Source organism: Scatophagus argus, chromosome 24 (assembly GCF_020382885.2).
Source record: "Scatophagus argus isolate fScaArg1 chromosome 24, fScaArg1.pri, whole genome shotgun sequence".
Taxonomy (NCBI): domain Eukaryota; kingdom Metazoa; phylum Chordata; class Actinopteri; family Scatophagidae; genus Scatophagus; species Scatophagus argus.
In genome coordinates this window covers 2885659-3129451 of record NC_058516.1, presented here as the reverse complement: position 1 = coordinate 3129451, position 243793 = coordinate 2885659, and the positions used below count along the sequence as shown (strand labels likewise).

Here is a 243793-nt window from a genome sequence, read left to right as displayed (position 1 = left end):
TCAGTGAGTGTAAGACGATTTATCTGAGTCCGAGTTCCCCATTATGAAGCAATGTCCATTCATGGCCCCTCGTCACAGGTCGTGTTTGCATTTTCTATACACAGTTGGCCAAAAATAATAATTTTTCTTTTTCGTTTGATTAATATGCATAATCTTTACAAACCCGAGGATGAAAAGTCATTCTAAAAATTCCCAATAAAAACAAACGCTTTGAGCAATAATTTAAAAAAATGCAGGGAATCATTTGGTTGTTTTCCCTCCTCTGTTATGCCAGGATCAGCTCAATAACAGCCTGGATGACCACACACACACAGCACACAACAAAGCTTGAAACAAATTAGCTGCAGCGCATGGCAGGTTTTACGAACCCCAGGTGAAGATAACTATGTTTTTGGACATTGATTCAGCAACTTATCATCAGACTGCAGTCAGGGTTTTCTTCTTCCTTTTATCATCTTTCATAATTTGATGGACTATGACCACACTGTGCTCTCTGCTCAGTTATGTTTACGATCACATCTGCAATGTCACTTATGCATGCAGGTTGTTTTAAATACAAACAGAAGAGTTCCGGTGTAAGTGCAGGAATCAGATACAGATCACATGAAAAAGCTGGTATAAACAAGAGGTCAACAAAATCAGACATGGGTGAAAAAATTCAGAGCTGAGTATCATGCACTCCGCGTGTGGCTGAGGGATGATTTTTATTGTGTGTAATTGTTACCAGCAGGCTGCTTTAGTAAAAATTACTAGAACTATTTTTAACCCTGCAGGTCGAAAGAGAGCATCGTGGGAGGTGATGGGAGGCAGAAAATCACACAGCAGCTCTCTGATGTTACGAGTGCTCTGGCTGTTTTGTCTTCCCCTGAGCCTCCTGTGGAAAGAAACTGGTGATGGAGTGTTTGATGACAGTGCTGCAGTCCACACATGCTTGGGAGGCACTTCTTTTGTGTCAGCGCGAGCAGCTCTGCATTATTATCTGTTTATTCTCTTTTGGTATTATTAGAAGTCACTGATCTGCATGGAAAAGTTTTATTCATTTGGTCAGAATGTGAATTTGAAAACTAATACAAATCCCAAACTCCTGCCCCCAAGCATGTCAAATTTTGTAATTGTCCTGTGGGATATATCAACATCTGCAGACTTTCAAGGTTCACCCATGATGCATCCTAATGACTGCAGAGATTCCCCGACTTTTCCTCACGTGCATCATGGGTTAAAAGTTTAAATTTGCGCTGTGCTTTCAGTCATGACCTTTTAAATTAGTGACACCTCAGTCAGCCTCAGCTGCACTTTGTGTTCAGTGCTAATTTGGCTAAACTAAGTGCTGTATTTGTCCTGGGATCTATAAAAGTCTGTACTGATTTCAAATCCAGAGCTTGAAAGCAGGCTAGCCTACTCCCAGCGACTGGAAATGTTATTTTCTGAAAGTTTATCTTTTGATATTTCTTAAATCCTACACTCAGACCTTTGCATGCTCAGCTGGCCTGCACTCAGTGAGAGACTTCCTGGACATTCAAAGTTATTAATTGGACATGTATGAATTGAACACAGTCTGAGTTTCCCTATAATTAGTGGCAAATTACATACTGCGGTTCTCCCCAGGAAAATTTCTTTCCATGTTCATTTTTAGGAAGTCATAGTCATTAGAATATAATGTGACCTGTAAAATAAAGTGTTGTCACATTTGTTACACGCCAGCTCGAATGTTCTGTGTAATCGTTAAGCTGCTTTAACTTTATGCAGTCAGTAATCTGAAAGCTAAACACACACAAAGAGTCTGTGAGCTGGAACTGTCATCATGTCCAACAAGTCCGGTAGCGTCGTTCCGCAGGCACTCGGGGACAATCCTGAAAAGTCTTCTGGGGAACACAAATTCAGTGTTCATACAAAAACAGCAGCAGTGTGTTGCACCTCTGCTGTCACTCAAACAGCCCACTGGGTATCATCTCCCGCTCTCTCTCTCTCTCTCTCTCTCTCTCTCACACACACACACACACACACACACACACACACACACACACACACACACACACCTTGACAAACAGATCTCCCTCCAGATCTTTCCATCAAAACAACACGGCCTCGCCTCATCCATCATCCTGACACTGGGTGTTCGCCCTGTGACTGCACAGGATGTCCTCTCCTCACAGTTTGCAGGTAACGTCAGAGGAATAATGGCTATTTACGTTCATGTACAGCACTGTGGGTCGCTGTCGGTGGGCCCCATGGCTTTAGAGCTTCAACCTGTGAACTGACAGTTCTGGAGAGCTTCAGCAACAAACACTCTTTCAAGCGAAGCGAGGGTGACTTGCCTGTCTTCTCCTTCTGATGGTTTCTGCCCTCAGGAAAGCTTTGATAGGGCGTATAAAAATACACGTCAAGCGCAATGACTGCATCATGTTCTCAATCAAATGGTATTAAGAGAAGGACCACCTGATGGAAAAATCAAGTTTTATCTTCACATCTCAGTAGTTCTTGACCTTGGAGCAGCTTCCGACAACAAAATGTAACATCTTGAGTGTAATGAATGCAATTTTCCCTCTTCCTCCCGCGCTGTTTTGCAGGGTTGATATGGTGTTATGCATGTTTAAAAACTCACAACCTCCCACACAACCATCTGCTATCACGCCATGTGTTGGAAAGTATTTATCACGCACTCATGCAATCAGATTCCTCTGATCCTGCAGAACTTTTCTCGCAGCAGACTGTGAAAGTTACAAGCTACTGTAGGGAATACAATAAAATCACTTTTGCATGCTGCTTTCCTGTCAGTTTTGGAGTCAAGAAGTGAAGATGAAATGTGAATTATGATGCTGTAGCGGGCAGATAACAAGCCTCCCCTCTTCCCTCTCTCTGATCTGCTGTAAGAGGATCTTTGGGCCTGGATTTGGCATGGCAGCTGTGCAAGGCACCAAGCTTCCAAGCACACCGTATCTGTTTGCTTTGGATACTAGTGTTGTTGCGAACCTCCCGCAAGAGGATAATATTTCTTTGTAATTAATAGCAGCCTGTTCTGTCTGTTGGCTGGGGGAAGGAAGCTGGTTTGCAAACACAGAGAGACGGAAATTTCGCTTCCCTGCCAGCCGTGGTTGAGTTGGATCAGCTGGATGCAGGCAGCGGGGAGAGCGTCCCTCGACCGCGAACGCTCAGGTTTAGGCCCCCGTGGCAGCGAGAATCTGCCCTGCTGAAGTGCCCTTCTGCAAATGACTGAATTTCCCAGCCTCATTTTTCTATAATCCTTTCGAAAACCAATTCTCCCCTTTTTAAAACTGACATTTCAGAGTTCAGGAGGGGGAATGGAAGTACATTTACTCAAGTTTAATATTGAAGTACCTTATGTGCAGTTTTGACTCCAATACAGTGCCTCTGGGTTTAACTGACAGCGATAAAGTTTGTCATGACTCTAAAAATTTTGTAATTTTGAATTTTTCTGATAAAATGAAGGATTGAATCATTTATTGGCTGAGAAATAAAATCTCCTGCTTATTCAGCTAAATTACCTTGGATCAGTTGGAAAGTGCATTGTCACTGCCATGTTCCTGCAGTTACTTAGTAAATCATTTAAACTGGAGATGCAAAATGAAAGTCCTGACACGAGACCTGAAAATCATAGCTGTGTCACAATCTGACAAATCAAGATGCAAAAAGATTCTCTATCAACAACCTTGATGTTGCAAGGCTTAAAAGGTGTTGAATGCAGCATGAAAGGACAAAGTCAGGTGACTCATGTTCATGTAACCTTGGTTGTCTTTGTCAGGTTGTTTCAGGTTTAGGAATTAGGACAATATCAAATTTAAAGTTAAATGGCACACAACAGGCAAAAAATGCATTTTGACACCAAGTGAAACTGATGTGTAAATCAAAGCCATTTGCTCAGACCAGGTTGTTAATTTCCCTCTTGTTTCCACAGCTTCTTGCCTTATCTAATGTCAGCGGGTTCATTGTCTTGGCTTGAGCTCTGTGTGAATTGGCATCCAGAAAAGTGCAAGCAGTATATGCAGCATAATCCCAGAGAAATGCTACTGTCTAAAGCCATAATCCTGGAAGGCTTAAAGACTCTCACTTTGCAAATACACCACAACATAAAGCTCTCCAAAGACACGAGTTTAGCTCTAAATGCAGACATCTCACGCACATGTGGAGGATCCAGGTGAAGATGTCACACGTGAATCTGGCTGCTTTGGTTCAGTCCAACGTAAGCAAATGTGGAAGAAACAAACTCGTATATACTCAACATATTTAAACCTGAGTAAGCTCTTGACACAATGGCAAAACATCAGCGTGCACAGGACGCACATCCGGCTCCAGCCAAAACAAGAGCAGCTCTGTATGTGTAGGGTCCCCGTGACAGATTTCCATCAGCTCCTCAGTGTGATTGTAAGAGCCTCATCTCCGCCAAGAAGAGTGACTCAGGCCGCACTTCTGACATGTCATTAAATCAAGACTGTAGCGTATTAAGACGTGTCAGTGACAGCTTAGTGAAAGGTTTGTTTTGCTCTGTTTTTCTTTTCAGATGGGTGCAGACTGTTCTCAGTGCAGTCTCTGTGCTCTCGGTGGTTCAGTGAAGAAAAAGCTGTGAGCTGAAAAACTGCTCCTTGAAAGTTGCAGGTCTGGAACATCTAAAAGCGTGGACATGTTTTATTTTAGTCAGAGATCCACCATTAAATGAAAACATTGAATTCAATGTTGCAAACAAGTTGCCAAACAATTGTTCAGCCATTTGAGAAGCACACCTAGCCACTTTCTTGCTGAGATTTAGCAGAAAGGATCGATACCGCTGTCGTGTCTGTACAGTGAATATAAGGCAGAAGCCTGTTAGCTTAGCTTAGCATTAAAATTATGCTAAGGGGATCAAAATAAAGAGTTAAGCTTTAGAGCTGCTGATAGGCAGAGTTGGTTTACTTTTTTTATGCTAAGCTAAGCAAAAAAAAAGTCTCCTGGCCGTCACTTCATAAAACAAAATCTGCCTGAATGCACCCCTAAAGCTCACTAATAAACATGTTATATCTTGTTTGTTTAACTCACACAGCAATCAGAGGATTAAAATGAGAAGCTTTGCAGGGATTATGAGCCTGACTATTTCTTGGCTGGGAGCAAGAAATCATGTGACCTATTCTCGTAAAATAAGGAACTGGAAAACAAACCAGAATTCAAACACACATCGCAAGAATGATACCTGACAGTCGGCTTATAGCTAACCATAAAAGATGATACAACTTGTCATTTTTACACTTTGGTTTTTCTGTGGGTTAAACAATGAAAGGTGGATTTTTAACCTTTGGACAGAGCCAGGCCTGATTTGACTCTTTGCCTTCGGTCTTTATGTTAACCTAAGATAATCAGCTGCTTGTACGGCCATGTGTTAATGAAAGATCAAAGAACCTCTCTCCCGAAAATCGTGTCATATTCCAATATTCCAAACTGGGAGTGATTTGTTGACATTTTTTGGTCAAATTCCTTTGGAAATTGGCTTTAAACTTTCTTTTCACTTTCACATTTTCAGCTTTGTTTCGTCTAGTCCCATCATTTGCCATTTTCATCTGCGGTGTCATGCAACCTCCCTTTTTAAAAACATCCAACCAAATGAAGGTCTCTTCATATCCCAGCAGCAAAGTTTTTGAAACACAAAACCACAGTGAGTCTCTCATTCACCGGCCAGTATGTGCACTCACTCACTCGCTTGCAAGTTTCTGTCTGTAAAAATGCAACACCCTGCGCCTCAGTCCAGCCTGACAATGCCCTCCTGTTGCAGTATCGCATGTCCTGCAAACAGATACAACTCTGGCAGCAGCTCACAGATCACCAAACATGAGAACAAGAGCTCCAGTCCAGCTGACTTTTGGAAGCTGCCGCACCGCACGTATCTGATACTTGGCAGACTTCGAGGGGGAGACAGACTGAGACACAGGGACAGGTAGATTTTGTTTTGTTTTCTTTTCTCGCAGGAGACACATTCATCATGCACATTTCCATGATTCTCATCAGTATACAATCTCAGTATCTCGGCATCCAAATATGCGGAACTGACAAGCTCAGCATCTCTGATAGGAATCTGCAATGCTCATGGAAACCGTCTTTTTTTCTCCCTCTATTTCCCTTATCATGCTGGTCTCCTTGCCCTCTCACATTGCCATGTAATGCAAGATCCCCAAGGACACTGACGAACGCAGGATTTCTCGAATTGTTCAGATGGCTTACCTGATGCAAGTTGGTCAAGCATTGTAAAATAAACCCCAGGCTTGTACTCTCGCCGCAGATTCTCCATGTACAGACGTATCATTATACGCAGGGCAAAACAGTTGAGCATAATTAAACTCTGAGGGTGTAAAACCACAGTGTACTACTGTTTATACAAGTCCACACCCACAGGAGAAAACATGAAAAGTGAAATTACTGCAACCTGTTTCCCACAGAATTCAGTTTTACAGAATTTTTTACAGAGTTGATTATTCACAAAAACGTCTCCAAAAGGAGTTTTTTGACACGCTGAATTTGGAGAAGCGTGCATTTGTGCAAAGGAACACGTCAGTGAGTGTTCATGGGTACGTCAGGGCGAAGAGCTTCATTTTGGTTCAAGGCACATTCTTTGAATTAAGCTGAAACATATGCCCCCTATATAATGCCATGCTATAGTCAAACAAGACTAAATTAGGGGTGTTGCTTTATGAGCGTTCAAACCTGACATATTTACTACTTGATTGAAGGTTGCAGTTAGGTGTGCGAGCGTTCCCTTGTCAGCAAATTTCAATGAACGTTTCAACTATTTCGAACCAAATTAATCGAGACAGGAACCAACGTGATTAACCTGATTGCACGGTTGCTTTATTGCACTGAGTGGAGGACACAAAGTCCTACACTGTGAAGATGCAGCCCCTGGTGATTTAAGGTTGGGATTGAAGCTGTGAGGAGGTTTATTGTTCATACTGTACTGGGATCCTCATTGGATGTTACTGCTCTTGAGGTCCATATTCAAATGAAAACACTGATTTGATTTGCTCAATCATATTTGTCACTTCTACTTCATGCAGTAAACAACAAAGCTGGTAGATTGACCAGTAAAACAAAGCAATCTCATTCATGCTGTGCAAATTATGCAGGAGTTCTGGCAAACTGAAACTTCTCCAGCTCTTTTAGGCAGCACTTGAGCAGATATTACTGAACAGTAATCAAGCTGAGACAATAGAGTGGCTTGTGGTCAAAGACATTGATCTTGAATTTAATTATGAGGCTGTTCTGAAAATAGTTTTTGAAGAAATAGAGCAAAGTGACATCCAGAGCAAGCTCGGGGTAGAGCTGCTGCCTTTTTCGGTTGAAAGGAGTCAGTTAAGGTGGTTTGGGCATCTGATCTGATTACTGCACTCCTTTTCACGGTCTTACTGGCACATCCCAGTGGCTCCTCAGAACATGATGCAGAAATGATCTCCACTGACTTGGGAACACCTTGAGATCCCTCAGGTGGAACTAGAACATGCTACTGTGGACAGGGACATCTGGAATAACTCGATTAGGCTGCTGGCTGGTTGGATGGCTGGATGGATATGTGTTTAAACCGATCTTTACTGAAGAATTTCATTTTTTTAATTATTATTATTATTTTACTTCTTCATGCATCTGAAAGAGAAGTCACTGCTTTTGATACAGAGAAGACATGGAGGTCAAACTCCACAGATGTCATCCTGTACTTATTTGAAGCTAATGTGATGCTTCACTGGCCTGCGTTAGACAAATCAGTTGGAATCTTTTTGTATAAAATTCTTTCTGTCTGACAGTCTGAAGCGCACAAAATGAATCCCGAAGATGTTTGGCTTTCACAGTAGGATTTTAATGTCATAGTGGAATATTGTTTTTATCTTTTTAACTGAAAGTGTCTGTTGTAAAGCTCGCCTACATACCTGGATGACAGCTTCATCACTATAAAAAAAAAACCTCTCTGGGGTTCGGTTTTGTTTTCTGCCTATTTTCAATAATTATAAAACAAAAACACTGACAATCCCAGCAAGTATCATGGTCACTGGCTTTACTGGGTTGCAGCCCAACTATCAAACACAAGCACTCATGCAAAGATGACTTTGAGAGTAACGAATGTTAACTTCGATGTCTTTTAGACGCATATTCTCTGTAAGGCTGTGTTTGTGTGTGTGTGTGTGTGTGTGTGTGTGTGTGTGTGTGAACGAGTCCTCTAAAAATGAGAACGTTAAGTAGAGGAAACACTTCTCTGGCACTTTAGCACTAGTGAGGACTCAGTTCAGCCTCTCCAAGTCGCACTGACCCCAGTAACCACAGCAGGACTTTTTCTGGGAAAAACGTTACCCATCACTCACTGCGTTGTGCGCCAATGCCAGTGGGAAGCAACAAAGGAGGACAGCGTGACCACGAGTTCAAACTGTTCAGGCCCACAACAAGGGCTGAAGCCTCGGAGCAGTAAATCACAACAATCCCTCAGGGAGTCTCCTCTCGCCAAATTCATCCATATTTTCTTGGGAGATCTTCTGCATGCCACGCTGCAGACAAATAGAAACCACGAATTCTGAGAAAGCATTTTTGTATAAGAGAGCCAAATTCCTGTTTTCCATGAAATGTTTTTGCTAGTTTCCAAATTTGTGCTCTGCAGGTGCTGTGGAGGGGTCGTTGTGCCCTGCCCTGACTTTAGTAAATCATTTGCTAACAGGCAGTGTACAATTTTATTCTCTCAGTAAAAAAACAGTGGATTTAAGAGCATGTTTTCAAAAGTGGAATATTGAAAATACAGGACTTCCTAAAGAGAGTTGAAGTTTGATGTAGAAGTCCTCACCGCTTGTCAACATACTTGTTATGAATTAAATCTGAGCTACCTCCCTCTGCGAGAAAGACCTCCTGACACAACTGGTCTCGACTGTGAGTCGTTTAAATACAGCTCACTTTACAAAAGACAAACGATTTGCCGACAGATCTGAACGCTCAGGTTTCTCGAATTCATAGAAAAGGCACTTGTTCTTTGAATGGAACCGGCAAGGCACAGGCGCACCAAAGCTTTTCCAACATCTGGATCCAATGATCCGCCTTTGTCCAATCCACAGATGCCAGGCCCACACAGATGTGCTGACAAGGTTTTAGCCAATCTGCCATCTCACATACCACTTCCTATAATCCTCCTCCTTCACCAAACCCCGCAGCCTGCAGCGCTTTTTAAACACCTCGATTCTGCTTGTTTTTCCTCTTCTTACCTTGCGCTATAGTTTTGCATGCAGATCACAACATCCTACTGATTTGTGGTGTACATTTCCCAAACATGAGCTGCCCGATATGTAATTTGGTGTCAGTGACTGTAGTCACTCCGTCATGGAAATAAAAGTGCACGGTCATCATGTGAATCAGAGAAGCCACAATCAGGCAGGTTACAGCTAAAGAGGCAATTTTTGGCAGACAAAAATATTGATTGGCACACTGCTGCTTGTAAACAGTGCATTATGTATTTATTTTCTTTACTCAGATACCGTCATTGATGCCAGGCAGCCATTGATGTGGTCTTCTCCCACTTCACTTCCCACATAGAAAATGGAAATCTGACAGTGTGGCTGTCATTTTCTGGACATTTTCCCTGGGAATTTCCCTTGACAAAACTCAAGTTTCTGGAGGTGGCACTCTGCTCGGTCACTGCTCATGTGATTTACCCAGTCGTTCATCTATTTGTTCCAAACAAACACTGCTGCTGGTGCTGCTGGTGCCAGAAACATGAAATACACGACTTCCTGTACAACATAAGACAGTTAATCATATGAAAATATTTGTTTGTTATACTTAAACAGCCATTAGGCATAGTTGAGAAATGCAGTATATCTTATTGATTAGTCTGTCTTGGGAATCTTTTTCCTAACATCCTTTGGGAAACATAAATAGTCAACATCAATGTGCTCCACCTGTACTTTACACTAAACACACACACACACACACACACACACACACGCAGTTGCATCGCCTGGAGGTTCAGCCACAGTTTATCCAGCGTGGACTCCTCTAATTGTTTCTGAAAATCAAGTGCTTACAGTATTCTGGGAACTGACTCTATCTCAGAGTATATGGGGGAGGGGGAGGTGTGCTGCATCAGCACATTTCCAGCGGTTTACTTGGCTTTGTCACTTACAGTAAGCTCTGAGTGTGTCAAACAGTGCACATCAGTCATACAAACTAGTCATCTGCTTATCCATACTGAGCTGCGTGCCATTGGAGTGATAACTGGCAGCAACTTCAATCCAACCCACTGTAGGAAAAAAGACTGTTTGCAGTGCGACTGTGCTGCATGAGTTTTTGATCCATTTTGTGGAAGATGGCCCACACATGCTTCTTTCTGGCAGCAGACTAGATGAGATACATCTAGGTCCTCCTCCACATCTAAAACATCTGTCCATCTCCATCATGTGACTCTCTGCCGGCGTGTATACGCTATTTGCTTTTTAACTGGTCACACTCATCACGTGACTACTTACCTGTTTGCATTGATCATGTGATCATTTGCACACATGAAGACGCAAAAGGCAACCGGTTTATAATTGTCCTGATGAAGGCTGAAGCAAGTAGGAATGTTTTTTTATTGATGGCTACAAGATAATAAAGGCTTTTAATTCATCTCCCTCAAACCTCTTCAACAAAACTAGTTGGATACCCGAACTGGAGATCACCAGATGGACACGACATCTCACACCATAGCACCACTCCTTGCATCCTGTTTTTTTGACTGAAGCTGCCTCATTTCAACAAGGGAGTAATAATTCTTCTTCAGCTGCTCCTGAATGTTTGAAACCAGACACATCGCCAGGCTGACATGCAACCTAATAATTTCAGCCGCTGCCCACAACTCATGACCATCTGTGAAGTGGTTACAACATAAACTGATTGCAAAATCAGTACCAACGCATTGAGGACAGAAAATGTTCTCTTAGAAAGTCAGCTATGATCGCTAGATGCGCTACACAACTGAAGCTGGTATAATTTTAAAGCTGGTAGGAAGTGTTTGAAATGCAAAATAGAGACACAGAATTAGTGTTAATCCATGCAATGACTTGATGTATGATTTGCCACCTGACTTAGATGAAAAAAAAAAAACTGCTTCCAACCTTTGAAAACGTCTCGCAGCCCAAGCTTTCAAAGTATCACTTTCACAGGGATTACTTCATTGTCTGGCATACTTTTTCCCTCCTGACTCTCCTGTAACGCAGCACGTTAGCCCGAGGTCCTGGGGCTGAAGAGAAACACGACACTTGAGCGCTGTTTCCCATAGATTTTATCACGGCTCCAACCCATTTTGTGCTGAGGTTGCTTCTTTCCTCCCCTTTTGATCATTCCCTTCGTTCAGACGTCGCTCAAGTTGACTCCGGCTCCATTATCTCTTCCTGAACAAGCGCAGCAGCAACCTCAATGTCTTTTGACAGATAAAGTAGGTCAGGATATAAAAGCCAAGCTGCATACAGAGGCAGCAGAAGAACAATGGGAGAGAACAAGGAGGGAATCACAGATGAGAGGGGCAAAAGATGGATGACTTCAATGCTATTGTCTAAAATAAATAACTCTCAAACCTCCTTAAGATTCCAGAAAAAGCTTATGTTGTAGATCAAAACGTATCTGTCATTGTATTCTTACTTGTGCCAGCATCCATATTGTCAAAGTAGGCATCACATTTTCTGAATGTCCTGTAGGCAGCTGAAGAAACACAGGTGGAATATAGAAAGCACTGGTCCGTTGAAATCCAGAGACTGCGGTGGTGAACATACTTTGAACACAACTTTGATGACACATTCTTGCTTTTTTGGTATCATGCCAAACTTTTGTCCATCCAACACAAGATTACAGGAAATAAAAGGCACGTTTGAACTAAATGAATGCAAAACAAATAAAGATCAAATCAATCATAAAATCAGGTAAAAATTTAGAAGTCCAAAATGGGCCTGCACACTGAACCTGAGCTGCTCAAAAAGCCAGGCAAAGGTTAAAGAAAGCGAGTTTTCTGTTTTAACTGCAGCATCACTGGAACTGATGCAGTTTCAGGAGCGGATTTAACAGATTTAAGGACACAAAACCTGAACACTCGAACCTGATCTCACATTACCTCACCAAATGGCACAATTTAGCCCAGAAGAGACCAAAAATAATGATGCATTTGGGTGCTCCTCAATAACTCAGCGTCTGGTGTTTGTAAGTCATTAGCCAGATGTTGTCCTAAAATCACACTGCAAATACCAGCAAACCTGAGTTTATAGTACAAAGTGTGACATTTATCTTAACCAAATGACAGCTCTGCAGGATATTGCACCAAATTAATGTAAAATGTGTGCACATAAATGTAATTTTTCTGCCCGCTAATAAACATGTCCCTGTTGCTAAGAAGAACAAACATAAAGTTGACTGTTGACATTGGAAAATGGTTGGACAAAGTGCCTCACCACAACTTCTATTTGTTATCATCACATCATCTCCACCAGCAGACGGAGTTATTCACTTGTCTTGTTCAAATTTCCTGTTTTTGTGGGTACTTTAAGAACATCTTTTCCATGATGGTTTAAGAGGCTCAGTGTTCACTCTTAACCTTGAAAGCAGCATTCAGAAAAACATTTTACCACAAGATCCATTCAGTTGGTGGTTTTGCTCCTATCACATATTCCTTATTAGATCAGAATTGACAGCAGGTGGAAACTCTGACCTTAAAGTCCTCACAAGTTCATGTTCAAATGAAGTTTTTATTATTTGCTTCCTGCAGTATCTTCCAGTTTCCAGCATTGACCACCTTATTGCAAATACCTGGTGGCCACATGAGAGTTCCAGACCTTATTGAGTTTGACACCTGGACTGGAGTGGACTTTGGGATACTGGGAGCTGCAAAACATACACCGGGTTGGAACCTGCCTGAGGTTTTCTTCAGACACATTTTTGAGAAGCATTTTAAATGTGGGACAGTCCTCATCAATTCATTATATGACCTATTTAGTCTGGAACTGCAGACTTTGGAGGATTCAGCTCCTGAACTGGAACACAGCTGGGGTGTAACATTATGTTTATTTTTCCTGAGCCAGTCAGTACACGATGACCAGTACTTTTGGTGACTTCTTTGCTTTAGCAATTCCTGTCAGCTACATCAAATTTGTCTAATTAGGTTAGCCTGTGCAGAACCTGCTCACAGGTGTTTCCAGTTTACTCGGCTAGCTGGACTTCTCCTCAGCTCTATGGTTGATGCAGCTACACAGTAAATGTATCCAATTTCTAATCTGTCCAATCCTAATAGGTGCACCAAAAGATAAGAGGAACGTTACAGAGAAGTCGAGCAAGTGCAGGCTGTGCACGCCCACACGGTGCAGAAGAACTCCAGTCAACCACAGTAAGTGAAAGCACCGGGGTGGGTGCACCATGGGAGTGCAGAGCCTTCACAGTGCATGTTGTTTGTTTGCTGAACTGTGCAACTCAGCTTGTCAACTGCATGTGCTGCTCGTGTACGTAGGTAAAGGGGAAAACCAGATGGTTAGAGTGTTCTGATTTGTGGACCAGCAGTAGAGGAAGAGGATGAAAACTGTGCTTCAGCTTTACTCAGTCGAGATTGAATGTACCAAACCGTGAATTCAAAGCCAAGTCATGTACTGAACCGTGTATTTTGTGTACCATTACACCCATAACTGCATATATTTAGCCCTGGGCTTAATTTCAAAGGAAATCCCAAAGCATTAACCTCTGTCCAACGCAGCTACAGGCACCATCTGTGCATCATATGGCCCATATACACGAACTGACTCAGACCCAAACTATACAGGAAACCCCTGCCTTAACAGACGTAACGATGGGATTTACGAACCCTAGCAGCTCTTGGACCACAGCTCCTCCATGTCTCACATCTGGAGAAAACAAAACAAATGTAGACATATTAGCATGGCCAATATGCCTCTGGGTAATAAATCATCAATTTATGAATCATAAATGTGCAAGGGGAGTCTCAGGACAGTCTTTGAGAGGGAGGTTTTTGGTTGCAACCTGTGAAAGACAGATGTGTCATAGAGGTTTACCTGAATGGCACTCTTTCTTCAAATCTGGACAGGTAGACAAGGGGAAATGAAAGGGGTGTGTGGGCGAGGCTGGACTGACCTTTCCGCCATGTGTGACGTCATTCGACACCTGATAGGGTGCAAAGGTCAAGGGCAAAGTCAAACATGGGCCACTTGATCTGAATAGAGTTTCCAGACAAAGTTTCACAAAGGGGGTGAGGGACAAAGAGGAAGTGAAACTCGACACAGCAAGGCAATAAAAGCTTTGATCAGCATGGGTTTTAAAAGGTCAGTTTCAGTGCCGTCTGACGTTACAAACATCTGTAGTTGGATTTATCACTAAAATTCCACTTAAAGTGCAAAGTTAAGATGAAAAATAACAGGATGTGAACGAAAAGGTAAATAACACCAACTACAACCTACACAGAAATAACAGCCGCGAGGATTAACATGAATATGGTTAAAAACATCAAATTAACTCCTCCAGGAATCTGTAGGGACTCTGTTTACTAAAAACAAAAACATGCTATCCTCAGGCCTATATTGGTGTCTGCCAAAACATTCAAGTGAATTATGAGCATTTTGTACTTGCACTCCATGAGAGCAGGCCACTTATCTAACTGGACACTGACCTCGCTGAGTCATAAAATAAGGTCAGTCTGAGTGCGTTTTGCCCTGATCTGGACCCTTAGCAGCATTGTACAGGTCTTTAGAGAATACATTTGTTTTGGTTAAGACCGCATCGCACAAATATTTAAAGCTACAGTACTTTGGCAAAAGAGAGAAACCCAAAGATATCTGAGGGGAATTATAAAAGTGTTCTTGTTTCACAAGCAGGAACCCACCCTTAACTTTGAAAGCCTCAAGTTTTGTTTCATAATAAGTTTATTTGTGCCATTACATGCTCGGATTTCACTAAAAGTTTCTGTTGTAGACAAAGAAAGAAGAAAATGACACATGTTAGGGTGTAACGAGGTCTATGCATCCATCTGGCAGCTCCACAGGGGCACAAAACCATGTTTGTGGTCGACATAAGTATCTGACTGTGTCTTCCAAGGAAGTTCTGTCAAGCAAGTACTTAGATTTTGTTGGAAATCAGCATCTGGAATTTCTGCCTTTCCAGTCAAACTAGCAGCGATCAAGACCAACTCCAAGTATTTCTGGGATCAAGTAATCAACCCAGGAATTTAAGTGCTGTACATTGGTGTTCAGCAAAGTGAGGGATCAGCAACTCTGCTTGCATCGTGTGACAGATATGAAGATAGGAGATCATTAATGTTCACTTTTAACCACAGAGCAGCCATAATGTGGATGAACACTGTAAAAAATGTCAGTCTGAGTGAGAGCAGGACTTTAGGGGAGTCTAAATTTGTTATGGTTTCTGTGACACGGGAACAAACCAGTAACACACCAACCAATAAATATTTGGCCAGTCATGATCTCTCAGCAAAGTATCGAAAGAGATTTATTCGTAGTTGTGCCTAAATCTCCATTACAACAAGCCATTACAAACGTTTTTTTTTTTCCTGACTTGCTTGCAGTCATGGCACCGTGTTTATACGAAAAGTCTGCATAAACTTCTTCTTCTAAATCCAGCAGCAATGGTTTAGAAGTTCACTGGCTGTCATTCAAATAGCCTCGTCAGCAATTTAAATGAACTTTCCAGGCACGAGGCATCATGATCTCGTTAGAAGTGGTCTGCTTTGCTCTTGGGCACAAACATCTAAAATAATAATAATACTAATTTTGTCTTCCAGGAATGCTAAATAGCCATTCTGCAGCGAGAGAGAGAGAAAAAAGGTCTTATTCAGTCGCCTTCAGGAGCATCGTCTCGTATCTGGCAGATCTGGAGGCATGCCAGCACCCGCCCTGCGAAATCAGCATCGCAGCGCACGGAGTTGACAAGTGCGCCTCCCCCTCCAAACGTTGTTTGACATCCCATCGAGGCTTCGCCTCTGGCAGTTTCTTTTTTAAAAGGCAAGCTCAAAGCCACAGATTATACATTTTGCTCACAAACCGTGCGGGTAAAATAACCAACAGAGAGAACAACAGTCGGAATCAGGCTCTTTCTCTCTCATTTGGAGACGAAGAGCTTGCGCGTAAACGGCACCGGGCATCATTGAGGGGAGCAATACGGGGTGTCTGGAGATTTTCTTTTCTTTTCTAATTCATTGCTGCAAGGTTGAAGGACAACGCAGGGGAGGACATCAGAGGGACTGTGTGGATTGTGATTCGGATGCGGTGACATTTAGTACTGGAGCGGCACCTGTGGATGCAGCAGCCCCCCACCTGATGTGTGGACTCGAACCGTTTGCAAAGAAAGGATTCACCACAAGATTCAGTTGATAATCGTCTCTGCGGTTTCGGTCAAACACCCTGCAGTTCAGACGAGAAGGAGCGCCATGCTGCTGAGTGTTTCCTTCCTGGTGGTTCCCCTGCTGAGCATAACCTGCTGCGGCTCGTCGTTTGTGCCGTGTCAGCCGTGCGACCAGAAGGCCCTGTCCATGTGTCCGCCGGTGCCGGTGGGCTGTCAGCTGGTGAAGGAGCCCGGCTGCGGCTGCTGCCTGACGTGCGCGCTCGAAGAGGGCCAGCCGTGCGGCGTGTACACCGGGCCGTGCACGCGCGGGCTCCGCTGCCTGCCCAAGAACGGCGAGGAGAAGCCGCTGCACGCACTCCTGCACGGCCGGGGGGTGTGCAGGAACGAGAAGTTGTACAAACTGCTCCATCCGTCAAAAGGTAGGCCTGAGATGAGCCATTCAGATCTCACAGGCTGCAGTTAAAGCAAGTCACTGACTTTGACTGGACTTGACTGAATTTACTGAATCCTCATTCATTACACTTCGTGTGAATCGTCCTCCCTACCATTAGTCTCCACTTTAAAGTCAAACGAGCAGCAGTCAGTTTGTAGCTAAGCAATAACACATTTATGTCAACTGACAGTGTTTCTGTTGCTTTTGCAGAAATTATGTTGCAACCGAAGATATAAAAGGCTCTGGTGCAAAGAAATAGCAAGCAGCTGGATAGAGATGTTACTCCTCCCTTGTCAATGCAGGAATTTTAATGGAGCCCTCAAGTGACACTTGCACACAGAGTCAGCCAGTGATGCAATGGTAAAAAAGAAAAGAAAAAACGGATGGAAACACTATAAGATTATTTCACACCCAGTCATAAAAGTCCAACATGAATGCTGTGAATTTATATTTTCAAAGGGTGGTGGAGAAGAAGAGCGGGTGTTGTTCAGGTGCCCTCCATTGGCTCCTGGTCTCTATGGGAGCCAGCGAGGCTGATGTGGGTCAGCTCACAGCCCTCTTTAAGAAGGGCTTACACCTGTCATTACCGAGGCACACGACTGCACACGAGCCCCTGTGTGCCTTGACCCCGTGAACTCAGTCAACAATTGGTGCTGAGCGCCAATCAACCTGTCATTTGGGTTTGAAAGGCCCTTGTCGGGCTGCGAGGCGTAAATCAGTGGGTTTCGTGTGAGTGGCCCGTCGCCTCAGGGCCCCCCAATTGACTTAAAACAAGGGAGAAGATTACAGGTGGTGTTCTGCGAGGCTCCTTGTTGGCTGCTTTGAATGGCAGTTCAGGGACAGTCCGGGTGTCTGCTGGGGAGCACTTTGAGGAGAGCTTTGTGGGAAATGTTGGCTTGTGGCCCTTAACTCTCTTCAAAATGTGAAGTCATATTTGGCCCTCTTCTCTTCCCTTACTTATTGTCCCCCCTCCCCTTTTAGTTTTTCTTTTGTCAGGTCTCCAGCATACCTCTACCTGTCTTCATCCACCACCTGTGCCTTTTCCCACACCTAACCTGGCTCTTTGTCTGCCTCCTCTCTATTCTATTCTCTCCCACCACATTGACTCTTCTCCTCTTTCCCTGTCTGGCTACTGTCCCTCTTCATCTTTTACACCCCCCCTCCCCATTCCCAGTGTCACCCTTTCCATTCTGTCTCATGCTTTATTTTCCTGCAGATTGGAGCTTTAGTAGCTTTAGAATCAAAGCCACTCTGGAAACATAAATAATCCCACTGACTGTGTTAAACCTCAGTGGGCTGAGGCAGAGGACCGCAGTTGTTCTGGTTAAGTAGCGTCAGAATGAATTCCAATGACAAAAGGCAGAAGATAAGAAAAGAGGAAGTGTTCAAACTTATCAGTGTCACATTCAAGTTAGTCAGTATAATAAAACGGGTTCCCCAGTCAGCGATCTGACATTTGAAGCTTTCATTATTGTTTTTGAAATCAGGATTTCCTTTTTAAGTAGTTAGTCAGTTTGCACTCTAAACAATGATTTGGCTGAATTTCAGTCTCCAGAGCAGCACTGTTTAGTAGCGAAAAAAAAAAAAATTTAAAAAAACCCTCCAATCTTCTATTCATCTCCTCTTCCCTGTTCTTCCCTTTCCCACACTATCCTCTGTTCCCTCCCACCCCTCTTTGTGAGTCCCACCCTGGTCTCTTCATCTGTCTCCCCAGCTCCCCCCACCTCCCCCCCGTCTCAGCACTGCAGGCAGGCCCAGGCTGTGCAGTGATTCAGCAGAATGCAGGCTGAGCGTGGGTTACTGATCCCCCATCTGTCTGCCCGTCAGCCAGCTTCTCCATTAACTCCACATCTCCTGCTGGGTGCTCTCTGAACACATAAACTGAACAAAACCCGTATGCACTCCGATAAATGCACTCCTTGTGCAAAAAAGACATTTTGCAGGCACTTGAGAAGATATACAAAATGAGATAAAATGATGTAGTAGGCAGAAAAGGTATATTTTTACCGCATCCTTCAGTAGATGTGAATTGATTTTGCAGCACCACAGTGCATTTTGAGCATTCTGCAAGTATTCAGTTGCCTTCTTTTCATGGCTGAAAGTACATATAACACTTTGAAAATCAAGTCCTAGTTGTGCCTCTGCAGCATTATCTGGACAGATTCCTTCATGTTGATTTTCCAGATGAAGAAAGGAAGGAAACTCCTTGTCAAGAGCAAAGAAAGGAAGCAGAGAGGAAAGTATCACTAATTCCTGCAGGAATTGGGCTCTCCAGGATCACTGTCATGTCTCACAATTCAAATACAAGGAAAAGGGAAAAGAGAGAGGCAGAAAGAAAATGAAAGACGTGATCAGTCAGCACAGGTCAGATTAGACAAGCTTGAGGATTAGCAAGTGAAGACTTGATTGGACTTACACTGGCAGCTGATCTGCTTCAGCTTTCTCTGGGGAGGAAGAAAAACAGTGTCAGCAGGAAACTGGAGGGGATCTCTCTCCTGCTTTTTCCAAGAACCTGTCATCATGTGGACAGATGACATCATCGTGATCTTCATCATCATTGCTGGGGGTGGACGGGCTCGGGAGGGTTTAAGCATCATTTGCAACGTGGCGGTGACCTTGTTTCGCCGCCCAGTTAGCTTAGTAGCTTAGCGATCACGTCAGTGCTGAAATGGAAGGGGGTTTATAGGCAGAATTTGCAATCTGCCAAAATGCAGCAGAAACAAGTGCGTGACACAGCAGTGGAAATGGGCCAGCTGTGGCTTAGGACACATACAAGGCTAATGCATGTTTAAAGCCATAAATGAGGTGAAATTTCAGTTTAAAGTTTTTAAGAAAGAAAGCCGCAGCCACTCATCCTGGCCTCATCACACTCGCTGTGGTCGTATGAATAGAGGGTGGGACGTGGGAGAGGGGGGAGCTCTGAGGTCCAAAATTTTGCAAGACGCTGTATTTTTTGCACAGAGGAAAGATGCTTGTACATGAGTGTTTCTGTGGGGGCTGGGACCCAAAAATGGGCTGCGGCTGTTTCTGGTGGCTTGCCACATGACAAGTGTAATAGCATGTTTTCATAGGCCTGGGTGCCAGGGTGAGACTAAATATCTCATTTAGGTCACAGGCTATAAAAGTTTTAAAACCCCTGTTCTACATATACCCCAAACTGGCAACCTAACTTGCCATAAATGTGGGCTATGTTATCCCATATGTCAACACATCCAGTCTGAAGCTGGCAAGAAACCAAAAAAGGTGCTAAATAAGCTTTCATTTGGTGCAGTGTTGTGATGGTACACAAAATTGATACTCCTGCTCTCACGAGTGCAGCTTTACTTCTGTATTTTAGGAAGGCACAAAGGTGGGAGCCATCATACTGCTCTTGATTTTGACCCTTCTTCAAAGAATCTCTTTAAAGCAACAGAAAAATGCTTTGAAGCAAAAGACTAACATTACACCTGCGGACATCAAGTTTTTTCTAATAATTGGTATCACTGGTTATTTTAATCCTGTGTGTCTGTAATTTGTAAGGCTCCTGTCCAAAATTACTGGTCGTGCTGTGTTGAAGACAGTTGTCCTCTGATGATAGTAATCCTGCGTGAATCAAACTTCAGCTAACTTCAGCTGCTCCTTTCCTTGCTTTCATGGTTGTATTCGGTCATTGCCGTACTCGTATCAATTTACACACTCGTGCAACCCAATCCAAATCATTGAGCAGTAAATTGTGAATCAGCAGGATGATGCCCAATTAAATATAATATTTGATTTAAGCAATAGCAGAGTGGAGAAAGCAGGGTGTAGAATGACATTGTAGAGCAAACTAACTTTGGATTTTGTTTGCATTTTATGCTTTACCAACATGTGTATGTATACAGTATGTACATGTACAAGCATGCATGTGATGGAGTACAAAGGGATATTATCCAAAACACTAAATGTATATACAGCTTCCCACAGGCAGCCCTTAATGAATCTCAAGCATGGACGTTAATGATCTGGTCTGTCTTTGCTTCCCTATCAGACGGAGAATCTCACGATGACACCATGCTACCCGTCCCCGAGTACCAAACCAAGGTGCCCTTATATGGAAGAGACCACATCAGCAGTCGGAAGGCGCAGGCCATGAAGCAGGCCAAAGACCGCAAGAAGCAGCTGGCCAGGCTGGGACCCACCAGCAACATGGACTTCTCACCGCTCAGCTTGGATAAACTGGAGCCTGAGTTTGTAAGCGAGGCAGGGATTACAAAGATGCATACCAGAGTGAAAAAACTGACTCAGTTCAGAGGGAAGTTTCTTTGCTTCACTGATTGAGCTTCTGATAAATTTTCTGGACTCTGTTTGTTTGGATCTTGGCAAGCGAACAGACATTTGCTTTGCTAAATCAGAAATATCTCAGATACTGCATCCTGCAGCGTCAGGCTTTAGAAACAAACCAGTTCTGACAAATCAGCCGAGACACCCCACAGAGCCACTTTCATACATGACAACATGGTGTGAACAGAGTGAAATACCAAATAACTAAAGTCCTCATTAGTGGAGGTATTTCCCACCTCCTTATTCTTGATTTCTTGGGCATTTCATAAACTTTCAAGTGCATTTTGAAACATAATTCTGGTGCACAAACACACATTTTAATCTTGCAAACCCTCAAACGTGTCTCTGTGTGTGCAGGGGCCCTGCAGGAGACGACTGGATAATCTCATTCAGGGCATGAAGGACACTTCTAGGGTCTTGGCACTCTCTCTGTACATCCCCAACTGTGACAAGAAGGGCTTCTTCAAGCGCAAACAGGTATGGACACACTGTTTTTATGACATGTCAATTATTCAATTAAGAAATCAGATAAGGATTGCATCGCGTCCGCTCAAACTATAACACGGTAAGAAAAACCTTCAACCTGTCCAAACATCTCATCCCTTTCTCTTCACTCTTTGCTCGCAGTGCAAGCCATCTCTTGGTCGGAGGAGGGGGATCTGCTGGTGCGTCGACCGATTCGGCGTGAAAATCCCCGGCATCAACTACGCCGGAGGAGACCTGCAGTGCAAAGACCTCGACAGCAGCAGCAGCAACAGCAACGAATGAGGGTGAACTAGTTGTACGTGTTGAGCCCTGATCTTCTAACAACCTGCCAATCAAGCTAGCACACTTAATGACTGCCAATCAGGAAAAATGGCACAAATGCTTATATATATGGTCAGGTGGACTGCATTGTTTTTGGTTTGTTTCTTTTTGTAGGGGAGCTGACCTGAAAAGCTTTCTTGGGTGAAAATCTGCACATGTAGGTCTTATCTCTGGCTCCCCACTGACTGTGTACTATGTCTGAGGTCAGCTAATACCTCACCTCTTTATATCCATAGACAATAGAGGAATATATATATTTGTATGATACTATGATATGATGATATGTTGTGTACTTATGAGTCTATTGCTAAAGTTACTCAAAGAAATTGAGAGACAAGACATATTTTAAATGTGGCTAGAAATGTTTTTTTTTCCCCTTTTTTTTATTATGATCAAGATGAACATGAAAGACTGACAAATACAGGACATCATCGGAGAGCTTGTCTAAATTAGTGACGTTTGACTAATTGTTAATCACGTGAATGACATCCTGATGAAAGTAGTTCAAGTAATGGCTCATGCCATTTAATCTTGCCTTCAACCTACCGTCACTGAACCATGTGCAACAGCAGGACCCCTGCAGGAGGCTGAGCGCTGAGCTGATAGCCATTTCATATGCCATGTCAGCATTTATCATGTATCCAGCACAAACTCAGAAAATCATTGGCTTCCTTTTTTGGAGCCAAATCAGTAGCTAGCAGAAGTCTGAGTATGTATGAATTAGAATATTTTGTGAAAAACATTTATTTGCTTTTTTGCAGACAGTTAGATATGAACATTGACACCACTTTCATAACAGTCTGTTAAATCTGAATCTGCAGACAGCAGTTGCTTAGCTTAGTTTGGCTTAGTTTAGCACAAATCTTACAAAATCCGCCTACCAGTACCTTTGAAGCTAAGAATTAACACGTTATATGTTGTTTGTTTAGTCCACATGCTGCGACAGATCCATGCCAGATTATTTCTTCACTGGGACCAGTAACTGTCCACTGGTTTCCATTGCAAAAAATTAAAACCTAAGCTCAAAACTGGAAAAAAAAAATAATTAAACATTAAAATTCCAGAAATCAAATCTAAATCAACAACAGCATGCCTGTGGTTTGTGTAAATGTTGTTGCCAGTTAGATATGATGGCCTACATCTATATCTCAGTTTAAGTCAAAATCACAGCAAGACCATGTTGACGTCACTCAGCTCTATGTAAGCCTCTGACTTTGTCACAATGGTAGTTTGTTATGCTGCCACTATCAGATGAGTTGTGTGTGCTTTGGCTTGTCAGATTTTAGGCAATCAAGCCCTTCTAAAGTGATATTCTGGTTTCCCCACCACGCACAGACCCACGGTACGTTCGTGGGTGCCATGCCATTGTTCCAGTGGGTCATTATTCTCAGAAACAAAGACTTTTTCCTGTTATGCTGAAAACAAACACCTATTTCTATATGCCTCTGATTGGCTCTGACCCTGACATTTTCTTTCTAACCCTATCCAAACAATGAACACCAGCCAATCAATCAAATGTATTTTCGGCGCACTGGGCCTGGAAAGGGCATCTGTTTTCAGGATAGTCAGACGAATGGGCTTTCGATCCAGTCGGATGTTTTTCAGACGATTGGGGTTTCAGAATAATGAGCCGTCTGAACAATGAGCAGTTCCCAGATTTCGTGAACAACAATTATAATAAAACCTCACTCATAAATAAACTGTGTTGTACTGTAAAAGGTTCGGTATTTAAAATTCGTCACACGCCTTTTTTGAATGCGGACAACTGCGTCCACTGTTTGTAAACCTGTGCACAGCATGTGTGTGCATGCTCTTTGTGTGTGTGTGTGTGTGTCTGCATGTGTGTGTAGTGTGCTCTGTGGCCCTTTTACTTTTCAGCAACAATAAGCTCTGGTTTAAATTCTCAGAAGCCTAACCTGGCCGAGCTAAAGTCCTTTAAATGCCATGCCGTGCATCTCCCTTCACAGACAAATCGTATGCAAAGGCCCAGAGCTGGTGATGTTTCCACGTGCAGGGTCTTCACTGCCGCCACGCAGGCAAATCTGTCAGCCAATGGCAGCTCGCTCTGAGGGTTCATCTGCTCCTTCATCCTCCAACGAGCAAGGTGGCTGAGTTTGTATGTAAATTCAAGTGCCTTCTGCCCCGCGCCACTTTGAATTCTGATTTGCGTGTGGACGCATCGCGTCGTTGAACGACGGACGGCACAAAAGAGGAAAAACATTTTAGGTGTGCATGTGGTCTGAAAGATATCTTTTGATTTTTAGTTTTTAGTCAGTTGCTGACAAAGATTATCATGATCTCCCAGACAAGAACTGCTGAACAGAGAATAAAATCTTTGTTCAACAGCTCAAAATTTCAACTTTCAACTTTTTCGTTGTTGCAATCTCAATGTTCAGTTAATCACGCCGACAATCTCAGATATTTCTAATGCCTCAATGCTGTGTTGTGATATAAGGGGAGCATTTTCCCAACAGCCAGTTCTTCTTAATGAAACTCCTCTCTCATGCTGTTGATTCTAGCACACAACAGAGTGACACATTTCAGAAGCTCACTTAGAAAACAGATTAATGTGAACATTATGGTGAAATATTTATCTGGCGTGTAATTGATGTACTCGTTTTTGTAATGACAAATCACTGTTTAAATAAAGTTCATGTACTCACAACAAATGCCTTTCTGCACATCTGTCTTGTGTGAACTCCGCCCAGATGGGAAATAGTTGAGTCAGTTGTTGTGTTTTCTTAGTGGCTGCTATCTCGATGACCTTGACAAAGTTAAAGACGCTGATGCGGCTCTCCATGCAGGTTGTTGTCGAAGGTAAAACTGCCTGCTGTGACAGTCCTCACTGGGCGCTAAAGGTGAGGTGTGTGTTGAAAGCAGCACAGCGACGTCCAAAGTAAAAAATTTTTACTCAAGTGAGAAAATGCAGGTGAAATATCACCATAGATGCCCTTCAGAGGATTTTTCCCAAGATTTGAAATGTGAGCTACTGTTTAATTTAGCATTTATATTTCTGAAAACAACCCTGCTTCAAGTGCACCAAAATCAATTAAAACACATTCAGGCACAGTTTGAATTTCTTATTATTTTAATGGGGTTATCTGTTAATGAGGCGCAACAGTAGTCTGCAAGCTACAACACGAAAAACACACCTAAAAAACACCAAATACACTGAAGGCTTTTTCATTTTTTTCCAACACGTACAGTACAAAACACTGACAACTCCGAGCAAAGTCACAATTAGTCAAGCAAAGTCACCGACACTCCAGCTAACATCTACTGAATATCTATGAGGAAAAGAGGAGTCTTATCTTTACTTCCGCTAAGCATAATCTGCATCTACATCCTATGCAGTAAGCTGGATTCTATCATTTAATCCTGTTTTGGTGGGTACAATTGCAAATGTCATCAAATGAACTAGAGACACATACACACAGAGATAATATATAGCTTACTCAGATGTTCTTTGTTCCCAAGTACTTTACAGTTTTTTTGTTGTTTCATGCCACACTATATCTGGGCCATGTCAGGGAGCTCCAGCTCCAGCTCTCTGAGGTACTGGCTGCAGTTGGGGTCTCCCCTCACAGTGGGGGCTGATGGGATAGGTCTGCCGGTGTGAGGGTTGACGCACCAGCACTCGCCCCTCTGACCGTGCAGAGACATCTTGCACTGAAACATAAAACAATGTGATGTAGATGATCGCACGTAAATGTTGCTTGTGCAAAAAGTTTTATGTTGCACATGTTTCAGTTAGATCTCGTTTATTTAGTATAACCCGCAGCATCTAAATAAATATCTCTGAAATAAGGGACTTTATTAGGAGTTTTAACAAAATAAGTGCTGTACAAATAATTTTTAATCGTTATCAAGGATGTAGTAGCACACAAATTGACCTAAACTTGCTTTAGCCTGATGTTACTTTAAGGCACAAAAAAAACAGCATTTGGTTTAATTTGGTGGTTATTATGCTCAACCCACCTTGTCACCTTGGAAGAAAATACATAAATAACAGGCCTACAACCCTCTTTCCCAAAATGCCTGGAGTCACCTGTTTGAGGTTATACTGCCCCCTCTTGTCACAGTTGGGGATGTGCAGGGCGTACAGGTCTTCCAGGGGACCTCGGTTGTCTCTGAAGGGCATCTTGGATATCCTCTCAAGGATCTGGTCGAGCTCCTGCTGACACTGAGTCTTGAAATCAGCGAAAACAACAACTCTGATCATGTACACCAGCCAGAAAAATGCAGCTGGCCTGCTGCAACAAAAATGTCCTTCATGAATTATTCGAATCATCTGTGCAGTGAAATTAAAAGTCTCTCCATTTGCTTTTTTGTTAAATCTCAGGCCTGATCTTTTATATTACAATCAGAAATCGGATTTGAATAAAGGTCAGTAAAATCCATGTGCTCAACAGAAAACTAGTCCAGGATACATCAACACCAAGATGAGTTTGTAAGCCAGTCAGCACATTTTTGACTTGCTATACTATATAAAATCTCAAATAAAAGGTACACACACACACACACACACACACAATAAAGCTAAAGGGCTTTCTGTAATGAGCAATTGAATCATGTTTTCTTGCCAGCAATGAATAATAACTCTTGCCAGTGACCTCAGGTTTACCTCACAGTTGGACAGAGCCAAATGTCTTGTTGAGACAGTTATAAGTTTCTGGTAGAGCAATAACCTTTCAATGAATTTTTATGGTGGATGGAAAATACCAGTATGGCGGCGAGAAATGCTCACCCGTGAGTCCCAGCGCTGGGATACAGAGCGAGTCAGGTGTGTTCAATGTCAGTAAATAACTGCCTTTTAATTAAAGGCCAAGTGGTCGCTGGACATGCCGTGTGGAAGAAAAAAGCCCCTTCTTTGTGCTATGACAGTTTTTACCCTCTGAAAAATCATCATTTGGCCTTTACTAGGTTTCCTTCTTGGGCTTTGAAATGAACCTCAATTGCACTGTTTTCACTTATGAACAGGTTCAAGTGTTAACTGTAGTTGAATGGTTTCCAAATATGGCAATAAAACACTTTTCAGTGCAGAATCCGCACATCAGCCGCTGCTGTACCAGAGGGAGGCGGCACTGCGCTGCGGTTTCAGTTCCTCGGCAGTCTCAGGAGCTGTGTGACTGTTACAAAACACTCCGAACTACTCGCACATTCTTATTGTCAGTAATTTAGTGTCACTATTATTACATGGCATCATTTTCTTGCACAGCAAAACACACCTCTTGTCAACCACACGCCGCTTTTGTGCTTGATTCCCAAACTGCTGCTTTGTTCTGGGTCACAACCTCACTGATTAAAACTACACACAAAGTGGTGGAAAATAACACTAACTCTGCAAGCTTGACAAATGGTGTTGGTCCCATGTCGTGGACGGTATCTGGGCTGATGCTGATAAATACACTGTTCAGGCGTCATATGTAACCCATGAATTTAAAATACTTAGCTGAGGTTGTCAAAGTCATAACTTGTCCAGTAATTTAAAATTCCAACAAAAAAATCTGAACTGAAAGAGAAAAGTGCCAGGTATGATTCAGAAATAATGGATCATTTGTAGATCACTCACACAGTTTTTGGAAATGCTATAAAAATAATGTTGCCATGAGCCATAGGGTTCTTTTTTTACAAGAAAGTGATGACTCATCCAAGAAAAATTTAAGTGGGTAAAAAATGACCTGATTTTTCGAGAGCGTCACCTGTTTGGGCCGTGCCGGTTTCACCTCCTCCACCTTGTTGGTTTTCATCTTGGTCTTCATCTCCTGTCTGTGCTGGCGTACGGCGCTCTCTTTGGGTCCCAGCCAGGTGGTCTCTTTGGTGGGCTTCCGGATGGCCGGGATCTCGCTCACACCTTGCTCAGGCAGCGGCTCCACAGCCTCGCCTGCAGTTGTGCAGATACAAAATTCATTAAATCAGAATCCAGGGGTCTCAGGTTTCCACTGGATCAATAAATTCAGCCACTCTAAAGTCTGACATAGATCACGCTGTAAACAAAGTCATAAAAAGAGCGCAAAAATAAACTGTGCAGTACAAGGACTTCGCTGTCTTGCTCGGGCGCTCTTTGATGGACATATTGGCTGCTAAAAGCATTTAACCTGTGACTTTTCAGGATGGTTTCTCTGCGCAATAAGCCACTCTGTTGCCCTCCTGCTGTCATTTTGGTAATGGATTGGGCTTTTTAGAGGCTGGAAGTGGGCAGAAATAAGCTTCGAACTGCACAGATCATTTGTCAGAGTGACAAAGTTAGAGGCCTGCTCTGTTAAAAAGGTTTTTGGAAATGGCAGAGGTGATGCTGACCCCGCACTCTTTTGCTGCTTGAGGAGAATAAAATTAAGACTTTCTCCTAAAAATCACATGAAGATACCACGTTGCTCTCTTTTAAACCACAATAATGGCTTAACTGTCAGACGTTAATTGGTCATAATAGATCTAAAAACAAACTTTGATGCATTTTGGCATCAATTCTTGGTGTTGTCTCTTTTAGGTCCTCTAACAAACTCAATTTGAGTCCAGGAAGCAAGCGCGCCAACTCTTAGACTTTTTGAAAACTCATTTTTGATAGACTACAGAGACACGCAAGATGCTTCATGTCCTAACAAACAGACCTACTGTTTGGATAATTTTACTTATTTATTTTTGATATGGAAAGGGTGATTTGAGGAGTAGTGGACCTAAAAGAAGCATCATTTCTTGCATTTTCCAGCATCCCTCCCACTGTGTCCGCTGATTGGACCTAATTAAATCCAGGAGACAAATGGCCTCCTGGAAGGCCGTCAGCTGATGCAGCTCACCTGGACCCTCCAGGATATAAAAACTAGCCGGTGAGCTCAACTTTTCCTTCAGCTGGCTTTTACTCTGCATTTATTTCTTTTCATTTTGGCACAGTTTAAGACCCCCAGAGGAAATATATCACATCCATGCTTTGCTTTCATTGCTGACATTGGTAATATCCACCCCTATTTGGTTGTTGTACCTTATGTATTTCTTTTGTTTGTGACAGTTTTCCTCATTGTCACCCTTGACAGCTGTCTGAAGTGTCCAAACCGCTGCTAAAGCTCTCTGAAACGAATCAGCATAATCGCTGAGTCACTCCAATCCTCTCCTTTCTCAGAGAGTGAAGCAGCCACATGCAGCTCCACTAACAAGCTTGTGGGCTGAGAAAAGTTGGCCACTGCTGACCCTTAGTCACAGTCACGCTTCTGTGGTTGCTTTCTTCATCACCAGTGTGACTTAATTTCACAAGCAGATGTTACAAGTGGTGATGAATGAGCAAAATCAAAGTTTTACACTTTTGACTTCTCAAACTTGTATTTGTGAGACTACATGGCAAAATTCAGCCATTATCTGAGGTCTCCACAGGTCAAATTATATTTACTGTCATGTTTCAATACATCTAAGAGCTATCACCTCTGATCACCTGGCGCATCATGATCATCACAGAAAAACAGAAGCGCAGGGATGAGGGGAAAAGGACCAATATTCACAGGAGCAGTGAAACCTCTATAACCCAGCAGCCACTTTGTAGTCCTCTACTGACACATCAAAATTCTTCTCTAAAGTGAAATTCACTTCTGTGATTGCCAAAAATAGACTATTTCTTCTTTTCTAACTACTGAAAAGATGAAATTTGAGCATTTGAGCGCTGATGCAATAGCTGAGTGGCTCAGTGTCCTGAATGCAACCTGACTATTTAAACAGTGAGGACAGGCCATGACTCCACAGCCATAATAAAGAAGGCCAGCTGTCTATGGATGTAAATCTATAACACTTTAAGAACAAGGAATTCATATTTAGCCAAGTCGCAACCCCCCCACCCCCCAACAAAACTGCAGGGTCCCTGTGGCCATCCAGCAATTCCTCCAGGCGGTTTTCATTGAGTTTGACCGTGTCCTCCCTCCTTGGAGTCTTGTTAAATATCAGCCTAAAAAAACCCCTTCTCTTCAAACAGATGGAGCAACAATGTTAGGCCATCAGGTCCAACCGAACATGTTGTTTCTGACAACAGAGCATACTTGGGGGTTGAGGGTTGACAGGGAGGGAGTGAAAAAGGTACGTCAAACCAACCGATTTTAGGCCTTTTTGAAAAAAAAAAAAAACATGACACAAATTCCCCAGAAAGTAACATGGTCACATCTCACCTCGGTTTGGCTAATAAGAATATTTAAAATAGGGAATGCACATGCCTGTTTCTTTTCTCTGATTTTCTGGAGGAAAGCGTATATTTCACCTGTGCAGGACTTCACTTGGGGAAAAAGAGGGGAAATGAGCACAGACAGTAGAGGAGGTCAAACAGTCGGTCGGTAAGTGGATCACAGTTATGCAGGGGCCAAGCTGAAACGTGCAGACTTGTGGAAAGACAAGTTTGTGTTACTGGCGGTGGCCTGGAGAGGCATTCTCTGCGCTCTGCAAGAGGTAAATTTGACATCCGGTTGTAGAATATGATTACAAAAGGCCTAAGAGAGAACGAGAGAAAGGAAATTCCAAACGGAGCAATAACAAGGTGCTGGCGCCTTTTGCCATCAGATAGATCTGGTGTTGTTGGACTTCAGCTCCCCCTATGACGCTCCACTGTGCTTCTCTCTGGCTTTTCTTTGAAGACCGACTTTCTCTGCAAAAAGGGCGAAAGTCAACTGAAATCAGGTGTGTGCATGCGCATGTGTGTGTGCGTGTGCGTGCAAGTGGCACAGATAAACACATAACACACACAGGAATATTGGCAGCTGGGGTGCCTTTTGTTTTGCTGTCTTACATAATCCCTGCAGTATCCAAGTGCAATACCATCACTCCCTCTCTTCTGAGGAAACCTGAGATGCTCACTCAAACACACAGTCTGGGTGCACACAGGAACGCACAATTTATAAGCAGCAAAAACAAAGATCTCCTTCTCCGATGGACGTGCACACATACAAACACAGAGGGTCAGGACCCCACTTTTAGGGGCCACTAGGCCTCTGCAGTCCAAGCCCTTCCACAGCGGTGGGCTTGGGATCAGCAGTATCAACAGAGCAGCAGGCCTACTGTCCAGTCTACTGCTTGAGTTAATCCCCACACAATGGCCCGAGAGGCTTCCTTTCTATATCTGATCCATGTCGAATTCCCAGATGGCACGAAGGCCAGAAGTGTCATGTCTGATTGTCCACATTCTGGTCAACTGAGCAAATGGCAGACTTGGCTGGGCCGTGGAGAATGGAAAGGTTGAAAAAGGAAAGAGCAAGGCACACCAGCGGTCTTGCTCCATCCTCTTTCCATGGATACAAACAGGCCCTTGTTTTATTGTCAGACAAACTCATGGATGTGATGTCTCTCTTACGTCTCGCCCTGCAGTTTGAAGGAATGTCGACTGGTTAGCTTTGCTAATCAAGGTTAGTGGCTCAACAAGCAGCTTCTCTCAAAAGTGCTTCAGACACTGAGACTTTGACTGTGCATCAAGTATTAACCCTTTAATTCAACAGATCCCTTAGGTTCAAATATTCAGTGAGAAAGGAGCTGATAATTATAATGTAAGTCTTTCAAAGTCACTATTAAAGTAAATTATGGACTCATAAAATAATGTTACTCATACAGTGTGAAACACAAAATAATCTGTCAATGTGTTGGTGCACAACACGTGTTTGAAGTGTTTTGGTGGTTAGAAACTAATTTTGGATTGGAAAATTAGCATAATTTCCTACTTTTATCTGTAAAAAATATAAATACTGACTTTATGAATGTATACATTACAATCTACAATTTATTGAGGTGTCAAATAGGTCACATTCAACTTAAGAAGTTGATGAAAGGTGCTGCGAAGACGAGCTGCAGTCCATCCATTGAAAGGACTAGCGGGACTGTTTTCCTGGGAACACAAACTCAGCAAAGTGCAGATATGTTTACCTTCCAGGCTTTCTGGCCCGCAACAGTCATCTGAAAGCAGGCGATGGACAGGCTCTGGCACGTACACACACACCACGGCATTCAAGGCCAGGCTTTTTGCTTGCGATCGGCACCACTGGGTGAACTCTGGGGCGACTGTGCAGGACCTAAACTAGAGCATGAACCGAGACAAGCTGGGACACATCAAGCTTGTGGGGCATCATATGCAGCTACCCCTGACGATCCTTCTCAAGTGCTGTGGGAGAGATGTGATTCATGTGAGTGGAGTGCAGAGCCTCTTGTGACTGGGTCATAACTTCACACTGACAATCATGTGTCCTACTGACAATCCCAAACCTCCTGTCCCGGACATTTTGTGTTCTTACTAGCAATTGAATTAATTATCATGAAATTTGGTACAGCCACTCAAATTGCTCAGAAGATGAATCACAATAACTTAAAACTGTGTGGAAACATAAACAAAGGTGTTTGATGTGTTGGAGGGGCTGAGCCAATCAACCAATTCAATTTGATAAATTTACATATATACTCAAATGTGGAAGAAATATGGAGTAGACGGAGCACATCTCGCCATGTGAAACTGTTAAAACACCTTCAGAAACTGTCCCTCTCCCCTCCAACACGCTAGGTCCTCATCCCGTCCAGTGTCAGTAGCATTTCAGACAGTGTTTGTATTGTCTTAAATCACCCTTGACCAAACAGGAGGGTGGGAAGTTATTCTGGATCTCAATAGGCACGAGGAGATTCTTGGCACGGGTACACGTGAAGTTGACGCCTGGGGGGGAGATGGCACAAATGCCCCTGTTTTTGGAGAAGCCTGGGGTGAGACGGGGGGGATTATCTCTGAGCTATTTCAGTCCTGCGGGCTCCGTCTGGATGCCCCCGTAGGTACACAGGAATGCCCCTTGTTAGCTAACAATGTTGTTTCAGCGACCAGATGGCACAGGAGTTTTCCACTTTTCTTTCTGCCCATTTTTTTCCCTCTCTCTAACAGCTTTTATGAGTATGGATACCAAAGACGTTGTTTCCCTCCTCACTGTCAACATGTAAAACTGACTCTGGTTGCAAAATTAAAACATTACCAACCAACAATATCTCACAAGAAAGAATGGACGCCGTTGCATTCATCTTTTCTATTTCTTGTGACATTCAGGCAGCTAACAATTAGGGGCTCCAGTCTGGACTGTGTTAATCCACTTGTTCCCTCTCGAGGTCATATACGATGTGATCCCAGTCAAAACAACCAAACGCCAATTCAGTCTGATTAAAGGAACCTTTATTTGGGTCCAGGTTTCTGTGGGAACAGAATATCAAGTGATTCTGTGCATAAACAAAGAAGGCAAGGGGAAGGTTGTGGGTGTTAGTTTTGAATAGGGAGACATTTCAGCTCAGAATCAGTGAAACTGAATCTTATTGTTATTAGTCTGAATTTGAAATAAAAATAAACTGTCTGAGATTTTATCTATGTTATGTTATCTATGTCATCTATGTTATTAAAATGAGTTCGAATCAGTTCTCTGGTTCATGTCTGGCTTTTACTGAACACTACGATCCTTCTCAGAGCGAGTACCTCATTTCATCCTCCTGTTTTCACCACATCACAGAGTTTTAAGACTTTTCTTTAATTAATCTTCCTGATCTCAAAGTGCTTAAATTTCTATTTTACTGAAACCACGCTGCATGAGAGCTTTAAGATATTAGGATGTCATTACAGCACACAAATGGGCTCAGTGGGAAGCAACATGTTGCCTCTCATGGCTTTGGTATAAAACTTACAATTTTACTATTCTCTATATTTGAGAGTTTCAATTTCAGATATTACTTGTGATACCTGTCACACAGATTTAAGCATAAGCTTGAGTCGAATTCTCAGCATAGTTGCATCACTTGTGCAGCACCACACCAACACAAAGATCAGAGACCCTAAAGACAAAAGGGGGACATCGCAGGCCGTCAGTAACATCTGGAACTGCACCTCTGTTGCTTTCAGATGAGTAAATAAATATCAGCAATGTAACCTTCAAGTTACTGCAGTAATCGTTACTTCAGGAAATTTTATAGGCACTTAATTAAGAAAATACAAGGAACAGTGAATAATGAAAATGATCAGCCTTAACCCTACAACCCTATAATGCACTATTGTAGGGTTGCAGGGCAAACATTTCACTGACTTACTTACTTACTTATTTTCTTTAATTTAGTCTTATTTCTGTCAAACGTCCTTGTAAGTTTTTATTATATGTAATCAACCTTTGTTTTTTGTCAGCTGTTAGTTGAGTAAAGTCTGGTCATTTTAGTTTTGCCTTCATCCAAGAAAAGTTTAGACATGAAAACTGCTGAAATTTTGTTCTTTTTTAGTCATCAGATTACAAGGAGCATTTCAGTTAATCAAAACGGGACGACACTCGGACACGGGACGCCTTCTGACTGCACGTCTTCTTTGAACACAGTTTAACAAATGGCCTGGGACCCACAACTCACCGTAAACTTTTACAAAACACTGAGAGCTGTGCAGACAGCAAGAAGTTTGGGAAAGTGTTTATATTTTTAAACCACATTTTATTCTAGTCTCCTTGATACGGTCACAACTAGCATTTAATGACGTGTTGTTTTGACATCGTCTCCTCTTAGTCATGGAAAAAAGGTTATAGAGACAAACAAATTTAGACAGAGTGTCATTAACAATTATATTATTAACGTACTATTTGGTATGTAGGTCTATCATAAGTGAGTTTTCACCGTGACCCGGGCCTACAACAAACTTCCTGCAGAGTTAAAACATTTTAAAATTTCTCGATGCACTCTGGGGAGTTTGTTCACGAGAGATTTATGAAGCTTTATTTCTTTATTGAATTTACTAATACTCTGTATAGGTGCTTCAGTAATTGAAAACAGTGATGAAATATCGCCTGTGGTTTAGACCAGTGAGGAAAACAAGCAAGAACTGCGCCAGTACATTTAATCCAATCAGAGTCATTAAAAACAAACAAAACCTAAATTAGTCCATTATTCCACTTTTTCAAAGCACCACTGCAGGCTTGCAATAGCTCAGAGATTTATTTTTGTAGGTGTTTTTGTAGGTAGTTAAAAAAGAAAGCAAAGTCGGCTTTTCATACGTAACGTCATGCTTTTGTTTGAGCAAAAACAGAACAGAACTTGTACCCTCAACGTGTTTGTAATCTCTCATTCCTCATCTTACTTTTCACTCCTTTTCTCTTCTTCTCTCAGGTCTGAGGAATACTGCCTCTGACCTTTGACCTCTCTGCTATTAGCTGTTTGTAGTGCTGATCCAGGAGTTCACAGGGTCTGAACTGCTGCTGTCATTCCAAGCTGAGGCAGATAAAGCCATCAGATCAATTCTTCAGATACATGAAATGCTGTAAAACCCCTGTGAAAGTCATTTAACGAGATGGAGCCATTTGTCTTGTGTTCAGTGTTAACCTGATAAGAGGCTAAATCAGAAACTCGAGCCTTTTGAATTCTTAATGGTGCTGATTTATTCTTGTTTCATGCCGGCCTTGTTATCAGATTTTAGCTACGGAAACTAAATCACACCAACTCATATTGATCCAAAATCTAACGTAATCCTATTACACTGGACTATGTCCAACGATGATGTTTGGGATGTGTTATTTGTGTCTGTGCCATTTCATTTGAATAAAACAAGCAAGAAAAACAGGATACCAGGATGTTGAGGCTTATAAAAACCCAAATAAAGCAGCTGCAATATTTCATCCTTTGATTCTTTGCCCAGGGTTTCCAATCAGCTCAAGAGTCGCTGCAACCCAACTTAATACAGCCGCTGAATTATTGTATTATAATCAGCCGTTTTTTTGTGTAATTTACAGATTAGTTCCTGGAACAAAGGAGATGCAGTGGACGGTAGCCAGAAAGTCAAAGTTTGCTCTCAATCTTCCAACAGCCTCCATGAGCTGATTTCTATCGGGGATTTCATTACCTCCTCCTTTTGCTGTGTATCTTAGAAGAATTTATGACAGGAAATCAAGTCTGTGTAGTCTCAAACTGGGCCCAATGAAAAGCAGGAGACTGACAGTGACCGTCTGTAACGCCAACAGTGAGATTATTAAGTCGTATTACAAAAATTGAATGGCATAAACAGAGCTGAAGTGCGTGGTATGGACGCCCTTTGGATGAAATTGCTTTTTTGACTTGAGACGAAGAGAACTGGGACTGTTCCTGCTTACACCTGATTGAAAAACATTTTCCTTTCATCTTTTTCACCTTGAGAAAGCTGCAGAAACCACTCACTGTAACACTCTCCACCTCAGTCTTTGTCAGAAATCACTCTCCCATCCGCCACAGCGAGGCTTTTATCCAAAATGACTTCAGCTTTCACAGCCAATTTCCAAGCTTTTACTGGTTTTTTGGACGCATCTAACCAAATCTCAGAGCTTTCAATGTGCGAGGCGAAGCAAGGCCTGACCCAAACCTGTGGAAAAATATATCAGTGACATCTAACAAATTGCCTTCTTGCAAGCAAGCCCTTACATGATGAGTCCTTGTTTTTTGCTCTTGTTATGTAACTCTGCAATTCAGGCATGTTTTATCACTTTACTGTTATTGTGTTGCTGCGTAAGGTTACATAAATGTGGAATTAAGTCACTATGATGGCCGACTGCTCCATCACAAACGTGTCGTGAAGCATTTTTGACCTCGAGTCCTTACAGAGAGCAGGGCCACTCTGAATGCCGTCTACGGTAGTTTCTCTACGTTCCAGGAGTTCAGCGCCAAAATAAACACATGTCAGTCTGGAGGCAAACTCTGACAAAGCTCGGATTTTGGAAATGAGTAGAAATCACAGCGAGGCAGGCTCCACTGGACACTCATTGACTGTGTGTGTTTGCAGCTTCAAAATCAGCCAATTAATGAGGCTGTTTACTTTTCTTCTTCGCTGCGACCTGTCCTTGTTTAAACACAAACCACATGAGCCTTGCTGGCCCCAGGCCGCATGGAGCTTCATTGTGATCCTCCTGCACATACATCCAGCTCATTTTTCAAATGAGACAACCCAGTTAATGCAGTCACTGTCAGCAGAAGTTTATAGTTACTTCTGGTCAAAGCCTAAAGTCCACTTTTCCAATCAATGCAGCATTCCCCCTGCTGTCTCTCTCTGTTTCTTTCTCTCCACTCCCCTGTGGAAATGTCAACATCAATACTATGATGTTTTCTGTGTCCATCCCACCGAGTACAACTTCTGGGAATTTTGCAAGCAACCACCTTGTGCTCTGTTACAGTGTTTTAAAGGCTGGAGGGCCAGATGTTTGGAGCATAGCTGAGGTTAACTTGGGCAGAGTGACTGTTCCTTTTGTTTCTGTCTCCCCATGCACACCAGGATGATTCACAACACACTTAGACAGGTCTATGCAACACAGACTTAAACAGGAGAGCAAGAAAACCTCATGCAACAAGCATAAAATAGGTCAGTGCTGCAGAAGAAGTTGAGAAAATGCACACCTCCAGTGCACGGTAACATACTGCACATGAGCAACATACTAATGCAGCACATCTGACAAAGTGCCGGTCCAAACTTCCAGATTAATTCAAGTCTGTGGGTCAGTCCTCAAGGCAAAGGGATTAAAGGGGGCTCTAAAAGGGCGTATAATTATCAAATAAATGTTAAAAAGGGACGCACTGCGGGCATCAAAGCGAATCTATATGTAATATAATAAAAGTACCTTTGGAATATCATCCACTGAAGTGCAAAATGGATCCTAGAACTTCACTATTGAGCAGCAGTCCCTGTTTGACACAGATTTGGGCTTCGTGACAATGCAATATTTCTACACTATTCCTCCTGCTGCAGTCTAGACAGTGTCATTAAAAATTAATAGAAGAAAAGCAGATTTTCGGTAAAACTGACTGACCGCTGGTTTGCTCCCGGTGTTCCTGGCTGTAAGTGGTCGTTTCGGGGTCCACTTTGCGCCGGCACTGCCCCTGGCCCTGCACCAGTTGCTCCAGGGGAAGCTCCGAGTCGGGCGTCGGGTAGCATCGCAGACCGGTGGAGCACCTCGGGGTGTACACGCCGCACATCTCGCCCTCTTGCCGGGCGCACACGGGGCAGCACCCGCAGCCCGGTTCGCGCACAATCTCCGCGCAAGTCTCGGTGAGCTTTGGGCACAGCGCCTGGCGCTCCGCGGTGCAGCCCGGGCAGCGGAACACCATCTCGGCCAGGGAGGCACCGGCGAGAGACGCGGAGAGGATCAGCAAGCTGCAGCCCGCGTACGACAGCATTGTTATAGGCATGAGGTTTTTGGTCATTATCACGGGGCGATGGAAGGCAATCCCAAGTGAAAAAAGGGGAAGAAATGTGCATGCGAACAGGTGAAGCCGGGGACTGGGTGCTCTGCTGGGTCCTACAAATTCCCAGGTTTGCTCGTGGGGCCACATGTTGGTGTTAATTTGGGAAAATCGGAAGACATAGCATTTAGTTCAAATGTAATAGATCTGAAATATTGGCAGCAAATTACACAGACAAGGGAAAAGATTCACTTGTACCCATTTCCTATTTTTTTTATCCTGAAATTTGCTCACATATTCCAGAATGAGAGTAATGGCTGTAAAGGTTTAAGTAAAATATCTAAATTGAATTCATTTGAAGTGGTGGGAATCCAGCCGCATGGTCGGCTTATATTACAACTCTAAGCCCTCTGGTTGACCAGTAGTTGAAGGTATAATGTGGAGCGTGAAGCAGTGCTGCAGAAACACATTGGACTGTTGAGGCTAAGTCCCAACGTCGATATTTGACCTGGAAATGAAACTCAGCAATCAGCTGCCTTCATTCAGAACCCCAAGAACACAAGAAAAATGACAAGAAATAGCAGGCAGGGGGAGAGCATCTGCACATACAGACACACTACACACCAGTGGGTCAGAAGTCATCATAAATGATGACTGATGATTCATTTTGTGTGAGTTCATGCATTTTTTTTCCAGAAAGTTTCTGCATAGTATGTCTTTATGGACTTTTTGCTGTAACTGCCTATAATCGGAGTAAATCGTGATTCTCAGCAGGATTTCATACTTCTTAGACAAAGACAACAACACCTGAGGGTATTAAAGTGTCTCCTCTTCATCATCATCATCTTGTGTCTACTCTCCAGCTGACCCTTGACCTCTTTAAGGCGAAATCAAAGGGAAAAGAATGTCTCAGCAGCAATTATAGATAAAATTATGTTCCAGATAAAAACTGAATTTGTATTTTTTTTTTCTTTTTTTGAAAAACTGGAATTAAACTCGAACTTGTGCCCAAAAACAAGGCAGTAAATTATAGCTGCCTGTGGCTAAAAGACTCTGCATTAATATACATACTGTGGCATGTTTGTTTCAATCAGCACAGTCTGCCCCGACTCCCAGATTGCATAAATAAATAAACAAACAAACAAAAGGACTATGTGCAGAGCTTTCCTTACATGGAAAGACCTCCCCAGCGCGGCAGACATGTCCATTGACACTCAATTAAAACTCGCCAGCTGCTACCAACTTATATGCCTGTGTACAGTAATGCTACTGTGCACATATACGGCAATGTTTCCTATCGATCAGGGAGGCCAAGCCTTGAGGTGTCGTGCTTGCCCACCGAACAAGCTCCTATTAACCCTGTCCAGCGCGGTAGACTAATCGGTGTTTGTCCAAGGGCCCAGAAATAGAAGTGGCATGTGTAACTTTACTCCGCAGATATAAATGCAGATTATTTTGTTTTGTGGGTGCCCTCTGATTTAATAGTATTTGGCCCTATTCACGTCGGGCATCCTAGCTCGCCGTGGGGGCGTGTTGACAGAGAAAGGACACATTTGAAGCTGTCTTGTATCTCAAGGGGTGTGAGTCAGGAGGATGCCCAGAGGGCTGTTTGCACATAGAACCTCATATGTCATTTTATGAAACCGTGGATGGAAAAGCGGAGGGATGGTCACTAGCTAATAGGCCTAACAGGCCGCAGTACCTGCCCATGTGTGCAAAGTGATCCCCACCAAGGTCAGTTACTTAAATTCCTCCCAATGGAACTGCTAAGCAAACACACACTCTGGATAAACTTCAAATTGACAGAGGAAGGTATGTGATCACTGATGGGCTGAGGACACATACAGTACATGTGCCTCAGCAGGGAGACAGAGGGAGGTTTGTGTGCTAGAGGTCATCTTCTTAATTACAGTACAGTAAGCCCACAAACTCTGCCTGGTCTTTTAACCATAACACAATGCTTTATTTCATGCAGCTAATGGGCATTTTTAACAAACTCCTAATTAATGCTTTGTACAACAACACACTTAACTGTGGCTGGAAGCAAAAATAAGTTTTTGTTAAAGTATTCTGCAACAACAATACTTTCTGTTTTAATTTTTTCTGAGTTTTTTAAACTGTTTATGGATGCATTCAAAACTTCAAATATTATTGGGACCAATTTATCAAGTATTCAGTGTTTTATTAGAACCCATATAGTATAAATGTCCATTATAGCCATATGGTGTAATTCACACAGGCTGATGCTGATTAGTCATTTTTGGGCTCGTGTGTCTTGAGTGAGAGCTGAGTGTTTGCCAACACTAAATGACTGACTATGGAATCAATTAACACCCAAAGATCCAAATGGAAACATAAATAAATTCCACTTTACGCCTTGATATTCTGCCTTGGTCCAAAACAAAAAAACCTTTCAGAATGGGCCAAATATTTGGATCCTAATCGATCCAGCAGTGACATTTTATAAACCACTAACTAGGCAATTAATGTTTGTAACGCTGCACTTCATCCAGCCTAATTTTGAGCTGCTAAGCCTCACAGCGGGTCTTCTGGAAGGCAGTGGCAACAATGGCAGCAGCCCGTTTTTAAAGCACGAAAGTTACAAAGAGTGCAGCGCCTTTAAAACTTGCTTTATCTTGTGTTTGAAAAAAACAGCTTCATTGAGTAATTTCACAGCTGCATCTAAATCCAAAATGCATATTCCAAATCAAAACAAATCAAAGTATAGTATTACTGTAGCTCTGGCTCTGAGTTGGGTTCTTATCAAGTGGAACAGGTCCCTGAAGACGTTTTTGTGCTCATTTTTCAGACTTTGATAATGAATGAGTGCACTGTTTAGTGTTTGGTTTTGAGTGTACTTAATTAAGGCTCCCTTTGCTTGGACTACTGATTAGATAAGTAGAGCCAGTGAGTTGGGGGTGGGGGGTTGGTGGGGAGGGTGGAGGGGCATTGGAAAAGTAATTTATCATCTGATTAGTGAGGCTCTATGAGATGAAGTTATACAGGTCACACCAAACAGCTGGATTATGTGCTTATATTCTAAACTTGTTGTGATTTGTGATGTGAAGCATTTTTATTTGACTGCAGTACTGCATGAGAGAGAGAGTTTATATGGGTAAGAAAGCTGTCAAAACCAGCTTTCTTACGTGCCCACTTAACTGGTGCAACGTGCAACATCTCACTGAATGGAAATGTTTACCAAATTACATACATAAATCCTTACATGGAAATGTTCGCATCACAAGTCCCAAATGGAAAAATGCCTACGTGTGTGCGTCTTTTTGGTGCTTGATGTGTGTGTGTGTGCCCAAGTGTGAGTGTGTTTGTTTGCTGCCTAGCAACAAGTGATGCATGTGCAAATTAGGAAAGTTCTTGCTTTATTTGGTCATGAAAATCCTTGTGGAGTATCTGTTATGGAGCCACAGAGTTAAGTATTCCCCAGTGAAGCAAAATAAAGACCTGCTGAAAACCGCTCTCTTAATGTGTTGAGTTAATGTGTGAGTCTACAGTCTGAGAGTCCAGCTGTGGATCTCAACCTGCTTATATGCTGATGTGAGCATTACACTTTACACTGACTTTACTGTTTTTCCTTTAACAAAGTTTATGCTTTCAAAGTAATAGCGTCTATCAGGCGTTTCAGATCCCACAGTTGCCTTTTTATTGTGTGGCTTACGACACATTTTACAAACCGGATTGTTGGCTATTTGGCACAATAGGTGAGTTGTTCTTATTCGCAGCACAATGTGACGTGAGAGACTTTGTTTCATTTGCTTTATTCAAAAATAGGCACACTCTCTGCAGCCATGCAAAGCAAGCATAAATTACACTCACACTTCTTGGACAACCGGCTACCCAGCTTTGTTTTTATTGGTGCCATGACTCGGATATGGTTTGCCCAACATCTGCCAACAGGCAGATGTGGTGTGAGACTCAGGTTGGTAAATTTGACAGCTGGCATTTATTAAAACCTCAGCCACCATGAAGCCTGTGCCTTGCTGCCCGAGTCTCAAAGGGTCCAGTATTGGCCTCCGCTGAGTCCATACATTGGAGATTTGAAATGCTGTTTCCGGCTTGAGGATTGCAGCGCAGACCTAATGCTTGCTTCAGGCTGTAGAAAAGGAATAAAATACTGTCATGTTAACCAACATCCTGCATGATATGAAAGGGTGGGTGGATCCTTGCTACAGTGCGCCACCATGTGGATACCTATAGCAACTAGTCAAGAGCAAGAGCCAACTACTTATAATTACTAACTTCTATTTTTTGTGACGTTGAGACGAAGCTAATATTGAAATTTAAAAACTCGTGTTCTAACTATACATTTTGTAACATGGGAAGCAGTTTTGTTTGTATTTTTATTTTTATTGCTTGTTTGTTTGTTTAGTCAGAAACTTCCTTTATTTACTTTTCGTCGGCTATCTCCTCATCTTTGTATCTTTCAAGCAGAATATAATGCAGTTCTAATTACAGGCGAAAGCAAATAAACATTAAAGATTGTAAATTAAAAGGGAGGGTGGGCATGTTGCGAGTGCGTATCCTTTTTGGTATACCGGGGCCACCATAGAGGCTTCAGTTAGTTCCTCATGTGATGAGAAATGTCAACATAGAGCACTGCACTATGACATCAACAAACTGCCACAGAAACGTCGTATTTTCTTCACGTGAAAAAATTAACACGTTGTAGTACTGCCCTCTCGAAGCACAACTTTATGTTAGCTGCTCGTTTTCTGTGTGTCACCGAGCAGGTATGTCGTTTTCAGCCTAACGACCAGGAAACTGGTTAGCTAGCGTTAGCTGAGTTTGGAATGCTAATGTTAACCAGCGTTGCTGCAAATGTATTGACATTTACACGAATGGACACGTTAAAATGCTATATAGCAGTTGTATGTCAGCTGTTCGAGTTGTATATTTTGCTTTATTTCTGTTGATAAATGGACGTGCTCACATTACGTCTGGTTTGATAGGTTTCAGGATGGCTGTGTCTCACAGTGGCCAGTCCTCCCTTGTACAGAGCTTGGCCACACTCCTCCGCAATGAAGGTATGTTACAGCAGGGGTCCCCCGCAAAAAGGGGAATCATTTATTTTCCCTTTAATTCCCTCATCAGGTAACACAATGACCGAATGTACGACTATTTTGGTTTCTTACTCTTGCTGTCATCATCACGTCTAAAAACAAAATTCTTAACAGGTGGTGCTCAAAATGCGGGTCAGTGCTCTATTTGTCCTTTTAAGGGTCCTTGATATGAAAACGTTTGGGTGTTCAGTGTTGCAGGATGGTTCACAGACACTCACTCGCTAAATAGCAGATCCTCCAGCCTGCACAAGTCAACCAAAACAATAGCAGGGTGCTGTGTGTCAGTGGGTGTATTGACTCAGACAGGCCCTCATTAGGGCAGCGGGAGCTACAGATGATCCAGACTTCCTCTGTGGGAAAAGAGTCTTTATGTATTCTTCTGAAAATCCGATGTTGATCAGATATGGGTCCAAATGAAATGTGAATTACTTGAATTCTGGGTGGGTTTGATGTCCATTACCCCTTTACTCAGTTCAGCACTCAGTGACACCAGCTGTTGAAACAACATTTTGAGCAATTGTGATCTTCTAATTCGTGTGAAAGAAATGGATTGACAGGCTGCACACGGTTTGCACTGAGCTTATTGGGGCCACAATTTTTGACTGCCCTTTTTTGTCTGTCACCTTTTTGATTACATGATCCCATTTTTCTAAGCATCTGTCCTCCATGTGTGACAACACTGAGCTTGAAATGTATGCTGAATTTTCTGTGAACTGAAATTGGCCACTCGATCCCATATAATTTGAGTGAATTGTCTCTCCCTGCCTGCAGGAGACTTGGTGCTGGATGGCAGCAGCACGCTGACTTTGCCAGCAGCCAGCTTACAGCAGCTCACCAGGCTGTTTGAACAGTACTTGCTGTCCAGGAGTCAGCAGCATGGGTTCCTTGCGCTGCCCTCCCACCCTGCTGACACTGCTTCCTTGCTACAGCTCCAGTTCCTGTTTGATGTCCTTCAGAAGACCATCTCCCTCAAGGTGAGTTAGGACCCCTAAACCTGGACCTGTTGACCTGTTTTTACCCTTGAAAAGTCTAAGTTCACTCGGTTAAATGTATTGGGGAAAGCTTGACCAAAGTTTTCCAAGTGGACCTTTTTAAGACTTGCTGAGACTTTTTTCTTTAGAGGCCTGCCAGTATTAATGCACTGGGATCAGTGTTTGCTTTTACTGCTGGCTGTATGGCTGGCAGCATTTGCATCCAAATATGGCATAATTAATAGTGAAAATACTGTAATTTCTTTATTTAATGTTGTCTAATCCTGAGCTTCCTTAATTTCTTACATTTGCAAGGAAGTGTATTTGTTGACAGGTGGGAAAAGTGATGACACTCCTGCAGTTTTTATTTATTACATATTTTGTATCTTAATTGTCAAATGCAGCTCATCAACCCACCAGGTGTGAGACTTCAGTCTGTGGTGAAGATCTTCCCATTCAAGTCTTTAAAGTTTTTGGAGGTAGAGTATGAACCCTGACCCTACATTCATTCCTTCATTTTTTCCTCAGTCTCTTTTCTTCCACCTCTGCTTCTTCATCAGTTTTAAACATTTTAAATCTCCATTCTGTCTTCCCTGAAAACATCAACATTCAGTGTTTCTTATGTATGTCTCCCGTGCTTTCCAGCTGAAGCGAATTCCCCCACACTGTTTAGAGGGACTTAGAGGGGTTTATTCCCAGTTGGAGGTCTTCACATGCTCCAAGAGCCTCAGCTCTCTGGAGGTATTTTTCTTCTGCAGTATATTTGGACAAAGTGTGTGTATGATATGTCTGGCTATAACAAAAGTGTCAAAGCCAAGTGACATTTGTGCGTCTGTTTTTTTAGGAGCTGCTTTCCTTGTGTGGAGGTGATCTGAGCTCTGCACTGCCTTGGCTGGAACTACACACTCTCAACTTTAGCTATAACTCCATTGTCTGCCTTGACCAGTCACTAGTGAGACAAACATACGTACTGTTGCATCATGAGTGTCTCATAAGCTGATGTTACCTTCTCATGACTTCAATCTTCTCTTCTATTTTGTAGAGTTTACTGAACGTCCTGAAGTCTTTAGATTTAAGCCATAACAAGATTCAGGAGTGTGCTGAATTTCTGAAGGTTTCTGTGTGTTTAATTATCATTAAACTTTACTTAAAAACACATTTTTTTCCTTTTCTGTTTGTGACCAGACTTGTTCTGCTTCTCTCTGTGTCTTATGTCCTCCTTGCCGTCTGTCAGCCCTTGAGTGAACTGGAACACTTGAACCTGGGCTACAACTGCCTGCAGAGGGCGCCAACGCTGGGCCTGAGTGCCAGGGCCAAACTCCTCACTCTCAACCTCAGGAATAATGAACTGGAGACTATAAATGGTGAAGTGGACTGACATAAACTGTCACAGAGTTTCCTATTTTGTTCTTTCAAGTACAGAATATCACTTACTGGTCAGACCAGACTGAGTCATAATCAGCCAATGTCTTCTCAGGGCTGAGAGTGAGCCACAAACACAAACTGAAATCTGTTATGAGATAGCAGACTTTGTCTCACAGTGACCCCCACCTGCCACTGTTTTGGAAGTGCTTTTGTTTGTCTTGAATGCTGTTTATCATCACACAGTGAAGCATTAGATAACCTTACACCTGCTTGTTTATTGTGTCTGCTTGGATGGAGAATAGCACAAGAAACGAACACTTTGAGCTGCAGGTTTCTGTTTATCCAATGTCCATGCATTTGTGAGCATATGTTGTTTATACTCTGCATTCTAGATAAAATGTCTGAGAGTCTTTTCCTGCATTGCTGTGCTGTCTGACCACACAGGTGTTGAGCAGTTGTCCTCACTCCAGCACTTAGACCTGGCCTACAACCTGCTGCTGGAGCACTCCCAGCTGGCTCCTCTCTCCCTGCTGCACTGCCTCAGCACTGTAAGGAAACGCTTGCTCACATGAAGAGCCACAAAGACTAATACATCATTTAGTCGACACATGTAATCTCTATATCCATATGTGAGACAGTCGCACTGTAAAATGTAAAATCGTCTTATAGCTGAACCTGGAGGGCAACCCGCTCTGCTTCCAGAAGGCCCATCGCAACTGCACCGTCCGACATCTCTCCCCAAAGGCTGCAAACCTCAGAGTGAGTAATAACTACAGATATACCATACTTATATACCACTTTTCACACTTGCAGAACGCCGAAACATTAAAAACATAACAATTGTAAATGTGTCCTGCTTAAAAATGGAGACAGTAGCACCAGTAGGATATTTATAGCACAGAGCAGGAGCTGAAGAAGAAGTCTTGATTCATCTAAAAGTGCAGCCAATCTACACAAACAGAACAGCTCAAACAGCTTCCTGTCTGCTGTGTGTGAACTCCAAGATGTTTCAACATGTCTGGTCCCCACTGGCTTGTGGTCTTTGGTCACTCTGGACTGAAAATCATCCAGTGGTGACTACAGGAGAAAAATGTGGTGTGTCATAATCAACATTCCCTTTTTTTCTTTCCTTCCAGCTCAAACTTGATGGAACCCCGCTGTCCTCATCTGAGTTATCAGTAAGTTTAAACTCTTTTTTTTGGAGTGTTTGGGGTGTTCATTGACAGTGAAACAGACATGATCAGAGCAGTGATGTTCAGTTTCTTTGCAGTAAACTAAAATATACATGTAAGGTATGTTATAGAGCGATATCACACTACACTGATGCTACATATTTATATTATATTTCTTCCGAGTTAATAAGAGTCTCATATTAGACCACTCTCTTCTGCAGGTTTTGCCAAAACCAGGCCAGCTAATCACCCAGGGACAGACTGCACCTTCAGTTGCCATGCAACCGGAACGGAGTAACCAGGAAGTGTCCAGCGGTGCTGGGGAGCTCAGCGACAGCATGTCAGTTTCAGAAGTGGGAGTATCACACATTCGGAAGAAGAAATCCAGAGTAAGAGAGCCACTGCTGCTAAATGTTTGAAATGGTTGTTTAATCTTATCCATGTCTTATTGTACCTGTTGCTGTAGCACCAGACAGCAAAGCAGCTTCTTTCCTCGGGTCATGATAATCACATTTTAACTGTTGTGTTTTATTATTTATTCATCCAGTTGTATTGCTTTGTTTGATTACTAAATCTTCTTCCTCCGTCATTTAAATTTTAAAAGGATTTGATAGACTAATTTAAAACTAATTTGTGTTTCAGAGTAAGGTGAAAGTACGGAGGGCCAGCATATCCGAGCCCAGCGATACAGATTATGAGCCCAGGCTGCTTTCCTCCACTCAGAGTGGGTATTAAAATCGTGTCTGTCCAGTGTGATTCTGCCAAATATTGAAATTCACTCCATTATCTCCCTGATGCTTATTGTTTTATCCAAGTTTTCCACTTGTGGCATTAACTACTATGAGCTTTTAATGTTGGTGACCAAGTGTAAAGCTTATTCAGCTCGTAAAGTCTTTTCTGATTTCTGATTTCTGAAATATTTAAAACATGAATGTTATTTATGTCGTTTCTCCACTAGGCCTTGTCCTTCCCCACCAACAGGAGATTGAGCGTATGACCAGCTTCAGAGAGCAGCTGGGTGAGGATTGGCTGAGGTACCAACATCATCTAGATGTAGCTTCTCCCTCTACCGTCGCAACCGCTGTCAACACCAGCCAGCCAGCTCCTCACCCTCGCACACTTCCCAATGGCCTCAACACCACCACCAACCCATCTCCCAGCTCTGGGCATCAGCTGTCTCCATCGTCCCTGGAGGTTCCAGAGGTCCTCCCTCCACCGCTGCTCTCATCTGAGCCCAGGCTGGAGACGTCCGATTTGGATGCGGAGCAGGAAACTGAGTGTACCCTGCAATGGCCTGGTCATAGCTCTCAGCACACAGGGTCCACCTTGGAGGACAGCATGGTGGATGTGCCGGAGGTGAGCCAGGCAGTGGTGAGCTCATGTGGGCCGAGTCCAGAGTCCCAGGTGTTGGCTAGAGGAGAGAGTGTAGACACCAAGGAGGAGGAAGAGGGGGAAGATCTCGGAGGTATGGTTGCCAAAAAGTGGAGTCACATTAGTAGCATCAAAATCTGTGTAATGTCAAAATAAGGAGACAAGCATTACTCATACATTTGCTCTCCTTCTCTTCGCTTTGTTAGTGGACCTGTGTCACCCGCTACTTGTGGGCATCCTTTCTGACAAAGAGAAGGAAGACAGCAAGGGGCGGGAGGAGAGGAGGAGCAGGAAGAGGGAGGTGTTCCTGCTCATCAAACAGGGCCTGGTGCTGGAGGTGGACGTGCAGCATGGCCGGGAGAGGTGCCGCCTGGAGCTCGGCAGCCTGGCTCGGGTGGAGAGCACAGAGGCCGTCTGGACCCGAGGGGTGAGAGGAGGAAGGGAGGGATGAAGAAAAAGACAGAAGTTTGGAGTGGGAAATGACTTGTGAGGTTTTTGCATCTCAGTACTGAGAAGAAAGAATGTAAAGCAAGTGATGACTCAAAAGTAAAATTAAAAATATCTCAAGGGCTTTGTCAGTTTGAGTTTTCTGTCTTCCTCTCAGGAGACAGAAGAGGTGCTTCCAGCTGTGGAGCTTCAGTTCGACTACATCAGCCAGGATAAAAGGAGGAGATGCTACGTCCTGCTTGACGATGATCCACAGCAGGCACTGCAGGTTTATGACGTTAAATTTATACAACACACACACACGGGGAACTTTTTGATCCCTTTTGTAGGGAAATATTGGAAAACCTGTATCTTGTCAGATGACACACATGTCTCAAGAGATTTCCATCGACACATACATATAAATGAGAACAGCATCGACTCCCTGACTTCAGTGGCATCCCGTACGAGTCTGGTCATGCTCACAGGCCTCCCCCTGCTGTTACCTTTGTTTTTTAGATGCATTCTGCAGCACACTCCGTACCCTGTTTCTGCCCTGTTAATGACTTCAGTCACATTGTGCAACTTCGATTCTGTGCCAGATACAATTTTAACACAGCAATCCAATACCCATTCCAAGATGTGATTATTTTTTTCATATTTGTGGTGAGCAGTCAGGAACTTGCCAATTATATGTTAAAAACAGACACATAGCTGAAGTACTAAACCTCAACAAACACCTTGATTGTCCTGCTGTTGACAGAAACACTCACGCAAAAGCTCATACGCTGCCAGCTATATGACTACTGCAGTGTAAAAACATGACCTTCTGCTGTCCTAGGCTCTGACTGACGTGCTGTCACATGTGGCTGAGGAAAACCAGCGACGCGACTCTGAGCTCCGCCCCAGCTGCGTTCGCCTGCAGTGCCTTCGCTGCAGGTCAGAGTTCACACGTGAGGGAGAGGGCAGCGAGGGGGAGTTGGGAGGCAGGGCAAGGAGGAGAAAGGCTGCGATGCTGCCAGGAGGAGAGGAAGAGCAGACTGAAGTGGAGCTGACAGAGTGGGATGATAACAGCAAAGGTGAGAGGGACGGAGGAGAAATTTACTGTGGCCTTAGATACAAATTTGTATGTTTATTTGGCCGGGGGCAACGCTTATTGATCAGCTCTCTAAAACTCTACATTTTCTACAACTTTTCATCTGTAGTCCTTGGTCAAAATGTTTTAAACACCCAGAAATTAAAATAATATGAACAAAGTTACCATGCAAAGATGTACGGAGTAACAAACAGAAATGGGCAAAATTAGACTTGTTGTTGAGAGTTGAGGGTGAAACATTGTCAAAAACAATATCACTGACCAGATGTTTAATTGAAATAAATTAAAATCCCTTTTTGATCAAAAAAACAAAAATAAAATCACCAAATCACACGGGAAAATGTTGCTCGAGTAACGTGTTTGTTTGTTTGACTTTAGTTTATATCTGAATCTGTCAACCTTAGATGTTAAAGTATCACACACGCACACACCACAGCCTGAACTTGGATTCGGGCCTTCAAATTGAGTCACGCACAGCCTCACATGAGTCATGCTCAGCCTCACTTACTCAATAATGAAACTTCTACATGCATTTTAATTTTTTCCACTAAAAAAGAAATACTTTCACGTGCCAGCTTGGTCTGCAGAGGAAAAAAAAGATGAGACAGAAAAGACGAAGAAGGTCACACACACGCGCACATTTCACCTGCCACGTTGTCACATTCATGCAGAAACAAAAAAGAGCAAGAAGAATGTTTATCATTTGACGTCAGAGCACTTCTCGACTCCTCCTCAGCTATCAGACTCTGTTTGGTAGTTTGCACAAGGCTGCGTGTTTTCCCAAAACAAAATTTTGGTTTCAGATGGGCTTGAGTGAAGAATCCCAGTGGGGGGTATCGCTTGCCTTTTCTTGCCAAGTGGCTCACTCAGCTGAGTTCCCACCTCTGTAATCAGCAGCAGACAGATAGTACCCTTTCGCTCCAGCTGCCTCCTCCCAGCGTTTTGACCAAACCTGACATTAAGACCTGCTTTGGCATGCACAGACTGCACTCAGCCTTTGTTCGACAGATGTTTGAGGGATTTTCTGGAACCATGCTCCTTTGTTAATGTGCTTAGTTTGCTGTTCTGACAAAATTTCATGCAATAAATACCTTATTCATTCGCACGTGTCTGAACTTAGATGTCTGCTTGCCTGCAGTTTGCTGAAATACATTCCCTGCAGATACAAATAAGTTTGCTCCTTATATGAAGACTTGTTTAGTTTAAAGGCATGAATGGGTTCGGTCCATTTTCTTGCATTACAGGTCATTTGGTTGTCAGACTCCTTAAATTGTCCTGTCATGCTCTTGAGTAGGCAGTTTTAAACTGAAGGACTGGCAGTGAAAATGAACATTTAGCTAATTTTTAAAGGTTTGTTAATTATTGTAAGAACTGATGAAGGCCACAAGGGGGAGCACATACTATTTATTTGTCAGTGATTGAGATCTTTTCATCATCACCAATAGGTATCTTTTTGGAAATAACTTCCTGTGTATATGTATATACTTTTGTTTTTCAGGAAATGGTCATTTTTGCCCAGAGTGTGGTAGCGATCATGTAGTGGAGCTTGGCGGCCAATCAGCTCCCTACAGCAGTACGCCCATCCGTTGCTCATCAAGGCAGGACAGTGAAGACGATCATCTCGATATAACCCAGAGCACTCAGAGTGTCACTAAGGTCTTTTTTGTGTTTTCCCTCTTTCCTGTAACTTATTTCCAAAGTTATTCAACCAGGATCTCATCTCATTTTCATGTTCCATCACTGTCACAACAGGATGATTACACAGATGCTAGTATTAGCAGTAGTCCTGTCCTTGAAGCTGCCACCACTACACAAGATCCCACCTTCATCACTGCCCAGGGAAGTTCCTTCTTCATCGGGGATGGTCAGGGTGACACTTCCAGCCTCTCCTACAACACAGACTGCTATAGTAAAGAGGATTTGGCTGGGAGCTACCGCTACACCGCTGTGGGGGCCACACCACCTGAAGTCCAAGCCCAGCCTGCAGGAGGATCCACCTCGAATGGTGGGTTTGAACTTTGTCAGCTCTTTTTCCTCATACTTTTGGTTAATCCATCCATCTATTTCCAACTCCTTATCTGGGTTCAGTCATTTAATTCATTGTATCATGCTAATAATAATTATTCATTTATCATTTTCATCTGGCTTCAGTTGTTGAAAAAAACATAGTTTTTAATGATTTTAGGCCATATCGTCCCACCTGGTTTTCCATCTGTCCGTTCTGCCTGTTAGTGGATTTAAACTCAGGGCCTTCTTGAAAGGAGGAATCAGAGGTAACTGCTGTGCTTTAATTCACAAAGAGAAAACTAAAATAACTTCAAGTATTGCAGCAAGAGAGTGTAATTAGGGCTTAAAACCAGCATTTTAAAGATAACATTAAAAGCAGTAGAAATTACAACCAATTCAGGCTACTTAAACTGTTTTTTCAGCATAACACGCCAATAGGTCTGCTGAAAAAGATAAGAAAAGAAAGAGAAGAAAAGCGATAAATGCTATCAGTGGTATCTTTTACAGCAAATTCTCACGTACCAAAAAAACCGACAACTGACGCTGGTTAATGGATCCAATCAGGAAACACATCTTGTCAGCTGTGCTTCTACATCCACAATAACATTGTGGTGTTGGCAGAACAGCTCATTGGAGGGAAGGCCAAGCAGCAGTAAAATATAAGTGATATCTTGTTACTTGACGTGAATTCTGCACTTCGCGTGGTCATCATAAAAGACATCAGCTGTGGCATGTGGTGTAAACTGTTTACGTCGGCTTCGTTGCCTCTCCTCATGTCTCAGTTGAAAGTGAGCAGAGATGTGGAGCAGTGTTGTGGATGCCGTGTGGCACAGAAATCCTTCGCCCGGTATCTCTGTGACAGCATCCGATTTCTCCCACATGTGTCTGCCATTTATAGATGAACCACATGTGCAACAAGACAGATTGGAATCATTACTGGAAGTGATGGGAGAGGAATGAAAGCCTAAGAGAGGGAGGGCTGAGTCGTAATAACAGCTTTCTGTATCTTTTTTTTTTTCCCCCAATGCTGTAGTTGCAGTGCCAATACCATGTAATCTGTCCTTCTGAAACCACAGTCTCACACTGGAGACAGCTCATCCTAAAAACACTGACACTGAATATAGTGGTTTTCCTCGTGACACAGTGCACCCATTGTTGTGGAGCAGAGGCCTTATTTTTCCCCCTCCTGAAGAAGTTCTTTGTCTCAAAGGACAAGTCAACCTGTGTGTGTGTGTGTGTGTGTGCCTATGCAAAGAACATTGTCTGAAGGTTCAAAGGCTTTTTCAATCTGATCTCTGTTTGCTCTCTCTTCAAATGAGAGATGCTGAGTTTGTTTTGGCCTCTGCAGGTCCGAGGCCTGTCATTTTTGAGTAGCTGTAACCATTCATCAGCTTTCAAATAACCTCCATTGCTGCCCTTCTGTGGATTTCTTGCTCTTAAGTGTGCGAGGGCTGTTGGCTAATGCTACAGTCTGCTGCAATAAGATCTGGCTAAGGTTTCATGAAAACCAAGAAGTATGTCAGTCTTCATGTTGCTGCCAGGAAACTCTGCCCTAACTGTTTATGCAAGATATCATTTGAGTGATTAAATAAGGTAGACAAGAAAAGATTTATTCATTTTCAGTCATTTTTAAGGTTGTCCAACTGTGGATGTGTCTGTAGATGATTTGGACCTGCTGTCCGAGGACTTCAAGGCGGTGGACCATCGCCTGCAGCTTTTCCTGGATGTGGAGGTCTTCGAGGAAGAAGAGGAGCTTCATTCTTTTCTCAAGGTATGTGAAAGTGAGATGCGCATGCAGTGGTTTCAGTTGCTTGTCAGTTGCTTTATTTCAGATGGCCGTGTCATTGTGGAAATAAAATGAGAAGCGCCTCCTGTGTGTGCCCCCCTGACTCCAGTAGTTTGCTTCCTTTCTTCTCTTGCGTTTCTCGTCTCGCGTACTAATTCGCTTAGCTGAGCAGCCCATCAGAACGATGGGTCTGATATACAGTTCTGGCAACGTGAGAAGAAAATTCCCATAACTGTGATCATATATTGTTCTAAATGTTGCTAAACTGATTGGTGCGTGGAAATATGTGACCCTTTTCCAACCCCACCTCATTAAACCAGCCAGACCAAAACAAATATGAAGGAATCTTATAATTTTGGCAGTTCTTTTGCTCACAGTTAGAAGCAGACTGAGAGAATATGTTTTCTGGGCCTTTAAATCTTAACTGGAGCTAATATTAAGGCAGGAAACAGCATTATTTCCAGACTGTGCTGTTTAAGCACAATTTTTCTGGTGACTGCGGGCTGTGACTGATTGCACAAATTTAACAGTGCAGTGTTTTTATGTTGCTGTTATTGTTTTACAGAAGTCCTCTCACATATCTCCTTGATAGCCAAAAGATTCCAGCTTAATGGGTGGTGACATCTTTAAGACCTACAACACTTGAGCTGCGGTTTCATCTCAGTCAGCCAAAATGAACGCAGTCAGTAAATCTCCCAGGAGCCCATTCAGGCGCCGATCTTCTTCTTCTTTTGAGCTTCTTTGACTAGCACCGTTGTCACTCAGCCGTCTCTCAGACCGTTCTTTAATATGCCGCGCATCCGGGGAGCTCTTCAAATCAGCAGGCTGTTTGCTTTTCTCCATCAGACACCTGGACGAGGAGCAAAGAGCAGAACAGGGCTGAGCCCACCACAGCTGGAAACAGGAGGTCTCGCTCCATTCATCTTAGTTATGTTTGTTTATCCAGTCACACGGGCTGCTCGCTGTTTCCCTTATGCTTTTACTTCTTGTGTTGTTCTAGAGGAAATTAAATGAGACATTGGTCTGGAGGTCAGACTTTAAACCCCTATAGAGACTGAGAGATTGTGTCAGCTGAGAACACAGTTCTTAATAGTCTATTATTGAATTTATTGCCCTGTGATGCTCATTATTGTGCTGTGTGCTTTGTGTTGTGTATCCCTTTTTCTGTGTACCTTCAGATGTCAGCTGTCAAATTCGGGGAGCCAGGCGAGGTTCCCTCCCTGTTGGTGGTGTCGGAGCAGAGGATGTATTTCTTGGAAATGGCATCAGAAACTCAGTGAGTGGAGCAGCTTTACAGGACTTATAAAGTAACTGCTCAGTAGGATATTAAAAAATGCAAACTTCAAATTGCTTGAAGTTGAATTCTTGCAGTGTTACATATTTTTGCAATAATTATTGATGTATGTATTAAGAATATATATGTGTTTTCTTGCTTTAGAGGAATGGGAAAAGGAAATATTCAGTTTTTATTTAATGTTGTCATTTCTGTAGGCCAGATCACAAAATTGTGATCACAAAAAGTGGCATTTGTTATTCATACAAAATACAGCTTCTTCTACCCTTAAACCCGCAGTTTGTACATGGAAATTTCCACAAATAACCCCACTGGCTAAAAGAGAAGAAACTCAGTATGATCACACATGCAATGAAGTAGATGCCACATATACACAGTAAACAGAAATGAAAAACCAAGAGCAGATGGACCTCGACTACGAAACGTTTCACATATGACTAAAGAGGAAATTCAAAGAAAGATGTAATAGAAAGTAAATCAGTACTGAAGTTAAAGTACGAGTCTTATGAGAGCATGAAGCCAAATCAGTGAGACGTTGGTGCAGCACATTCCGGTCTATCAAAAGACTAATCAAATCCTGCTGGTGTGGACAGCAATACAAAAGAGGGCGCCACTCCGCAGTTAAAAATTATGACTTTTAATGCTGGCCTGCAGTTCCACACCCTCTGTTTAGGATGTGGATTATATTGCACAACCTGCACAGGTTTCTGGGTCACATCTTGAGAACACATTGACCTCACAGTGTCTGTGGACTGCAGAGTCATTTCTCCTTCTTCTAGTTTTTGCCCCTTTGTTATTTTTCCTCTCCTCTGTCACATAGATGAAAAGCTTTTCTTCTCTCATCCAAACAAGACAGATTGCCCTCAGACATGAGCCCACGCTGTGACGGCTCGTGCAAATTTACTTTGATTTAGACCACAGGAGCTGACTTCTCTTGTTCTAGGCACATTGTTTTGGCCTTATGTCTTCAGCCTTGAAAAATGAGGTATTACGTGACTTATCACCATAATTGCACTGAGTAAACTCTACTCTGGCTTTAACTAACACATTTTAAAGTGTTGTTCTGGTAGTCACACCTCAGAGTGTCAGGGGTTCAAGTAAACCATTTAATCCACCTTACGGTGACAGCTCGTTTTCTGCTCTTTCTGATGCCTGACGCCTTTTCCTCCCAGCAGAGGCCAGCTGTCCAATTGGCTGCAAAAGAGAGACAGCCACCCAATCATTGAGCTCAGCTACCTGGAGGTGGGGCTGGGTTCTCAGAGCATCCACATGGAGTTTGGAGATGGCGGCGCGGCCTACACCCTCCTCGTGAGGGACAGTTTACGTTGCAAACGCTTCTTTGGCGTCCTGACAGGTAAACTCTGCCAAATACCAGCAAAGTGGAAAATATTTTCTGTTTTAACATATGGAAAAACACATAAAAGCGAGCTTTTTTTATTTTGTGAGAGAGAAAAACCCACTCACCCCACTTTCTCTGTACTTACTGGTTACACTGGTTTCAGCACTTTCCTCAGGGCGCTTTGAGGGAAGATGTCGCTTGATAAACCACAGACTCATGTAGATTAAATGAAGTTGTACTGTTGAATCCCTGAGGCAGGTATTGGAACAGCATGTTCCTCTCACAGGCGTTGCACCACAAAAACCCAACCTACTCCCCTCACAAACTAATTCTATACCGTATGTGTGCTATGTGACGCAAATTTCTTCCACCGTCCCCCTCAGTGTTGGGTTCACACAGGCTGAGCACATCCTGCCCAGACCAACTTGTCTGCGAGGGAGGACCAGCGGCTGAGAGGAAAAGCTTTTATTAGACGGGGGCTCCTGCACGGGTCTGGAATGTCTGGAAAAATATGGAAAATGAATCTGACAATAGCCAGCCTCTTGAACGTGTGGAGAAAACAGGAAAACATCTTGGCACGCATGGAAAAGTTTTGCTGCTCTATTCTAGTACCCATAATTCCACATGTTAAGTAAATCTGTACTGAAGGGATTTATTCATAATTACTGTTTCATATTAACAACTGGAGGGTGCGAGATACTAAACACAGATAAAAACAAAAGAGTGGAAATACAAAAATTAACATTAATCACAAATAATCACAACAAGGTTCTGTTTCCTAGAATCAGTGAATAAACTGATACGAGTTTTCTACCAGTTTAAGATAATTATCGGAATATTTTTCAATAAAATAAGATCGACTTCACTGACAGAAACCAGCTATTTCAAGTGCTTCTGTACATCCGACAGTAAGGAGCAGCTGATTTAAAATCTTTTTAGGATTTTAGTTCCATTTTCCTTTCTTTTCTTATCCCTCTGCCTTATTTCTCTCGCTTCAACTTTGTCCTCTGAGAGCTTTTTCTTCCTGTCTAATTTCATAAACAGCTCATTTAGTCTGTTTTATTCTTTGTGCCTGAAAATGATTCCAGATTGCTTTCAGGAAGACCACGGAGATCGTCCAAGACAGAGCAGACAAGTTAATAACATGACTAATGGTTTGTTGTTCTAGGTGCATCCTAAAAAAATGCATGAAAATGTGATGTTTCTCCTGTAGAAATCAGGGTTCAGGTGCCAAATACCTGCATGTGAGATATATGATGTTTATATTTTCTTCGTCAAAAACAAAAATAGCAAAGTTGCTATGATGGCAACCTCTCTTTTCCTAATGCCAAATTAACCCCAAAACAGCTGTTGTAATATTCCACCCGAAAGAAGTACGGAAAAGCTTAACCATAACAAACCCCGTCTATCGTCCAAGCTGGCTCCCATCATGTGGACAAAGTTGAAAACCACAACTGGAATGACGAAGGACTCGCTGGCTGGAAGAGAGTGAGAGAGTAAGGATGTGGTTATAACCGGGACTGTTTTCTGGAGCTGAGAAACTAACCGAGTCTGATAGAACTTTATTGAAACAAGAGAGATAACATGAGGCCTCTGGAATCTGCCCCCAGAAGAGACACAAGAAAGGAGTCTGGTACTGATCTGAAGTTGTTCTCTCTCACACAGAGGAATTTGTCAGTTTTTGTTGTTGCACTCAGACTGTGTTAAAGGAGATTTGAGTGATGAATGCGATACCCCGATGTGCTGTAGTTTTCACTCTTTAGGTGAAATGCACCTTTAGCTGTTGAAATCTTTAATCTTTGGCCATTTCGCGTCTCAGCTGTCCAACATACCAAACAGCCGTGCTGTATTCGATCTCGTGTGAAAATCACCAGGGGCGTTGATGTTGGTGGCGCAGGCAGCCAAAGAGTCTGGGACTGAAACAAGAGGAAGCATGAATGCTGACAAAGACCAGAGCACCAACCGAAGCCCGTCCGCTGCAAACTCGGCTCCTGGCACGTTTGGCCCATCACCTTTGCTTTCTTGCGATTGCACTCTTGGATGTCGCTTTGCTGAAAGTGTCCACACCAACGCGTTATTTGATCTTTTGGTTGGTCTGACGCTCGCTGTTTCTCCTCAGTGCGTGAAAACGTTCAGCCAGCAACATGAGAGACTGCAAATTTTCGTGAGGGCGGTCGAGCCATCTGTCATTTTTGTCTAAAATATTTTGAGTCTTTTTATTGGACATTTTACTCAAAAAGAAAAGATTACAAGACTGAAAACACAAATGAATCTGATTAAAGCAGACATTTTTTTGTGTTTGGCAGAGAAATGATAGAGAACAGGACAAGAATGTTCCCTTCCAACAGCAACACTGTTTGATGAAACATTTCTAACTCAGCAGTTAAACATTCAACAACCAAATATGAGTTTTAGAAAAGCAAACGTGCTATACGTTGTTTTTGTCTTCTGGCAGGTGTCAATTTCTTCCTCTACGTTCAGTACCTGTGGGCACCCTGAAAATACTAACGATCAAAATGTGTATGTGGGCCTGAGTTTTGCAAACTGTCAAGTGCTGAAAGCTGGCATCGAATGCTTGGTCAGACTCCAAGTCTTGCTGAGTTTTTCAGATTAGTTCCCGTTCAAACCAGCAGTTTTCCAAAGCAGTGGATCAGGTAAGTGATGTGTGTTTCACGTCTGTCTGTTGAGTCATAAAACCAGTCAGATTAGTTTAATTCAGTCTCTTGCACAGCAAATGTAAATGTAACACAGCAAAGAAGCGTACTTGGACTTCTTACCACACATTGAAGGAATCCATGGCAGCTGTACAAACTTGTCTGTTGCCCCTTTGCACACCTACAAACACACCTCTGATAATAAAGGAGTGTGATTTTTTGTAAAAAGTGATCCATGTGGAAAAATGATATTGATGAGACTTTCTGGTCTTTTGCACCCTCTTTGGAACAAATGTATTGATAAGGCAGGGTCTGCTTGGTCATCATGGTATCCTCCTCCACCCTTAACCCATTATTGTCCTCTTTTCTTCCGTGCTTCTCTTCAGTGTCTTTTTTTAAACCCTTTTGAAGTCCGTCTATTCAGGCTTGACTGTGAGGCCGCACTGCACATATCCCCTCTTCCCTGCATTGTTGTCACACTCAATGACACGCTCAAGTTCGTGGATGTGAGCGTGACCCAGCGCTTTGTGTCCTCAGCGTTTTCTCACCGGCCGCCTCTATGGAGCTGAAATCTTACACCTGCAACTGGAGCAGTTTTGGCTTTCTTATCAGAGTTACAATAGCAAAAGAAAAAGTCTCAGGTCGAGCTTGGCTTTTGTGTGTGGACCTCTTTTCCATGAGTATTTGGGTGTGACATTTTTAGGCTACTGTATCTTTTCTGTGTAAGAGGAAACGAGTTGTTTTCTCTGACTTCATGACCTGCTTGATTTTCAGAGTGAATCTTGGAAATTTGCATTGATTCCTGGTGGCAGTCATCATCTTATGCTTCTTTGGTTGACAGATGAGATTTCACTGTCTTAACTCTTATGTTATAAGGTGACACGTAATTTTATTAGCAGTTAATCTCTTGATTATTTTCACAATTAGTTGTTTGTATGTGTCAAAAATGGTTAGAAAAATAACAACCGCTGTGAAAATCCCTCATATCTAAGGAACTGAGGGAGCCTTTTGAGCAGGACAAAACATCTTCAAGACTCTAAAGCAAGTCCAGCTGTCTTTGACTTGTGCATGCAGCAGTGACCTGGCTGACTTTTCCCTTTATTGTTCTCTTCTTCAGAAATTGTGCGCAAGATGGCCCACAAAGCAGACAGCAAGCTGAAGTCCATCTCTACCTCGAGACTCAACCCTCAGCATCACCTCTGGTACGCACCCACACAGCCTCCTCACACCTCCTTCCTCGAGGGAGACAACCATTGGAACTAGTCAGAAAATGGCAGACATCTTTGATTTTATTTGTTTCTGTGCTGACAGATGTGGTCTAAACAGTGTTGTGCACATTCGTATGTGGTTGGGAGGTGTAAGTTCAAGGGAGTTGCACATTTCTGACACATCTTTAGCTGATTACAATCAGCTTTTTTCGACTTCATTTTGTGAAACTGCACCACAAAATTAGCTGGTAAACCACATCTTAATTTGTAACATATGCTATGCTACAAATCCCGAAGCACGCGTGTCATGTTGTGTCACCTCCAGTAGCTTTCCGACTTTTTTTTTTTTTTTTTTAATGTGTTTTTCTCCCCAGAACAGAAGGTAGTAGCCATCTCTATGTTCTCACTGAAAAGGAATTTGGTTATCTCAACAGAAGTATTATTTCAGAGGAGGAAGTGTGTAACTTTTCTCACAAACAAGCGCAAAATGGGCAAAAAGCATGCTGTGAGTAATTACACATCTCAGTTATACAGACATGCTGTATGTGCCTTTGTATCAGTTTGGACAACCTGCAAACATGACTTCATCCAGCCAGCAGAAGTCAAATAAATAGCAGCTTTCCTTTATCTTGGACTCGGAAATGAAAAATGATCCATTGTGCTGAAGAGTTAGTTAGCATATCCTAATACCTCCAATCTCAGAGTGTCTCAGGCAACAGACTCCGCAGCAATCAAAACTAAAAACAAATCCAAGCCGCCCCTTCGTGTGCTGCTAACCACAGACTCAAACACACAGTCCAAGCCCTGTCAGCTGTTATTACGTCTGTTATCCCCCTTTTGCTGCGAAACTCACCCCACGATGTTGAAGGTAGCACCTGCCAGCCGCAAGCCACCACAACACTGATTTGTCTTCATGAGAACAGCATCTGTGCTACACGGCAGCCAGTTTACATGTGCAGGGAGATTTCTGTGCTAATGTGTGTAATATCTGTCCTTTCTTTTGATCCGTCAGGCCTCTAGTGTGTGAAGACATCCAGGCAGATGTGGAGGATGGCCAGCTGCAGTTCTTCTACATTCTGGCTTTTGTTCTGCAAGGTGACATATCCAGACGTCTGATTTTAGCTTTTAGGATCTCTGTATTTCAAATACCTCTCTGATGTCAGTCGAGTGATCAGCTTTCTCCCGCGTTCTTCCACCTGATCGAGTCTTGTTTTCATTTGTTAATGGAAAGATAAGATTTCGTGACTCAATCTGTCATGTGTAATGACTTCTGAAGATGCGCAGTAGTGCCGTTTATGCTAATTACTCGATATGCTTACTCTCCCGCCTTCCAGTCTGGATTAACACTGATGCTGCTCATGTATCAGTGTATTTCATTTAGCTTACGGTGAAAGAAAGAATAAAAGTGGGGAAAAAAACAAGTCATAAAGATTTATTTAAACCAGCAGCAACCAGTTTTAGGACCCTGAATTTTTTTTTCATGTTACCAACTAATGGGTCTTTGTTGTGTCTTGTTCGTACATCCCCAACATTGCCAAAAATGCTGATTTTCAAGACTCCTTAACCAGACAACACACAAAGACCAACAAATACACCTTTTTTGAGTACAGGAATCAAACATGAAATGAAAAACTCATAACGAGACACCATTAGGATCCTAAAACAAAACAAAACAATAAAAGCCGTGCGGGTGCATGGACACCCACTTCTGCTGCTATACTAAAGAGTTAATAAAAGCCCTCATAATATTCCTGCAACCCTTGAAATAAAAAGTACTAGGAAAATTAGCTAAACAGGGGAAATAATAAGAAAATGGATGCAAGATGTTATTTCCTTTTAAGATAAAACCAAGTAATGGCAGGAAGAGAAAGACGTGGAAGAGTCGATGTGATTTGTGTGGAGCAGCTGACACGAGGCCCCTGTCAGAGACCCTTGTTAACAACGTTCCCATAAAATGAGGCGGAGATCTGCGGTTAGAAGTTGACTGAGTGACAGGCGACTGTTTTGGTATGCATGTGGTCCATTACGTGTACCGGTGCTACAACATGGCACCCTGTCTGCGCTTCAGCACAGTTAAAGTCAACGTAGCTGCAGGCAACACGCAGCTGTGCACATCCCTGGAATTTCAAGTGCAATAATTTGAGCATGCCCAGATCTGCCTTTTCTCTCCGCTTGCTCCTCTGAAGATGCTTTGTGACATGTAATATAATACCAAAACAGATCTTTGTAGCAGAAGAGTACTTTGTAAAGTCTGTGACCTGTGAATGTGAATGTTTGTTATAGTCCCAAATTACAGGCTTAGATCAACACTTGACAACTTCTTTATTCTTATCAGAACTATACAGTCCAAGAAAGTTTTTGTTCATAAAGTTGTAAACATCAGGTGAAACTGCTCATATTTTCAGAAGACATTTGGACGCCCCTGACAGTCCTGGCAACCCGGGAAACCCTGTACCTGCTCAGAGAGGATCACCAATGGAGGAAAAGCTCCGACGGCCTGACAGTGACTGAAAACAAACAGTCAAGCAGCGGGAGCGTCACCGTTTTAGAGTCGCTGCCAATCAGCTGCGTGAGCTCAGTCCTCCTGTGGCCTTCAGATCAGTGCAGGATGGACTTTAAGCTTTACGATGAGGTGAGCGTGCAGCCTTCTTTTCAAATTCACCTCGATGTCTTGGTACTTGTTTCTGCTTCCTCTACTGTACTAAAGAAACATCCATGAGTGGGTAACTGCGTCGTCATTACTGTGGCACCAGACGGAAGCCATTTTAGCATGCGAGCCTTGTTTCTGTCAGCAAGTGATCCATTCACTCACAAAACAAGAGAAATCACAAATGCCATCTTAAGTGAGAGTCGGAAGATGAAGACACACCATGATTCCTGATTATTGGGCTGAAATTTACAATGCAATTCTCAGATCTTAATGGAAACAGCTCAGTCCTGTGGATAATTCCATGACAGGACTGTATTATTTAGAAAGAGGGAGAAAGAGAGAAAAAAAAGACCCACAAACTGAATGCATAATTTAGCCTCCTAGATAAATAAAGTCAGCAGAAATGAGCATTTGCATGTGAAGTCTGGTATTTGGGCGAGCTGTAAGCTCCTGAATAAAACTGTAAAAGCAGGTATTTATGGAGCCGTGTGTGGTGTTGATTTGTCCCACATGTGCATACAGTCATTACAGTAGAACACTAAGCTGACTGATTCCTCTAATCGGTCCTGTTTTCTCTGTGATGTGCAGACACAACCACACAATTTGTTTACTTGTCGCTGCGACGAAGAATTTCACTGAAGTCCAACACAATCAAGAAAATAATCCAGGGAGAAATCAGCTTACTGTAAACTGCAGCATGAGCATGGAGAACTTGAGGTTGTGGATGTAAATGCCCGTTATTAGTGATATGATATCAGTTTTGATACATGCGAACACTCATGAAGCGGCAGCCCGTTGCAGTTTGTAGCTATAGCTGTCGAGTTGAATTTTCTGTGTGATTAACTGCTTTGATTTTCATAGTTTCTTCATGTTGTGTTTTCTCCCTCGCAGACTGTGAAACTGGAGAAGACGTGGTGTGTGCGCTCCGAGAGCACTGAGCTCCTCCAGGGTCTGCTGGCCTGGGTCAGAGCTCAGTGGGAGGCCATGTTCGGAGTAAAACTGCACACAAGCCTGCAAGACAAAGCAACAGGAGGGGGGAGTGAGTGGGCATGAAAACAGAAAAAAGTTCGACTCTGTGTGTGTGTGTGTTTTTGTTTTGTGAGCCTGAATCTGCGTGTTGGTACCGGGAAATGTTTTAGCGAGCGTGAGCGAGTTTGTCTTTATTTTCTCCCCACACAGTCTGCTCTCAGTCTGCTCCCATTATGCTTGTTGCTTTTGTCGTCTTTTGAGCCAAGAACCTTGGAAGTGATTGCGCTCATTCATGTGGCACACAAGCCTGTAAAAGCACTGGTTGCATAATTTTTCCCTCCAGATACCAACTTTTCTGCAGCTGAAATGGAGTGTGCCTTGTTTGTTTTTGAGCGGCCATGTTTTCCTGTTGACACGCACGTCAATGCATCTCGTGGTGCTCGTCAGTCACTGTAGCACTGAGCTGATGCGGAGCAGATTTGGGTGTTGGGAGCTCAGAGAGTATTAAGCTGAGGACAGGGCATAATGCATAATAATCATAATGCAAGGAGCTGAAATATGTTGACCCCCACCTCCCCCCTTGTTAAGCTAGGCCTGAGTCCATCCTCGCCGTCTTGGGGTGCAGTGAGTCGTGACATCACGCGCTCAACACGAGGCTGGAAGTGCTTCTCAAAGGGCAAGCGCTCAACACTGTCATCAAGAGTCGCCTCACACCTTACCTACCCCCCCACCCCCAATTAAGGCCTTGTGATGTCTCTGCTTAGCATCATGTGAACGTGAAAGGATACCACGAGTGCAAAGCTGCAGAAATTCTGTGAAGATGAACAACACCAGTTTGTTTCTTTAAAACTTGGGCTTTTCATTTGTCACCTGGAGTGCATCATCGTGCAACAAGGGCAGTGGATTTACATTCCTGAGTAGCTCGTCCAAATCTTTCTATTTAGTTTGAGTGTGGGTCTAAAAACTAATCCAGAATTTCTGCGGCTGTGCATCGTCTTTGTAGCCATCAGCACATGTTGTCGTCAGGCACAAATGCAGTAAAGATCAGAATGAGCTCCGTAAATAATTGATCAGCATAACTTATTTCTTTGATAGCATTTTTCATTCTGGGTTGATGCAAAAAAAAAAGTTATTTATTTTTATATCAATATAAAAAAAATCTGATGTATGATGTGTGTAATTGAATATAAAAGTAATGTGTTCATTTGTGTTTTAGCGTGGATTCTTTTTCAGAGAAAACACTTAAAGAGATTCCTCCCTTCTGTCTAAACTGCAGAAAATACTTCAATGAGCGAGTTTTTAACGTGTTTTTAACACTGATTCCAGCTCTATTTATGAGAATGGGTTTTTGACAAAATGGGACTTTGTTTCCTCCCTAAATACCAATTTGACACCATTTTTGTCATCATGACCTCTTAGACAGCTGAACATTTTACTTTCTTTCTCATCTGATTTATGTTGAGATTTTACCCCAAATATTTCACCTCAGGACAGCGTCAGCTATTTGTCAGCACTGTAAAAAAAAAAAGAAGACTCCTGTCTGTGAGTCAGGTGATTGATGAGCTTCTTTTCTGGTAAGCGCGAGTCAAAGCCCTGGTTTGTAAGACTGCATGGCTCGAAATGAGAAGTAATAGTGTGTACAGCTGCTTTGTTCATAAAGCATTTGCACTTTACTGGGTTAGCTTTGTGGCTCCAGTTAAAAGCAGAATCGTTGCAGGAATGTTAAAAATCCCAGGAAGAAGTCATGGATATTTGATTGCTGGATGAAACCTGTGGCTGTATGGTTGGGCACAATTCTTTTCGCCACTCAGCAACCAAACTGCCAGTCCCACCGCCTCCAAGCAAAGCTGAGTCCCGGCTTGATTGCATTACGGTGCGTTAACTAATTTCACAGTGTAAATATTTCTTTAGCCGCTGGTGCAGTACATGTGCTGTGCACATGCGTTTTGGAGAGACCCGGATCACCTTCAGTTGCACCCAAATGGCTGACAAAGACCTGATTCGTGGACCAGTGAGCAGGTTTGAACACGTATGAACGGTGGCTGCTCAGCCGCTTCCATGTGCAGCCTGGTTCCACTGTTCTTTATGCAATGAACAAAAGAGCGTTTTGTGGTAGAATTTTGCACTTTCGCAAATGAGGGTCAAAGGTCAGGTGCAGGTGGAGTCACTGCAGTTGGACTGTTTGTCGCCTCAGAAGGTTGGAAACCTAAAACCTCCCAAATAATAAAAGAGGTTTCTGTTTCTGTTTCTGTTGACACATTGCAGCTCTGTCACAGATGTGAACGGATCCAAAGGATCCAAAGGATTTAAAGGGAACATGCGGAAAGAATCGACAAAGCTGTCATATAAAGAAGTCATGCGTTGCAGCTGCAGCTGCTCATGTTGAGATTTTAGGATTTTTTTCAAACATAAGTCAACAATAAATACATTAAGTGTTTGAATTGGAACCAAAAAGCAGGAAAATGTACACCACAGACCTCAGCCTCTTTTTCCCCTGACTTCCTGCTTCCTTTCTGCTGAGTTGTGTTAGAGGAGTGTCTGAAAGTGATCATTTCTTCTGAAAATCTTAGAGGTTGGGGTGCATGAACCGCTGTTTTGTTTTGTTTTGTTTTTTTTGACAATTTACACACAGCTAGACATGAAACTTTTGTCTTGAAATAATCAGATTTGTCCTTCGTGATTTTCTGTTTTTCCTTCTTGTGGGGAAGCTGGCAATTAGTGTCTGAAAGTGCAGTTTTCCCCTAAAAGTCTGGTGAAAAAATAGTATAATTGAAAGTAAAGAAAGCACGTACATAAAACTGAGTCAATGGTGAAGTACATGTGCATCATTAATTCTATTTTATTGCTTCTGGGACCATTTTTCTCACCCTCACATGCCCATATTAAGCCATGCATTTCAGATTTTTATTATCCTTCCCCATGTGTTAATTGTTCATTTTCTCTTGTATTTTCTGAAATGCGCCTAGTCCATCCTGCCAGGAATAAAATACTGAATCCTTTTGTTTTTGGCCTAAACTACGGTCAAATTAATGAGCCCAGAAACTCAGCCTTAAAAAATCCATGAGTCATAATGATTTCACACCACAAATTTATGTCGCAGAGTTTTAGGGAGGAAACAAGCAATCGAGCCTGATGCTAAAACATAACCACAACATGCGTACATTCAGCATGAGAAGTCTGTGTGCTTTGCAGGTGGGCAAAAATCTAAAGTGTTCCATTCCAGTGAGTCCTCGTTCAGGCACTTAAGATATTCACTGCAGGGGTGCAGGAAGGAATTTTGAGCCCATTCGGTTTAAACTGCATAATCCAAGAGTTATTTTTTGGCCCCTGTCAAGCTATGGGCCCCTAACTGTCACACCTTTCCTCATGACACCAGGAGATTCATTATTTTTGTTGGTAAACATGAAATTGCAGGTGAATGAGTTCATGCATCAGTTGGTCCAGAGAACCAGAGGGAAGCAGGGAGGATAGTTAGTCTGAGGAGGAGCTGGGATGCAGCCACGGCGAATTGGCCGGGCGCAGGCATCTGGCCTGACTCGACTTCCCACAGCCTCCTCCAAACATTTTAGGTCCTCTGGTAAATCAGGAGCACTACAGCTGTACCGTGCATGGCAGCAAGAGAGCTGTTGTTTTGAGTCGGCTAAATTCCTGGATGGTGGGCTTGTTGTCTGAAAGCTGCAGTCACGCAGCGCTGTGTCAGGCTGGCCAAGCAGCAGTCCGGGGGATAACACGCGGTCCTCTGCAGACAGAGGAATGATTTGATTATGGTATTGTTTCACTCAGTGGACCTTTTCAGCTTAAAAAAAGACATCAGAATGTAAACAGATCCTAACAACATAAACCTTCTCAGGTGTCTAAAGGGGCGCTCCACTAATTTTACACGGAAAGTAGAGGAGCTTTTGAAAGCAGTTCCAGGGTGATGTCGACAGGGTTATCTCAGCTCGGTTACCAAAAACGGGTTACAAACTAGGTGTGGAATCTGAACACGGGGTGGGACTTATGAAAGATGATATCAAGTTGCATTATGGGAAGTGTTAAATCCTTTGTTTTAAGCTCCCCTCGTAATGTGGACTAAAAGTGAGGAAAAATTGGCTTCTGCTGCATCTTTTGGACCGTTATTTTCGAAATGTGTTTCTCATAAGTCCCCCCCCCATTTTATAGAAGTGCATGGAGTACCCCTTTAAATATGTGTGTAATGATACATCCACTCCAGAGCCAGTTCATTCGGTACACAAGTCCCACACAACAACTGTTCGTCTCTATTGTTGTTTAAGTAAAAATGATGACTCAACTTGCAGTTGTAGTTTGTGTAAAACTTGCTGCAGGGCTGCTGTGTTAGTGCACCTAATAAAGTGGCATCTGAGCTGCAGGCCTGGACGTTTGGGGATGTTTGAGATGAAAGTATTTGGCTTCCTGTCATTCCAGTGGTTTCACTGCACAGACAGGCCTTTGGGATGCGTAGGGGAGCTTTATAAGGAATGTATTCGAATGGATAAATGTTTCATTATCAGGCATTGTTGTCTTTGTTTTACTGGGGAGCCAACATGACTCAAACAAGAGGCGTTATAGAGTCTTTATTGTGCCTCACGGTATTTTTATCTCCAGTAAAATTACCATAAATTCCCCGCGGAGTCCTGGGGTTTAACTGGAACTTTTTAAAAGCATCATCATGTTATAAAATCTATAATAGGACTCCTGTAGTCCTTTGTCGCGGGTGCAGAACAGTAGCCAGCGTCGCGAGTCTCAGGTTTCAGGCGAGGGCCTCTTCATGAACGTCGCCAAGTTACGTGGAGGAGGTGAGGGAGCACGCGGAGGGGGGGGCGAGGGAGGAGGAGGAGGAGGAGGAAGAGGAGGGGAGTCGGACCTTGAAGAAATCTGAGGTCTTTCTTTGTCGTGTCGTTCGCTGGACCCCGACACATGGGGTCAAAACGGGCCGAACGGGTGCACTCTGACGGACTCCTTCGGACGCGGACGCACGCAGAAGCCGATGAGAGCGCGCACTAATTAGGAAAACCTGGTCGAGCAATTAAGCGCGAGGAGAGCAGACGCGCAGATCGGAGCGCAGAAGGTGGGTGTCTGGCATCACGAAAACTTTGCTGGGACGCTTCAGTTTCTTCTTACAGCCCATCTGAGCCTCCGAGGAGTTTTTTGACACCCGCGAATTGTGTTTTACGAGCAGAGTTGAATCTAAATTTGCGAATTGGGTTCCACGTAACGAGCTGCGGATCCGTGCGTGCCGGAGAACGGTGAGTCGCGACCAAGTCCTGTTTTCTGTTTTCTGTCTGTTTAAAGTTTAAATGGCAGCACGTAAGGCTTTGCAAAAGTCGCTTCTAGTTCGACACTACATGTTATAAGCTGATACAGTTTTATAAAACAAGCCAAAAGGCTATTTTTTTAATATCAGAGGACATTCACAACTGCCACATCAAGACCAGCCAAATACACCCACACTGCAGACTGGACACATTACAGTGATTTTCCTTTGTTTTTTTAATGACTATTTCTTGTACTAATAGTGGTTTTGACTTTCCCAACTAATCGCGTGTCTGACTCTTTGAAGTGATGGCTTCATCTTCTAATTCACCGGATTTTTGTTTCCCCACTGAAGCTTGGCAGCACTTTGTTTTCCTCCAGGAATGCCACAATTTCCAAAACATTTCAGTCTGACTCAGCAAAGCGTGTTCGTAGACCTCAACAGTTCTGCTGAGGTTCTTTTAAACCTCCTCTCAATATCCTTTTACTGCTTATTTGAAACAGAAGACTGTGGATAAACTCTTGTTGCCCTCTGGGTGTCTTTTTTGCAAAGTCAGAATCAGTAAAACAGTATCCTCTACACACACACACACACACACACACACACACCAGTGACACCACAGAGGAGCAATGATTGACATTTGTAGGTGTTGTATTCCTGTCTTGTTGCTCAGACTGCCTGTGCCCTCTGTCTGCTCCCTGAACCCTAAAATCCAGCTTTCTGCTTTTGGTTAGGCAGGAATGTTAACTCGCCTTCGCTTTGTCCAGATCCGTTGCCCAAAACTCTCCAACCCCCTCCGTCTCCTCCTGGAGCCGAGTGACTCCTGAAGCAGAAAAGCCATTAAATCAGTTGAGCTGGGTTTAGCCCACACGAGCAAATAAGCTACTGTTTAAAAGCTCTCTTTGGTTAGCTGTTGGGAGGCTGGGATTGCAAACATGTCTGCATTAACGTGAGCTCGCCAGCCGGTTTGTCCAGGTTAAATGGAATGTTTGGTGATGAGTTACTTGTTTATCTTTACGTGTTCATGTGGAGAGGAGGATGGAAGTGAGAGGGCTGTAGAGAGTGCCTTTCGTCTGTCTACTGTGTGAGGAAAGGTTTTTTTCTTTTGTTGGTTTTTTGATTTTTAATTTTTTCCCTTTTAGCCCTGCACCTCCTGGAGACATTTCAGAGGTTCTTAGCAGGAGCTGAACACCTCTTTGGAGAACTAACACCTGCTGCCTGGAGTTTATATCACAGCGATCAACAGCAAAGAATCAAAACTGCACTTTGACCCACTGGTGTCTGGAATTACGGTAACAATTTGGCTCTGCACCACAAGTCTGAAATGATCTGGCAGCCAGTCTGTACCACCCGGACTGTGATGTTTCAGAGACATTTAATGGATGTTGTGCATTAACTTGCAGATGAGCTTTTTGCAGTGTGTTAGTTTTGTTCAGTGGCACGCAAGCCACAAGAAAAGCTTAAAACATAAGAAGATGAGAGAATGTTAACAGCGCAGACATTTGACTGACTTAATTTGGCATGTTGTGGTTTGAATATCTCAACAGTTTTACTGCAGTGGCCCCACGAGCCAATCAGGTCCAGTACTGCATTGCTATCGTCTGTTGGCAAGGTCAGATTATATCCAGTAGGTGTTAAGTTTCCAGGTAACGTTTGTGTTTCTCCCAGGTGACTTAGGTGTAGTGATAAGTTTGTTTAAAGGTTGATTATGAAATGGCACGAGCAGGGGTAGAATGCCCTGGAGGCCCACTTGAGATGTCTTGTTTTGGCTGTAAAGCCTGTTTTGATGTGTTCTGTGACTCCTGGTGTTAGATGATGGCTTTAATTTCTTGAAATGTGTTTCTGGTAGGTAATTTGCGTAACCGCATGTGTCCTCAAAGTGCGGTTTGAAGCAAAGAAGACTGGATATCAGGTCACAAGAAGGAGTTTCAGTTGAACAGAATGAGATGGATGATGTTTAAAGTGACAAATGAGCCTCAGTGAGAAAAATGTGGCACTGTGGACGTTTATGTCTGTGAGAACACATGGAGAAAACAGTTGTAACCAAGTCACTTAAGTATAAATGTCACTGCTGGAGTTTGTGTGTCTGTTTCAAAGTGCATTTTCCATGTAATGTGTTAAACACCTCTGCTCAAAGACCATTTAGGCGGAGTTTTGTAATTGCATGTTGGGGTAAAACAGATGTCACCTCACAGCTGTGCTTCTTCCTGTCTCAGACTTTCTTTCAGGGTCACAGAGTAAAGTTTTTTTTCAAACAATTAACCGTTTCCCACCAACAAGAATCAACACGTACTTTTAGGCACAGGGGAAGGTTTTTAATGGTGCAATGGCGCTGTAGTGGGTGATTCTTGCCTTTTTAAAAAGGTTTAACGAAGGAAATGTTTCCAGCTTGCTTTTAGATCTGAGAAGCCTGTAATTTTCTGGATCTAGCCAAGACAGGCTAACGTGTTTTCATAGCGTTGGTGGAGCTGATGGGTGTCTTTAACTTGAAGGATTTGGATTTGGAAGAGTATTTTTGTGGTCAGGCTCAGGCAAGTCGGCCTAACCGTTTCTAAGTATCCGAAGGTGGCAGCCGGGGCAAAGAATTTCATAAAGAAATGGATGAGTAACCTGGTGAGGGAGGGCCTAAGCATAGTGCATTAATGTGAGGAGACATGCCTTCAGATGCTTGTAATGGCTAAAGCCTTGTCCTGTTGCAATGAGTCATGAAATTCTGGTTATTTTCTTTGCTACACCCTGTTTTTTTAGGGTTTGTTTTGTAAGTACAATGCAGAGAAGGTAGTTTTGAAAGATTACAAACCTTCTTTAGTTATTTTAGTTCTATTTGTGTTATTGAAAGTTCAGTTTTTGATTGCCAAGTTATCAAACTGCTGTACAAAGTCTGAAGTGTGAATTTTGCCTCCTCCACAATATGGTAAATCAAGCTTTTCTGGAAAAGCTGTCACTTGTAATGAGCTGTGACTCTGTTCTTTTCTTTCTGTCTTGATCATGTTAAGTTATCAGACCGGGGTTTTAATGGAACAACTTCTGGCAATGTGGCAAGAAATAAATTCCTACCACCATTTTAGTATTGTAATTCCTGCCGTCCACAGCCGCAGCAGGTCTCCTCACAGCTAGCTGCAATTTGCCAGCCAGCACTTTGATGTTCGGATTAAACAGCTCAAGCCTGGAATGGGAGGGCGCTGTGAGAATGTAGGTTTACCAAACTGCTACCAGGACGAGTTTGCTCTGAGCAGCAGGACTGATTGACGGTGTGTTGCATAGTTTACGCATGGATACCTGCATGTCTGAGAGATCTGCGTCTGATTAAGATGAAACATGTGGCTGTGTTTATGTCTCAGCCCTGCGGTTGAGGTCTACATAAAATACTTGTGTGCAGTATTTGCCTCTTGCATTCTTTAATCATTGTGTAGATGTGTAAACCTGGCAGTTCGATGCATGTGTACACTTTGTATTAGTCCAGTGGGGAGTATTTGAAAAGGTCACTCGCTGTGTCTGTTTCCATTTTTGAATAATCCACTGACCGTTTTCTCATGTCAGAAAATGGTGAACGTCCGTCATGATTTCCTGCAGTCTGACGTCTACAGATGTCTTGTTTTGTCCAACCAACAGACCAAAAGCCAAAAACATTTCAGTTTAATACCATAGGAATCTAAACAAAATGAGCAAATTTTGTGCATGAGATGCTGGAAATAATTTTTGCCCTTTTTTTTCTCCACTGAAAGTGAAATAATTTTTAAAAATTGCCAATAATTTTCGGGTCAGTAACTAACTGCTTCAGCTTTGACATAAAACTTACGCTGTGTGAATTGGCTAAATACTGCTTGTAGTTTCTTTTTCTAGATGCACAGTGGAAATAAAAGAAAACTTTTTCCTCTCTAGAGGTGCAACCAGAAGGGAAAATGCTGCCCAAGACCACATGTGGTGCATCCGCAATTTAGAAAAAGAAAAAGTATTAACAATCAGTGTTCTGTTTGTTTTCATCCAGAGCTCATTTAGCTCCCCGGTCACCTTGGCATCATGAGTTGGAGCTTCTTAACTCGTTTGCTGGATGAGATCTCCAACCACTCCACCTTTGTGGGGAAGATCTGGCTGACAGTCCTCATCATCTTCCGCATCGTGCTGACGGCCGTTGGCGGTGAAACCATCTACTATGATGAACAGAGCGCATTTGTGTGCAATACACAGCAGCCTGGGTGTGAGAACGTGTGCTACGATGCGTTCGCGCCACTCTCACATGTCCGATTCTGGATCTTTCAGGTGAGCTGGATATCACATATCAGTCTGCAGCGATTGTCCGAAAAATATTGTTTCCGAATAATTGAGTTGAGCTTAATTCTTCTTCTTCTTTTTTTTTTTTTTTTTTTTGTCCAGGTGATCTTGATCACCACCCCCACCATTATGTACCTGGGATTCGCCATGCACAGGATTGCTCGCATGGAAGACAGCGAGTACCGGCCTCTCCGGAACCAGAAGAAGAGGATGCCCATCGTCAACCGTGGGGCAGCTCGAGGCTACGAGGAGGCAGAGAACAACGGAGAGGAGGATCCCATGATTGCTGAAGAGATTGAACAAGAGAAGCCCAACAAAGCTGAAAAAAGTAAGGTGGAGATTTGAACTTGCCTGCCTGTTTGTGATGATAATTAGATCAGATTCTGACCAGTGTTTCTCCATTTTCAAGCCTCAGAGAAAAAGCATGACGGCCGCCGGCGGATCCAGCGTGACGGCCTGATGAAAATCTATGTGTGCCAGCTGCTGTGGCGCTCCGCCTTTGAGATTGCCTTCCTTTTCGGTCAGTACATCCTCTACGGCTTTGAGGTGATACCCTCCTACGTCTGCACTCGCTCGCCCTGCCCGCACACTGTGGACTGCTTCGTGTCCCGCCCCACCGAGAAGACCATCTTCCTGCTGGTGATGTATGTGGTCTCTCTCCTCTGTCTGCTTCTTACCGTCTTTGAAATGATCCATCTGGGGATCGGTGGCATCCGTGACACCTTCCGCAGGCGGGCCACCCTCAACTCTCGTGCTCCTCGTCCGTCCTCCTCGCGTGCCATGCCTACAGCTCCACCTGGATACCATGCCACCATGAAGAAGGAGAAACTGAAAGGACCGCTGAGGGACTCGCCAATGGGTGACTCCGGGCGGGATAGCTTCGGTGATGAGGGGCCGTCATCCAGGGAGCTGGAGCGGTTGAGGAGGCATCTGAAGCTGGCCCAGCAGCACCTGGACCTGGCCTACCAGGTAGATGAAGGAAGCCCTTCCCGGAGCAGCAGCCCCGAGGTCAACACAGCTGCGCAGTCGGCTGCTGAGCAGAACCGCCTCAACTTTGCCCAGGAAAAGCAGGGAGAGGCGAGTGAGAAAGGTAATGAAAACATTGCCAGAATGTGGTCTGAGTATATTTGCAGATATTTCTAAAATTTTATATAAATAAATAAATCAATGATTAATCCGTTATCAAAATAATGTTCTGTGTATCGACTTAATTATTTCAGCTCCATTGTGAACACTTTTTTTATTCAATTCATGATTTATTTGGTTCACATAAGGTCTGACCTAAAGTCAGCAAGATGTCACATCACCCGTGGAGGTTTGAAATGAGCACAAATGCTGACTGTTTCTCCGTTTTGCCTCTTCATCTCCCAGGAATACATGCCTGAGCGTGCTTCCTGCCTCAAACGTCTGCCCTTCATTCCTACTGGCCTTTAAACACATGGGGGAAGCACATAGCGGAGTGCAGTCAGACCACTGAGGGAGACCAGAGTGAGTGTGTGTGTGTGTGGATGAGAGTAATCTGCCTTTCAGTATTAGGGGTCAGTCAGAAAGAAAGAAAAATGCTGACCCAGCTGTGTTGTGACAAATGGTTCATCTAAACGACTCCAAACTTGAAAGCCTGCTCCAGAGTTTCTGCTTGCCAAAGTACATCCAAAACCTCCACCGTGCCTTCGGATAAAACCCAGTCTACACCCTGTTCTTTCGCCCACTCTGTGTTTTTGTGGCTCGTCCATTTCAGACCTTGTAAGGATTTACTGAAAGCATTAAACTCCCCTGGCAAAATGTACTTCTGTTGTCTTCCTCACAAAAGAGAGAAGCTCTCTGTTTATAAGATGTCGCTGAATGTCTCACTTTGCTGGCCTCCGAGAGAATCTCAAACAACACAGCCTTGGGTTATGTCATTTCTGGACCGTGTGCAGCAACTTTTTTATATTATTCTTTTTCTTTTTTTTTTTTTTTTTTCCAATGGCACAAGTGGCCTAACCTGTGCTCGTCATGTTTCATCTTTAATTTAAACAGATTTGATGTTGGTTTATTATTTGCCAGATACCACACCATTTCCGAAATATTTGACAGAATTTTGAAGCGTGTGTATTTACTCCAATCGGCCAAAATGTTTACCTGGGAAATGCTTGAATTCTTTATCGACAGGAAATGTTGCAAGGAATTTCCAATCATCTGTGTTGCCCAATCACTTCATTTAAAATGCGACATTTATTTTGCCAGTACTTGAGTTTGAGATTACCTTTGTCTGGAAGGAAGTGTGGCATGAATGCCACCCATTTCACATGACTGCTGAAACGAAGGTTCTTGGATGTTAGTAAATTGTTTTCTCCCCTAAATTATGTACTATAAAAACGATTCGCTGTGTTTGTGCAAAATGTTAAATATAATTTTTGTGGGATTTTTTTTTTTTGCTCAACAGCTGGAAACATCTGTCTTCTGGGCTACTCTCAACAATGACATACCAACCTTGTCTTTCGAAATTTACATTCTTCTATGTTGAGACACATTTTCCGTCTTTAATATGCACCGCTGCCCTTGCATTGTGCACACACACACAGATGCTTTCATGCATGTTGGAAAAACGCAGGATGACACTCGGCTGCTGATGCAGTCGCCTGGTGCCATTTAAACGCATTTAATCTTCAGATTGATTGCCAGACTTTTGATCAATAGCTTCCCATGTTCATACAAAGCTCGTGCTTCTTCACAGCCTGTCAGCTGGTTTTAAAGAAATGAACCTACAGATTTCCGAAGAGCTGTTTGATGCTGTATGTTTGTAATCATCTCACATTCAGTTTTGCTACTTACTGCAAGGTACGACATTCCATTTTGAATATGGTACTTCTTTCATGGTTTATACTTTTTTTTCCTATTGCAAGTTTTGTAGTTTTTGTAGAGATTATTTTGTCTTCAGAGTAAATAAATATATTTGAATGATAAGTGTTGGTCTTTGGACTCAGCTTTTTTTTTTTGTTCTGTGATAAAGCTGCTGTCTATTTTTCCCCGTATTTTTGTCTGTCAGAGCCTGTTTGTTACTTTGCGAACTGACAAATCCATTAGTTGATTAGAAAAGATATCAATCAGGGACTTAAAGATTGAATTTGTGTTTGACACTAAAACTGACATGTAGAATAAGAGAAAATGGGCAGGTAATGTGAAATGTTCTCATGTGATTTTAAATGTTTGGTATTTACAGAAGACACTGAATTCCACTGAATTAAATCAGCAATTTTAATATACATTGCTCTCCCAGCAAACAGGACAAGTCGGACTGTGAGATGGTGCAGTGTAAAAGTAGGCCTACACTGCCCTCTAAAGGTGAGAATCACAACAGTACTATTTTTACTTAAGGAGTGTCCTTGAATTAAAAATGCCAAAAATAAGATAAGCGTCTCTGTGATCAGTAATGGTAAAATAGGTTTAAAGGGTTGGTTCGGCCCAATTATGGAAAATAATTTTCTAGCTTCTAAATTTTGATTTTTTTTGTGCTGGGAGTTTGAGATCCACTTTTAAATCTCATGCCACCATTTAAACAGTTGGAAGTGAAAAGAATATGCTATTTAAGCATGTAAACATTACATTTGGAAAACTGAACTGCAACTTGTCTGAATGTCAGAAGTCTCAGTTCCTCAGCACATGAAGCCAAACATGCCTACATATCACTTGGTGTAAGGAAAACTTTGTAATTTGTGTGAACCTAGCTCTTTAAGCTTTAATGTTTAGATACAAGTACACTCTTCGGGTATAATGTTGGGCAAGGTCTCATACTTGAACGAGTACCCGCCATCAGATGTCGTGGTGATCCTCAGGGACTTCATGGTCCCTGGGACCGGAGCGCAGCACTGTGTGATCCCCATCGTGGCGGTGGTTCGATCCCAGGCCGAGCAGTTCCCGTGGCAGTAGTAGAAAGTCAGCACCTTTGGATGCACAATCCAGTTGTCCCAGCCCAGCTCCTCGAAGCTGATTTCAGTCTCTACTCGGTGACAGTCGCTGTGCTGGGGTCTCTCCAGGGAGGGTCGCTGGAGCACGTAGATAGCGGAAGGAGACCAGGGAATGGTTACTGGTGCCTGGCGGGGTGAACGGATATGGCCACGAGGCTGAGCATGGAGGTGAAGAAAGGGTGTCTTGTCTGGTTCGTTGGCATGGCACTGACAGTCTGGACATCGGACCTGGAGCAGAAAAGGACCCTCAGCCACAGCAGCCAGCAGGTTTCGATCCAGCTGGAAGGTTGTCCATCTGTCTGAGCTCATCGCTGATGGAGCTTCTGCCACCTGAAGAAGTTGCTGTGCTGAAGTTAAAATGAACAGCTGGGCTGAGGAGTTGGCTGTGGCTCCCTCCCCTGCATAGAACCAGAAGTGGGCAGAGGTGATCAGGGTCTCGTGGTTGTTCATGGAGGGCTGGAAGTAATATGTGAAGTGGCTGTCGGTGATTTTTCCAAGAGCTGAGTCAGATCTGGCCCAGGCTGAATCTGCCAACGTAAGATTAGAGAGCAATCAGTGAAATTTAAGGGACCATTTGGGGCTTCTTGAACGTCCTGCTGGTACTCAGAGGAGGCTTCAGTGTGTATGTACTCTTTCAGATCAGCACATAGACTGCTGAGATTTACAAATGAGAAGTAGCGCCACCATAAAATCTGCAAATCTGCAAAGCATATGTAATGCACATGTGTGGTGTGGTTTCAGAGAAGGAAGTTAAGTCAAGAATTAAATCACTTCAAAACCCTTCTGGAAGTACTTTGCAGCACTTTCAGTCTCGTCCTCTGTTGATGTGGCTGTTATAAAAAAAAAAATATAGAGGGAGCTGCTCATCCTAAATTGATATATTTATAATTCCATGTGTAATCTACAAACTCTCAACCTTCCACAGACAACAGCTGGTACACTGTGTGTATCAGGAAATAAGCAGAGGCACACACTAACATGGAAAAACTGGAAAGAGAAACTGAGTTTTACAGGTGTTTTTCAGGTAAAATAAAGAAGCCTCTCACCAGAACTGGGGAAGAGAATTATTTGAGAAGTTTCCTTGTTCAGATTGGTTCGGTGGTTGACCTGTGTTGCCCTGCTTGTCCTGGGGGCCTGTCGGGGTGGGTGCCTTGCCTCTGGCTGTGCCGCGTCCCCATCAGCAGCGTGCGTTGTTGTTCGAGGAGGCTCCTCCAGCCCGAGGCTTTCCAGAACTCGCTCTCTGAACCAGGACAACACAGCTTCCCGGGGCAGCTCCTCTCCTCTGCAGGCTTGCGTCAGAACGTGAATCCACAAAGGGCCCAGGATGAAGAGGGCACGGGACATCATGACTGTCCTGTGTGACAACTACTTGGCTACACTGCAGTGCAAAAACAGCCTTCACAGAAATCTGACTGCTTTTACTGTTGCAGAAAGCACAAAATTTTGATGAAAATGAGGTTCCAATTAGCTTCACAGCACTGACTCTCCTCTGTGACTTTCCTTATTCTCACACATATTTGTTTGGCTCTGCAGCTATGTGGCTCTGAGTGAAGTCTGTGAGCAAAAGCATTTTGTTGCCAACGCACAAATGGAAGATAGCAATGGATGGCCTTGATAGCTGAGATATTGCATTATCTGTTTTTGTGACTGTTTCACACAGTTTCGAGGGTATGTCTCTGCATTTTATTTTTATTTTGTGTCCTGCAGCTCAAACAACGAAAAATCAGCACATGCTGCACATGTGTACTATTAATGTAAAGAGACAGATGGAAACGTTTAGCCTTTGATTGGATTTATTTTTATCATTACTGATATGTAAATAATAATTGCTTGCAGCAGTTCTACAAAATTGTTTCACTCTAATGAAAATAGTCTTGTGTTTGTATAACCGATAGAGCAACCTTCTCAACATGCTGAAAATATTCTGTTACCCATAATGCAAAAGTGTTAATTATATCCTGCTTGCTTTGACATCAGTGCGGTTATATCGAACACACACCTGCATTCCCACTAAACAGAAAGCCTTTGTCTGCTGGGACGCAAACCCGGCTGTGCCGCCTTTATCTGACTGGCCTTGAATCCTTGAATGTGTCTCAGAGAAATGTCTTTTCATTATGTTCTTTTCTGTGCAAGGACGCTTTATCGGCTGTTCAACAGGCCCCATAATTCTGGTTTTTGTAGGCTACACATGAGATTTGTTTTGAACCAGCCAGTCATCTTTGCAGTTGTGTTTCAAAATGAGATGTTTCACTTTGACAAAATAGTCTTAAATCATAGCGACTTATTAGTTATTTCAAGAGCTTTAAAGTGCATTTCAGGGCAAATGATATCCTGATGCTATATTGTTTTTATCTTCTCAGTGTTGTTCACTGTCATCAGCTTGTCTGTGTGTTTAATGCCTGTCTGTATGGTCAAGTTGAAACTGAAGACTGAAATAGAGTTGAAAGCTTTAAAAAATGAAAAGTGGTCCTTGATTTAAAACTAGTATTTACAAGGTTTACAAGGTTATTAACTACAAGGTCAAAAAGGAAGTTATTGTTTAAATTTAAAACATAACAAAACAACAACAGACAAAATATTTTTAAAACTGCAGTGTTCAATGTTAAACAAACAACTAATTATTAGTAATCATTTACTTTAAGTTAAATAAGCTAACCTTTATGTCAGACATTTGAAGGGATATACGATGAACAGTGGCTATTTACGAGTTGACGACACATTAAATTTCTCTTCAAAAGCCGAAAGTAACCGAATACATAATGGCTCAATTCCAACTAGCTCCTCGGTTTTCTGGGCTCGCTAACCGTGCATACTGACCCAACGTCATGGCAGTTGAATGGAACTGAGCCATCATTACCGTAATGAACGACAACCTGTGTTTTCTGGGCCAAACGCATCAACGGCTGAAATGGAGAGAAAAGCAGGCAGCGACAAGCGTCTCCTGGTGACCTGCGTTTTTATTTGTAAACTTTGAACTGCTGTCATAACACCGCTGAAATGTTTATTTATGAAATGGTAAAACAATTGAACAATAACACAAATTAGAGAAGAGTCACAAAGACAGCAAACTGACTCAGCTAATCTTAGTTAACAATTAGCCGCTAGCTTTATGCTAATGCTAAAGTTGAACAGCTTTGCTTATGAGTTTTCATTTGGAAATCTTTGGAAATTTTTTCGCTGGCAGTTGGCTGATGCCATGTTAGTGTTTCAGGTAGCTAGTGCTATAAAGCAGTTAGTTTAGCTACACACTAAGACTTGAAACGGTTCAAAGTTGAAAAACATGCGTTCAAACACCACTCAACAGGTTGTATTTGATGATTCAACCCTTCACAAACAGAAATGTGAAAATGGTGCTGTAGTTACGTGTTGGTTGTGAGGTTTGTCAGTTTATTGTTGCATACTCAAAATAAGCTGTCTTATTTATAAAATATGGATGCAGCGTACAAAAAGTGAATGTTGATGTGTTCAAGTGATGAATGTTTAATAATGTCATGATGTTGAGAAGTACCTGAAGCACCATAAACTACCAGAAGAGGGCGATAAAAGACCATATCAACATAGATCACAGAGTGTTTCATGACAGCTGCATATTTCTGGCCAAAACACAGCACAGATGTGATTTTATCTATCATAACTGGAATTTTAGGTGCATAATTCAGACCAGTCCACTCAAATGCATTAACTTATGTGCCATCATAATGTTGATGAACGTGCTTTATGTAAAAATCAAATTGTGCTAGTGCAGATGGGGCTTGCTCAAAGAACACAAAAATACAAATGATCGGATGCACTCTTTTAATCATGAATCCAATCATAACTCTTTTTGATGTGTGACTTCAGAATAGAGTCACTGCTCCTCCATGGGATACTTGTATTTGAAGAAAGTCTCCTACAACAGGAAACAAGAAAACATCCCCAGGCATCAAATGGTGTGTTAAATACTTTGCAAATCTGTGCATACTACATGCATTTTATTATACTTACCAATCAGATACAAATATACGACACATAAAGGTACTTGGCAAGCATATCGCAATGGATTGGTATTCCCAGATTTTCAGAAGAGACTTCAACTTCGCACTTATTTTCGAGTGCACAACTGAGGATATTTGATAGAAAAGAAAGGGTTATTCATATTAAAATAAACCAAATCAAAAAATGAATTGTATGCTGATAAAGTAAACCAGCTATTTTGATAATCTAACAGTAAGCCTGCTAGGCAGGGACGTGGTACTACACTTAATAATAATTAGTATGCGCACTAATAATAATTATAATATATGAAAATATTAACTGTAACTGTTATTTTAATTATTGACTCATCTGTAAATTATTTTGGTGGTAATAAATGAAGTGTATAAAATCAAGAAAATTTCAAGAAAAAAAAAGTAAAAAGCTCATCACAATTTCTCAGAGTCCAAATTGTGCCTAACAGTGCTCAAATTGCTTATTTTTTCCAGGCAATACTGCAAAACTCAAAGACTCTTCATTTATTATTCTTAATTGACAAAGAAAAGCAGCAAATCTTTGCTTTTAATGGGGTTGGACGAGCAAATGTATGCTAATTAATTATGTCTATTAATCAATTGTCAAAATAGTTGTTAATGGAGTTATTTTTGCAGCTCTGTATTCAAGAAAAATCACAGTTTAGTCCAAATATCATGTTCCCTTTGCTTCAGTTCAAAATCATTTGTTGATTGAACCAGTACACACCTCTCCTGCACGACTTTTTTAGCTAATGGGCTCGAACAGAAGGTCATTGACGAAGTGCCGTTGATGCAGGTGACTTCGTCAAGACGTCCGTATTTGGCCTCCAAAATTGCAATAACTCCCTTTTCTGAGGGTGATGAAGAGATGAAGACAAAATGTGTCACAACACAGGCAGGACAAATTTAAGCTAAACCTAACCAGTTAACAGTTAATGGAGTTTTGATAAACTCAATAAAATGTCATCACTTTACAATACAGACTTTGTCAGATGTACGCTCAGTTGGCACCTGTACACCCAAACAGATTTTGACTTTTGACTAAACTGATTAGATTTCATGGTTTCTTCTGCTTGTCAGTGGTCGATAAGTCATAGAAACATCTTGCAGTATAATGCGGATGAATGTCTTTTTTTCCACAGTGTCATCAAAAAAAGTGGCTGTTTTTATATTCATAAAGGAAGTATATCTATACAGTATTGATTGCATTAAGTTGTATCCATTTCTCCACCTCCAAAAGCGTAATCCGTTTTTCTATAGCCAACCATTTCAGTGCAGACAGCATTATAGGTGCATCCTTACCACACTGGAGCTTAGCAACATCATTTTCACATGCAACAGCTTCCTTCATCTCTGTCAAAACATCAGGAGATAAGATGAGATCTTGTGATCCTAAAGTCACCCTAACAACTTCATTGATGTGTGCAGAATTATGTTGCTCTATGCCAGAAAGTCCTCTGCTCTGCTTCAACATACTCACCAGGATTTTTGGCTTTGCATTTGTAGGTGAGCTGAATGAAGGGTTCGAATAACAGAGGGCAGGTAAACATCTGTATATTGGGTTTGGGCAGTCGGCAACGCTCCAGGTTGTCACAGCTAGACAAATATTCGGAAAAGTCCAGATGTTGCACTATTATGCACCAGAGAGTGTCTGCACAGGCAATTTATCTTGTGAAAAATATAGCTTTGCAACTACATTTTACCAGACATAGCATGGAAAGGTTCTATTCTGTCTTAAACCTCATTGTTTTTAGAGAGGGCACATTACTCTTAGCAAAACAAGATTTCACAAATTAAACTCAAGGGAATGGCTAGTCTTGGAGGAAGTATTCCAATCTTTAAGTTAAGCTAATACAGATTGATCACATATCTCCTCTCCAAAGCAACATCAGAGTCTGCTTGAAAGTGAACTGGGGCCCCAAAGTTACATAACTTTATGTTAGATTAAATAAAAGATTTAAGATATAAATTTAATATTTTAATCCAATTTTGCTCAGTTTGTCATGTTCTTTGGCACAAATTTGTGTTCCTTCTTTGGACTTTTTTAAAATTCAAACGTAAATGAACAACTCTGAAATAAATAAATAGAAAACTTACACAGACTTGACCCATCCTAACATCAGTGGATGTAAGCATGCGGTGCCGTAGATACTGGCTTGCTGGTTTCTGGCATCGCATTTAGCGTTTAGTACTGAACCAGTATCCATTGCCAGCACCTCAATCAGTTCTCCATCAGCTGAACACAGAAAAACATGGATCAAAAAGCTCAAAAGTAACAATAAATGATAGCAGGAGAGAGAAAGGAGGATCTGAAGCTTGAGAGAGTATGGAAGCTCGTGAATGAAATTTATTTCATGTTATTTTGAAAAATAAATAAGAGAATACATACGGCACTTCAGCTCGCTGTTTACTCCAGAACACGCCACATCAAAGTATGTATTAGCTGGAAAGTCCAGTGTAACACATTGTGTCAGTAAATAAATCACTTGAGAGAGATCAGCACCTAAAACACACCTAGTCACACCTTTTATGTTATTTCTACCATTTCTTTTTTGATATTTTCATTCAGTCTTTGCTTATTTCTTTTCAATTAGTAGATCATTTTATTTCTTCAGGCTATGAATTCATAGCCTTTGAAGATTACAGAGTATAGTTTACAATATAAGAGATTTCAACAAATAAAGATTGAAATATAGAAACAAAAGCAGATAAAATATGCAAATGAGAAGGAAGAAAATAAGGGGATCATAAAAAAAAACTGTACTGATTTACCTTCAGATGTCCAACACCAAGCAGCAACCAGTACTAAAAGACACAGAACATTGAATAAATAATTGATCCTAAAAAATAAATATTAAAGCTGCTTTCACAAAACGAGTCGTATACTCACAGGCAAAGGTGGGCAGTTTCTTGGGAAGCATCTTGTCGGTTGTAACAAGTAATGATTACAGCGGTGGAAGCTGATGGCTTTTTATGCAGTTTCTTAATTATTTTCCTATGCACACAGCCCTGGAGTTATAAAGGCAGTTCATGACATCAAAATCAAATATTTGATGTCATAATATTGTCTTTAGCTTCAGGAGCTTTATGTCCTCTCTTTGGAGCTAAAGATTGTGTCCTTACACTCTGACGAGAGCAGCACCCGTTCAAGGTGAACCTGTTCACAACGGGCCAAATGCTTTGCTTCTGGTTAGCAAAACTTTAAAACCCACATTTGCTGACGCCTTGTTCAGTATAACCAGTACCGTTGAGAGAGAGAGAGTTATGGCTCACCGTCTAGGGCTGCATCTTACTTTTTTGTTTAGTTGATTATTGAATAATTTATCGACCATTCTATTTTTTTTATTGCTCCAAATCTATAATTGATTCATGTAATGATCATCTAAATTTCACACTACTGCTGTGATGATAATAAATAAATTACCTTGTTTGTTGGATGACTGATCAGAAAAATACTGGACCCTTTGCTGTAATACATAGGACAACCTGAGCTGGAGTATTTAAACATTTGAGTACTTGGTTCTGGTTATATATTATATGTGGGGCAACAAAGATTACTGAAGTTGATTTACAGTCTGTGAAATTGCTGCAGGCAGTTTTCTCACTCACGCTGACTGTTGAAGGAAACTGAATGCTGAATGTAACATCAAGTTAACAAAAATGTAAAGAACTTTCTCGGATCCTCATCAATGAACAGTTATTGAGATATTTGAAGGACATACAGAAAGACTGACAGACCGAGATTACTTGCTTTATAGTTAGATAGATCTATGGACTTTGCAATGTGTCAAATTTTAAAGCAATTTTCAATAATCAATATTAGTAGATTTTTTTTCTGCATAGTTTCTTGGAAGTGTCACTGCTATTTGAGTATACTGCACTGGTAAGAATTTCTACACAAGACATTAAAACTACTCTCCCTGTGCTGTTTTTCCAGTCTGATAGAGGAAACTTGATGTGGAGCTTCAAGGTTTTCACCTTATCACCTGCAGGTACGTGAAAGCGTTTGTCTCCAAGTAGTTCCATATCAAGAGGTGCTGATTTGTGCAGACAGTTGTACAACAGTTATTCATGAGTTCTGAGGAATGACAATTAACAGAAATTAAATCATCAAATCATCAATTAAATCAAATAATTTGACATTAATAAAATGTTTCGTTCATTAACCTTACCTGACCTGCATTTAATTCGCAAAACCTAGAAATGCTTCTTAATGCTATGAAGCCTGTTTCTGACAGTCCACTGTACTCCCATGACCTTTGCTGAAACTGATAGAGTGATGCATAGAAAATAATTCAACAAATTAATTTAAAAGGACAATATCTGCAATTGCACGGTTTTCTTTTGTCATTAGTCAAGTCATTAAAAATATACATATATATTAGCTCACAAGGTATCTTTGTGAAAAGCTGTGCAAGAAGACACAAAAACAGGCCTTATTTAGTAAGGGACTGATGACACCACAGTTCATGTGTTCACAGGGATATACGGCAAAAACATGACATTATAAAGAAAATGTTAACATTTTTTCTTTTTGTATAATATTTAGTCAAAAATAAGTTGACTGAAAATTCGCTTAAGGCAGTTGACTTTTGGTGTATTTGCTGTTGGCACACCCACATTTAGAACTACTGCTAACCAAATGTTGGTCTTTCTGGGATAACCTTGACTTAGTGGGAAATGGCCCTGCAGAGTGTTCTCAGGTGTAGACTCAAAACAGAAACAGGCTCTCAGTGCAGGGAAAGAAGTCCATCTCTTTGCAAATAATAATGCAAAAAAAAAAAAATCATTGGAATATTTTCATGAGTTCAATGTAAGCAGACAGATATATGTAATTACAGCATTATGACAAGAATCTTAGAAAAATCACTCTTCAGGATGGCAGTAGAACTTGACAATGAATCAAATGACAGTTTGTAAGTGACAGTAACATTATAGCCATTTCCATGTCCTGTATATGAATCTTGAGAAATAATCTAGCAGCATATCACGGCAAGGCAGGAATTTCTGATAACCCATGTATAAACATGCTTTATTTTCAATAGATTCAATTATGGGCTTTGTCCTGCAAATTATCCTTGGTGCAGAAAAGAAGAGTCTGGCAGCTGTCTAGTAACTGTTCTCATTATGCTCTCATTATGATTTTTTTTTTCTTTTATAATTCATTGTTGCAATGCAACACTTGTTCCAAACTTTCAGGTTTAAAGTAATAAAGAAATTTGTTAACAAGAGGGGCTTTTGACAGAACTGATAGTCTCTAATTATCTTAAAAAACATATATGTATATATATATATATTTAATTAATTTTTAATTTTATTGCCTTTTATATCATTTGACAAAGGTAGAAAATACAGCAGTTTTAACTGTTTGGATAAACTGAGTAAAATATCAAACTGATAGCATTTTAAAATATATAAGGAAGTTTAAATGCTGCTCTTGTTCCCACTTCTGAGATAATGTCAAGGCCTCAGTTGTGTTCTGATACTAAAGTAATGTGACGCTGTGGAGGTGAAGCTGAGATCCCTAGAGAGTTGCTAACACCTGTCGGAAAGACTTTATTTCTTGCCCTCATCTGCCAACCTCTGAAGGATGTCCATCCTAGAAAGTCTGTCATTGATTTACATTTGTATTGACCAAAGTTGGCTGTCTTTCTCATGTTCATGTTCGATTACACAACTGCAAGCAAGCCTTTATTAAAGGAATGTTTAGCTTAGGAGCATCGTTGTTTGTGTAAAAAAAAATTTATGACATAAAAATCATTGTGCACAAGGTACCACAGTAGGTGTCATGCATGTCATGTCCAAGAGGCACAGAGTTAATGCTGTTTGCAGTTTAGGAATCAAAATACAAAAGACTTGCAATACGGCTCAAACAACTAAAGGAAGTGGCAGGAAATTAAAAAAGAAAGAAAGGTTTAAAAAGAAGTAAGGCTGAAACGTTATGACACACAAGGTGCTAAGACAAACTTGCAAACTGAGCAGAGAGCACAGAGTAAACACTGTGGAGGGAAAACTAACAAAAGGAACAGGTAAAACTCACAAGAGCAGAGCCATGAAAAAAAAAGTATAGCATGTACACATACGTATATACTCATAAATCTACTGTATCACCATTGACCTTTAAGAGGAAAAAAAATTCTATTGTGTCTACTGCAATTATTCCAAGCAGTGATATTACATTGTGTTGTTGTATGACTGCCCTGCCGTTCTATGACTCACTCAGTTTTTTTCTTTATTCTTAGACTTTCTTTTTATAGGAACTATAACTGTCAAACTCATGCTGTCTCTGCCTGTCTCTCTCTCACATACACACACACGCACACGCAAAGACACACACATTAAGCTTGATAAGATTATCTAAAGAGCTTGCTTGTGTGTGTGTGTGTGTGTGTGCGTGTGTGTGCGCACATAGGTCAAACATGGCAGCCCAAGAAATGTGACCTATCTGTGCTGGTGCAGCTGTCGTTCCCAAACTGAGGGAGTTGGGGGTGAAACACTGAGATGGGGGAGAGAGAGAGAGAGAGAGAGAGAGAGAGAGAGACAGATAACATGAGCTGATTTTAGTCTTTAAACCTGAGAAGATTAAAAGTCTATATATTTTTTAAAGGTATTCAAAGGTTGCTACTGAAAAGACTAAAGCAGAAGGCCTGAGTGGTTTGACATTTAGGAAAACGGGTCTCTCTCTCTCTGTCTCCCCACCCGGGTTAAAGCTGTTGAAAGGGACCACGACAGTGGCTGCTAATGCTACATGATCTAGGATGGACTTACACCTACAGCCCCTGCTTGCTAAAGGACGCATAGAGACACGGGCTTTAGCAAATGATTTGAGATGAAGTGTTTTGCTCAATGGATCTTGTTACCTTCACTTGGATTTTGCAGGAATGTCCAAAGGGATTCCTTTCAGCTTTAATGGCAAAAGAGAGGTGAGTTGCATTTCTTTCCATTACTGGGTAAAGACTATTTTAGGCAACTCTTTGGATCAGCATATTGTGGAATAATATAAATTAGCATATGAAGCAAATTTAAATGCTGGTGTATTCTTTGATCAGCGTGTATGTCATCCTATTTATTACCATTTTTTAAGTTGAATTTCCCTTAAAAATTACATGAAAATATTTGAAAAATAAATCACAGGAAAATTTCTTGCATCCATTTTGCAGTGACACATGAGCTTTTTTGTGGTAGGACGAAGTCACCAAGAGTAACTTTTTTCACTTTTAGGAAGAACTACATGCTTAAAATTAAGAAAAAGTTGGTTGACTTTTAAGACTGAGGATTTGCTTCCTCTCTTCTAGCATCAAAGTCCTATGAAGGACCATCCTACCAACTATTGTCACTTATAACCCTAGAAGCTTCAAGACTGGCTGTTGTTTTCAGTGTAAGACCACACACTAGTAGGGCCTTGATGTGCGTTATGATGGGTGGGGGTGTCAAGACATGCAAGACATCCTAGATCATTACATCTTGGCTACTTTTCCTGTTGGTATTGCACATTAGGCGTGTACTACTGCTGGCATCAAAGTGACAGACACAGCCGCTGTGTAAAAGAAACACTGGGCCATATCTAGCCTTGTTAAAAGAGGCGTAGACATACTGCAACAGGTTGTTTGTCATGAAAATATAATTGATTAAGTGTCTGTTGTCAAACTATAAAATGTGTAAACATAACTTTGATTTCATTCTGAGTGATGTGCTCTGGTCATTACAGTCCCCAGTGCAACCATCCCAGTCAAACATCCTCTGTGTACTCCCTGTGAGCCCAGAGATATCTGAACCAATGGAGTCTTTTAGGAGAGGCCTGCAGTAACTACAGCTCGTTGTATTAAATCGATCAATCACCAGATAAAAAGTACAGTTGGAAAGTAAGTGCAAAAGATATCAAGATGGCAGAGCACCCTGGATCCAGTCCAAGTCCCAACATCCCATCCAAGAGGGCAAAAGTCACCAAGGACCAGGTTGTCCCAGGTGATGGGCTTGTAATGCAAGAGCCCACACCACCAGTTTTCATCCGTAAACTACGTAAAGCAGCAGTAGGAACAGGATGTGATATCCGACTGAGGGTGTCTGTAGCTGGATTTCCCAAACCTTCGCTGACCTGGTACCACAACGATGAGCTCCTTCCTCCATCAGAAGCCCAGGACTCAGGGGGACTGTGGATACGGGACTGCCGCACAAGTGACGCTGGCTTGTATACCTGCGTGGCCACCAATGAGATGGGAGAGGCAAGCTGTAGTGCCGTCTTGGCCATTATGGACCTTGGTGAAGGTAATCACACTTGCAGTTTCTTTTTGCGCTAACTCATGACATGGGATTCTCAAGCTTTAATCATAATTTAACAGGTTGGGATTGGGTAATAGTTATTTTAAAGTCCCTCAAATATGGACTATTCAGATATGTTAACTAAATGCTACTGTAATTAATATTAGATGCCTTGACACATTTTCCTACTAGGTCAAAGTGCATCCAGAAAGAACATTTGTAGATGTAAGACTGTTTTGTTCACCAGACAGCAAACCTGGCTTCTGCAGAGCAGCAGTGGCAGATACTTAAAATTAGCTTAGAGAGATTTGAGGAGAGAAGTGTCTCCTGCCATTGCTTTCTATTAGCTGCACAGCTGACCATTTAGGTGTTGTTTGTGGTGTTTACAGAGCTGAAGAAATTGGGATTTGGACACCTGTTAAAATCATTCTTACTCTGAGGATATGTTGCACCTATTTTAAGGTGGGGGGGGGGGTATTTCCATTAGTCTGGGAAAAGTTGCCTTCAAAACAAACAAAAAAAATCATCAGACTGTCTACAGCTGCGTATATGATTGAATATTTGTATCGGTCTTCACTCATGAGTTGTGTCATGAGTCTGAAAGATGGCAGCTGCTGAATATTGTAACATAAACAGCACCAATATATAATAATAGGGTTGTCAATAATACAAAAAGGTTAGACAACTGCGGATAGACAGCTGTGTGATGTTGAATTTATAGTATACCATCGTTCAAAAAGCACTGTGATAATAAGTTCAGCATCAAACATGAAATTAAGTTGTCTTAAGTTTGCAGAATATTTCTGCTACCGTTTTGGAGGAGTGGCAGAAGTTAAGCTCACTCAGACTGACAAATAGTCCCATCCAGAGAGATCTCTAATAGACTGAGTACGGGGTATGTGAGAGGTTACTTTGTTCTGCACTTTACAGAAGTAAACATTTGTAAGCTGATACTTACCAACTGATTAAACAGGGCAATTATGCCACAATTAAGTTCTAAAGATTATTTCTGTGCTAAAATAGAAACAGCCTGTTTCTGTTTCGGCTGCGGCTCTGTAAAAGTTTCACTCAGGGTCTGTCAACATAAATTCACACAGCAAAGCATGCAAGACATAAATTAGACCCTAAGTCTTGCTCAGGAACACTTCAGCATGATTGTCTATTATTTCCCAGTTTATCTGGTCACCTCTGGCTTGCAGAGATAAGGATAGCATTTGTCAGTGAAGCTTCTGTGGCTCTTTAAAGCTTTAAACTCTCCTCCCATATGTCACATATATGTTTTAGAGGTTATAGGGGGGACATACTCTGAAATTACCTTTAGTTGCTAAATCTAATAACGGCCTTTTGTATGGTCTCTGGCCGGGGCCGAATATTCTTTCTTTTTAGATCGATAAATAAATAAATCACAGTTCATTTCAGTTGCTTTGTGCCAGAGTTTTCAAATGTATCCAACCCTTGGTTTCTACACAGTGGTGATTTTGTACTTGTGACATTATTTAACAAGTGATTTCAAGGGCTAGCATGTCAATGGGATAAAACCACTGCACTTAACAGCTTTTTACTGTGACAGTAACATCACATTAGGTAGTTTTCAGTGAGGTCATTGCTGGGTGATTTGATCATGGTCTTTGTGGCTTGGCCTGTGGAGAAAGTTGGCGGTGGAGCTCACATGTCACCAGCTCTCACACTGTGAGGTGGCACGCATGGTCCAGCTGGCATATCACTCAGCACCTCTCTGTCTCGCTCTACTGGTTTTGATCTTCTCCCTTCAATCCAGCATCTGTCTTGACTTTTTGACCTCTGTTCCTCATTACCTACTCCTCCTCTCTGTTTCTTCCTTTTCGTCTGTCTCTCACTGTCTCTTCTTTTGTCTCTGTCTGCTTATTTCAGTTTTATTGAAGTTCTTATTTAAATGTATCTCACTAACTTATCTTACTTGCATTTTTTGTTTGGGGAGGGGTCCATTTTTCTGTTTCCTTTTTGACACAATTTTGATTAAATCTTTTGTTAATCCTTTTTTGGTCCTTGTCTGCTCTCTACCTGGCTGTGTCCAGAACTGGAGACCTGACACTTGGACATCTGTCGGACTTAAGTCACAAAAATCAAGACATATCAGCTGGACTTCACTTTCCAAAGACGAAATCTAGTGGCAAGAACATCCATATTTTGCCCTTAAAAAAATCCTGTAACAATTAAAAATGAATTTGAAAGGAAAAAGTCAAATGGCATGTCACTTTAATTGTCAGCATTGACATCTGCAAATAATTGCATATGAAGACTTGGACTTGCTTTAACAAAGATCTGACTTGGATCTCAGAGACTTCAAAATAGCACTGCTTCTTGTCTAACCTTTTCTATATTGTTGTTGGTTGTGAAAAAATGCAAAAAATAACTTGTTTTTTCACCACTATGTCCTCATTCCTGTCCATGTTCTGGGTCCAAGCTGTCTTACTATCTCTCTGACCTGTCCCTTCCTCTTACACCCCCCCTCCATCTCTCTCTCTCCCCTCTTGTGGTTATTTATGGCCTGGTATGTGCCGTGCCGAGCAGAGGGCTCGTGCTCTAGTGATGTGTGGATGCCGCCGGCCCCCTTCTCCGATTGCACCAGCAGACATCACAGATAATTATAGCATCACCACGGTCAAGATGCGGTGCTGTCACACTCAATCACGGTCAGCGTGATGAAAGAGAGGCGGGGAGGGGGGGTGTGTTGAGGTGGAGGGAACAGTGAATGTGTATTTGTGTGGGCGTCTGCTAGTGTGTATTTACGCACGTGTGTGCATTTGGTTTTAATGGCTGCTCTGGCTGCTTTTGAACATCGTTCAGTGAGTCAGACAGTCAGGTCTGTCACTTTAAGATATCATCCTGAGAGATCAGACCAACCAGAAAGCAGAGTAGTGCTGTGTCACAAGTCTAGACTTCTTTATTGACGTCACCCTCTGTCGTATAGCTTCTTATCCGGCATCTAAAGACCGGATAAGCAGTTTGATGGAAGCTCTGAAAAAGCAGCACATCAGTCACCTGTGGTATTTTAAGCAGCTTTTGTAACAGAATATCATTGTTGTATTGTGACGCACGGGCGTGAACATCCTAGATGCGACTTGCAGTTACTCATAACATTTTGAAAGGTCTTTGTTGCACCTTTTATCAATGTGGTTTCCAACCTCATAAGGGCTTGCAAGACAAATCTGTGGGGTTGCAATGTGATTAAAAGTGCAGAAGAACAGAAGTTGGGGGCAGCCATGGCCTAGAGGTTGGAGAAGCGGCTTGTGATCGGAGGGTCACTAGTTCGATTCCTCTACCAGATGGGCAGGAAAAATATGAGTGTGGTGGAGTGATTAATGTGAGAACCCCCCCCCCCCAATTAGCCAGCTGATGTGCCCTTGAGCAAGGCACTTAACCCCCAATATGCTCCCTCGGCGTTGATGCAGCCCACTGCTGCTGTGTGTGTTTCATTGCATGTAATTTGCCACGTGTTGCATGTGTGTTCAACTAAGGATGGGTTAAATGCAGAAGACAAATTCAGTGTGTGTATGTAAAAATATATATACTGTCAATAAAGCTGATTCTTGATTCTTAACTCTTAAAGTTAGAGGCGAGGCGATGACAGAATGGGTGAGAGTATGAAGGGGTGGAAGGAAGGAATGAAAAGGTAAATGGACAATTACAGGACAGGGAAACAGGTTTAAGTTGGCTTGACAGGTGATTAGAGGTGCGACTGACAGCTCTTTACATGTAGTTTTCCTTCAACGTGGACCCCCAGTATGAACTCCAGAAGATCTGTTACATCACCTGAATGACATCTGTAAAATATACAGAAAGATTGAGAGGGTGGTGAGTGGTGCAGTCCTACTGTACAGGACATTGTTAAATGCTTGCAACCAAATTGTGATCAGCTTTTGATATTGTTAATCATGGGACAGTTTCAGTAAAGCCCTCTTCATGATCTGTAATCATATTCATATTTAGATTACATTGAATTCCACACATGCAAAGCGTCAGTATGAATACTTGTTTTCATGTATTCGTGTAGCCACAGAGTCTTTACTTTATTTTTAACTCATTCAAGGCTGCAGTGTTATTTTCACCTCCAGCTCCAAGGTTTATTAGCTCTTAGCAGTCTGAAATGGATCCACATCTCTTCGATTGGTGTCCCTGTAACTGTCTCAATGTCTCATAATGTATGTGCAGTTGCGACATATCATTAATGGTGTATTACAACATGTCTGCCTTGTACTAGAGTTTCAAAACTCCCTGTAGTCCAAGCAGAGTGACCTGCAGAGGACAGCAAAGGTCGTTCGGTCCTGTGTGTGTAATCTCCTGCTATAGCTGTGGTTTGGGGGAGGCAGGTTCTCTGAAAGGGGATGCAGAGGGAAAGTACAGTACAACTGAAGGGGTTGTACTTTGCAAAACCCGAAATAGACCACTGAGGTTGGCAGTCAAAGTTAGGGAGGACTGGGGGAAGACAGGGAGAGGGTAAGAACGAGACATGGGCCAATGAAGATGGAGTTTTCACTTCCAGCAGCCATCTTTGCATAATTTGAGGAAGTTCCCTTTTTGGCTGAAGTAGACCTTGAGTTGGTTTTTAAAGAGCAATAAAAAAGCCGAAAGAAATGTTGCGGAAGGAGCTGCTCGATGCACGGAAAGCTTTGAGAGGTGTTAGGGAAGGTGTGAGTGGGCCCAGATGCAAGAAGCTGAGAGGTGAGTGGGAGCTGGTATCAATGCAAAATGTGAACTGCAATCACATAACAGTGAGTTGCTGGAGATCCTTTAATAGGTTGACGTAAGAGAAGGCTCATACTGCTGCAGGGAATTATAAAATGTATACTCAATTAAGTGGAACAGCTGTAATGGAAATTAAAACAAGGTAATTCACTTGAGGCTGCTATTATTGCTGCTTAATTGGATTCAGTTTGTGTCTCTTCTTTGCTTTGCCCTGTTCTACAAAGCCCTGGCTATAGTCACAGAGAACGCTTTTTACTTTACTTTGAGGTACAACAGTCTTGTTGGTAATAGTGCAAATACTGATAAGGGTTCTTGTAAACACTGAAGTTTCTACTCAAAATTCTATCTGGACCATATTTAAACTGCTTAACAATAGTAATGTAATCCTGTTTTTACTCAAGAGCTTGCCTGAAGCCATCCTGTACAATTACGTCTTTGTGAACTTTTCTATAGAAACTGAGACCTCCTTTAAGGCAAAAGTGATCCAAATGTAAACAAAGGGTTGTCTCACCTCTGAACTGTAGAGAGAGCAAATCTAAATATGAATACCACTAGTCTAACAGCTAAATACGAGAGTTTGATTCTTTGTTAACTTTCAAATTTTGCTTGAAACGGGCTTAACTAAATATCTGAAAGGTGTAATCTACAAAATGGAAATTTCCACAAATGAAAGAAGTTCAGTCTGTCTGTCTTCAGACAGTGTGTGTTGTGGACCATACATAGCATGGCGTTCTTGCTCTGTAATTTCTTATTGGCTGTGTCATCTTGTCTGCATTGCGACTGGCTTACGTTGGCATTCTGGAGCAGAGATAATTGAAATCTGCTTGATGGTTTCACATTCTCTAAATGTTACGTTGAAGTGGATTAAGGATACAGTACAATTAATTAGGTTCCCTATTCTCACAAGGCAGCTGAGGTGATATGTGAGGGCAAAGCCAACGCCGTTTCCCTGGTGTTTGTTCTGGCGAAGGGTGTGTTTGTGTTCCATCCCTCTGGTACATAGTCATCCGCTCATGGATTTGGTAAGGATTAGCTGGTAGGATCGGGTTGCCCTGTGACTGTCAACATTGGCCACTGTCATTTCCAAACCATCTCATTATATGAGCTGAATCAACATAGCAGCAGTCACATTTGTTTCTGGAGGAGTTTGGTGGCAAATAAAGAAGCACTGTGGTTTTTGTCGAAGTAAAACTGATTGCGTTCTGTAGATATGATGCGGATGAAAATCTACAGGGTGATGTAAATTACAGCCAAGATGGTTTTGTTGTTGTTTGTTGTTTGTTTAAAGGGCTGTGAAACCAAGACCGAAGCCACAGTCTCAAGTTGCTGTCCCATTTTCCAGAACCGCAAACCTGCGTCACAACTTCATCTCTTTTGCTTTCACTTTTGACCTGACTCACACTGACGTGCCTCAACATTCATACTTAGTGTTGTGTACAGCGAGTCCAGTTGAGGGGCAATGCATTTTTTCCTTAGACTCTTCTCATCAGTTGGACATCAGTGTGACATACCATAGCTTCAGGACATCAGAGCAGGGTAAGACGTAAGAAAAGACAGTGACCTAAATTTGTTGATCAGTACAGTAAGGCATCAATGCAAACAATCTTTTCATTTACAGATGCTGACTTTCCTACTTTCTACATTTAAATATGATTTTCTGCTTGGTTTGAGCAGATTTTTCTTGAAATTCTTTAAGGGAGCATCCCCACACCTCCACTCCAGGTCCTTTTCATACAGAGGACTGGTTTCCAATGTAAAGTAAACATACATGATGTGGAAGGCCTAATTTGATATGACAAGACTTGGTGTGAACTGCACAACAGAAAGGCTGCGATCACGGTGTGACGACTCCAGCACCAGCCGAATCTGTTTTCCGTTGCAGAGAGGTTTTGCCAGACTTGCTGCTGATAAAGCTGTGTGCCCGGAAGGCATCCATCACGACTGCTCCACAGAAAGCAGCCTCTGTCACAAAATCAATGGGTTTCCATGAAGCCTGCTTACTCTGTTGTTGTTGTTGTTTTCAGCTAATTAAACTGTAGCATGCCCTGACCTGCAGCTGTCCACATGTCTTTTTAATGCTCATTCAATCTCTGTAATTTCTGTTTTCAGATCACAGAAGTCAAAATGTGTACAACAGTAGGTCAGGCAGCTTCAACAGAAACATTTAAATCTGAGTCATAAAAAAGAAACACAGTTGTGTTTTGTTTGTAGAAGCATGTCTGATACATGTTGGAGGTCAGTGATGAGGATTGGCTTCAGTCCAAGTCTGTGTATGCTGTAGAGGACATTGTGGTCTCCTGAACCATCAAACAAAACCAGATTCAGAGTAAGATAAATGACATGCAACAATACAGTCTTAATGACTGATATTTCATGATATCCCAGCCTAAGACTGGTTGAAGCTGAGTCGTTTTGGCTTTTAGTGAGCATACAAAAAAATCCTCATGAGCGATATTTCCAAGCAGCGTGAAATGGAAGCTTCACCATCATATCTAGCCTGGAATGATGGTCATGGAATCTTGTATTTTGATGGGCTTATTGATTCAGGGACGTTTGAACTATTAGTTGGGGGTGTATCCCGTATCACGCATAAAGCATCGGTATTGATTGCTGGACCGAGTGCTTCTCGCTGGTGATGGATGGAGGAGGAGTGCGAGGCGGACGAGGGTGAAGAGAGGGAGGTTTGTTAAAATAGCAATTGTAAACTGCAGTCCACTGAATCTAGATTTGTCTTTAGGAAAGCAGAGAACCATTTAAATTTAAATCTGGTGTTGATAAACAAAACGCTTATAGCTTGGTGATAATCATCAAATAAACACAGAGAAAGGAAAAGGAGTTAGAAAAATAAATATTCTCTGAGAAACTACTGCTTCGTGGCGGGAGTAAATCTAACATATTGATTCTGTGTTTACAAGACTATAAACATGAACATGCCTCACTCAACAACACTAAAAAGCACATTGTTCAGTGGAGCAAATCAGCAGCAGAGGACAGAAGAGCTGTGCTGAAGTGTGCTGAGGATTCTCGGTGGTTAGGTGGAGGGGGAGGCCTGCCTGTAATTATTCGGAGATTCATTTGATGGAGGTGGTGTAGGGAACGCAGATGCGTCTGGAAGAACAATTAATGTGTGTCAGAGTGTATATTAGAGACAGAGAGAGGTTTGAAGGAGGAGGAGGTGCGAAGCAGTTACATATTCTTGTCACGTTTTCTAAAAAAATAGAAAAATAAAAAAATAAATCAGACATCCTGGACAAGAGTGTTCATAATATTCTCTTTGTCTGAGAGAAGGGGGCACCCCTTCAGTTAATAATTTTTAAAAAGCTCTCATAAATATTTTAGATTTACAGTTAATTAAATGATGACATATCATGTGAAAGGTGTTGCCTCTAGTGCTTATGCTCTATTCCTTCTCAGCTCATGGTTTTGACATAGCAAAGTGGGTTTTCAACAACAAGAGCTTTAATAAACCAACTGTTTTAGACCTGCCTAATATGTAATGGTGGACAGGCAAAATTAGGAGCTATATGATGATCCTTGTAGAGCATTTGGCAGCTGAAGATCCTCAGTAGTCGGTGGAGACCAAATCAAAGCTTAAAGGAAAGTGAATATTGGGTATTCACAAACACGGCTCCAAATGATTGATAATGTTTCTCTGCAAAAGCTCAACCTTCAAACAGTTGACTGGTTGCTAACATGTTTACTTTATCAGGTGACAACATTGTTAAAGTTGCATTTATACCTTCTTCCATTAAAAAAGGTTGGTGCTTGCTGCAGCTTCACAGATGCAAAGATTTCCTGTTGCTAACAGTGAATATGGGGTATATCTGGGTTTTGGTTTGTTGATGAGAGTAAAAAGAGCAATTTGAAGCTGTTATATAGGACTTAGGACTTTTTGCAGTATTTTTACGTTAATAGACAATATGATGATTCTGTAATAAAAATAATTTTTCCTTGGAGGTTGGACTGTAGCTGCTGTACCTGAAATAAGTAACATGCATCATGTTGTAATCCAGTAGGGGAAATGTGTTTACTCTTCCAGACCCAACAGCCCTCGACTGCTTGAGGCTGTGGCAACCTTGACCCTATCAGTGGTTAAAGCTAACAGAGATGGAATATAGATAAATAATTGATGTCTTATGGGTTTAGCTGGGTGCTGCTACCTTCCTTAGAGAGGAAAACAAACAGGAGAATAGACTGTGAGGTAGAGGGCAGTAAAGATGTTGTCAGGATTTGTTTTTGGTTGTATTCAAGACGGGTACACAAATTTGTAATTCTAAGAGGATATATTTTACTCACCCTCCACCCCCCCTCAGTCACACGTAGCCATTTCATCCCCTCGATCTTCATCCTCTTCCTTTTTCTTTCTGTTTCCCCCCTCCTTTGCCTCCTCCCCCGTGAATCTTTTCCCCACCAACCTTCTTGCTCTCTTGCTCTCGCCTCCAGTATCTTGTCTTTGTCTACCTCCCTCTCCTTCTCCCCCTCACTCTTTTCTTTGTCACTCTCATCTGTCACTCCTGCTGCTCAGGAAAAACAAAAAAAAAAGTCAACATGCTCTGTTAAAGCCAGTTGTTTTGTTCCTTGTTTTTTTTTTTTTCCTCAATCCTCCTCCTCTTGCTCTCCACTCCCATCACCGCAATCAAGACCAACACAGCCCTTATGCTCAGACTTCCCACCCCCCACCTCCTCTTGCTCCGAGTGTGCTCTCGATTGAGGCAGAACGGGCAGAGAGAGGGGGGAGTTGGACAAACCAGCTGAGAATTGCCCCTCCAAAGACGACGTGTACGTCAGAGAGGGATGCTGTTCACATCAGCGGATACACGCTCAGACACAAAGACACCTGGCTCCGGCTTATTTGCATGCTCTCTCTTTCTCTCACTCTCTTCCTCCCCATCTTGCTGCCATACTGGAGAGTAAACACACCCACGCGCAAAAGACAGCTGAATCTTGTTTTAAATTTTTTTTTTTTTTTTCTTTTTTCTTTACATTTTATTTTTGGTTGATGGTTGATGCCACACCCTGGGCTTATTCGGTTTGTAAGGATGTTTTTGTGAGCTCATGCCACAGGTAATCTCTTGATAGCAAGCGCTACTTGAAGAGATGAAGAAAATCTGGTCCAAGAAGAGATTTCAGGTGAGTTTGCTCCTTTTTGGGAAGAAAGCTGCATTAATTGATGCCGTTATTAAGCTATATCAGTGTTGTTTTTCGTAGAGATTAGTAGCTGTTTACATATTGTGATGTCATGCCACACCCTTTACCTGATAATATAATGCTAATATGTTGATTTGATAGTGGTAGGGAATTCATTCCTCAAAGCCTAGCAACACTGTTTTATACAGCCAGGCAAAATGAGAGAAAGCGTGGATGGGAGAGGTGATCCCTGCTGGTTCCCACCTTTGTTGTTATGCCAACAAATTGGGGACAAATCAGGACAATGTAACAAAGAAAGTCAGTCCTGAAAAACTCTGGTTGCTGGGTAGAAAAGATGTATTTTAGTGCAGTATAAGCAATGAAAATTCTTAAGACCTTCATACTGAAACACTAATAAGGCACAATAATCCACTTTTACATCATCAGACAGTCCAAATTTCTGCTATGCCATTGTGCACATTCTCATTAAATATGCATGTTGTCTTGGCAGTCGTGACAGCTTTGTCATAACTAATTCTTAGACCAGGTCTCACAGATTTGGAGCAGATGAAAAGTGTGTCAGTAGGCTACACTCCATGGAGACATGAGAATCAGGGCAGGCAGTCACAAGGGCTACGAAGTGAGCAAAGCACAGAATAAAGCCGATTTCTGGTGGTCGCTTTGCCTTCTCTGAATTCAGCATCAATATCAAAGGCTTGAGACTTGTTCTTTTGCTTCCAGCAGCAGATTTATGAGAATAATGCTGGTAGGATTTGGATTATATCCATAGAATATTTGCCAAATGCAGCCTTTTCAAAAGGCTGCTGTTTGTGGCTGTGTTTTGCTGATATGATTGCCTTGAGGCCATAACAATGTAGATCACGACAACGATGGAAGCTTCGAGTGGAGTCAGTCTGTTACCACCAGGCAACAGTTAATCAAATTGCCTGACACACAAACATTAACCAATGGGGAGTGCGCAGCAGACGTGGGGGTAAAATGAGTGTGAAATGAGTCATTTCACTTTGCACTTTGCTGCTTTTGCTTTCCATCCACTGCAAAACAGTGAGTCATTCTGAGGAGCTCTCCTTGGTGCTGATTGACAGACTGTCCAAGAAGCAGTTTTTTACCAACTGCTTTATCAGCAGGGGACACTTAACTCAAACATGGCCCGGAGAGGCTGTCAGATATTTTTCATTTTCAGAAATTCATCTCTATCGGAGATGTGGCCGAGTGATAGTTTATCGTTTGTTCAGTCTTCTCAAATTGAATCAAATCTTGTAATATGATCATATTATCATATAGTTTTTCAGTTTTTAGTTTAAGCACTTGAGTTTTTATTACAGACGTTTTGTACTGGCAGTCTTCACTGCATTGATCAGTTAGACTGTGGAACTTTGAAGTGACAAATTATGAATTGCTTTCATCTTTTGCTAACTACGAGCCAGTCGCTTTTTGAGATCAGTTCATCTGAAACGTCCACTTGCCATTTTTTATTGGGCTTGTAGCTGGAAGTCGAGGAACCCGAGCCTCCATTCGCTCATGAGGGCTGTGAGAAAAGTCCAAACAACAGTGGACCTTGTTAAACTGGGTTTATTCCAAAGGTCAGGAGTGAACTAACACACTCAAGAATGTACCACTAGATGTCATTATGATATGTAGTGTTTCTTGCCGTACAGTTCCCATACTGTTAACCCAATAGCTTTACACGTGTGCATTATGACATTGTGTCATTAGATAAATAGATAGATAGATATACTTTATTGATCCCAGGCTGGGAAATTGCCTTTTGGATGGCATGGCTTTGTATATAAAGGGGGTTTCTAAACAATGACATATTCTAGTAAAAGTCTAGCATATTGAAAGTGAAACGCTGCACTTGAATGCAACAACAGCAGTACTTTTGGGTATCTTTGATTTTGTGCTCGAGTGTTTTGTGTAAAACAGAGGCTTTGGCTGTGTTTACTGTTAAATAATGCAATGTACTCTGTATCTTGTTTCAGAGAACTGGGCATTCCACACGGACATTTGGCAGATTTACCCATGGTGTGTTGTCAGTATGAGCTTTACACCATTTCTACTCTACTCTGTTTTAGTCTATTCTGTTCTTTTCTGATGCCAAGTCTAAACTGCTGTGGCCTAATGGTTATCCAAGGCCTTTTCCTCAGTCTCTGTTTAAGCTTTTGACAGCATGTGCCTGTAATAACTCTTTTATATATTGGAAGTTTCTATTGTAGAACATCTGTATTGCTTTAGTCTGTCTATATGCTCTTACCGCCTGACTGCTTACAACAAGAGTGGGTTTTATTGTTGTACATCCACCCCCACAAAGCAGTATTTGTGTAATGATGCTGTTGCCTCTCTGCATAAAATCCTTGAGTGAATAATATCTCACCCCGATGGTTTATAGTATAATATTTGGCAATATTTGTGCAATCAATGATCTAAGTCAAACCAGAAACTTGCTATACTCGTTTCCAAATCATATTTGCATCACAACACCAGCTATACTCTGTGAAATATATTCCCTCATAATTACATTGCTGAGTCGATTTCCCCCGCCTGTCGTGCAAGCCATTTAACTTAATTTGATGCAGTTGGGTGGATCTACATACCCACACCCAGGAAAATGCACACATGCTGCTAGCATTGTAATGAGTTAATGGTGATTGTTCATGTTACACTGGCTTTCTTATCATTAGGCGGAACCTTCTGGAATTATCTAATCAGCATCTGACTTGATGTGAGGCGCTATGAGGTGCAACCTGTTTTGTGGTTGTCGTCCGCCTCCTTCACGAGCTCTCTAACCAGTAAACATATCTGTCAGCCACCCAGCAGTTTGGCTGGTGATTTTAGACTCTAATGGGTACGAAGAGGATTGGTCGTGTGGGTGAGAGAGATGCTGGTTTCCATAGTAACGGTGCTCTCCCGTCTGCCCTCTCTTGCTGCCACTATGGAAGCGAAGTTTTCCGCTCCTGCCGAAAGCAAAGCTATGGTAAACCTGCCTGTCTTGATTTATCCGTGGTTTACTTTTCTTTTTTATCTCCCCGTCTGTCCCTCCCCGTCTCCATCTGTTCACCCTGCTGATGTAATGTGATCTCAGCCAGAGACTTCAGTCTGGTTATTTCAGCCCACTCTGTGGCTTCTGTTTCTCTGTCCCTTCCCCTTTTTTGTGTTGTCGTGTTCTTTTTGCTCGAGAAAACAGTCGTCCTCGTGATATTTTATTTGCCTGCACTGTCCCCATATTTGCATCCCCTTTTTGTTTTTGAATGCTCCTTATAAAATCGAAACCACAGTGAAATGAATGTTTTCCATCTTTGCTATTGTTGCCATGTGTTACATGTTTGTGGCTTGAATTTTAGTTAGTGACTCAGTCTCCCATTTATCATGTCATTTTCTGAGTTATGGGAATTTTCTTCACTGCTGTCCAGAATTAGTCCAGTTCCTGTTGTTTCATAATTTTGATAGCTTTATAAAATCTTGACACCTACTTTTCAGGAATCTTCTGAATTTTCTCATTATTTTGTGCTATTCTAAAACATTACTGAAATGTAAATCTGCTTTGGTTAATAGGTGCTGTGGTTGAGAAAGGTCTGAGTATTTTTACATTTACATTTTAAATAGATAGAGAGAAGTAAAAATAACAGGAACAAAGCGGTCAGACTAAATACAGAAACAAAGCTCACCCTGCTCGTTTTGTTAGCAAAGACAAATGGTTCCAGACCCGAGGAAAGAGCATCTATGCATGCCCCTCCCCTCCATGTATCAGCCATGTATTTTTATAAGCCACAGCTGGCTTCATGTCACGCTCCAGCTTCAGACTATTTAATTCACTCCGGGGGCTCTCCGCGGCTCCTTTCAAGGACCCGTCAAACTCTGTGTTGCTAAGTAAATGTGGGATGTCATTTACACCAAGAGTCAGATGTTGTTTTCAGCCCCCTCTTCTTCCCCACCTCAGTGTGTCTTTCCTGAATTTTCCCCTTCTTCCCCCCTTAATTCACCTCTGTGCTTTACACCTGTTTATTTCAGACTCTGAGACCACAGAGGATGAGACCACAGAACCTCAGATGGAACCCAAAGAAGGGCCCGGGAGGCACCAAGACAAGGCTGGACGGAGAGGACCTTCAGGTATTACATTTAAAATCTTGCTGAGGTTTTAACACTTAGCACTTTGCAGTTTTAGCACTTTCTAGATTAGCTCGTCACAATTGACTTTTCAGCTTTTTTCTCTTTAACTGTTGCAGTACTTGCCAAAGATTATACAGTAAAAAGAAAAGAGTTCAGCGTGCACATATTCAATAGCTCTTTAAACTTTATTTATGAGGTGATAGTATGATTTACTGCAGTACCGACATCGCAGCCAAAACACACTTCAACAAAATTATGATTCAGTGCGGATTGAGAGATTTAATGGAAGGTTGTTATCATCTTGGCCCAAGACGTGAGCTGGATAAAACCCACTATGGCAGAATGCATGAATCCCTCATGGTGTGATGCAAGAGTGTGACACACTGCCCTAGTTTCCAGCAGGGAACCTGTCTTAGGTCTGGATCTCACTGTATGGCTCCATGGGGAACATACGGCCCAGAAATGTGTAGCTGTTTCTGCCTGATAAACGACGCGGAAGCTAATGGCACCAATTATTTTACTATAATGTGTACTTTTGTTTTGCCAGAATTCAATTAGGATATAAATGTAGGGCATTAAGTTTAAATAGAGCTGTGCTGATCAGCTGGGATGGAGCTATGAAGATACATTCAAAGATCAGTTATTTTGTGGTGCTTGTCATGCCATGTTTTTAACTGGATTTCATTTCTACACAGTTTGTGTTGGTGACATACAAATTTTTACAGGTGAAACAATCAGATGATTCATTAATTCACTGATTGACCAAAAATGATTTAGCAGATGTTTTGGTAATGAGTCATTTGCCAAGCATTTGCTTCTTTCTGCTTATCCAGTGTGCCTCTGCCCTTCCTCTTTGTTAACTGAGTCAATTTGCAGTTTAGAGGGTCGCTCTGACAAAAATACTTAAAAAGATGATTTGAATAAGACATTTATGGACATCACCTGGGAAACTTTGGGTGGAAGCCTGAGCCTAATTTCCTGCAATTCGATACAGTAAGCAACTGGCAGATTTATCAGTAATGAAAATAATTGTTGTTGCTGCTGTCCTACAGTTTTTTATATTGTATGACAGACTTCATATATGACCGTGTGTGTTTGTTCACAGTTAATCAAACTTCACTGTTGCTCAACTCCAGTTTGTTTGTTTGTTTGTTTTTTGACAGAAGTACAGTTTTTATGATGTTTTGTGTTTAAGCACAGAAGACTAACTAATTGTTTTATGTATAAATCTGTCAGCTATTTTTGAATTAACCAAAAGTGGCCGTCGTCATTGCCCAGAGCATCTTTGATTGCTTGTTTTGTCCAAAACCACATATACCGAATTTACAATATCAAACAGAGAAAGTCTGCAATTATCAAATTTGCTCTCGTTGAGGTCTACTTTGTTCATGCTCAGTATCAGACCTGCCACAACCTGTTTTGGTGTAGGCAAATCTGATCTTACATTTTTGTCACACAGGAGGCTGAAGAGATGTTGATTCACTCACTCATTAACCAGTTCTAACCTAATGAGCCTTTTTCTGTCAGTGTTGCGTAGACTAGAATTCCTTACTAAGGCTATTTACTAATTTGCTGAAGTGGTGTGCATTGGCGTCACAGAACCTGCCTGCCCTCACCACCCATTCCTAACCAGGCAACAGGATGTCTGAATATAGATCAGAAATATTGACACCCTTCTCCTGTACCACAGAGAAATTGTATATTCTTCCCTCGCTTGTACACAGTGTTTGCACTTTCTAAGCTTTCGTGTTGGTGGGCTGACTACGCCCTCATCACATCCCTCTGGAGACGAGCAAAAAAAAAAATAAATAAAAAAAATAGAGAGAGAGAATATCAAATGAGGGAGGGATGAGGTGATACATCATTTGTTGTCTTCAAGGAACAGACTCTGGTTGCCTCAGCTGCATACAAAAACTGGAGGGCCTTGTTAAACACAAAATTTCTGCAGAAGATTCAGCCTTGTGCTGCTCCAGATGGACCTTGTTTGGATCTGAGGACACCTATGAGGAAAGACTGTGAAAACTGCGTTCTCCACTAGTTTGAAAACACGGCACTAAAAGCCTGATCCGCCTGCTCTGCCTTCAGGTGAAAGTAAAAATGAATCCCTCGCAGAGAAAGGAGAACAATATTTTGAAGTTCAATATGTCAAGGCCTTGAAGTGTGTGATATTTTCCTCCTTGTCCCCTCTGAAAAGTGTTCTCATTCAGTTTTCCTGGCTGTATGAGGAACTGATATGGGATGTTTTGTGCCGCTGAGTCAGTATCATTTGTGATTGCAGTAGGAGACACCATCGCTGTTTCAAGGTTTCCATCGTCCATCGTTCCATAGATGAAGATGCTGACTGCTCTTTCTTTTTGCCGCGGAAGCATTCCTGTCTCCGCTTCTCATCACTAAAGTGTCAATCATTACCTGATTTAAGATGGGGGAGGATCTCTGTAAATGGTGCACGCTCCACAACGTAGCCCATACACTTTCTGTTTCATTTCCTGTTTTCAAGTAATCAATAGACCCTTTATCCATCGTACTCTTTTTTTTCATGCTTACAGACGTGTGTTTTTTTCCGAGACAGAGCTCAGGGTTCTTGCTCCTTGTATTCAGTTAATAAATGAATTTTTATTGTTCATACTTTTTAAAATTAGATATTCAACGGTATCGTATGCATAGTTCAGACATTAAAACAAAATTATCAGACTTGCTTATCAGAGCTTTCTTGTACATTTAATGCATAAAAAAATTAAATACATTTGAAAGGAGGAGCATTTTATAGAGAGTGAAGATATGAAAAGTGCTACTACTGGACCTTAAGTATAGAATAACATCAGATTCATCCTTTCAGTTCAGATGAGCTTCTTGAACTTTCATCAAGTATCTCTTCTCTCTCTTCTTTCTCTCTCTGTCTCCAGGTGAGGGAGGTGGGATGATTGACTATAACCCAGATGCTCCTGATCGCAGGGCGACCCTCCCCGGTTCCTATGACCCTGTGGTGGAGCGAGAGCTCCGTGCTCTGGGCTCCCGCCCTCCGGGGCCCCACTTGGACCCCACAAACTCAGCCAGGCAAGCCCTCGGAGGGCCTCCCGTCGAGGGGGCCCCTCCTGTCCGTCACCTGGGTGTGGAACCGCTGATCCGGGCGTCTCACGCTAACCTGGCCCGGCCAGTTCAGGGGTCAGAGGAAAGTGTTTCTGTAGGCAGCGACTACTATGGGAGCATGTTCAGCCTCTACAGAGGGAGAACATTTTCCATGCCCTTATAGCACATGGCATTTTACTTTACGGATTCCACGACAAAACAAGAAAGACTGGCCACAAACCCCAAATTGCAAAGAAAACCAACACATAAGACATTATGTACTTCATAGACCCAACCCGCAAAAATTGTACATGTGTTTTATAAGTCACACTAGTGATTCATTTTTTTTAACTCTTATTCCATATGTTCAAGCTTTTTTCATACATTGTTGTTACTTCCATTTTTATTTTGATATCACACTTTCCTTTGGCTCTGTCTTTTTAATGCTGTGAGGGTGGTTTTGTTTCAGTCTAACACTCTCTAACATACATGTCCTAGAAAATATCATCATATTTCTTATGGCCATTAGAGAGGACACAATGGTGCAGTCTGCAAATGTGTATTACTCAGCACTTTTTAAAACTGTGAATACTCTTTTTACCCACTGCATGTTTTCTAGAGCAGCCCTTCACTTTTGGATTAACACCATATCTTTGCTGATTTGCTGTGGCATGCATGGGTTGCTGGCTTTGATCCAAGCTAATATTAGCATGAATGTTCTCACAAATTAATGATCATGTGATTCACGGTTTCTTTTTAGGCATGATGTTTTTGTATTTGACGTTAAAGCTAGAGGTCTTTTTCCTGGCATTTTGTAGGAGTTCACATTGTAAATCTGCAGTTTTGTTGCTGCAACATGCCTACAGTTTCCAGTTATTCGTATTTTTAGAGTGTCTTCCACTTCACCACAGTTAGATTAAGTTCTTTTAAAACATCTTAGATTTTTCATGTGTGCAACTTCATTTTATTTCTATTCCTTCCTCTGCCATTTCATTTTACACTGTCTGGTATTTTGCTCTCTGAAACACAAAGAGCACAGACTAAACACAAAGACTGGTGAATATTAAAATATGACAAGACAAACTGACACAAATGAAGGTTCGCCTGCTCCTTTATTACTCTGCCAACGCCTACAGCAACTGCACTAGCGCTCTAATGTGACACCTCCATTTCCCCCTCAATCCTCACACCTCTAGGACTGAAACTGCTGACGAATCGCAGGGCCTCTGTCCCCATGCCTCCCTGTCTTCTCCCCAGCCACCTCCCAGTACATACAAAAACAGCATCAGTACCCCAAACCAAGACCTGGACAAAACCAAAAATTCAGATCACCAATCTTCTAAGACAGACCAGCCATCAAGTGTTCATAGTGTTGTCATGACACCCAAACTGGCTCGTGCGGGGCCCAAGATCTTTGACAAGGTCCGTGCTTTTGAGGAGCGAAGGGCTAGTGTGGATCTGCCCTCAGGAGTCGGATCTGTATCAGGATTTGGACGAGCCGCTTCCTTCGACTCAGATGACAGCGGGAAGAAGACAGGAGGCCCCAGCAAAGAGGAAGGCCAAATCCTTCAGGGGGCAGCCCAGAAGAGAGCAGCGTTCAAGCAACGGGCCTCTTCTTTAGAAGACAAGACAAGCTACTCCCAGAGGGTTCAGAGCTACCAGAGCAAGTTTGCTGAAGAGCTACAGAGGATCAAGAAACTTGTTGGGAAATCAAGCTTGAAGAAGGCATATTCTACTGAGCAGCTGCCCCAAAAAGAGAGGCTGACCACGGGGAAATTGGAGCCGATTCCTCCCCAAGTGGTTAAAAAGTTAGAGGCTCGGGAGAGAGCCGTGGAGGACAGAAAAGCTGGAGAGAGAGAAGGGAACAGCAGATTGCACATTTCTCTGCAGGGCCAAGGCAAAGGTCTGGGGGATCAAAGTAACAATCCTGAAAAGGATAAGATGACACAGCCAGATTCACTGGGGAAAACAGTGGACATCTCATCACGAGGAAGCACAGGGAAAATCTCTGTTACCATGGAGACACCACCAGTTCACCAGTTACCAGGACAACCATTACCAACAGCCGCAGGGACAATCCTCAGCAGGTTTGAGATTATTTACTGATGAATCATTTAACATTGCGTGTATGTGTCTTGTCTATTTTTCTTTGCAAGATTAGTTATTTGTCAACAAATCCGGACACAAAATTGAAATTCAATGTACTCTGCTTGAATATTTATTCCACACTTGTCAGTATTATATAACAGTTTTCTTGCCTTTGTGCATAGGGAAACCCTACAAAGCTCTCTGGCAGCTGACAAAGACAGAGTTGTTGCCACGTCTCAAAAATCCTCCTTCACAGATCTGGGGACGGATTCAAAGAGAGACACAAAGATGGACAACAAAGCAGACCCTAGATCACCAAGCCCACATGGGAAGAGAGCATCCCCAATAACTGTAAGAGAACCAGGGTCCCTGTATCCACCAAAGCCCCCCCGGCTCACACCGTCACCCACTCCTTCCATCAGCCCTCTTGTGAAAAGGAGGAAGGCGGAGGCGGGTCGCACGTCTCCAGCCTTGAAACTGAACGTCCCCACTATTCTGGTGGAGGATGAACCCATGGAGACAGAATGTGTTACACAAGGGAGTAATGAGGAAACCAAGACCAGAAGGAAAGAGGTGAAAGTACGCAAGAGCAAGAAAGGCCGTTCTGCTCAAGCCAGATCTCCAGAGGACGGTAGGACATATTTTATGATGACTGTTGATAAGCACCTTTGTATTAAGCCAAAACCAGTAGCAGCCTAAACAGATGAATGCTGAAGTCCTCAACGCCTAACGATGCAGTTCCTTTCATGGCCCCAAGATGCTGACTCGATGAAAATACTTCTTGTGTCTTCTGTCTTTCTTGGTTGCTTTTTTGATTTTAAGGAACGACATACGGTGGTCATATTTTGACATTTTTGACACCAATAACTAAACCCAAAGTGCCACCAACAAAATGTCTCTGAGTGAGTCCAGCCTACTGTTAGAAAATTAATATATTTTATTTCCGATACAAAAAGTAGACCATGTGTCTATCATGGTATCCACTATTGAAAGTTAATCAAATACACCGATGTGCCACAGGGCTCAGCTTCATTGATAGAGCTCACTTCAGATGAGGAGCCAAAAAAAAAGAAACTAGGCCATGACTAAATTTGGGGCCTGACCCATTTAGGAAACCAGGTATAACAGAAGCAGTCCCACATAAACCTGACCTGTTGTTTTCAGGGGGCTCATCTGATGACTCCTACCTCTCTGCTGATGAGGAGCCTGCTGAGGGCCCGAGGTTCAGGAGCCCTCTTGAGAACACCACAGCATCCAGTGGCACTGAGGCCACACTGAAATGCATCATCAATGGGAGCCCACCCCCTACAGGTACAACAACACGCTGAGTACAGTATTCATAATGAATTGGTTGTTTGTTGTATGTTTTTACTTCTTTATTTGACTATAGCTCAATACCATATTCTAAACAGCAAACTTGATGTTTCAAAAATTGTTTTTAAGCTCACCAGCTCCGTTCTCCCATTTTCTTATTCTCTGTTTTCTTGTTCGCTGAAAAAGTGCAGCATGTGGTGACTTCTTGCTGCAGAAAAACATGTGTGGGCGAATAAAATCAGTTCTTGAAAGTCCATTTGAAAACCCGTCTTTTAAAAAAAAAATCGGGATTTTTTTCAGTGATTATCTGCAAAAACCAGAACCAGTGAGCTCATCGTTGTAAGGTGTATTGTGCTATATTTGTTTTTCTGTGGGAGGTTTTATTGGGTGTTTGTCATCTGTGTGAATGTGTTTCTCTCTGCCTCCTCAGTGACATGGAGAAAGAATAATGTGGAGATACGGAGCGATGCCTTCCATGTGGTTAAGGCTGAGGGTGAGAAGCACAGTCTGGTGATAAAGCAGATGAGGCCGAACAACGCAGGGTCATACTGCGCCACAGCTGTCAACCCAGCGGGCAGAGCGTCCTGCAGCGCCACGCTCTATATCCAGTCAGGTGCGATGAGGCCAGGGATGGAAGGATGTCCTTACACGCTGTCAGATTTGGTCGAGCGCAAAAATTTAAACGAAGACAGAGGCGCCGAGGCACATGAAAACGACGCTCTCTTTGAAATACATGAACATGTTGACTCACACACAAACTCGCTTTAATCCGCTGCCAGCCCTCCTCCGCCTGACATTCTGTCTTAATGACTACAAAGGCCCGCTGGAGCTCAGAATCCCGACAGGGGCACCTCGCAGCGATAGTTGCGATGGCAACCCATTAATTCTTAACGGCACTGAGCTCCCCGTTGGTGCCGATTCAAAACTCAGGCCTACCCTGTCACACAAACGTCTCCGGAGTCTTTAGCTCAGACATGGCATTCGTAGTCGCCATTAAACAAAATAAATATTCCTTTTGCAAAAGGTGCCCACAGTGGATGTGCACTGATATTGTATGGTGTGTGAAAGAAGCTTGTGTGGATTCAGTTCATGTAAATGCATCCTGCACTTCCCTAATTTCGAGTGTACACTCTGATACTCTCTCACCAGCAGCACGGGGCTGTGTTGCCATATTAGGCCAGTGGAGTCTAACTCACAGGAGTATTTTTAGCCGCCCTCTTGTTCTCTCGGGTAATTGCAGTCTGCTTAATGTCCCTGTGTGAGATTACTGCTGCAATCATGGAGTTTTTCATCTCTCTAGATTTCAGGCTACAGGACTCTGAGCTGCAGTTGTCAAAATGTGGTGGGAGATTATGTGAGTCATTTTAGTTGGGAACAGAGTAGAGCTTTGGCAGGGCACGCCAAAGCAGAGAGAGAGAGAATGATTTGCAGGCTACAAAGGATGTCGAACCTCAATTTGTTGAAGGAGATTAACACTGTATTCTTTACATTTCTACATATAAGATTTCCCCGCTGTTTATTCATTCCACAATATCATTAATTCTCTGTGGAGTGCGGTGGGGGAAATAAACAATACAATATTTGACTTTTCATGAGCTGTTGTGTGAGCTTCAGGATGTCAGGAATGTTACAGAATATGGACATGACAGTGACAGGAAGCAGAGGAGAGAAGAGGGGATGAGACTAGAAAGGAAGGCTAGCTGGCTCAGATTGTGAAGCAGTTGTGTAAGAGCTGGCAGTTTTACGTAAATACTCCCAGGAGTTATCCCCTGGTCCACAGACGCCGCTTAGAGATGTGACTCTAGGTAGGTTATTTTATTATTTTTCCTTTTTAACGCCAGCATGGTGACACTTTATCAGAATATCTACCTACTTAAGTATAATGAAGAGGAAATCTCTTGTTTTATAAGTCGGTTCCTGAATAGATACATCTTTCACCTGCGGTTTACAACAGTTGACCCTGTTTCCTTTGTTTTTAGCCTGCTGAATTAGTTTAATAGCTGCACTTAAGGACTTTCACATTAACCACTCTGTCTTTTTTGTATTACTGTAATATTTTCAGTTGTTGTAGTGTTATCTGCTTATGCCAGATAACTAAGTTGTAGGTTTTACAGAGAAAACGAGAGACAAAAAGTAAGCAACAAGGCAGAAACATGGAGGAAACCAAAGAGAGGTATTGTGGGGTGGTGGTGTTTTATATCCCTCTGTCCAGTGGTGAATTAATTTTGACTTCAGTGGAGGCTGCCAGGAGTCCAGACACAGCGTCAGCTCTGGAACTCCATGGGAATAAGCGAATGATTGGGTCGGGGATTAAGGGATTAATTCATTATCTGTTCAGTTACGGTCACTTCAGAGAGGTCCCTACGCTGTGTATGTGCATGCGCCTCTGTGTGTGTTTATATGTGGGTGCCTGTGGCCCACTCATGTTTAACTCACCACTCCATGTCGCCAACTGCTCATCTTGGCAAAGATGGTAATCTCCAGAAAAGCAAGCAAAGACTGTAAACATCAGAGGCCTGACAGATTGTTCTCATCCAAAGGTTTATCGAGCCATCCTGGTGCCGTGTTAACCATATTTCAAAGAGACTGGCACTTAATTACAGAAATTAAAAAGTGTGCAAGTCAGAGTTGACTTTTTCATGGACCCATTTAAAAGTGAATTATGTGTAGCTGATGCATGCTTATACTTATCTCCAGTATCACTCTGCTTTTCTTCCAGAGCCAACCCACATTCAGTGTGGGAAACTGGCCGGGGCCATGGAAGTCAGCAGTCCAACCCAGTCAGACGAGGAGTATCTGAGCCCTCAGGAGGAGGCGATGGAGCTCGGGGGCTCACCTGTTCTCAGTAAAAGTGTCCGCTTCAAAGAACCTCCCTCGTTTCAGGTAAGACGTTTTTCAGATCTGGTCTTAAGGACTGACTGATCAAATTTGCTTGTTTTGTCTGACCAAAACCCTAAAACGTTCAGTTACTGTTATGACTTGCAGAAAGTATTCACATTCACTGGAATGAGAAAATGTTATTACTGCAAATGATCAATTATCGAAGTTGTTGTAGCTACATTTTGTGTTGATTGTTTAGCCATCTTTTTTTCAACTGTACTTTAAAGAAAATTAGCTGCTAAACTAAAATCTGAAAACCTTTTTACTGTGATTCTTTAAAAGGTGGCACCATGTGACCAGGGGGTTACTGAGGGTCAAGATGTTGTCATCTCAGCGAAGGTCAGCGGGCAGCCCAAACCCATAGTTTACTGGTAAGACTCCTTTCCTGAAAGCTTTATTGCAAGCTAACACATTTGCAGACACCTGAAGCTGTTACCTCAGCACAGGGTCACTTACTGTTTCCCTGCCACACATACACAGCCCTCCATTAAACACGTATAGTATAAGCGACTGTGACAGCCGCTTTTTATCGACCCAGGCTGAAGGACAGAGTCACGGTGAAGACGGCGGGGCGCTTCGCGGTGCAAGAGACGGACGATGGCACGGTCGAAATGAGAATCGTTTCAGCTCAGAGGTCAGACGCGGGGCTTTACGTCTGCAAGATCGTCAGCGAGTACGGGACCAAGCAAGCGGAGTGCAGAGTGGAAGTCAAAGGTGAGCAATGAAGAATTGAATGTGTGTGGGTCAATCGCGTTGTGGCAGATACCTTGCAATATTTCTTTGTCTGCTCTTTTTGGCAGCGAATGCAGCACAAATGGCTCTGAAAATCACCAGGGAGCTAAAAGACGTGGCGGTGAGGGCAGGAGAGTCGGCCATGTTTGAGTGTCACATTACGGGGCCTCCAGACGTCGATGTGGACTGGCTGTCCAATGGGAAGCTGATCCAGCCGGCGCTGCTCAACTGCAAAATGCACTTTGATGGCAGGAGGTATGTTCATGTCTGTTGTCTCATGGCTTTTTCAAGTGTATGAGAATCTGGAACGTTTGGAACGTGTGTCTGTGGTTGCTGAAAATCCTTTCACCTGTTTGTGCTGGATTTCCAAAATCTGTTATTTTCACTTGTTTTACTGTCAGTGAAACAGTAATTATGCAAGATTATCTGTTAGGTGTTCACATAAACTCTTTTAAAGGTTTTTTTTGTTTTGTCTTACAGGTGTCGTCTGCTGTTAAATTCAGTACACGAGGATGATAGTGGAACATACACTTGCAAGCTGAGCACAGCTAAAGGTGAACTACGACCACTTTTATATGTTTTCTTTAATCAAAGGTGGAGATTACCCAATCAGATCTGTTCCTATGAGCTCTGCTTGTGGTTGTGTTTCTTTTCTGTTTGTTCTTTAGTTGACAAATTTCAGCGAAATATGCCCAAAGGTTCACTACACGTGATGTGTATTTGAATGATACTGAAGCCAAAAGTAAAAGCTGCGATTAAAAAAAATTGTCATGCCTGAAGAAGCCACAGAAAAACTCATTAATCAGCGATGTGTCGTTGCATTTCCAGAGGAGTTGACCTCAAGCGCAAACCTGAGGGTCACCCCATCCAGAGAGCCTCTGTTCACCCGTAAGCTTGACATCCTGGAGGTCATCGAAGGTCGCACTGCCCGGTTCGACTGTAAGGTGAGCGGCTCACCTGCCCCTCGGGTCACGTGGATGCATTTTGGTAAGAATCTGTTTTTCTCTGTGGTATATGGCTTTCTAGTCAACTAATGCCAGAGGAAATGCCTCATTTGATTGCTGTTCACATTAATGTTCTTTCAGAGACAAGAGTGGAGGACAGTGAAAATGTTCACGTCCTTCAAGAGGGGGGACGTCACTCACTTGTCATCACTCATGTTAGCAGCAACACCGAGGGCTTCTACACAGCAGTCGCTCAAAACATCTATGGAAAGTCTGAATGCACCGCCGAGCTCTACATGCAAGAACCTCGAGCTGCCATTTCTTCTCACATGTAAGAGCAGTAATTCATATGGAAAGCATCTGAATTGAGCCATTGTGTCATTTTAAAAGGTTTGAAAAGAAAACCAAGCTGTCAGGCGAGGAGGAGACATTTTTGTTTTCAGAAGTAATTAAAAATCCTTCAGGAGGAAGGAAATCCTTCCAAAGGAGTGAAGGCACATGAGAAAAACAGAATAATTAGTCTTTCAGTGTGTGTTCTCAGATTTTTAAAATCAGCCTCTCCTCCAGGGCCAAGTTGGAGAAGATGCCATCCATCCCGGAGGAGCCTGAAGTGCTGGAGAGTGAGGTGGAGAAGAGGACCATGCCAGACTTTGTCAAACCTCTGGCTGATGTGGAGGTGATTGAAGGCAAAGAGGCAGTGCTGAAATGCAAGGTGGCGGGTCTGCCCTACCCAACCATCGGCTGGTACCACAACGGCAAGCGCATCGAGAGCAGCGAGGAACGCAAAATGACCCAGTGTAAGCAAAGAACCCGATAACAAACAAACGTAAACCCTTTTTGAGGGGAAATAGCGAATAAGAAACTTGTGTGTCTGTTCTTCAGACAGGGATGTCCACAGTCTGATCATCCGGAGTGCTTGTCACGCTCATGGGGGCGTCTACAAGGCCGTCATCTCCAATAAAGTGGGCAAAGCAGCCTGCTATGCACATCTATATGTCACAGGTAGAGATGGAGGCTCAGTGTTTGATGTTTTAGTTCAGAGATTACAGTAATTCCAGTGCAGTAAGTAAATATTTATGCGCTTATTCATTTGAAAACAGACATTGTTCCTGATCCCCCTGATGGTCCTCCAGTGATAGAGGCTATCACAGGCAAGACTATAAGCCTCAGCTGGAAGAGACCAAAGAGGCTTGACCCTTCATTAGGTAGGTTCAGTCGGTTTCTTTTGATGCAAATTTTATTCTTTGGCCCTAAAAAATATTGTCTTTGGACAAACTTAAGGGGAAAAAAGTGAAAGTGAAGTGGAATTTACATAAAAAACACTTGGGGAAGCTGTATTTATAGCAGGCCCATCCTGGATGTTTATTTGCCTTCTTTTTATTCTGAGATGTTTTTAAGTCCCGTCGGATTTAACATCTCATCAGCACAGATTTGAAAACAAAACAGAATCCCTTTCTCTCTGCATCTTAAGCACCTCACTGTGTGTTTTGTTGTCAACCGCATTAAGTAACTAAACATCCTGTGTGCTTGCAGATTCCAGCTCTTTGCTGTATGTAGTCCAGCAGCAGCCGCTGGGCTCTATCCAGTGGTCTGTTGTGGCGTCTAACCTGAGGGAGACCAACTACACCGTCACCTCCTTGTCCAAGGGAGTCCGCTACGCTTTCAGAGTCCTGACATCCACCGGGAAGACACTGAGCAAACCATCACCCTCCACTGACCTGGTCCAGCTGCTGGACAGAGGTAGCAAAGCTGAGGCTTTAATTTGCCGCCACAGGTCCCAGAAAACGGTTTTGATGACATGGTTTTTATCCTTTACTGTGGTGTAGGACCCTATCTGAGGAAAGCACCGGTCATTTTGGACAAACCTGAAATTATTTATGTGGTTGAGAACCAGCCTGCGAGCATCACCATCACATTGAACCATGTGCATGCAGTTGTCACCTGGAAAAGGTTAGTTCCTGTGTCTCGAGTGATACACTATCGGCTTATTTGTAAATGGCAAAAATCATACACACAGTAACACACCAGCCTGGCTTCTGTACAGTCCTGTGTGCCAGACCGGAACTCTATTGAATCTTTGTTTAAATACTAAGACAGCGTCTGATTTCTTGACAAATGAAGGTCATTTCAAACAAAGAAACTCCACAGACGTCTTCCGGGAGACGGAGCACTGCGCTGTTTTTTAAATTAGGATAAAACTTATGTGAACCAATACAGATTAGAAAAAAAAATAGCAGGAGTCTCGCTCCAGAGGACCAGGACTGAGAGGCACCGCCGTGCAGTTGCTTTGATTGGATTTAGCATTTGAAGTCTGTCGGGCTCTGCAGTTTCCTGAGGGAAAATCTTGCTCTATCTGTCCACGCTTCAGGATTTTGTTTGCAACCTGGCTGTTCATTTTTTAATTAGCTCCATATCAAAAAAATTAATTTATATTTTAATGCATGTTTCCATTTTCAGATCTAAACCAATATATTTCATTGTTTCTGTCAGTCACGGTTATAGACTTCACTGTGCAAAATCGCGCCAATGTAAAATCTAAATGTCAATATGACAACATCTGGTCGAGTCTGTAGCTCTAACTGTGATATATTGCCTCTGTCTTCCGCAGGAGGGGGGTGGTTTTGGTCAACAGACCGGGGATGTACGAGATGAGCATGCCAGACGACGATCAACACACCCTGAAGCTTCAGCGAGTCAGGAGCACAGACGTCGGCCAGTTGGTGGTCACGGTCAGCAACCAGTTTGGCAGCGACCTCTGCACTCTTCAGCTGGCCATGGCAGGTCAGTTCAGTTCAGGCAGAGCACCACATGATAAATTTAGTATTTCAGCTTGAATCCAAAGAACTTACTACTTAACTCCTGGCAGCAGTGGCTGCCAACAAGGAGAAGCTGTTTGTAATTTAAGTTGAGCCTTTGCTGTTTTTGAAGTAAAGCATTAGGAATTTAGAATAAGCTTCTCTAAAAATGATTTAGTGTTTAATGCCTCTTCATTGTTGGGATTAAAATATAAAACATCTGCAACCCTCAGGCAGCTTTTGTAGCTATTAAGAATTATTACTGTGACAAAAGAACATACGAATAAAATCTTGCAGCTATGCAGCGTATGAGGTAAATGACTTTAACCTACATAAAGACATCATGTCCTTAGTCTCATGCAGTCCATAATGTTTTAGTCGCCACCTCTCATGTTTAACGTCTCAGAGCTTTTCTTTCTTTTTGTCACTAGTTTTTACTTCTTTTTTTTTTTTGCAGTACCTCCTAAGTTTGAAACCATCATGGAGGACGTGGATGTGCACATTGGGGAGACGTGCCGTCTGGCTGTTGTGGTCGAAGGCAAACCAGACCCAGATATTCTATGGTACAAGGTACGGTGTTCTGTTAGCATGTGTGCGGTTGTCGCATACATTTTTGCAGTGCAGCACAACAGCTGGAGAATATTTTACACTGAAATTGGTATCATCATTAGTAAAATTGAAGGCCATGTTAATAGTTGGTTGGTCTGTTGCAGGATGACGTGCTTCTTTCTGAGAGCAGCCACTTCACATTCGTATACGATGACCCAGAATATTCCCTTGTTGTCCTGAACGCCTGTCCCGAACACTCTGGTGTGTACACCTGTACTGCAAAGAACCTGGCCGGGTCCAACTCCTGCAAGGCTGAGCTCACAGTTCATACAGGTCTGTTATCCACCAGACAATACCGTTTGCTCAGGCACCCTTTGTATGTAGAGAGCTTGCTAAGAAGGATTATAATTCTGTGAGACTCATAATTACCAGTTTTGTATTGAGAATCAATAGCATGTTGATATAATGAGGAATTAAAGACCTGTTCCAAAAAAATGGTTGACCCGTACCGCTTAGTTCAGATTTGTCCATTTGCTGGACTCACTAGTAGAAGCTTGTAGTTGTTAAAAATTGCTCCTTGAAATCTGCACCATATGGACGGAACCACAAGGTGTTTTGAGACTACAATATGAAACCATCTGTCACTGTGCTGGCTCACATGTACATACAGGCACACACACATAAAAATGCGCACGTTGTTGCTCCCTGCAGAGCGAAAAGAAGCAGCAGAGCCAATGGAGGACGAGGGGACCATTCTGAGGAAGATGAGGCGTATGACGGATTACTATGATAGCCACAAAGAGATAGGGAGGTGAGTGTGTGTGACTGGCCGTGCACTCGTGCTGTCTCGCATCCCCTCACACAAGTGCATCTGCATTAATGGCTGTTGGAGCGCTGAGGGTCGGGCTGTGGGAGGGCGGGGAGTCGCACCTGCTTAACAACAGCAGACAGGAACGAGAGATGAGTCACCAGCCTGAGTTAAGTGAATGCATTCGCCGACAGATGATTCGCTTTGGTCCGACTCGGTGGAGACAGGCATTGAATTGTAGCATAATCAGAAGAGAAAAATAGACAGACGCATTTTGTTTGCAGCAGGAGGCTCAAATGGAACTCAGATTTCTTCTCCCAAACGCAGCAGAAAAACATGCAAGGAGAATTAAATTTAAGTATGCAATGGCCTTGTCTTTCACTTTCCAGTATCCTGTTGGACTGCTGCCTCCTGCAATGAAGAATTTATTATTAAATTGGAGGGAAAGGGCAAAGCCATCAGTAAACATTTTTTGGTTTATAATTCTTAAAGAGTATTGTGTTGAGGAATCTGTGCTCCCGTGTTTTTTTTGCACATACCTCATCACCCCTGCTTTATACTAATATATGTAAACCTTTGGAGACCAAACTGCTTTTTTCATTTTCAGTGTACACTTCTAACACAACAATTTGTTTTTATGTTTTCCCTTCCCTGGATAATCATCGATTTTGATTGGCTGATGGGCATACAGTCTTTTAAAACATCAGCCAACTGCCTCAAACCTGTCCTAAAATAATACTTGTTAAAGGGTATTACCGTCAAAGTCCAGTCCCAGAGTCAAACTCTGCTATTGAGTCTGTTGTTCGGCGTCTTGTTAAATATGTTGGCTGATGAGAGTCTAAGCTCAGAGGTCCACTTACTAGCTTTGAGCAGCCAACTGCTGTGATTTGCTGAAGGTTGAAAGCCCAGAGCAGCTAGTGAGTTGACATTTGAGCCAAAAAGATTTTGTCAGACATACTGTTCATAAAGGTCAAGAATGAACTTCCCTGTTCTAACAATAGTGATAATATTTTCATCTGTGAGGCCACTCTGGCTGTTATGATCATCAAAAAGAGGCAAGCTCCCCAATGAAATATCCTTTGGGTATCGTTTTCATGTCTTGTCTCGTGTAACCCAACATGTTTCCACTGGTTGATGCAGGGGTGCCTTCTCCTACGTGAAGAGGGTCACTCAGAAAAAGGGGAAGGCCGAGTTCTCTGCCAAGTTCATTTCTGCGCGAGGAAAGAGGAAAGCCTTGGCTCTCCGAGAGATGGAAGTGCTGTCCGAGCTGGACAATGAGAGGATTCTGTATTTCCACGATGCCTTTGAGAAGAAGAACGTGTTGGTGCTCATCACAGAGTTGTATCCTTTCAGCGCAACTTTATTTTCAATCATAGAAAATAGTGTTTCTGTTTCTATTAGTGACCTGTTATTATATTTTGCCTCAGAATTTCAAAAAACAGGATCTCTTGTTGCAAACATCATATCTTAAAGTTGAAAAAGGCACCAGCTTTCCTGCAGTACTGTTTCAAATTTTATCTGCTTCACTGCTGAACAAAAGTGCACTTAAATGCATCTCAAGGACACTAAAGATCCAAAGCATTAATCCTAATGTCTTCTGCAGTCCCCTGGAGGCATGAATGAAGCGCAGCACAGCTTTTTCTCTCTGACTCATCACCGATGAGTGGAATTAGCAAGAGATAAGATGTGTGGGAGTTTTGCTCATTTATAATTCATTTCTCATGCACCTACCACTTGGACTGCACAGTCAAGTCACGGCTCTCTTTTTTCCCTCAACTATTATCTGAAGATGTCACGAGGAGTTGCTGGAAAGAATGGCCAAGAAAACAACAGTCAAGGAAGTGGAGGTTTGTGTGCTTCTGCTGACTGCACTGCGCTATCATTATGTAACGTGACTTTTAAGTTCATTCCCTTGTGTTTCTCTACAGATCCGCAGTAGTATTCAGCAGGTTTTGGAAGGCCTTCGTTACCTTCACCAAAAAAACATTGCCCACCTCGATGTTAAGGTACCAGTCCATCCCACCTCTGGTGCTGCGTTAAATTTATTTGATCAAGATTGTTCTATTCTTTCCCAAGTGCCTAACATTGTTGTTTTTGATACGCCCCTTCTTTAGCCTGAAAATATTTTAATGGCAAGTCCTGGGAGTGACCAGATCCGCATTTGTGACTTTGGAAATGCCATGAAATTGGATTCTTCTGAGGAGCGCTACTGCAAATACGGCACGCCAGAATATGTTGCACCAGAGATTGTTAACCAAACTCCCGTCTCCACAGCAACAGACATATGGTGAGCCACCTGCTCTCCAGAAGTGACTGCACACCGCAGGCTGCCACTCTGTTAACTGCAACGCAGTAAAATCTCTTGTCTTTTATGTTCTTCCTGAATATTAACTGTCATTCATCTGTCCTGCGCTCACACAGGCCTGTTGGTGTCATCACTTACCTCTGGTATGTTTTGTCACAGAATATGCAGTTTTGTAGTTGCAATATAATGGAACACGCAGCTAAATCTTGCTCAAAAGTGTTTTGTTTTGTTGATAATGATGTTTTTTTTATATATATTTTAGCCTGACTGGTGTGTCTCCTTTTGCTGGTGAGAATGACAGAGCCACTGCCTTAAACATCCGTAACTACAATGTGGCGTTTGAGGAGAGCATGTTTTCTGACCTCTGCAAAGAAGCAAAGGGATTTGTCATCAAACTTTTGGTGGTGGACAGACTGTAAGTATCTTGGTGGCTCTGTCCGATCATTTACCATAGACATTTATATTTTAAAAAAAACAATTCTTAACATTTAAGAATGATCCTTACGCTTATCCACATTTTTCCCTTTCTCAGGAGACCCAGTGCCATTGAGTGCCTTCGTCATCCATGGTTCAAGGTCAGTTAGCATTTAGAATATATGTCAACCTGCGTCAGTTGTTTCAGTGTGTCATAAGAATGGCATTCATATTTCATAAAAGTTGACGGTTTTTATATTGCAGTCCCCGACGAACAAGAGCATCAGCACAGCTATGCTGAAGCAAGTTTTGTCTAGAAGGCGATGGCAGGTAAGCCACCGGGACGTAAAGCCTTCAAGGGCTTCAAGGGCTCTTCCCCAGAGAGTCAGTAAGTTAGTTTTAGACAAAAATAACGGCATAATTCACATTGGATTTGTCATAGATGAGAGTAGTTTTACATCCACCTTAAATTATATTGCTTTCTGCCATTGAAGATGCCATAGTTTTCGGTCTGTTTTACATAAAACCTGACAAAATCAGTCAAACAAGTACTTCCTGGCAAAAATAGCACGCTAACTTTGATCAAATTACTTTCTGAAACCACTTTCACTTGAATTTATTTAGAAGGATTTAATAAAGCCCTGTGCTGATTAATTCATAGTGATTGCAAACACGTTTGAGTTTGAAAACTGTGTTATTGACCCAGATTGGACTCTTTGCATGTCGAGTAGGGAAATTAAATTTTATAATACACTCTCTCACATTGTCCTTCAATGGCTTTTTCAGCGTTCCCTTATCAGCTACAAATCCAAGATGGTGATGCGGTCGATCCCAGAGCTCTTGAATGACTCATCTAGCCACGTCTCCATTGCTGTGCCACGGCATTTAAAAGAAGGCTCCCCACCGCCCTCCTCTTCCTCCGACTCAGATGCAGATGTGGATGAGCTTCCCTTTATTCCTATGCCACTGTCCATGGTCTTTTCTGGTTCCAGGGTCTCCCTTAATGAGATCCCAGGGGACGAAGATGTCTGGCCTTGTGTCGCTGCTGATGGGACAAGGAAAAAGAATGACATAGCAGGTATGAGAGGACAGGCCGATGAAAAAGGAGTAAAAGATGAAGAGGAAACCCCAAATGAGGAGAACGTGGAAATGACAAAACGAGCTCCACTTAAGAAAGGATCAAGTGTAGAGTCGGACGAGACGCAGACAAAAGCCAGGCGGGCTACCATGAGGAGAGGCAGCTCTGCTGATTCAGCATTGCTGCTCCACATTGACCCAGAAGAGGGAAATTCCAACAACGATTCAGAAACAAGTAATAAGAGCCTCAAAAAGGCTGTTTCTATGGAACTACCCAACCGCAGTCCAAGCCCTGGGGCAGCAAAGTTAAGCCAGGAGGATTATGCCTTAAAACTGGAACTGATGAGACAGCGGTTGCTCAGGGGAGGAAGCATGGACAAAAAGATGAGCGGCCTGCGAGGGCCTTTATTTGAAACGCTTGGCATTGACGATGAGAGGCGCACAGGGTCTCTAGATCGAAATTTGAGGAAATCCAGAGCGGGGCCATCAACACTCACCAGAGCAGCATCATCTGAGAGCCCTGGCGAGGACAGGCCTCAGACCAAAGTTTTCCGTAAAAGCGCCTCCTTCACTCAGGGGGATTCTGAGCCCATGCCCCTGCACCGCAGGTTTGGAGCCCCCTTAGAGATCCCATCAGTGGGCAGTGGGAGCATAGAAGGGAAGAAGCTCCAGGAGGCAACCTCAATGTCCGCACTTGCAGAACAAACAGCACTTGAGTCAGCATCTGCCTCACCTACTAAGAAGACCTCCTTTATACTCCCAGCACCAGGAGGTTTGGACCAACAGCAAAAACAGAACAGTGTGAAACAACATGAAGATATGCAAAGTATGAATGAGAATGACATAGATGAGGTCGCAGAGAAAAGGACCAAAACCCAGTTAGACAAGGCAGATAAAGGAGCATCTGAGTCCAGATCCCCCTCTGTAATTGCTCCCATAATTGTAATAGAAGAGGATGATGAAGAGGAAGAGAAGAAAGAAAATCAGGAATTACATATTAATGAAAATGATATGAAGGCAGACGAGGAAACACCACAAAATTTTAATCCGTCATCTGCATATGCCAGTGTCATTCAAGCTGTTTCAGCACCCTCTCAAACATCTGACAAGGCCCAATCCAAACGTCCCACTGCTACAGCCATGCCAAACGACACAAAGTCCACGGATACCCCAACTTCATCCGAGCATGCAGCAGTTTTTGCCAAAGTAGCAACTGCCGCCCGATCTCCTGGTTCTGTATCCACGTCATCAGACGCTGACCTTCCTGCCATCCCCCGCCAGCCTGTGCTCCGAACAGACATCAAAGACATCGACTCCGAGGAGGTCTTTGAAGCCAGGTTCAAGAAGCGGGAGTCGTCTCTGACCCGTGGTCTCAGAAAACTGACTAGAAACAAATCAGAGGAGAAATCACCTGTGCTAAGCCGGAAGACTGTCATGGGGGGTGAAGAGGTTTACAGGCCAGGGCCAAGGGGGGCACCTCTTGAAATGATATCCAAAGGACTACAGGAGAAATCCAAATCTGTTCAAGATTTGAGAGAAGAAGACAAAGAAACAGGTCTTGGTCTAATTGGGAGGTTTTCCTTGCGGTCCAAGAGGTCAGCATCTATAGATAAGAAGGGTGAAAAACTAAAGGAGGAAAAACATCAAGATGTGCAGGAAACTGCTGTAAGCAAGAGGGTTTCATGGGCTATTGGCCGCAGTAAGTCCTTGGATACTAAGGAGCTGAACAGTGCAGGGGCACAGAGGCAGCTGGATGAGAGAGAACAAAGAAAAGCTGACGAGTCATCGGTTTCTGCTATGAGGCGCAAGTTTGAGTCCAAAGTGGCAGGAATCTCTGCCAAAATAAGGACCCAGTCAGAGGAGAGGAAGGACAAAGATGCTGAGGGAAGTCAGAAAGAGCTGGCACAAAAGGTTCTGAAGAAAGTCACTGATTCGCCTGTCCTGGCAATGCGGCACAAGTTTGAGAACAAAGTGGCCGGGATATCCACGAAAATCCGCAGTCAGTCTGAAGAGAGAAAAGAGGACGCAGAAGGAAAGAGGACACCCTTGTTTACCCGCCATCGTCATTCCCAGTCTGAAGGACGTGGACTCAAAGGAATGGGAATCCCTGAGAATCAGCTGGCAAAACAGGCCAGCGCTGGTGCATCCAAGGAATCAATTGAATCCACTTCTAGCATTCATTCCGAAAAAGCCTCGGAGAGTGACAGGCGATCACGGTGGGACAGGTGGGGTTTGACAAGGAGCAAAAAAGACAAAACCCCCTCTCAGTCTGATCTGCCTTCATCCGCCCCCAAAGAGGACGGTTTGTCAAAAAGCCAGCAGTTTATCCGCTCGGCTTCGGATTTTGCGCCCGTGTTCCACATCAAACTGAAAGACCACGTCTTGCTGGAGGGGGAACCCGTCACTCTTACCTGCCTTCCGGCTGGAAGTCCACATCCGGAAGTCACATGGATGAAAGGTAACTTTCTTAAATTCTAAAAATCTTCTAAAAGCCGCCTCAGATGCTTACATTATTTTGTGCTTTCCAGATCGGAAACCACTGGAGGCGGATGACAGAATCAGCCTGATCGCCCACCCAGATGGCAGGCAGCTTCTGATGATCATGAAGTCCAGCAGGAGGGACGATGGAGTTTATGAATGTGTAGCTACAAACCCCATAGCTACCATCACCACGTCCTGCACGTTGTCCATAGCCTGTAAGTACCCATCGTTATTCAAATATATTTTATAGTTAATTTGTTATTTTAACAAAATTGAGTACAGTGAAGTCCAACTGCTCCTTTGCCTGTCGTAGTCATACAGTAATTATCATAACATGATGTATTTTACATAATTTAATTTAACAGCAGGAAGAATGGTATGAATATTTATACAGTCCAAATGAATATTAATGACAGCAGATTCAATTTACAGGAGATTAACCTAATGGGTTTTTCTCATGTTCATCATGTAATAAGAACAAATGATGCTTCCAGTAATTTGAAATCAGCTGTGGCAGGCCGCGTTTAGGACTGCAGCGTGCAAATAGTGTGTAATAAGAGCAGCTTTGTGTCAGTATTGCTCTCAAATGCAACAATGATCGTGTTTCGAGGCTTCAGTGGAAGATATATTTCTCAGGTGTCAGATGCAATCGATTGTGTTTGAACTTCATTTGTTATGGCTGTGGACATGTAGTCTTACTAATCTCAGCCACTGAGGCTATTTTTCTCCCCTCGAAAAATACTTCAGACAGCTTATCTCGCCTGGAGCATCGGCTCCGTTGTTCATGCTGGTGCACAGGCCAAATGGGAAATGTATTTTGAAATTAAGGAATGACACTATTTGTGTCAAGTTTGGTTTGGGTTAGCAACAAAACTGAAACCATTTCTAGATTGTTTTTGTACCTTAGGCCTGAGAAAATCATTTCCTCTTTGGTATCTTGAATCTTTTTTTTGTTTTTTTTTGTTTTTTGAGTAAATAAAATAAGCCATGCTGTATCACTGATTGCTATAATGGAATGTAAACTATACCCAATTCAAAAAAACTTATAATCACACTTGAAACCACCCACATTACCACCCTTTAAAACCACATACTCGAAACAGTTTCAACCTTTCACATACAAACAAAACAAAATGCAGGAATGTCTGGATATTTAAAGTGTAACTCATCACAAACGCAGTCACATCTGGGTCACGTGTTTCTGCATGACGTACACTCATCTGATTTGTGCTTTTTCTCTCCCTCCTGCTTTCCCTCCTTCCTGCTGAAGGTATCCCAAAGCGACCAGGGACCCCTGAGGTCCCCCAGACTTACAACAACACAGTCCTGGTGCTGTGGAAGCCAGCAGACACCAAACCTCCATGCAGCTACACCCTGGAAAGAAAGACAGAAGGTGAGTGACTTTTGGCTTTTGAACATGGTAGTTCCCCTACATACTTTTTTTTATTCATCCTAGAAAAACCTTTTTTTGGTTAAAAAGAACTTTGCTTTGCTGTTATGTGGTTTGTTGGCCGTTTTGGTGGATTTAAAATCGCATTCCCTTTGTGTACTATTGTCAGCATGATGTGGTATCCCCAGGTGAGGTAAAATGAAATTAAGCTGAAGGTTACAAGCTCCTCGGAAGTATCAGCTCTTGAAGGGCTTAGCCAGTGTTTGGTTTTGTGCTGTATGTGAAGAAAGCTCCGGGAAGTAAGTCTCCAAATCCGCAGACACCACTTAAACAGAGAAAATGAGTCAGTCCATGTGGGAATAGTGACGGCAACAGTGCTGCTGTCCAAACTTTATGTCATGATGTGAGATGAATCATCATCATTATCTCACAGTGTGGTGGAGTAAAGTTAAATCGCATAAGCTTTGACTCAGAGTTTGTGAATATTTATTGGTCTGATGGATTTCATTCTGACGTGTTGTTCTGTTGTCTCATTCCAGATCGTCTATCAATGCTTAATTTACGTTGTGATTTAAGTCAGTTTTACCATACCCGCATAAGAAATATGATACTTTTCAGCAGACAAACTGGGGCCTTAACTTGTTGGCGTATACGTAAAATTGAGTATTGTGTGTCATTTCTAGTTTCTATTCACTTCATTTTATCAGTTTGACAACACCGCCATCTAGTGTCCAATATGTGAACCACAACATGTTTGCCTATTAGAGAGAACAAACCAGGCGATGATTTACTTTTAATTTCCCCTCCAGAATACAAAGTTAATTATGTACAAAATTTGAAGTGGAATGTGGTCATTTATACCTGTATGCTCTGTCCAGAAAGATCACAGCAACTCTCAGTCATGGCTCTTCCCTCTGTCCTGCAGGTGACTCAAACTGGCTGACGGTTGCCACAGGAGTCGTCGACTGCTACTACAATGTCACAGACCTGCCACCAGGCGGCACATTTAGGTTCCGTGTCACCTGCACCAACAAAGCAGGACAAGGGCCATACAGCAACTGCTCTGCTCCAGTCAGCCTGGACTCAACAGGTATTTTACACACTGTCAAAATTCAGGGACACGATACTGGACTGGACAGGACTTGCACTGAAATGGTAAACTGATAAGAGGATGATCCCTCAATATCTTCAAAAAAAATCAACTGGAGTTCTGTTATGTTCCTTTAAAGCACATCAAGTTAAAAAAATATCAAATACGCATGTGATTGTATTTCACAGTTGGAGGACCTTCACCTGTCGTTCCCGTCGTGAAGACAGTCCCACCTCCACCTGAACCAGAGCCTCCCCTTAAACCAGCCCAGAACAACGCTCCCAGGATGCCTGTCTCCACCATCTCTTCCACCACCACATCTCTGAAAGTTGCAGCCGCCCCTGCTGCATTACCTCTTCTGCCCACAGCACCATCCAAAATGGAGGTCACTCCTACCCCTCCATCCTCTCTGCCTTACAGTCCTGCAACAAACCCATCATTACCATCCGCAGGCACAACAGCTGAGGATGCTCCAAAAATACGCTCCCCTCTTCCCTCTCCACCCACAGTCAAAGCTCCTCCACCCTTTGTGCTCCCCAAACCCCAGAGCCCGGTGAATGTGGTGTCTCCTATGACCCAGACCCCACCAGTATCGCCACCGCCACCTCTTGTAACCCCTCCATCGATTCCAACAAAACCAGCAGTGGCCTCTGTGCCCACATACGTCCCCACCACCACCGTCACGGCTCACGTCCCCCCCACTCCTGTTTCCTTTTCCCCACAAGTGCTCCAGACCTCCAGCCTGAGCCCCATTGGGGACAGGGCCAGTACCCCCACCAGAGGCAACCCATCAGGACGCACTGCGCCCTCCACTGCTCTGCGACAGGGAGTTCCACAGAAGCCCTACACTTTCCTCGATGAGAAAGCGAGGTGAGATGGAAGGTTATTGCTTCGGCCTTCACTTTGAAAATACTTACTCGCTAACAACCTCCAGTCTCCTACCTTTTGCCACAGTTCTTTGCTGTAATACTTTTGTCTGTTCTTTTTTGTTTTTTCTCCAGGGGTCGGTTTGGAGTCATCCGAGAGTGCCGCGAGAACGCGACGGGCAAAATCTTCATGGCAAAGATCATCCCGTACAGCCAGGACAACAAGCAGGAAGTGCTGAAGGAGTACGAGATCCTGAAATCCCTTCACAACGAGAAGGTCATGGCCCTGCACGAAGCCTACGTCACGCCGCGCTACCTGGTGCTGGTGGCAGAGTACTGCACAGGCAAAGAGCTGCTGTACAGCCTCATAGACAGGTAGGACGCTGGATGTGTCACCTCATACTGAGATGCACAAACGCAGACAGACAGAAACTTTTCTGACATTTTGTTTGGAGTATATGTGGATGTATAAAGTCAGTTTTGTTGAGTTATTCCCCAGATGATTTCTAGAGAGTCTACAGTAGATGAGTATGGAAGTGAAGAATGGATGACTTGATGCTCTTTAATTTTTAAAAACTGAATAAACATCTACAGGAAGTCCATCTGGATCTGCTGCTTTCTTCTTTTCAGCTCTTCAGCCATCTTAGATGGGTTCTTCTCAGATATTAAGAGCAAATGAACACATTGAAAAGAACTTTCCTCTCTACTCTATCAGTGGACTTGCGTGTACTTTTCCAGTATGAGGACCGATTGAGAACCTCCTTTCTACCTCACAAAAGGTTCCGTTACTCTGAGGATGACGTGGTGGGTTACCTGGTCCAGATCCTCCAGGGGGTCGAGTACCTCCACAACCGCCGCGTGCTCCACCTGGACCTGAAGCCCGACAACATCATGGTGACCAACCTCAACGCCATCAAGATCGTGGACTTTGGAAGCGCTCAGAGCTTCAACCCCCTCAGCCTCAAACACCAGGATGCAGGAGCAGGAACGCTGGAGTACATGGGTGAGGACAACAACGTCTGCTGGCTTGGTTGATGTACAGATACTGTTCGTTTGTCTCTAGTTTGTTTTTTAAGTCCCGTAGGTCCACATCAAAAGACAGATCACTGATTTTTCTCTATTTTCATCCTTTCGTGATCCAAGCTCCTGAGATGATAAAAGGTGAAGTGGTTGGTCCTCCTGCGGACGTTTGGGCGGTTGGAGTTGTCACGTATGTCATGTAAGACAAGTTTAAATTACTTGACGTTTTAAATTTATTCTTTGTCAAGAGCTCAGTCGATAATAGAACTCATTTTACAATTTTGCCAATTGAGTGAACCTGTTTTTCCTGTGTTCAGGCTCAGTGGTCGACTGCCCTTCGAAGATAAAGACCCTCAACAAGTTGAATCCAAAATCCTAATAGCCAAGTTTGACCCAACAAAACTGTACCCTAATGTGTCCCAAAGTGCCTCCGCCTTTCTCAAGAAAATGTTGAGCAGTTTCCCATGGTGGGTGCCAACAAAATTTGATGAAAAACAAAAACACGTGAAATGTTGAGTTCTTCATATTTGTATGTGCATTTTCAGGGCCCGTCCGACGACACGGGACTGCTTCTCCCAGGCCTGGCTGCAGGACTCCTACCTTATGAAGCTGAGGAGACAGACTCTGACCTTCACCTCCAGCCGACTCAAAGAGTTCCTGGTGGAGCAGCAATGCCGTCGCGCAGAGGGCGCCACCAAGCACAAGGTGCTGCTGCGCACCTACCAGTCCCCCGCTTCGGCGACTGCGGCGGCGACTGTGCCTGCGCCACATGTTCCCAGCCTGAAGTGACGCAGCAGCGGAAGTGCAGCACCGACACATGAGCGTGCAGAGTTCGGTCTGCCCGCAGTGAGGCGGAATAACAGTTTTCTTGCCCAACAGCCGTATGAGTAATGCCTGCCTAATGAGGCGGAGGGGACGGGCAGGCAGGCAGGCGTGTGGTGGATATAGCAGAAATATCCGAAGAAGAGACAGGAGTCCACGTGCTCCTCTGGAAAACTTCAGCGCTCAACGCTACCGGGATTCTGAGATGAGACAAAAACACAGAGAGGAACAGAACGAGAAGCAGATCGCCGTGACGCGTTTGTCACACTGATGACGTTCGGAGCTTCTCGGAAACTTTTAACCCACTGAAAGGACACAGGATATTCTTTTTATTTTCTCTCGATTGATTGCACAATTTCTCAGTCACGTTGTGGATTCTGAAATTGCACATTAGTATTTGGTTTCTATAAACTTTGGTCTCCACTTTGCACGATCAGCCTGGAACATTTGTATCATTAGCGTTTCAGCCTCGTTCATGTCACTGTATTTAGTAGTAAACAACTCATGTGAATGTACCATGATTTAAGCTGCTAATTTATTTTTGCATTTACTTACACGTTTTAAAACTCCAAACCAAAACTTTTTTCTTTTTTTTTCCTTGAAATTGTTTACTTTTTTCATGTTAACTTATTTGCATGTGTGTGCGCGCGCGGGCCTTTTTGATTCACTTTTTGAATTAGCATAGAGGCAAAAAAAATAAAATAAAATAAAACAAATAAAAAATAAGGAGTGTCTTTGTGATTGGTGTTAAGATTCACAAAGTAAAACTGAATTATTTTAGGGTGAGCTAGGAACTTTTGGTACAACTTCTTGTTCTGTGGTTAAAACTGAACTGTAATACAACTATGACGAGCAGTCTGTGACGTAGGTGACATTTTACTCGGAAACGTGATAAACACTGATAACTTGCTGTGGTTTCTCAGTATTCCCCATCAGTTGGTCAGGTTGCTCAAATCGTCTGATCATCCAGTCAGTGCCTGAATAGGATTAACATCCAAAATATTTATCTTGTAAATGTGTCTCCATTGCCACTGATTCACAAACGACGACTTGTTTGAGCAAAGCAAAACTCTGGCTGCAACATGTGGACTCAACAGACCGATGCACATAGATTCTCACATGCAGGCGTACATCCAGTGCAGCACACGCAGTCCTTGTGATAATAGAGCGTCTTGTGTATTGACTTATCACAGTGTTCATTTTTGTATGACTTTGGACGGTTGAAGATTTGTAAATGTACCAATTTGCGGTGTTTATATGTGGAAAAAGTTGAAAATGTTTTTATGAGATAGTATGTAATAAACTATTGATACAACTGGGAAAACGAACTTGTTTCTCTCTCTGTCTCTCTCTCTGGGCTTCACACTACACCTGAGCTTTTCTGACATTTTCTTCCTGAATCCTCGAGTGCTTGGAAAGGATATTTGATTTATTTTCAGTGATGTTTGCGGCTAAAAATAAATTCACACTGGCCTTGGGGGATGTTAAACAACACAAACACCAGTGCATAGTCTCCTCTTGTGTGTGAAGCATTGGCGTTTGTCTTGCTGAGGATCTCCTGATGGGGCCTGAAGCGCAGTACAGGAACCAGTATGGCTGAAGAAGTTCATTAAAACTCTGAGTGTTTACAGAATACAGAAAATCCCAGTGAAACACAGATTGCAACAAATAACAGCTTGAGTACGTAAGGCTCATTCTTTGTCCCCTTTTTGCACACCGCTGCTCATATTGGGGGGAATAAAGAGACTAATTAAGTATTTTTATAAATGCCAACATGCAGACTGAAATTGCTTGACTCTATTGATAAAGGATTTTATTTAGATTTCAAACTCCAAGTACAGTATAATGAAAATACTGCCTAAAAATAACATTTCAACTGAGACTGGGGTAGAGTATAACAGTATCATCATCAGAGAAGGAAATCAACCCAATACAGTCATTTATTTTAATAGATGATGACGAAATATTTGTACGGATGTTAACTTGACAAACTAACATCCAGTTGTGCCGTTGTGTCGTTCCCAGCACAAGGAGAAAAGTCACCGTCTCCACCCGCAGGTCACACCAGGGGAAAAACAAAAACCGTACACTTGCGCGACGGTCCCTTGTGTCAGGCAGTTTCAAGGGGACCCAAACTGGGCGTTTCTTAGACGCTACCTCAACAAAAAGTTATGCTTTTGAGGAAGTTTTTACAAACGGCGGTCATTACACAACAACTCCAGGAGTGCAGAGCGACATTAACATAAACAACTCGGTGAAGAAGTTATAAACACGGTGTCGGGTTATGGTGCAGCGGTGTTTGTTGCAGGCTGGTGTGGCTGGAACAGCCCTGGCTTAAGTTAACGCTAGTTTCGCATAATGTGCGTGTCGGTTTTATTTTTATCTTTAAACAGTTTGAGCTCATATGAAAGCAAAATATACAGCATTTCCAAGGTAAATGGCCTACTATGTCTTTACGTGGTATCTAAGAATAGCATATTTGACTAAAATAACTCCGGAGTTGCTAGCTTGCTAGCAAGCAGCGTAGCTCAGTTTTGAGTAACTTTGTTGCAGGCTACTTTAAGGGACCATCGTCAAACTTGTAGACGCATTGAGAGGGTGTGTTGTGCGCGTTCATTCCCTCACTGCGCCACTTTAAGTGAAATGGGAAGCCTTGAAACCTCCATGTTTGTATCTTGAAATTGTGAGCGGAGTTGAGCACCATATTGAATCAAAGTTGCCATCTCCTTGACAAATGTTTTACAACTTTGAGTCTTCAAACGTTAGCGGCTTTCCGAGCGGAAAACAGCAACCGAAGTGAAATGGACGCGCTGTAGGCGACTTGTTGCGATGTTTTCCGGGGCGCTTCAGCTTCGTTTTCGTACATGTTAAGTTGGTTTAATGCAGCACCGAGTCAGCGAACAATTTCCAACTTTTAAGTGTGAGGTCAGCACTCTGGACCAGACCTGGATGTGATGGACAATCCGTCCTCAGTAATCACCCAAGTCAGCCGGGATGAAGAGGGAACTAAGTCCGCAGGAGAGAGGGGTAAGTGGCTTTATGTTTGTCCCGCTTGGGCGCTGCACTCATGTCAAAAAAAAAAAAAAAAAGTTTTGCAGACGGAGTTCAGGATCCTCCATCTAAAAGGTAATCAGCTTTACTGCAACAGCGTGTCAAAGTGAGCTGCACAAAATGTCGGGAAAGTGAACTGAAAACGGGTTGGAGCAGTAAAACTCTCCCTGATTCTGCACACATTGTGATCGCGGCCCTTTGGCCTGCGATTAAAGTAAAGGAAGTGACGTACCAGTCGGCGCTCGACTCAGATGGCCACAGTATTTTAATTAAAATGTCTTACAGTCACCCCAAACTCTATTGAAATCCTTATAGAATATTTTAATGGTATCTTAAGGCAACTAAAAAGTGAACGCAGCACCTCAGCAGCCTAAAATAGTCTCAGAAACACCAATATCTACAGCCGCAGTGACATTTTCACAGTGAGAGTGAAAATATCATATCCTTCCTGTCTCGTCGTCGTGACTTGATCATCTGCATGTGAAGCCTGATTTCCACCATGTAACATTAACTTAATCAGTTTGCTGTTCGCCATGGATTTCTGGCACGGCTCACTGTACACAAACCAGTGAGATAACGCACAGTGTCAATGCAGGTTACTGAATAATCAGGTGGCCTGTCGGTCATCATCCCTGAGAAAATGCTGCCGTCACACTTTTTGAAATTATTTTTTAAAGCCTGGTGTCACTTCCAGCCTGCAGACCTTTGCTTTTAATGCAGGTGTTTGCATTTGGGTCGGAGTTAAAGATGTACTCAGGTTTACTGCCCACGCACAGATATGGTGGAGCACAGTTAGGATAAGCTGAGAAGTCAAGCAGAGGCCTTCGTGTAAATGTGTAGTAGCAGCAGCCTAATCTATTATATAACCCTGTGGCCACACTGGACGTCTTAACTCACACAGCTGCTGTCTGCGAGCTGCACGTTTCCTCTGTCGCGCTCACACTGCGACATGAAGACAGCAGTTTGTTAGCTTGGTCAAATCAAAAGAAAAGCTTTTCAGTTTCGGTTTGACTCTGGTTTCAGGTTGCAGTTGGAGGATCTCTGGGTTTTTGTAGCTTGTAACAAAAAAAAAAAAGGCGGCAAACAAGATGCACGCAACCTCTGTGGTTTAAAGCTTATGGCTGTAAAAGAAAGTCTGCGAAAAATGTCTTTGATGGGTCCATTATGTGTTTCTCATCTTCAGGGCCAAGACTGAACAAAGTGTCGCTTAACATGCTGACAGAGTAACTGGAGATCATTACGGCTGATTATGTTGGCATTTTTTTCCTACACATACATAAGCTCCAGACGGTTACCTCGCATGATTCCTGCACGTTGAGATGAAAACCTTTGAGGTCTAAAAATCCTCATTAGGGACAGCAGAGACCAACATGATCATCCATCAGGTCTGAGCGTGAGGGTTTTATTTATATTTATAAGAGTGCTTTGGCATTCTTGTCTGGTTAAATGCAAAATATACTTGAACAGCCATTAAGGTACAAATCCAGCATTTGGTTTGCTGGCCGTTTTCCCGCTTTTCTATTAAAAGACAGCAGCATCCTTTTGGCTGTTAGGTCAGTTTCATCATTCACCACTAATTATGGTATTGGTAGCTTGTGTAAGCTGCCCTCTGACTGCACTGGTGACAGATATTACCATCTTATTAAAGATCACACACTGACTGTCTGATCTGCTGAAGGTTCACACTTGATTAAAGACTGTACATCTGCATCAAACATTTCATTCATTCAGCTCCTAATCTTCGCCTCTTCAGTTTGTTGCAGTTCCAGACTTTGGCACGTAAATACTTTTCCATACGGTCCGGTTAAAGTTCGGTCAGTCCGAAGCGAGACATATAAAATAGTAACCGGCGCTCTGTCTGTGGCCTCCATGTTGCTGTTGCAGTTTTCCAGAGCTTCAGTGACATTGAACACACCAGAAAACAGAAAAAAAAACAAAACAGAAAAGGCAAACTATGGTGAGACAAGTTAACGTTTAACTCCATTTAAAATAAAAAACAACTTGTGTATGCACACTCATTTTGGTGTAAAAATGGTATTAGTGTGTGTTTTTTATTGGAGAGTTTTATTGTCACATGAAAGTCAAACGGCTCCTTCTCAGGCTGTTAAATAAAGAGAATTAAACCCCGACAAAACAGCAGCTGAACTCTTGTCACTGATTTACACATTTAATACCAGCATCCAAAACTACCCAAACTACTTTCCATATGTTAGTGATCACGGCGGCCGTGGGCGAAAGGCCAAATTAATAATGTGACTAAAGCTCAGCTGTCAGAGGAGCATCAAGAAGGGGAGTCGAGTACAGGAAACCGTAGACTCACGTAATGATCCCATAAGGCAGAGCATCTCATCTTCAGTGTGAAGTTATTCCACATTGATTGAATGATTGAGTCTGTAGGTTACGGGACGGGAGGCGACACGTTTAACATCACAGGTGATGTGAAGAAGGCGTCTCGGAGCTGTAACTGAACTGATGGTGTCCCCTCACGCCTGGTGGCTGTTTGTGTGTTTGTTTTTGAGCCTACACATGCTCCACCGAAGTGTGGACGTCGGAGACGTTACTCAGCAGTGCACATGAGACGAGCGTTTCATCTTGGTTTGAAACCAGATGTGTTGGAGGGCTGTGAAACACAACGTCAAAACCACAGCTTAAAATACAGCAAAATTACAAGCGACCTCTGGTGTATTTATGACACTTTAATTTGTCGAAGTAGAACAATACATGTGTGAATAATTTCTTTGTAGCATTTGCACATAACACTGCTTCTTTTTTTTGAGTGGTGTCAGATTGTCTTCAGTTGAAAGACAAACAATTCAGTCGATTGACGGAAAATTAATCAGCCAAAGGTCTTGTCTGGTCCCGACTTCTAAAATGTGATAATTTGCCCTTTTGAAATAAACAAATGAATAATTGGCAGACAAATCTCCCCTCGCGCCTTTGTGTGAGAAAAATGTGGCCGCCCATTGCATGTAATCTACATTAGAGACTCATTTTAAGAAGATCAGCGAAGTTGTTTTTAAATACAAACCAAAACTTCTGAAGGGAAAATCACTTCTGTATCATAAAACTCATTTGTGAACGCAACACACCGGCGAGCCTTGATGCTCTTCTCAGCAGTCTGTTCTGCTCCAGCTTCCTTCCTGGTCATCTTCTCAGCCCCCCTCCTTTATAACTTAATGCACAGCCTTTGTTTTGTGATCAGCGTGCAGTTAGAAAGGCGTGTGATAAGAGTTCATGATTATTAAAGCTGACTCAGACGCAAGGGAGTAAATAAGGACACGGGAGTGAACGCTGGAAATTATAAGGATAGAAGGGAGGGAATGTGGGCAGAAGGGAGTGACAAAGGAAGCAAAGGAGTGAAAAGCATAATGAATGAGGATATAAGGGAGTAAATAAATAGCTCAAGGCACTGAAAAAGATTCCTTAAATCCTTGTTTGTTTTGGCTTTATAAAATAAATTTACAGATTTCCTCTTCCGTGTGCTGAAGGTTATAATCTTGCTGGTGTTAGACGACATTTTCTGGCACAGCTTGCGGTTGCTCCTCTTGTTTGAGATTAGAGTTCTGCATAACAATACAAACGGCAGACATGAAAATTAAAACCAATGAAGCCGCTTTGAATTCAGCTCAGATACATGAATGAATTTAAGCTTGCTAACAACCTGCAACACCTCTTCTGCTACATTAAAACATGGTGGCGAGTGGCTTCCTCCACTGATACCCTTCTGTTTCCTCTTCCTGTTTTGGCCGGAGCGCGGCAGAGGCCAACCGAGGGTCAGCTGAGATTTGAATCCACAAGTGCCGTAGGAGGGAATGGAAGAGAGGGAATGAAAGAGGCGTGAGAGATGCACAACAGAGGCTTGTGTGTTGGTAACCCAGTCACGTCCGGGCGGACACAGAGACGGAGTATGGTGCATAAAGAGGCCGAAACAAAGTCTGACGCGACACAAAAAAAAGCCAGGAGGAGCGTTGACCAGAGATTTATGGGCAGTTTTGGCATCCGTGAGATCCGACATCAACTCAGTGACTGACAAATGGTACAAACTTTAGCGGGAGCAGCTGAAGAGTCTGAGTAAATTGAGCTAAACGAAGCCTGTGATGCCTCACGCCTTCAGATTTCCTCCTGTAAGGATAAAAATTATAATAATAAGTTAAGCTGCTTTAATAAGATTTGACCTGCTCTGGCTTTTCAAGGTGATGTTATGAAGATGAAGTCATGAATGCATGACAAAAATACATTTCTGAAACAGTTAGATTTAGGTTAGGTTAGTCGTACTGACCTAAAAGCTTCTTCCGCTGATGTTTAACATTTTACAGCCAAGCCAAACAAACTATACCACTTCAGATGATTTCTGCTGGTTTTATACTCCTTCAGATCCAGTTTTCTTTGTTTCCCCTGGGCACTGTGTTAGTATGTTTGGGTGTGTAAATGATTCACACTTTGAACAAGTTTTGGAATTGGTCCAAAACATTGGAAGGGATATAAAATAGTCCAAGCAGTGTGAGGAATGAGCTTCATACCTGCTGATACCCTGTGTCATACCTGTGGCTGACAGAGGTGAAGGTGTGAGACGGAAGCCTCAGTCACCAGTTTGTCAGGTTCATCATGTGGTTTGGAGCCTTTGTCGTGTCTGATGAGTCTAACATGGATGCTGCGTTCGTGGTGGTTGTTGTGGATTATACAGAACCTGAAGTAAACGTTTGTTGTTTGAGCGGTTTGGCAGCGTAGCGTTGAAGGTCAAACTTTAACACCAAACAAATTCACCCGAGTGTTACCAGGATGCATGCGCTTATGTTGTATTTCATCGTTCTCTTTTGTTGTTAATGGCTAACTTTCATTTTTGGCTTCAGATGCGTATACACAGTTTTCATTTCCTGTTCACTGCTGTGTGCAGTGTTGTCATCAGCAATGCTGTTGCCATGGTTACATGCAAACAAGACTCACTTTAAAAAGATGTACCTTAATTTTACAACACACAGAAAAGCCAGAGATGTACAGTGTGTGATCTCTCTGTGCCTGATCAGCATATGAACTGTCATGTGACATCTGCCCTGTCCTGATTGGCCCATTGCAGTCCACAGCAAACTCATGATATCCTTATGATGCCTTTATTGTGCCTGCTTGGCAACTCCTGCTGAATGTTCATTGGTGGCAGTGGAGTTTGTTTGCTGCTGACATCAGAGAGGTGGTTACGCAACAGCTCTTGGCAGGGACGTGAGTCGGGTGGGGGGGGTTGTGCACATGACAAAAGTATGAAGAAAACTGCAGGATGCACTTTTTTTCCCCTCACACATTCACTGACAAGATGGAGTCATCAGTTTCGCGGCAATGTGCAAGGATTATGCCTAAAACAGTCCGACTCGGAGGAAGCAGGCCGCTGAGCCTGTTAATTGGCTGTTTCAGTCAGCAGTGTCCTGCCCTTGTGCAGTGTGCGTGTTAGCATTCGTAATCTGCAACAGCAAACCTCTGAGCTCGCAACATATCCAAGGTTTAGACTGTGCAGTAAGGCAGCCCTGCTTGCAGAGCTTTCACATGCAAAATGTGGCACCAAATCAAATCAGCGGCCCTGACGTTACTCTGCAGAGGCAGTGTTGATAATGATTGGTTTAAAGAAATGCAAACAAACCAGAGCGGCCGGAGCAGAATGAGGATATGTTTAGCCGAACCATCAGGCTGTGTGGGACTGTGTCTAAAATGGTTAAAACATCTAAATGTTTCGTGGTAAAAGCTTGTCAAGCCAAGCAGGCTGATTACTTCTATATCAACTCATTTAGTGTATAAAACTCCCCAAAAATTTCCATAGACGACATCTTCAGATGTTCATCAAGCCGAAACTTATATTCAGATTGTAATCATAAACGGGAAAAATGCTGATATTGCTTAATTTGATAACCTAAATAATTTGTCACTTTATGATATTTCTCTGTGTCTACCAGTTCACTAGCTGTTTGAACCTCAAAACTGTTAATTGACTAGTGACCTTGTGGTTTTGATGGTTGGATGTTTCAGTCATTTTTCAGGCAAACATCGTCTGGCCGTCCATCTTGAGGATTTCCTGTTGCTTTGTCACATGTGAGGGCAAACTGAATATTTTAGGGTGGTCTTCAAGTTTTTGTAAATCAGCTTTGTGACCTCTTCTTCTGCTTCTTCTTCTTCTTCTTCCTCTGCTTCTTCTTCTTCTGCTTCTTCTTCTTCTGCTTCTGTCTCTGCAGCTTCTTCACCCTCGGTGTCCTCCAAGAAGCCCAGGAGCAGAGGCCTCTTCTCCAGCCTTTTGTGCTGCCTGTGTCGGGACCAGCCGGAGCCCCCGCCTGTCAACAACAACGCCCCTCTGCTGGTCGAGGAGAACGGGACCGTCTCCAAGGTGTGTTTACCTTTGTCTCGCTGCTTGCATTTTTGTTTTGTTTTGACAGCAGTGGAAAGATCAAATCTGCGCTGGGTAAGTCAGCGGGGCAGAAAAAGACCGATTTCAGCTGTTTTTTTAGGTCTAATTTCTTGCTACTTTGTCATCTTCCAAATATTCATTTTGTGGTATTTTTAGATCCAGGTGAAGCCACTGCTGCCTCCAGTGAAGTCAAAAGACTCTGGAAAGATCTGTGTGGTTATAGATCTGGACGAGACGTTGGTTCACAGCTCATTTAAGGTAAGAAGGTTGAAGAAAAATATTGTTGAATTAATTACAATCAGCTACGGGCAAGTGTGTGCTTTGATTTCCTCGATGATGCAGGGACTTTATGATATGATTTGGGCTTTAGAGCACATAGTTGTCCCCTGTGATAACATTACATCATGAGATAGTAATGTTTAATAGTAAAAAACACTCTATAAAGTCTACATTTTCCTCCCATCTGGTTGTTGTTGGCTCTGATGGTGACATTTCTGTCATTGTTGGCAAATGCCAAACCCAAACTCACTGGCTCCATAACCCAAATAAACACAGTCACTCCTCTATGTACACACACACAGAATGTTTGTCTCTACCTGCATCTGTGCTACAATAATACCAGTCATGTTTTATATGGTAAAGGCCTGCAGCTTCTCCAGTCTTACAAATAAGCTTTCTTGTAACTTGATCTTGTTGTTCACTCATGCCTGCAGTGGAAAGACTTAAATCTGCGTCCAAATTTTGTTTGTTAAAATCAACTTTTTCGTCATTCCAACAGCCGGTGAACAATGCAGATTTCATCATTCCTGTGGAAATAGATGGAACAGTACACCAGGTAATGCGGCACAACGTGTTCATTCTGTAACTCGTAGTCGTCCGTCGTCCTCTGACATGACACGGCCTCGCTGTCCTTGTGGTTGTGAGCAGTGCTCTCGAGTTTAAATTGCTGAGTGTAGTATATGCCGTCGGTGTTTAAGGGATTTGAAGATGGCCGCTTGGAGATGGATGACATGCCGTGGGTCTGGGCCTGATTCAAGTAATCCAGGATAGGTTTGTTCAAACAAGCACAGCCTATTCCGGATGACTTGGTTCAGGAACGCTGCCCTCAGCCGCACATGCCGCAGAGAGAAGAAAAAATGGAGGAGGGACAAGGAAACGAGTCCAGGATTTTACTTTTGGAACTAAATGCTTGTTTGTCTGTGATCTGAGCAGGAGTATCTTTACAGTTTCTTATGCAAGTCTCAAATGCCTGCAGTCTTTAAAATGCTTTGACTCATGTGTTCAACCTGTCTAATACATATATATGTATATAGCACAGCAATCCTTTAAACTGTCAAGTAATCATTTGCACAGATAAAATCTAACACCAAAAGAAAGCATCGTAGCTCCTCAGACAGTTAAGGTTTGTACAAACATGTTTTATTTTGTAAGCTGTGTAGGAACCCGGTTTAAAAGTTCCCATGTATTGCAGGTGTATGTCCTGAAGCGGCCCCATGTCGATGAGTTCCTGAAGAGAATGGGCGAGCTGTTTGAGTGTGTCCTGTTCACTGCCAGTTTAGCCAAGGTGAGAAACTGCTGCAGAGTCACATGCTGCTCTGCATTACATGTAACTTTTGTTTTGTAACCACTGGTCACTTGTGTGGCCTTTGCTGTGCCATTTTTAGAAATAAGTCATATGAAAGATTCTCGAGGGTTTAAAAAAAACAGAAACTGCTCGAACTCATCCCAGTTTGTTGTTGTGGCTGCAGTATGCGGATCCCGTCTCCGACCTCCTGGACAAGTGGGGCGCGTTCCGCTGCCGCCTTTTCCGGGAGTCCTGCGTCTTCCACCGAGGTAATTATGTCAAGGATCTGAGTCGCCTGGGTCGCGACCTGAACAAGGTGATCATCGTGGACAACTCCCCCGCCTCCTATGTCTTCCACCCCGACAACGCGGTGAGTGTCTTCGGACAAAATGCGCACGAGTCATGAAGGTTGGCGGTGACGTCTTTGGGTGGAACAGCAAGCTGTGCAATTAGTCAGCTGCCTAAGAAAGTCCTTGACATCATTTTGCTGGACTTCTTCACCTTTTGTTGTATTGCTACAGACAACACAGTTTCAGTGGCTGATAGTTTGCGTTTTCATCCAGGTGCCTGTGGCCTCGTGGTTCGACGACATGTCCGACACCGAGCTGCTGGACCTCATCCCCTTTTTCGAGAGGCTGAGCAAAGTGGACAACGTCTACACAGTCCTCAAGCACCAGTCGACCGCAAGCTAACAGTGTTCGACTTCTCATCTCAGCTCCGAACAAAAACGGCGTACAAACCAGAAAAATGCACACACCAGCGAGGCTCCTGCACCAGCTCCAACTTATCACTGCTCGCCACAACACAGACTGCTCCATGGCTGCCAGAGCCCTCACTCTCCCAAGATCATGTTTGGGAGTCTTCACTGACTTTGACGGCGTCATCACTGCCACCTCCTGGTCAAACAGAGAACTGCCTGAAACTTGCCTTGTAACTTTTTCCCCTTATCAGCACACCGTGAACCAGCTGATGTGAGTGAACGGATGGATGGGTGAATGTTTAAGGACATTTCTGTGGTGTCAATGAACTTGCGGTAGAGTTGTCAAAGCAGATGTCTGTAGCCACGAATCCTCTGGACGCGGACCTGGTACTGGACATAGACTTCTCTCATGGATACAGCAGTCTGAACAGATGCAGGATTTGATAATCAGGAATCGAAGTGGAAAGGAATTTTTGGAAACGTGCAAATAAACTTGATCAGTCTTGTTTGTTGACGGAGCAGATGGTGTATACGTACTGTATATGTCTTTGGAATAGCATTATCTTTGTCACACACCCTAATTACGTCAGTTGTCACACTATGTGTCTGCAGTCAAAAGCATGTGATGCTCGGGTGTCATTTTGGAGTTTTTAGAGTGACGTGATCAAGTCTTTTTAAATAATCGTGACAGTGTTAAGGATGAATCTGATCAAAAGTTTATTAAACCCTGGTGTGGGTTTGTGATGTCAAGTATAGTCGACAGTGTATAGTAGAGTCCTCCCTTTCAGTGCAGCGTAGAAACTCATTTTAGTACAGTTTGTGTACTAAACCCATCCTAAAAAACTGGATAATTATTGGGAATTTACTACTGTTATCCATGGAAACCACTATAGTCCGTTTATAAAACAATTTATATTTTTTTCTTCAGCGAAAATGGTTATGTACCAAAAACACAAGCCAAGTCCTGTTAGCAAAACTGTCAGCACTGGAACAAGTGATGACTGCAGTGTTTTTTCCCAAAAAACCTGACACTAATATGAATATCAATCCATCTGCAACATGACCGTGAAAGAGCAGCTGCTATGTTTATCAGACAAGGATTTCCAATGGTGGCTTGAATGCAACGTAATGCCACCCGTGAGTCAATGAAATGTCATGAACAGTTGAGTCCGGAGATGAGAGGACCAGGATCGGCTTTTAAAACCGGTCTTTGTTAATTTTGCACCCAAACGGGTATCTGATTTGTTCGGTTCCTTGTTTTTAAGCCACACACAAAACTTGAATCTCTCACAGCATTTACAGACTGTATTTACATGGTTGTATGATTTTAAAAAAAAAAAAAGAAAAATTACGAGCTTGGCTTGTCAGTTTGGTTCTCATGAGCTTCTTTTTTTCCTAAGCGGTACACATAGGCTGGAAACAATTTCAGGACTTTGTAATAAAATATGTGTCGAAGGAGGGAGCTGCCATGAGGACTCAAAGGATATGTGAGGTGCTGTGCCTGGTGAACACCTATGAAAACAAATTGGTTTAATTCAGGCCAGATTTTAAGGAGAAATCCACCCTGAAACACTTCAGCTTTGTTAATACTGTCGTTGGTGATTTATCTAGCACCTCTGGGCCCTTCCCGTTATGTGGCTTGATGGTTCGGACGTTATGTAACATTGAAAGAATTCCAGTGCAGCTATGATGGAGTTTAAGAGAGCTCTTAATATGAACGGTAAATGTCAGGTTTTGTGTTTTCTTGGAGAAATAAACTGCAGACGAAGCTCAGTTGTTGAAAATGCTCATTATTCAGTCAAAGTCGCCAGTGAGGTTTTGCAGTGTAGAATAGTCAGAGGGTGGAATTATCCTTTAAAATGTCATTGACCACATGGAATCTGCATTGAATCTGAATAGTTTTTGGTTTTTTTTTTAATTTTAATGGCTACATGTAAGTTACCCAAGGAACTTAAACCTCCTTGGTGTGGCCTGTTTTAAGGAGCAGCCAGGCCTCTTGCAGACCTTTATGACTCATGTTATCTCCCTCATGCGCGTTGACAATACCACGTGTTGACACTGATGAATGAGTGAATTGGCTGAGAGCCTCCATAGCAGGCTTGTGACATGATGTTACTGAGATGGAAGAAGGGGTGACAATTAAATCCACCGTGTTAAGAGCTATTGCATTGTTTTTCTATGTTTAACAAATTATTGTCAATCAGATTAGCCTGTTTTCTTTTACTGATTACTGATGGTCTTTCTGTTTTGCCCAGGAGTGATCCTCTGATTCAATATTTGTGGTTTGTTCTTGCTGTTTTCATGCAAGACCTGGTTGTTACCTCATGTATGAACAGGTAATATATGGATCAGAAACACCAGCAAATGACTTAAAAGGATAGTATCTTACTGTTATAGGCACATAACAGGGTAATTATTTTGATGTTTGTTTCACATAAGCCATCATCACGTCTACATTTAGATTCAATGCTGATAGCTGTTGTTTTTTGTTTTATTTTGTTTTTGTTTTTGTTTTTTAAATTCATTGGCAAACAGGAGTATTTATAGGAACATTAAGTCATTTTGTCATTTGATTACATATAAAACAAGTGTTGTGTCACTATGGGTGGCTGTTCACTGATACTGTACTTCTTACACATTCAGTAGATATGTATATTTTGTTTTGCACAGTAATAAAGCAAACAAATTTTCATTAATATATGGAATATTCATGTTACTGTACTCATGATTGAATAGATGTAACCTAATTTTTTTTTTTTTTTGACCTGTTGTTTTATCATACCAAATTATACATGGACTCTGTAATAATACCTTTTTTTTCATAAATGCTAAATGAAAGATGGTACAAGTGTTGTTTTGTTGAGCATTTATTTTCTCTCAAATTTAACATTTTGCATGCATATTATTCTGATCTCTAAATATGCACAGTATTATTATTATTATTAGTTAGCTAAATTTATGCAGCATTAAACGCAACATTTTTTAGCTCCAAAGTTTATCGCGGTTAATTAACTAATTAACCGTTAGCAAACAGGCGCCCTGTCATTCTCACGACCTGCACACACAGAGCGACGGTAGCATTCATGTGGAGTCATGTTGCTGACCAGCTGTTGAACGTAAGTGCAGTATTTGTTCTCATTTTAGCTGTTTTTTCTGTCTACCAGCACCAACAATCTGCTAAACTCCAGTCAACTTCGCTTGTCGCTTGTATTAAGGTAATGAGAGGGCTAGCTCGCTAGCAAAACTGAGGCTAGCTAGCTTGCTCACGTTAGCTGCCGTTTGGACCGCTCGGTTAGAAGCGGTGTAACAATCGACTGTTTACTCCGTTCAGTCCATATTCCTAGAAAGTTGTGTTTATAACTGCTAACCACGGTGCCTCCTTAGCCTTTGAAGTAGGACTTGAATGTTTACCATAAACAACCCAGTACATGATAGAGACTGTTTTGTGTTTAACTTCACAGAACCATTTGTTGCCAAACTTGCCTTACTTTCTAAGGGTGCCGTTCAATAACAAAAAACATTCAGGAGGATGTTTTGATTTCCTCAAATAGCTTGGCTGTGACTAAGAGTGTTTTCATTAACAAGCATGTGGGCGACAGTTTCATCAATTCATTTGTTAAATTAATCACTGTAATCTTGTGTTTTATTTTGGGGCGATTGTCATCAGAATCAGATTACAACAATGTAAAGTCACCTAGAAATCTTAATCAGGCAAATAAATATAATCTATTCTGTAAAAAAAAAAAGAATAAAATAAAAGGAATAACGTGACTGTAATAATATGCATCATGTTTAAAATGCTTCTGCTGCCTTCACTGAAAATCCTCAATTTGAAATAACCTCAGCTCAGGGAAATGCAGGCCATCCAAACATGACCAATGGCTGTTGTAAAGTTTTAGGTGAGTTGAGCATCTCCCATATTTACAGTCTCTTTCTTTCTTTCTTTCTTTCTCAGAGTCACTTGCTTTTCCTTCTTTTGGTTTACTTGACACTGAGCGTGGCGCTGCTCTTGGCCTTGCCCATGGTGAACTTCACCACCCCGCTCATGTCCGCACTGGTGTTTTTCAGGGTGAGTTTGTGTACCGTCCCGTGGTTTTCCAGGCGGACAGAGGGCCCGGGCTGAAGCGTCTCTCCATTCAGAGCCCAGACAGGAGGCTTGTTTATGGCGACGGACACCTCGCACTGGAAAGACGCGGGCTCAGACTCATTTACCTCCACATTCTTTAACTCTTTGACCATTACAAGGGCTTGGGCTGCAGTGGCACAGAGAGAAAGAAGTTTTTATCATTGTATGATGGAATTGAAGTATTGAAGTATAGTATGCAGTATTTTTTGCCATTACTGAAAACTCACCACACCCAACCACACTTAATAATTTGTAAGCTGGAGTGGAGTGTTAAAGGTAATTAATATGAGGCTCCTTCAAGTACGTTAGCTTTGGTCCTCGGCTCTCAGCCCAGCTTACCTTCCACCATCAGTTTGGCTTTGGATGTGTGCTCCCCAACCATGATGCTGTAGGTGCCCTCATCCTCCACAACCACGTGCTGGATCACCAGTTTTAGAGAGCAGCCGTCAGCCAAGATCTCCACTCTGTCTGAGGGAACCAGCTCCTCCTTGCCCTTGTACCAGGTGGCACTGCAGCGAGGCGAGGAAACGGTGCATTCAAGGATCACACGGTGTTTCTCCAGGGCTGTGCGATCTCGCAGGGGTTTTACAATGGAAACGGGGAGCTCTGAAGTGAAAGGAATAGTTTTTCTTAATTTGTTATGCAGCATGTTTAGGCTACTGACACATGAAAAAAGAAGCCAGATATTCTAGAGGTAAAAATGGACTTACCTTCTACCTCAAGGTATGCAATGGATTCGACATCCCTGGCGACAAAACGGATCTCCCCAGCATCTTCAGCTTTGACATTACACATCAATAGGAAGTGTTTGGTCCCTGAAGGAAAACATCAGACTTAGAGAATCTATCAAGAAACTGTTGTGATTGTCTTAACGAAGATACTTTATGTTGTTTTGTTCCCTTTTGATTTTTTCACTTCCACTGTGCAGCTTTGCACTCTGCTCCTTCCCATGTTATTTTCTATATGTCCACCAGAGGCCCTCCTCCTCCTTCAAATTGATTCAGCATATTAGATATGCTGCATGTTTTCACACTTTAAGTACATTTATTACTGAGCTGAGTGCTGTTTAAGTGTCCAGATGTATTGTGGTAAATTCAAACCCCTCCTTCTCTGACCTTCAGTGCGGATCTTGATGGTACTAGTGGGCCGGATCTTGTGGCCGTCTTTGTACCACTCCCCAGTCACCTCCTCCAGAGAAACCTCACACATGAAGACAGCATTCTGGTCCTCCTGAATGTAAAGGTCCTCCAGATCATGTACTATCTCCAACTTATGCTCTGTGAGGTTAGTGAAGATTAACAGAAAGATGATAAGCATGTTTCTTTAAAGATTGACACATAAGACTTTCAGTTTGTGCACATGCAGTGCAACACAGAGAAGCTCTGAAATCATAAAAGTAATAATGTTTATTTTTAAGGGCTAAATTTTGGTATTGTTTTCAAAGTCATACACTTACCATAAACCTCCAGTGAACAGGAAGTGTTGATTTCTCCTGTATCACATGTGTAGGTCCCAGAGTCAGCCCGGGAGCACTGCATGATCTGACAGAACCGCTTCCGGCCCATGGAGTAGATCCGACAGTTCTTTCCTGGCTTCAGCTCCTTCCCGTCCTGACACAAAGACGTAACGGGAGAGAGGCATCCCTCCTAAATGTAAAGCCTTTTCAAACCAGCCAAAGCGTACTGAATAACGATGAGAGCATTTAATTGTTTGCTTTACCTTAAGCCACTTGACTTCGATGATTTGTCTGGAGAACTCGCACTCCAGAGTGGCAGGAAAGTCTTCCTCCACACGGACATCGGTTAGCGCTCTCAGGATAGACACCGGGGTCTCTGTCAATATGGCAAACCCAATCAATGATCCAACAAACCTAATAAATCAGTCACTCATTGTTATATTTTTCACATTTCCCTCGTGAAAGTGTTCCGAAATGAGTCCCATGGCCCTCCAATGGTCTTTCAGTGTTTTCCCTTCGGTCCAAAGCAAAGTGAATAATGATGTAATGCTATTATAACTGCATTTAGTAGAAATGACTCGCATTACATAATGTATGGGAATAACTGAGTTGTTCTTCCTGTGTGCTGCCCCTTTAATTGTCTGATGGTTCTAAATGAAAAACATACACTGAAAGGTGTTCTTTTTCCACGCAACGCTGCACCCACAGAGCTCCACAGGCCAGTACTCACCTTTGACAGTGAGCCTGGCAGTGGTGCGAACCCCTTCAGCCGAGAAGACAATAGTGCCCGTGTCCTCCAGGCTGAGGTTGGACAGGGTGAGGCCGTGGACTCGTCCATTGGTGCTCACCCGCCACTGGTTGTTCGGTTTCACCCGTATACCATCTTTCTGCCAAATGCCCTCCACATCTGTGTGGGAGAGCTCCACCTCGAAGGAGGCAGTCTCTCGTTCAAAGGTTTCTTGATTAGTTAGGCCTTTGTGGATAGAGATTTTACGGGCTGGATTGAAAGAGAAAAGGGAGAGGAGGGTTTTATCATTAAGTAAAACTATGTACTTTGCAGGAATGAAATCAGGATTAAATGGTATCTGCATGTAAGTGAGTATGTGAGTCTTGTAAATGCATGTAGTATCACTTGACTTCTTCAAGGCATAGCTAACAATTTCTCTGTACGCTGTTTCAAGGACAACAAAAGGTGGCTCAGATATAGACCCAGTTCACAAGAACAATGTCTACAGGAGCCCTGTGGTCCATTGTCACAGTGTCGTTCAGTACACTCTTGTATAACAGCATGGCTGTGTTTCAAAAACCTTTTCACACATACAGGTCTAGCTCTGCTATTCTTAGTATCCCTTTGCACTGTGACATGCTGTGAAAAACATCTAAAATATGTACTGTTCTTTACTTTCTCAGAACTTTGGGTCAGGTAAGATGTCAACTACACCACAATGATACATGTAATACATTATAATAGAATAGTTTTTGTTTATTTTAATTTTCTCCAAATACTATAAAGTATCCTAAAATTATATAGTTTAAATTTATAGTTGAATTATATTTGGTTAAGAACACATATTTTTTAATCAATTAATCATTGAGGCCAATTACAAAAATGACAAAATATTAATTGATTCACTGGTTCTCAAATGTGAGGATATGCTGCAAAAAGCTGAACTGGTTTCAGTGTGAATGTCTATGTGGGTTGATGTTTGGCCAGAGGTTTATCCTCAGAACTTAGCCAACTTCTTGAATTAAAAATTAAATAAACAACTGGACTGGAAAAGTAAAATTGAAGACATTTAGTCATTCATCCAAGAGATTTCATAAATTCTTCACAAGTTGTGAATTGTTCCAGTCTGATTTGATATATTTGCTCTAGATACCAGAGATAAGGTCGAGTTAGCTGAACATTCAATGGGGCTCTCATGTTGGTCAAATGAAAATGAAAACGAAATGTATTGAATGTCGTGAAAAAATGAAGTGTATAGAAGAAGGAGATTAATCTTCTGTATACCATTCTAAGCTAAACATACTGTAACTGGCAACCTATCACCCACACCCCACCCCAGACCACTTACGTTCTACATTTAGCTTGACCTGTGTCCGGTCATGCAAAGTCTCACAGCGATAGGTTCCCCGGTCTGATAGAGTCAGATTTCGGATGGTCAGGCTGCGCTTACAGCCGTTCTGGGCCAGCGTGTGACGGGGACCGGGCTGGATGACCACCCCTTGCCTCATCCATTGGACCTCTCCTGTCTCGAGGCTGATCTCTGTCTCCAAGGTGGCGTCGCCAAACTCTTCTGCCATGACAGCCTCCATTTTCTTAGTAAACATAATTTGAGCCTCTGAAAACAATGAGGAGGGACAGAGATAAGTTTTGCACTGCTGGTAATTCTGGTATTACACTGTATTTTCGCATTTTCTCATTGAGTTGTCCTACCCTGAACTTTGAGGCTGGCTTTGCTTATTTGTCCCTCAGCCTCTGCTGTTATCTTTGAACAGTCCAGCATCTGGCATTTCTTGATCACCAAGGTGTGGCACAGGCCATTCTGATTTGCCTGGAAACGATCGCCAAGGGTGATGGGCTCATTGTCCATGAGCCACACCAACTGGACATTCTCAGGTGAAACGACACACTTGAAGGTGGCGTCTTCTCCTTCCAGCACGGTGGTGTTGTGGAGCTCTGTAAGGAACTCCACCACTCGAGGCACTGAAGAGACATAAGAGTTCAAGAACCTGCTAACTCATGTAAGAAAAAAACAGAAAACCTGTGTCTGGGCTCACATACTCTCTACTTTCAGCATCGCCACAGTGCGATCATCTCGTGACTCGCAGGCATACTCCCCAGCATCCTCCCTGGTTAAACGGTGGATGGTCAAGCTTCGCTCAGTTCCATCTGCCCGAATGGAGAACCTCCTGCTTGCCGCCACCTCCACGCCATTCTTCAGCCACTGAACGTCTGCCTTTGGCTTGCACAGCTCGCAGCGAAGGGTCACCATACCGTCAGCATGGGCCACAGTGTCTTGGAGTGGCCTCACAAACTTGATTCTCATTTCTGTGAGAAATGTGGAAAAAAAGTCAGTTAATATGGCTTTTCAGTCCAAGTTGAAGTGTTCTACAATATTATCAGAGGACAAGAAGAAACTGAAATTTGAACCTTTCACCAGCAAGCTGAAGTGGATCTGGTCCGTGTTGACATCGCAGGTGTACTCGCCAGCATCAGAGCGTCTCAAAGGCTCGATGGTAAGGGTGCGCTTATGGCCCTCCATGAGTGCTCGGAAACGCTCGCCCTCAACAGGTGTCCAGTGTTTCAGCCAACGCACTAGAGCATTTTCCTTGGACACGTAGCTTGTCAAGGTCACACTCTCTGCTTCATAGCCCGTCACCACAATGTCATCCTCCTTGTTAATGAAAGTAACTGGAGGCTCTTTTATGAAAAAGGAAGGAGAGACAAATATTGAGCGATCCTATGATCATATCATTTATCATATCTCTCGAGGTATCGCTGTGAATTTTTACCTTGAATCCTGACAACACAGGTCATCTTGTCATCCGTAGCGTCACACACGTAGTGCCCAGAATCTGAGAGCTGGATATTGGAGATGATTATTTTCCTCAGAGTGTCGTAGCTCTCAATGTAAGTACGGGAGTCACTGGTCAGCAGCCTGTCATTGCAGTACCACTGGACAGGGGCGTTGGCACGGGACACTTCACAAGCCAGGATCAAATCGTCTCCTGCCACCATCTCCTGGTACTCAAGGTCGTTTGAGTTCCCCACGATTTTTACTGGAGGCTCTAAGGCCAAGGGTAGGAGACAGGTAATTTACTTAAGGAACAGTCTTTAAATTATTTAAGTTATAAAATCCGCTAAATCGGTTTTACCTTCTACTGTAACCTGGAAGCTGATGCTGTCATCTCCAACATCCAGAAAGTACTCTCCTGAGTCTCCGAGTTCAGCGTTGAGGATGACCAGCGAGCGAAAAGCACCTTCTTCCTCTTCACAGTACCTTTCATCTCCCTCAACACGACAATTATTCTTGTACCATTTGGCAACGGCATTGGCTCTTGACAGCTCACATTCCAGGACAATGTCATCAGAAATCAGGGATTTAAGATTTGTCTTAATCTCTGACTTTCTTAGGATCTTCACTGGGGGCTCTGGTGACGCAGAAATACATATTGACACTCAGTTTGACATTATATTGGGCTTTAAAATTGCCTTCTGGTACAGAAATCATCTCCAAAGCTGATCTGACATGCCCTCTTACCTGAAACGTTGACCTGGAAATCAATTTTATCATCAATAGCATCACAGGTGTATTTGCCAGAATCTTCTGGGGTGGGCGAGTGGATGGTCAGGCGATGGATGAGCCCGTCCTCTGTGGTGGTGACATTACTGCTCACCTCTATTTCTCTGCCGTTTAGCAACCACTGGACTTCAGCACTTGGCCGGGACACTTCGATCTCCAGCACAATTGGTTTGCCAGCTAAACACTCCAGTTTGTCAGACATGTTTTGGGGACGTGTAAGCTTCACTGGTGGTTCTTAATTAAAATGAGGAAATTTAGATTAAATTAATTTATTTAGTATTCGTTTATCATGAATTGTTACCTTTTATGTTGTCATTCTTACCTATAATAGTCACCATGAAGGCCACAGAGTCATCTTCAGTGTCACATATATACTCCCCCGTGTCGTCCACAGTGGTCAGGGGTATAACCAGCCGGCGTAGCGTCCCATCCACCTCCAGGATCAAGTTAGGACCCTCTGCTACCTCCAGGCTGTCTCTATACCACCGAACAAGGGCGTCTGCCTGGGAGATCTCACAGCTGAGCTCCAGCCTCTCAGGGGCCAAATGTGTCAGTTCCAGTTCCGATTCACTGGGTGAAATGATTGTGATCGGTGGTTCTGGTGAAGGAGGAGGATAGTTACATATCTTTTTGAAACTTAAAAGAGTCCACACATTTGTATTAGATGTGTGCTCAGTAGTGAACACTAAGGGAAACTTCAGTCTTACCCTTTACAGTAAGCTGGAAAAAGACAGAGTCACCATCTGTTTCGCAGACATACTCTCCACCATCCTCAACCGAGCTGTTTAGGATGGTCAGCCTCCTGTAAGGTCCTTCAGATATCAGCTGGACTTTGTCGCTTTCCTCCACCACCTGACCGTCCTTGAACCATCGCACCTTCCCACTGGAACGAGACAACTCGCACTGCAGGTGGATGTCCTCTGAGATGCAACTCTCCATCACAATATCATCTTTAGGTTCCACAATCATCACCGGAGGTTCTGTGTTAATAGTTAGAGGAGGCAGAGCGAGGGCAGAGTGTAAAAATGCCCCCTTTTGATCTCTTTAATTTGTATGAATTAAGGGTGAGGTTCAGCACTCGGTTTACTAGCAGATATGTGTGTCTTTAAACGCCCAACAGGTGTCTGTAATGTCTGTGTACCTCTGACATTGACTGTGAACTCAATGCTGTTGTTTCCTGCCTGGCAGATGTAGTTGCCAGCATCTGAGGTTTCTGCAGAGCGGATGATCAGCCTCCTCATGGTTCCCTCTGCCTGCAGAGTAATGTTGTCACTGGGCTGGATCTCACACCCATCCCTATACCTTAGACACAGCAAATCAGATACAGACAACTGTAAAACACAGGGTCTTAAATAACAAAGGGAATACAAAGTAATAAAACTCAAAACTCCAGAAATGGATCTGTTGTAAAAAGTAAATTTTATTGCCCTGTTTGAACAACAACACAGAAGACTCTGTATCATAGATTCTTTGTGAACTTTCTTCATGTTTATATTCAATGCACTATTGTAGAGAAGCACACACGAGCAGTAAAAGTCCATGCAACTGCTGATAAATTTTCATGTTCATTTTTCTAACAGGAAATCACTCCCCATTGTCTTACCACACAACTTTGGCATCATCTGTGGAGACGTGGCAAAGCAGCACCACAGGGTCCAGCTCCATGCTGCTCTTATGGAGTTCCTCCTCTGGAACCGGCGTGAACTCCACGGGAGGACCTGAAAAACCAGAAGTAAGGGGGCATGTAAACTGAACTGAGCTTTAAATTTTGATGTGAATGAGTCACTAAATCCTTAAATATGTCCAAAGGCCTTTAATTTATCACTTTTCAAAACCATTTTACCTGCGACATCCACAGTGAATTTGATGACATCTCCTAATGTTTCACATGTATAAACTCCAGAGTGAGACGCATCAGCTGAATGAATCACAATCCTTCTCATGTTCCCATCTGACTGGATGTTGAGTCCATCGTCCACCTGGAGCTCCTTGCCATCTTTGAACCAGGATACTTTTGCAAAGGGATGGGACACTTCACAGTACAGTACAATGGCATCGCCAATGTCCACTTTCTTATTGCTGTCCGAGTCTGACAGAGGACTGAATTTTACCACGGCAGCTGCAAAGACACATACAAAAACTGAACTGCAAAACAAGTGCATGAATCACATGCCAAATTTAAAGGAGAAATCACAGATTCTTGCACCTACGTTTAACTTTGAGCACAGCTGAATCCCGGACTCCATTAGCTATAAACGTGACCTCGGCTGCGTCCTCTGTGGTGCGACTTTCATGGACGACCAATAAGTGCTGTTTTTGGGACTGTTGTATTGAATATCGTCCGCCATGCTGCAGTTGAGCACTATTAAGAAACCAGGTTCCAGCCATTGTGGCAGACAGTTCGATGGAGAAGTGAGCATCCTCTCCTTCCACAACCTCACAGCCTTTCAGACACCTTTGAATCTTTGGCCCAGGAACTGAGTGGAAAAAAATAGAATTACAAGTTGAAAAATGCTGTGGCCCTTGTATTGATGCTGCTATCGGTTTCCACTGAAAATAACTGAACACATATACACTTCTGTCTCTCTGCTCCTCACCCAGATGGACAGCTTTGGGAAACTCCACATGGCCACTTCGCCCGTATTTGTTGATGCAGCAGAGACGGAACCGGTAGTGGCCTTCGCATGGCACGCTGTCGCCAGCGACCTCAACTGAAGTGCCTGTCTCTGAGGTAAAACACTTCTGCCACTCTTGGGAGCCCACCTCTTGTCTCTCCACGACAAAGACGGATCGGGTGGACGTCTGGCTGTTGGGGGCTGGAACCCAGGTGAGCAGGGCGCTGTTGGGTCGATCCACATCCATTTTGACTTCCACAGGGCAGATAGGAGGACAGTGTCTTGTGGCTAAAAAGGGAAAGGACATTAAAGATATGAAGGGTATGAATGGTAGCATAGAAGGTGGGCGTGTTTGTTAGAAAGGCCAGCCAATGTCAAATTCAGACAACAGACATTTACACGGAAAGGTCCTCCACAAAATACATATACCGATATAAAAAGTCTTTTGCAAACAAGATCTGGTGACTGTGAAATAAACATGCACTTCGGTGTTTAATAAATGTACCTTTGACCTTGAGACGTGATGAGGTCTTGGACCTCCCTGTGACAAACGTTACTACCCCCGAGTCTTGATATGCCACATTGACAAAGACCAGAATGTGCGTTTTGCCAAAAGACTTCAGGATTGTCTGGTGAGTTTCATGTAGCTTAAAACCGTCTTTGAACCAGTGAATCTCCATGTCGTCGTTCTCCACCTCCACGCAGAACACAGCGTTCTCACCCTCCAGGACCTCCAGTTTCCGGGGAAGTTTCCGAACAATAGTGCCTGTAAGTAGAAAAATCACTTCACTGACTTTCATTTGTATTGTACGTGTGCTTACTGTGCAGCTCAGCTCCTTTCTAGATTTACATCAAGCTGATACCTTTCTTAAAAAATATATTTGAGCTTAAAATCTACTGTAGCTACTTTTTTTTTCTCTTTTGGCAACAAGTGTTTTGATGATAAAATGTGAATTAAACCTTGAGTGCTAAACCCAAAGCAAAATTTATTTTAGTAAAGAGTCATCATTTGTGGACTTCTAAACTGTAGTAATCCATATACATAAAGTAAACCTGTCTTATTGCACATTTTATTTATAATAAAATTATATTTAATTTTATTTTATAACTCAAAATGCTGTATACTAACATACAAGTAAAACTTACCTTTAACTGATAGTTCTGCAATGCTCTTTGCTCCATCTGGCATTTCACAGAGATACACTCCATCGTCATCTGTCCCAACATCATGGATAGTCAGTCTCCGTTTGGTTCCTTTCTGCTCCATCCCATATTTACTGCTCGGCATCAGCCGCTGGTCCTCCAGATACCAGGCGGATGGGACAGACTCATCGGGTACCTCGCACTCCAGCACTGCAACATCCCTCTCCCTCACCTCGACGTCTTTTAGTGGACGCCTGAACCGCACAGCTGGACCTGAAGAACAGGGTAAATGCTTATTTAAGCGCACTTAATTTAACAGAAGGTGGATGTTGTGTAGATTTGGCCTGGTTAAAACAGAAAGAAATTGTACTATCATGATGAGTAGACTTACAGTTGTTTAACAAACAAAAATAAATGTGTGCATGTTTAGATATTTTATGGGGGATTAGTAAAACACAAAGAGAAACAGTGTTAGAGTAATAACATTAAGTTAAAGTGATTTTCAGTTGATTTTAGCTTCTACTGCAGTATTTTTATAAACACTGTCTTGTGGCAAATTCCTCCTGTAAGGAGTATATAACTACAGTCTTTAAGAAACTGAAGCCCTCTTTCCAAAACATTATGGATCTAAACACTCATGACTGAAATAGTTTGTAATCATAGTGAAGATTGTATTGGACTGGATTTGAATGAATTAATAATATCTGTGTTTTGTCTTTGTCATTTTATTCCACACTCTGTCCAAAGAATTTCAGGCTTCACTTTGTTTTAGTTTTAAGAAATACCCTTTCAGTTTGCTCGATTCTCTCATGCCACCACTGAATACTTTTAAAGCAGCGAACGGTCACTGTAATGCCACTCCATGTCATCTATATGTTGAAGAGTGTTGACCCCAGCACTGAATTGACAGTTATGATGAGGCAACTGGCACAGTGCAGCAGTGTGTATATGAAAAGGGATGCAACCCTGAGAATTATCTGCCCATTACGAAGGGATTAGGAAAAAATAATTAGCCACTTTGAAAGGTGATTCCATGCATTTCAACAGTACACGCTAGACAATTAGCCTGCACACGTGTGGCTTGTGACCTGATGTTTTATAGATGTGGTTTGATGCATTTGTTTGGGCCAGTAGTTGCTTCACACACTGAGAAGAATGAAGCTGACTCAGAATCTTTTGAATGTGTTGTGTTATTTGTTGTTACTTGGCCTGATGTTCAGAATCTTTGTAAGTTTGAATTATTAAGCTTTGAATACAATTAAGATTATTTTCAGGAGTTTCATAATAATTTTGTGTTGTTGATTATATTTGCGTTGCTTTTCCATCCATCTATCGGTTCACAGGCCTTTTGGAGAATGAGACCATCTTAAAGACGTCACATGTAGAAATGTGTGCCAGTTTGAATTTCAGCAAAAGCAGGATTTTTCAGTGCACAGGGAGGTATCTCCTACCTTTGACAGACAGGTGAACAGCACTGAGGGTGTTTCCAAGAGCGTTTGATGCTGCGCACACATACAGTCCTGTATCCTGCACTTTGCAGTAGAGAACCTTCAGCGTGTAGTATCCCTCTCTGTCCTCAAAGATCAGATGACGCCTCCCAGGCTCTAAGGGAACCCCGTCCTTCTTCCAAATGATCTCTGGCTTGGGCTTCCCTGTCACAAAGCAGCGAAACTTGGCATGTTTCCCCTCTGCCACTGCAAACTTCTTGGCTTTCGATGCGTTGACAGGTGGCTCCTCTGTAAGCCTCGACAAACTGAGCCTTCCGCCTCTGTGTTTTGGTGACCACTGACTGTTAGTGTGACCGTTTGAGGACATTTTACTCTCCTCTCGCTCGGGTACAGGCTCGACAAGAAGGACAGCGCCAGCCAAGGCCTCACCGTGACAGTTGACGGCCCTGCAGGTGTAAACACCTTTATCTGGCATGCGCGTCCTGTAGATCTTAAGCTGGAACCAGCCACCATCTTGATTACTCACACTGAAGTGTGCACTCTCAAAGATGTCATTCAGCTTCTTCCCATCTTTCTCCCATGTAACCTCGGGCAGAGGAGTACCCCAGATTTTGCAGGAGAAAGCAGCATCTTCACCTCGATCTACGCGCAGAGAAAGGGGCTTGATGAGAAATCGTGGTTTATCGTCAGATGTTAAATCAACCTCCTCTTGTTCGTTGTTCTTGCTGTTCCACTTGTGCTCTTCATTCAGACTGGCTCCATTTTCTTTCACACATTCACCGTTTTGCACTGTGCAGTAACCATTCAGATGTCCTTGGAATTCTCTCAGTTCTGTCATTGGTTGCTTTACACCATTGACCCCTAATTGCCTTTGTTCCCCTTCCTGTCGCTGAGCCTCACCTTCCACTTTGAGGGAGGCTGCTGCATAGGTTTCCCCTATGCTGTTTTTGGCCTTGCAAATATACTGGCCAGCATCCTGCAAGGTTACGCCAATAATGGTCAGCATGTAAGCTTTTCCCTCCTCAGAGAGCCTGTAGTGTCCTTCAGACAAGATCTGGACGTTTTTACGCTCCCAGATTACATCAGGCCGAGGGTCCCCATCAATTAGGCACCTCAGTGTGGCATCTGTGCCGCATTGTGCCACCACAGGGCGTGGGTAGCCCAAAACACGAGGAGCACCTCCAAAAATATCCATGATGATGTCACCCCTCTTTGGTTTGGTCGAAGAAACGTCTTTTGTTGCAGGATTTCTGTAGAGCCTCTTATCTTTGGTGAAGGAGCTTTAAGATGAAGAAAATATCTATTTCAGTAGGCAGTCAACTTCAACTGAAACAGAGACTCAAACTAAAAAACTGCAGAACTTTGAACAAAACCTTGTGACTTAACACAAGCCCACAATCTAAATGGTAAATTACTACATAATATTAGTCAGAGTGGAGTTGTCTTTCTTTGACTGTTCTTACGAATTGTCCTCAGTGTATTTCTGTTGGCTTAACTGAGGTTTAGTAAGGTGTTTATCACATGCTTGGTGGTTTAGTAAAGTAGGTTTTGAGCAAATGTAAAACACTCTCAGTTGTCTCACAGCTGGTGCTGTAACTCATTGAAGAGTGTATTTATAAAGTTGTCTGGCCAGAAAAAGACACCAGAGACCATGTGTCACATAGCACACAAACTGTGCAGTGACACACCTGGAGTCATGAAGACAAAACTCACTCATTAGTGCATGTATGGAACATGTACTGTATGTCAGCTGCATCCTTCTTGGTGGTGTTTTATTGTCTCTGAACTGCTACGTTGTTGTCATGCAGTCAGCACCATTGTGATCTTAAGTCATTCATTAAAGCTGACTTTCTCCTTCGTCACAAATATCTCTTGCAGACCTTTCCTAACAGTGGAAAACATTAGTTTCTCTCATGTTGTCACTATCTCTCTTTTGGCATGAGGTGTTGCAATTGTCCCTGCTGTATGACGCACCACACTCTCCCATCTGATGCACGTCCTCTAAACAGCATGCATCACACAGTCATGTGCTGGGTCTGGGCCAGAAAATAGTTCTTCATCGAGTCAGATATTTCGAAAGTCTTATGACTCAGCTTCTCATTGGATGGAAATTATTCTTCTTAAACAGGCTTGTGTCGGTCATTTCACCAGTATACTGGTATACTACTGGAACTCAAGCAAGATATATCCAGTAAATAGGAAATGAACAGAAAATTGACCCTTTGCTAATTTTGCCCGTTGAAGAACAAGAGATAAACTTACCGCTCCTTTGAGTCACTCTCTTTAAAGCATCCTGTCAATGTTGTGATGTTTACTTAAAAATGATATCCTCAAAAGGTTTATGCTGCCATTGGTTAAATCACATAACCTCTGGCTCTTCTTAAAATGATTCTTCGGCTTGTAGAATATCAGATATTCGTTCTGTATAAAAGTCACAAAGCTCTGTGAGACTCTTCAGCTCTCGTCCCTGGTTTGGTTTGTTGATTGTGGATTCTGGCTCACATTTGACACACCACCCGGTCGCTGAGAGTCAAATCTTCATTCACACTTGGTCGCCCATAGTCACAAGGATCATCTTTTGGTTGATTTGGCATTCGGTTGCAAGTGGCAGAGAGGAGAATGACCACTGTAGTGAACGTTCAGTTTATGTGTCAGGTCTGATAGTGTCATTGTCCAATAGCAAAAGACTGAGCGAGAGAGTTGGACTTGGGGCTGGGGGGCATTAAATGCTTTCACAGCTGCTGCCATTGCAAGCCACCCACTAAAAATAACCGCAGCTTCAATGACACTGGGCCAGATAAAGTTAGGCTCTCCATTCACAGACCGTGGCTCACTAAAGATAGAAGGGAGACCATGCTCTGCGATGGATCACTCAGCTTAACAGATATCCTGGGTTAAACCTCAGAAGAGAAAGGACACCACCCCACCTGCCAGAGCTCCTCGAGTCATGGTGACCCACAGAAAGAGTTGAATTAGTGTCGGTATTCGAAAAGGATTTATACACACACACATATATATATATTTTAATGCTGCGTCACAACAATGCTGAGAACAAGGATAGTTTAACACCAGAGAGGTCCCCAACTCTTCTCGCAGCTCCCCAATAAGATAATACTCAGGGTTGTAGAAAAAAAATCATTACTGAGGTATATTTTGTACATTATATGCATTATATAGTATATATTTCACCTGTTTAGACCTGTAAAAATCATTCAGATGAGCAACTATATAAAATCTATAGACTTTTAAAGCAAACGTAAGCAAGCAAACCAGTAAAAACCCGTGAAGTGGAAACATGGATGATTAAATCAAACCAAATCAAATATGTACAACTTGATAAAAGTTAAGCAGTGCAGAATAACAGACAAACAATGTCTTGCTTAGGAAATTATACACAAAATTTAGGACTTGGACTAAAAGTGACCAGAGATGAAGTCACACACCAGTGCAGCCGTGGCATGTGCAAGCGTCTGTCTAAGCTGAGGCTGTTGTCAGTGATGTATTGGGCACTGATAAGGAAAAGATTACCCAAGTGTTGGAAGCATTTAAGGCCATTATGATCTGGCAAGTGAAATCCTCACTATCAGGGTGTTAGGAAATATTTTTAATGTCTTATCAGCATTTCAAACAAGAATAAAAAGCTTGCATCACTTTAAGTCAGCTATTTTTATTATAAATTGATAAAAAAAAAAAAAACAAGTAAAATATATGTTTCTTGTAAGTTTTTTTCCTTGGCCTGTTAACAGTGGCCTCCCGCCATGACAGCTTTGAATCTGGTGTTGCCGCTCGTCACCTGCATTTTCAGACAATAGCTCTGTAAGATCTCTTCCAGTGGAGTGTTTGGGACAGACAAGCCAGTGATTCACGCTGCTAACTGTCGTCATAGATATTCGCTCTTCAGCGCAGGTCACATAACTTCGATCACTTTGCTGACTTTCAGCACTTGGCATACCATCTCTACTACAGATGTACTATGAAACTTCCCAAAAAACAGAAGTATAATTGGGAAAAATAAAGTTAAAATCCCAACTAACAAGCATGTGTCAGTAAACTATTTGCTAAATGAACAGCAGAATCATTTGGAGGACTCACACCACACTAGTGGCTCCATTTAAGGTTGCTGGTACCTCTGACATTCCCATCCATGCAGTCATCCCTGCAGCTGTTAGGTACAATGACTGCACCAGGAATCAAAAGCATAGTGCTGCTCTTTGTCCTGAGACTGGATTTCAGAGACTGCAGGCCTCTGAGCAGGATTTCAGGCCACCCTGATTGAAATCAAGGAAACTTCCTTAATTTAGTTTTCGTTAATCAAACTCCTCTCCACCCCTCTTTACTGAGGAAACCATGTTGTTTTAAAGGCCTTTGAACTATTCAAGTATTAACACATGTTTTTGATTTTGTCTTGATAAATGAGATTTTAAAATTGCAAGAATGTATGTGTAGGCAGTCATAAATGCAGCCAAACCTGATGAGTCTTTGGACCTCAACACGTTTCAGTACAACCCTGAATTTAAGACCTTCAGGAAATCTTCCATACATGCAGACAGACACAGATGTAATCTGTTTAGGTGTATCTGTCTTGCACAATGTTGTCCGCTAGATGGAGCCAGAGACTTATTGTAAATGGCTCAATCATGAACCTGCCACAGCACAGATTAAAGGGTCACTGCACAGAATGGAAAGGAAATTGCTGAGAGTTTCGTTTTGGGACAGCTTTGACCTCTTAACTTGTTAAATGAGGATGGCAGGATGGCAAGTGTTGTTCATGACATATAAGTGCTTGTAATGAAAACATTTAAAGTGCAAACTCCAGGGTTTAGGTGACTGTTAACTTTAAGGACTTCTGTGTGGCCATTTGTGGACAAAGTCCTAAACTAAAAATAAGTGAAAAAAACAATCTAAAAAACACAGATGATATGGTTGAGAAAAATATATGAAGTTATTTTTCCTTTTAACAAGCAGCATAATTAAATTTAAAGTTAAAGGACGCCAGATGGCTTTCTTTCAGTAAATGATATCTCAGTAGAGGCCTGAAATCTGCAGCTTCATATAACTGCCACATGGGAGCATAGAAAAGTGTGCAGATTGGACTTTTTTCCTGGAACTTTGTGAAATCATTTTGGTCCCAGAGAGCAGAAGAAGAGTGTTGAAGTGCACGTAGACAGAAAGAGAGGAGTGAACGTATACTGAGAAGAAGAAAGGGGGGAGGTACAGAGGTGGGGGATCGTCGAGAGAGCTGTGCAGAGATAGAGGAGGAAAGGAAAGATCAAACATTTTTGTCAGGTGACCTCTGACATTTAAGCTCCTCCCTCTTCTCCCTGCAACCTGCAAGCATGCTGGGAGAAACAACAAGGGATTCTGGGAAAGACAGAGGGAGGCCTTTTTTTGAATACAAACAACATCTGTGTGTAAGTGTGCAAGGCAGAAAGGAGCTCATGTATTCAAGCAAGTTTTTATTTTTATTATTGTTGTTATCATTGGATTTTCTTTCAGTAATTTTAGCTCACATTCAGCATTTGTCCCAGATTTAGTTGTCCCTTAAGCTTTGGCACTGAAATCATTTTTAATGTGCTAAAAGCAGCTTTTTTCCGAATGAATGATTGGAAATTGTGCTTCCTCATTTGGTCTTCTTGTGGGAAACCGTGCAGACAGGCATCCATGGGTTATAGCAGCCTGTATGATCTGTAAAGTAAGCTGGATGCATTTAAATGGTATTTCTAGATATTCAAGGTATTGTTTGACGAAGGATGGCGATATTCTGTATTTTCTTACTGTCAAGAAGTCTGATGAAAAGTTGGCAATGAATTATTTCTTGTCTTATTATCCGAACATTAGACCAGAAACAGACTTGGTTTTGTGATTTTTATTCGTCCTGTGAAGACCCAACACCTTTGTTTGTGCTTCCTTATTTGACTGAACCTCCAGCCTGTATGCTCCTCTCCTCCCCCACCTGAACGTGTTTTGCCCTGGGCCAAAATTCCACCCAGACGAGTGGAGTGAATCTCAAGGTCAGGAGAACATCCAGCCTTTGGGATGTTGTTTGTGCCAGATGCTGCATCACAACAAAGATAGGGCCCAGGATGTGTACTAATCTGCAGCTGAAAACAAATGCGCAGTTCATTCTTGTTTGACTAGAGTTTATTACAACCACTGTGCCCATCTGTTTCAGGAAATGACTTAACACCTATGTTTTAAAATGAAACTAGATAGTTGTGATCCAGATTTAAAAATTTGTGTTTTCAGGAATTAACGGGCTTGGTGCCCGCAGACCTGAACAGCCTTCTGACACTGAGTGCTTTGACAGGACGTGTAGCTGTCATGGGATCGACCATGTGGCCTTCAGGTTACAGGACAGTCTCTCTGATCTCTGCCTCTAGCACTTCTTAAACAGCCATCCTCATTCAGAATTTTCCATGCTCAGCCATGACAGGGCAACAGTTCTGTTGGTTTTAAAAATAATAAATCCTCTAATCTTTTCAGTCTCCAAGGTTTGCATTTACATCTGTGTGCAGCAGTAAGAGGACTTGAGATTCAAAAGCAGATTTATTCTCCAGTTGCTCTTGATGACTGAGCTCACAGTTGGGAGGGTTGAGATCTCAGAGCCACACAGCACTCACCCAGAAGCTCTCTGCAGTTTGTATTGTGTGTAAACTCAGACCAGTATTTTATGTTCTGCTGCACAGAGCGATTAGGGGATTTGACCTTTGAGTCAGCCCCATACTGTATTTGTTTTATTGTAGTATTGGACTATTACTGCATTACTTTTCATGATCAGAAGCAGATGTGGACAGCGACTCACACATACAGCTGACTGAAGGCAAAGGAGGACTGTATACTATACTGTATCGTCTCCTTCCGCTGTGAGTAACTGTGTTGAACAAGCAGTTTTCACGTATGAGATATATGTTTTCTAGATAACATTTTGTGTGTTGTGGACAAATTAATGGCCAGTGCTTCTGGCATTGCAGACTGGTTCTCTACCTCTCTGGCAGACAAGGAAGCAGAGTTAGGGCTGGAGGTTTGGCGCCACCTCTGTTCATAGCACTGGGTCTGGAACCCACCCCCTGCAGAGGAGCTGGACTCTCTCGCTCTGCAGGTGTGTGGATACTCACGAGCCCCCACCTAATCGCTGCTGTGTTGGAGCGCTCCCCACAGAGCAGCAGGTCCCCTCTGAGATGACGAGTCCCTGAGAGAACGGCTCTGGCTACGCTTCTGCACCAAACAGCTTTCTTAGAGTCTCTGTGTGGGGTCCTGGAAGGGATGCTTTTCATGCCTTTCTCCTAATAGACTTGAATGCTATTGTGCTCAGTGGTGGGAAGACCTGGGTTGGGAGGAATGTACTTTGTTTAGCCTTGTAGGTAAATCGGATTAAATTATTTACGTTTGAAACTAAAGAGAAAGAGAAAATTCAGTTTAGTGAATGACATTGCAGTAATCTTGCCATCTGCACGTTTCACTACATTTCTCATTGCTGTATAGTTCACTGATGAGAAATCTTTGGCATTTTATTCCAGCCCTATGAGTAATGTGATGTGTTGTTACTGGAAGTCAGCTGCCCTGAATGCAGCACAGATGAGAGCGATTTACAGCGCGCTGACATTTGCACTCAAGCAGAGTCACGTAATGTACAAAGGGCTTTGGGTGGCTGTGGATGTAAATTGCATACGATCACACACACACACACACACAAGCACACTCAGAGGGATGTTGTGGCAGATGTGAGGAGAGCAGTAGATGCCGTCACATCACTGAGTCGCCGCTGGCAACCATCTGCTGCACACCCTGACCCCTTAATTCAGATGATCTCTCTCCACTGACTCTTTCACACTCTCACTTCCTTCTATGGTTTTGCTTCTGTTCTCACGTTCCTCACACTTTTCCTTTGAGAGGGAGGATTTTAAAACAGTTTCCGACGCTTTTAGCGTAGTAATAGGAAAAGCTGAGATTTTGTTTTTACTTGACATTAGGGTGGACACGGGAGTAATACAAGGTAAACAACTGGAAAATGAAAGCCCATTCTGTATTTAACAGTATGTCGCCCTGTCTCTCCCTCAATTACTCGCTCTCTCACACACACACACACGTTTGTTAAATAACCTGCCACTAGACGTCAGTTAATTAAGGCCAACTAAATGCATGGGCTTCACAAAGAGCAGCTGTGTATGACAGTTTGTGAGCACAAGACTGACATGTGGTTCGGGGTATAGTTGCACACATGCTGCCCACACAGGGGAAAACAGACATGCGAGTCATCCAAAATCTGCTACACTTAAAACCTCAATGTGTTTTGGCCTCCGAAGACATCACCAAAGGTGAACAAACTTTTAACAAAACAGCAAATGTAAAAAGGAATTTGCTTTAAATTCCCAGCTTAATGTTTTTTTGTGCATTTGCATTTAAATGACCTCTGATTGCCATGAGGTGAAAGAGTCTTGCTGTAGAGACGAAATGATGCCTGGTTAAGGACTAATACACAGTCAGTCAGACAGACAAATATAGGCAAGGGTTATTTAAGGCACGCATCCGGTTGCGAGAGCTGCTGTTACCATGGCAATCTGTGTGTGTGTGTGTGTGTGTGTGTGTGTTTGTGCACATTCAAGCAAAAGTGTCCTCCACATGAACCCTTTTTCCAGTTACTTTCCCTCATGATGAGAGAATAGAAGCTGCTCCACAGCACTCAGATTCACTTGTTGCTGTTTTTTCTCCTCTCCTGAGTAAAAATAGTCGCGTTCCGTCTTTCTACACTAACCGTGTTGTCTTGTTGTTGCCTTTTCTTTTTTCTTACCACAAGAAGTATTTGTTTGCCTCCCACATTGAGAAAAAATTTCTTTTGATGACGTTAAAAAACAAATCATTCATAAATTTGGCAGCTGATGCAGTCTTACAGTTATCAAAGGATAATTCACCTCTTAACTCTCAGCTAATTCACAGGTTTTGATGAACAGTGCATCAGTTCTTTACAGTATTATTCATGGAACATCTTTTCTAACAGGTGGACTCTAAGCTGTCACTCCCATTCTGTAGTGTTGTGTATTCAAAACATGTGCACAATGTGATAAATTAATATAATTAAGTTAAACTGTGACTCTAAGTAGAAAAAAATAACTTAAAATTCATGTAGAGTTGTCTCTGTGCAAGACAACGTGAACTGCTATGTTTTCACCCGCTATTATCTGTCAACAGGATGTCCCCAAAATATATCGAGATCTTTTTCTGTGAATCTTTTTGGATTTATCGGCCCGAAGCCAAGAAACGATCGATGGGCTGCTGGTGGTGAGTTTTAGCCTGTCAGCTGTAGCATTAATAAGGATCCTGCAGCTGTGCATGCAGGAAGATGCAATGTAAGGGCAAAGTCCGGTTTGAGGTATCAGAAACTTTAAAGCCAGGGGCTTCATCATCGGTTTAAGTTTGCAAACATTTGGATGCAATATTTTCAGTTGGTGAAGACAACATGACAAAATCAAATGCACCCACCCAGCTGTGGATGAACTTCATGGAGGATGGTCATTTTTTTCTGTGGAATCTCATCATACATTTTGCATGTTAACTTTTATACATATACTCTCACCTTCATTACATTTTCTCCTCCGGTCTTTTGATTTCAAACTTTCTCTTCACCTTCTTTCCTCCACGTCTCTCCTAGCTCTTTCATTAAAATAGATGTTGGCCCACTTCTCGGAAGCTTGCAGCTCCAATGAGGAGAGATAATGATAGCGTGAAACTCTGGCTTCCTCCAGGCAATAGTGTGTGCACACACATTGTGTGCCTACTTGGTGAACATGGCATATTGTCATCATTATTGCTCTTTGTAGCACTCAAGGGGAAAACATGAGGAGGTGTTTTGCTGATGCAATCTGTCAGTGTCCATTCAGCAAAAAAAAAAAAAAAAAAGAGAGAGAGAGAAAGGAAGTATTATCTGCCATGTCAGTGTTTCCATTGTCTGTGTGTGTGTGTGTCTGTCTATGTGTGTGTGCTTGAGAGAGAGAAAGGTGCCAGACTTCTCCTTCATCTTCTTCTCTTTCGCCGCCCCTTGTCTCTGGTTGCCATTGTTACCTTTACATCTGTCATGTGCAGACATCACAGTCTCAAATTAGCTGTTTTGCAAAGGTAGTCTGGTAGAAATCCTAAAGCCGCTACAATTTCCTCCCGCAGCAGCAGAAGCAGCAGCAGCAGCCTTTTCTCTTTCACACTTTCAGAGACATCCTGATTCTGACCGTTTGACTACTTCAAGATTTTAAATAGTAAAATTTGTCATTTGTTGTTGCCATGCTTATACAATAACAACAAAGTGATAATTTTGTTTTGTGTTACAGTGTAGACATGTCTTCAGGTAGATTTGGCTTTATTTATTTTTAGCTTTATCTGATTGAAGGAAACAGCAAATTGTTTATTCCAAGATTTTAAGTTCTTAATGGACAGCAGAAAAGATATGTGAAGGAGTGATGAATGAAGGCACGAGGGAGACTGAATGGAGCTCTCTTCCTGACTGAACTCTCACAAAGCTCCTTTAAATACCTGAAGCCCACATTACCAGCAGGAGTAGATTAAACAATGCCAGGATGAAGTTTATGGGATTGCACTCATGTTGTGCTTTCCGTTCATTCATGTGCACTCTACTTCTCATATTTCCCACATGACTTAAAGGCAGCGTAAAACAAGGGTGGTTCGCAGTTTGAAAGAACACCTGGTCTGTTTGACCAGTGAGAGTGAAGTGATCACTGGAGCTGACTCACTGGACAGAATCATCACACTCACTGCAGGAAACTTGACGTGAAAGTGCACGTCTCTCTGCTGTTGAATGCAAAACTTCATGTTGCAGGTTGTTTTTAGCCATCCGAGCCTCATGGCTGGAGAGAAGGCTGTGTCAGTGGAGGGCCTGTTTAGATATTTAGAACATTTTTAAATAGAACATCAAAGAAATTAAGCAATATAATTGATGTTTTTGTACCTTTTCAGTTCTTAAGTAATGTACCCCTGCCATTTATTGGAGATAATAAGAAGATAAGATAAGATCATTTATGCATTTAATTAAATATGATTTCATTATAATAGGCATTTAAAATACTAGTAAATTGTGTAGATTAGTACAATTAAATTTGTTTTCTTCATGTAACATAACTTTATTTCCATGTTCCATGTTTCCTCTTTCTTCTCTTCTTTCTTTTTTAACAACATTTATCAATTTGCTGTTGTAGTGATGGCTACAAATTTATAGATATGTGTTTAAAATGCTGTCTGAAGATGCCAGAAAGATGTATGAATCGCGTTTATGAAGATAATGCCTTTTCCTTTCTCAAAATTTTCAAATTAAAATCGTACAATAAGCAAAATTACACACGTTTGATTAAACATGCTGCACTGTATTCTGTCAGTGTGCTTATCACGAGGTGATATTCCAGCTACGTATTCTGACAGTTTACAAACTGTTATCATCTCTTTGGCTCACAGGATCATGAAACACTTCGTCCACACAGGAAGCAGTGGCAGTTATTAATTACATGCTGATTAGATTGTTACATAACAGGTCGCACGTGCATGTATGTTAAACTGTGGCTGCTCATGATTCATGGCACACATGGATAACTAAATGGCAGAAAGTCAGAGCTGGGAATGAAACGTTATGTAATTCAGTGCACACGTGTGCTCGATCAAGTGAACTGGGCTAAAGAAAAATCCCTCATTCACTGACAAGACTCTCATGTATGAGTGTGTGTTCGCGTGAGTCTCTGAGTGGCAGATTGCTTGCAGTGAAATGTCAGCTACCCACACCATATGACATGCTGTGCTGCTGCTATGTGTGTGTTTGCCAATATCTGTGTGTGTGTCATTGCCTCATTCACAAGAGCGTGTAAATGACTGACAGGCAGACAAACAGATGGGAGGAGAGCTGGAGAGACAGCAGGGAGGAGTAAAATCAATACATAATGTCACAAGACATTGTGTTCATTCTTTATCATATTTCACTGATACTTTGACACGGTATAAATGATCATCATTCAGCTGAATGTGATTGTAACCACATACAAATAACCATCTACCAAATGTTAAAGCATCCTGCAAATCCTGCCATGATCAGATTGAATGAGTTTTCCAAAAGTGAGGCTTTTCTGAAACAGCTGACCTGCAGCAGACTGTAATCCACAAATATTCATGTTTTTCTGATAGTCAAGGCTGGTGAAAAGAGATTAAAAAATACATCCAAATACATGTGGCATACAGTACTATTTAATTTTAAAAAATCTATATATATACTCCATATACAAATGAAAACTGTTGTTTTTTCTAATTTGCAGGTGACAGTTATGTGAGCACCAAACTCCAGATCCTGGGCTTGAATCAAAGATAGGTTACACACAAAGACGTTCCCATTTACAAACACACCTGTGGCTGCATACGCTCAGACATACATTCAGTTAAAGTAAACAGGAGAGACAGTACATGCACTTAAATGTGATTCATAGCTTCCCAAATAAAACAGGAGAACTGGGAAAAAAAACATACATGTAAGTATATAAGTAAGTATTGTACATACAATCGTTTCTCCGTCCACTTGTTCAGCAGCCAACGCTGTAATTGGTAAGAGATTCCTTTTTCCCTCAAATTACATTAAATAAAGGTTGAAGAAGATATGAGGACTGTCCCTTTGGACATGAATTAATGTCTGTCTGTATTTGCTACATCTTGTTTAGACGAAAGTATATTAAAAGTATATAAATATATTTAATTTTTAGGCATTTCAATCCAGATACAGATAGAGAGAGAGAGAGAGAGATGGAATAGAAAGTTAAACAGAGTGCAATGGCAGATGCAGATGACATCTTGTTCTTTCATTGCTCAGCTTCACTAATCTCACCATCATATGTATCTCCCTAATCCTTCAGACACACACACAAACGCGAGTGTGCGACTTGTTTGACAGTCTTCTTCCCAGGCTAAAACATTGCATACACACTGTGTGTACATGTGTCACAGTCATACGCGGTATAAACAGTGGACGTTGCTTTCTGGTTCCCAGTGCCTGAAACCTGCATTCTTTCTAATGGCCTTCAGGGGGCGACTCCACCGGTTTCAAAATGAACTCTCGAATGTATGTAAGCCAATGAGAAAATGAACCTCCATCTCACTTGATTCATGACCTCAGTAAACAGTTTCCTGTTGAGTTTGTGCTCTCTGTCACTACTTTCCAGTCTTTTTAAATACTGCATGATATTCATTTTAGCATTTAAGTTATGATCCCATTTAGAGTAAAACAGATGGTGAAGCAGGGATTTCTGTGGTGCAGAGCTGCTTTGTGATTGACACTGCTGCCACAGCGTGTCGTCAGGTTCTCAGTCTGATCTGGTCAGGATCCTCCTCTGCTCTGCTCTCTTGTCCAAATGCAGTCACTTCAAGCTCTGAAAAAACCAAGATGGCAGACGCCTCAATGCCAGACTCAAGGCTTCAGTATGGTGGTCCACAAACTTGTCGGTGATGTCATGTCGCTGTTTATTATACAGTGGTCACAGGCTATGTGTGCTGCTATCATGGCTGTGGTGGTAGGTGGGGTGTGGATTGTTGCCATGGAAACTAAGTAATGGGGTTAAGATGGTGAGTGGTGTACGTGTGTGTCTGCTTTTGTTTGCATCTGACTCCTTCTTTGGGAGTGTGTGTGTGTGTGTATTGATGGAATGATGGAAAGTGAAAATGAGAGAAGATGGAGAGGACTTTTCTGTGCCTCGGTGAGGCTTTTATTGAACAGTCATCCAATACTGCTGACCGTGTGTGTGTGTGTGTGTGTGTGTGTGTGTTGATAGTGAAAGCATCTATCACTGTTGCTCTCTCTCAACCCCCCCCCCCAACAGTAAATCCGTCTCTCTGGCTCCATCACCATAAAGAGGCTAAGATCGGTCCCTTGGGCTGCAGAGAGAGAAATCCATGCTTCTCGATGGGTGTTGTTTTTTTCCTGATTCAAATCCATTCTTGTTTCCTGTGTGTGTGTGTGTGTGTGTGTGTGTGTGGCTACTGAGATGATCCAGCAGGGCCCTTTTGAGTCTAAATTCTTTTTTCTTTTTTTCCATAGCAGAAGCTCAGAAGGGATTCGGAAATATTTTGCTTTGCATCCACCGTCATGTTGGCCCCTAGAGGCTCCCAGTGCAAATCCATTTCCACTTCTGTGGAAGTGGACTGTGTGTGTGCGTATGCATGTTCTGGTATTCCATCTGCTCTTTGCTTGTTAAGATCAGCCCCTGGGGGCCCCTTCAGCACAAATTCTCTCCCTTTTGCACCTGATATCAGGAAAAGGAGAAACATCAGCCTTCTATTGATTTGTCTCATTTTTTACAGCCTTCGTTTGCTTGAAGATTTAATTAAAATCATTTCTGCTGCATTCAAAGAAAGTCTATCCAGGTTAGTTGCATTGATATTGAGAAAGTGGATTTAACAACCCGTAAGTTTGAAACATCTCACTTGCAGAAGGTGGAATATCTAGTCCAGTTTATGCACAGAAAATTATGATTTGAAGCAGTTTTTTTTAAAGCTGTAAAGAATACAACACATGGCCATTCGCTAAAGCCCATCCACCAGTTATAGCAACGTTGTATCTTTTATTTCCTTTTTGAAACCAAAAACACAAGCACAGAAGGGAGGGGTTACATAAAAAAGGAAAACAATCTGTTCACGACGAGCACACGCACCTGTTGAAGGATTTCCCGACTGTGTGAAAGCTGGTCCTGGATGCTGGCAGAGTTTAGGCTAACATTAGCAGCTCTGTCCTGATCTTTATTGGATTTGAGGAAGTTTACACAACATTGCTGTTACCTGATACACGTGTGTTAGTCCTCATTATTAAACAGTTTGAAAATACACACGAGTGTGCTGGCTAAGCAACCAAGCAGAGTTTGAGTAAAATGAAATAGTCTGATTTGACATTTTTAACTCTCATACTTCAGCTGAGCCCTGCAATACAATTCTGTTTCTTTCATCTTGTACAGGGATCATCTAGTGGTGAGGACGCTAACTTTGTGCCTTACGCATGCAGCTTTAGCCTTTTAGTGTAATATAATGAATGTAGTCAGAAAGGGCACATTTGAGACTCTTTAACAAGATTCCATTTAGAAACAAGTCAGCTGGAAGCATTAAAAAGTCAACCAGAGGCAGTATTCTTTCACCAGCTCATGGAGTTAATGTTACAGCAAATAAAATCTGCTGGCACAGTTGTCATTTCAGCTTGCAATCGTCAGCAACTGGCAAGAAATGCGAATTTCCCGTTGTGTCAAATAGAATTTCTAAGACTTTCCTGCCTCTGTTTGTTTCATTCATCTTCATTTTTAAGAAAGCATCCTGCAGAAACTTTCTCTCTTTCTGTCAAAAGTTGACAGTCAGTAGAAAATATTCCACGTCTGCGTGAAGAAACCGACCCAGAGATAATTGTAGTCTGACTTGCTGAAATCACAGCGAGGTCCGTGCAGACATTGCACAGCTTTAATTTCACTGTCCTGCAAGTTGGCTGCACGAACAAGAAACTTCAGTTTTCTTTTCTTTTGAGAATATGGCAGAAGGCAGAGGTCAGAGAGAGACAATGATAGACGCAGATGCACAGTTTAAATTTGTCTTGGAACTTCCGGGTGATTTAGAGTCCACAGACACAATTACAACTTTTTCTCTCTTTATGTTGCCTCTTCTGCACAAGACCTTGTTGTTAGTGAACACTTGGGTATGTCAAAGTGTTCTTTGCATGAGAGAAGAGACTCTAGGAATGCATTGTGTGTGTTCGTGTGTGTGTGTGTGTGTGTGTGTTGTCACTGCCCTGGATTGCATGATGGGCTGTGTGTCTAAGCTGCAGAGAAAAAAAAAAAAAGCTTTCTTTTAAAATGTCTCCACTGTATTGCAGTTACGGTTAAAGATGAGCTCTTTGTTTTTTGTTTTTCTTTGTTGATGCACAGTCTGTGCTGTGTTGTGTTTATTCTGCACCTTTTTAGAAAATACATATATCCTCAAGCAAGATATTTTAAGTTGAACTTCAAATTACCTGAGCCGAAATAATTACATGTCACCTCGATGCCCCTTGAAACCAACAAAACAGCCCACAAGTTACAGCAGTTTCTATATACTGACCTGCATTAAAACAGTAAAATGCAAATAATGTTGTTATTTCATTTCGTAATGTAATGTAATGTATATATTTCATGGCATGTGTGGCATGTTATTCAGGACCACATTAAAAAATGACATCTTTGTGCTTTGTTCAGTGGGGGTGGCTGCTCATGCTAAAACTGAACCAAAAGACAAAAACACCATTCAGCAAATGACATGAAACCAAATAAGCACAGAAACAAATAAAACATTTTGTGCCATAAATGCTCATGCAAACTACCCAGCTCTTCTCTGTTTTTGTTTTCAAGCAGTTCACCGCCACCACCACGATGGCTGCTGCTGCTGCCAGATTACAAAAAATGTATAATTTCCTGTTGACCAGATGCTTTCCCAGAATAGATATCCTGTACACCAGATGTTAAAGCCTCATTAAGAGTATATTCTGTAGTCTTTTGTGCCACATTAACTGTATATTTAATCATCATCTTTATGTGGAAATGTTTTAGCTTTATCAGACTTCCTGCACAGTGTGGGTTTAATGCAGAAAGATGTGACCTTTGTGACTTACGTTTATGTTATTATATAATTTGATTTGCGAGGCTGGGACAGTGTAACATATATATTTTGTACATTGAATCAGCATTCTGTCTAATCTTCATGTTAAGCTCAAAACGTCCGCACATCTGGATGTTATGCTGTAGTCTGAGACAGTAAAGCTGAGAACAGTCTTTCAGAGCGACAGAATTAAAGGCATTATGTCTGAATATAGTACTTTAAGCACTTGAAGAATTAATGGGGCGTCTCTTTATGTTTCTGTTGACCCTGTCAGTTGCCAGTGTTACTACATTATACGAGTCGAATGTAAAAAGCAGTGCCACTAATAAATACAAGTTAGTATCCATATTGAAATGACCACTCATGCCACCTTATTCAGAAATTATTTGAACTGAGCACAAATGCAATCAACCCCCCCGCAGGTCCACCGCCATACATAAAACAACATATAAAACGGGATGTTTGTGGCTCACGCGGGAGGTTTCAGTCGAGTTGTACAGTTAAATAAAAACGTGTAGATTGTTGCTACAGTGTGGAAAGTGTGTGATGACAGTGTGTTGCACCCACATACCAGACGAGCTCAGTGTTTGTGACTAAACATAATTTTATTGCAAGCAAACCTTTAGACACGTTTGTGCCCTTCTACTGTCGTACTCGTGTCTCTCTGTTCTCCTCTGCTTTCCTCCATGACGTTTATGAACCTATAAAGATACAAAACAAGCTCAATATTTGTTTTGGTGCTAGCGTTAGCCTGACTTTTGGCTGTTCTGTTTTTGAACGCTACCTCTGCGTATCTGTCTGAGCAGTATCCTCGTAACTAGTAGACAAAAAGGCAAGTTTGAGTAAAACAGAAGTTTTCAGTGTGATTCATCGCTATCGTGTGAGTGTTAAGTCCAGCCCAAACCACAACGATTTGAAACAGCTATAATTGCTTTTGAAACCATACAAGACTGCCTGTCAGGAAACCATAACACAGTTTTGAGTGTTTGAACAAACTTGAAACCATTGTTTTTTCTGACGGGGATGATTTCAGCCATGGAAACTGAACTACAAGCCACCGAGTTCACATTAGCCAGTGTACAACAGGAAAAGAATAACACCTGCATGGTTTACACGTTAAACACGTCTTGGATGTCAGACGTTAAACCTCAGAAGACCACCACACATTTTCAATCTTTGGAAAACAGCAGCAAATTAATCCCAAAACAGAGCATGATTTGCTCCTGGCAGTGTTTTGTCGTTTCGTTGTTTTTTAGAAAAGATAAAAGCAGATTTTATTTGACTTTTAACAGTAGTTTAAATTGGTCAAAATTGCATAGCTTTAAAATGAAAATGGACAATTAACGGAGCAAAGTTCCTGCTAGTTAAATCAGTGGAGGTTTAGTCCAGTGGGAGGTGGTGTTGCTTTAAATGGGATAAGCTACACTCCTCCTGTGCAGCTTGTGTGTGTGAAGAGGGAGGAGGTTTCTCAGTGTTTAACTGTCAGTCGGCCTCTCAAGGCTGTTGGGAAAGTCAATATTGGTGTGGTCACGTTGGTGGAAGAGTTGGAGAGTTTCTGAACTGATCTGTTAGTTTGCATCAGATTTGATTAATATCGCAAAAAAGACCTAATCTGTCCAGCTTTCATCGCATCTCTCTCTCTTCTCTCATTGTTCCGGTGTCCACTGTGAGCACACATCTCACTCTGTGTGTGTGTGTGTGTTTCTTTGTGTGTGTATGCACTAGTAGTTTTCCATGAGGGAAGGTTGTGAGGGCCCCAGGGGAAAGTCTTCACAAAGGGGAGGAGTCAGTAAAGGAATTCTGTGTGTGTGTGTGTGTGTGTGTGTGCGTATCTGTGACAACATGATTATGATAATGCACAGGAAGACAGAATGTGGGGGGAGGTACAGGTGTGTGTGTGTGTGTGTGTGTGAATGAACTCCTATTGGGCAATAACACCAGCAGAGTGGAACAAGCGGAAAACTCCAAAGTACGAAGAGGCTTGTGAGCATGTGCCATGTTCTGTGTGTGTGTGCTGTCAGGAAGTAAAGGGCTCTTACGCAACAGCGAAACCGCTCATCTCTGTGCTGCACGAGCTGACATGCAGACAAGTGGAAACTTTTCAACCGTAGAAAAAGTTAGCTGAAGTGGGAGGGGGAACAAAAAGACGACAGAGGCAGGAAAAGGCAATAAAGACGAAGGACATGTGAAGGAGAAAAAGAGGACACGACAGAGAAAGTGAGGCAGATCCAGACAGATAGAGACAGAAAGACAAAGAAATCGTTTGTTTTGAGATGCCGGTGTCCTTTCCAAGGACAAGCAGACATGCCACCGCCGTCATGTGAGGAGACTCCTCCTCCTCCTCCTCCTCCTCCTCCTCCTCCTCCTTCTCTGTCTGTTCAGATCCTCCCTCTCCAACTTCCACTTGTCCCTCTTCTGACTTGTTTCTCTCAACTTATTGGCCCAGAGCTGGAGGTGATGAAGGGAAATATGAAGAAGCTGTACAACACTTTTACAAAAAGTTCTTAAAAAATTTTCTTAAAAAGTCTTAAAAAAGACTTCTGTGACTTTATTTCTTTCTCTTTTCTTCCACAGCTCAATGTGTTTGTGATGCCTAATACAAACTGGTCCAGTACACTGAGAGTTACTTTCACAATAACACTTAGCTTACTGCTGAAAGATAATAAATGTCAGGCTGAATTATGCCAATTGTGACAAACGTGAACTGAAAGAGAACTTCACAAACGCTGTCAACTGTTTGTCCCTTTATCTGTATTTCTATCTATCCATCCCCCTAAGCCACCGACTTTTCCTCTAACCTGAAAAGTGACCTTTGACCCAGTTAGTGTGCAGAGGTCCAGCCCCTGCTATCTGTCAGGGAAGTGAAAACATCTTCTCGTGTATGGCAGTTACCAGCAGGGCTTTTACTGTGAAAGTCTCCCTCAGTACACACTGCGGTGCCCCTCAGCCCTGATTCAACACTGCATGACCAATGAGGGGAAGCTGACAGGCACGAAGTGACTCACTGATCACTTATGTTGTGTTTCAAAACAAGCTTGTACATCACATTTGTCACTCAATGTACTTTTACTGTTTTCGGAGTTAGGGACGTCCACGTTGATCTCACTGTATTTGACTGACTGAAACATCCAAGTCGTGTCATTTCGGATTTTGTTTAACTCTATTTTGTGTTGTAATTAAGTGCTTGCACAACAACAAACTCACTCAGTATTAAGCTCTGGATAGACACATTGGCAGCTTCAGGCAAAACCGTTTTCATAACACAACTGGCTTGAATATAATTTTGGTTTTAAGTCAACAATTATATGTCGTTTTGTTTTGGTAGGTGCAACCCAAATGATTGAGTAGCAGAGTGTTTACAGTTATGGCGAGTCATAATGACAACTTAGTGTATAAAGTAGCTCAGCTGAGCTAGTTGTTGAGACGGTCAGCTGAAAGCCTGAGCTGTATGTCTTGATAACAGTGTTAACTCAGAGCAGGAGAAACATTTCCAAGCACAGACAATAAAGCAACACCCTTGTCCTTATCAGGAGACCGAGTTCATGACCCCTCAACAATCTGCAGTATTTAATGGTCATTTCAACACATCCACTCGCATGAAACTCTCGATCTTTTGACTCTAGTCTGACTCCAAACCAGACAGGTGTGGTTGATTCAAGTCTCACTGAATCTTGAACCGTGGGGCAAACCAGGCAACACACTGTCAGTGCACTCTCTTTGTTTTAACTATATATTTTTATATGTGCTGTATGTCTTCTTACATGGTACATTACCACATTCCCCATCTTATTTTAGCTTTTTATCATGCTGACATGATTAGCTCTTGCTACTTAGCACTAAACATAAAGTACAGCTGAGACTGATGGGAATGATATTTGCTTTTAAGTATCAGGTTAGTCTGGTGAGAAGGAAATCACTGAAGCAGTATTCACATTTCTGGGCCATTTTGCTCTGTGTGTGTGTGTGTGTGTGTGTGTGTGTGTGCACAGTACAGTATGCATGCATCTGTGTCAGAAACAGAGTGAGCAGAGACAGTGGCTCTTTGTTACCGTTGCCAGGGTTTTGGATCAGCCAGGCTGGCAGTGCCTACAGTGACTCTTTTCTTTATCCGCTCATTCACCACTTTTCTATGTGGCGGTACGTCTCCATTACGATGAAGAACATAAAAATATAAAGTTACATGAATCTGATATTTATTTGTTTATACAATGGATACATTTTAGAAGATACAACCACGTCTGCTTAGGATGTTTCATGAGTTGCAGTCTGTTTAGGTTTGTTTGGGTCTGTGAGGTTATTTGTGCTCTGGTATTTCTTTTCTGTGGAAGGATATCATACCTGACTAAGAGACAAATACTTCAGCATTATTGTTGGTTATCAGTACATGTGAAAAATACATTTTTGTGATGAATCCTGATGAAGCCTGTGGCCAAAAGTTTGGTTTTGATTACAACATGTACTGTCCCTTTAAGTTTTAAATATGTTTGCATTTTTGCAGTGACCTTAACAAACAGTGACAATAATACTGATATAACAATAATCAGAATTAGAAAAATACATCTCTCACCCTGCCTGTCTCTCTTCCTTCCTTCATCTCCCCTTTCATTCCTCTAATTGCAGCCATAATCCTTTGTCAGATTAAGGGGATGTGCAGGGTCTGTGTGTGAGTGTGTGTGTGTGGTCTGAACAATGCATAGATCTCTCAGAGATTACTCAATCCCTGTCATCATCACACGGGTTGAAATTGACAGGAATCCAAATCCAATTTACTTTCCGCTGACTTTACTCGTATGAGGAATGTGTTCTGGCAGTTTGTGAACCAACTCAGTTTCCTTCAGAAATGCTGTAATGTTTGTTGTTGCAGCCTGGTTTGATCTGTCGGCTGTCACATCTCTTTCTAATGTCCGTGCTGATTTGGATTCACTAATTCTGCAGTCATTTTTTCCCCTCATATCAAAGCCTGATTTCACAAATCCTGCCTGCTCTCTCTTTAATACAGGTTGGTCTGGAATGAACAGGGTTTCTGGAAAATGTTTAGACCCATAAATAGCGGTCTCTTTCCTCCTCTGGCCCGGTTGTCATGTGCCTTAACTAATGTGTATTTATGTTTCCTCCATTTAGCTGCTCTTTACTATACTGTCTTTTGTTAGTACTTTCAAATAAGGCCATAATTTGCAGAATTCATTGATAAATTTTCTTTGTGGGCTACCAAATAACAAACTGTTCTTGCTCAGTGTCAGTCCTCACCACAGCAGCCTGGGTTTGAATCCAGCCCTTTTGCCAATGGAGGCTGCTCTCTGTTTGTCCTGAATTTTTGTAGATTTTTCTGAAGGTGGTTTCATCTTACTTTGCATGAACTCACACAGCCTCTGCTTGATTTTCGTGAAAGTTTTGGTTTGATGGTAATTTAACTATTTCACTTCTGCACGTGTTATGCTAAAATTTACATGAATGTCAAGTTATTTTCTTCTAGCACATCGGGATGATAGGAAGCATCTTGGCTGCATCCTGTTACGTTACATTCAGTTCCTTTATCTGACCTCAGCTTGTTCTAGATATAAGAGGGGAGGTGGTAGAAGACCAGGGAGGCAAACTTTCTGTGCCTTTGCTGTCCTTATCAGGCTCACCAGCCTGAAGAGCGTACTGTTTTCTCTTTCACTCTTATCTGTGTTTTTGACACATTTTCTAAAGGAAAGATGTCAGTCCTTGACACAGATATCCCCAGTGGCAGACGAGTGTGAAGACAAGAATTGATGGAGTCACTTGTCTGGTGCCATGGTTTGCTTTTCTCTCTCATCTTTATTCTGTTCTGGTGGAAACCATCTGTTCTAAAGTAGTCTCCCAAAACAAACTTATATTGTTAGTAGAACTGACCATTGAAACCACACATGGTGGATTGAGCTAAGAGTCAACAGAGAGAGCCACTTCTTTTCCCTTAGTGAGCACTGGGCCTGACACAAACACCTCAGTTGGGAATTTCAAACATGTGTGTGAAGTCTCCGTTTGGTAGACCTGATTCCCTTTTGGGGTAAATATTCAAAGATCTTCTAGGCCAAGTCACTGACCATGATGCTGAGCAGATTTGTTTTTATCAGTTTGCCCCAAAAGGTTCTTGGCTCTCAAAAAAGCACTATTACTGGTGTGTTGGTGCTTTTAATACTGAGGCAGACTTTTGAGGAAGCATTCAGCACAGCGAGCATTAAGCTTGTGCCTGGCAATAGCATCGATATGCATCAGAGAGATGCTCCAATGGGATTTTTTAGATGTCATCAGCCAATGCTTGAAAATTTGGGACAGAGTAGCATTAACATTAGGTGTCTCTGGCACATGCTCTATTTCCTGAGAAATAATGCTGAGTAGAGACTGGAAAAGCCAGAAGATTGGGCCAAGGTGCCAAAGATGTTCTCATCCTTCTGCTATACGACAAGTTCTCCTTTCAGCTTCTGCTATAGTCTGAGAACTCTCTGCATTTTGCTTTCCAAATTGGCTGCAGTCTCGACTCTCCGCTTGGCACAGCCAGTGCACTCGGAAGAGGGAAGAGAGAGAGATGACATCTTGTTCAGTGTAATTTATAGATCAAGATCCTGCAAGAGACTTGTAGTGAGTAGACTGTATGTAGTTCACATCAGAAAAATGCACAGAAAGTCCTGAGGTATCAGTTAAAGATTTGTAAGAATTTATGTTCCTTTGTCTTTGCAGGTCGTAACAGACAATAATGCAATGCTGATGACAGACAGATTTACAGGTTAACTTAACTGGGAGTGCGTCACAGTGCACACATGGAGATACAGTGTGTGCAGGAATTAATGCAAGTCATGTGCATTTGTAGTAGGACTGTAACAGCCAGAGAAAGTCAGCATGAACAGATGACTGTGTGGGATAATTTTCCATGAGCAATGGCACATTTCCTGGCTAGAAAGGTCCTTTGAGCACAAAGAAAGACCTCTTTTGATAGACTGAACTGAAGTACCTAAAAATTACCCTGTTTAGACCTGGCATTAAAGGCTTGTTCTGATATTATTAAACATTTGCCCTGCATTCACAAATTTTGCTGTCAATACGATTCATACTTACCACAAATTTTGGTGTTTACGCATTAAATGGCCTCAGCGTGGCTGCAGCACAGTGATGTTGCTATTCACTTGAATTTGATGAGTTGACTCCATACCCGACCACAAATAAGTCAAGACTTAGGCTGAAAATGTTTCTCGAGTGTTTTTCGTGAGTGGGCTTCACTGATTACTGCAAAAAAACACACCTTTATAACAGTTTTGGTAAAAATAATTTCCTGTTGTCTCGCTGCTTTGCCTCGCCTCTCTGTGTTCTTTGCAGTTTCCTGCTGGAGTCGTTTGCATACACATTACAATAAGAATGTGGTCACCTCTGAATGCAGTTTCAGCGATTGTATCTCCGTGCACCCTCAGTCTGTTTTGGGTGCATTCACACCTGTAATTAGAGCTGTCCACTTCTGACCAGTGTTAATGCCAGGTGTAAACAGAGCCTACGTTACGCTGTGCTGCAGCAATACAGCAGTGCACTGTGGGAATCCTGGTAGCTCGGGTCAGCTGGGAAACAAACTGTTCTCATAATGTGGTTGGTTGGAATTTGACTCACGATTGTGATTATTCACTTCCTTGGTGCTATCTTTCCTTTTATTTCTCATTCTGTGTTTGTGTACAGTTTATGTGATAGTAAAAAGTTAGTCACTGGTTCAGTAGTTGTGGTCTTGTGATGGCTGCTCCAGCACACAATAGGTCGTTGTCTGTTCAGGCTCCTCTGGAGGAATTGGAATGACTTTGCATGGCAAATTTTCTCCCCACATTAAATGTGTTTTCACTCTCCTTTTAATACTTGCCTATATCCTAATTTAAGCTCAGTTTAAGAATGCTTTAGTATGTTTGGTATAACTTTGAAGGGTATATTCTTGGTTTTAAATCAAGGCCAGAGTCTGTCTGGCACAAAATAAAGCTCTGTTTATCTGTGTAATGACTCAATGGCGCAAGTTTTTCTGTACTCTGGAAGCCGAATGCAAAATGTGTATTAATATTAGTAACTGAGTGGCACTGTGGCAGTATTGCAGCCTAAGCCAAGCAGGCTTTGCCAAATAAACTTCAGACAGCTTGTTTTGAATCACTATTTATCTGTTTGGATAGATGCTGACTGTCTCTGGCTGCATTTGCTGTCCTCCTCCTCTCTGTGTCAATCAGTGTTGGACTTCTACCGAATAGTAACGGTTATGAAACACAGGTGGCATTTTAAAATGCCTCTACGTCACACTCGATACAAAGTTCAGGACAGTACAAGTACTATAAGGGCAACATGCAGTGAAGTGAAGCATTTACAATATAACGTTACAGATTCTTTTGGACTGGCTAAAGGGAATTTTAAATGTAGCCAGAGGGAATTCAGTGAATTTTGCAAAACATGAGCTATGTTCATGCATTCATGAAGAAGACATAAAACAACTCCTCCTGCAGCATATGCCACCAGTATTAAATCTAACACTAATATGGTCATTAAACAGTAGGTGCTGCCATGCATCTACGTCACTTGTTACGATATGTTTACTGCAATGATATTGCCATTATTCCTTGCACAGGCTACTACAATGACATTCCAAAGGCCATGTTTTATGTCTTCAGCCCCCATGCTGTTCATGTTGAGCTCAGCATTGTTTGGGGTCAAACAAGAACCTATACTGCGTTAATTATGGCACTGAAACCCCCAACAGCAACATAAAAACTCTGAGAGAGCCACTTAGTCTCAATCATGGTTTGCTGTTTGGGTTTCATTAATGCAGGAGTAACATCACTGCGGCGTGGGAGGTCGATTTCCCAAAGATTTAAACACAATTAAGTACAAATCCTGCACGTGAAAATACAAGCAGAAGTTCTCAATGTGTGTGTGAAAGTGTTTTTGAATAGGAGGTGTGGTCATATGACGTGTGAAGCCAAAGAGACCGGTACTGAAAGTATGCGCAAGCACATCCATAGCTGCCTGACATGATGTGCCGTGAAGCACATGTTGTTAGTTAGCATCCCAGTGAATTACAGAAGATTATCATGAGTAACTGCACCACAAACCAGTTTCAAAAGGGGTCTATTGTATTGTGGTGAGCTAAAGCCATTATCTTAGTGGTTATACAGCAGTGTGGGCAAGAGGAAAAAATGGTTTTGTTTTATTTTTTGGTTGAACTGTCCCCTTAAGGGTTTTCTCAACCTTTCTCCCATTCTCTATAACTTACATCAGTGCTCTATTTCTGCGGGGTCTGTTTCACCGTTGTGAATAGAATTGGAGCAAATTGAATTCAATACACTGCAGGCCCCACTGCCATAGCAGGTTCTCTAGGCCTGTATCTTGCTAAAGCAGCAACAAAGTGAGCTGCAGTCATTGTCAAACAACCGGAGCACTAGAGGGGATATAGTCTATCTGTAGTCTATCTTATACCTTTTTCATTTTTTCCCCTCTTCACTTTCCACTTTCTTCCCCTGCTGTTTTACAGTCCTCCACACACTTTTTCTGTCTTTCCCTTCTCTCCCGCTCTCCTCATCATTCTATTATAATGCCCCCCTCCTCCCTGCATAGTCTGGTGACTATAAACAGTGGGAAGTTTACTACAAACACGTCCTGCAACCAGCCAGCCAACAAGGACAATCCCTGCTCCTCCCTGTGAGTAACAATGAACAGGAAGAGCAGTTCTTGGTTGCGTAGACACTTCAGGGTCATGAGTGTCCTTTGCCACAGCTAAGGTAGCCGCCATAGGTCTGTGATGACATTGTGACTGAATTGAACCCAACAAGGCTTGGCCAGAGAGCTTTTGTCCAGTGCCTCTCCTGTACAAATATATTCATCATAATTTTTGGCATTTACCCGCACCAGCTTGATGGCCCATTGAAAGATCATTTTATCTGTTCAAGGACACAGTGTGTTTCAGGGGCATTAGGTGGTTCAGTCATTCATTTAAAACCTTCTGAGTAAAGCTTTATGACTTAGATTTCTGCTAAGCGCAGGAGCTCTAGTGTCAGGTGTGCACTGTTATTCTCAAATCTTTTGGTTCCTGGTAGTGTATCAGCTGAACCAATTAAGCATTTGTATCCATTTCCTTTTTTAGTAGCAGCTGTTCACCCAGGCTTGCACGGGAAACCTAAATCTTACCTGAACACTTAGAGAACTTGGCACAGATTGGGTCTCAAATAGGATTTTTGTGTTTTTCTCAGGAAGATTAACATATATTAATCCTTTTACCACTGTATGGTAGTAGCAGGCAGTCAGTCAAGGACATTTTTGAGCTCACCCAGTGTTACAGCAGTGTGAATCGATGCTAAACACAATGGTTTAAAATTGTGAAAGACTTTCCACTCCTATTTACTTGACTTTTCCTGAGGTGGAAGGACTTCGGAATCAATTACAAGGTGTTTATGGGGCACTTTGACCTGAGACAGAGAGCTAAAGGCACAGTGGATTTCTCCCTTTACATTCCATTCGTTATCTTTCTCATGAGCAACAGTTTTGTCCGGTCTCTCTCTCTCCCAAGCCTCTATGGGAAGAAAGTCAGTCATTTTTAGTCAGCGTTTTACTTTTTTCTCCTGCAGTCTTTGTTATTCAAATGCCTCATTCAGCTTTGGGCAATCAGTCACCGGCAGAACTGGACTTTCACCTTTTCTGCCTGCCTTTATCTGTGCCTGTCATTCACTGTTATGCTATTGTGCCTTTTTTTTTTTTGGTTCATCACTGTTTGTACTATAAACTAAACACACAGTGACTGTGCACACAGGGATGTCTCAGGGGCTGAAGGACATGGGTGCTGGGTCTTCCAGACTACCTGCCTGTTCCAAGTACATGTAGAAATCAGGCTTTGTGTAAGAGTGAAAGAAGTAGAAGGGAAGTGGTGAGAAGATTTAGCCCTCCCCTTTCCTCCCTCGCTCCTCCTCCACCAGGAGCCGCGCCTGACCCCCCCCCCCCCCCCCCCCCCCCCACACACACACACAAACCTCCCTCCCCCTTCCCAGCACTCACCTGTCCTGTTTCAATACCCCCCCCCCCCCAAATCTTCCCTTCCCCCCAAGCCCCTCCTCTCAGGGCAGGTGGGTATAAAGGTATGGTAATGTGCAGCAACCTATCTTCTCTGCTCTGGGGAGTGTGAAAGACACAGGAAGCAACAGGGCTGAGAGAGAGAGAGTGTGTGTGTGTGCGAGAGAGAGAGAGAGAGAGAGAGAGAGAGAGAGAGGCGGAGTAGGAAAGCTGCAATTTAAAACACAATTGGATTGACTGTTCTCAGACTTGAACCGCCACCATGGGGCTGGGAGTAAGTATTTTAACTTCGTCACATGTTTTGGCCTGTCTTTAGATTTAGGTTCAGATTAGGCCATGTTTTTTTCTACTTTTTAGCTCAGTCAAAGTAGTTTTAGTTTCACTCACTGGCACATGTGGGTTGCCTGAAGTATTTTGTACCATAGTTTTGAAATCTGTGCGAGGTGTTTTCGGTTTTTCTGTCTTGAAAGTTTTGGGAACTCTTAAAATTTTTTATGAGAGTAATTCACAGTCCGTCTAACAATGATTAACACAAGTTTTACAGCATGTTTGAACAGCAAAGTTGACACTGCCGTCTGCTCGCACTCGTGCAACGAAACAGGAAACTTCAGGGCATTCTTGCCACACGTGTTAAGTCTTATTCTGAAGCTCATTTTGTCTCGCTTTCTTCAATGCAGAGAGGGAAAGAGGAGTACAAACTGGCGGCAACGTCAGATGGCAAAGAAAAGAAACACAAGAAGGGTAAAGGGGACAAGAATATGGACGAGCTGAAGAAGGAAGTTGACTTGGTGAGTATACAAACAAAAGCCAGTGTAATTATCTGAAGTACTTCACTGGGCCCTTTCAGTCAGGCCATCGGCCAAAAGAGACTTCCTAAAAGTATTTGTAACTTAATCAACACCAAAAGGATCAGACGTGAACCAGAATAACCTTCTTGAACTTGTCCTCCCATGCACACTGCTTGCCGCATACTTAATAACAGTCATTTTCAGGCCATGTTAACACTTGGTCACTGTAAGTCCCTGCCATTGGCCACAGCGATGATACAGTCACAGCTGAGACAAACTTCTGGTTTGACCTCACGACAGTCACATGAGATGTTGCTGTCCGCCCTCGTATTTCATAAAGATTGCTGCTTACACCGATGTATGTTCTGTCACATGTTATTACGCCGTTCACAGCTCTACTTAAGTTCTAAGTAATGCTTATCTAGGTCAGTTTTCACCGCTGAAATATTGGGTGAGAGGCTGTTTTGTCAGTTTTGTCTTCAGTTTCTCAAAACCTATGAGCCAGTCTCAAAACATATATTCTTCTTCTGACTTCTGACCTTTCAAAGCTCAGATCATGAATAGTTTGATCAGACTCATTTTAATCTCTGGCCGCTACCTTAACTACTCTGAATGCAAAGAAATTTGTGAAGATAAGTTACATGCATGGTGGTGGTTTAGGTGGGTTTGAAGCTTCCTGTGTAGAACAGTTGCCCAATTTCCACTGGTGTCAGCTTTTTTTCCCCCTCAGTCTGTAGCTGGCTGAGGTCATTTCCCAAGGTCAGCGGGACACTCTGCTATTGAGTACATCTCCAAGTCAATGAATCAGGCTTATGAAAGATCAGTGAAAGATTTCATACCACAGACTGGATGTTTAGATGTGTAAATGCATTTTATGAGCAGAAGTGCGTTCATTTAAAGGTGTTTGGGTAACTTAAATTCTTTGTTTCTTCTGAAGAAGTTTGTGCGTTTCAGTGTTTCTCCTTGAGCAACCCTTAAAACCACGTATAACTTCCGTAAGGTGGTGTCCTTCACAAGGTCAATATGCAAATTCAGGTGTCATGTTCATCTCAAAGTACGAAACAGACGTTAGTGGACATGCTGCTCTAAAATATCCTGCTGATGACTTGATAATATCATAATAGTGGTTTACATTTTCTCTGTCATTTTTGTATGATGTATAAAAGATGTAAGCTGCTCTTTGACTTTCACAAGGTCATCAAGTTAAGCTGTAGATTGATGCTGTATGTTTCAAAAGTACCTTTTCTAAAACTGCCATTGCAGTAGAATATGAGTGTCATGGCTTGTTGTCAGTTTTATAATTATAATTATTTATATTTATTTCTGCATGTCCTCAGTCCCTATTCAATGTCGCCCACCAGGTCACAGAGTACAGCAGGTTATTAGGTAATAGAAGTCCCATTTAGGTGACATATTAATGATTATTGTCCTCCCAGTGTCTTAACTAGATCTCAAAGTCCTGCCGCCACTGAAGGGCATCTGAAGGCCATATCGCCTGTCTGCCATAACCTCCAAGACTTCGCATATCATTTACTGCAATTAACAACAGGCGCTCTCTTTAATGTCTCCCAACCGCTGAAAGTCCATTGTGTCTTCAGAAAGGCTTTTTAAAAAAGTTCCACCTTGGGAGAACAAAAAGAATTGATTCACAGTCAATTATTGATAATCGTCAGGTTTGAGTTTTGGTTGAAGAATGGTGGCGTAGTTGGCAGTAGTAAAACAGTAGTGAGAGTGCAGTTGGGTCTCTGTAAAGCTGACATGTTAATGATTATTGCTCCATCATACATGCACCATGATGTTATTAACAGAGGCGTCAAAGTCCAGACAGAGACAATGGAAACTATTCCCATAGCAACACCACGCAGCTTGTGATTTGATCAAATGTGACAAAGTCCAGCAAAAAATGCTAAATATAGAATCAATTTGATTTTATAAACAAGTCCAGCAGTGTGCGATTGGCCATCAGTTTGTGTTTATGAGGCGGAGTATCAAAGCCTGTGAAGTAATTTCCTCTACAGGCTTAAAAAGAAGTGCCGTCGAACAGTTAAAAAAAGCAGCAGTAGTTTGGGCCATGTGATGAAACATTATGCATGGCACATTTGACATGGAACACTTTGCTTGCTTATTATAATGCCAGATGATGGCAGCACAGGCAGAACCGTGCAATTACACCCATTTTCTCTACCACCATGAATGTAACGGGACTCACTTCATCCATAAACAGCTCAGGGCTCCACATTTTCAGTGGCCAAATTACTGTTATGTAAATATAATTATATACAGTACTTCAGGCAGTGGATGATTGAAACTTTAAACTTTAAAAGGTCAAAATAAACATGTGCTGTCACTTCTTTTGTTTCTTCATTCAGTCCCTAAATCATTCATTGGTTCATTGTGGACCAACTGGAGCTGAGAACAAAGCTGCCACCCATGATACAAAATTTTAGGGATTGTTTTTACCGCAAATCATAAAAATGCTCCCAACAAATAAGCGTGTTGTTCATAAAACAGACCAACAGAAAAATTGTCGTCTCTGGCATTCTTTCCATGTATATCATGGTTGACTCGTTGCATTTTTGTCAGGGTGTAGCAAGCAGTGTAGCTTTAATTTTCTGGAAGAATAATTGTTGAGGAAAAAGCGGTTAATGCCATAACGATATGGAAAATTCAGTCCAACTTCAATCACAACGAGAATTCTTCCCATACGTGAGGTCCGTAAACCACCGCAGAAACCAGTGTGGGCATCGTTACTCGAGATGTTTCACTCCCTTGTCTTTTGTAGTTTTGCAGTGTGAAAAAATGAAAGGTGGGAGTCATGGTGTTGCTGCAGATCATCCAAATTACATTGGAAGAATCTCGATTCATTCACTTGTTGTAGGCGTTATTCAACAAAACACAGTGTAGGCGCATGAATATGCCAGCTTCTCTTTTTGTTCATTTGCAGATCCACTTTTATTTGCTTTTTCACCCTGAAGGGACTGTTGTTGGACGAAACCTTTATTTTAAAGAATTACAAGCACTCTTTGATCAGAATTAACCCATAAACAACGCTAGCTGATCAAATCATCGACCAAATTAATTTTAATGACACCAGTGCCATGAGTCTGAAAGAGCAGAGCGCCGCTCTTGGGTGAAAATGTCAGGCACTACCGTTGGCTGCAAATATCCATATATCAGCTGGGTGACACTGATGTGGCTGGATGGACTGTTTGCCTCCAGCAAACTGATTGTTTGTAAGTAAGCGAGCTCATGGCAGCTTTAGTCCGTGTGTTTTGCTACAAGTTTCCAATCATCAGCCGACTCCAGTTTTACTCGGGTATCTGCTAATCTTAAAATCGCACGGTATGGACGGGCCTGCGTCCATAATCCTGATCACATGGCAGATTTTGCCTTGTCATCTTTATGTTCCCGGTAGAGGACATTACAGGACATTTTTTAATCCTCAAAGGAGATAATATTTGCAGCTTTAAAAAGGCAGGGATTTTGATTTGTTTTACACAATGTCTCTCTCTCTCACCATAGGATGATCACAAGTTAACCTTGGATGAACTTCACAGAAAATACGGAACAGACCTAGCCAGGGTGAGTATGCGGCATTTGTGTGTATTTGTGTGAGCCTATCTGTGTGATAGTCACTTGCTGGGGTTTTTTTACTGGCAGCTGGTGACAATTTCATAAAGGGGGATAAGCCCAGAGGCCAGTGAAGCTGTTGCAGCTGAAACTGAAGTTAAAAGCACATCATTGAACAGAGATACATTTAACAATTGTGGGTATTTTTAAATCTGTATTTATCCAACATTTGAGTGTCTGTGCAAAACAGGGCACATACAGATAATTTTGCAACATCACTTGGGGGGAATCACTGTTTTTTTTTTTTAACTGAATGATTGGTTCAACATAATAACATTTTTCTCTCCCAACTCCAGTGGTGTTTGGCCAAACAGACCATTTTGGTTTTATTCGTACGTCTTTTTACGTTCATGTCACAGAAATATACAGTATAAATATACAGATTATAGAAATATATATTAAAATACAAATAAAACAGACGGTCTGCATGGCAAGATACCAAAATTTGTAATTTGGGTGAACTGACCCTTTATAGTGTCCGTAAAGGCCATGTTGTTCAGAAAAGGGGAAACACAAAATGCTCTTTCCTTGTTTTGATCATGGTCTTCATTCAGGACACTCTCCCAGAATCACATTACACAACCCAATACAACCTTACTCTGGCCAAATGCTCGACTGATGCTGATTATCTGCTGAAATCTGAACTGTCTGAGTTTGCTCCAAAACAAAGACTTCATTCACACAGGAACACCAGTCATATTGACCCTACCGACAAAAACCAAAAAATGCTCCTTTTCACTCCTGGGTCCTTTCCAAACAGACCTTCAGCCACACTTTACTCTCCATTCTTCTGCTTTTTTTCTAAACTGTAAGAAGTTGTGACCTTGACCTTGTTGAGGTACACACTGTTCATTGATAATAGAGATACGACCCGATTGTCCCATCTCCTGTTATCACTCTTTCCACATCATATGTGCTGGTTTACCTCAAGCTGAAAGTCTAATTTCACAGACTAGTGAAAACAGGAAACAGTAATTGTAACACCTGTCTTCCTGTACATGTGGTTTCTTTTGTTTTTTTTCCCCAACCAAATGTAAATCCATCAGCTCCTGAGGTAACGGCATTGTATCTGTTTACAACATGCAACAGTGCAGCAGGAAACATGGTGCTCTGGCTTGTCCTTCAATGTGCATCCCTCCAGTAAACGAGACAATGCTTTAGAGTAGCAAAGCGAAAAACTGCACTCAAATTTTCATGACTTCATGACTATGGACACATTTTTCCTTTACTCTCTTTTTTCTGCCTGGCTGCTTTGGGGGAAGCATGTAGATTATTTTAACTAACATGCAGAGTTCAATCTTGTCTCTTTGTGTCTCGTTTTAGGGTCTTTCCAACTCCAGAGCAAAAGAGATCCTGGCACGAGATGGTCCAAACGCCCTCACGCCTCCACCCACTACCCCTGAATGGGTCAAGTTCTGCAAACAGGTAAAAGTCACTACTGGGCTGAAGCTCACAGTCAGGAAGTGCAACATTTTCTAAGCAAAACACAAACTTATTTTGCATATATGCAAATTTTAGAAGTTCACACTGACTCATTGTAACCAAGTCTTTAAACTTCAGTGTTTTTTCTTGTTTCCAGCTGTTTGGTGGTTTCTCCATGCTGCTGTGGATCGGTGCTGTCCTCTGCTTCCTCGCTTACGGTATCCAGGCTGCCTCAGAAGAGGAACCTGTCAAAGATAACGTAAAGACATCTTTGTTGGCATATGATGAGCAAATTTGATCCTTTAATTCAAGAATTGGTGCCACCAAAGATGAACTGACTCATTTCTCTCTTACTGTAGTTGTACCTGGGTGTTGTACTTTCCGCTGTCGTCATCATCACTGGTTGCTTCTCCTACTACCAAGAGGCCAAGAGCTCCAGAATCATGGACTCCTTCAAGAACCTGGTCCCCCAGGTGAGTCTTTTCTGACACAGAGTTTGGAAGTTTGGAAAATCCTTTTACCGTTTTATTTTCAGGATGAGGAAAATGCATAAACTCCCGGCTAATCCTGTGAAAATGTATGTATTTTCAACATAACTTGGCGTTTCATCTGTGCAGTCACTCATGTAAGCCAAAAAATGTTTTAAAATCTGAAATGGAACAATCTTGTTGTCTTCTGGTGTAGATTTAGATGTAAAGATAAAGGCGCTGAGAGTATGGAAATTTTTGTTTACTTATCTTGAGGAGCTTAAATGTGCTTGGACCAATTCACAATTGATTTACTGATGGTGAAAGCCAGATTACTGTAAAGCTCATATCAATATTGAAATGCAGATAAAAGAACACGTTGCACAATGCTCAGGAGCAGTATTACTTCATCAATATTACCACACTGTTGACACATTATTTTTTCCATTTATAATTACTTGCTGCTGGGTATAACAGCAAAACCTGTTCAGGAAGGAATGGCTCTTCACATGATCTAAAATGTATTCTGTGTATATATGCTCACCTTTGGTCTTATAGCAAGCCCTGGTCATCCGAGATGGTGAGAAGAAGAGCATCAACGCCGAGGAGGTGGTGGTCGGAGATTTGGTGGAGGTGAAAGGTGGAGACAGGATCCCCGCTGATCTGAGAATCGTCTCTGCTCACGGCTGCAAGGTCCGTACCATTGTTTAGCTATTGTGGCGTTGGTTAAAGTTGCTTCATATCTAATGGCAAATGTAGTATGATGACAGATGTGGTTTACTAATCATCAGTTTACTTCTTTTTGAAGAGTTTTTTTTTTACCGACTAAACCAACAAGCTCATCCTTGCTTTTGTTTTTCTTCCTTCAGGTGGACAACTCCTCTCTGACCGGTGAATCTGAGCCTCAGACTCGTACTCCAGACTTCTCCAATGACAACCCCTTGGAAACCAGGAACATTGCTTTCTTCTCCACCAACTGTGTTGAAGGTAAAGAACTAAGATACAGAAGACCACACAGAAATCACAGGCTCAAAATTCTTTTGTGTAAAGCTTTAATTAGATTCAAGATTAAGATCAGAGCTTAAATTTCATTGCAGACACTACAAAAATTACAAAACGACCTGAAATTTGTGTAGACAAGTAAGATGCAGGATGAGGAAAGAGAAGCTAAAGAAATGTTAAATTGAGAACCAATGTTTAAAATGTCAACCCATCTGAAGAATATTTTATATTCACGTCTGTCATTTTTTAACTTATCACCCACAACATCTCTTCCCAGGTACTGCCAGAGGAGTTGTCATCAACACTGGAGACCGTACTGTCATGGGTCGTATCGCCACCCTGGCTTCCAGCCTGGAGGGCGGCAAAACTCCCATCGCCGTTGAGATCGAGCACTTCATCCACATCATCACTGGAGTGGCCGTCTTCCTCGGCGTGTCCTTCTTCGTCCTCTCACTCATCCTTGGGTATGGCTTGCTTGAGGCTGTCATCTTCCTCATCGGTATCATTGTCGCCAACGTGCCAGAGGGTCTCCTGGCTACTGTCACTGTGAGTCCTGATGTTTCTTGTCTGTTAACGGTCCAACTGTGGATTCCAACAGCAACTCTGCCACTAACTGGCCCACGTGATCTCATCTCCAGGTGTGTCTGACCCTGACTGCCAAGCGTATGGCCAAGAAGAACTGCCTGGTAAAGAACTTGGAAGCTGTCGAGACCCTGGGCTCCACCTCCACCATCTGCTCCGACAAGACCGGCACCCTGACCCAGAACAGGATGACCGTGGCTCACATGTGGTTCGACAACGTGATCCATGAGGCCGACACCACCGAGAACCAGAGCGGGACCTCCTTCAACAGGAGCTCCCCCACCTGGGGTAACCTGGCCAGAGTTGCCGGACTCTGCAACCGCGCCGTGTTCCTGGCAGAGCAGAGCAATGTTCCCATCCTGAAGGTGAAGAGCTTATTGTATGCAGTATTCTCCTCATTTGAGCTGGTTACCAGACACTAAAGACACTAAACCTTTTGCAGCAGTTCACCCATTCTGATCACCACAAAAGAGTCTAAATAATTCACAGTGGATGAAGATATCAGTTCTCTTTTTGTTGTAACACCATCTCTTATTCATGGATGTAAACAAGGACAGAGCAGAATTCACCCCCTTTGCCATGTGGAATATTTTCTTCCTTAAATCATTTTTTTTTAATTGGATAGTGTACCCTGATGAATTTTGAGACCTGGCATGGGAGGTGATCTGGCATTGTGACTTGACAAGGAGCTTAGGGGTCCAATAAAATACAAATGCAGGCCAACTGCACTACAAATTTTAATAAAAAGCACTCAGTGTAATTAAAGGCTTTTTTATAAATATATAGCTGTTGATATAGCAAGATGTGACAAGACAGACTCCCTGATTTATTTCTTAATCAATACTGACAAGTTTATTTCTTTTTTTAAACAGCACAGCAGTGAGAGCAGGATAAAATGAGACAGGATAGGGTTTTTATTGTCGTTTGAAAGTTTACTTCTCTGCTCAGTTTTCCTTCAGTGAAGTTGTTTGAAGGGATCAATGATTTGATCCAAAGTGTATTAATCATTTTGTTTCTGTTTCATCAGATTTTGAGTACAGCGTACTGTTAAAAAAAAGGAATGAAACCCACTGATGCACCTTTTTGTCCTTTGATTAAATCGCACAGAGAGATGTAGCCGGTGATGCCTCAGAAGCTGCCTTGCTGAAGTGTATTGAGCTGTGCTGTGGATCTGTTGGTGGCATGAGAGACAAGTATCCCAAGGTTGCAGAGATCCCCTTCAACTCCACCAACAAATACCAGGTAAACAAGCCACATAAAGAGTATTGCAAATTCTAAAATTTTTTCAAAACCTTCCAAACCCAACACTAGGAGTCCATACCTGCTGTGACATCAGAGGGAAACTTTGATTTACGCCACCTAGTGGTTGGATTCACTTATGTCTTGGCTGATGAATTTTTGACAAATGAGAAAAGTTTTGAATAAAGATGGGATTTGTGTTGCTTATCATAAATCGCTGGCGACTACTGACAAGCATTGAGTATCGAATCTTCCTTTTTGTCCCACAGCTCTCCATCCACAGGAATTCAACTCCTGGAGAGACAAAGCACCTTCTGGTGATGAAAGGCGCCCCAGAGAGGATTTTGGACCGCTGCTCCACCATCATGATCCAAGGCAAAGAGCAGCCTCTGGATGAAGAGATGAAAGACGCTTTCCAGAACGCCTACGTGGAGCTGGGAGGACTTGGAGAGAGAGTACTGGGTACAAAGCAGCTCCATCCGACAGCTACGTTTAATTAGTGGGATCCATGAACTCCTGACAAGCATTTTCCTCCTTTTCTAATCAGGTTTTTGCCATTTCAACCTGCCTGATGACCAGTTCCCAGAGGGCTTTGCATTTGAAACTGAAGAGGTGAACTTCCCCACAGAGAACCTGTGCTTCATAGGCCTCATGTCCATGATCGACCCCCCTCGTGCTGCTGTGCCTGACGCTGTGGGTAAATGCAGGAGTGCTGGAATCAAGGTATGTAACTGTTGTCTGTTCAGGTAGCCTATCCAACAGCAGTAAAGTACTCAGCAGTATATAAACAGACAGACATACAGAAGACGGGAGAAACAAAACATAAAATCCTAAATTTGACATTTTTTATGTTTGTACTGATGTTTGCAACTAATAACTAAATACAGAAATATCACATGCACATTACATGTAATATTATATTAAAATAAACAGGCTTGTTCTGTCTTAATTCTTGTCCATTAGGTTATCATGGTCACTGGTGACCATCCCATCACAGCCAAGGCTATCGCTAAGGGTGTGGGAATCATCTCTGAAGGCAACGAGACAGTTGAAGACATCGCTGCCCGCCTGAATGTTCCAGTCTCAGAGATCAACCCCAGGTCAGGACCTTTACTTTAGCTCAGATCTGAGTGTTGAGCCTGTTTTACACACTTGTGGCAATAAATAATAAGAATATATATACATTTTTTGCAGATGAACACTGTGTTTGAAATGATTTTGCAAGCATGAGCTGTATGGAGACATCTTTATTTCTGTGGAAATTCTTCCTAATACTTGTACTAACAGAGCAAAATTGAATCAGAGTTGGCTAACGAGGCCCCGCAATCTACGCAGCCAAAAAGGCTTTTACCATTAATTCACTGCAGACAAATAAATGTAGTCTTTGAGCCAGTGGCTTAATTGTTTCTTCATCAGCAATTTTAGTCTGTCTTCCTGGGTGTTGTCCTCATGCTGAAAATTCCTGTTTGTTGACTGGAGGAAAATTTTATCTCTCTTAACAAAACATTATACTGTCTTGTACCATGTGACTGATGAAATGTATGACCGTCTGTAGTAAAGGTCTAATGTTTAAACATGTCCTGAAAATGTAGATGACTTTATAGTAGATCTAGCTTTTTGCTGACGATGCCATTATTTCTCATTTAAAGATGTTCAGACAGATGCTGTCCCTGTTCTAAAGAAATTTCCAGTTTTGCCAGTGTGTCCATTTCCACGATTTTCTTTTTGTATTGCCTTGATTGCAGCCATCCTCAGTTTTCATGTCAGAAGCAGGATATGAGATTACAACTGTTGTGCTGATGCTGCTGTGATTTCTTCCAGAGATGCAAAGGCCTGCGTTGTCCATGGTGGTGAGCTGAAAGACATGACCGCAGAGCAGCTGGACGATGTGCTGAAATACCACACTGAAATCGTCTTTGCCAGAACCTCCCCTCAGCAGAAACTTATCATCGTGGAAGGTTGCCAGAGACAGGTCAGCATCAAGGGGAATTTAAGACATTTTCACAGACGCAAATGGGGATTAAAGGCTTTTAGAAATATCTTTCTTTTTGTGACATCCTCACACTTGTGTCGTCTCTCTGCAGGGAGCCATCGTGGCTGTGACAGGTGATGGTGTGAACGACTCTCCCGCTCTGAAGAAGGCTGACATTGGTGTGGCTATGGGCATCGCTGGATCTGATGTCTCCAAGCAGGCCGCCGACATGATCCTGCTGGACGACAACTTCGCCTCCATTGTCACTGGAGTGGAAGAAGGTAAGACCAAGGCTTATACCTGCAGAAATGTGGAAGTGCAACTGCAAAAAGCATCATTATAACCCCTCAATCTTCTAACTCTCCTCACAGGCCGTCTGATCTTTGACAACTTGAAGAAGTCCATCGCCTACACGCTGACCAGTAACATCCCTGAGATCTCACCTTTCCTCCTCTTCATCATCGCCAACATCCCTCTGCCCCTGGGAACCGTCACCATCCTCTGTATCGACCTGGGAACTGACATGGTGAGCTCTTTGACTGCAAAATGAAAAAAAAAAACAAAACATGCAAGATTTTTACCACCACCATTTGTGCAACAAAAGACACATTGAGTGAATTTCGGTGTACAACTTACTTACATTTATTTACTTGTTTTCTACCAGGTCCCCGCCATCTCCCTGGCTTATGAAGCAGCCGAGAGCGACATCATGAAGAGACAGCCCAGAAACCCCAAAACAGACAAACTGGTGAACGAGAGGCTCATCAGCATAGCCTACGGACAGATCGGTGAGAAATCATGGTTCTGCTTTTTTATTGAACCTTTTCTGTCTTGTTGGACGAGCCATCCCAGGTTTAACTGCCTTTCTTCTCTGTTAGGTATGATGCAGGCCACAGCTGGGTTCTTCACATACTTTGTGATCCTGGCTGAAAATGGTTTCCTCCCCTCTGACCTGCTGGGCATCAGAGTATTGTGGGACAACAAATATGTAAATGACCTGGAAGACAGCTATGGACAGCAGTGGGTCAGTAACGTTACTGTTTTATATATTCCTCTTGTATGTCATAAGCAGTTAGACAAAACAAGTTATTAAGTTCTCAGGAAAATGTGCTCATTTTTTTAAAAAAATGTTCTGTCCGCCAGACGTACGAGCACAGAAAGATCGTAGAGTTCACCTGCCACACAGCCTTCTTTGCCAGCATTGTGATCGTCCAGTGGGCCGATCTGATCATCTGTAAGACCAGGAGGAACTCCATCCTGCAGCAAGGAATGAAGTATGTACACGTAAAGACATGTAAGACCCTTAGTCTCGAGTGAATAAACAGGTATTAGTTCACTTGTTCTAACTGGGGTAAATCTCTGCTTCCACAGGAATCGTATCCTCATCTTTGGTCTATTTGAGGAGACAGCTCTGGCTGCCTTCCTGTCTTATTGCCCGGGCATGGATGTTGCCCTCAGAATGTTTCCTCTCAAGTGAGTAAAACACACAAACACTCATGTCATGATTTTTTGCTCGCTGCTGAGGGAGATGTTACCTGCTATCTGTTATGTTTGATATACTCCTCAGGGCATGCGTTGACATGTGACATGGGCTCATTTTCCATGTAAATACTCAGCTTTGTTTAACGTATGCAGGGGAATTTATGAGCACGATATTCATTGAATTGATCCCTATTAAAGTGTTAATCCATGAAATCCTTTTTTCTGTTCATTTGCTAACATTCACTGCGGTTCTTGTCTATCAGTGCAGCTGGTGCTTTCACATTCTCCTTGGATTCCCCGATGATGAAATTCAAGCCAGTGCTGTTTTAGCTTTATTATCTTGTTTAAAAAAAAAAGGTGGATATTATCTAGTGTCACCGCTAATTTCCACTTCAGAGGCAGAGTGAAGCAGAAGAGCTGCTGTACTAATGAGACTGTTTGCCCAACAGATGAGAATAGAAAGCAATGAGGGCACGTTAAGCTCATCAGCTCAGAAGTTTCAAATGAAGCTGAAATCCCGTCTCATTTTCCTTGTTGTTGTTTTGTGTCTCCCCCAACTCCTGCTTCTCCCATCTTCCTTCCAGCTTTTCATCTGTTCCCAGTGCTTCTGTCTCCTCTCCTCTCCTTCCTCAATCTCCTCACCCGCCCACTCACCTTTCTCTTTGAGTGATCGTCTGTGTCTGAGTGTCTCCTTTTCCAGCTTTTGTCTTCCTGTCCTTGTTTTGGTCTGCTTTCCGAGTTTTTATATTTCACTTTACCTCTGAGTTTCTTTGTCTTTCTTGGTTTCTGTTTAAATATGAAATGGAAAGGTAGTTATGGCTCAAGACAACATTTAGAGCAAATGTTCAATTGTTTTAACGTGACATAACATAATAGAATGGCCTGCGTGTTGTCAGTTTTGACGTACTTTGATGGAGTGCTTTCTCCCGACTGAAAGCCCATTTTGCTTTATTCTGCGAAATTCCCAGCCAACAAGTTGACAGGACACAAGTTAAACAAACAAAAATGCATGAGTTAATGTATATAGTCCGTGTGCGTGTGATCATTTGGAGTAATGCATGATGTGGGGTTTTGAAGAGCTTCGTTCCTGCCTGCAGAGAGGACTCTCAAATGGGTTAGCACGTTAACAGAATACGTCCTCTTGCCTCATTTTTACACTCGGCTCCTGAGTGAATGCTAATAGTTGGATCTCAAAAGCCTAATGGGGTCCTCCAAAGCTTTCCATGTGCTCTTAGAGAAGCTTCAACCAACTGTAACGCCATAAAACTCTCTACTGCTGTTATGCACTAACTCGGCCTCTTCAAAGAGTGCTCTTATCTCTTCTGTCACGTTCCAGTTGTGACTCAGTCTCTCCCTGTCCGTCCTCTCCTCAGGCCATGTTGGTGGTTCTGTGCCTTCCCCTACTCCCTCCTCATCTTCCTGTACGATGAAGCCAGAAGATATATCCTCAGGCGCAACCCAGGAGGTAAGATCTTGGCTGACTCTTCTTCCGCTCTCTGCATGTATGGAGGGATGAGATTCACAAAAAAGAGTTCCATTTATCTCCAGAATCTGACTGAGAGTCAAAGAACATGCTGTTGGTTTTATGTTGTTAGAAATGTAAATGTATTATTCAGATGTAATCAATACACTTTATTGGCTTATTGTCCACCAAATTTCATTGACATTTTTGTTTGGTTTGGTTTCAAATACATTTTGGTCATCACAACAGAGATGTTGACTGCTATTCCCCCCCTGACGTGGAGATATGATGTCATGTCAGCCTTGATGTACAGTATGATGTATAATACGGAGAGCAAAAGCAGTGATGTGTGACTGGATGGTGTATTTCAAGGCTAGTGAACAGCACGCATGTTATCTGGGTTTAGCATGAGCTGTCTATTTTTGTGTGTGTGTGTGTGTGTCTGCCACAACTGCGTCTCCACGCAGACCAGTGAACTGTGGCAGATGGCAGCGTCCCGTGGGATTTGAACCCTCAACCTTGCAATTGTTAATGCCTCGTTCCACCCACGGAGCTGAGCAGAACCTGCATGCAGAGCTGGCTCTGATGCAGCTGTGTGTGTGTGTGTGTGTGTGTGTGTGTGTGTGTCTACTACATCTGAGCCCCACAGCACAGATCAGTGAATATCCCATTGCCCATCCATGGTGAATAATGCATTATTATCAGACAGAAAAGAAGAAGACATTAAATTGACAAACAACTTCAAAGAACTGTGACTGAATGAAGACAAATTAATTTACAGAAGTATATTTGTTTGGTATTAATTTAAATGAAGTCAGTCAAATCTTTTAAGTTAGATTTCTCTGCTGTGCCCAAAGCTAACTGTCCTCCAGATTATTTTTAACCCTAAGGCTGAGTAAAGTTTCAGAGTTTCAGTCAAAAGTGGAAAACTGATTCCAGTCCAGTGGGTCTTTAGCCCTCTGTGAAACACAAGTATCCACAGTGTTTCAGGCCTAAAAATAAAAAGTAGCTCTGGGCTCAGTGGGATGTGGCAAAAGATGCTAAATCACCTCATTCAAACATCCGAGTCACACTGACCTCGAATGCAGTTTTACTGCATTTATTACCTAATGATAGGCCAAACGTTTGAGCTGCAGGGTCAGGTCAGAGTCAGCTTTTTCTCCCTTCTGTCAAATGTATGGCCTCATGGGCGACATCATCAGCTCAGGAGCAAACAAAAAATACCACAACCTCCACGTCCCTGCACGTCCCCATCTTCTGATGGCATCAACCTGAAATTCTCAGACGTGTCTTCCTCACGCTCCCCAATTCGGTCTTATTTGTCTGAATCGCCGTCAGCCATCAGGAGGGATGATGTCATCCTGTAGCCTGAGTGCAAAGTTAAAGGTCACAGCCAAGTCTGCCATCACATTAGAGAGGGAGAATTTAGACCCGAAACATCCGGAACACCATGTCCCTAATTCTGTCTCCTTTGGTTTCTAGGTTGGGTGGAACAGGAAACATACTACTGAGTCCGCACTGCACAGTCACAGAGAGCGAAGTCGGTGTTTCATCTTTATTTGCTGCCATGTTACATATATGTCTGAAATGTTAGTCAGACCCCGAAAACAAGAAGCATGGATAAATTAAGAATATCTTGATGTATGTGTCATTCCCAATAAAACATGTCTTTAACATTGTACATCGAGGCTGACTTCTTTTTTCTTTGCTCTGACATGGGAAGGATGAAAACAGCAATTCAGGGATTTGATGCAGGGTGTCGTTTCGAGGTTCAGTAGATATGTAGCAGTGAGTCAGATCCGCTGACCCATGAGGTGGGATTATCCAGCTCAACAGTTCCTTAACTTCAGTTCTGGGGTCAGAAACAAAGAGTTCATGGGGGAGGGCATGAATTTAAAACAAATTTACAATACAGAAAGAGAGAGAGAATTATCTGCATTTTGCAAACGTTTTAATCAAATTCAAGCGTAAGATTTGTGTGTACTTGTGACTAAAGTGAGCGACTGATCATCTCAACACGAAACTGCTAATTCTCTGCTGATTGACTTAATCGATTAATGCACTAATCATATCGGTGTTATCTTGATTTTAACTCTTTTAACCTTTATTTCCCCAGGATTTTATCTTGACCTTCCAGATATGAGGAAAAAGCATGTCAGAGCTGTGTGTGTGTTCGTGCACGTGTGTGTGTGTCCATTATCTCAAGGGCCAGTCTGCCACAGTGGTGTTTGCAATGGATTGCTCTCTTGCCCGCTAATGCAAAGAGGCCCTCAGTGAAAATTAAGTGAGGGCCTCTCTCGTGCTATCTACTTTGTGTTTACCCTAGTCATTATGAACGCCCCCTTCTCCCTCAGCCCCTCTTGTGCATGTGTGTGTGTGTGCACGAGTGTACACAGTATCATCACACCAATCTGGTCAGAGATGACCTGCTTCACACACAATTTGGATGCCCTTGTTGGCAAAATATCATCAGAAATGATGGATTGTCATTCATGAAAATGCTGCCCAATTCAGGTTGAATGACCGAATCTTTCAACAGGCCAATCAAGTTATTTTCCTTCCAACTTCTCAGGTGTTTTCTTTCACAGCAGAGGGTGCTAGTGTAGGACAGACGGCGGGGGTCTGCAGGCAAACGGATGGAGGGATGTAGAGACAATAGGAAGAAAAAGAAAGAAAGCAAGCGAGGCTGACGGATGATGGGAAAAGGGAGTTGATGCGATAAACAGAAAGGAAGGAGTCGGAGCAAGACAACAGCGAAAATTGGCGTTTTGTGGCGCACATTTTCCAGACATGTAATTAATCATCTTATCATGGTTTGTTGCGTGTGTGCGTGTGTGTGTGGCTTTGTCTTTGCTGCTTTGTTAATATCTTTTCTGATGAATTGTCATGCCGATAAAGCAATTCAGCTGCGATGAACTGAACAGCGGGAGGGAGAGAGAGAGAGAGAGAGAGAGCAGACACTAACATTAACATGCCTTCATCCTTCGTTCACAAGCAGGGCCCCTGAACGTGCCTGTTGCTATGGCAACTGTTTGAGAGCCATCTCTCTCTCTCTCTCTCTCTCTCTCTCCCCAACATCTAAATAAAATCTAGGCTATTTATAGAGCAACACGCGAGCTGCACTGGCTGCACATGCATGGATGTGAAATCACTCATCAAAACAGAAAATACAGCATAGAGTCTTGACATACATTATGCACTCGCTCATGCACGTCTGAACATATGGACACAAGCGCACCCACATTGCCAGGGCTTGCTGCTGTGTGTCCATCTGTGAGTTAGGTCCACTCGGGGTTTTGTTTACTCCCGATTTTATTTATTCTGTGTATGTTTCGTGTCGTATTTTAGGGAAAAAGGTGACAGCAGTGAGTAGATCTGTGTTTGTAAAAGCAAGCCGCGCAGTGAAATCCTCCTGCTGCTGTTTGATCAGTCTCTGGTTTATCTTGTCAGCTGATGCAGAGTGTTCTCCAGGCCACCTGATAAGGTCTATTAGAATACACAGGGAGCCGCTGACACGGTCTTCCTCTCAGGACACAATAGCACTCCCTTGGCGGGCTCGTCCTGCCTGCCCTGGGTCTACTTCACGCTTGAAGAGGTCGCTTTCGGACGTAATCTGTCATGGGTTGCTGGTATACGGCTGGTTAAAGCTGCAGACCGGAGAGCAAAGACAGACTTTGTTGCATTCAGCAAATGCTGGTTCTTCTTGTGACTGCTTTGCCTTTGAAATATATAAAATATGAAGCTCCAGAGGTTTAATTGAGGCAACGTCTAAACTCCTCTCCTTCTGTCCGTATGTACAAGTGGCTGAATGTTTCTGCTTTCAGGCTTAGATCCAGGGATGAAAGCCTAAATCTCTCATTTCTGTTGTGGGATGAAAGGGTTTAAGAGCTCCTGGAGCAGATGCAAATGGCCATAAGGGTGGTGGTGATGCTGCTGGGGTACAGGGATTCAGGTTCGGGATTATATGTAGCCCAGTGACGGTGAAGATGAGAAATATGCTAGAGGAAACAACGGATGGGGGCTCCTCTAGTCGAGGGCAGAGGGGGAATAGTTTGAGGAGGCCCCAGAGCCAAAGGAGGCTGACACACGCTGTGGAATCTCAAACAGCATGTCCGACATTAAAAATAACTAAACTGATGCTGTGCTTTTGTTTGCCCATGGCGTCAGATTCATTGCTGACACAGTAATGCAGTACTGCTGTGCGTCTCGTCCACACGCAGTGCGTCTACAGTACTGCAATGGCAGTGTCACACAGACAAATCTGCTTTCGCTGCTCTGGATTTAGAAGGCTTCAGAAGTTGGCTGTCCGCTATCAGCACGCAACAACCTTGTCAAATCAGCAGGGGAAAGGAGGTGTCTGCGAACCCAGCTGTTAAGCCGGATGAGGTGTAGATGAATCAGAAGTGTGTGTGTGTGTGTGTGTGTGTGTGTGTGTGTGTGTTAAGGCACGGTGGGGGTGGGCCTCTTTTCACAGTAGAACAAAACAGCTCAAGTTTAAAGCAATACTCGCACATTTTGGTAACTTTGCTGTCTTGCTTTCTGGCTGAGAGTCAGGTGAGGAGATGGCAACAGCCAAGAGCTGATTGGCTTAGCTTATCATAAAATTTGGAAACAGGGAATGAGCTTACGTGGCTCTGTCAAAAGGTAACAAAATCAAAATTGTTTTTTTTTTCCTTTCAAGACAAAATGATGCAATGAGCCTATAATGTGTTTGTTAAATGTTGTCCAGAAACATCTAACTTTGGTCGCAACAGAATCAAGAGTGGTCCAACTTTTGGATGTTTTGCTGGTTGCAGTACATTTGCGTAATAGTGTTTTATAAATTATTTAAGTTTTTTCTATCAAACATCTTTTGAAAATGTGGTATTTTGGAAAATATGGGTTCATGCACCAATCACAGGTCGAAACCTCTGTTAAATTTAACCAATTAGCTCTCTTAAAATAAAATGTCGAACTGTTCCTTTAAGAAATATCACATCATATACATCAAGATGTCATATTTAACATGATCACTGCTGCTGCGTCATTGTTTGTTCCCTCCATGATATCCATGATGATATTTCCCTGTGATATTATAACAATAATTAGCTTTGATATTTGTTTTTGTTTCCTATAACTGGATGTAATTGTCCATCCATGTTGAATGATGTGTGTGTGTGTGTGTGTGTGTGTCGTATGGCAAACTGAAAAAAGAGAAGAAGAAGAAGAAGAAAAAAAAACAAAAACGCCCAATAATGGAGGACGCCCCGCCTCCCTCCGTGGGGTTACCATGGCAAACGGCGTCGACGTCACAATGGAAGGAACGCCGTCTATAAGTATTGGACGGTCTGCCGCGGCGGCTCGCGAGCTTGGATGTGTGTTCTGGAGGAGTGACACGTGCTGAAGAAAAAATAAAAAAAAAACCAAAAAAAAAAAAACAACAACGGTCACATCCAGGAGTTTTATTTTGATTTAAGTTTTTTTTTTAATTGTACATAATTTCTAAGGTGGATTTCTGTTTCTCAATTTTTACTTGAACTGGGAAGAAAGTCAACATCTCGGCCACCATGGGAAGAGGAGTGAGTATAATACTTCTGTTGTTTGTTTGTCTTCGCAGACGCGAACAGTCTTCCATGGTGAGACGTTTACTGCGCGGGGGGAAAAAAGTGTATTTTAAAACTTGGCCATTCAAACAAGTGGTTTACTTTATCGATGTTGATGTTGTCACGGGGTGGGGGGCTCGCGTGTGTGAAGAGAAGCAACAACCCTCCGTTTTAGCTCCAAAAGCCGCCTCGGAGTGCTGTGATAACTCACCCCCTTTTTCATTTATCTCGGCTGGTAAATAACTCCCGAGAAACAAGTTTCCATCCGTCACAAAGATGCTTTTCGGTGCCTTCAAGCGGCGCGGTGTCCGGTTACATAACGGGATGTTCTCAAAACGCCTGGACTGTTAAAGTTTTACTGGCTAACAGTATTCAGCTGTGGAAATTAAAGCCGTTTGAGCTGAAAAACTGTGTTAATGGCCGCAGGCGGCTATTTCACGGTCTGGGCCGGTATTTTTAGTCTAACGTGAGTCGAAAGAAAGTGCCAAATGCGCTCTCAGGCTGCGTGTGCGTTTTTCTACATTACGCCGCACATGAAGCAGTTTCCCCATCAGTGATGCTCTGCCATCGGGAACAAACATTCGCTGTTCTGCTGTTTTCAGTGCGGCACTCGCACAGAGCAGCTGTGTTTTCTGGGTGTAATGGCCTGGCAGTGGGAGGGATATGTTAAAAGGCCAACCCACGTTTTTCCCTCAGCTGGGAGATGTGGACCTCTGTGACCAATTATCTCAAACTTATCTGGAGGCAGATCTGCACACCTTTTAGGGAGGGTAACCCCGGGAGAGTGGCTGCTTTCCAGGCTCACATGCTTCTGTGTGATGCCAGTTCGAAAGCTCCACTGTGGCACTGAAGTGTCGCTGGTGCAGGAGTAAACTGTGAGGAAGCATGTGAAGAAAGTGTTTTTTTTGAAAGCCTGGACGTCATATCCGAAAATCCCTAAATGCGCCACCCAGCACTGACAGACTGTTTGAATAGATTGTATGACATATCAGTAGTCTGAACAGACATTATAATGTGAGGTTTCAGGTGTCGTTGGAAGATCTCCGTCTCATTTTCGTCTTAGCTTTCAGGCGTCGCTCTTCCTCGCTCGCCTGTCCTGTTTTTGCCCTGACATTTGTTGTAGAGTGCCATTATTTCCTCAGAGAGGACGAGAAGAAGCATCCCTTCAGAGTCAAACGAGTGATTCAGCAGCAGCCCTTCTGTTGAAGTTTTAGACACACTCTAGTTGTTATTCTCCCCAAAACTGAATCGTATGGGATGAGATTGAACCCTGTTGTGTAAAATATCAGTTGTCGCCACACCCAGCCACGCTGCGCAATAGAAACACTCATTATGGATTCAGCCTGCGAGGGATGGAGGGATGGAGGGAGGCACTTAAAGGGAGAGAAAGATGGACCGAGAGCGAGATCTGGCGGGAGATGTGAAGCAGAACGGCTCATTCAGTCTTGCTTCCTTCCTCCTTGGTGCTCATTTATGATTCTGAAAATCTTTGCTGGTTCTCTCTTGGCTGCTGCCTTTTTTTGTTGTTTTTTTCTTTACTTCCCCTCTCCCATATGTGATGAAAGCCATGCCCTGCCCCCATCCAACCTCCCTCCACCTCCCCCACTGCGTCTCCCTCCTTTCCTTCCTCCTCCAGCCCTCCTCTCCTCTCTTCCAGTGCATTCAGTGCTGGCACCATCAAACAGCTAGACTTGGAAGAGATAATAGACACTACAGAGCTTTCGTGGTGCGAGGAAGAGAGAGGTGGAGGGGGGAGGAGAGGGAGGATGAGAAGTTGTTTTGTTGTAATGGAGAAGAGTCAGGGCAGTGAGAAGGAGCTCAGGTATGAGACGAGTCTGGCAGCGATGCTTGGTTTTATTTTTTTATTCCCAGTTTCCCCCCCTGTGGTTCGGACGTGCACCTCCCGCTCATTTCCAATATGAGATTACCCTTTGGCTGCCCTTTCTGTGCTTTGCAGTGTTTTCTCATCACATCGGCAGCACAGTGCAATAAACAGAAAGAAACAGGCGAGGGAGCTGAGGGGAGTGAGAGGGGAGATTGATTGCTTTAAAGGCGGTGGGGTGGGGATCAATATTAGGGCACCAGTTGCCGCATTGCCACCGATGAGCAACTTGTCTCCCAGACGCGATAGAGAAGAGGGACAAAAGAGGCAGGGGTGGGGCTGAAACTGGCTGCTGAACTGGCCAGTGGTGCTTTGCAGGTGGGGGGGGGGGTCCAGGACAGTATTTCAACGCATCAGCGAGCTTGTTTTTCTCCCTAACTGGCTGAATCTGAAGTTTGGCAACAGTTTTTGAAAAGCCTGCTTCACAATGGTGGAGAAAAGTGAGCATCAACGTACCGTAATTACAGTAGATTTTCCCAGTGGAGTGATGTGTTTGGTCAGCTGCAAGATACCTGAACTGACACAAGTCACAACCACAAAAGGCAAAATAAACATGACCATACAGGGGTCTTAGAACTCATATTTTGTGTCCGAGAAACTGCAGGACTGCAGGGGGGCATCCGAGCCCCGCTCCGAGTGAGGACTCTTCACGCTGTTCTTTTTGTCGGCCCTCGGCCACTTTTAACCTCAGCCAAAGGGGCACACCTACACCTTCACATCCCCTCTTGTTCTCCCTGTTTGTACCTGTTTTCCTCCCCCCTCCCACTCCCACCCTCTCCCCCTCTCTCTCTCTGAGGATTTAACATTCTTTCCGCTCGGCAGTCATTGTGTATTAAGCGGGCCTTTTGTCACACACACCACCTCTTGTCTGTGACACAACACAGTCTACTCCCTCTCTCCTTGTTTCTCTCTTTTCTCACACTCACCCCATCTCTGCCTGTTTGTTAAGTCCTCCTTTCTCTTTATTTGTGCCTTGTTTCATCCACCTTTTTTTGCTGTTTCTTTTGCTGCTCTTTTGTCATTTGCTTTCCTTTCAGCCTCCCTCCCTCTTCCATTCTCTCACATGCCGTCTCTCCCTCTCCGTCTTTGCCTCTGTTTGGCTAAGCAGCTTGAGCCTTGCGATTTGTTTTCTGTGGCAGCTCTTTGAACTCTCTCTGCAAGCCTGTTGCTCAGCGAAAGTGGAACATGCGCTTTAAAAATAACAAACTTGGGAGCGCACTGTTCCTCTGCCTCCGTCCGTGCGTCTCCTGCGTGAGGAAAGACGACTTTCTTCACGGCCAAAGGATGGAGAAGTCATGACGCAGGTCTTAAGCACTGAAGCTTGAATCAATGGGCTGTTTGTTCATGTGATTATGAGAAGCTGAAAACGCAGGAAGTTGTAAATATCTGAGATAAATATCTGTGACACGATCAGCTTTTCTCCCCTTTTGAGGAAATGATGCAGCTTGTAGCTATGGCGTCCCGGCCGGTTAATGTCATCGAGGTGTGGCCAGTGCCTGAAAGTGGCAAAGAAAGGAGCCATTGATTTACTGGTTCATTCATTCTGGTCCAGAGCAGCTCCAGTTTGCCTGTTCAGCTCTTAAGTGACTTGTTTTTATCCCCCCCCACATACAGAACAATTGATCAGAGCTGAGAGAGTGCAAAATGAAATATTTTCCTGTGTAAAAAGATTTTCTGTCTTCAAAGGTGACACAAGATGTCTGCTTCTGCCTTTTTTCCCCCACTGAGGACTTTACATTATTGCACAGTAATTCTGTGTGGATAATCGGCACAGGCGTTTTGTGTGCGTGTGTGTGTGTGTTTTTGTTGCAGGAGATCGTGACTCGATGAGATTTGATATTTCTATGTGTTCGTGCAGTTTTAAGCTCCCTACGAGCCGCCTCTGTGTCAGCAGCGGGACGCCATATTGGACAAGGTGGAACGCTGAGAGGATTTTTCCCCCGACTTCCAAATGTTTTGTGACGTGTAGGCTGAGTTCACTTTATCACAAATGTTAATAACTTGCTGGAGTCATACTTCAGGTCAGACAGAACAACATCCAGTGTAACTCAATAAAGCCCATCAAAATACCTTTAATATGAAAACAGAGAGAGAGATGAGGCAGAGTTTCCAGTCATTTTAGATGCGGCCTATTTTTTTTACATACATGTTCAAAGTGTTCAAATTGACTATATAATTCAATGGTCTAGTCCTCTTTTCCTCCCTTATGAGGACTTGTATATAGCTGTATATTGTACTTTGTTTTGCCAAATTGTTAATTTATGTTACCTTTATATTTTTTTGTAACTGTTTTTGCACACTTCTTGCTTTTTGCACTCTTTTTCTGTTCTTGTGAGCTGCCACGACAAGTGAATTTCCCCACTGCGGGATCAGTAAAGTTCACCGTATCTTATGTTATGTTAAAGTATTGAAACCTATGCATGTATTTGTTTTTATTACCAAACTGGTGCAGTGCATGTTGCATAACGCAAAATTCCCCTTTCTTCTTATTAAACTTGAAGAAGTGAGTTGGATGGTGGCATTTTGTCCAGCCTTCAGTTCAGCGGGGTTGTGCGTCACTCTGGCAGTAGGAAAGTGCCCGCAAAGTTTCCAACAAGGCAGGGCATTGATTCATTCATTCATTCATTCATTCATTCACTTTTGTTCTGCTTGGAGAACGGTGAAAGTTTCGCAGGACGTGAAGAGCGTGTTAAACACGACCGCGTGTAAATTAACACACTTTCTTTTCAGCGTTTTAAACAGAGGACGGGGTAGCTGGAGGAAATGAGAGAATAAAGCAGGAGGGACGGGAATGGGAGAGGAGAGGGGGAGGACATGGGAAAAGAGGAGGGAGACAGAGAGCGGGGGAGGGGCTACAACACTTGACTCTGTCCATTCACATATCTCCAGAGGTGTGGCAATAGTCGCCGGTGGCAACCGGGCAGAGTCCCAGCACTGTGTGTGTGTGTGTGTGTGTGTCGGCACAGTTGAATGAGCAGCTTGTGTATCTGGCACTGGGACGGACTGTTCGTAGGAATTCAAGTCTGCCTGTAAAAAGTGTGTGCTTTAAAATATGCGAGCGCTTGACCGATCGCTCTCTCCTGGTGTTTATTTGAGCCTTTAGGACGTTGTTCTCTCAGGCGGCAGAGTATCAGGGGGGTAAAGGGGGGGAGAGGCCTCAGAAATTCCTGGGTTTCACTGCTGTGAGGGAGGGTCGTTCATTCAGCTTTTATACGTCTCTCAAATTCATTCTCGGCCTCCCTCTCGCACAGATCCTTTTCTCATTTCCTGACACCAAAAAGTCGAGTTTACTTTCGTTCAGTTTCCTGAGCCGAACTTAAGTCTGCAGCCTTCGGTTCAGGTTCCTTCACACTCTTCAGCTGAATCGGGATCAGCGTTTGCGTCCACTCCCTAAACGAAACCGACACGACGTAAACTCGACGTCGGTGATCGAGGCCTTCCAGTCTGTAATCTGCACTGAAGCTGCTCAGATTTAGCTGTGGCAGACCCGGGTCACTTATGAAGTTACATTTCTGTAAATTTTTCCTCCTTGCTCAGAGTCCACTTTGAAATTCCCACAAATCTCTGCAGTGGGCTGAGGACAACGCAGTGGCCTCGCAGCGGCCTCGCCGCGGGATAAAGTAGCCCACATGGCCGCAGTCACATGAAAAGACTTCTGAGCCTTTTGTTTGTGTTTTTGATGCAGATTTATTGGAAGTCGTACAAAGGTCTATTGTTCTGTGTCCAGTAGGGGTGTGTGTGTGTGTGTGTGTGTGTGTGTGTGTGTGAAAGAGAGAGAGAGATCATCACAGGAAACACTTCTCCCCCTCTGTCATCTTCTGTCATGCCTTTGCTCAGGAGCATACATCCATTTCTGCTCTCCATGGCCTCTCCTCACCCGCCTCCCCCTTTGTTCCCCCTGAGACGATGGTTATTTTGTTTTTCTATAAATACATACTCCTCCCGCTCTGAGCTTTCTGAGGTGGTGATGCGTTGACCTTGTTGTCTTCAAGGCGTTAAGTCTGATTGGTGACACTCGACGCCTCTGATGATGGCGCCCGATACTTTCCAATCGTGTCGCTCACCTGGAGAGTTTTGTTTCGTCTCAGAAATCGTGGCATTTTTGTTGCGTGGGTGAGGAACACAACAGTTGCAGTGACTGATAAGGTCTCGGTGAGTGCAGTGCCAGGAAGTGGTTTGGAGTGGGTGAACTCATTCCTGTACGACGTGAGTAAGCTGACTAAATCCCAGACGAGTCTCTCTCCAGCTCTGCTTGTCGTGGTCGGGTTAGTTAAGAGTGGCACCTCGTGATCAGGTGGGACTCTCCCTTGATGGCGCGCGCACCCACAGATGTGTTGAGTTGGAAATGTATGATGTGTGCAGCCACCGAACGCCACGCACTGAAGAAAAATGAAAGTGCAAAAACAGAATGTCAGTCAAGCGTGGCGGCTGGCGCTTTAATCGCGCTAAAAGCTGGGCGAAGCTGGGCGGAGATGTGTCATCAACAGCTTGGTTTTTGTTCTGCTAACGCGGCCGCGTGATCGTAAATGCCACACGCTGGCAGAAGATATTTTCAACCAACCTGTCAGGAAGAAGCTTGTTGGCCCTGTTGGCGTTTTATAGTTCACGTGAGACAAGATGAGATTTCACAAAGCAAAAACGAATGCTGTCAGTTGCCAGTTTCATAGTTTATAGTTGACCACACTTTGGGACTGCACATCCAGGTAACTTGACTTGTTAATTTGCTCTGTCTTTCAAAGGAAAATGTCAGGAGCAGATGCAGAGGGACTGTGCAGCAGCTCAGGCTTGACGGTGCTTGTCAAGATGTAAACATCTGCTGGTCTAATATGGCAGCAGCTTTTCAAAGCAGGAAAGTGCAGCTTCAGTTGAAATGTTTGAACCTCGGCTCGCTCTTTGAGGCTGTTATCAGGGACGATGCGCCCTTTAAATATTTAACATTTCCTCACCATCTTGTGCATTCACTTGAGGTGTTGCACTTGAAATCAGCAGTTTGGATCTTGGTGACAACACAAGCTTTATTGGTTGCTGTTCAGACTCTTCAGGCAACCCAAGATTATGTGACCTGTTTTCATTACCATTCATATTGTACAGCATTAACACCATTTTTTGGTGATGATAAAAACATTTAGTTCAGTCCTACCAATGTGACATAGTTTTATTTTAATTTCCCTTATGTCACAGAAGAATGCCATTCATTATCTCTAAATATCTACTGGGGTATCAAGGCTTTTCAAAAAATGAATCCTGATTTGACAACATTTATTGTATTCTGATGGGTCTTCTCTAATTTTATGCTATAAATAAACACTGGAAACAATAAATCTGATATCTTTGTATATAGATGAGGCTGAAACAAACCACCAGTGCTCAGTATTCTGTGGTGTCTTGTTGGAAACAACTCAGCTTTCCAGCTCTGGGCTCTGGAACATTGTTTGGAAATATTTGCCTGAAGCCAGATGGCCCCTGGGGGCCTTCAGGGGTCCTGAGGCTAGGATCTGGCCGCAGTGATCCAGAGCCAGGCTCAGTGTTTTCCCAGCTTAGCTGGCCAGGGGGGCCCGAGCAACAATAACAACATGTGCTGGGATCACACTCTCTGCTCTGGTGACTCCCTGGGAAACTGGAAAAGACTAATGCAGTAGATAAACAATATTAGTTAGCATATTTCCATGACCGTGACTAAATGCAGGACGTCCATCTTTGGTCATCCCGGTGTGTGTGTGTTTGTGTGTGTCATTTTGCATTCAGCACCAAGAATTTCCCTCCAGGGATAAATAAAGGAATTCTGATTCTGATTCTGATGTGACCTCCTGATGAGTTTTCAAAATGGCTGCTGCACACTGAGGTGCTGCATGCAGACAAATAGCTCATCAGTAGTCACTTGGTCTTTTGGCGGACCTGCTAACATGCTAACACCTCTGATCCTTGTACGGTGCTGAATTATTGACGAGCCTTAACTGCTAATCGATGTTGCCTTCTCGTGTTGCAGTCTCCAGTTACCTCCCTGAAACACACGCGTACTCTTCACCTGTTACAACATGATGCACAACTTGTTGCTAATAATGACTTGTCTGTTGTATTTGTACAGTGGGAAATATGGATAAAATCTTCAGCTATGGTGTAGTTTTATGTTGCATTATAAATGTACCGTCGTGTCCAGTGATGTGCTGTGGGGCTCCTGGGCACAGCAGTGTGTTCAGCTGCTGGATGCCAACATCAGCATGCTGAAATGTTTAGTGAGGCTGCTAACATGCTGAAGTTAGCAGGTCATGTGCAACGGGGTCGCCATCTTAAACTGGTGTGTTGGCATGTGTTCATTATCAGCACTGAAGACTGAGGCTGATCAGATCATGTCCAGTGTTGGCTGCCCACAGTGTTTGTTTGTGTCTCTGGATTAACAGACACTGTTTTCGGTTTTTGATGGCCTGTCTGAGAGAAGGCTGTTCGTGTCTTGTGAAATTTATAGAAGGAGTTTCTACGCCAGCATTGATAACATTGGGCGATTTAGTTCTGTTTGGGTGTCCATTAACTTGGACACTCTTTGGCGAGTGATAGAAATCATTTTGTTGTTTACTGCTGTGTGATTTTCATCACTTTTTTGCGTCTCACCTTAGTGCCCTGTGTCACTGTTGCTCAAGTTTTATATCTTTTAAAATTCCTCCCCTGTCCCCACCTCCCTCTGTCTCTCTGGTCCCCTTCGCCCGTCCCCCCATCTCACCTTCTATCTGTCACCCTTGTTTCGCACGCCTGCTGTCTCGCAGCCGTCTCACAGACACAGTCTTTGCTCGGGCCTTTGTTGCTCTGTCAGCCACAGTGGCCGCTGATAATGAGAGGGGACGTCTGCGGAGGAGACAGCAGAGAGAAAGGGGACGGAGGACAGGCGGCCTGTCACTGTGCGCTGGAGTGCCAGAGCTGATGGTGTGATAGGGGACGTCCACACATTGAGGATGTGTCTGTGAGGACATGTGAACCGTGTGCTTGTGCCTGTGAGATCCAGGTCTAAGCCTCAAAATGTTCTCTCTGTAATTAAAATCTTCCCTGCCTGCAGCGAGAGAATTTGCACCGCAGTCAGAGTTAAAATCAACAAAATGTCCCCGTGTGTGATTACCAGTAAATGACTCCAGTGCAGTTTATTGTTCCACTCCAGGCTTTGGCTGAGGTACTTAACAGGAGAGTTTATGTTTAGGAAAGCTGTCGGTGAATGAGTAAAGCTCTGTGTGTTGTTCCCATTCAGCCAGTGGCACCCGTTATTGCAAAATGCGGGTGTTAAACAAGTGCGTTTTGTTTTCACCCTGCGGCCTAATCTCTCACAAAAACAAAAGCAGTTATCTTCTAACTGACCGAAACCGACGCCACACGTGCTTCTCCCGTTGGCCTCACGGGGTTCGTGCACCGTCACTCTCGAGCTTGACTGATCCTTCTTTCCCCCCCAGAAGGATTAAAGGTCATTTATTTGTCCCTGTGCAATGCAGGATTACACAACAGAATGAAAGTTTGGAGTCTGTAATAGCGTGCGCTCACGTTCCCACCTATCAAGTGCAACAACTTGATCCGGGATGTTTTGATGGAGGCAGGTCTCTCTTGTAAAGATGTGGACCGGCAGTTTCATTGTGCTGTGAGTCCAGTCAGGGATAGCGTGGCCCCCCAGCCTGAATCTCTTTCTGTTCCTGCCGGTCTGATTGAAACCGGCACTTCCTTCTCCAGTGCTGATGGGTATATTGGATGCGTGCACCGTTGCTATGGAGGATATTGCTGATCAGTAAAAACCTGCAGCTGGTGCTCATCAGGGATTTGAACGATTGAGTAATCTGGCAGAGGAGAATCTTAACACCCTGAGTTTCACTTGTGCATGGCGTACTGCTGATGAATACTCAGTATAAAGACGTAACATAGAAAGCAGAGTTTCAGTCCAATTGTCAGCTGACAGAGTTGGATCAAAACACACTGAAAATGGTTTTTAAAAAGCTGCTCTCACAATAGAAAGCCTTTCAAAAGTTTGCAAACTCTGAAAAAGTGGATCCCCATAGAGTTCCTTTTGCAGTGACAGATGGCACTGGTGTCCATAAAGCCAGGATCCAAGACTTCATCACTCCTCTGCTCGTCCAGCAGGGCTCTTGATCTCACTCTGTGTGACAAGTACAGAGGTGACGCTTTCCTTCTCCGACGGTTGAAGTTTTTGACAGTTGTCTCCCCAATTTAGGTCACACTTTTTCCTCCATTTTAGACAGGGCTGTGTGCACTCCTTTCTCTTTTTTCCGTATCTGGTTCTAAGTCCACTGACTGACCCACGTGGAGTCTTTGAAAAGGATGCAGTATGACAAAATGTCTTCTGGCGTTTTGAGTCATCGGACGTGCTCACGTTGCATCGGACGCACCTCAGCGGTAGTCAGCATGTTACTTATGCATGGTCTCCTTTGGTTACCCCCCTGAGAGTGTTCAAATATAAACAGTTCGAGATGGCGTGGACACATGCACGTAGGTAAATAACAGTTTTGTTTTAAGCAGTTGGGTGCAGCTGATCTAAAAATACCTTTTAATATGTGTGTTAACCGGGGCTCGCTTTCCTAGGATACACGTTTAAACTGCTTAAAGTGTAGCTTTTGTACAACATATGTACCATAACTTGTGCTCGACAAACGCTCATCAGAGTCCGTAAAAAGGAGAAAATGGGAATAAGTGTGAACCAGCTGTTTGTCTCTAACCAGATTTGGCCCAACAACAAGTGAAGCATTTTTGTTGTCCCCCCCTCTGCTGTGTTTCCAGGAAGGACGTGAGCAGTATGAACTGGCTGCGACCTCGGAGCAGGGCGGCAAGAAGAAGGGGAAGGGGAAGAAGAAAGAAAAGGATATGGATGAACTGAAGAAGGAAGTGGACATGGTGAGTGTGCCAGCTTCACTTCTGTTTTTTGAACCTCCAGACCTCTGTTTCCTCGGACCGTCCACTCACTCTCCTCCTCTCCTGTCGTGTTTGTTGTACCTCCTTTTGCCACCTTACTCTCATGCAAACCCACACTCAAGAACTGAAAAAATATCCAACTTCAAGGTGTTTTATTCAGCTCCTTTGCATCCTCCTCCTCTCCCTTTCTTCCCTCCTCACTTAATTTCATGTTCCTCTTTCCTCAGTTTATTGCTGACTTACTGCCTTCGTTCCACTTTTTCCACCTATTTACATTCATCCTTCCCCTGCTTTTCTTCCTCCTCCTCTGTTCCCCCCCCCTCGCTTTCTTCTTCCCTCCCCCCGTATCTTCAGCTCCCTCCTCATCCATTCGTTCTTTCTTTCACCTAAACTGCGAATATTTCTCTGTCGTTGTTGTGGCCCTGTCCTTGTGAGAGGTAGTCATTTAAAAATGAAAGGTCAGCGCACAATGCGCTGTAAATATCACCGTCTTTTGGCATGTTGAACGCACACAAGACATAACACACAGTCATAAACCATAAACACTGGAATGATGGCCCTTGTGTCTCTGTGTGTCTTTGCAGGATGATCACAAGCTGACCCTCGATGAGCTCAATCGCAAATATGGAACAGACCTCAGCAATGTGAGTGAGATGTGGAGTGTGTGTGTGTTACGTCTGCGCCATTTTGAATGTGTTCACACCTGAAACGTGTCTCACCTGCAGCTTTAAACGTCACACTGAGATGTCGCTTTGGTGGCCAGCGTTCCTGTCTCCAGGCCCCATATCGAAGTGTTAACGTCCCAGAGATATCAGATTAATGTGGAATATCGGCAGCTTCTCCTCATCCCGTCAGTTGCTGAATGATAAACTGAGGTTTAGATTAAACGGAGGACTGTGGAGGGGAAAGAGCTCCTCTCCCACAAGATGAAGGAAGAGTGTGATCAGCTCAGTGATACAGGCTCATCCCTCCAGGGGCTTTATTAAGCCGAACGCCAATCGAGGGAGAGTGGGACAGAAAGAGGGGGAGGGGAAAGTAGCAGGGAAAAGGAGGAGTATCGGCACAGATCCATATATTGCTGAAGCTCTCTTTAAGATTTCAAGGGAAGTGCTTTTTCGGATTCGGCATCTCCTTTCCAGCGGGTAATGAGAGTGGAGTTGTGTCACTGTGCTCAACACTCACCTTGAATAATGCAAAAACCAGCTCAGCACGCAGCAGTAAAATTCTTATCTTTGTGTTTACTCACTTACACATTTTTATTTTTGCATGAACTTTTCCTGTGCCACCCTTAAAGGGAACTGCATGCGTTTATTATCTTGTCAGGGACAAGATCGGGTTGATGTCTCTCTCGGTCTCTGTCTGTCCAAAATATGAAGCTACAGCCTGCAGCTGAATAACCTAGCTTAGCTTCTAGATTTGAACGAAGGTCAAATTCTTGGCAATAACTAAGATATGTAAGTGGTGCGCTTTAGCGGTGGTGATTTTGACCCAACAGGCGAGATGTTTCCACATTCTCAGTCTTTGTGTTAAGCTAAAATAACAGTCTGCTGGCTTTAACATCACATTTACTGTATATAAAAGCAATAACAATCTTCTCATTTAAATCTTGGCAAAGAAATCTATTTCCCCAAATTACAAACCACACCTTAAGTGACATAAGTGTAAGGTTGACACACTCCAACCAGCCCTCTTCTCCTCATGCAAATGTGCTCCTGATCGTGCAGGAAAGATCAAGGAGAATAGTTAATCAGTGCCTCTAAACTGGGGTCTCCAAGCTCTGCATGCATGCGTGGCGTATGTAGCAGTCGTGAATAATTTACTGGATGCAGAAGCCCCTGTGTCCTCATTTCATATGATCCCATTTGTCTCGTATCTTTTTCCTCTCGCTTCCCATCCTCCTTTACCTCCGCTCCTCTTCTTTTTCCTCTTCCTCTTCCTTCAGTTTTCTTTCTCCTACCTGCTGATGAAGGAAATGGCCCTTTTTTTCTCCTGTCCATGCTGTGTTGCCAGGCAACTAGTAGCACCACAGTTCCCCCCACCCCCCCGGACTTAAATGTGTGTCAGTGAGTTTGTGTGTACATGTGTGGTTGGCTTGCAAACAATAAGGATGTGCTTCAAATTCTGTTGTACTTATAATTAGACATGGCTGTTGATCTGACTTCCAAGATGTCAACTGTCAGTCACTCAACACGTCTGGCAGAGAATCTGAACTTTCATCACCAGCTGGAGCTGAATCTGTGTTTTGTCCTGTCAGGGTTTGACTAGTGCGAAGGCTGCAGAGATCCTGGCCCGTGATGGACCCAACGCCCTCACTCCTCCTCCCACCACGCCCGAGTGGGTCAAGTTCTGCAAACAGGTGACATCTGCTTTTTTCCTGGCTTGGTTGGCTCATACATGACTTGGTATTGATGCTTGCTGAGCTTTCCAGCTTCTGTGTTGAGGTTTAAGTGTATCATCTGTCTAATAATACACAAGTTTTGACAAATTGGGAAGGTGTTTTACTCAAACCCTGGGTTCAAATGGTCACTCCTGTCTTCCTTCAGATGTTTGGCGGTTTTTCCATGCTTCTGTGGACTGGTGCCATCCTCTGTTTCCTGGCCTACGGTATCCAGGCTGCAATGGAGGATGAGCCTGCAAATGATAATGTAAGAAAAGTTGATGAGCCATCCGAAGATTACAGTAAAATGTTTTAGGAGGGTAAAGCGAGAAGAAATGCATTTTGCTGTCAGATGGTTTGGTGCTATGAATTTGACAATACTTTTGTTGATGTATCATTGTGTTAGTATTGTGAGGAAGTCAGTAGATGGCAAAATGTTTCCTTGACTTGCACAAATGTAAGTGTTTTATATTTTTCATGCTCACAGTTGTACCTGGGTGTTGTACTTTCTGCTGTCGTCATCATCACTGGTTGCTTCTCCTACTACCAAGAGGCCAAGAGCTCCAAGATCATGGACTCTTTCAAGAACCTGGTCCCCCAGGTACACCTAACATTTTAAACCCTTATTCATTTCATCTCTTTGTCTTTATTTAGCTTTAATATCTGTCACCGCACTGTTTTGTACTAAGATCACCAAAAATTACTGAAAAACACGAGGCACTGTGTAACACGACACTGAAACCACATCTCTGAATTAAAGTCAGCTATTGTCACCATGTCGGCTCATAATTGCAGTGTGTTAATTCACGGTCCTACTCTCTTTGTGGTACAAAAACAAAAGAGTCCTCTTGACATCTGCATCTCATTAGCCCTGTTGAATAATTTGGAGGTTAATAATGAAAACCCTTTTCATTGATATGAAAAAATTGAGCTTTTGCATGCAGGATGTTGAAGTGGAGGCGGTTAAACGAAAAGGAAAGAACGCCGGCTAAAGAAAGCCACCCTGTCTCCTCTGTCGTACTGAAGTGTCTGTCTCTGCCATGTCTCGTCTCGTCTCGTAGCAAGCCCTTGTTGTCCGCGGTGGTGAGAAGAAGCACATCAACGCTGAGGAGGTGGTGGTTGGTGATTTGGTGGAGGTGAAGGGTGGTGACAGGATCCCCGCCGACCTGAGAATCATCTCTGCCCAAGGCTGCAAGGTTGGTGACCTCGACACAAGTTATTATCTTCTGTCCAGGATCCGTATTTAAGGAATGTAACCTGAAAACAGTTTCTCCACCAAAGCATCCAAGGAGCCTTGACTTTCTGGATTTCAGTCTGCTGCTGTGCTCTGCTTGACACTTGAAAAACATTACTCTTTGTTAGTGCTTTGAACCTTTCTGAAGTTGTGTTAAGGATTTGTTTTTGAAATTAAACAAACGCTGCGAGATGTGAGCAATTATTACCTTTCTGTTGATCTGAATATGGATTTCAAATGTCAAGCGCTTTGTTTGTTCAGCGTTAACTCTCATACTGAAGAAGGGCTCGAGGCACCAAATGGCCCTCTTAAACTCTTATCCTTTGATGTCACTGTTTTAATAAAGGCCCTCGTGCCTTTTCATGTGGCTAGTGATATTTTTATTATACAGACAGAAAATAAGTCTGTGACCCATTTAAGGCCCTAAACTAAACTCGAGGTCCATGAGCAGCACTTGACCCATTTATGCCCCGTGCTTCTTGAATCAACCTCTGCATCACTCATTGTTTTATCTTGTCACCTGCCTCTGCCTCATTTAGCTGTGGCTCCTTTATGGACCCAAAGAGTGCCACGTGAGGCAAATGTGCCCCCCCACCCCGAGTCACTGTTTTAACCACACAAAAGAGGCTTTAAACTTAGAGGAGACAGTTTGCTTTCCGCCCCAAGAAAGGACCTTTGTGGCATCCATCCTCCTAGTTTTTCCCGCTGTCTTTTCTTAAGGCCACATCGTTTTGTTTGTTTTTGTTTGTTTTTTCCATCAGTCACAGTTATGTTTCATTCCTCAGGTGGACAACTCCTCTCTGACCGGCGAATCCGAGCCCCAGACTCGTACTCCTGACTTCTCCAATGAGAACCCACTGGAGACCAGAAACATTGCTTTCTTCTCCACCAACTGTGTTGAAGGTATGATGACAGGATACATCAAAGCCATTCAGAGACAGTGCTGGATTTTATGTGTAGTTTAGAGACTTTTTCTCTTTTGTTTTCTGCCTTTAAAAATAAATCTACCCCTCTGTCTGACAGGAACTGCCCGCGGTATCGTGATCAGCACCGGAGACCGCACCGTCATGGGTCGTATTGCCACACTGGCCTCTGGACTTGAAGTTGGGCGGACCCCCATCTCCATTGAGATCGAGCACTTCATCCACATCATCACTGGAGTGGCCGTCTTCCTCGGCGTGTCCTTCTTCATCCTGTCCCTCATCCTTGGATACACCTGGCTTGAGGCTGTCATCTTCCTCATCGGTATCATTGTCGCCAACGTGCCAGAGGGTCTCCTGGCTACTGTCACTGTGAGTCCTGATGTTTCTTGTCTGTTAACGGTCCAACTGTGGATTCCAACAACAACTCTGCAACTAACTGGCCCACGTGATCTCATCTCCAGGTGTGTCTGACCCTGACTGCCAAGCGTATGGCCAAGAAGAACTGCCTGGTAAAGAACTTGGAAGCTGTCGAGACCCTGGGCTCCACCTCCACCATCTGCTCCGACAAGACCGGCACCCTGACCCAGAACAGGATGACCGTGGCTCACATGTGGTTCGACAACCAGATCCATGAGGCCGACACCACCGAGAACCAGAGCGGGACCTCCTTCGACAGGAGCTCTGCCACCTGGGCGTCCCTGGCCAGAATCGCCGGACTCTGCAACCGCGCCGTGTTCCTGGCAGAGCAGAGCAATGTTCCCATCCTGAAGGTAGGTTTTCTTTTTACTCTCTTTTCTCAAGCAATTGTGTTTCACCTTTTCTGTTTATCTGAATAAATAACACTGAATTCTAACTCTTCTCTGAGGCAACAGGAGCTTTCACGTGAATTAATGTTATTAGGGGAATAATTAGCCCTTGGAACCAAAAAGTCAGTATTGTCTTTCATCCTTTGTTCAGCAACAAGAAAGCTTTTTCTGTTGTTCCAGGCCTTTAGTTTGCGTGCTCGTTGTGTAGGCAGGATTTAGAGGTCCTTCTCTGATGACTCAATTTCTAATTTGCAGCCTTTTCCAAGCACTTTGAAAATTACAGTAAAACTGAAAAAGTGTCATTGTTCTATCTGTTCTATAGTCCTATTGTTCTTTTTCTCTGATACTGGCTTCATTTCATTTCTAGTAATGCCAACACCTGTTCAAGTGTACTCATGACGGATGAGTTCAAATCTGTTTCCAATGGGCTGGCATTGCTGGGAGACATGATGTCAACTTCTGTTGTGCACTACTGACTGAACCACGTAATAGCCCTTTAAAGCCTATTATAACTGTTGATACAAGGCCCTTCTCAGTGAGTGCACACAACCCTGACTCTCTACCATTACCAATTGAAGCTGCGAGCTGTGTTGTGCTATGGGAATGGAAGCCAGCAAAGCTCGGCTAACTAGTTACCATTCAGAAGCTAGTTAGGCTCGCTTGCCAAAATTAGCATTATCTGAGTCACAAGCAGCTCCCACAGACTTTGCGGTGTGTTTTTGTGTGACTGTGTACACAAACTGATTTTCGATCTTAATATCAGACAAGAAAGACTTTATAAATGAACCTTTGAATTTAAAAAAAATAAATAAAAAAAATAAGATGAATGCCACTCAGGCCAGCAGGCTTGTTTTCCGCCTTATATCGCTCTCCCTGGAGTGTATACACACACGTTGTTACCACATAATTACACCACCCCCAAACACACAACCAGTTGTACGTATGTCCCTTGGCTCCCTGACTTTCCTTGGAGCCCAGTCCCTGGTTTCCACCCTGTGTTAATAACCTGTTAATGTATGTGTGCGTGTTTTAAGAGCGTGTGCGTGCGTCTGCGTGTGTTAATCACCTGTAAATGTCTGGCTGGCATCATGGCTCTAATTACCAGTCATTCTCTCTCTCTGCTCATTATTTCTCCCTCAGTCACTGTTACAAGAATGAGAGGAGCATAAACACGGGGTTGGTGTTTATCAAGGCCAGTGATTATGATGGAAAAATATAGACAATTAGCATTTTTCTTTCATGGCCTGCTTCCCAAACAGATCCCTCCTGCTGCTTTTGTTTTTGCATTGGAGGTGGACACAGAAACGTGTGTAATAAGATTTGTCTCACAAGTCGCCGATGGATGAGACTGTTTATTAAGTCCAATACCTCACAGAGCCAGCTGAAATGTTGGTGAACATTGTCCCTAAGAGATTGATGGTCTCTCCATCTTCCTCCTCCAGAGAGATGTGGCGGGCGACGCCTCCGAGTCGGCTCTGCTCAAATGTATTGAGCTGTGCTGCGGATCAGTCCAGGAAATGAGAGAGAAAAACCCCAAAATATCTGAGATCCCATTCAACTCTACCAACAAGTACCAGGTAAGCAAAGAGCGGCAAGCCTCTCCGATTAATGACATTTTTTGAAAAGAGGATATGGAGACCAGTTATGTTTTTTCCCAAATAATATTAATTGTTTTGAAATGTTGCAGGCTCATTGAAGTTTTGAATGTTGGGTTGTTTCCTCCTCCTTATGTTGGCTTCAGATAAAAATGTTGAATAAATCTTTGTGTGACCTTTGCTAACATTATGAATTCTTGCTAATTGTTAAAAGTGGACTTCTTGTCTGTTCGTTCCCTAATAAGGATTCAGGAAAAGGTCAAACAAGCCGTGCACATGGTGTTTACAGCTCATTTATCACCTGCCTTCTTTTTATACAAATTGAAAATTAAGCAACATAACTGAACACACTGAAAACCAGCTGGAAAACCAGCTGAAACTCCAGCGGACCTGTTTTTATTTTTTTCCTTGCACGCCCCTAGCTTTCCATTCACAAAAATGGCACACCTGACGGACAGTCCAAGCACCTTCTGGTGATGAAAGGTGCCCCAGAGAGGATTTTGGACCGCTGCTCCACCATCATGATCCAAGGCAAAGAGCAGCCTCTGGATGACGAGATGAAAGACGCTTTCCAGAACGCCTACCTGGAGCTGGGAGGTCTGGGAGAGAGAGTACTGGGTAAGGATGGATGGCTGTTGGGATTGATTGACAGAACACTTGAGAAGTCACTTCACTGGACGTTTTTTCTCATCTTAAACTGCTTCTTTGTCTTGTGTCCTGTACAGGTTTTTGCCATTTCAACCTGCCTGATGACCAGTTCCCAGAGGGCTTTGCTTTTGACACTGACAAGTTGAACTTCCCCACAGAGAACCTGTGCTTCATAGGCCTCATGTCCATGATCGACCCCCCTCGTGCTGCTGTGCCTGACGCTGTGGGTAAATGCAGGAGTGCTGGAATCAAGGTGAAGGACATATTAAAATGGAAACAACCCATTGCAGTAGGCCTACTCGTTCCATTATGTTTTACTGTGAATACACAGTATGCACAAATGTTTGCCCCCCAAGTGGCCTAATTAATAATAAATCTGTGCTTCATAATGGCTGTGCAAGTGACAATATAGTGGAAGAATTTGAGCGCAAGTCTTGATGAAAGTGTTCCCCCTTTGAGTCATCAAACTCATCGGCACAAACGTCTCTCCCCGTAGGTCATCATGGTAACAGGCGATCATCCAATCACAGCCAAGGCCATCGCTAAGGGTGTGGGCATCATCTCCGAAGGCAATGAGACCATTGAGGACATCGCTGCACGTCTGAACATCCCAATCAATGAAGTCAACCCAAGGTACTGACTGCACTGATGAGTTACCGGAGCTGCACCTGGAGTACATCGAGCTCGCGTTAGGGGCCCCATTTCAAATTATTCTGCTTATTGTCTGCCTCAGAGAACGAGTGTAAATCACCTCATAACTTTGTGTTCCCTGCAGAGATGCCAAGGCCTGCGTCGTCCACGGTGGAGACCTGAAAGATCTGACCGCAGAGCAGCTTGACGACATCCTGAGGCACCACACTGAGATTGTTTTCGCCAGAACCTCCCCACAGCAGAAACTGATCATTGTGGAGGGCTGCCAAAGACAGGTAGGAACATAACAAGTGAGGAGCTGTGTGTCTCCAGGAGAGGATTTTCCTGCTCTTGTAAGCTTCTGCCGTGTTTGTACTGCGCTTTCACAAACACAGTTTGGCAAACACAGCATGTGCCTGCGCCTTATTATGGAAATTCATGTGTGAATATCTGATATCCCAATCCCCCTGATGCTTATTTATGATTATTGCTTTGGTCTGATGACTTAAGTTGGCAGAATAATCAAGCATAACATCTGTCAAGCTGCGACCTCAACTGCATATGAATATTCACGAGTGCATCAGTGGGCTCAGCAAACTCTTATTAGTTTTATGTGGACTAACTTTTTTGTTTTAATTTATATAAATGTTTTTATTTGTTATCAGCTGGTCAAGTGCCTCTGTCAACAACATTATAGCGCTAATATCACATCTTGACCTTTTGTATTTAAGAAAAGCCTGGCTACATAATATATTTCTCTAATGGAAAAAGATGAAATTGATGGAAGTCGATTTTGTACAGATTTACTTGGATTCAGCGTGGTTGTGTTCCTATCAAGTTCACGAGTCACAGGGGATGTGCCGTCTCACTGATCCGAGAACAGCTGAGAGCCTGTCAGAAAGTTGCAGAACTAATAAAGCATAATATATTCCAGTGTTTCCCCAGATGCTCCCAGGAGGAGGAGTGGGAGGATGATTGGCTCTGATTTGTTATTGACATTTCATCACATGACCTATCGAGGTTATATTTCAAATGTCCCTGCGTTTACTGTCGTTAAAGGAGCAAAGATGTGCTGCGTCAGGTCAAATGAATGACGGTCTGTGTAGTCGACTGGTCAGCCACCTTCATACTTCGCACCGTCTTTAATAAATCTAAAAAATGCACTGGATGAGCGGTTTATTGCTCGAGTAGGAGACCCTGATATTAACACTGGGAGGGAAACTAATAATCTGTATCACTGTCATCAGAAGTAACGTGTTTTTACAACAATCATTTTTTCCTTCCAGAGGAAAATCCCACAGGCTTTTTATCTGTCAGCATGCGGCACATCCACTGATTGTCCCGCGACCTGTTTCTCGACTGATCCGCCTCTGATCCGCTTTCATCACGTTTGTCTGTTCTGTCACATAAAGCACAATTGCCCCGAAACTTGAAAACCGAGGCTCTTCTCTCGGACAACAGGAAATTATTCTGTGTGACGCAGCGCAACGTTAGAAAATGGAAACATCACTCAGCAGCAAGAATGGTGACTTTTCCCTGAAAAGGCAGCAGGACCCGCGAGTTCATTCGAGTGTTTCCACAACTCAGTCTGACTTCTCATCTTCGCTGAAGTCTGTTTAGCAAAAGTGTCACACTTTTTACTCCTCTCCAGCTTAAATAAAATCTTCAAAAAGCATAATTTCCAGACACAACCATGAATGTTGATTATTTTGTCTCTCTGCAGGGAGCCATCGTGGCTGTGACAGGTGATGGTGTGAACGACTCTCCCGCTCTGAAGAAGGCTGACATTGGTGTGGCTATGGGCATCGCTGGATCTGATGTCTCCAAGCAGGCCGCCGACATGATCCTGCTGGACGACAACTTCGCCTCCATTGTCACTGGAGTGGAAGAAGGTAAGACCAAGGCTTATACCTGCAGAAATGTGGAAGTGCAACTGCAAAAAGCATCATTATAACTGCTCGATCTTCTAACTCTCCTCACAGGCCGTCTGATCTTTGACAACTTGAAGAAGTCCATCGCCTACACCCTGACCAGTAACATCCCTGAGATCACCCCTTTCCTCCTCTTCATCATCGCCAACATCCCTCTGCCCCTGGGAACCGTCACCATCCTCTGTATCGACCTGGGAACTGACATGGTAAAGACCAGGGGTGTCCAAACCTTGTCTCTTGTACCTGTTGTTCTGTGAAGATGCAAAACGGCGCTGGGATCCCGCTTTGTGAATGTCCACCTTCACATGGAGACAGAAAAAGTTTACGAAGCAAACATTTTATGGTGGCTAAGCTGTTGGAAAATAGCATGCTTTTCCAGGTTTAGGTTGTCCTGAGTCGATGTGTCAGCTTGCTCATTAATTTGTGCTGTGTCCTGCCCCACCACCCCCACCAGGTCCCCGCCATCTCCCTGGCTTATGAAGCAGCCGAGAGCGACATCATGAAGAGACAGCCCAGAAACCCCAAAACAGACAAACTGGTGAACGAGAGGCTCATCAGCATAGCCTACGGACAGATCGGTAAACAGACGCTTCTCCCGCTTCAGAGAGCGCAGAGCTAAGATCAAACCAGATCCTGGGCTTTACCCTCCGTGGAGTTTTCTGGAAAGGCAGCTCAGTATCTGGGTGGTCCAAGATAACCAGAAGAGTGGCATGCACCAGAAATAGGCTCATACTGATAGAGAACTGGAGTGTGTGTATGTGTGTGAGTGATGATAGAGCAGTCCCTCTGGCTTTTGATTTTTCCATCTTTAGTCATGAAGCCAAAAATAGTCTTGAGCCTCGTAATCCTCCTGAACTACCTTGTTTGTAAAAGCAGAATGCAAGCAAACAAATCCTGACTGAAATCCTGTTTTCAGTCTGTCTTTCAACTAATCCTCCCCCTTTTGTATCATGTCAAACGTTTCACATATTCAAATTATATTTTAATGGTATGTTTATTCCATGCCAATATCAACAGTTAATGTACTAAAAGATTTGATTGAACCTGTAATTCCTCACAGGGCCAAATCTCGTGTATTTATTTCCTCTGTTCATTTTCGTCCTCAGAAGACTGACACATCAAATTTGACTGAGCCGGTCATTCACTTTCTCATTCATCTCGTTTTCCCCAGGAGAACCAGGCCAATTTGTTTGCTTAATCAGTTATTGATCGCTGGTTTAATTCCAAATTCTAAACGGACGTATTATCTGCATTCATTCATTCAGGGTGAAACCGCTCAAAAGACAAACTCATTTCAGTCATTAATCAGCAGATTATACTCAGACTGATTTTGTGGCTCACTCAAGTACAGTCTGATGTCAGACTTTTTATCCCGATGCCTTCATCCAACCGCACATCTCTTTCCTGCAGGTATGATCCAGGCGCTGGCAGGTTTCTTCACCTACTTTGTGATCTTGGCTGAAAATGGCTTCCTGCCCTCCACCCTGGTGGGCATCAGAGTGTCCTGGGATAACAAATACATCAATGATCTGGAGGACAGCTATGGACAGCAGTGGGTCAGTGACCTTTTTTTGGGACACACCAGAAGTAAAGGTCATAATTTGAGTCATCGTCGCCTGGTGTAAACTGTTTCTGCCTGCGTGTTCCCTGTTAGACTTACGAGCAGAGGAAGATCGTGGAGTTCACCTGCCACACCGCCTTCTTCGTCAGCATCGTCATCGTCCAGTGGGCCGATCTGATCATCTGCAAGACCAGGAGGAACTCCGTCTTCCAGCAGGGCATGAAGTGAGTACAAAAACCGAACCGGGAGCTTTGGGCTTTGAAACCCTGGTGAAAGAACCCCGTGTTAGAATTCCCATGTCCAGTCATTTTAATAATTTGTTTGCGGCTTCATTTTCTCAAAGTCTTAATTGCTCCCCTGTGTTTTTCAGGAACAAGATCCTGATCTTTGGACTGTTTGAGGAGACCGCCCTGGCTGCCTTCCTCTCTTACTGCCCAGGCATGGACGTCGCCCTCAGAATGTACCCTCTCAAGTAAGCAAAGCAGAAAAACTCATCTCAAAATCCGCCCGAGAGCCCCCGTGCATATCTGGTTGACTCCCTAATACTCATACTCCACCTACCACATGTTGCTCATCCACGCCTGGAGCACTGGATCAGTTTCTCATCTCGCTTTCTTTTTTGTGTGTGTGTGTGTGTGTGTGTTTTCCAGGCCCAACTGGTGGTTCTGCGCCTTCCCCTACTCCCTGCTCATCTTTATCTATGATGAAATCCGTAAGCTGATCCTCAGACGCAGCCCAGGAGGTGAGTCCACAATCCATGCTTTTATTATCTACTCTGGCACGCACACAATTCTCCATCTCTGCTGCTCCTTTCTCTCTGGTTGTTTCCTCTCCTCTTCCCTCCGCCTCATGGATGCATTTTATAAAGGTGGAGAAACTTGGCTGTTGTTCCTCCATTGTCCTGCAGTCTCTGTGCATGCTTTTAAATGAAGCATAAAGATCAAATCTATCCAGCCTTCGCAAGTAATTGTCTCTGAATCTTGTGTCCGTTTGTTTTCTCTCCCTGTGTGTCCAGGTTGGGTGGAACGGGAGACCTACTATTAAAGACCCGTCAGCCTGTCAGTCCAGTCAGCTCGCATCTTCTCCTCCACTCCCGTCTTTGCATGAATATTGTCTTGCTGCTCGGAATAAAATTTTAACCTCTGTGAAAAAAAGAAAAAATTGGAACATGTTTTTATATTAGGGAATGCTTGATACTACTATTAGACAAATACTGAGATGGAACGTGCTGATGATGATGCTGATGATGTTGATAAATGATAATGCTAATAATGACGTAAACACTGAACATTGACATGACTATGCGTGCCTTGTTTCTGAAACAGGACCAATTTTATACATGTTTTTAACAGTTATAAACGTTCAATAAAAATGCGCTCGAGTCAGGTCCCACAAATGTTTCCTTTGCTCATTTATTGCGTGTGTTTGCTTGTATTCCCTGCGATTAAAAGCATAGTTATAAATCTAATAGCCACAAAGTTTAGACTGGCACAAAATGAGTGTTTTGGTTGGGAGAGGAATCTTAATCATGTATGGTTTGTTGCCACCTTTTTTCTCAGCATGGATGACCCTAATTAGAGTTAAATATGGGAAAGGTCCATTCTTTTTCCTAATTAGTGAATCCTACACAAATACGAAGGATTATGAACTCATTAAGGAATAAACTAGGAACACTTTACTGCATTTGATGTGCACTATATCGACAAAAGTATTGGGACACTTGTCCCTTACAACAACAGAGATTTTAGAGACATCGCATTCTAAATACACAGATGACTTTACGACTGTAACACCTTCCTCTCTTCTGGGAGGGCTTTCCACAAGATTTTGGAGTGTTTCTGTGGAAATGTTTGCCCATTCATACAATAGAGCATGAATGAGATGTGTCCCACTTCTTTTGTCCAATTCCCCTTTTCACATAAACTGACCTCAGTTTAATCTGACAGCCTAACCCTAAAGGCTTCAGTTTTTACCTGAGAGGTGGTACCCTCAGATACATTTTAGTCTTTGTCTGCCTCTAACTTGTAAGTAAGACATTATGGAGTTAGTCAGACTCTTTGCTGCATCTTTAAATGGATGGATGGACAGACAGATGACCTAACCTCACACGAACTTTGCAAAAGCTCTGAGTTTCTGAGTTGTTGAGGCCACGGTGAGTGTTTTAGTTTAAGAGGCACTGGGATGCCTAATCCAATATCCATTATGCCTTCAGCTAGGAGTTTCAAGCAGCTACTGTATGTGGTCTTTGTCCTCCCACACACTGCTTGCTGAGTCTTGACATGTACACACTGAAGAGACTTAGAAGACTTACAGAAGAGGCGAGGAAAAACTCTGCAGCTCAGCATCCTCCTACCTTAAAAATGCACAGTTTTAGACAATGAGCAAGAAAGAGATTGGACTTAAATGCAACACATGAAAAAAAAATAGTTAAAACATGATCACAGTATTTTTACCTAGTTTATCTTTGTAGACTTTTTGGCTGCCGAGCTCCAGTTTTTATTCCTACTTTGATAAATTCTTTCATAAATTCTATTACTTGCAAATATTTTCCTTGCATGGAAAACGAATGTTATGTTTGTACTGATATGGTGGAAAGTAAGAACATGTATTTAGTTTATTCATTTATTCACTGTGTGTGTGTGACAATGGGCTGATTTTCGGTTGGATCTTTAAACATATTTTGGTAAGGAAAACATGTTATCAATATGCTCATTCAGCCTGAACGAATTTAAATAATTGAATTTGAACACATAAAGTAAAGACAAAAGAAGCTGTCCTTGTGCTTCCTCCTGCTATTAAGAAATAATTTTTTCGTTGTTTGAACAAAAACTAAAGATTAAAATTAAAGAGAATATTTTGAATAAAATGAAATTGTACTTGAAGAAGTCCACGCCCCCCCCCCCCCCAGTCCTCAAGTGGTTTAGTCTGCGCCGTCTCCTTGGTTTTACTTCACCTCAAAACAAGTGAAAGTGGTCCAAAATGAAGAAAAAAGAAAGAAAACAGGACGCAGCTTGTGACAAAGTTTTGTCCCCGAAGAAAAGGTAAGTTGGCCAGTGTTTTAAGACTGCTGTGAGCTAAGTTAACCGGTGTGCAAAGACTGTGACGGCTTCTCGGGCTACCTTACAGGTGTTTAGCTTCTCTCACGGCGGACGTGTTGCCGTGTCAACAGGTGGACGACATCAAGTAGACGTAGGAATATCACCTTCTTAAAACCCTCCATAACCCCTTCAAAGGATTTGACACGTTACTCTCACATCCGGCTAGGCCGTGTTATTTGTAAATACGTCGTGTTTTGTTTGTAAATAAATGGATAAGTTCACAACAGCAGCCAAAAACTTCCCCCACCGGAGGCTGAAAGTACTGAAGTACAATACAAGGACCTCAAATATTTACTTTGGTACAGTAGGCCTGCTTCTGCAAATGTTTCTGCTGTTGGTTATATTCCACCACTGGTTATCAGCGGGTGTTTTCGTATTACATTAAACTTTGTACCAAGCAATAAGAGGTTTTTGTGCCATTTTTAAACTGCAGGGTTGTGGTGTGTCCCCCCCTCCATGTTACAGAGCGACAGTTTCCGGCCACTGTCTGATGAGGATGCTGAGGACGTGACGCAAGGTGAGCTCATATAATATGCAGAAGAAAATGGCCGCCAAAAAATATTTCCGGTATTATTTGCATTGTGTTTTTGAGATTAAAAACGACTTGTTTTAGAAAGAGGACACGTTGTTGATGTTTTTGAAGAGTATTTTGTGTATTTATGTAGAACTCTGGAAGTTTGGCCACTCTTCAGCTTTTATACCATTTTGATCATCTTCCACATGAATGAATTATGAATTAATTGCAGGACAAGCAGAAATAACTACCCAGTTTTGATGTTTCCTGGTCGGTTTTATCTTCCTCTAACGATGTAAAATGCATCACTTTGGGTGAGCAGATATTCTCCTGTTAACAGCTGTGTTTAAAAACAAAACAACAACACAAAAAACCAAATAAACTAACAAATTGCCATAGATGAATTCATGAAGTGACGGTGGGTTGGGTTTATTTGCAGGACAGTTCATTAAATTCAAGGTGCTTTATACAATACATCTAAAATATGAAAAAGAAAGAAACAGTACAGTGAGTTTAAAATGTCTCTCATCCCAGTGAAATGTTCCTATAGCATGAAGCTGTGTGTCCTGGGAGCTCATTAAAGGGAAAAATCTTGGGCTGTATTTGATGTCTTATAGGCGTAGGTCTTCAGTGACTCCCTGAACAGTATGTGTGACAGCACACCAACATCCTGTACCTCTTTTTCAGATATAACTGACGAGACATGCAGCTAAAGAAAGCGGCGCAAAACCATCTTTCTTGCCTGCAGACGTTTAAAAATGTTAAAAATGTCCACCTTTGAATGCAAGATCATTGCAGAGTAAATGACCTGTTGAATTTGCTTTTCCAACACACCTGATGTTTAATGTCAGTACGGCTTCCCCTTTCATGTGAAATCTCCAAAAGCATGTCGGCTTTTGAACACTGTTTACTCACACGGGTTATAAGTTGCCTGATATTTAATTTTTTAAATGTAGCTCATAATCAGACTGTTTTGTAGTAAATATGTGAATGTTTTATGTTTAGCTCATGTTAAGTGCATCGCCAGGAGCTACGAGTAACTGAAAACAAATTGGGTTAAAAATTCAAGAGCCCTGACTGCTGTAATGACCATAAAATGACAGCGAATAACTGGAAAAAATAAAGAATACAGACAAGCAAAGAGAATAGATGGATTTTATTTAAATGTGCATTAAGTTAAAAGCAGCCTCTTAGTCCTTTCACAGCCGGTTTAAAAAAAATAACACTAAATACATTATATAAGGTTCCCTTTCAACAACCGACACACATGTCCTTTAAATACACACACTGTCGGTCACGTGGAGGGACAGGGACAGACTCCCAGTGTGTTGCATGTGTTTCTGTGTCAGCGAACACTTCAGCTCTGTCAAGATAGCACACGTCTCCCGACCGAGCCCACTGACAGCTCTGAAACCCTGATCTCCACCGTGCCTGCGTGTGGACCCAGCGGGCGCTTGCGTGCTGACAGTGCGGTGTTAACTCGGCCTCGCGTCGCTCCTCTGTCTCCGAGGACACGCCTTGTTCAGAGAGGGTTGGTCCGTGGTGACAGATGTCGATGAACCCGGCGAGGACGCGTCGTGCGGAGGGGAGACAGACATGACAGAGAGACAGAAAAAGAGAAGGGCGTTGCCTTCAAGCAGTTTGTCTGTGCTTGTGCTGGGATGGAAACTCGTGGGTTGTTGGCTTTATCAGTCGGCACCAAAATCATGCTGGTATGTGTGTGTAGATCATTGGCTCAGACGTCCAAAACACACTTAACAGTCACAACTTCCCTGATGTGAATGCTGCTTTATAACTAAATGAGGTCCGCTGTGATACCTAAAGTTGTAAAATCCTGCACAAAATGAATTGGTGTTTAGTTGTCTGATGAACACACAACCTGTTGTTACCTGAGCTGGGCTTCCTGGAAGTATGTGGATTTGAGGTTCCTTTGGGGAGCATTTATCAAACCAAAGACAAAAATGACCATTGCACAAAGTGTAGGATCCAGTGACTTATGGAGCCTGAGCTGCTTTTTTAATATTCAATTTTCAACTTCAACTTAGACAGACAGTACTAAATCTCTGAAGCGTCCCTTTCATTAATTATCATCAACAATATTAATGGCATAATCAGGTGTATTTCTGTACAGTTTTGTGTTGGTTAACTGCCTCAACCAATTTGAGTGTACACGAAGCTTGAATACAGCTGTGGTTGTTGGAGCATTTAGGAACTTTTGGTGGATGTTTGTTTCAGTACAGTTAAATTACATTAAAATACAGTTTTGTTATACTGTGTGTCTGTGACTTGCAGGCACCAGCTGCTGTGATCTCCGTGTGTGTGTATATATTCATAAGTTTAGTGATTGCCAGCCATCTGGATACATTTTGTCAGTTATTGCCTTCCGGTCTACCCTTTAATGAAATCATGACTTAAGCTGTGCCGTGTCACACTGTGTTGAACAGCCAGCCTGGACTGTGTGTTGCATGTCTTCCTGTTTCTCCCTCCATTGTGTAATGTCTTTAGTAATGTTATAAACATAATCATGTAAGGAGCAAACTTATCCTGGCTACGCTCTGAGATTTGATATCATGGAACCATCAGCACATCCGTTACACCCGTGTGACCGGTCAGCAGATGAGCAGGTGTGAGGAGCCCTTCACTTTTTGTGTAAATAATACACAGACAACACATGGATATCTTTGCCAGGGGGGACATGGTGCATCCTGTTTTTCTGTTTTTCCCCCTGGCTTTTCCCTGACACAGCACTGGGAGAGCAGTTTTTAATATCGTCTCAAAATGGAACTTTTTCATTTGAACACAATGTGCCAAAACGCCTCCAGTCCTGAAACAAGCAGCACAGTCCTGTGTTAGAGATTTCTCTCTGAGAGTTTTTTTTAATTTCCAGCATATACTAGAGTAGAAAAAAAGTACCGTAAAAGCTTGTATTTCCAGGTTCAGATTAGGTTTACAGAATCTGACATTGCTGATGTTAGAAAGTGTATGTATTGTCGATTATGAACAGAAATCAGGGTGATTGTGGTTCTTCCCAGACCAGGCTGATAAGTAGCCTGTTGCTGTTTTAAAGTGGGAATCTTGACATCTGACTTGGAATGAGACTCCTTTTTGCTATGGAAAAAATACTGTACATGTGATGCAAAAGGGCAATGAAACTTTCATAAAAATGGCCATAGATTCATCTAGCTTTTTAGAAAGACATCCCCTCGATGCTTCCTAGCTGCTCCAAAGAAACCTTATGTAACCCAGTCAGAAATCTGATATCAGGTATGAATGAATAGATTGATATTTTGAGAAATACACTCTTATATCTGCCCATCAAACATGTCTGTATAGGACAGTGGCTAGAAACGGAGGAGAAGCGGCTCATTTGCGTCTGTCAAAATGTAACAAAATCCACCCACCAGCACCTCTAATCCTCATTAATTAACACGCTCTGTTTCATTTGTTTAATCTGTGCAAATAAAAACCCACCGTGACAACAAGACTCTGGGAAGCCGAGCGTGTTGTTCAGAGTCTGTGTTTTATCTTTCCAGACAGTCCAGCTTATTTATTCAGTCATCTCTGCTGCTGCATCTGTTCTTGGTACTGACTGAGATAAAACTGTCTCCTCTCCTTATAAAGACATGATGTCATTTCGTGAGACACACTCACGAAACAGTGCCTTTTGAATAAATGTCCTTCTGATCTTCAGATCTGCTGCATTTTCATAATGCTAGTAATGCTTTAAATAATCTAAAACAGAGTAATTTGCACAAACCTTTACCATTTTTATCCTGAAATGTTTGTTTCTGAACAAAGCTAATATGTGTCCTGTGGAAGGTAACACTTGGCCTAGAGGTGCACAGTATGATTGTTGTTAGAATAATCGTATTTCCAGTGTGTCTGTTTATTATCATTTTCAGTCTGACTGGAGGTAAGGGAAGTCCTCTGCCCTGGTTTACTCAATTTGCCGTCTTGTATGAAAGGTTGACGAAGCCAGGAAGCAGTAAGCTGCTCAGTAGAGTTAGCTGAGATGGTAAATAGCTGCCTAACCCGCTTCAAGCAGCACCGAAGCAGATGACAGCAGTCACAAATTAACCAATTCAAATGCCTCTGAGCGTCTTTGTCCCAAAGAAACCTCAAATCCACATATTGCCTTCTTTTTCAAGCTGTTGCTGACAGCTGACTTTGTGTCCCACGTGTTTAACGTGTTAAATGACTCCTGATGAATCTGAGCCACTGAAAAATATCAAAATGTCTGAAGGAGTTGCTGGGGAAATCGCTGTTTGTAAACCTGCTTGAGATGCAGGGGTGTTCAGGGACACAATCACCAAGTTATATGAAGCGCAAATGGACATGAGCCAAAAGCAATGGGACAATAAATAGACTTTTATGAGTTTATAGGTCTCATTGTCGTTCTAGCTACAGGCAGGCCGTTGCAACGGCTGCTGCCCGCCTTTTCTAAGAGGACCCAATGGGCCAGAAAATTTGTCCAAGAGTAAAGAAGGAGCCACTCGTCCCTGTGTTACTCGTTGTATTACTGTGTATTTGTGTGTGTGTGTGTTTTGGAGAGGATGGCTTCCTGCGTCGTCGTTGCGCAGCTCTGTCTCCTGAGGGCTAAAGCAAGTCGCACAAATGTTTCGCCTCTTGCCATCCTCTTGCACTCTTTCCTCCCTCCATCCACAGTGCTCTCAGCCTCCCTCTGTCAGTGACAGGGACAGGAGGCTGCCCTCAGGCACAGGCTATTTCTCAGGCAACCGCTGCTGTCTTAGTGCAACACACAAACTCGCGCACTGAAACTTTGCAGATGCATGAACCACCGTGTCACCGCTAGAAACAGAAACGATAACGGGAAGTGCAGCAGCATGAAAAATCTCTGTAATGATGAAATTGTCGGCTGCAGGAATGTAATAATGTTGAGTTTAGGACTCAGTTAGAGCACAATGAGATGGACCTGCTCGGCCTGCTCACAAGCTTGTAATGGTTGTAGAGTTATCTCCATACAGTACAGTTCTGTGATGATGTTGTCTGCATACCTGAAGATTTAGATGCCTGGAAGTTAATCATGACGCCTATGTATTTCTAGGTGCTTTTTGTTCAGTTTTTACAGTTTAATCAATTTCCACATGATCCAAAATAATCATCTCTGCCAAAATTTTTCCTACAGCAAAAACAATTTTATAACGGCTGGAGAGGAGCAGACTATAACCAACAACAATAGAATAATCTGATTCCAAATGTGCAGCAACATAAAGCGGTTAACTGCGATCCGTCTAAAAACAGCAGCTGTGTGTTGAATTACAAACGTGTTTGGGCAAAACTGGCAAATCCGTGTTGAAGTGAGATGAATGGATCGAGGCAGGAAAAGAGTGAAGTGGATGGAGGATGATAAAGGAAAAGCGTGTGCGTAAAATGTGGTGCAAACCCATGGGGGAAATTGAGGCTGGGTGGTTTGATTAGATTAAAGCTAGCTTAGATCTACAGACTGTTAATTACCTGACCCACTCTGTGTGTGTGTGTGTGTGTGTGTGTGCATAGCACAACCATGATAATCTTTGCGACCGCTTGAAGGGAAAGTGAACCATGAAGTGCAGCCTCATCCACCTTCAGCTGACTTTATCGCTGTGTTTTATTTGTAATTTTTTGGTTTTTGTCACAGAACGCCTCGAGGATTTGGTTTTTGTCTTCCTTGTTTTTTAAAAGAAGTCCGACATCAAAACGTTTTCATGCGTGCTGTCGGATACAGTTCGGTTGTGCTTCATCACTCAGCGCTCAAGAGTAATAAAACGTGCTTTATTTAAATGAAAAATATTCCACCTCATCATCGCTTGACCTGTGGAGATACTAGAGGCAAACGACAACAATAAGAACTTGATTCGGGCAGCAACTTTTATTCAGGATAGTGCAGTTTACACATTAAATGATATCCTAACCATTTAATGTTGTTTATTCTAATTAATTATACCTAAAAACAATGAGTAAAAAAAAGCAAGGTCTTGGCTGCAGCCCGTGAGAGGAGACGGAGACGGAGGGAGGTGGGAGAAGCTCTGCTGAAGGAAGTGTTTATTCAAAGCATTGAAAGGACTCTGCCAGCGTCACCGTCTCTGCCTAGCACATTTTCCACTGCCTCGGCCAACTCTTCTTCAAAAAATCAGACCCGCACACACAGTCACAAACACACAAAAACGTGCTCAGCTAAGAAGCAAACTAGTTCTGGTTCAACTAGCTGTGGTCTGTGCTGCTCTGCTGTGTGTGGAAGCAGAGCGTTTAGCCACCGGTGGAGCTGGTGGCACCAAAACAATGTAATCATTATTTGACTCGACACAAAGCCCAGAGACGAAGAAGAGCAGGAAAAACATAGAAATAGAACTCACAGAATACATAGCAGGTGTATCTGTCCTCTTCTTTAAACAATTTTCACGCATGTCAGAAATCTAGTGGAGGGACCCTGTTTATCCTTTGCTAAATTAGATTTATGATCTGTTCTAAGCTGTGTATTTCTATGAGGGTGATTGGGTTCAGCAGCAACAGGAAGCACTTTGTCACCCGGGTCACCCTGTCCTGCACTTTCTCTCTCATATTCTCTGTAGCCTTTGTACTTTGGGGTTCCCCTCAGTAATTACTATGCTGAGTGGCCCCAACAGCAACAACAGTCCACTGTGGCCGCATGTCAAAGCAGGAAACAAACTTTTCTGCTCAGTGGAAAGCAGAGACAAAGACCGCCCTGTTAAATCAACCGTCAGCTTGCCCGCGAGTATTTATGTCGGTGATTACTCGGTCAAATCTAGGAAAAAGTACAACTGGAAGGCATTTTTCTATGTTGTCCCTCTAAACCACTGTCCTCAGAGGAAGTAGTTTTTGAGAGCTCTTTCATTCGTTCAACTAAGTCCTGTGTAATATTAATATCCAAGTCTGCATGTGTAACAGCGATTCCACTCCATTTCTGTCTTTCCAGGAACTCTCAAAGTGTTCCTTGGAAGGAACAAACCTGGTTATCGTCAGCCGACGGGGGTAAAATGAGATATAAGCAGCCTGTCTAAATGTGGCCAAAGGGTCAAGATCCACTGTCCCAGTAAGTGATAACACATCACCCAAGCTCAATGTAACTGTTCAGAGAACCAATACTGCACTGCAAAATGACAAATAATCAGCTTTTTTATTCTAAACTCTGATGTCGTTTAATTTTTTGAAAGATATCTCCAAAAAGAGAGATAATGAAAGAAAAAGATGGAGAACTTTAGCAAAAGGTGCTTGATTTCCCATTTATGTTGTGGCATTTTTAGGATTTTTGCAGCATAATGACTAATAACTGAATAGTTAAAGACAAATCAGTGCAGCCTTTCACCACTGATGCACATTTGTAACTTTTGTACTTTGTTTACAGTATTCTGTTTGTGTACAACTGGCTGTAAGGGTTAAGGTTTTGGAAAACCCTTCTTGTTCCTGGTAGTAGGCTGGCAAACTCGGTTAGAGGCCACCAGGGAAAGAGAAAATAAGATTTAATGGCCATTGGAGCCTGGGTGAGCCCAGATGAAATAAGATTGGAGTGTCAATTCTTGATATCAACCCCAGGGCCAAAGCAGATAACAGATCAAAGATCACAAGTAACAGGAAACATAAATTCACTGAGAAGATGGAGAGAGCAGGGGTGGAAAAGGTTTCTGAGCGAAGGGATGACTGGATTACTAAGGTTAGACTGTGGCTCAGCCTCCACAAGGTAAGAAAAGGTGTAGCTGTTGGAGAAAGTCCTTACCCACGTTTGATTAACATCATTTTTTCCCCCTGTAATCTGTGTACAGGTAATGTTGTGCTTGAAAAATATTTGTTGATTAATTGAATCAGTCGTTTCACTGATTAATTGTTTCATTTCTGAAAGATATTACCAATGCTTTTGTTAACATAGAGCAAGTTCAGCTCCCACAAGTCAAAAACCTCACATTAATCATCTGTCCGCCATTCAGCCAGACTCACTGAAACTTCGAGAGTTGCGTTAATCAACAAATTAACATTAAGAACGCAAGGTGTGTAAAATGTGGTGCGTTGTGCATATGCTTTTTTTCTCGCTACTTATGTGGGTGTAAATCACTCCCTGCCGTTCACACACAAGCACGCATATTTTCTTTTGTTGGTGCGGTCGTGTGCTCGGCTGACCCTCCTCCTCTGCCATTAACGCTCACGTGCGGCGTGCACGTTAAATATGTGCATGTGTGCGCATCAAGATCGATGTGTGTTTATGAATAGGAGGAATTACAGCAATAGATTTATAGGCCAGGCAGCCTTTGGCGAAACAAGCACCCAGGGAGCACACCCACCCACTCCCAACCTCAGCCGTTTCTCCTGTGTGCTGAAGGATGTGTGTGTTTGATGGTTTCAGGGAGGAGGGGAGCCGTGATCACACACTGGGACTGATGGGGGAAAAAAAAACAACAGTAATTATTGGTGCTGTAATTATGAAAAATTGCCATGGAGCCTGAGGAGAGGAAGGTGTTAGATGAAATAGGAGTAAGGAATGGGAAGTGGGAGAGAAAGGGAAAATAAGTAGAGATTTAGAGAGAAGAGGAGGAGGTGAGGATAAAAACAAAGGTAAAGCCTCACCTGTGGGCATGCTGATATGAGCATTACCTTTGCTGCACTTGGCGAGGCAAGAGAGCATTAGTGATAAGTCCACTCAACCAAAACCAGTGGTATCATTTTACAGACGTAGAAGCAATTAAGAAAATCATCTCTCTTTTCAGACAGTGTGTTTTACTCCATGAGGGCTTCATTAAGATTTGAGAGCAGAAGAGATGGGAGACGAGACAAGGCTTTATTTTCACCTTAATTATGAAATATGGCCTCATTAATTGTCACCCAGCTTCGGGAGAGAAAATTAAAGAGACAGAAAGCAGAGGAGGAGGAGATTCAGAGACTCAGAAGAGAAGAGGATGATGTTTAAAAGATTATGAGAGGAAAGAGGAGTAGGTGTGAAAAATATGTTTGAGGGCAGATTCACACCTTGAGGCTAACACGGGCCATAACTCATGTTGCAGTGAAGATATATAAGCGTGCAGACAGGTTTGTGCTCCGTCAACTGAGACAGGCACAAATGGTGCCAGGAAATTGTTCCTTGAAGAAGTGTTGTTATTTCTGCAAATGTGGTGCGAAAACTACCCAGTTTTAACGAACGTCATTCACACGTGGCTCTGGTTTCATGTGTAGTTTGTAGTCTTCACGTGTAGTAATTTGCCCTCCCTTTTGAGATAAACATGATATTTACAGTACTCACATGTTAATCTGGCTAACAGATTCAGCCATCCAAGCTAAAATGTACAACATGATCGTGTAGATATTTTAATATGCTGAGCGTACACTCACAGAAGTAACTAGGCTTTATTATCTTGTGCTTTTAATTTGGTGTTAAAGTTTCATTTGATTTCAAGTAACTTTGAGGTTGAAGGGAATGTTTGTTTCCACACTAAAACTAAATCTAAAACTGGTCAAGATCATTGCCTTGACAACACAAAATACTTAACACCTGTTATCTGTTCCTAACTCATTGCACAATTAAATTGCATCAGGGCTAACCATAGCAATACTCAACAAACTCTCATAAAACCACTTCTACCTTACCTGGTTTCTTCTTGTTGTTGGCAGGAGGCGGCTGTTTATTTTAGGGCACCTTGTTGAGTATTATTCCTTAGCTAACAATGAATCAACGTGATCATTTCTCAGTTAAGTGTTTGGTCTGTGAAATGCTGGCAGACATATTTAAGATGCATGTTTTATTCAACCAAAACCTGAATATGTTCATCATACAATCATAGAAAGAAACAAACTGCACATTTTCACATTAAATAATAGAATTTTTGGCATCCTGTGTCAAAAAACACACATATTCAAAGATGTTTTGGCATTAAAGTCTGCATGTGTTGTACATCATTGCCCACAATCTCACATGATGTACCTGATAACTTAAAGAAAGAAATGAATAATAAAGAAATCTCAGTGGGTCTGAATGCTTGTGTGAATCATAATCACAAGTGTGTAATGATGACCCCAAAAATCACTGAACAGCACGTGGATTTATTTGTAATTCCTTCCAGTACGTTGCTGCATTTTGCACTTATTGCATCACAGTCTTACCAATTACACCCGTTACGCATAACCTTGATTGTACTGTTGCCATAGCTTGACAAAAATAGGGCATTTGTTACAGCATTGGTGATGGAGGAAAAGAGGAGGAGCACATGAGGAGAGATGGGGAAAAGGAGGGAAGCGAGGAAAAAGAGGGCAGGAGAGGATGGATTATTCTGTCTCGTAATGAGGTGCAGGATTTGGTTTGGGAGTTGCTGCTGCTCTTGCCGTGATCATCTAATTCCTAATCTTTGCTTTATGAATGTGTGAGTGCGCCTGCATGTTTTTGTTCGAGATGTCCGGGATCTCTCTCTCTCTCTGTTTTTTTTTTTTGTCTGTTTGGTAATTATCATATCCACCATCTGTTACAGAGCATACGATAAGTATTAGACAGAACAGTGCTGCCAAGGGTGGATGGAGGCAGCGAGAAAGCACAATGGAGAGACAACCGGGAGGGGATTGGGGAGGGAGGAGAAGGCGAGGGCAAATCATGTCAGCGTGGTACCACGTGTGTGTCTACCTGTGCTTGCATACATTTATGCATGAGCGTGTGTGTGTGTGCAGCATGGTGAGTGGGTGTGGTAGGTACAGCGGGAGCTATTTATAGCCACTACCTCACCTAGCTGCAAGCAGTGTGTTTACGAGGAACCGAGAGGCATCATGGGAGTCCCAGCAGACAGAGCCCTGCCTCACAACGTTATGTATACAGCTCACACCACCTCTCTCCCACTGTCTTCCTCCATTCATCCCTAAACATGCCCTTCACTAGTTAAAGTCTCTCCATATTCTGTGCCACGACAGCTCAAGTGCTTCCTGCCAAATTGGAAATCATGCCACTGTTTGAGAAAGTAGACATGGGTATGCTTGTTAACGTGGTGTAAAGACAGCAAAATGTGTTATTTTTTGGGAGATCAGGATTAGTGTTTCAGCTCCACTTGTTTCAGGAATAGGTAATACTGTGTATTCGTTTTCTGTGATTGAAAGCCGGCATGAAGGATGTCAATAAAGGCACTCCAACAGCAAAAACATATGGACTTCAAGTAGCTGGCCAGAAAAGAAAAGGACATTTTTAAAGGTTGCTGGCTGGCTGCATGATGAGAAAAGAGTGGGGGAAGACGGAGAAAAGGATTAGACATCTTTCTTTCCCACCTACAGAAACATGTGGTAAAACCATCCAGAAATTCACAATATTTGAAAGACGATGAGCTAATTGAAAGACGCCACAGCAGAACCCCAAAACGTGGGCCCTCCTAGTGGCACTACTTGATAGAGACCAGGAACCAAACATGAATTAAACAACTGAGTGTGCGACATGGCCAGGTCTTCATTCCCCAACGCTGCCATCTGCCTCCACTGCGTTTCATTGGAGTCATCACAGGAGCAGAAGGCAAACTTGGCGATTAATAACCACCAGCTAACATTTCCTACCTGAAATGTAGGACAGGTTCAGCACCAAAAAGCACAGCATTCATCAGTCATCGGTCTAAAGTATTAAATTTGAGAACCTAATCAGGAGAGTGGAGATCAGCGTAACGCTAACACTGCAAACGATCTCCAAGACTGAGTGAAAGGCCAACAAAGTAAAAATTCAGCTTTTGTTTTGGTCTCAAACAAAAGCCTCTGCCTGCCTGTAGCTGCCACTTTCTAATACTTCTGCACACAGCAAGTATACAGCAATAAATTTAACATGATTTAGTCTCAGTGCAAACAGACAAATATCTGCTGTGAGGAAATATAAGAACCTCAGGAACCAACTGGTAGGAGCTTCAGTCAAAAGTCAGTTTAATTTCAATATCTGATAGTGAAGCAGCCTCTCCTTCGTATTGCTGTTTGAGAGACGCTGGACTTAGCATTACAATTAAACATTTATACAGCACCTCAAAATAACCAGCCTGGAGACAAGCATCACATGGACCAGTGGACGGAGAAGATTTGGATTACAAATGTAGGCACACATGTTGCCAGAGGCCTGAATGTTGTGGAAAATGAAATATAGGAAATATTCTAGAACATCCTGTTTATTTTTTGTGTTTGTTTTGTAGAGTTATTTCTGTGTGACTCCTTTCCGTAGAGTTATACAAATCTGTAGCAGAGTGTCCACACTGCAGTGTTGAAATAGGAAGGAATAGCCCCAGTTTTTGCACGTGTTTTTCCTGCTGTTTGACTACATCTTACCCCTCGTGTATTATTTAATTAATGTGTTTTTTCCATTCATTATCTGGCATTACTATGTATTGGTTGACTACATTTGGCTCGCACAGCTAAGCGTGGGTGGAAGTGGAAATCAGATTGTATGCACGTGTGTTTTGTTTATGTTATTACTGACTCAATGAGAAAGCTGACTATTTTTAGCTCCTGAAAGCAGTTTTCATGTGCTACTTTGAATGGAGTGCATGCAGAATGACTGCGGCCCCTTTGAAGCTGCTTCAAACAGCCTCAAGAGTGGACACAGTACTTAAAAGGTATGATAAAGCAGCCGCTACTCTTTTGACGTATTTTCAGGATAAAGACTCGATAAACGCGCTGACGTGCGCGCAGCTGGACAAATTTATTAACGAGCAGGAGGAATTTATTCCAATTAAATGTACGTTTACCCAGGAATTGCTTGACAGGCAGAAATAAACCCAGAGGGTTCCTGCAGATGAAGTGCTCCTCAGTCACATTAATTAAACAGTTCTCTCTGTGCAAATCATATTGGCAAATTATTTGTCGTTCAGTGAATAATAGTGAGTGAATTTAAAGTTGTTGGACTTGCGTGTCTGTGGGTGGGTGTCACTTTGTATTGCAGGGGACAGTAACAGCCTTGAGCACAGCAGGATGTAAGTATGGATGCACTATGATATTTATTTAGATGCATAATATGTGGTTAAGGTCAATACTGACTGGTAAACAACCAACCAACCACAGTGCGACTAAAATGCTACTTGCATATAATATTAATCTAGTCACTCACAGAGGTCATATTTGAGCATTAAGTACTGAACCTGATTTTACTTTTCAGTGCATTATGCTGATTTTACTTCTGCTACTTAAGTAACTTTTCAGTTTCTTTTTATGGTATTGCTGCTTTTACAGATAGCAAGATGTCAGCAGATCTGCACATTTGTTAAAATGTCAGCTGTCATGGTAGCAGAGCAACAGATTAACTAATTATGTTTTATTAGCAAGACGACTTTGGGATTCACTGATGTAATCCCAGTGTGAACATTTTGTTTTCTTTTTCTTGAGGTGTTTAATTTAATTGCTGCAAGTCCTTACTGAACTACACGGGCTTTAAAAGAAATATTATGATCTTACTTTATTCTGGCATCCTGAAATCCTGTCAGTACAGACTGTTTTTCTTTCAGTCAGACATGAGAGCAAAAAGTCTTTTGTATTTAACCACTGCTTCATGTTGCACTCTGACTTTTCGAATTATTCCTTATTTTTCATCATATTTTTGCTTTATAAAATATTCCCACTTTGTACCAAACTGGCTTATTCATGCTGTGGTGAAGCAGTGTAAAGCTGCTTCTCTGCACCGACCCAGAGCCGTTGTGTCTGTCTGTCTGACAGACAGACACACACACACACACACACGCAGCCCAGCAGTCCTCTTCAAGCTGCAGATGCATCTTTATTCTTTTTTTCTCTCTGAACCAGATTCATGAATAATAAATAACGATGGATAGAGAGATGGATAGATAAGGTGCGTGTGAGTGGGAGAGATGAGGATGAAAGAGAAGGATCAGAGAGATAGAAAGAGGACAGAAAAAGAGGGAGAGTGCCATTAAGACCGACCGTCGGTGACACTGTGGAAAACTGGACCACTGGGG

At 42.7% G+C, this 243793-nt stretch overlaps 11 protein-coding genes and 2 long non-coding RNA genes across 35 annotated transcripts; 8 read left to right on the top strand and 5 right to left on the bottom strand.

Moving 5' to 3' along the window:
* Positions 1-13196: 13196 nt before the first annotated feature.
* Positions 13197-24524, top strand: igfbp5a (insulin-like growth factor binding protein 5a). Its single transcript, XM_046382638.1, has 5 exons — positions 13197-13345; positions 15758-16736; positions 20760-20962; positions 21410-21529; positions 21680-24524. The coding sequence occupies exons 2-5, from the start codon at positions 16403-16405 to the stop codon at positions 21818-21820; spliced, it is 798 nt and encodes a 265-aa protein (XP_046238594.1). The 5' UTR covers positions 13197-13345; positions 15758-16402; the 3' UTR covers positions 21821-24524.
* A 405-nt stretch (positions 24525-24929) lies between these two features.
* igfbp2a (insulin-like growth factor binding protein 2a) lies at positions 24930-38127 on the bottom strand. Its single transcript, XM_046382803.1, has 4 exons — positions 37621-38127; positions 27562-27743; positions 25908-26048; positions 24930-25528 (listed from the first exon to the last, which is right to left on the bottom strand). The coding sequence occupies exons 1-4, from the start codon at positions 38012-38014 to the stop codon at positions 25370-25372; spliced, it is 876 nt and encodes a 291-aa protein (XP_046238759.1). The 5' UTR covers positions 38015-38127; the 3' UTR covers positions 24930-25369.
* A 4408-nt stretch (positions 38128-42535) lies between these two features.
* Positions 42536-64584, top strand: LOC124055538 (serine/threonine kinase 11 interacting protein). Of its 6 annotated transcripts, none has more exons than XM_046382425.1 (27): positions 42536-42738; positions 42958-43032; positions 43183-43200; positions 43840-44042; positions 44444-44518; positions 44685-44780; positions 44884-44991; positions 45082-45153; positions 45274-45403; positions 45849-45952; positions 46074-46163; positions 46541-46582; positions 46798-46965; positions 47219-47300; positions 47535-48041; positions 48154-48374; positions 48555-48662; positions 49215-49452; positions 50968-51125; positions 51222-51474; positions 53138-53247; positions 54441-54538; positions 55729-55910; positions 59667-59751; positions 60770-60852; positions 62163-62389; positions 63299-64584. In XM_046382425.1, exons 2-27 carry the CDS (start codon positions 42966-42968, stop codon positions 63458-63460), a joined length of 3687 nt encoding a protein of 1228 aa, XP_046238381.1. In that variant the 5' UTR covers positions 42536-42738; positions 42958-42965; the 3' UTR covers positions 63461-64584. The 6 variants fall into 6 exon arrangements, with proteins under 6 accessions (XP_046238381.1, XP_046238382.1, XP_046238379.1 ...); XM_046382426.1 differs by having other exon boundaries at positions 48552-48662; positions 62166-62389; XM_046382423.1 differs by having other exon boundaries at positions 48552-48662.
* Positions 64585-68219: 3635 nt separating this feature from the next.
* LOC124055400 (gap junction gamma-1 protein-like) lies at positions 68220-75848 on the top strand. 5 transcript variants are annotated; one of them, XM_046382220.1, is made up of 6 exons: positions 68220-68444; positions 68556-68622; positions 72619-72890; positions 73005-73230; positions 73312-73992; positions 74274-75848. In XM_046382220.1, exons 3-6 carry the CDS (start codon positions 72651-72653, stop codon positions 74285-74287), a joined length of 1161 nt encoding a protein of 386 aa, XP_046238176.1. In that variant the 5' UTR covers positions 68220-68444; positions 68556-68622; positions 72619-72650; the 3' UTR covers positions 74288-75848. The 5 variants fall into 5 exon arrangements, with proteins under 5 accessions (XP_046238176.1, XP_046238177.1, XP_046238175.1 ...); XM_046382221.1 differs by lacking the exon at positions 68556-68622; XM_046382219.1 differs by having other exon boundaries at positions 68221-68622.
* Positions 75849-76118: 270 nt separating this feature from the next.
* Positions 76119-78446, bottom strand: inha (inhibin subunit alpha). Its single transcript, XM_046382224.1, has 2 exons — positions 77896-78446; positions 76119-77376 (listed from the first exon to the last, which is right to left on the bottom strand). The coding sequence occupies exons 1-2, from the start codon at positions 78194-78196 to the stop codon at positions 76628-76630; spliced, it is 1050 nt and encodes a 349-aa protein (XP_046238180.1). The 5' UTR covers positions 78197-78446; the 3' UTR covers positions 76119-76627.
* A 1187-nt stretch (positions 78447-79633) lies between these two features.
* Positions 79634-131058, top strand: spega (striated muscle enriched protein kinase a). 10 transcript variants are annotated; one of them, XM_046382207.1, is made up of 46 exons: positions 79634-79793; positions 84773-84827; positions 87715-87758; positions 88544-89100; positions 100950-100992; positions 101907-101941; positions 102976-103074; positions 105978-106128; positions 107337-108227; positions 108411-108859; positions 109393-109539; positions 109973-110155; positions 112262-112425; positions 112705-112793; positions 112961-113136; positions 113223-113409; positions 113635-113708; positions 113983-114141; positions 114240-114429; positions 114666-114895; positions 114981-115100; positions 115199-115303; positions 115632-115838; positions 115925-116048; positions 116707-116879; positions 117351-117463; positions 117607-117775; positions 118154-118253; positions 119391-119591; positions 120040-120097; positions 120179-120256; positions 120365-120537; positions 120672-120698; positions 120818-120970; positions 121088-121130; positions 121234-121299; positions 121756-124504; positions 124575-124742; positions 125798-125920; positions 126843-127007; positions 127196-127877; positions 128009-128248; positions 128653-128876; positions 129017-129092; positions 129211-129360; positions 129439-131058. In XM_046382207.1, the coding sequence occupies exons 4-46, from the start codon at positions 88719-88721 to the stop codon at positions 129680-129682; spliced, it is 10380 nt and encodes a 3459-aa protein (XP_046238163.1). In that variant the 5' UTR covers positions 79634-79793; positions 84773-84827; positions 87715-87758; positions 88544-88718; the 3' UTR covers positions 129683-131058. The 10 variants fall into 10 exon arrangements, with proteins under 10 accessions (XP_046238163.1, XP_046238164.1, XP_046238167.1 ...); XM_046382208.1 differs by lacking the exons at positions 100950-100992; positions 101907-101941 and having other exon boundaries at positions 79635-79793; XM_046382209.1 differs by lacking the exons at positions 79634-79793; positions 84773-84827; positions 87715-87758 and having other exon boundaries at positions 88802-89100; positions 101912-101941.
* Positions 80631-83794, bottom strand: LOC124055404 (rhamnose-binding lectin-like). Its single transcript, XM_046382227.1, has 9 exons — positions 83726-83794; positions 83608-83640; positions 83225-83278; positions 82933-83071; positions 82316-82431; positions 82138-82188; positions 81563-81686; positions 80834-80948; positions 80631-80738 (listed from the first exon to the last, which is right to left on the bottom strand). The coding sequence occupies exons 1-8, from the start codon at positions 83754-83756 to the stop codon at positions 80837-80839; spliced, it is 660 nt and encodes a 219-aa protein (XP_046238183.1). The 5' UTR covers positions 83757-83794; the 3' UTR covers positions 80631-80738; positions 80834-80836.
* A 769-nt stretch (positions 131059-131827) lies between the features above and the next one.
* LOC124055403 (carboxy-terminal domain RNA polymerase II polypeptide A small phosphatase 1-like) lies at positions 131828-142817 on the top strand. The gene is made up of 7 exons (XM_046382226.1): positions 131828-132742; positions 138979-139127; positions 139305-139406; positions 139927-139983; positions 140620-140712; positions 140897-141082; positions 141276-142817. The coding sequence occupies exons 1-7, from the start codon at positions 132670-132672 to the stop codon at positions 141402-141404; spliced, it is 789 nt and encodes a 262-aa protein (XP_046238182.1). The 5' UTR covers positions 131828-132669; the 3' UTR covers positions 141405-142817.
* Positions 142818-143384: 567 nt separating this feature from the next.
* Positions 143385-155251, top strand: LOC124055405. 5 transcript variants are annotated; one of them, XR_006842634.1, is made up of 9 exons: positions 143385-144528; positions 145258-145311; positions 145481-146261; positions 146660-146822; positions 147048-147190; positions 152882-153033; positions 153903-154128; positions 154622-154684; positions 155113-155251. It is a non-coding gene; the product is annotated as an uncharacterized LOC124055405 (long non-coding RNA). The 5 variants fall into 5 exon arrangements; XR_006842631.1 differs by lacking the exon at positions 145258-145311; XR_006842630.1 differs by lacking the exon at positions 145258-145311 and having other exon boundaries at positions 145368-145481.
* On the bottom strand, positions 145040-157760 carry obsl1a (obscurin like cytoskeletal adaptor 1a). Its single transcript, XM_046382218.1, has 24 exons — positions 156511-157760; positions 155063-155332; positions 154422-154682; positions 153899-154204; positions 153512-153778; positions 153145-153420; positions 152905-153019; positions 152443-152603; positions 152009-152281; positions 151624-151899; positions 151260-151535; positions 150874-151149; positions 150511-150786; positions 150149-150418; positions 149780-150046; positions 149432-149701; positions 149070-149336; positions 147725-147991; positions 147258-147370; positions 146995-147148; positions 146654-146815; positions 146249-146353; positions 145878-146144; positions 145040-145665 (listed from the first exon to the last, which is right to left on the bottom strand). Exons 1-24 carry the CDS (start codon positions 157700-157702, stop codon positions 145394-145396), a joined length of 6639 nt encoding a protein of 2212 aa, XP_046238174.1. The 5' UTR covers positions 157703-157760; the 3' UTR covers positions 145040-145393.
* A 26517-nt stretch (positions 157761-184277) lies between these two features.
* Positions 184278-199894, top strand: LOC124055790 (sodium/potassium-transporting ATPase subunit alpha-1). The gene is made up of 23 exons (XM_046382911.1): positions 184278-184441; positions 184845-184955; positions 188478-188537; positions 189909-190010; positions 190165-190266; positions 190367-190480; positions 191033-191167; positions 191344-191461; positions 191754-192022; positions 192115-192423; positions 193166-193300; positions 193567-193759; positions 193845-194020; positions 194261-194397; positions 195119-195269; positions 195382-195550; positions 195641-195795; positions 195934-196057; positions 196148-196293; positions 196413-196543; positions 196641-196742; positions 198125-198216; positions 199696-199894. The coding sequence occupies exons 1-23, from the start codon at positions 184430-184432 to the stop codon at positions 199722-199724; spliced, it is 3072 nt and encodes a 1023-aa protein (XP_046238867.1). The 5' UTR covers positions 184278-184429; the 3' UTR covers positions 199725-199894.
* Positions 199895-203560: 3666 nt separating this feature from the next.
* Positions 203561-227670, top strand: LOC124055788 (sodium/potassium-transporting ATPase subunit alpha-1). Its single transcript, XM_046382910.1, has 23 exons — positions 203561-203771; positions 214438-214551; positions 215154-215213; positions 216824-216925; positions 217113-217214; positions 217434-217547; positions 218008-218142; positions 218966-219083; positions 219204-219472; positions 219565-219873; positions 221352-221486; positions 221927-222122; positions 222230-222405; positions 222649-222785; positions 222928-223078; positions 224506-224674; positions 224765-224919; positions 225168-225291; positions 226124-226269; positions 226368-226498; positions 226645-226746; positions 226925-227016; positions 227290-227670. Exons 1-23 carry the CDS (start codon positions 203760-203762, stop codon positions 227316-227318), a joined length of 3078 nt encoding a protein of 1025 aa, XP_046238866.1. The 5' UTR covers positions 203561-203759; the 3' UTR covers positions 227319-227670.
* LOC124055795 lies at positions 203631-204424 on the bottom strand. The gene is made up of 2 exons (XR_006842799.1): positions 204007-204424; positions 203631-203840 (listed from the first exon to the last, which is right to left on the bottom strand). It is a non-coding gene; the product is annotated as an uncharacterized LOC124055795 (long non-coding RNA).
* Positions 227671-243793: the final 16123 nt, after the last annotated feature.

Coding starts and splice junctions, on each gene's coding strand:
- LOC124055400 (XM_046382221.1), top strand. CDS start 72,651: ATGAGTTGGAGCTTCTTAACTCGTTTGCTGGATGAGATCTCCAACCAC. Junction 72,891..73,004: donor TCCGATTCTGGATCTTTCAG/GTGAGCTGGATA, acceptor TTTTTTGTCCAG/GTGATCTTGATCACCACCCC. Junction 73,231..73,311: donor GCCCAACAAAGCTGAAAAAA/GTAAGGTGGAGA, acceptor TCCATTTTCAAG/CCTCAGAGAAAAAGCATGAC.
- inha (XM_046382224.1), bottom strand. CDS start 78,196: ATGATGTCCCGTGCCCTCTTCATCCTGGGCCCTTTGTGGATTCACGTT. Junction 77,377..77,895: donor AATTCTCTTCCCCAGTTCTG/GTGAGAGGCTTC, acceptor TTACGTTGGCAG/ATTCAGCCTGGGCCAGATCT.
- igfbp5a (XM_046382638.1), top strand. CDS start 16,403: ATGCTGCTGAGTGTTTCCTTCCTGGTGGTTCCCCTGCTGAGCATAACC. Junction 16,737..20,759: donor ACTGCTCCATCCGTCAAAAG/GTAGGCCTGAGA, acceptor CTTCCCTATCAG/ACGGAGAATCTCACGATGAC. Junction 20,963..21,409: donor ATAAACTGGAGCCTGAGTTT/GTAAGCGAGGCA, acceptor CTGTGTGTGCAG/GGGCCCTGCAGGAGACGACT.
- LOC124055790 (XM_046382911.1), top strand. Junction 190,481..191,032: donor TCAAGAACCTGGTCCCCCAG/GTGAGTCTTTTC, acceptor TTGGTCTTATAG/CAAGCCCTGGTCATCCGAGA. Junction 191,462..191,753: donor CTCCACCAACTGTGTTGAAG/GTAAAGAACTAA, acceptor ATCTCTTCCCAG/GTACTGCCAGAGGAGTTGTC.
- obsl1a (XM_046382218.1), bottom strand. CDS start 157,702: ATGGATATTTTTGGAGGTGCTCCTCGTGTTTTGGGCTACCCACGCCCT. Junction 154,205..154,421: donor ATCACGTCTCAAGGTCAAAG/GTACATTTATTA, acceptor TTCCCTTTTTAG/CCACAAGACACTGTCCTCCT. Junction 146,145..146,248: donor TGCATACCTTGAGGTAGAAG/GTAAGTCCATTT, acceptor CTTTCACTTCAG/AGCTCCCCGTTTCCATTGTA.
- spega (XM_046382207.1), top strand. CDS start 88,719: ATGGCAGAGCACCCTGGATCCAGTCCAAGTCCCAACATCCCATCCAAG. Junction 118,254..119,390: donor AGCCACAAAGAGATAGGGAG/GTGAGTGTGTGT, acceptor TGGTTGATGCAG/GGGTGCCTTCTCCTACGTGA. Junction 127,878..128,008: donor TTCCTCGATGAGAAAGCGAG/GTGAGATGGAAG, acceptor TTTTTTCTCCAG/GGGTCGGTTTGGAGTCATCC.
- igfbp2a (XM_046382803.1), bottom strand. CDS start 38,014: ATGACCAAAAACCTCATGCCTATAACAATGCTGTCGTACGCGGGCTGC. Junction 27,744..37,620: donor ACACCGGGAGCAAACCAGCG/GTCAGTCAGTTT, acceptor GCACAACTGCAG/GCGAGGCTGTGGAGCCGCTG. Junction 25,529..25,907: donor GGCAGTATAACCTCAAACAG/GTGACTCCAGGC, acceptor TTTATGTTTCAG/TGCAAGATGTCTCTGCACGG.
- LOC124055788 (XM_046382910.1), top strand. Junction 225,292..226,123: donor CATAGCCTACGGACAGATCG/GTAAACAGACGC, acceptor TCTTTCCTGCAG/GTATGATCCAGGCGCTGGCA. Junction 227,017..227,289: donor CCTCAGACGCAGCCCAGGAG/GTGAGTCCACAA, acceptor CTGTGTGTCCAG/GTTGGGTGGAACGGGAGACC.
- LOC124055403 (XM_046382226.1), top strand. CDS start 132,670: ATGGACAATCCGTCCTCAGTAATCACCCAAGTCAGCCGGGATGAAGAG. Junction 139,407..139,926: donor TGGTTCACAGCTCATTTAAG/GTAAGAAGGTTG, acceptor TCATTCCAACAG/CCGGTGAACAATGCAGATTT. Junction 140,713..140,896: donor TCACTGCCAGTTTAGCCAAG/GTGAGAAACTGC, acceptor TTGTGGCTGCAG/TATGCGGATCCCGTCTCCGA.
- LOC124055538 (XM_046382423.1), top strand. CDS start 42,966: ATGGCTGTGTCTCACAGTGGCCAGTCCTCCCTTGTACAGAGCTTGGCC. Junction 46,164..46,540: donor CAAAGGCTGCAAACCTCAGA/GTGAGTAATAAC, acceptor CTTTCCTTCCAG/CTCAAACTTGATGGAACCCC. Junction 47,301..47,534: donor GCTGCTTTCCTCCACTCAGA/GTGGGTATTAAA, acceptor TTTCTCCACTAG/GCCTTGTCCTTCCCCACCAA.
- LOC124055404 (XM_046382227.1), bottom strand. CDS start 83,756: ATGCTTCCCAAGAAACTGCCCACCTTTGCCT. Junction 83,641..83,725: donor GAAACTGCCCACCTTTGCCT/GTGAGTATACGA, acceptor TGTGTCTTTTAG/TACTGGTTGCTGCTTGGTGT. Junction 81,687..82,137: donor TGTTGCTAAGCTCCAGTGTG/GTAAGGATGCAC, acceptor CATCACCCTCAG/AAAAGGGAGTTATTGCAATT.